General features: G+C 45.0%; 3 protein-coding genes and 2 pseudogenes across 8 annotated transcripts; 4 read left to right on the top strand and 1 right to left on the bottom strand.

Annotated features, from left to right (window-relative positions):
- The first annotated feature begins 86484 nt into the window (after window positions 1-86484).
- Window positions 86485-87140, top strand: LOC111543010 (annotated as a pseudogene). Its single transcript, XR_002731728.1, has one exon. The product of XR_002731728.1 is annotated as a histidine triad nucleotide-binding protein 1 pseudogene (transcript).
- A 7587-nt stretch (window positions 87141-94727) lies between these two features.
- On the top strand, window positions 94728-190234 carry LOC113219905 (kinesin-like protein KIF6). 2 transcript variants are annotated; one of them, XM_026448106.2, is made up of 10 exons: window positions 94728-95065; window positions 106119-106174; window positions 140010-140060; window positions 163138-163222; window positions 165129-165264; window positions 168612-168709; window positions 179346-179396; window positions 180187-180276; window positions 182153-182259; window positions 182532-183337. In XM_026448106.2, the coding sequence occupies exons 1-10, from the start codon at window positions 94959-94961 to the stop codon at window positions 182630-182632; spliced, it is 882 nt and encodes a 293-aa protein (XP_026303891.1). In that variant the 5' UTR covers window positions 94728-94958; the 3' UTR covers window positions 182633-183337. The 2 variants fall into 2 exon arrangements, with proteins under 2 accessions (XP_026303891.1, XP_026303892.1); XM_026448107.1 differs by lacking the exon at window positions 182532-183337 and adding an exon at window positions 189841-190234 and having other exon boundaries at window positions 94803-95065.
- LOC111543146 lies at window positions 171808-177215 on the bottom strand (annotated as a pseudogene).
- An 11949-nt stretch (window positions 190235-202183) lies between the features above and the next one.
- KCNK16 (potassium two pore domain channel subfamily K member 16) lies at window positions 202184-210217 on the top strand. 3 transcript variants are annotated; one of them, XM_023213045.2, is made up of 6 exons: window positions 202184-202566; window positions 205783-205897; window positions 206964-207130; window positions 207963-208128; window positions 208468-208608; window positions 209791-210217. In XM_023213045.2, exons 1-6 carry the CDS (start codon window positions 202354-202356, stop codon window positions 209916-209918), a joined length of 930 nt encoding a protein of 309 aa, XP_023068813.1. In that variant the 5' UTR covers window positions 202184-202353; the 3' UTR covers window positions 209919-210217. The 3 variants fall into 3 exon arrangements, with proteins under 3 accessions (XP_023068813.1, XP_023068816.1, XP_023068815.1); XM_023213048.2 differs by lacking the exon at window positions 208468-208608; XM_023213047.1 differs by lacking the exon at window positions 208468-208608 and having other exon boundaries at window positions 202346-202566; window positions 209486-210217.
- A 151-nt stretch (window positions 210218-210368) lies between these two features.
- On the top strand, window positions 210369-225831 carry KCNK17 (potassium two pore domain channel subfamily K member 17). Of its 2 annotated transcripts, XR_002731770.1 has the most exons (6): window positions 210369-210832; window positions 213837-213951; window positions 220182-220342; window positions 220706-220880; window positions 224272-224423; window positions 225085-225831. XR_002731770.1 is itself a non-coding variant. In XM_023213044.1 (5 exons), exons 1-5 carry the CDS (start codon window positions 210596-210598, stop codon window positions 225393-225395), a joined length of 999 nt encoding a protein of 332 aa, XP_023068812.1. In that variant the 5' UTR covers window positions 210369-210595; the 3' UTR covers window positions 225396-225831. The 2 variants fall into 2 exon arrangements, 1 of the variants encoding a protein (XP_023068812.1); XM_023213044.1 differs by lacking the exon at window positions 224272-224423.
- Window positions 225832-288358: the final 62527 nt, after the last annotated feature.

Below are 288358 nucleotides of genomic sequence, written 5' to 3' on the forward strand. Positions count from 1 at the left end.
TCAGTTCTTCTCTGCCTTAGGTTTCAATTTTCATGATGAGGAGCTGGGAATATAATCACTTTTACTTTTAGCTTGCTTGTATTTTTGCATACTTCATTAAGATAATAAACATTTGCTGTGAGTTACTAAGGGCCAGGTATAGATAAGGCAAAGTTTAATAAGCAAGTCATGGGGATGACAGATGTTGTAAAGAATAATCACAATACATGATAAGTACTAGAATAAAAGTGTGAATTAAGTGGAATGATGTATAGAGAAAGGGAAAGGAGTCCAAGAGGAGATAATGTTGAGCAGGCATTTCCCAATTTAGGGAAGAAGAGATAAGATATGGGAGAGGGGGATGAGGAAGGAAGAGGGAAAGAAGGCAGGTAGAAGGGAGAAAACATGCCAAGCCAAAAAAGCAACTACATCACAAAGACAACACACCTGCATCATGCAGGTCACACATGCCTGATGTGTGCAGGGAATTGTTAAAGGAAAAAGAGTCAAAGAAACAAAGAAATTTGGACTAGAGATATGGATACTAAGCTCTTATTTTATCTTGCAGAAACTATTGAATGACAAGAAGATCTTTAGAAACAATACAGTCTCCAATACAGTCTCCTCTGAAAGCAAAGACCAAGACTGTCAAGAACCATTAAAAGAGGAAGAATATAGAAAGCTACGAGATATTCTAAAACAGAGAGATAATGAAATCAGTATCCTTTCTGAAGTGATGAAGAAACTTCTTCTCTCCTGGTTTGAAAGGGGTAAACAGCTGTCTTTCCTGAGCCACGTGGCTGAGCTCCCCACCCAGCTTCCATTTCACATTGCTTCTTTCCATTGAGAAGTCAAAGGTCCCTTCAAAGTATTTCAACTAGTGAAAAAGAGTTTCTGTAAAAGAAGAAGATACGTTTGTTTTTATCCTGATATAGTTACTCTTGCAGGGAACATTTCAGTTTATTTCAAAGTATGAGCCTTTTTACACCATCTTTTAACATTAATTTTTAAAAATATATATTTTTGGCTCCTCTGTTGTGTCCTTTTTGTTTTAGCCCTGAGCCAGTAAGTTAGCTGGTTATCTTTAGCGAGCTGACCGGACACCAGGCTGACCACAGCCTCACCATGGCCCAGAATTTGTGGCTGGTGCGTGGGTGAAACTCAAATGATGGCTGAAAAATGACAAATGGTATTTAGCTTATGAAGAGCAGAGATTGATTTAAATGTAACTTTTTATTTAAAAGCCAGATCTACTGCTTTGAGTTCCACTTACAAATGTTCCCAAATTTGGAAGTGAGTATAGATGAGTGTTCAAGATAGATTTCTTTTTTTTAGCTAAACTGATCAGTACCAAGTAAGATGGAATTCTTACTCCATTGGCTCCAGGAGGCAGTGCATCTTGGGTGCTGAAAGTGGTAGTAGCCCATGGGAGCATGTGCTGCCTCCAGTTGTAGAGTGGTTCCTTCTAAGGAGCCCTGTGGGGCTGGGTGGACCTCGGGCCTCCCAGATATTTCTTCAGTATTGTTTCTCATTTTATCTTTCAAGCTTCTTGTAAAAAGATTTGACATTTTCATTACATTTGCAGAATTTGAACATGCACAAGAAATCCTTTTGGTCAGTTCTTTATAAACAGATATTTTTGTTCATTTTTAAAAATTACTAAAAGATACTTTAGCTTCAGCTATTTATGCAAAATGCATGAAAATAGTCCACATAAAGGAAACTCAGTAATAAAGAGGTAAGAACTAAATGGGAGGTAGGCATGTTGCCTGATTAACTTCGGTCTTGAATTTTTATTGAGTATTAGCAGACCCTGCGTGTCAGATTCAAGTGAGTTTTAGCTGGCCAGGGAACAGTAGATTCAGCTGAGAATCCCCCCGGCACGCACACACAAGCCTTCGTCCGTCAGGGCTGCCCACGGTGTTGTCACCCTCGCATTCCTTTTCCTTCCTCTTACACCATCCATCTCCAGGCATGGTCTCAGCCTGGACCTCAGTCCTGGCCCCAGCCCCAGTATGAGCTCTGTTTCTTTTCCTGGCCTTGATCCTAGTCTAGGATCTTCTCCTTTAAATACTCCTACCAACTTCTTAATCCCCTTCTGGGCTTATGAATATCTGTGCATATAGGAGGGATGAAATGAGATATGATAGAGAGAGAACAGTCCAAGCTTGTTCCTGTATGTTTATTTTAAAAAGGGAGTGAAAGAGAGATATCCATCACCTCCCCTCCTTCCCTGTGGTGAATCCAGGCATTGCCGTTCATGTGAGGGTATCCTAGCTTCTTTACTGACTGTCAGCAATTCAAACAGGGCTCCCTCCATCTGAGACTCTTATTCAAAATGATGGTGTATGGGAGTCAGAGTGGAAAGAATACTGTACTTCAATTCATACCTGGATTGAAATTCTAGCTCTTCATTTATTAGCTCTGTACCTACTCAGTGACGTTGCTTTCTAGTCTTCAGGAGCAGGACCATAAGACCTGCCGAGAAAAGCCCATAAATGCTTTGAGCACTGCAGAGTGTGATGTAATTGGAGTTATGACTATGAAGACAATGAGTAAGCTCAGAAGAAGGAAGAATAGCAGCTAAGATTTAATCCTCTCAAAGCTGTGCTTATCAAAGACCAACAACCAAGAAAGCCTCCTGAAATCTCATAGTTCCTCAGAGTCGGGTTGGTGGATGTTTTCATATCTTTCTTTGTAGAATGCAGAAGGCTAAGACTGTGACACAACACATGGGAAAGATATGGCTTCCAGGAAATAAAAAAAGTGTTTATAATTGAGTTTATGAAAGACAGTAATGCACCCCAAATGACTGCGAACAACATCAGATCTTCTTGGAAAGAGAGTGAAAATGATGTCCTGTCGGTGACATCCTCAGCTTGAATAAAGTTCACACACCTCTTCACAAAATATATGACAGGGGGATTCATGACCCAGCAAAGTGCTTGGCACAAAGGCCATTCCCATAAATGGGAATGGGGAGGACAAGAAGACAAGGGAAAGGTGAGAAGAAGGAAGGCAGCACAGAAGATAGATTCGTATTGTGATCTTTATGAAATGTACGTCAGAACGCATCATTATTCTGATTCAAATCTTCAAGGGGCTTCCCATGATACTGAGAATGAAACCAAACTCCTTGCGCTAGTTTACAAGGGCCTGGGGGATCTTGCCCCGCCCACCCCACCCCCTCCCCCCACGGACCACGTTTCTCATGCCTCATCCCACGTGTGCTAGGTTTCAGTCACAGTTACTTTCTTGTTCTTCTAACACGAGGTTCCTCAGCCTTGGCACTATCAACATTTGTGGCTGGATAATTCTTCATCTCGGGAGCTGTCCTGTGCATTGCAGGATGTGGGATCACAGGACTGCAGCATTGGGAGCCACTGCAGGGCCTGTTTCTCTTTAGGGATTTCACCATCTCCTCTGCATAGATGTTATTCCTCTGGCTGGTTTTTCTTATGGCTCAGATCTTACCTTAAAGGTCACTCTTAGGCCTTTTGTAGCACCCAATATAGAGCAGCTGCCCAGTCACCCTTGACCTTCTTCACATTAGGTATCTGGCATTCTGACATTGTGTGTGTGTGTGTGTGCATGCATGCATGTGTGAGACCTCTTTCCCCAGTAGGATGTCTGCCTCACGAGAGCAAGAAACTAGTCTGCCTTGTCATTGCTCTATACCGATGCCTAGAACAGGGCCTGGCATCTATAGCACAAGCTCCAACAAATATCACTGAATGAGTGAGTCAGTGGATATTGCCATCACAGTGTGTGAACCAATGGAAGTGTATGATGACATTGGTAATCAGTTCCATACAAAGAGGAGCAGCGTGCTGGGGCAGAGCCCTGTTCTTCTCTGTCGTGTTAATTCTTAGACACTAAGAAGCTGTGAGCATTTTTGGTAAGTACCTGTTGTTTTGGGGCAAGGAATGGAAGCCACATCAGAGAGAGCAAAGCTGATTATGCTTCCAGAAATCACCAACTGGGAGTTAAAGCTGAGGAGGAAGGTGAAGGTCATATGACTTCGTGCTGCTTGTCCAAGAATGAATATCATCTGGGTACCTCTCCCCCTTTCTAAGTAGCAGTGCTCTCTCTCTCCCACACCAGACCACATTTAGACTCCCATTTTAATGAGTCTTCTCTTGCCATGCAAAGGCATTGAATTCATCTTACCCCATATGCAGTTAGAGTTCTGAGATTCTCAATAGGGGTTATAGTCTTTCTGTTTAGTGGATTGGACAAAAATCTCTTAGAGTTCTAGGCATCTTGAACCCAGAATGAACAGCGAAGTGGGGTAGAGGGGAGTGGTTTTATCCTTTATCATCAATGGTCCTGGCATATCTCAATGGCCCACAAAAGGTGCATTTTAAAATGATATGTCTATGCTAATAATTTGCTGCTTTTCAGTTCCATTTGAGACCAAACATTAGTGGCTTAAAAAGCCCCCATCTAAATGTACTCTACATAAGCATGTGTTGAGCTTGGGGCGCTCTGGCTGCATCTTTGTCACTGCACTGGCCACCAGGATGAAGACGGCTGATCTGCCAGCTGGGTGGGTTTCGCCATTCTCCCGCTCAGCTCTTCTGCTGCCTCGTGAGCAGGCGCGTGCTCAACCAGGGGGCTGATACGTATACATAGGCTATGTAAGTAAATTCATCTTTTATCTGGGAAGATGTATACATAGCCTATTGTCTACTACTATTCAGCCTTCATTTGACTTTTTATAAGTGCTTTCATGAGATTGTGAAGACGTACCTGGTTTACACTGAGAACATTTTAAAGACCTTGGGTTTGCTAATTTTTCATATAATGGTGCTATATTGAAAGAATGTCCCCTAAATTGTCCGTAACTATATATAGGGCTTCAGGAAGTTGAAGCCTTCCTTCAGTCAGTCTTTACCACATGATAAATAGCAAATGTTAGGGACATTAATGACACTTAGGACATTTGTGTTTTGATTACTATAAGCTAGCATCAGTCATTCAATCCTTAAGTCAAGTTTCAGATATCCTGGTCAACATGTTAAAAAAAGAAAAGAAGAAAGCTCAGGAGGCTCTCCACTTGGCTGGCATGGATAGACGTGAATTCAGACACTCCCAGAGCCCACCCTTCCCCCCAGGAAACCCAGAAGAAGGTCAAAGGATGCAACTATCCTCAGCTCCCTCACAGGCCCAGGACTTCAGCATTTTGGGGAACAGATCCAGTTTGCTCCACAAGAAAACAGGTCAGCTGACTAAATTTCCAATATTTCTCATTGTCTGTAATGGATTTCGATGTAGCACCCTTTAGTTTTAAATGTATCGGGATGAAGGCTCACACAATTTATTTGTTATAATTATTTTTTATAACTATCAATTATCTTAAATTAAATACCAGTTGCCCAAACTGATGACTGAACTGAGAGGAACCCAGTATGAATTTTCACAGAATTCAGTGGTAGAATAGATGGGTTCAGGGTAACAGTAAAAAAAGTTAACTTTAGAGAAAGGAAACAAATAAGATCCGATATTGCTGACATGATGATGATGCAGTGTTTATTTCTAAACTCAGATGAACTATCTGCAGGAAAACTATCTAAAAATATTACCGGGCTGGGCACGGTGGCTCACGCCTATAATCCCAACATTTTGGGAGGCCAAGGCAGGCAGATCATGAGGTCAGAAGTTCAACACCAGCCTGGCCAATATGGTGAAACCCCCATCTCTACTAAAAAATACAAAAATTAGCCAGGCATGGTGGCGTGTACCTGTAGTCCCAGCTACTCAGGAGGCCGAGGCAGGAGAATGGCTTGAACCCAGGAACTGGAGGTTGCAGTGAGCCAAGATCAGGCCACTGCACTCCTGCCTGGGCGGCAGAGTGAGGCTCTGTCTCAAAAATAATAATGATGATAATAATATTACCACATCCTTAAATGACAATAAATTAATAAAAATGTGTCAGATAATAGCATTTGGCGGGGTTGGGCCAACTCAGAGGCACCTTTCCTGTTTCCAGCTTTTGAAAGGTGTGTCAGTGTCCTGCTGCTACAGACTGTGCTGGGAGCCGAAGTTCATTTGCGTATGTTTCTATTAGGCCAGCAGAGCATGATGTGCACTCAGGTGACTGATGCCTTTCCCTTAAAGACATTGAGGAACCAGACCTATGGAATGTCCTAGAACAAATGGGTAAAGCCCTTCCCTTTTTGATAACATAAGTTGAAATTTTTTGGATACACGTCATGTGTTGGAATGGACTACCTGACATGCATGGTTTTCTGAAAGATTCAGCCTGGGAATAATTAAGCAGTATGGTTCTCACTAAGAAGCACATATTTTAGTTAAGACAAGATTGAGAAGCATGGAAATATATTTTGTAACATTACAAATCTTTATCTCTTAATTCCATATCTCCTTGCTTTGAATATTTTTTCAGCAACACAATAGAATGAACTCAAAATCCCAGGAAACCAAGCATGCTGTTTTTACCATTTATCATGATGGCAGTAGACAATGAAGATCCATAATTCCTCCCTGTGATAGTTTTCTATACATCTTTGCTGGTTGGGAAAAGGGGGCCAATCTGGATTGCTGAATTCAATGATTTATTCATTTATTCATTCCTCTTTCATTCAACAAACATTTATAGAGCACATCCTTTGTTTTAGGCATAGTGCTAATTAGTATTATTATGACCACAGCTTACACAGTCCTTATATACATCAGGTACTATTCTAAGTTCTCTTCCTGGATTAACTCATTTAATCTTTATCCTCTAAGTTCTTGTTTTATTCCATATTACAGAGGAAAACATACATGGACAAATACAACCTCTGACCTCAGTATGTACAGATTGACAGAGAAGAGAGCCACTGAACAACCGATTACAGAAGTAAACATCTGTGTTACGGAGAAAGCACATACTAGGAACCCAACCTCCAGTTAAGACCAGAAAAATCCCAAATGTGGGGTGAAGGTAGAAATGTGGCTAGAAGGAATATTGCAAGCAGAGAGAATCAATGGCATGGATAGCTTTCCAGGCCATTGTGGTGGAAAGGAGCATTTTAGGAAGTACAAAAGCCAGGTGTGGTTAGGGTCTGGGGAGTGAAAGGCTGGGAAAATAGGTTGATTGACATGGGCAGAAAGGACTGACAGAGGACACTAAGACTGCATGACCAGTTAGGAGGCTATGGCAGCAGTCCAGGCCAAAGGACAGAGATGATAAGAGAGAGGCAGGGGCATCAGAAGTGTTTATGAGGTCAAGTGGACAGGGGCCCGTGGCAGATTGGATGTTGGGGGTTAAGGGTGAGGATTGGCCCCCAGGTGTCTGGGTGGCTGGTGAGGCTTTTCACGGAGACAAGGAACAGTGAGTGCCTTCCCTGGCCCCACAATTTCCCCAATTGACATTGTTGGTTATAGAGAGCATGGGATTGTCATCTCTGCTGAAATAAAATCGGTACTCATGTTAGAACCTCATGGCCTATGATAGAAGGGGACCTCTGTTTACTGGCCTTTTCCGAAGACACACACTATTGTACCCACACATAAATGGTCTCAGATATCACTGCCCAGCCCCTTGTTGTGTGCCAGGCCTTTTCTATTTCTATGTCTTCTTGCCCACACCATCTCCCTTCTCATAATTCTTCTTCCCCACAGCATCTTATAATCACTCTCCTTCCTTATAATTATAGTCAAGACTTTCAGTAACTCTTTTCCTCCCTTGATATTGCTATTGAGACAGACTAGAGTTTTGTTTGGAGAATGAATAAAGTTTACTTGAATAGAAAATCACTGAAAAAAGAATGGAAATTTTTTGTAAAGTCCTAATACAAATGAGGTTAAAGTTTTGGAAAAGAGCCTTCTATTTGAAAGGGTTTTTGAGTTGTTTTCGCTGTCCTTGGATATAGTTCTACCAATAACTTTAAACAGAGGTAGGCTTACAAATGGAATGATAATGATCTCACCATTTGGGGGAGGGATTGATTGGGGATTTTTTTTTTTTTTTTTTTTTTGGCAAAACTACACATAGGATGAAAATTGTTGTGGATGAATCAAGGCGGCAAAGCAACAGGTAATGGGATAGTTCATTACAATATTTAAGATTCTAGGAGCTGATCAGTCTTTATTATTCCATTGTTTTATACATAAGAAGCTTGTATAAACTAAACCAAATATAAAAAAATTAATAAGTATGTTGTTTTGAAAGTATTTCTGCCTTATGTCAGTGTTAACGGTTTCTATTAACTGTTCCCAGGGCTGCCTCTAATGCAGAAAGTAAGTAAATCTGACCATCTCTGAAACTGTTGGGAAACTGTCTCCCCTTTGACAACCCTCTCCCATCTCCCATTCACCTCCACTTTACCACTTCATGCTGAAAATAACCCCCTTCAAATTAGAAAATGAAACTGAATTCATGGGTCCCTAGAGAGCCCTGCAGTCATTGCACAAGCAGCCTGACATGGCCAAGGAAGGTTAGGGGCTTTGGGGCTTTTTGTTGTTGTTTTGGAGTTTAAATGTCTGTTTTGGTTTCATTGAAATAATGAGAGGGATTGTTCCGCTCCATAGTTTGCAAAGAGTTGTATTGTTCGCTTTAAAATAGGAGGAGTTTGTTCCCATCCAAAAGTGGGGAAAGGATATGAACAGACATTTCTCAAAAGAAGACATTCATACAGCCAACAGACACATGAAAAAATGCTCATCATCACTGGCCATCAGAGAAATGCAAATCAAAACCACAATGAGATACCATCTCACACCAGTTAGAATGGCAATCATTAAAAAATTAGGAAACAATAGGTGTTGGAGAGGATGTGGAGAAATAGGAACACTTTTACACTGTTGGTGGGATTGTAAACTAGTTCAACCATTATGGAAAACAGTATGGCGATTCCTCAAGGATCTAGAACTAGATGTACCATATGACCCAGCCATCCCACTACTGGGTATATACCCAAAGGATTATAAATTATGCTACTACAAAGACACATGCACACGTATGTTTATTGCGGCACTATTCACAATAGCAAAGACTTGGAATCAACCCAAATGTCCATCTGTGACAGACTGGATTAAGAAAATGTGGCACATATACACCATGGAATACTATGCAGCCATAAAAAAGGATGAGTTTGCGTCCTTTGTAGAGACATGGATGCAGCTGGAAACCATCATTCTTAGCAAATTATCACAAGAAGAGAAAACCAAACACCACATGTTCTCACTCATAGGTGGGAACTGAACAATGAGCTCACTTGGACTTGGGAAGGGGAACATCACACACTGGGGCCTATCATGGGGAGGGGGGAGGGGGGAGGGATTGCATTGGGGAGTTATACCTGATATAAATGATGAATTGATGGGTGCTGACGAGTTGATGGGTGCAGCACACCAACATGGCACATGTATACATATGTAACCTGCACGTTATGCACATGTACCCTAGAACTTAAAGTATAATAAAAAAAAAAAAAAAGGAAAAAAAAAATAAAAATAAAAAATAAAAACTTAAAAAAAAAAAAAAATAAAAAATAAAATAAAATAGGAGGAGTTTAAGGGTTGGAGTTTTTTTAAAAATTTCTTTCTGTTTTAGTTTTCTGACTGCCTGTTCTAAATAGTCACCTGGAACCAGTCAGTGTTCTGAGAGCCCTGATGACTCACCACCTCCTTTAACTCTTTGAGATGCCAACAGAACCCACTCATCGCAGATGATGCCATTGGCATTCTAAAAGGTGAAATGAAAGCCAAAGCTGTAGCCTGGAGGCTCCAGACCCTTATCTCCTACTCCATGAGAATTTGTTGAGTCCCTGCTGTGTGCATAGAAAGGCCCAGGGTGCATGTTGTAGGCAATGCCGTGGTGAACTGAAAATGGGGCTCTGCTTTGGGGAGCTTACATTTAAACAGTGGAGGCTGGCTTTCTACCCAAAGAGCAGAGACTGAAATATCAAGTCCTCTAAGCAGGAATTGGAAGAAACACTGTGTGAATTCAAAGGAGTAGGAGAGGATTTAATAAGTAGATTGAGAAAAGCATTACAGAGCAGGTGACATGAAAGTTAAATCTCAAAGGATGGGCAGAATTTGGACATTCAAAGGTGGATGGAAGAAAGAACATTTCATAACATTTAGTCTTAAAGAATAATGTGAACATTTATATGTCTTCTTAAGAGAAATGTCTATCAGGTTACCCTTGTTTTTTTTTTTTGAGACAGAGTCTCGCTTGGTTGCCCAGGCTGGGGTGCAGTGGCGCGATCTCGGCTCACTGCAAGCTCCGTCTCCTAGGTTCACCCTATTCTCCTGCCTCAGCCTCCCAAGTAGCTGGGACTAGAGGCACCTGCCACCACACTCGACTAATTTTTTGTATTTTTTAGTAGAGATGGGGTTTCACCATGTTATCCAGAATAGTCTCAATCTCCTGACCTCATGATCCACCCGCCTCGGCCTCCCAAAGTGTTGGGATTATAGGCGTGAGCCACTGCGCCCGGCCAAGTCACCCATTTTTAAACTGAATTATTGGTTTTCTTTCTATAGAGTTATTTGAGTTCTTTATACATATCTTATCTATTTCTGATGTTAATCCCTGATCAGATGTATGGCTTACAATATTTTCTCCCAATTCATAGGTTGCCTCTGCACTCTGTTGTTTGATTTGTTCTGCAGAAGCTTTTTACTTTGATGTAACCCCATATGTCTGATTTTGCCTTTGTTGCCTACAATTTGGGGGACCAAATCTAAAAAATTATTGCCCAAATAAGTGTCATGTAGTTTTTCCCCTATCTTTTCTTCCAGTAATTTTTCAGTTTCAGATAAGTTTAACTCTTTAGTCCATTTTGAGTTGATTTCTGCATATGGTGTGAGATAAGCATACAGAAGAAGTTTTGTTCTTCTGCATATAAATAGTTTTCCCAACACCACTTACTGAAGATTCTCTCTTTCTCATCGTGTATTCTTGGCATCTTTGTCAAAAATCAGTTGAGTCTCCACGTGTGATTCATTTCTGAGCTCCCAATTCTGTTCCATTGGTCGATGAGTCTATTTGTATGTAAGGACCATGCTCTTTGTTCTTTTTACTCATGATAGCTTTGGATATTCAGGGGTTTTTGTGGTTCCATATGAAATTTAGAATTTGTTTTTTCTGTTGCAATGAAAAATTATTTTGGAATTCTGATAGGGAATACATTGAATCTATAGATCACTTCAGTAGCATGGACATTTTAACAATATTAATTCTTCCAGTTTATGAACAGATATATGAAAAAATGTTCGATATCACCAATCATTAGTGAAATGCAAATTAAAAACCACAATAAAACACCACCTCACACCTGTCAGAATAGCTATTATCAAAAAGACAAAAGATGACAAGTGTTAGGGAGGATGTGGAGAAAAGGGAACCCTTGCACACTGTTGGTGAAAATGTAAATTAATACAGCCATTGTGGAAACCTATATGGAGGTTCCTAGAAAAACTAGAAGTAGAATTACTGTATGATCCAGTCATGCCACTTCTGGATTTGAAATCAATATGTATCCAACAGATTTGAAATCGAGACGTCAAAGAGATGTCTGCTTTCCCATGTTCACTTCACCATTATTTACAGTAGCCAAGTGATGGAATTAACCTAAATGTCCATCAACAGATGAATGGATAAAGAAAATGTGGTACATATACACAATGCACTACTATTCAACCTTTAAAAGGAAAGACTTTTTGCCGTTTGTGCAATATGGATGGAATTGGGGAACATTATACTAATTGAAATAAGCCAAGCACGGAGAGACAATACCACATGGTCTCACTTATACATGGAATCTAAAACAATCGAACTCAAAGAAGCAGAGAGTAGAATAGTGGTTACCAAAACCTGGGAGGAGGGGATGAGGAGATGATGGTCAAAGGGTACAAAGCCTCAACTAGATGGGAGAAATGTCATCTTTTACGTTGAGATATATTGTACTGCATAGTGAATATAATAAGTAATGCACATTTCAAAATTGCTGACAGAATAAATTTCAAATATTCTGACCACAAAAAAAAGATGAGTATTTGAAGTGATGGATATATTAATTAGTGTTATTTAATTATTCCACATTAAATTCATAAATCATGGCATCACTTTGTACGTTATAAATATATGCAATGATAATTTGTCAATTTACAACTAAAAATAAAAGTTAAGAAAATAATAATATGAGCAAAGTCTTGGGAGCAGGGACACAAGGAAACCCGTGTAGAGTTGACAGGAGTATTTGTTTAGCCAGAGCTTTGGAGGTGTGCAGGAAATCAGAAGAAATAAGGCTAGAAAAATAAGTGGGAAATTGCTAGAATGGTTGCCTTAGGGAGAGGGAGTAAGGGAATAGTTGGGAACTTCTTTTAACTTTGTATGCTTTCATATTGTTTTAATTTCTTACTTTTCTTTATTGAATAAGTGGAGTCATGTTATGGAAATCTTTGAATGCCAAGCCAGGGGACTTTTTTTTTTTCATTTGGTTGGAAGAGAACCACCGAAGTGGAAGGGGCTATGGTGATAGTTGTGCTCTGGGGAAGTATTTTTTTAAAGAACTCTTTGGAGTATATTGGAAATGAGGTGCCTGGAAAGCAAGTAAATGGTTTAGGAAATGTAGTAGACCAGGGTGGAGTAATTAGAAACAAAGAAGAGGAGAGGAACATAGGGATATAGAGTGGAGGGAGCCCACTGCAGTTCTTCATGGCATAAATGAGGGCTCTGCTTCTCTCTCTTCCCAGGTTTCTCAGTACTCCTGGCACTTAGATGCTCATTATGCAGCTATAGACAGAAAAAGAACAGGGGATCTGGTGCTTCCCTAGGCTGCTGCCTCAAACCTTGAGTCAGTTCCTTGAGTTTGTTTTACTGTTGCTCAAAGAGTTGCTCTCAACACCAAAACTACTATATTAAGCCTTTACAAACTACTTACAAACTACTTTTTGTAAAGGCTTAATATACCCAATCCTCCAATAGATTTAAAAGAAAAGCTCAAGGAGAAGTTGATAGAGGCAAAACTCACTCATAAAGCAACCAGAGAAATAGAATAAAAATCACATTGTTTCTAAGGTTCTCTCCAGCTTGCTTTGTTGCAGACCTTAGGCACAAATGTCTGCCTCTGCTCTTCAAATCTCCCATGATCCCTGTCATCCTCTCTTTTGGAACTGACCACACTTTCATCTTTGTGTTTCCTCATAAATGCAATTAAAGAAGCAATCAGTAAATGGACCATTGACTTCTCTGTAGCTCTGTTGCCAATTGCCACTTCTGCAGAGCACAGTACTGACCAAACAGTTATCAAGGTTTATTCCAGGTACTACATCAGAGAAATGCATCTTTGTACCCTGCCCATTTGAAGGGTATATAGATTAGATGAAATCAACAAATGATACCTGACAAAGAAGGGGTTGTGGGGCAGGAGGGGGGACGGAGAGAGAGACAGAGAGAGAGAGAGAATGCACACATGAGAGTGAGCGAGTGCACAGATCTCTGCTTTCTGGTGTGAATATTTGTTTTATCTAGTAGTCTTTGTGATCCCATTAAGGTCTTCAACTTCAAGTCGCCATCTATGAGCACCTCAGGAGTTTTTAATCTTGTGGGAGAGATAAACAGGTAGATGGAACTGTCTTTCGGTGTAATAAATGCAGAAGAAAAGGGCCTGGATAGTTGAGGGTTTCTGCAAAACAGTATTCCATTCAGTCATCAATTCTATACTCTTTGGAGAAAAGGGTGTGATCAGAACAAAAACCACAGATTCTAAGTTTGTAGAGGATTCAAACTAGAGGTATCAAAGAGACAGAAAGTAAGCTTGGTAAAATGCATACCTATTCCCCATAGATATTCAAATTCCCCAAGGTGATAGCTGGGATGGAAATATAGAGGAAGCCCATAACTCGTATCCAAGTAGCCAGTGGCAGCAGGGAAATGACTAGAAGGGAGGTCTGCCAAGATCAGTGATGAGTAGAGGGTAAAGGAAGAGATAGCTAAGTGGAATGAATCTGAAAGGGAAAAAGAGTTGCTTGTATTGTGTTATTTGCTTGTTTGTTTATTTTCAACAATACAAATGAGTGTTGTTCTAGAGTCACCAAGAGAAAAATAGGTAGAATCCAGACCAACATTTCCATTTTCCCATCTAGTTGTAGGGGGAATCATATGCCCATTTTTCTTAGTTTGCCCTGAGGTTGGGGAAAAAGGCTTTATTTATTTATTTATTTATTTATTTATTTATTTATTGAGATGGAATCTCTCTGTGTCACCCAGGCTGGAGTGCAATGGCACCATCTCGGCTCACTGCAACCTCCGCCTACCAGGTTCAAGGGATTCTCCTGCCCGAGTAGCTAGGATTATAGGTGCCTAACACCATGCCCAGCTAATTTTTATATTTTTAGTAGAGACGGGGTTTTGCCACTTTGGCCAGGCTGGTCTCGAACTCCTGGCTTCAGGTGATCCATCTGCCTCAGCCTCCCAAAGTGCTGGGATTACAGGTGTAAGCCACCACGCCCAGCTAAAAGGCTCTATTTATTTTCAGTTATGTCTATAAACTAGGATGAGTATTGCCTACTCATGAAAATGAATTCTTCAAATAGGAGGGATACCTTCAAACACCTCTGAAGGCCAGGTACGGTAGCTCTTGCCCATAACCCTAGCACTTTTGGAGGCCAAGGCATGGTGGTGCATGCCTATAGTCCCAGCCACTTGGGAGGCTGAGGTGGGAGGATCACTTGAGCCCTGGAGGCAGAGGTTGCAGTAAGCTGAGATCATGCCACTGTACTCCAGCCTGGGTGACAAAGTGAGGCCTTGTCTGAAAAATAAAATAAGTAAAAAATTTCTGGGGAGAGAGCACTCATCTCAGGCCTGGTAAAGAACCCTAACCAAACAATCAGAGAAGACAAATTGTCCAAAGTGATTTACTTGTAGGCAACAGAAAAGTTAACTATGGTTCTGGGCATGGGAATCCTATCTTTTGGCTCTAGGATAAAAGATTATAAATACTAAGCCTGTGTCAGAACACAGATAATTTTCATTTTATTGAACATTGCATCCCCAAAATTGCCAGGGGATTATTTTGAGCTCAGGTTGCATTTCCCCGTATATAAGTAGGTTGGATTCCCCAGGGAGCAAAGTCTGAGCTGGATGCTTATTAGGGAGTGCCCCGGGGGACAACACCTGTGGACGTGAGAGGACAGGAGCAGGACTTAGAGGATGGAGAAGATGAGCTGTATTGTCACTTTGCCAGCTGACAATGGCCTCAGTTGACCTAACAAGGGGCTCTGGAGCTGGGTAGGACTTTCAGAGTTGTCCTAAACTATGGCAAGGGGACAGGGCCTTTCCACCCTCATGATAGTCAGTCATGGAATATAGTCCTGCCCCTGTAAGGAGCATAGTTTTAAATGAGGCAGTTATTTTTTCCAACTGAGAAAATCCCCAGATAGGCTTGACAGCGAGGACTTTCCTGTAACATGCTCCCCACAGCTGGAGGAATACGTCCTTTATTCTTGAAGGGGTGTCTGGATGGCACATCACAGTATCTAGCACAGCCAGTAAGATTTCCAGGATTTCTAAGATACCAGCGTAGTCCCTAATTTAGCTGAATTATGTAACTTTAAAGCCCACAATGTAACTCTATAGTAATATGGCCCATAAGGTTGAATAAGCATAGAAATTATGTAATCTAATCACTATTTTTAACATTGTTTTCATGACAAAATATATGCTGCATATCTACTTTGAATGCCAAGAGCACAGCCCTGTCAAAGAACAGAAGGTCCCTCTCTTTCTCACTCTCTCTCTGTTTCTCTCTCTCTTTCACACACACACACACACACACACACACACACACACACACACACACACACAGCGTTGCCCAAACTTTGGAAATAAAACATTATTCTTTCGCCAATCCTGTATTTACTCTGTGAAACACATGAAGTACTGTGTTATTCTAAATGAGGTGCAGAACATAAGACATTCTACTACAAGAGCGCTGGGAAGCATAAAGAACTGTCCTTAACTAAAGGAGCTGTGGCTCCTATTCGTTCATTTAATAAAAATTCATTGAATTGAAGCTAGGTACCAGACACTGTATGAGATGTTGGAGATTAGAAGGTAAATGAGACCTAGTACCTGTGTTAAGTGGCTCACAATCTCAAAGAGCACCTATGGTACACAGATGTACAGGGCGCCCTGGGACATGGAAAACAGATGCCAACTATTCCCAGATAGATTTAGGAAAACCTGTCGGGAAGAGGTAGTAGTTGAATAATATCTTCAAAGAGCAATCATATATATATATGATTATATATATTACATATATATGGCAGAGTAATCATATATATATGATTATATATATATATATTACATATATATTTGGCAGAATTAATAGGGCAGAGAAGTAAAGAAGAGAGCACTGAGGCCTAGGGAACTTCTCACCCAAATGTGCGGAGGCGTAGGACACACAGAGGGTCTGTGATGTTGCAAAAGCATTTGGTTGGGTTGGATTGTAGAGCTTGTGTGGATAAGATGGTGTTTAGCAAGAAGCAAAGCTAAAGAGAGACCAGTTCATGAGATGCTTAAAAGCCATGCCTTTGAATTTAGAAATTTGTTTTCTTGGCAGTGGGGAGCCGTTCTGGCTTTTTAACAGAAAAGTTGCATGGCCCTATTTCTGTTATAGAAAGAGCACTGACAGCAATGTGCAGAGTAAATTGGATACGGGAGGGAAGGTAGACAGGACGTTGTAACAGCAGTCAAGCTACGTAATTATAAGGACCTTGACCAAGCCAGCCACGGTAGGGACTGAAAAGATGAGACAAGCATTTGAGATACATAGCAAAGAGAACCGATTAGAATGGGAGTAAGATGAATAACCTAGGATTACACTCAGGTTTCTGAGCGGCTATAGTGCCAATTTCCAAGAAAAGTATGTTTGGAGGGAGGGTTGATTTGTTAAATTGTGCATATGTTAAGAATGAGCACAAGATGGGAATGTCTATGCAAGCGAATATATAACTTTAGCGCTCAAAGCAAAGGCTTAATTAGAGAAATGAATGGATAATTGACTGTTGTAGCCATGAGAGCAGATAAGGGGGTCCAAGGCTTGAAATTGCCTCAGTTATAGTTTCATTTCTTAAGGAGAGGGCTAGCCAGGAAAAGAGGAAAAGAGGACCAAAGGCGTAATGCTTATTAAGGAGCCCCAGTATTGACAGAGTAGGCTGAGGCAGAAGATCCAGCAAAGGAGAACCGTGAAAGGCAAAAGAGAGCTGGGCAAGAGAGCAAGACCTCAGAAGCCAAACTAGAGATTGAGTTTCAGGGAGATGGATGCGGTTCACAGTACTGGACAATGCCGAGTGGTCAAGTAAGATGAGAACTTCAAAGAATCTGTTGGATCTGGGTGGAAAGTGATCTGTGACCTTTGCCAAAGCAGTCTCAGAGAGTGGAGGGGCACACAGAAAGCTCACTGTAACAGACGGACGAGTAGGAGGTGAAGCAGTAGAGACAGAAATGGTCACACAGATCAATGGAGATTAAGGAATTTTGAGGCTAGAGTTGTTAAATGGAGTTCCTTTGTGGGTGCTGCAGTCATTCAAGATACTGAGAGGAAATGAGGTGGGTAGGAAAACTGTAAGCTAGGAGCCCAGGTCAGCTGGGGGCACTGGATGATTTTTTCACTCTTTGAACCAATATACATAGGGCACCCTTAAGTTACATCATTGGAGAGAGTGGGTAGTGGGACTGAACAGTACAAATCTCAAAGGAGGGATAGTTTTTGGTTCTGAAATGGTATCTAGGAGCCAGAAGAAGGCCAACACTGTGTCTGGCCCCTTAGAATAAACATCCTCCACTTGATAGGGCTCCAGAGAAGGCAATGTCCTTGAGGGAAAGTGAGATGTCGGTGAAGGGAAGAGCCTGAAGGAAAATTCCATGAAAATACGGAGCATGTGTGAGAGTGAAACTGCAGTGGAGTGAGGGTTCCAGAGAGCAGAGTGGGGCAGGTTCTCAGGGAGGCTAGCAGTGGAAGGAGGAAAGGGTGGGAGGAGACAGAGGTGGGGCAAGGAAGTAGAGAATAATATATGAGATGACAGTTGCCTGGAGGGTCTTGCATTTTGTGGGTGGCCAAAGATGACAGGATAAAAGTCATGGTAAGATTGATTATCCTTGAGGGTACAGGCCTGGTAAGTGCAGCAGATCTAGTCTCTTATTGGGTTTTTAATGATATGCTTCTGAGAATTCCCTTTGAAATGAACTCTTCCTGGATGATGTGGTAGAAGGGGGTGGAGGAGATCAGCTGGCTTCTGGAATATTCCACCCTCATTGAAATCACAGCATCCTGTGGAAGTTGGAACCAAGGTAATGCACGGAAAGACTTGGGAAGAGGTTGGAAATTATCTTCCTCCAGTAGATTTTTCCCCACATTTTTAGGGGGGCAGTTGGTATGGTCCTCACATACTCATCTCTTGACAACCCAATTTGGCTCCGGAAGCTGCAGCAGCTCTCCTAGGGATGGGGGCACTGACTTGGAGGCTGTTCCTAAAATAGTGGCAACAGTTTTGTGGCTTCATAGATATGGGTCACTCCTAAGTCGGATGTTTATAAAATTGGTGTTGTATCTCCTAAATTCTAAGTTCCTAAATATGTCATCACTATTCAGAGGCCTCCTCAGAGCCCACTCTAGAGGTAACATACAGACACTAAAGCAAGAGCGATAGAATTAGATCAAGGAGATTCTTTTTCTGGTCTGTTTGATTTGGGTCAAACAGAGCTGAGAATGCTGAAACCTCCTATCTGAAAATGTTAACTGTTACTTCCCTCTGACCGTAATGTAATCAGACTTCATCCTGTGATGAGAGACAATAATTACACTGAGTAACAGCATCTGCCTTCACCCTGGAGTTTGAGAATTCCATCAGCACTTCATTTTTCAAATTTGATTTTCTGGGATTTATACCAACAAAGATGAAAATGGTTTCTGTCAGTGCATTCAGTAGGGAATGTATTTTGGAAACACAATAGATGAACTCTGCGTTTGTTTGCAGCAAAAAAAAACATGATCTTTATAAAACATCCATCAATTGCTCTGACAGCTCAAACCAGAATTTACCACTCTGCTCCTATGACAGGTTTAGCTGGTTTTCGTGTTTGTGATTATGTTATCAATATTTATCACAGTCAGTATATGTGTGTGAGGGAGAATGAGTGTGACCGAAAAGTCCATCTTGGAAGCAAGCCTTTCTCCACTGTGCATATGTGAAGTTTGTCTTTTGATTAGAACCTCAGTCATTGCTTGAAAAGCCCTCCATCACCCGTTTTACACTGCCTTTTAACCTCCCTGCGCCAGAAAGCTTTGCTCAGACATAGCACCGCACCCGCTCTAACTGCAGTTCAGGCTGATTTCCCTCCTCACTTTCTGATTCCCTAATTTCTAGTTATGCAACACTGACTGAAGCTGCGCTTCGGTGAATCTGCTGAGTTCTTAGCTTTTGCTTATTCTACTTCATTTTAGTGAGCAGAGGTTTCTTGGAGATTCCACAACCGTCCCTTCTCCAAACATCTTGGGCCTCAGAGAATTGTGTGTTGTGTTGGGCATTGTTCTGACCCTGATAGACAGGCTATGTGCTGCAGTTGGAGCTGCCAGATTTATTCAACAAAAATAGAGGACAGTTCAATCTGAATTTCAGATAAAAAAAAATTTATTTTTTCCTCTAAGTGGGTCTCTTGCAATATTTGAGACACACTTGTACCAAAAAATTATTCATTGATTATCTGAAATTCAAATTGAACTTGGAATCCTGTCTTTTACCTTTAACCCTCGTCCTGTCCTTTTCTTTCGTGATGTTGCTGTGGAAAAGGGATTCATAGCTAGTCTCTAAGAAACTGCTCCAGAAGAGGAATAGGGAAGTCTATGTGGATTCATTAGCATGTATGACCTCTGCAGGGCTTATTTATTTATTTATTTGTTTGTTTGTTTTTTTAAGATGAAGTCTCACTCTGTCAGCCAGGTTGGAGTGCAGTGGTGCAATCTCGGGTCACTGCAACCTCTGCCCCCCGGGTTCAAGTGATTCTCTTGTCTCAGCCTCCCAAGTAGCTGGGACTACAGACGTCCACCACCACATCTGGCTTATTTTTGTATTTTTATCAGAGACAGGGTTTCACCCTGTTGGCCAGGCTGGTCTCAAACTCCTGGCCTCAGGTCACCTCAGCCTCCCAAAGGGCTGGGATTACAGGCGTGAGCCACCATGCCCAGTCAGCTTCTCTTTTTTTGGAGAGGGGTGGGATGTGGGGGAGTTGATCTTCATGTCATATGAACACCAGACATGGCAAGTTTCTACTCTTCGTTCCTCATCCATATCCCTTCCTAGACTGGCAGAATTCCAGGTTTTGGAACCAGGAGGGAGACAGGGCTATTATAGTATGTAGCATTTCTCAAACCTTTGCCTCAGAATACCCGTCAACATGTCATAGGATGCTTATGCTCTGTAAAACACTGTAGGAAAACCTGCCGTGCAGCATTACCCTTGAACATTTTGTTGCTACATGTACAGTCCTCCTGGTGCTACTGTATCTACCTATTTATTCTTCATATTTATTGTCAATGCCTAGTACTGGCTAAAACCATGACATGATAAACTCTATATCTTGTGAGTGTGTTCCTAGAGCCTAGTCATTTGTATATGGTTATTTTTGGAAATAAGTTTTATAACAAAGACTTTCATCAATAATGTGGCCTATTCCATTGGAAGTTTTTCAGATACCCAGGAATACTCTGTATGTAGTTTCCTCAAGCTGACAAGCTGAAATATAAGTATTATTTATACTATTTACTGTCTCAGTGCCCCCCACTCTAACTTGACCAGCCATGCAATCAGGTTAGCCTAAGAGTGTTCATGAACTCAATGCAGCCAGACCTAGTAGCTTCCATAGCTCAGATCCATGCATGGTGTCAAATGCTTTTGTGAAGCTAACAGACACAACAAAGAGATATTGATATTTCACACTGTAGTTTTCCCATCTTCACTGCATGATGAACATCAACTCAAGGCTACTCTGAGTTTTCGGATGATGGGGTTTTCTTCTCCAGTTTGCCACTGAGATGTGTTTACACATCTCTTTTTAGAAGTTTTATTTCTCTAGAAGTTAAGCATTTACCATTTGAATGACCGGAGTACATTTTGCAGCATACAAATGACCTTACCCACAAAAACTCAATGAGTGTCAGACAGTGGTCATGCCGAGAAGTGTCATGGAACAGTTATCTCACCTTTTCAGGTCTTATTAGCAAATAGTTATCTAACGGATATATAAGCACTGTCTGGATTTTGAATGTATACGTGACATCTTTTTCTTTTTTCTCAGTAGAAATGTATATTAGTGATCACAAGCTAACACCCAGCGTATTCTTTTTAGAAGGCTATAGTATAATACTTCATATTTCAAGTCTCATGTTGCTCAATCATTTTCCCCATAATAAAGTAAAACTCTCAGTAAAATATGTCATTGCAATATTTTACAATCCACTGATATGACAAGAAAAAGAGCTATTGAACATTTCTTAACCATTAGCCTGCAGTTCTCATCACTTAACTCAGATATAACAACACAGAGTAACTCTAAATTGCTTCAGTCACAGCTGTGCAAACATATGTGTGTGTACGTACTTTCATGTACAAACACCACAGAGCTCACATAGTCCGCACAGCACACACATACACACACAAGGCACACATGTGCACATACGAGCTCTTTCCTCTTACCATGCTTTTCTAGTACATCTGATAAATCTCACGGTGCTGTTCTTAGTCTGTACTAAATTAAATGAACATCCTGCCACACTTAGTGGTCCAGAACTATCTAAAAGGTTGATTTACTGAGTCATAGGTTAATTTTCCATTTTTAATTCCATCAAGTCTAGCAGCTACTGGGGTGCTGAGCTCCAGCATTTATCTTGCCCTTTATGATCTCAGTAAATTCCTTTGACCCACTTTGTTCTGTAAACATAAGCAGGACCAGAAAGCATTTGGTATGTATGACATAATGGAAAAGTGATGTTCTGCCTGATGTGGTTTTTTTTGTGATTTTTCTCACCAAGGCGCAAGATATTGTTTTGATAATGTCCTACGAGGAGATAGGCAGGATTTGGCAGTCTGTTGTTCTCTCTGAACGCATCGAGGTCTGTTAAACTGATTATGTTAGTTTCAATATACAGTAGACGGGCTCTTCTAAAACTTTTTTTAAGCAGAAGTAAAAACCTAATTGATTATCATACTCATTTTATAACTTCACTGCTCATTACTCCTCTCCACTTTAATTACATGTGCAGAGTGAAATAATCAATTCCTGCCATTAGCAAATAGAACCCACAGGACCTCATTATCCCCAGACTCATTGCTTCGGTGTTCAATTAGCCATTTTTATGGAATAGTTTTGTTTTATGGAAGACTGACACCGTTTAAGGTCCCATTTTTCACCAAGTGCAGGGAGGCAGGAGATGACAGTGCCGTAGGTGGTGGCTCATGTGTCCAAGGAGAGCAATTCCCTTCAATCTTTGTTATCCACTGTCAACAGTCTGAACCTGCCAAAGGTTCAAATGCAAGATAGTCACCCGACTCCACTACAACAAATGTTCGGTGTCTCCTTAACACTTTCTTTTTTCCATCTTTCCCTAATGCCTAATAGTAAAAGCTTATGGTGGGAGCTGGGGGTGCTCTGCCCAAAATATCCTTCTTTTCCCTTCAGCTTGAAATTGCCTTGAGTTATAGTGTCATTTGGGTAAAGGAGATAACCTTAAAAAGGTTAAGCTAGGCATAGCCATCATTCTACCTTAGTGTGTTTTATTTGGTCACCTCCTTTCTTAGCTGTGATAAATGACACACTTGGGCAGGGTACTTCAGTACAGTATGGATGCCTGTTTCCTAGAGGCCTGGAGAGCAGGAGCATCAGCCAGTGGAAGAAAGATAGGGCCACAGTGTGGGAGGAAGGGGAATGAAATTTGCTACTCTGAAATGTTGCTACTCACCTTCCTCTGCTCCCAGGGCCCCTCCAAGTCAGGTACAACTGTCATTTAACTGAGAGTTAACTCCTGCGATTTTAGAGGTCAAGAAAGAGCAGGAAAGGGGTGAGGGGAACCAAACAGAGTCAGCTGGCTTTCTGGTAATTGGAAATCTAGGCAGTGTGTCATTAAGGCCCACCCATGATTTGCCATGTACAGCCACTATAAGACTTTTCTAAGATTTTTCTTTGTTGCGCATGGCAACACATCCATAAAGCTTAGCGAGAACGATGCCATAGACTTTTTAATTTTTAATTTCACAAGTAATACTTGCACGTGTTTTCCTTTTAAAAAATGAAAACATTACAAGTAACACTAAATTTTCTTTGACAACTCACCCCAGTCTCCCAGGCTTCTCCCACTTTCCCAGTAAAAACTGGGTATGAGATCATTTCCTTTATTTATTTATATTTAAATAATATATATATTACTTTAAAAATATATAAACAGTATAACTATTTTATTTGTATTTATATAATATAAATAATATGTTAGGTATTTTATAACATATACAGTATGACATAATATTTTACATGTAATATAAAAGATATAAATGATTATATATTTTAACATGTATTTACTATATAAATATATATCTATTTAACCTATATAATATATAGTTTTCTCTTTATATATCCATTGAGACATATAACATTATTTTATGTGAATGTATCTGAATATTTTTTCATAAATTCATTTATTCAAGATTCAGTAAATAAGTAAGTGCCTGCTCTGTACCAGAGCCCTGTGTCCACATGACACATTGTAGTAGACACAGGCTGCATATCTCTTACCCAAAATACTTGAAACCAGAAATGTTTCAGATTTTGGAATATTTGCATTATACCTACTGGTTGAGTATCCCTAATTCAAAAATATGAAATCCACAATGCTCCAATGAGAATTTCCTTTGATCATCATGTAGATGCTCAAAACAATTCAAATTTTGGAGCATTGTGGATTTTGGATTTCCAGATTAGGAATGCCCAACCTGTACTACTATTCTGAAATTACTTATTTTCCTCCACTCAATATGTATTGGAGGTTTATCCATTTTCATACATATAGATCCATCTCATTGATTTTATTAATGCATAAGTATGATATCTCACAGTCGATTTAGATATTCTCATACTGCTGGAATTATTGTCTTGGAATTTGACTGAGCCTTCCTCTGTTCTGCTGAGTGTTTCTCCAGAGTCGGCCAGCAGGGGAAAGGGACCCCGGGCAGCTTTTCCTTCCCTCTCACAGTGGGAGCGGTGGTCAAACCACATCTCCTATGTGACTTTGTGATGACCTGTTAGTCATCTTCCGGGTTGTCACACCAGACGTACTATATAAGAGAAGTGTTTGAGATGGCTTTTTCTATTAGGATAATGCATGAAAGATTTAATGATAAGAATCAAAATAGGAGTGATGACAAGGAGAGTAGAAAAGGAAAAGAGTTGTGGGCAGGGGACTTGTGAAGGGGTGGCAATAAGCCGGGAGGAATACATCTGGACCACAACAGCACACAAAGATGATTGCGCCCAAGCAGAGGGCACAGAGTGGGCCAAATTTGCTTGGGTACAGATCAAACAAGGGAAGGTCTGTTTTGGTGTCAACTCCTATTTCTCACTTTCCAAAATGGTTGCGATTCATGATGTTTGTTATCTAGTTCTCTTTTCAAATCCTCCTGAACTGTGAAAGCCTGCATTCCTGTTTCTAGACATTCGGGTTTGATAAAAATGTGAAAAAGCCTTTCTGTCTGAACAAACAGAATGAGGCTTACAAGAAGATCCTCAAGAATGGGATGAAATCCAGTCCTCATAATTGAAATGTTTTCCTTACCTCATTCTGATCCACATGAATTTAATGTGCATTATATATAAAAGGTTTTTCATATAGTTTTGAAAAATTAGTAGGTTTCATAATGTTATTTTTCCAGTTGAGGTTTCAGAGCATTAATTTTATTATAGGTCTACTTCATCACAATTTAATGTAAAAACACATTACTTAAGCTTTCCTTTGGTTTGTTCACTTTAATCATCGGTGAAAACAATGCTGGTCTTTCTATCATTAATCAAATTTTGATCCACAAACAATTGTTATATTATTTTCCATTTGTCCATCCATTCATTTAACCTGAAAATGTTTAAACCAATTAGTAGGGAAAACCATCTCCAGGGAAAAAAAAAAAAAAAAAAAAAAAAAGCCTTGAGTTTGAACGATTACTTTTGGAAATTTCATCCAAGTAGTTTTATAAATGAGATAATGAAAGACATGTCATTACATCTTTTTTTCCCTATATGACTGTTATATACAGCTTCTATATATGTTTGTCAGCAAGGAAAATATTAATGGGTGTACTAAAGTTTGAGTAATTTTGTTTCTTTGTATTACAAGGTTTTTCCCCAGAATGCAAAAATTAAATCTTACACATTTTATGTACATGTATATGTGTAACTAATAGACATTGAGAGAACTCATTTACATTCTCTTCCAATTCTGTGCCCGACGTTAAAGAGGTTTTTCTGACCGTGTCAATATCACATGTCCTCCTTTCTGCTTAAATGCTGATGGTTGCTGCATGGGCAATGCTAGATTACAGCTGGTACCAGGGAGATAAGGGACAGAGATTGTTCTTTATTTGAGCCATTTAACTTCCCAAAGGAAAGAGAAAAACACCAATAACAATAAAGCTGTTCTTAAAATCTTCAACTTTTCACAAGTCACATGCCTAGATCTAGACAGCCATTTTATGTAGGTTGTCTATTTACTCTGATGATAGTTTCTTTTGCTGTGCAGAAGCTGTTTAGTTTAATTAGACCCCATTTGTCAATTTTTGCTTTTGTTGCAATTGCTTTTGGAGTGTTCATCATGAAATCTTTACCTATGCCTATGTCCTGAATGGTATTGCCTAGGTTTTCTTATAGGGTTTTTATAGTTCTGGGGATTTACATTTAAGTCTTTAATCCATCTTGAGTTGATTTTTGTATGTGGTGTAAGGAGTGGGTCCAGTTTCAATTTTTTTTACATGGCTAGCCAGTTATCCCAGCACCATTTATTAAATAGGGAATCCTTTTGTCATTACTTTTTTTTGTCAGGTTTGTTGAAGATCAGATTGTTATAAGAGTGCAGTCTTATTTCTAGGTTCTTTATTCTGTTTCATTGGTCTATGTGTCTGTTCTTGTACCAGTATCATGCTGTTTTGGTTACTGTAGGCTTGTAGTGTAGTTTGAAGTCCGGCAGCATGATGCCTCCAGCTTTGTTCTTTTTGCTCAGGATTGTCTTGACTATTCAGGCTCTGTTTTGATTCCATATGAATTTTAAAATAGTGTTTTCTAATTCTGTGAAAAATGTAAATGATAGTTTAATGGAAATACCATTGAATCTATAAATTGCTTTGGGCAGTATGGACATTTTCACAATATTGATTCTTCCCATCTGTGACCACGGAATGTTTTTCCATTTGTTTGTATCACGACTGATTTCTTTGATCAGTGGTTTGTAGTTCTCCTTGAAGAGGTCCTTCGCTTCCCTTGTAAGCTGTATTTCTAGGTATTTTATTCTTTTTGTGGCAATTGTGAATGGAAGTTCATTTATGATTTGGTTCTCAGCTTGTCTGTTGTTGGTATATAGGAATACTAGCAATTTTTGGACATTGATTTTGTATCCTGAGACTTTGCTGAAGTTGCTTACCAGCTTAAGAAGCTTTTAGGCTAAGATGATAGGGTTTTCCAGATATAGGATTATGTCATCTACAAAGAAAGATAGGTTGACTTTTTCTCTTCCTATTTGAATATCCTTTATTTATTTATCTTGCCTGATTGTCCTGGCCGGGATTTCCAATACTATGTTGAATAGGAGTGGTGAGAGAGGACATCCTTCTCTCGTGCCAGTTTTCAAGAGGAATGCTTCCAGCTTTTGCCAATTCAGCATGATATTGTCTGTGGGTTTGTCATATATGGCTCTTATTTTGATGTTCAATACCTAGTTTATTGAGAATTTTTTAACATGAAGGGATATTGAATTTTATTGAATGTCTTTTCTGCATCTATTGAGATAATCGTGTGATTTTTGTCTTTAGTTCTGTTTATTTGATGAATCACATTTATTGATTTGTGTATGTTGAATCAGCCTTGCATCCTAGGGATGAAACCTACTTGATCATGGTGGATAAGCTTTTTGATGTGCTGCCAGATTCAGTTTGCCATTGTTTTGTTGAGGATTTTTAAATCAATATTCATCAAGGATATTAGCCTTAAGTTTTCTTTTCTTGTTGTATCTCTGCCAGGTTTTGGCATCAGGATGATGCTGGCCTCATAAAATGAGTTAGGAAGGACTCCCTCCTTTTCAACTTTTTGGAATAGTTTAAGTGAGAATGGCACCCACTCTTCTTTGTACCTCTAGGAGAATTCAACTATGAATCTGTCTGGTCCTGGACTTTTTTTCTTTTTTTTCCTTTTTTTTTTTTTTTTTGGTTGGTAGGCTGTTTATTATTGCCTCAGTTTCAGAACTTATTATTGGTCTATTCAGGGATTCGTTGTCTTCCTGGTTCAGTCTTAGGAGGATGTATGTGTTCAGGAATTTATCCAATTCTTCTGGATTTTCTAACTTATGTGCATAGATGCATTCATAGTATTCTCTGATGGTTGTTTATATTTCTGTGGGGTCACTGGTGATATCCCCCTTATCATTTCTGGTTATGTTTATTTGAATCTTCTCTCTTTTCTTCTTTATTAGTCTAGCTTAGTGGTCTATTTTTATTAATTTTTTCAAAAAACCAGCTCCTGGATTTGTTGATTTTTTTGAAGGGGTTTTCGTGTTTCTGTCTCCTTCAGTTCAGCTCTGATACTGGTTATTTCTCATCTTCTGCTAACTTTGGGATTTGTTTGCTCTTAGTTGTGATCTCAGGTTGTTAACTTGATATCTTTTTAGCTTTTTGATGTGAGCATTTCGTGCTACAAATTTCTCTCTTAACACAGCTTTAGCTGCATCCTAGAGATTGTGGTATATTGTATTTTTGTTCTTATTAGTTTCAAAGAACTTGTTGATTTCTGCCTTAATTTCATTATTTACCCAAGAGTTATTCAGGAGCAGGTTGTTCAATTTCCATGTAGTTGTGTGGTTTTGAGTAAATTTCTTAATCTTGAGTTCTAATTTGATTGTGCTGTGGTCTGAGAGATGGGTTGTTATTATTTCAGTTCTTTTGCATTTGCCAAGGAGTGTTTTACTTCTAATTATGTGATCAATTTTAGAGTAAGTGCTGTGTGGCAATGAGAAGAATGTATATTCTGTTGTTTTAGGGTGGAGACTTCTGTAGGTATCTATCAGGTCCATTAGATGCAGAGCTGAGTTTAGGTCCTGAATATCTTTGTTAATTTTCTGTCTCAATGATCTGTCTAATACTGTCAGTGGGGTGTTACAGTCTCCCCCTATTATTGTGTGGAGCCCAAGTCTCTTGGTAGGTCTCTAAGAACTTGCTTTATGAACCTGGGTGCTCCTGTATTAAGTGCATATATATTTAGGATAGTTGGCTCTTCTTGTTGAAGCAAACCTTTTACCATTATCTAATGCCCTTCTTTGTCTCTTTTGATCTTTGTTGGTTTAAAGTCGTTTTGTAAGAAACTATGATTGCAACCCTGCTTTTTTTCTGTTTTCCATTTGATTGGTAAATTTTCCTCCCTCTCTTTATTTTGAGCCTGTATGTGTCTTTGCATGTGAGGCAGGTCTCTTGAAGACAGCATAACAATGGGTCTGAGTTTTTTATCCTGCTTGCCATTCCATGTCTTTTAATTGGGGCATTTTGCCTGTTTGCACCTAAGGTTAGTATTGTTATATGTAGATTTGATCCTATCATCATGATGCTAGCTGTTTATTTTGCAGACTTGTTTATGTGATTGCTTCATAGTGTCACTGGTCTGTGTACTTCAGTGTGTGTGTGTGTCTATGTGTTTGTGTGTGTGTGTGTTTCAGTGGCTGGTAATGGTTTTTCCTTTCCGTATTTAGTGCTTCCTTCAGGAGCTCTTGCACGGGAGGTCTTGTGGTAACAAATTCTCTCAGCCTTTGCTTGTCCAAGCCTTCGCTTATTTCTCCTTCACTTATGAAGCTTAGTTTGGTCAATATGAAATTCTGGTTTGAAATTCTTTTCTTTAAGAATGTTGAGTATTGGCCCACAATGTCTTCTGACTTATAGGGTTTCCGCTGAGAGATCCACTGTTAGTCCGATGGGCTTCCCTTTGTAGGTGACCTGGCCTTTCTATCTGGCTGCCCATAACATTTTTTTTTTTTTTTCACTTCAACCTTGGAGAATCTGATGATTGTGTCTTGGGGTTGATCTTCTCATGGAGTATCTTAGTGGGGTTGTCTTCATTTCCTGAATTTGAATGTTGGCCCATGTTGCTAGGTTGGGTAAGTTCTCCTGGATGATTTCCTGAAGTGTGTTTTCCAACTTGGTTCCATTTTCCCTGTCTCTTTTAGGTACATCAGTCAGGCACAGATGTTTTTCTTGGAGGTTTTATTCATTCCTTGGAGGTTTTAGTCATTCCTTTTAACTCTTTTTTTCTCTATTCTGTCTGCCTGTCTTAATCCAGAAAGCTAGTCTTCCAGCTCTGAGATTCTTTCCTACACTTGGTCTACTCTGCTATTAATACTTGCGATTGCATTGTGAAGTTCTTGTAGTATGGTTTTCAGCTCTAACAGGTCAGCTATGTTCCTCTCTAAATTGACTATTTTGGCTGTCAGCTCCTGTATTGTTTTGTCATGATTCTTAGTGTCTTTGCATTGGATTACAACATGCTCCTTTAACTCAGTAAAGTTCGTTACTACCCATATTCTGAAGCCTACTTCTGTCATTTCAGCCATCTCAGTCTCAGCCCAGTTCTGAGCCCTTGCTGGAGAGATGTTGGGGTCATTGGAGGAAAAGAGGCACTGTGGCTTTTTGAGTTTTTCGCATTTTTGTGTTGATTCTTTCTTATCTTTGTGGGCTTATCTATCTTTGATCTTCGAGGTTGCTGACCTTTGGATGGGCTTTTTGTGGTTTGTTGTTATTTTCTGTTTGTTTGCTTTTCTTTTAACAGTCTGGCTACCCTGCGTAGGTCTGCTGTGGTTTGCTGGGGGTCTGCTCCAGACCCTGGTTGCCTCAGTTCTTCCCATACCTGGAGGTATCACTGATGAAGGTGCTTCCTTTGGCTAGGGGTGGGGAGTTCCCTTGGCTCTGTGTTGCTCTGGAGTAAGCCATCACCCTTTTCTTCATTCTTCATGGGTTGTTTCCCTGATCAGTCCCAATGCAACTACCTGGATATTTCGGTTGAAGATACTGTATCCACTCGCCCCTTCCATGTATCTCCATGAGTGTGGGCAAACTACAGCTGCTTCTAATTGACCATCTTGCTACATTTCTTATATGCCACTCCCATCTCTCCCCAAAGGATTTCTGTCCTTCTCAGAACCTGACTACCTTCTCTTTGGGAACAGCTTCCACCTCTCTGCCTCTGGCTCTGCTTCTCTCTTGAACTGTAAACTCCCATTTCTATAGAAATGACCCTATGATAAACAACAATGGCATGTGTTAAGTACTTTGTGCCAGGCTCGGGCTAATTCTTTACTTACATTACGATTTAATCTTCATAGAACACTATGAAGTAGTAACATTGTTGTCCTCATTTTATAGGTAAGAGAACCCAGGAGGAGAAAGGTTAAGCAACTTGCCTCAAATTGTAACATTAAGTAGCAAAACCCCCAGGGTGCTTCAATTAGCACCTTTAATAAAATGTGCCTCCAATTTCACACATTATATTTCCCTAGCTCCTCCTCCTATATTTTCTACCTCAGTGAGTGATACCTGCAGTTGTCTAAGTGGGAAAGCTTCACCTAATTTCAGATTCCTTCCCCTAGTCTCCCACAGCTGAATTGCTTATTTATTCTTGCCAGTTCTCCCTCTGGACTCTGGGGATTTTCTTTTCCCGATGTGAAGTGTACTTGTCTTTTCTGTTTAATAATTTCTCACTCGTATTCTTGCATCTGGTTTCTTTGTGTCCATTCTTAACTTCTCCAATCACTTTTCATGCCACTGGGACTGCCTGGATATCCCCCACCTGTTCAGTTAACCTTCCATGTCTTCCCATCCCTGACACATTAACGTCTATACTTCAAGTACAGCACAGCACCAAGCTCTTTTTCCAGCCCCATCTGTGTGTATCCTACTCTGTCTTTCCCTGATGACAGCCACTCCAGATGTCATGCTCCACTTCAAACACACCTCTACACATCATCCCCACCTTCTTTCCCAGGGACCACAGTACATTGCTTATGCCTACCTCTGTTGAGCAGTTACTTTATCCTTTCTTGTGATAGGGAGCTTACATCTCTAGCTTGCCAACTAAATCATAAGCTCTTTCAGGAAAAGCTGAAACCAATTTTGCTACCTTCAGCTCTTCACCACCTACTTTGAAGGTATATGAGGGAGGTTGAAGGGGACAGACGTGGGGATTTATTTTGTAAGTTACTGGTGATCTGTGACTTTCTTACTGATAGCTCAAGGGGGAAGGGAGGAAGTGCTTACCCATATTCTCAATCCAAACATTTTGGTCCTAGCAGGGAAACAGAAGACAGGTAGCATGCCTAGCTGGGATTTTTGAAGAGGATTTTTAAGGAAGGAACTACTTACAGAGTTGTATGCAGGGGTTAAGGAAACCACCTGGGTATACTGGGGTACTATGTCCTACTTGGAAGTAAACCAGATATGCCATACTCCTACAGTGGAATACACAGCCCCATTGGCCCAAGACTTCTCCCCTTCCCAGCCTTGGGCTCACTATTTTGCTGTTTCTTATCTTCATATTTTTGGCTCATGCTTTTGCCTCTTCTTATACCTTTTCTCCCTCCCCTTTAAAAAAAAAAAATCTGGCTAACCACTCTTCATTCTTTAAGACACTGCCTGTGCCACCACCTCCAAGAAGCCTTCTTGCACCTACAGGCTATGACGAGTCATCCTCCCCTGGCTCTCTACTACCCCTATACATGCAGTTTTAACCATCTGGCTAGAGGCCCGTGCCCCATGGGACTCTAAACCCCTCTAAGAGCTAGGTCTCAGTTTTCCCACTGCCCAGCACAGTGCTCAGCGCACAGGTAGTGCCCAGGACTTAGCTGAATAATGAGTAAAGGTCTTTTGGCTACAGATTCTTTGCTCTTTCCACAGCATCTCCATATAATACCCTGTAGTGACAGGTTATTGTTCATTCTTTCCAAAGCATTTATCAACTGTTTATTTTTAAATTAACATATTTTTCCCTTTTTCTATTTATTTCCCCTTCTTCGTGCCCACAGGAAAGACTAAGTGGCTTTAATATGCCACTACCATTTACCTAGAAAGGGGGGTTCACTTTCAGTAAGTGCACTAGTCAGATTTTCCCTTACTAGCTGTTTTTTAAAATAATTTTTTAAATGCAGTTAGAACCCAATAAGTTATCATCTCCTCTTCCTCTATAATTTTATTTAAAAATATTTATTATATTGGATCTATAACAGGCATCAACAAACTGTGGCCCACACCCTGTGGGCCAGTCCCCATTTTTATACGTAAAGTTTTATTGGAACACAGTCATACTTATTTGTTTACATATTGTCTATAGCTGTTTTCACACTACAGCAATAGATGGAGTAGATGCAACACTGACCATATGGCCCACAAAGGAAAAAACATTTACTATCCTGCCCTTCACAAAGAAAAGTTTTGCCCTGGAAGAATTGTGAAGCAGTCAGAATTTGTAGCCATCCACCCTTCTTTTTTCTGTTACAGCCACGATTGCTCTAACATTCATTGTCCTGTTCTTCCTTCACCTTCTAAATGACCAGCTGTCCTCACCCACAACTCTCTGTCACCTACGGGAGAAGAATTTCTGTTTCTTTAAAATTGAGCTTTAAAATTATCAACAGCTGATTAGGGAGATATTCTGGAGGGAGATAAGGGAACTATGTAGACTGGTGTTTTCGGCCTGAGTTCTGTAGCTCAGCTGCATCTGAATCATTAGAAGAGTTTGTTGTTGTTGTTGTTGTTTTAATGTAGACTGTGCAGGATCCAGGAATTGGGAAGGAGGAAAACTTTGGTCTCTGTGTAGGCCCATGTTTCTCAAAGTGCCAAATCCCAAGCTGCATGCAGACGATTGGTGAACATGGGCCCCACTACAGGCAAACTGCATTTTTACAAGTTCTTTATATGATTTTGATGCACACTAAAGTTTGGGAATTACGGAATTCTCCTTTCTCTAAGACACTCTGGATTCCTAGTTTGTAGGACAGAATGTTTCTTTAAAGAAGAACAACTACGAATAAGTTTCCAAAATAACTAAGTTGGCTCTCTAGTTACCAATAGTTTATAATCTGTTTGTTAGATGTTCTCTTACAAAAACGTGAAGTGGAACAGAACAGGGGATGGACTGCAAGGTAAAGAGGACAAGGAGATGGAATCTGTCAGAATGTTATAGAAAACTTAGGAAACTTGAGTACTTGGTAATGAGGGGGAGGGATAATAGGAGAGTGAAGAGTTGTTGAAAGCGACTTCAGTATTGTCTCTAGAGGTCTGGCCCCATCAAACCTCATGGAATCTGTCACTGTGGATGAAATTTCTCACGTTGTAATGTATGGACCAGGTTTGGATTCTGAGCCTGCCTTAGACTGATGGTTAGGACCCCAGAACACTGGGCTTTGTGCTACAGTTGATTGATTGGTAAACACATGGAATCATCAATTTCTTCCTTTCCACACAAACCATCTGCCTAGGATCTTGGGAAGTTAAAAATAAGATCTGGTGAGCCCAAGCAAGGGATCCATCAGAAGCCTGCAACTCTTACGGCCTTCCCCAGACTTGGCTAATGACAAGGGACTTAAACAGCATTGACTTCTCTCTTTGACAGCTATCCCAATCTTCATGCTGACAGATCTGTTTTTCTTGGATCTGGAAAGTCATTTTTGAGCAGGAATAGAGGGTAGCAGTGTAACTCTAATTCAGTGCATTAGCCACACAATACTGGGTGTTTATGTTGGACCAAATCCTGTTACTGACATTTTGGCAGGCCGGCTGCTGTCACTGAAGAACTTACCGAAATTGCGAAAGGGAGTCAATGTAGAACGAGCAGTTTTCCACTTTTAGTGGAGTCCAGCTGCTGTCCCACAGAGGAGCTGCACATGGCCACACGGCTCCTGCATTGAAGCCTGCCTGCAAAGGCGGGCGAGGCACCTAAATATAAAGTTGTAAAGCATCAGTATGGAATCTTTCTTTCGTGACCTGAGCAATTAATCTAGCATGGTGACAGTTTTGTAAATCTGTACAAGAGTTAGACATTTTAAGTAACTTAATTAAGTACTATAAATCAAAGTGTAATTCCTAAACTTGCTAATTTTCTGAAGGGTCTTGAAAATATAAAGATGAGGCATAAACTTATATTCACCCAGGATTTGCCTCATTTTAGTCATATAATAAGTTTACGAGTTTATATTCATCATCCTGGGTTTGATGTGAAAATGTTGATAATTTACATTATCAAGAGGCTTCTGTTGGCTTTCGACATTCAGTGTAATGGGGATTTCCCTGTAAACAAGATTTTCTCATAAAAATAGATGACCCTTACCCTACGACCATCTCAGGCTTGCAAATGTAGTTGAGGGTAGGGGTGGTCACTTTTCTCTAAACTTTATTCCCTCCAGTGAGGATGAGCACGGAGAATAACAGTGTAGGGACTGGACTCTGCTACTCAAGAAAAAAAGGAAGTTACTTATCCTCTCACAGGGTTACTGTGAGTCTTCAATATGTTAATATGCAGTGTTAATATGAAGTGCCTAAAATAGTGGCTGAGCAGAATAAGTAGTCAAAAAGCGTTAGCAACACTATCACTGTCACTATTATGGGAGCCAATTGAGCCATTTGAAACTCAGTCTAGATTGGAAGGTTCTGCCTCCACTGTTGACATCTATCCGTCCTGTGGTCATGTGGCAAATGAAGTGTGATGTGACAGTGAAATCTGAGGGACTTTAGGTAGATCTTTGTCAGTAGACGGTGGGCACTGGAGCCAAAATGTAATGGGATGCGGATTATGTGGGATTTGAAGAAGCAGAGCAGGCAGTTTAGAGGTTTAATGTTAAGGGAAAGAAGAAAAGCGGGCTGGCACCTTGAGGAAAAGATAGAATTGAAGACATGATTGGGATAGGGAGACTTTGGCAGATGTAGCTCAAGTTTCTCCAGACAACAGCAGCCTGAGATGAAATGGCTTTCACATTTGACTCTCACTCTTCTTTCTTATTCTGGGGTCTCCAGGCCCCTGAAGGTGTCCCCCTCCATTACTTCTAAGAGTTTTCAGAGAGCAGCTCACATTCATACATGACGAAGGGCTCCTTCCTGCATCCCCTCCCCCTTCTGGAAGCTGTTTTTCTCCTCTCCATGAAGTATAGTTCTGGCAGGAACTCAGTGAGAGAGGGGTTCTCTGATCAGAAAAGTTTGAGATGCAAAATACTACATCTTCCCTGTTAAAAAGTCATACTCTGCATAGATTGACTGAAAGGAAATTAATCTTTTTAATCCCCCCCATACAACTATTTGTTTTGTGTAATGCATCATTTTTCAGACTTGTTTGATCATAGCACCACCCCACTTCTTTTATTTGCATAAAACCTTTAACCTTCCAGAGTATCACCACTCTTTGCAACATACTATAAGGAAGGCTGGGATAAGGCAAGACGTGGCCCCTAGGGAAAGAGGGACCACATATTAAGATGGCGATAGCCTCACCTACCCTCAGAGAGCTGATATCTCAAGCTAGGGTAGGGCTGGGAGAGCAGGGTGCTGCTGAGGAAGTTCCCACGGAGCCCAATCCTGCTGCCTTGTGTGTACCAAATGCTTCCTCTTCTAGGGACACGCAAACAGACAGGCTGCTGCACTCTTGCTGCTGCAAATCACTAAACCCAAAATCATGTGTCTGCCCCATTCTAGCTCCACTTCGGTATGATGACGTGGCACACAGAGCTCAGCCTGAGTCCTCCACAGTTATCCCTCCACTAGTGCCTTAGCAGAACAAGGACTCTGTGGAAACAGGGTTTTAATTACAGTCATTTGTCCCATTTTGTGGCTCTTCGGGAATGCAACTATCTCATCTGCAGGAAATGTTGTTGGGGACTAGTTAGCTCGGGAGTGACCACCAACATGGAGTGGGAGTTGTGGATACAGATTTGTTCCACCTGTATTTCCTTTCCCTAAATAAATTGGGCAGTTTTGAGGCCTCCAACGTCTCCATCCCCACTTCCCCTGTGAAACTCCCCTGATGTGAAGAGTGTGTTTGGGAGCTGATTAAAGATGATCCTGGCAGCTACCCTGCTGTTTAAAAAGTATCTGTGGATTCACCACATTCATACACTGTTTCTTATCTTTTTTTTTGTCTGTAAAAAATGGAAAAAAAAAAACTTGTCATAAGAGGCATTTCTTACGGATTTTATCTATGTGGTTAAAATAGTGGGAATACCTAACCATTCATTTATCTTGATTTTTTTTCCTATTAAAAACAACCAAAGATTGAGAACAATAAATTATCACAATAGTTTTTCACTCCATGAATAAAATGCCCCATTTTTTTACATCTGAACATTAGGATTTCTTTCAAAATTTCAAAATTCTAGAGGCATTGATTTGTTATTTAAATTTAACGTATGCGTTTGTTCAAATAATGTAATTCTGCATATTTCTTTCACAAAAATACGATTGGAAGTATCTACCTCTTCTCTAATGCTCCAAAAATGCCTATGGTTATTTAACCTTTAAAATACAGTATTTTCCTTCTTGGCATTGAGTGTTAATTTCTGTCAGTTGTTTAATAAACCCTTAATTTTAAAATCTTCTTAAGGAAGAGGATGTATCTACTTCTTAATATATAAACATCCTTGTGACTAAAACTGAACAATGTTCCTGGAATTTAGCTTACTAAATGGGTGTATACTCAAAAGATAGTATTAAGTTCTCTTGAGTGTGTGATAACATACCAGGGACTACCAGAGCCACTCATCAGATATAAACCTTACTTTCTAAGCTATATATCAAGTCAGTAATAAACATTAGACAAAAAAGAAAGTGGTAAGGGTGGGAGAATCCACATTTCCACATTACATTCCCTAAAGGATGAAAGAGGAAGTGGGTTCTTCAGTGAGTTTTTTTTCCAAGAATATCAAGAACCTTCTTAATGTTCTTGGAAATGGAAAATATTCCTCCTGTAGGGAGTTGTGCAACAAAAGGAGTGGGGAAATTTTTGATAAAAGATGCCAAGACCTCACCAAACTGTGTATAGAAAGAGACCAAAAGAAGGCTCTGAAATCCAGGAGGAGCTCCAAGTTGAACTCCATCTTACTGCAAGCCAGTGACAGGTTTTGGGAAAAATTAGGAAATAGGCCAGAGCATCTGGTAAGAACAATTGCTATAAAATGTTGAACTAAATGCAATCGTGTACAATTCGAAAGTAGCCACTTGAGCAAGAAAAATATTCTATTTGGAAAATAGCCAATTTACCTAGTTCTTGATGATCTGTGGCAAGGTGTTACACAAAGTGTATGGCATAAATAGTACAAATTCACTGACAATACTGTGCCAAGGGCAATAGCTTTAACACCTCCACCCATCACACTTTTTCTAGAACTACTAACACGGGACTCAGTAGACTGGCTTGAATGCTTCTCTGCTTCCTGATTCTGTTGAACATCATCTAGTGAGTACAAAGGGAAACAGAGAAGGAAAGAATCTGTCACATGCCTTGCAAATAGCAGGCTCTCAGAAAAGTTTGTTGAATGAAGGAATGTAATGACAGGAGGAATTTCTAGTCTTGGCTCTGCCATTAATTACACAACCTTGGGCAGGTCACTTAACCACTTTATGGTAAATCATCCCACTGACCAATAAAACCTCAATGTCCTCATCTGTAAAATGAAGGGGTTGAACTATTGGACCTCTAAAGTTTTTTCAGTGCTAAAACTCCATAATATACAGGGTTTATCATGCATGAATAGTTTCTGAGTCATTCGGGATTGACAGTGTTGGAACTAAGAATTCTGCAGCAAGGAAGAGGATATTCTCTAGGTTCTGTAGAAGGAGGAAAGGTGTAAGGCTTTTTCACTATCATCAAGCATATAATGTTTAATAAATGTAAAACCCTGAGTCATGTGCTGGGCAAACACAAGCTTCTTTTCTGCTCCAAAGGTGCTTATTTTCAGTCATGAAGCAGTCAGCTTCATGTAGGGAGTAAGACCTAAGTCAATTCTTTGGATATCAATGAGAAAAGGAACTCACAACAGTAACTATGACAGATTCTGTGCTTTTGACTATATTTTTTCTATAAAAATCAAGAGCTTGCAGAAAGCATCAGGCTCAAGGTCAAGGATCTAAATCAAGTCCAGGTGTGGTTCCTCAGCTTCTTTACCCTGAGAACTATCCTTCCCCAGCTGGAGACCTATAGAGACAAGTTACCACCCCACACATGTATAACATACAATGGATATTCTGAGCTTAATACCAAACTTAGATCTAACTGCAAAAGACAAAAAGGAGGAAGGAGGAGGCACACAACAGTCACTAAGACACAGCAATTACAAAATCCATCCAGGCACATATCTGCAGGTCCTTCATTGGAACTCAGCCCCACTTCTTGGGCATCATTTCCCATGGTTCTTGGCTTTGCCCTCCGGGTCCTTGGCTGCAGTCTCTGGGACATCCCCTGTGTTCCATAAGAAGTGACCTGTATTTGCAACTAAGGAAATTTCTCAGCTTACCTCTACTTGTCAAAGGTTGAGGTTCCAAAGACTTCATTACACTTTATACCATCTCTGTCCCTTTAGCCCAAACTGATACAATATCCTTAGAAAATGTATGGACATCCTACATACTAATTTATAATTCACTCCATTACACAAAATCCATGCATCTCTTCAAGATAAGTCCTTCTCCACTTTGGTTCCCTGTGAGCCTGCTGTGCAACGATGCCCTTAAAGTCATTACAAGCCCTATTGTTTAACTATGAGTATCTGTGAGGAATGCCCTTATGATCCTTTGGAGAACTTCTGTCTAAAGGGTCAGAGAGGTACTGCCCTAGATCTTTATGAGGTCTTAATAAAGAATCTTCCAGTCCCGCCCTGGGTGTCATCTTTTCCAGGAAGCCATTTCTTAACTCAAGAACCTTTTGCTGGCTGAAAAGGCTGTTCTGGATCCTTTAAAATTCTTCCAACTTCCACTCAAAAATGGAATAGCTTTTCCTTAATTCATTTCTCTAATTTTAATATAGGCAGCTAGAAGAAGCCAGATAGCACCCTCAACACCCTGAATTTTCCAGAAGTCTCCCTAGCTACTTCATTGAGTTCATTAGGTACAATCTCTATTTTTCACATTATTGCTGGTGACAATTTTGCTGAACTTCCCACTACTACATAACAAGGGTTTCCTTCCCTCCAGCTCAAGTAGTATTTCCTTCACTTTCCTTTAAGCCTCACCAATAGGCCCCTCAAGGCTTCTGCTAACACAGTCTTCAAACCTTTTCAGGCTTTCACTAACCGACTCTACAAGTCCCCTCTGGCTTCTTATTGCCACCTGGTCCCAAAACCAATGTTACAGATTTTTGTTTATGGTAATATCCCAATTTCAGGTACCAAAAGTACCGAAATCTGATGGTTAGCTATTGCTAAGTAACAAATAACTCCAAACATAGTAGTTTAAAATAGCAACACTACTATTATTATCTCTGACAGTTTTTCTGGATCAGGAATTTGGGAAGGGATTAGCTAGCTAGTGCTGGCACTGGGCTGCTCATGTGTTTGCAGTCCAGTGGTGGCTGGTCCTGGAACAATGTGAAGTGAATTTGCTGGAAAAGTTGGAGTTGTCTGGGTATCTCTGTTCACACTGCCTCAGGGCCTCTCCATGTGTTCTCTGTGTGGGCATTCTCACAACATGGCAGTTCCCAACATCAAAGCAGCCAGATTGCTTACTTAGCCAGTAAAGGCTTCAAGAGTTAGTATTCTAGCTAACAAGACAGGAGCCATACCTAGGAACTAGCCTCAGAACCCCTGCAGAATGACTTGTGCCACATTCTGATGGTTACAAATGAGTCCCAGATCCACTCAGATTCAAGGAGAAGGAAATTAGATTCCACCTCTTGACGATGATGGGACAAAGTTCTAGAAAAGCATGTGTAATGGGAGATATTGTTGTGTCCATCTTTAGAAAATACGATCTAACACACCTAATGTGCAGAGTGTAGTGAGGGTTAGGGATGGTGAATGTAACACATCTGCAACACAGCTCGACATTTATGAAGTAGCTACTAAATAAATTATTGTTATTACCCAGTTCGTTGTTATTACTCTTATTATACAGGGTGGGTTTTCTTTTTTTAACATTGTCAGAATCTTCTCAGATGAAGTTTTGTTTTGACTTTCTTTCTCCTTTATAACTTTTATTATAGTCTTTAATTGCTAGTAGAGCACTTTAATAGATAATTTGGTATTTTATAAACCACAGAATATTAGAGCTAGAATACACTATATTAATCCTAGGGTGTGCTCTGACTTCTCCAGCACAACCTTTCCTGAGCTCCAGCTACTTTCAGTCTGCAACATGAGCAGTGTTTTCACCAGAACTAACTAGATAATCCCTTCCCAAATTCCTCAACCATTTTATTTTATAGGCAACAAACCCAAAGGTTAGTGTAGCCAAGTCATTTGCTGCATTCACAAAGATGCACACCTTATTTCTAACAGACATTAGACTCACTCACTTGTTTGGCTTCCCAACCTAGTACTTTTTCCCCTGTAGCATTCCTAACTCTCTCACCAATAAAGATGTGATAACTCACACTTTTACCTTGGAATGAAAGTCTGTATTTTCCCTTACTTGATGATTTCACAATCCATTCTGCTTTCACGTTGTCTGGGAGCCTTCTGCTGCAGAGATCAGACTGTTCAGTTGGAAGACGGCACGCTTCTGTGGCCTCATGTAAGTGTCGGTGAGAAGGTACTGATGTTAGAGAGCACAGACATGGAGCCTCTCCAAAGAGGAAAATAATGCAGTGCCTCCTCTCTCTCCCGGCATTTCTTATCTGAAGCAGGAACTCTGATGGCCTAACAATCATTTTCACTTCTCGTACTTTATTAATATCCTTGGAAAGATACTACAGGCCAAATTTGTCCTATGAGCATGCACATTTAACTTCCATTTAATTTAGTAAGAGCTTTTACATATATCCAAGGGTGAAATTTAGCCAGAAGATAAGAAGAACAAAAATGTCACAGGTCAAATATGCCGCCAGTAGTTCATGTCTGAATGTGTTTTCCGCTTTCTGCTCTCTGTCATTCCCTGGAGAATTCTCTGTGCACTGCTCTAAAGAAGACCTTAATTTTTCTTTTTGAAATGACTGATAACAATATAGAGTCATCGTGCCTCTAGGTTTGTATCGAGTAGTTTCATAAGGTTTGTTTTGCTCATTTATAAGACCTTTATCCTCCTACCCCTTGTCACATAGCTCTCCTTAACAGCTGTTTTCTTGTTTCTATTAAACCAGTCACTGGGGGAAACACACTCCATCCTGAAGACTGTTGCTACTTGGAGGCACTGAAATATGGCTGCTGTTGCCACTATTGTGACCCCTTTCTGTTCTTCATTTTTTTTCTGCTTGAGATTTTTGCTCAAGTGCTAGTATTCTTCATTTTCTATCTTGGTTGGAAATTTGCATCCTTATCCCTCCCTCACTACAAGTAAGAAATAAGTAACCCAAGGTGATTTATTAATAACGTCAATTCCACAGGCCCATGCAGACCTAAGTTCCACTTGGGATATCTCTCAAGTCTATTGCAATGACCAGCTCTGATTTTTAAACGAACAGATGTGTTCATTGAGCACCAATTAATGTGATTTGAGACCAAAAAAAACTATTTGGAAAATTGTTAACAGCCTTCCTTTAAAAAACTGAGCTTCACAAAGGAAAAGATAAATCCCACAAAAGAAATTCAAATATTCAAAGGCAATTTAGAAAACAGATATTATGCCAAATCAAGAGAAAATAGAAGATAGCTTAAAGCCAATTTCTATGGCCATCACTTTAATTGACATGAAGATGTAGAGGGTAGCTATATTTTAAAGAGCCTTAGATTTCAAATGTTTTCCCTGAACTTAAAATTGATGTCAAAGGAGCAAAATAGGGATATCACAGTCCGACATCAGGTGGCTGCTGTCAAGATTTTGGAAGACAACATTAATTTGGTGAAATCATAAAGGTCTTGGAATCAACTCTGCCATTCTAGAAACTAAATGTTGTGATTCCTCCAGAGTTAATGAAATTAATGAGGATGGGCTCATGCAAACTAAGCCCACAGGAGAAAGAGCTGTAAGTCCCAAAATATCAATTGACAAGAATTTACAATGTCATTTATATTTACCAAACAAGCCCAAATTCTAATATTTGGTTGGTGAAAGGCCGGTCAGGATAGTGTCTCTCTCTAGTAGGAATATGTACGTGGCTAGACAAACATTTGCTTATTCAGCAGATATTTACCAATTGCATACTCAGTGTCAACCAGGATGTCAGGTCCTAGGGAGTCAAAGATAAATAAAATGTAGTCTGTAGGCTCTTAGTTCCCACCATCTAATTAACAAGCAAGACCAGCACAATCCGTTTTGATTACACAGAAGGAGACCTAACCCAGGCTCCTAGAGTCATAAAAGGCTTCTGGGAGAAGAGGGCATCTCTGCCAAGTCCTGAAGTGAACAGCAGTTGTAATCAGGCAACCAGTGGGGCAAAGCAGAAAGAGCAAGTCCAAGGCAGGGGAGCAGACTATGCAGAAACCACAGGGCAAACTATCTAAGATGATTATTGAGTGTGGATCAGAGCAAGACAATGAAATGGGAGATCTTAACCCTTGTGTCATGAGGCTGGATGCCTACTCTGCCTGCCAAGTGAACTGAATGTCAGGGTTGGCTGATTTTAAGCCTTACCTCTCCTAGAGAATGCTGCTGATTCTTGGTAAGTGGGTATCCTCTGTCAAACTAAGTGTCGACTCATTGGTGGGTCAAGAAAATAACTTAGTAGGTCATAATGAGCAATTTTAAAAATGAAATGTAATAGAAACTATTAGAGGGCATTATGTATAATAAGGGCAAGTATTATTTTATGAAATTTTATTTTAGATGAATGGATGGATGATTACATGGATAGATAGATAGATGCCTACAAATGCAAGTATATAGTTTGAGGTACCCTGACTATATCTTGGCCAAATGCCAAATGGCCAATGTTAAGGGTTAATATTCACCTGAAGTTGAGGCCAAAGCTTCATAACCCCATGATGAAATAAATTTTGGGGATATAGGAATAAATCTGAAATTTTATGAAAAATTACGGCTTAGATTTTTAGAAGTCTGACATTTAAGGTCGAAACAATCACATCTCAGATCGTCATCTATAAGACTGTTTTGTAGCCATTAAACTGTCCATTCGCAAAACAAAATAGCACTCACCTGGATTCAGTGGTGAATTTAGATGCTTTCTGAGTTTCTCCTTTCTCTAACACTTTCTTCTTTTCTTAATACTCTGTGTATTTCTTACCTTGTCTGGAACAAGAATAATTGTGGGGAGAGCTCTTGGCATTGACACCTGTGGGGGAAGAGATAAAGCTGGCCTGGGCAGAGAGAAGCTAGACTGTGAAGCTGTCTCAGTAAAGGCCTCAGTCCACTCCACAGCAAGCTGGAAAGCTAGAGGGTGGCCCTCCAGAGTTGGCCCATGTCGAGGTACATGGACCAGTTTTTGGGTGCTGAATGCCCCTGGGGACTTGGGATGAGGCGGCAGCAGAGGACAATTCCCAGAGAGGGCTGACCTCTGATGTCTGTGGGCCAGCAGCAGTCCCAGCAGCTGGGGGACCAGGTCCTGAATGGAGATGTAGCTGACACCCACGATATCTATGACAGCAACGTAGTATATCGTTTGTCAGACTTACAGCCTCAGTTGAATTAAGTTACTAAAACATAAATTCATGTAAGTAAAAAGAATCACAATCTAATTCTCTATTGTTATTCATTACTATTTTTAAATTTAGAAAAATGTGTTGGCTCAGAAAGGATAGAATGCTGTTTTTAAAGTAAACTGATATACACTGCGTTATTATTTGTTGTTACTGTTAACAACATTTGGTTGTTATTTTGAGATTTTTAAAATTGTTTTGTTTATAGCATTATAATAGTTATGGCTCTGTTTTAGTCTTGCAGTAATAAATGTACATTTATAATTCAACTTACTGATGCAGATATAGATTTTCACTCTGGGTTGTATCTAGAATATTTCAAAGTGAATATTTAGATATTTATAAATCCAACAGCATTCCTTGTTCTATTATTAACATTGCTGGGTTCATGCAACCTTTACAATCATGTTATTGCTGATCACTTACAAGTTCAGAAATTCCAGAAATGATGTTGAACTAGGCATTCAGCCACTTGCACTTTCAAAGACTGGATCCAAAGCTAAACTTCAGGGTTTCTCTAGTATGTACTTACGTAGAGTTTGTGGCAAATGTATTTCTTTCTGTGCATCTCAGTCAAAAAATTTGATGAACACTGTTCCAATTAACACAGTATAATTGCATAACAAACTATTCCAAAACTTGGTGGTATAAAGCAGCAATCATTTTATTATAGCTCATGATTTTGTGTATTGGGAATTTAGATAGAGGTCAGCTTGGTGACTATTAGGCTCCACATGGCATCCAATGGAGTTACCCAGTAGTAGTCAACTAGGCAGTGCTGAAGGCCCCAGATGGCCCATCCACATGACTGGTGCTCTAGAAGGGACAACTGGAAACCTGGGCCCTGCAGGTTCCCTCTGTCTCTCTGTGGAGTCTCAGGGCTTCTCAACTTCTCTCCAGCAGGGTAGTCAGACCATTTACATGGAAACTCAAGTCTCCCAGAAGAAAGACATGGAAATTGCTAGTCTTCTGAAAAGCTAGGCCCAGAACTGACATAGTGTTACTTCCGTACCTTATTAATCAAATCAGCCTCAGGCCAACTTGGGTTCAGAGGGAGGGGACATAGAGTTCACTCACTGATGGGCAGAATGTCAAAGTGTTCACAGCCATCTCTCATCTGCCACAAGCATTGTTCATCATTGCCTGGCTTGGGCTCGGGAGCCTGACTGTCTGAATTCGAATCCCACATCCTAGCTGTGCAACCTTGGACAAGTTACTTAGTTTCTCTGTGCCTCAATTTTCTCATCTATGAAATGGGGATAATATATACACCTATCTCCCTCATAAAAATGTTGTGAGGATTCAATGAGTCGAAAAGGATAAAGCACTCCGAGCTTTACTGGCCTAGAGTAAGTGCTCTATGGGTGCAAGCTCTTCTTTTACCCTTCCTTCCTGTGCTGGCACATTCTTTCTAAATGTGTGTTAATACCCTTGTTCAGACCAAATCAGTGGTTTGCTCTTTGTTCTGTTCTGACATAGCTGAGAGGCCAACATGCTCCTTTCATGACAGTGGCTCTCTGAACATTGATAATGTATACAAGAATGAGAATCTTTGGGGAAAGACAGAAGAATGGAAGGTGCTTTGTCAATCTCTTCACTTGAAAATCGCTAAACTACAGATTTTATGGATTCCTGGCCTACTACTATGTGTCAAACCCTATTCTAAGTGCAGGAGATCAAAGTTAGATGAAGATACAGTCCCCAGCCTTCAAGGAACTCATATTCAAGTGGGTAAGATGGTTAGCAATCAAGGAATCAAATACATCATGAGTGCTGTGAAGAAAAGCCAAGCATAATAAGGGGATAAAGAGTTGGTGGGGGGGATAGTGGTTTTAAAGAAATTGTCAAGGACAATCTTGCTGATAAGAAGCTGTGTGCATTTTCACATTTCATCATACTTGATTAAATTTCCAGAGCTTTCTTCTTTCCTTAATTTTGTGAGATATCCTGTCTGTGAAACGGCTCTGCAGGTGGCTGATCTCATCTGTTATGTGTAGATTGCACCAGCTTCACTACCAGAAAGTAACACAGAGTCCTAGTCCTGGAAGTACTACTGCAGGTCCTTTTCTACTCACTACACTTACCAGCAGTGGGACAATGGGCAACCTCACTAAGATGTAAGTTCCTCATCTTTAAGATGGAGAAATATGCAGGCCAAGAGGAGAGCCCTGAGGGAGATGACAATGAATTGCTGGGGAGAGAGAGGCTGATAAAGAACCCTCATGGGATCAGCTGGAATCTGGAGGACAAGACAGAGAAAGGGGCCTAGAGTGGCTTCCCTGGGGAGGCAAACCCAGATTGAGGAGAGGCAGAGATGATAGTCGCAGATGTAGGCTTCCCATCTAAGGGGCTCCACTGCACCATAGCCTGGCCTGTATACGAAGCGATAGTGACACCTTTATATATACAGGCCCAGTCCTTAGGAAGAAGAATGTAGCTTAATGTGGAGAAAAGTAGCACCAAGGTTTATAGTCCAGGTGGCTCTCAGTAATTGCTTAACTACAGTAATATTGGACACATCTGGGACTCTTGAAAGTAATCATATTCATCAATCAACAACCGACTTTTTCTTATCTCGAAAATAAAGTTCAAAGTCTTTAAGGGGCATTGGCCTGCCTACGTTCCCATCTTCTTCTTTCGCCCTATCTTCCACCATTTCTTGCGTGTGGTCCTGCTCCATAGGGCTCCATGCTCTTTCCTCTCCTTTACGGCTTCCTTATCAGTCCTAACAGAATTGACCCTTCCTGGCCCTGCATTCCTAGCGCTTTTGCTTGTGTTGCTTTTATGACCCCTTATCATATTACATCTTCATGGTCACTGAACTGTAATCTCCTTGAATGTGGAAATGGATTTATTCATCATTATAAGCCTCCTCCTCTCTACTTTTTGTCTTACACCAGGTACAAGCTACTCAATAAATATTTGTGGATCTAATTTTTTAATTAAGCATCTGCCATAGAGCAGGCCCTGTAAAGAAAATAAGTAAGTTGACAACATGGCCCCTACAACATGATGGGGAGATGAGATAGAAATGGCCATGTGCACATGGAGGGTGGTGTGTAACAAGTGAAGAGTGAATGATGGCAGCAGTAAGTTCCTTTAAGTCACTTTTGGAAGTGTTCTCACAGCACTGCTTTGTCTTCATCTTCATTATCATTTGTCACACTGCACTGAAGTCACCTGTTTACATGTGTATATAGCCTCTCCCACTCTATGAATCGAAGAGCATGGAATATGGCTGATTGATTTTTTTATCCCTGGTTCCTGGCCCTCAGTCGGAATTCAATATATGTTTTTGGAATGAATAGAACAGCTAGTTACTGAGAAATGTCACTGTTAGATACCTGGCCTTTCACCAGAGCCTGTCTCCTTTCATTTACTGATCCTGAAATGCTGGTAGGCTTTCTTCCATTTCCCTTTTCTCTTAGGGCTGATATCCTGGATACTATAGTAACAGTCCTTGAGGTTCTCCTTTGAATCCCGGATAAAGGCCTGGAAGAGCAGCAAAACATTCAAGTGCCTGAACACTTACTGTTAGGGTCAAACTTTCAATCATCTCTTTCAGATGCTTGAAATGCACTGGTTTAAAACCTGCTCTGAATCAATGGATTTCAAGTTGTTATCATGAGCGAGGGACTGCCTTTTAAAATGCTAACAGAGGAAACTTGGCGTGTCAGACAAAGGTACACCCCAGTGTGATGACTCATAATATGATGTGTCAGGTGGGAAATCTTTTTAAAAGTTACTGTTTCCCCATAAGCCCAGAGGCAGAAATCAAAGGTGGAGCTGGGTGGGGGTTTTACAAGCAAGAGATGGAGGAAAGGGCTTCAGGAAAATCACAGTTGTGGACAGGGAAGAATCTTGGTGCATCCAAGTAAGTTTACAGGCACCATCAATTCTGGATTATTTACGCAGCTTATGCAGCAACAAATAGAGCCCTACTTATTTTTCCTTCAGACTGCCTATATTTTGTCTATTCTCTTCCCTTTCCCCGAAGGGTCAGCAGGGAGCAAGAGAGAAAGGAGCAAAATCTCTCAAGTCGGCTGAATATTTTCTTTTAAAATATTTAGCTTCTTTGGCAGAGAGGAGAAGGGAAGGAATGAAAGATAAAAACTCTTGACTGAAATGAAAATTTGGGATTGTTTGTTATTTTGATGATCCTTACTTTACCATTGATCTAAAAAGGAAAACAACCTGACAGGAAAAGGAAGCCTGAATCAGGAGAGAAGAAGCCTGGGCTCTGGTTCTAAGTTGGTTACAAGACCTGGGAACAAGCCCCTTTCCTTCTCTAGGGCCCAGTTTCCTTGTCTGCATAGAAGCAAGGATGACACATCCAATCCATAGAACATGTGTCCTCATACCCTGAGCCCTTGGCAGACATCTGCAATGGCTTATGGTACTCTCTCCCAGTGGGCTGGACTGGGCTTCAAAATGTTTCTCAGTGAGACTCCAAGCAGCCCCTACCAATGGATGGGAGGGAGGCAGCTCTCCAGATGTAACCTCCTGGCTATTCCTAACATCAAATTATGTGTTCATTATCAGTGACATCACAAACCCAATACTGCATGAGGATCTAGGAAATGAATATCAAATATAAGCTAAATTTCTCAAGGTGTCATGTATTTGGGAGTGTGAATGAGGTTATATGAAAAGAAATAATCCAAATTTCTCTGCCTCTTGTCACTGTCCAGACACTTCCACTCTCAGCCTCTTGTAGAATGCACTTCAGGTTCAGCCTGCATTCTCTTGCTCCAGAGGGCTCAGACAAAGGCCTAAAGGGACTGGGAGCAGACATTGCCCACTTTTCTCCTGGAGAACTCAAGTGTCCTCACAGCTCTTCCATTATCTGGCGGTGATGGTGGTAGTAACAGTAAGAACTTATGTGAGACCACCCTCCAATTCACCAAGTATAATCAGTAATGTTTGAATTTCAGTTTGATCTAAAGTAAGGTGCCTGTTATACAAAATGGTTAACAGGAATCTGACAATTTGGCTCAGTGACCCTAACTGAGGGGTCACTAACCCACTAGGAAAGATGGGTCAAACTCCACTAGGAAAGATGAAATGAAGAATTACCTGGGGTCTAGCCATTCCTTATAGCTGTGACCTGGAAAGCATCTTCTTAGTAAGACCCAGAAAGCTGGAGTTATCTGTGGTTGATATTACTGCCTCCCACAGGTCCCAGTGGGGTGTGCGTGTGCGCGTGCGTGCATAAAGGTCCCGTTGTCTTTATCTCTAAGGAACTAACAGTTTTATTGCAGAGTCAGAGTTAAGCACAGAGTACTGACAGTATCATGGAGGTCACATAAGGGATAGATCAGGATGGGCTCAAAATGCAGCCTTTGGGGAAGGGAGTGGCCTTGGAAGATGGTGAACTTCAGAATAGGCAGAGGGGAAAGTGTAAGTCATCCCTACAGATGAGAAATAGCTCAAGCAAAGGCACAAGGATGGAAACGTTCAAGAACAATGTTGAACCCAGCCTGATAGAAGCAAATGATGCTTGTTGGAGATCTCAGTTGTGCACATTAAATTGCATTGGTTGGGTGGGGTGAGTTTGTGGGGAGCCCTAAAAGAGATGTTTGAATTTCCTTGAATTCCTTATGGTGCAGAGACCATAAGGAATCATTTCTGGCAATCTGTCTAACAAGGTATTTGGGAAGATTAGTCTGGCAAGGATTTATAAGAGAAATTGGAGAGGGAGAAATGGAGAGATTACTTTAAAAGGCGCTTATGTAATTCATCCCTAAAGGAGTTTTAAATTTAATTAGAAAATAAGGCAGAAATGTGTATAGTACATATTATTGGGATGTGTGTATCTTTCTTACAAAATCTTTAAAATATATTTATTTTATATTTTGAAGAGAAAATACATCCACGTGGCTCTTATACCAGAACAATGTAAAGAGATAAACAGTAAAGGGTTTTGTTCCCACTTCAGTTCCTATCTGTCCCATCACCACCTGACACTCTACATACCTCCCATCACTCCCGAACACATTTATTATTTCCTTGTGTATATTTCCAGAGCTTCTTTATACAAACTCAAGAAAATACTAATGTATGCTCCTATCTTGCTTCATTTTTTAAAAAAAAGACAGCATGCTATACATGCTTCTCTGGACCTTGGTTTTCTCACTTAAGTATAGATTATGGTTTAAGATCAGAGCAAAACTAAATGAAATTGAAAGAAAAAATACAAAAGATAAATGAAACAAAAGGCTGGTTCTTTGAAAAGATAAATAAAATTGATGGTCCATTAGCAAAATTAACCAAGAAAAGAAGAGAAAAGATCCAAATAAGCTTAATTAGAAATGAAATGGGAAATATTACAACCGACATGACAGAAATGCAGAAGATCATTCGAGGCTCCCATGAACACCTTTATGCATATAAACTAGAAAACCTGGAAGAGATGGATAAATTCCTGGAAATAGACAACTCTCCTAGCTTAAATCAGGAAGAATTAGAAATCTTGAACAGACCAATAACAAGCAGCGAGATTAAAATGGTAATTAAAAAAATTACCAACACAACAAAGCCCAGGACCAGATAGATTCACAGCTGAATTCTATCAGACATTCAAAGAAGAATTGGTACCAATCCTTTTGACACCATTCCACAAGATAGAGAAAGAGAGAATCCTCCCTAAATCATTCTGTGAAGCCAGCAACACCCTAATACCAAAACCAGGAAAGGACATAGCAAAAAAAAAGAGAAAACTACAGACCAATATTCCTGATGGACATAGATGCAGAACTCCTTAACAAAATATTAGCTAACTGAATCCAACAGCATATCAAAAAGATAATCCACCATGATCAAGTGGGTTTCATACCAGGGATGCAAGAATGGTTTAACATATGCAAGTCAATAAATATGATATGCCATATAAACAGAATTAAAAACAAAAATCACACAATCATCTCAGTAGACACAGAAAAAGCATTTGACAAAATCCAGCATCACTTTATGATTAAAACCCTTAGAAAAATCAGCATACAAGGGGCATACCTCAATGTAATAAAAAGCCATCTATGATAAACCCACAGCCAACATTATACTGAATGGAGAAAAGTTGAAAGCACTCCTTCTGAGAACTGGAACAAGACAAGGATGCCCACCCTCACCACTTCTGTTCAACATAGTACTGGAAGTCCTAGCAAGAGCAATCAGACAAGAGAAAGAAATAAAGGGCATCCAAATCGATAAAGAGGAAGTGAAACCATAGCTGTTTGCTGATGATATGATTGTATACCTAGAAAACCCTAAAGACTCCCCCATAAAGCTCCTAGCACTGATAAATGAATTCAGCAAAGTTACAGGATACAAAATTAATGTATGCAAATCAGTAGCTCTGCTATACACCAACAGTGACCAAGCCAAGAATTAAATCAAGAACTCAACCCCTTTTACAATAGCTGCAAATAAAATAAAATAAAATAATACTGCTGAAAGAAATCATATATGACACAAATAAATGGAAACACATCCCAGGCTCATGGATGGGTAGAATCAATATTGTGAAAATGACCATACTGCCAAAAGCAATCTACAAATTCAATGTAATTCCCATCCAGATACCACCATCATTCTTCACAGAACTAGAAGAAACAATCCTAAAATTCATATGGAAACAGAAAAGAGCCCACATAGCCAAAGCAAGACTAAGCAAAAAGAACAAATCTGGAGGCATCATATTACTTGACTTCAAACTATACCATAAGGCCATAGTCACCAAAACAGCATGGTACTGGTATAAAAATAGGCACCTAGATGAATGAAACAGAATAGAGAATCCAGAACTAAGCCCAAATACTTACAGCCAACTGATCTTAACAAAACAAACAAAAACATAAAGTGAGGAAAGGACACCCTATTCAACAAATAGTGGTGGGATAATTGGCAAGCCACGTGTAGAATGAAACTAGATCCTCATCTATCATCTTACATAAAAATCAGCTCAAGAAGGATCAAGGATGTAAATCTAAGACTTGAAGCTATAAAAATTCTAGAGGATAACATCAGAAAAACCCTTCTAGACATTAGCTTAGACAAAGACTTTGTGACCAACAACCCAAAAGCAAATGCAACAAAAACAAAGATAAATAGGTGGGACTTATTTAAACTAAAGAGCTTCTGCACAGCAAAAGGAACAGTCAACAGAGTAAACAGACAACACACATAGTGGGAGAAAGTTTTCACAATCTATACATCCAATGAAGGAGTAATATCCAGAATCTATAAGGAACTCAAAGAAATTAGCAAGAAAAAAAATCCCATCAAAAAGTAGGCTAAGGACATGAATAGACAATTCTCAAAAGAAGATATACAAATGGCCAACACACACATGAAAAAAATGCTCAACATCACTAATTATCAGGGAAATGCAAACCAAACCACAGTGCAATACCACCTCACTCCCGTAAGAATGGCCATAATCAAAAATTTTTTTAAAAAATACATGTTGGCGTGGATGCGGTGAACAGGGAACACTTCTGCCACCACAAACAAATAGTTGTTGTCATGGATGCAGTGAACAGGGAACACTTTTACACTGCTGGTGGGAATGTAAACTAGAACAACCACCATGGAAAACATTGTGGCGATTCCTTAAAGAACTAAAAGTAGAACTACTATAAAAAGTAGAACTATCATTTGATCCAGCAATCCAGCAATCCAACTCCTAGGTATCTACCCAGAGGAAAAGAAGTCATTATACAAAAAAGATACTTGTACACTCATGTTTATAGCAGCACAATTTGCAATTGCAAAAATATGGAACCAGCCCAAATGCCCATCAGTCAACAAGTGGATAATGACATTGTAATATACATATATATATATATATGATGGAATACTACTCCACGACAAAAAGGAAAGAACTAATGGCATTCACATCAACCCGGATGGAACTGGAGACTATTATTCTAAGTGAAGTAACTCAGGAATGGAAGACCAAACATCATATGTTCTCACTCATAAGTGGGAGCTAAGCTATGAGGATGCGAAGGCATGAGAATGACACAATGGACTTTGGGGACTTGGGGGAAAGGGTAAGGGGGGGATAAGAGATAAAATACTACAAATTGAGTTCAATGTATATGCTAGGGTGATGGGTGCACCAAAATCTCACAAATTACCCCTAAAGAACTTATTCATGTAACCAAATACCACCTGTTCCCCAAAAACCTATGGAAATAAATTTTTAAAAATAACAATAAAATAATATAATAAAATCCAAAAAACAAAGATCTTGGTGATAGATATGTTAATTTATCTCACCGTAGTAACCATTTCACTTTCTATATGTATATATCCCATGATATCATGTTGTAAACCTCAAATATATACAATAACATTTATTTTTATTTTTATTTATTTATTTTTTTGAGACGGAGACTGGCTCTGTCGCCCAGGCTAGAGTGCAATGGCACGATCTCAGCTCACTGCAACCTCCACCTCCTGGGTTCAAGTGATTCTCCTGCCTCAGCCTCCTAAGTAGCTGGGACTACAGGCACGCGCCACCACACCCAGCTAATTTTTGTATTTTTAGTAGAGACGAGGTTTCACCATTTTGGCCAGGATGGTTTCGATCTCTTGACATCGTGATCCACTGGCCTCGGCCTCCCAAGTGCTGGGATTACAGGCATGAGCCATCGTGCCCAGCCAATAAAATTTATTTTAAAAACAGATCTTCGACATTTTTCCATATTGTTCTTCTCAGTCGTGTAGTATTCCATTATACAGAGAACCAGCCCCTTATCACTTATCACTAGATAAACCCCTTATCTCTTTTTTAACAATCTTTTGCTATTATAGGTGATGCTGCAACAAATTACTTGCCCTTATATCATTTTGTATGTGCATGTATATCTACAAAATAAATTTCCACACATAGGCTCACTGCATCAAAATCTGCATGCATTTATAAGTTTTGCAGGGATTTCCAAATTGTCCTGTTTGGGGATTTTTCTGTACTAATTTACATACCCACCAACAATATCTGGGATTGCCTGATTCCCTGTAGCCTTGTCAACACAGGGGGTTCTCATTTTGGCAGTTTTTCTACTGTCAAGTGAAATCTTCATGCGGCTCTAATTTGCTTTTCTCTTATTATGAGTGAGGTTGAGCACCTTTTCATATGTTTATGGGCCCAGTATATTTTAAACTCTTTAACTTAGGGGACTGACTTCATCATTTCTGTATCCCTCCCAGAGCCTTCCCAAATGCCTCACTACAAAGTAGGTTTTCCGTCAAAATTTGTAAATCGTTTATATGAGTGAGTTGGTAAACGATTGAATAAATGCTCATGTTATTGAAGCCATAAATCTTAAATTATATGTGATCCTTCCCTCAAGAAGCATAAAAATATGATAAGCTGACAGTGCAGTTATAAAAGCAACATATAGATGTTCAAAGATTACATGCAGTATTCTGAGTGAATAAATTATTTGTGTTAGGCTGGAAAAGTGGAGAATCCCACATGAAATACCTTATTCATCCTCAGAAAGGTGAGGGATTGGAGAAGAAGAATCCCACGCCTCTTTTCCATGGGTTCTTGTTTATTTAAAGAGTGGTTTGGAGCTGGTATGGTTCAGTGGTTTTCATAGAACTAACTAGTAGATCAGGAAGAGAGATAAAATAAGACCCTCACACTGGGTTCCTCAGGCTACTTCCAGCTTCATTTCTTCTTAGAGTCCACGCAGAGCCCAGCTCCTTCTGATGGTGCCGGCCATCGTTGGCTGGAGTTAGAAGCTTAAGTTTCTTTGCTTCTCTGTTTTTTCTGTATGCTCTCACATCAAAATATCATAAGCCACAAGCAAAGCATGCTTGATTGTTCGTTTTATGAACTTTGTGGGATTCCATTCTTCAGGAGCACATTTGCCCACTGCTTGTTTTAGACCATCTCCAGTCACAGGGAAACCACTGCTAGCTAGCTGGAGGGTGGGAGCAACTGTTAAGACCACAGCAGGGATCTCCATGGTGCCCTGGTACCTGAAATGACTTTTTTTTTAAATTTAATTTAATTTTAAGTTCTGGGATACATGTGCAGGATGTGCAGGTTTGTTACATAAGTAAATGTGTGCCATGGTAGTTTGCTGCACCTGTCAACCCATCACCTAGGTATTAAGCCCCACATGCATTAGGTATTTATACTGATGCTCTTCCTCCCCCCACTCACAGGCCCCAGTATGTGTTGTTCCCCTCCCTGTGTCCATGTGTTCTTATTGTTCAGCTCCCACTTATAAGTGAGGACATGCAGTGTTTGATTTTCTGTTCCTGTGTCAGTTTACTAAGGATAATGGCTTCCAGCTCCATCCTTGTCCCTGCAAATGACATGATCTCATTCCTTTTTATGGCTGCATAGTATTCCATGGTGTGACTTTTCTAACAGTTGTGCTGAAGCTGAGCTGGACCACAGAAGGAAAACCTACCTCAAAAGAAGTGTAAAACTCTCCAACTGCTCATGAAGGTACCCCTCCCTGCTTAGAGAACGAGAGCTACCTCCACAGTCATGGGAGGGCTCTTCAAGCTGAACTGAGCTCAGAATATAAAATCACATTAAGCCTGGGACTGAGTCAGGAGTGACAGCCCACACTTTTCTGCATGTGCGCAGAAAAGGGGACAGGCAAAGAAGAATGAGAAGGTAGAATCTGAAATGTCAGGTTAGAATCCTGATTTCGGATCCTGTATGACTGAAGACAATCCTAACAAATATTGTCAGGGACCTAGGAAAGTAATGTGAGTGGGGACTCTACTTGCTATTTCAAATAGCCCTGTGGATGAAGATCAGCTGTTTGAAATAAGGACACTTGCAAACTTTCCATCACTGGTTCTTTTCTTTCCTCTTGTTATTTTTGGTGCTTGTATGTGTGCGTGTGTTTTAAAAGGGCAGGTCAACAAGAAACAACTTTGACATATGTTCAGCATTTAACAGTCAATTTAATACATCTGTGTTCATTGTGTCACTTCCTCCCCAGGACACCCATGTGACGCAGGGAGGGTAGTTATTTCCATCTCCACCCACCACTCATTTTGTGGACAGGGAGGAACCAGGCTTAGAAAGGTTGAGTGACTTGCCCAAGGTCACACAATTCATATAAAGGAGCCAAGACTTTGACTCAGGCCTTCCAAATTCCCAAATGAAGCTCCTTCCAACACTTGTTTCTTAACTCATTGCAAAATTAGTTTAAGTAAAGGAATTCTAGCATTGAGAAGTGCAAGAGAAAGAACACTATGCTCACCTTCAGCAACAGAACCATCGTATAATTGTTTTTGTAATAATCAGAAGTCATAGCAATTGTCCTAAATCCATACAGGGATAAATGAGTAATGAATATGTCTGGACGACCATCCTGGTGATTATGCCTCAGGCAGTAGGCCCACTGCAAGGCAGTTCAACTGCAAATCAGAGTTGGAACCACTGTATAAGGCTTGCCACTTATCCAGAGACAAGCATGTTATGTCACAATTCACAAATCACAGCGTTACCACACACAGTTCTCACTGAGTATTTATGTAGCCTGCCACATACCCAGAGTTCCTCTGAAAGAAGTGGAGAAAAAGCTTCAGACCACAGCTCCTTCACAGGAGAAACTGTCAGTCTAGCCCATTTATTATGTTGTTTTGTGATCACTTGTTATCCCCATGGAAATATTTGAGTCTGGCATTCTGACGTGAAATACAAGTTTTATAAGATGTCCTTCATTCATGCAAGTAAAGAAGGAAGATTTATTGAACACTTACTATGTGCCAGTTACCTTAGTTACTGCACACCTGCGATTAAAGAGACCTCTTAACTAAGAAGAAAATTTGCTGTGAGAATAAATATGTTAACCCCCAAATAGGAGTTACCTATGACTGAAGACAATCCTAACAAATACTGTCAGGGACCTAGGAAAATAATGTGCATGGGGACTCTACTTGCTGTTTCAAATAGCCCTGTGGATGAAGATTAGCTGTTTGATGAAGAGAACTCAAATAGGTATCTTTTCCCTATTTAGCAGTTAGTCATATATCATGACTTACACAGAACCAAAGATTTTAAATGTTTCAAACTCTTAAAAATAACAGTCCCTTTAAACATCTCCTTGTCAGAGATCCTCTCCCCAGTTGTTACCTATTTTCAGATATTTTTTTTTTTCTACACAGTCACATGGAAATAACAGGAAGCCTCTGAGGAAGTACACATCTATTTTATTTTCAGAGATTGGATTTTCCAGAGACCAAATAAAGAACAGAAGCAGGTGGTATTGTCATGGTCAGAATCAGGGTCCCAGATCAAAACTCAAATGAATTTTTACAAAGAAAATTATTCATTGAAAAAGATATGTCCTGAGTTTTCTGCCATACTCATGTTACCAAATTAATCAGTGAAGCTCCTCCAAAGAGGGGAAAATAAAGCTAGAAGTCAAGTTAGAGACAAATATACCTAGTGTTCTAAGCCTGCTCTCTATTTCATTTTTGACCTGTATATCAAGTAGAATCATTTATCCTGTAGTGGTAGGAAATGAAGTTTTTCAGATAAATGAAAGTTGCAAAAACCAAAAACAACCCACTGCCCCCAAAACCCCAAAGCATATTGCTTTCTTTTGCATTCTAACCAAGTTTGAGAAATATTGTTCTAAAAATCTATTGCATACTGCTCTGTCAGGGTAAGCAGACAGAGCAGTATTAAATATTATACAACATTTAGTCTCTCTCTAATGACATTGGGCCCTGCTTCCTATATTTGATATCCTCAGGTTAGCAGCAGGGGATTTAGAGGACTCAAAGCCACTGGATAAACATGAAGTAAGTCTTCCTAGATCATCCATTAAACTGGAAAACCTGTAGGGAAAAAATGTAAACCTCAGTGCTCTTAAAAGGTTTTGTCACACATGTTCAGAAAAGTTAGCAAAATCTTATTTTTTTAACCTAAATTGATTTTGTATTATCCTTTTTTTCTTTTCTTTTGCTTTTTTGTGAATGCCTTGGATGTAGAATTCTTTTAAGCCCAGTAAGTGATTGAAAAATGTGCAACTTTTTTTTTTTTTTTTTTGGCTGGGCGTGGTGGCTCACGCCTATAATCTCAGCACTTTGGGAGGCCCAGGCGGGCAGATCACCTGTGATCAGGAGTTCAAGACCAGCCTGACCAACATGGAGAAACCCCATCTCTACTAAAAATACAAAATTACCTGGGCATGGTGGCGCATGCCTGTAATCCCAACTACTTGGGAGGCCGAGGCAGGAGAATCACTTGAACCTGAGAGGCGGAGGTTGTGGAAAGTCTGCGTCCCGCCATTGCACTCCAGCCTGGGCAACAAGAGTGAAACTCCATCTCAAAAAAAAAAAAAAAAAAGAAATGCACCACACTTTTGTTATTGGAGAATCTGGTAACATTAACATTGTAGTTGCGTCAAAACAAAAGGAGTTGGTGATGTATCAGAGAGAGCGTGTAAATCCCACTGGCCTACTTGGCCAGGGCTCATCTGTGAAAGCACAAAACCTGGAGTATTTTATTTTTCTGCAAGGTCAAGAAAGCTCAGGCAGCTCCTTTAGAAAATAAAACAAAACTAGAGTATTACATTAGAATATGTTTTTATATTTGTGGGAAGGGGGAGAGAGGGGGGGTGGTGTTATTGTTGGTTTTGGTTTTGGTTTTGACTTTTCATTCTCCAAAAGCCCCACAAATCTGCTTGATTCCCTACTGCAGTTGGCACTGACCATAGATTTAGTTTACAGCATGTGGCTATGCTTAGTTCCCTGATAATACAAAAGACAAAAGTCTTAACAATTTATCTTTTGGAGTCATTCATTATTTGCCATTTTAGGGTAACAATTTTTTAATTATTTTTTCACCCCGGGACACGGAAGTGTCTGGCTGGAGGAGAAGAAAAGAAAAAAAAAAAAAAGAGCTAGCATGTAAGGAGAAGAGGAGCCTGGCATGAAAACTGAAGAGGAACAGATACACAGAAGGGAATTGGGCTTGCTTGTTAGTATCAAAAAAAAAAGATAAGGTGGTGGTAGGTGAGCTTGGAAGAACAGTTTCAGTGAGGTGCTGAGGATAGAAACCAGACTGTAGGGGATGAAAGGTGAAGAGTAGTTGAGGAAATGGAGCCAGGGGACACTGACAGCTCTTTGAGTTTGCTTGTGAAGGGAAAGATGCAAGTTATTAAAGGAGTGGAAGGGTGGCTCCTGGGAAGGATTTTAGGCTGCATCTTGCATGAGGACGTGGTGCTCTTCGACATATACTCTAAGTGCCATAGGTCCTTCAGGCTGCAGTTGGAATTCTTGGTGAATCAGCAACATCAACGGCTTCATTTAAAAATGGAAGAAGCAAGGGACATGTATTTACAATGTACTCTACTCCAGATGGTTTTCTGGATGTTTATTCATTCTTCAGAAGGTCATGCTGTATCATCTCTCTCTAGATGCTCAGCAAGCAGCTCTGTCAAGACCAAGGTACATATATAAAAAGAACCCCCTTTTCCTAGAGCTAAGATAGTTCCACTGGGAAGAATACAAGAGCATGAGTTACCTAGACCTTTTCTACCTTGAGCCAGTCCTCAGATGTGCTGGCAGAGGATTTTAATACTCTCTTCCCAGCTCATGATGACATTGAGGATCAGGACACTGAGACCCTTTCGGTAGACAGCCTGCAGCCATCATGGGTACACATTTGCTGAAGATGTGTGGCCTCATGAATGGAGGACCTATAAAATGACCACAGTTAAATAAAATCCAAGATGTAGAGTGTCCAGTCCTGGCAGTGTGACCAGTGTCCTTGCCCAGAAAGAGTAGAGAAGATCCATGCAGGTAGCTGGCCCAGGGCACAGGAAATGCTCAATCTTGTGGCCAGACAAGAAGGCAGTGAGAAGGCTGGGTGTGGACCTGCAGGCAGAGGCACCATGGAAAGAAAGGTCAAAGAGTCAGAGAGGAGGAAGCACAAGACACGCAGCAAATGCAGCCGTGCTGCATTCAGCAGAGTCTTCTTTGGGAAGCGGTGGGCCCATGTGCTAGAGAGCCTGCCTCAGGAAGGAACCATGGAGACTATAAAAGATACCAAGGGAAGAGAAGAACAGGAGAGAAGGAAATGAAAACCTAGCAGAGAGGTGTCACATTTCTTTTGGCATTTAAAACACTTCCAGATTGCATCCTTAAATTTTGCTGGACCAAGGGTTACAAACTTCTGGCAAACTCAAGGCCTTAACTTTGGCATCCCAGGCCTTGTAATATCAAATCACAGCTCAATGTTAAGTTTTATTATTCAACATCAATGAAAAGGTCAGGGGGAAAAAGAGCTCTGTGGTGTTCCATTAAAGGAAAAACCTGATCATCTTAAAGCAATATGATCTTAAGGGAGCCCACGTTATAAAGGGCAGTGGGTAGAGGAAGTAGAGGAATCTGGACAGTGAGTGCTTGTGACTCCCTTGGAGCGCATTTGCATGCTGGGAAGGGTGTTAGCATTCACATTTTGCAAGAATATCAGAAGGCCGGTCCTGCTCAGGGGTCTTTTTCTGGCCTAGCAGAGTTAACACTTCTCTCCAAGTCTTTGATTGATGGGGAATAGTGGAAACAGCTGTCAGTAGATGGTTACACATTTAGGTGAACATGACATGTGACTCCTCTTTCCTGCCCTAAAGTATGTTGTTTTGTAAACCTGATCCTGTGTCTATGCAACATTCTCCACATCACCTGGGGAGTATGAAAGGACCTCCCCGCAATCATCCTCCTGGGTTTCACAGGCATCCTTCTTAGATCATCTTGAGGACAGTCAACTGGCAGATTTCATTTTGGAGTGCTCAGAGATAAGTTCATCAAGATATGCCACTGGATGTTCTGCTATAACCAGTCCAGAATGCTCCTACAGAGAAGTCTGTGACTTCCTGTGTCACAGGCAGGAGTACCAGGCAGATGTTTGAGTTGCACTTAGTCACATTGCATGGCTCAGCTACCCATCAAGACTGAGCTGCTGTTACTGCATTGATTTTTTCGCCATATACAATTGCTCCTAGACCTCTGAACTTTGAATTTTAAATCCCAAAGTTTCCTACTCTACCTCTTTACCTGCTCCTGACCGTGCCCTGATATCCCAACTCTCAACCCTTCCCTATTCTCTGCTCTGTAATCCACTTTGGCCCTCCCTCCCACAAGTCTGTGATAGAAGAACATACTTTGTATGATCTTGATCCTTTTGTATTTATGAAGGCTTGTTTTATGGTCAAAGACATGATTTATCCTGGAGAATGTTTTCATGTGTGCTTGCAAAAAATCTGTATTCTGCTGTTGCTGGATACAGTGTTCTACACTGTCTGTTAGGTCTAGTTGGCATATAGTGTTGTTCAAGTCCCCTACTTCCTTATTGATCTTTTCCCTAGTTCTATGCATTGCTGAATGTGGAGTGCTGAAATCTCCAAATATTATTGTTGAATCATCTATATCTCTCTTTGATTATGTTAGTTTCCTTTATCTTTCTCGGAACTCTGCTGTTAGTTGTTTGTATGTAATTTCTGTGTATTTCTGATGGACTGATTGATCCTTTTATCATCATGAAATGTCCCTCTTGATCAGGAAATATAACTAATGGGTGCTACGCTTAATACCTGGGTGATGAAGTAATTTGTACAAAGAACCCCCATGACACAAGTTTATCTCTATGACAAACCTGCACATGTATCCCTGAATTTAAAGTAAAAGTTTTAAAAGTTCCTCTCCATGTCTAGTAACATTTTTATTTGTATTAAAGTCTACTTTATCTAATAACATAGCGTGTTTAGCCTTCTTATGGTTACTGTTTGCATGATGTATCTTTTACTTTTGACTAATTTGTATGTTTGAAGGTAAATTGTATCTTTTGTAGCATACCGTCAAATCTTGTTTTTTTAAAAATCCCATGTGACAATCTCTGACTTTTGATTGGATTTTTAATCTATTTGCATTAATGATAGTATTTATATAGTTGTATTCATTTCTGCCGTTTTACTTTTTTTCTACGTAGCATGTCCTTTTTGTCTTCCTCCTTTAATGCTTTATTTTGTATTAAGTGAATATTTTCTGGTGTACCATTTTAATCCCTCTAATGATTTTTTATTGTTTGTTTTGGAGTTATTTTCCTAGTGGTTGCTTAGGGCTTAAAATATACATCTCCACTCTATCAGAAGCTACTTCATATTTATACTAATTAATTCCAGTGAGATAGGTTAATCCTATATATCTCTATTCATGCTTCCCTTTTTATGCCATTATTGTTGTATGTGTCTATGTAAGTATTCAAGTTATTGTCTGGTGTCATTTCATCACTCCAGGACAGCTTTGCTCCCATCCCCTCCTTTGTGCTATTACTATCAACTACATTACACTTATATGTTATAGTTTCCACAATAAAATTATATACATATTGTTTGATACAGTTGCTTTTTAGACCAGTTTAAAAAAGAAATATGCAATTATACTGTCCTTTATAATAACCTATACAATTACTTTTACTGGTGATCTTTGTTTTTTCATGTGGAATTGAATTAACCTTTACAGTCACTTGCACTTAGACTGAAGAAATTCCTTTCATATTTCTTGTAAGGCAGCTCTGTTAGCAATGAATTCCCCCGATGTTTGTTTATCTAAGAATGTCTTTCTTTCACCTTAATTTTTGAAAAATAGTTTTACTGAATACAAGAGTCTTGGTTGACAGCTTTTTTATCATCAGTATTTCAGTGTGTCATTCCATTGGCTTCTGGCCTTCGTCATTTCTCATGAGAAGTCAGCTTTTAATCTTATTGTCCATGACAAGTTAGTTTTCTCTTGCTCCTTTCAAGATTTTCTCTTTGTCTTTAGCTTTCAACATCTTAACTATGATGTAGTTAGGTCTGGATCTCTTTGTATTGATCCTACTTAGAATTTATTAAGCCTCTTGGATCTATAACCTAATATTTTCATAAAATTTGGGGTGTTTTTGCATTATTTCTTTAAACATTTTTTTCTGCTTTTTCTCTCTCTCTTTTCCCCTCCATCTTGTACTCTCATTACTTGTATGCTGGTGTCCTCAGTGGTGCCCCACGTTTCACTGAGGCTCTATTCCTTTTGCTTGCTTTGTTCTTTTTTTTTTTCTTTGTTCTTGAGAGTATGTAATCTCTAATGATCTATCTTCAGGTTCACTAATTCTTTCTTCTGTCAGTTCAAATCTCCTCTTGAGCCCTATAGTAAATCTTTCATTTTGGTTATTGTACTTTTCAACTTCAAAATTTCCATTTGGTTTTTGAAAATAATTTATATCTCGTTATTGATTGCCTCTATTTGATGAGGCATTGCATTATAGCATCCTTTGCTTCTTTATTTCTTTATGTATTTATTTGTTTGTTTTTATTTTTAACAAGTCCTCAGAGCCAAACCTTTACTTCTTTAAGCATTGCTCCCTTTGGTTCTTTGAATATATGTATAATGACTGATTTGAAGTCTGTCTCCTAAGCTGACATATATGCCATTTCATAGGCAGTTTCTATTGCCTGCTTTATTCTTGTGTATGGATAGCGTATTCTTTGCATTTACGTAATTCTTTATTGAAAATTGGATGTTTTAAATAATATAGCAACTCTAGATATTGATCCCTACCCACCTTTTCTGGGGTTTGTTGTTACTTGTTTGTCTAGTGACTTGGACAGACTATCTCTGAAGTCTAATTTCCCTTAGTGTGAGCCTATGATGTTGCTCCTCAGAGGGCGTGGCCTTGGGCATGTGCACAGTCACCCTAGGATGCCAATGGTTTTAGCAGGGCTGTCTCTCTGTTTTTGTTGTTGTTTTTCCTGATATCTCTGCTAAGCTGACTGCCTTTGTTGATATCATATGTAAACATTAGCCTTCACTAATTGACAGCTGATGGTTTTGTTGTTTTCAACAGTGTCTGGGCATAAATTTCCTCACAGTTTCATGCAGTTACATTCATCTCACTTGCAGGGGTAGTCTTTGAGGCCATTCTTTGAGTTGTGTTTCAAATCCAGGAAGGCTCTTATTAACTGTCTCTTTTCCCTGGTTCTCTCTGTTAAGCATCTAGCTGATCTTTGCTAAACTTAAACTGGTTTAGCTTGTTGCTCTTGTGGAGCTACTAGTGAGTATCCTTTTCTTTGGCTACCACCGGAATCTCCACCGTTTTCAACAGCACCGTTAGGCTTGAACTTCCTCATAGTCTCTGTTCCAAATACCCTCAGTTACTTGGGGAAAACTATAAAACTCTCTGTTGTTATGCCTGCCTTGTCCTGTGGGACAAATCTCTGGGCCATTGCTCTGGAACTGGCAGTGGGGACAGTGGTCTGCTTCTCTGGAAGCAACACCCTGCTTTATGAGTGAGGTGCTGGGAAGGGGGAATTAGCCTTTTGCCTTCCCAGCTTACGGTTCTCCTGGCATGGAGCCATCACTTTATGAGCAGGCAAAGGCAATCAAGACCTGGTATTCTTGGCCTGCTTCACCTGGAACAGAACTTCTGCCTTACAAAGAGGGGCCTGGGTGGAGGAAGGAAGCCCCAGATCTCTCATTTGCTCTTGCCTGGCCTAGAGCTTATGCAATACAGTGATAGGGGTCATGAGAAATGTGGGTGGCCTGCTTTTCCCAGGGAGATAGCGTAACCTTAGACTGGGAGCTAGGGGGAGTGGAAGCTGCATGTTCTAATTTACACTCACCCAGAGTAGAACTTCCATCATGCAGAGGTGGGGGGTGAGGAAGGAACAAGTCATGGCTCAAATGCCAGTGGACTCTTACTGTTCTTACTGAGATTTAGTAGATTTCCTTGAATGAATATTTCTCCATTTGCTGTGTGCCTTTAGACAATTCTCAGAGATTTCAAATGGTTTTTGTTGTTCATCTTTGTTTTAATAATTTTCACTGACTTGGATTGTTTCACTGGTGATGAGGTCCACTGAGCTACACCATCATTTTGGAAATAGCAACTCCTTTATCTCTGATTCTTGAAACTCAGAAACCATTCTTATGTGTTCCTCTGGAAAGTCCAAAAGAGTCCTGGCAGCTGGTGTTTGAAGGAAGGAAGAAGGAGAGAAGGAAGGAGGAAGCGGGGAGGAAAGTTGGCCTTGTTGTTACATAAAGCTTTATCAGAACAACTTTCTACACAGCCATATTTATGTATTCAGCAAACCTGATTGAACACTACACACATGAGACCCTGTGTTAACTCCTGGAGTGCAATGTCCTGATGTCAAGGAGCTCACAGAGATGTCTGTCAGAGAGATTGACAAAAGTAAAGAAGCACTTGCCATGTAATATGGAAGGGATGATGGGGGCAAGAGCCGAGTACTATGCCTGGAAAGAAGGGAGTGACATTCTGCCAGGAGGAATTAGAGTGGGCTTCAGGGACAGCAATATTTTAGCTGCCTATTGAAATAAATTCATCAAACAGAGGTGAGAGAGAAGAGAATTTGAGGAATAGGGGATAGTATGATCAAAAAGAACAGAGGCGTGCAAAATCATGGTATGTCTGAACTGTTTAGAGGATGCCAAGTAGTTGAGTGTAGTTAGAACATAATGTACCCTTTATGGTGGGGAGTGGCAGAAGAAAAGTCGTAGGGTGGGGCCCAGTTGTTACATACACAAGATTTGGACGTGATGCCATAAACACTAGGGAACCTCTGAAAGTATTTAAGCATCAGAGAGAAACTTCAGATTTATTTTGGAAGGATATTTCTGACATTCATAGGAAGACAGTTAGACTAAAGGCAGGGAGACAAATTAGGAAGGTGTTGCGGCAGTTTAGGCCTGAGATGATGAGAGTTTGAACAAAGATAGTGGTGCTGGAGTTAAAGAAGAGAAGGATAGGAGAGATCCAGATGAGAGGAAGTCGAAAGGTCTTTGTGACCAATTAAATGCCAGTGAAGAGGAGGGAGGAGTCCAGGATGATTCATAAGTTTTGCTTTTGGCAACTTTTCAATTACCTGCTATTGTCTCTTGATGATAATGTCATTACTTTGATTTCTTGAGACCAGAGTCACACGTCAAAAAATCTTCATTTGCCAAAGATGCATCTTGCCATGCTCTATGAAGACATCTGCCCATTCTTCTTGCCCTCCGTTGATAACCTTATGGTCAGTGATGCTGCAACCAGAGACTGTCTCTTTCAAGGCATGTGCAGACATGGGGTATGATATCCCCGTCCACCTACTGAAGCAGCAGAGTTTGTCCTTGCCCTATTCTGGAAATGAGAAATGCACTGACATCTGGTGATGCCATAAATATTTGTAACAGTAGGCTACTAGGAAAAAACTCCATTGACCAATTGGAATTTACAGATACATCTTAGAGCTGCTAAGTCCCGTTCGACTTTTTGCTCAAGTGTCTAACAAGCACAAAAACAGATTTCTTTTGTATAAGCTTTCTTTTGCCATAAACTGGGACAGCCATGCTTTCAGTGACTCAATGTTTGTTGCACATTAATAAGAGTCAAATGATCATTTTTTAAAAAGCAGTTTTCTGAAGGCTTTTTTTCCATTGTAGGTATATCACTCTACTAAGTCAACAGGTTGTGCTGATCTCTCATAGTCAAGAGTCCAGTGGGCTCCTGCGGGGTCTTGTCAGCGTGAGTCCCGCTCCACTCAGCAGTGCTGATGAGCATTCTTGCTGACCCCGCCTGGCCGCCACAGCCCCGTAGCATCCAGCCTGTGGAGATAAGCTGCCAGGCGATGGGCCGGCTAGGTGAGGAGGAGGAGGCAAGTGGCTGTTTTGCATTCCAGATTCCACTTTTGAACAGATGCTCATAGTTTTTGATTATAAGAGAACGGCTGTGTGAGGTAAAGAACATTAGATCCAAAAGTAGGGACACTTCACTGGGACCTTAGGTCAGCGCGCAGGTTTATGCTTAATGCGCTGGCTGAGCTAACGCACACATTGATCTAACTGAGATCACTTTTTCCAAGAGGAGGGTAAGTCTCCCTTATGCACATGGTTCCCTCATCCTCCAGATACTTAGCAGCCAAAATAAATATGTTTTCGTTTAGGCTGAAAATGCAGATGGTCTCCAAATGCCTGATAGACTATCTTGTTAATCAAAGCCGGGCCAACATAATCACCGTCCGCTGCTCAGCTCTGAGCATGAGAGTAGCCCTGCCTCATTCCTCCCTTTTGGTGCTGACCGCCTCATCAAGCACAACAACAGTCAGATGTGGCCGCCATCTGCAAGCTCTTCTCCGGCTGCTTTTGGTCCCACCAGCCTGGCCCCTGCCAGTCTATCAGACCATAACACACATGTAGTAGAAACATAAATACGATCAGCTACAAACTATCAAAGTAATAAATATGTACACCCACTAAACAAGGATATTTGAAAATACAAAGAAAGAGACAGTGGGAGAGTATTGCAATGACACCCGAGGTAAATTTTAAAGAGAGCAGTGATTTGACAGAGATGTGGAAGGAGGAAAATGAATGATGACCCAAAGGAGAGAGGAGGCAAGCCAACTTACTTGGTTAAAATGTGAAAGGCCAGCAGAAGATAGGGGCAGATCTAGAATGACAGCATCCAAAGGGTCCAAGATTTAGAATTTTTATTTAATACAAAAGGCAACTGACAGTGACTATGGGGAATCAGAAGAGACGTGTTGATATGAAAAATGTTTAAATAAGTTAGAAAAATGACCATCTGATGGGACATCAATTATTTTTTAAGATGGTTTTGAGGAATTTTTAATTACTGAAGAAATGTTTTATGGTGTGATGAGAAGTAAAAAAGATGAATACACTTTTATAATTTCAATGATGTTAAATAGATCTAAACATGCATAGAAAAATGTCTGAAAGAAAATACACTAAAATGTTACGGTTGCCATCTCCTGGTAGTCAGATTAGAGATTATTCTCCTCTTTCGTTGAAATATTCAAATGTTCTACAAAGAGCACATTATTTTAAAATCTGAAAAAATAACATGTTATTTTAAGAATATTTTCAGAGAAATTTGATTGGATAGTAGGTTGGGATTGATGAGGCTGGAGGCAGATTGGACAATAGAGGCTTAAATAGTATTTAAACTGTTAGTTGGAGGCCTAGTCTCACACTGTGGAAGTAAGATAAAGGAGAGAAAATGGGGGAGCTTAGTTCAGAGGAATAACAGAAGGGACACCATGAGGTTGCATGTTACCCATTCAAAGAGATGAAAATAGAAGCCAAATGTCTTAGGAAGAATAAGGTATTACCAGTAATTAAGTTTGAAAGTAGAGAGGGTTGGGCAAAATTTAACTCAGTGTAGTTAAATTTCATCTTAGCTATTGTCTTAGCTGTTGATGGAACAAAGTTAGGCTGAATACATTCTATTTGCTGTGTTAATACAGGAACTCTTAGTAGATTTTCTCACTGAGGGCTTTAGTTTGCTGAATTTTCTTTAATGTTGAATATTTGATCCACGCTAAAATGCTAAAAACCAGCCTTGATACCTCCAGCTCTGTATCTAATCATCAGCTAAGGAAAATTTACTGAATATTTTCTCTGTCCAAGTTCCTAGCCCTTATATTATAGTAGCAAATATATATGTATGTGTATATATTTATGACATATATACAAACTACTATGGAAAAGACAAAATATGATAAGGTCTCTGAGACAAGGACAGATGCTTTGCTATGGGCCTCTCATTTCAGATATCTGGTCAGCCTTCCCTTATCTGGCTCCACCCCATCTCTGTAGACTCACGTTTTATTATTCTTCAGTAAATACCTCTACCCTACTCAGGCTGGCTATTGACTCTCTTCCTAGCCCATCATGCTCATTGTATCCATTAGGATGCTTTCAGCCACAAGTGTTATCTGTCTATTAATGATTTAAGTTAGGACAGTCACTGTTTTCTGTTTTTTTTTTTTGAGACGGAGTCTGGCTCTGTCGCCCAGGCTGGACTGCGGTGGCCGGATCTCAGCTCACTGCAAGCTCGGCCTCCCAGGTTTACGCCATTCTCCTGCCTCAGCCTCCCGAGTAGCTGGGACTACAGGCGCCCGCCTCGTCGCCCGGCTAGTTTTTTGTATTCTTTAGTAGAGACGGGGTTTCACTGTATTAGCCAGGGTGGTCTCGATCTCCTGACCTTGTGATCCGCCCATCTCGGCCTCCCAAAGTGCTAGGATTACAGGCTTGAGCCACCGCGCCCGGCTCAGTCACTGTTTTCTTATAATGAAGTTCAAAAGGTAGGTGATCTCGTGTCGGTCAGGCAGCTCAGTGATTGTCATCAGGGTCTCAGTTTATTACTTCATCATTCTTAGTGTACTAACTTTGCATCTTCATATGAGTTGCCTCATGGTGATAAGATGTCTCCCATAGCTCCAGACATTACATAATGTTCACATTTAAGGCAGGAAGGAGGAAGGAATGGCGCCAAGAAGTTCTCCTCTTAGTTTGTCTCTTTATCAGGAAAGCAAAAAACCTTCCAAGAATATCCCTCCAAACATTCTCATGCATTTTCTATGGCCGTAAAGTAAATGTATCACACAGCCATGCTAAGCTTCAAAGAAGCCTGGAAACATAGGTGTATGGCTTTTCCAACCTCCAGAGCTGCACCATTTAATATGATAGCCTTGAGCTACATGTGACTATTGAATACTTGGAATGTGGCTAGTGCAATTGAAATTGTCTCTGAATTTCTAATTTTATTTCATTTTAATTAATTTAATCTAAGCATAAAATGGAAGCAGAAAAACGTCTCCATTACATACAACTTTTTTGTTTTGAAAGGACCACATGTCACTTTAGTAATTGCATAGTATAAAATATTAGTATTATAGTACATGTATAAACATGTACACACGCTTTTAGTATTACACATAAACACTTCATTGACTGGTTTTGTCAATACAGATACAAATATTAAAAGATAATAATGTTTTAGTATTCAGTTTGGCTATATTTTACACTTGTAAATTTATAAAACATAAATGTAGATCAAATTTTTCTACTGTAAATTCTGTATCTGAATTAAGATGTACTGTAAGAATAAAATATGCAAACAAGTACAGATATTTAGCATAAAAACAAATGTAAAATATATCAATAATTTTATGAATATTGATTTTATGTTGAAATTGTAATATTTTTGATGAGTTTAATGAAACATTATTAAAATTAAGTTCACCTTTTCTTACATTTTTAATGTAAAAATAAAAACTAAAGCTATTAAATTTTAGTAAAAACTACTAGAAAATCTAAAATTATATGTATGACTTGAATCATAGTTTCATTGGCCACTGCTGGTGTAGAGTGAAAGGAAGGTAAAGGTGAAGAGAATTGACCATAATTTGTAGGTTAGTCAACCCATAGGGTCCACCTCACTTGTATCACCTGTGTTATCTGCTGATGAAGAACACTTCTCCTCTCATAGGTCTATAATAGTCATTTTAGACTATTACAGATGAATGCCAATAATATGATGAATGCTATAATTGTCATAATAGACCTATGATTTATTGTTAATTTTACTCTAATTGTTATTAAGTTGGACATTAAACAGGATCTAGCTGGGCTTAAAGCAAATCCTAACTTAAGGCTAACCTCTTCCAAAACTCTCTTTTGACCACTTAATGTAGTGTTTTCATTCATGTATGCCTACTTTCATAAAACATTTATTATATACTGAAATGAATGTGAAGGAATGCAAGAATGAAGTTAATAATTGTTCCAAGAGGAGTCATGAACGGTTTCTCAGAAGAGATAGTATTTGAACTGAAATTAGAAGAATGAGTTGAAGCCTGCCATGTTGGAAAGGGTATTCTAAGCCAAGGAAGCAGTATTGCAAATGTATGAAAAGACATACTGCATTTGGACACTGAAACTTTTGTGTACCTGGGGTAAAGACTGTTTGGAATTGAGGCTAGAGTTTGGACTTCCTATAAGAGTAAAGTTCAGAAGTAAGTATTTTGTCTCCCACATTCAAGTGGCAATTTAGCTGCATATAGAATTCTAGGTTGATACATGTTTTCTCTCAATAGGGTAAAAGTACTATTATGTTCTTTTTATTTCCATAGTTGTTATTAGAAAGTATACTGTCAATGTAATTGTCATTCCTTAGTAGACAATATGTCTTTCCCCTGGCTACTTTTAAGATCTTTTGTTTTTGGTGCTCTCAGTATCACTATTATATCTAGGGAATAAGTTTTGTTTATATTTTTCCTGATCAGGATTTATTGTGCTCCTGGATATCGGGTGTCACATATTTATTATTTCTGGAAAATGCAGAGCTATTATCTTTTCTAACATTGCCTTTCCTCCATTCTATCTATTCACATCTTTGGAGCTTCCTATTACACATGTGCTGAATCGTATTACTCTATCTCTTTCACATCTCAATCTCTCTTTCATCTTTTCCATTTCTTTAGATGACTGTACTGCACTTTGAGTGATTTTCTCAGATTAATATTTCCTGTTTTTTTCTCTTTGAGTCTTCATATCAAAAAGTGTCTGAAGCTTAAAGTTTAGGTTTCCATTATTGCAACATAAGAGTTCTAATATATACTCACAATGCTACTTAGTCATGTTCCGTCAGAAATATCTACTGTATTTAACACTTCTTTTCTATTCCCACTGACCTCCTCATTGTTGGTTATAGTACTTAGATGATGAGGCAGTGTAGTAGTCAGTAAAGGAGGCTCAGAAGGGACAGTCACAGACACACAAGGGGAATATGGAGAGAACTATGCTAAGAAGCCAGAGAAGAAAATTTTAATAATTAAGGAATATTTTTAAATACCTCAGAGAGGCCAGAGGCATGAGAATTGCAAAATGTGCACTTGAATTGCCAGTTAGGAGGCGATTAATGACTTCTTTAATCGCCTCCTAACTGCCCTTTTTTTTGTGGTTTTTATTGACTCTTTATCAACTACAGTGATTACCAGAAAGCAGAGAAGGTAAATATTCAAGAAATATTGGGTGATCAATTAATGGATTTTATTCTGGGGTTTGGGGAACATACAAAAATAGCCATTTGGTAACCATTGTTTTTGTATGAAGGACAAGAAATGATGGAGTCAAGAAATAAGAAAAACAGTATTAAATTGAAAGTAATTTAGAAAGGATGTAAGAGTTGGAAGTCAGACAGTTTGTCCCAGAGCCAAATTCCTCATGCAGCTTATGGTATCTTCTTCAGTGACATAGATGAATGGGCAGCTAATGTAAAAGATAAATTGGAAATCTCAAACCATTCCAGAAAACACACACTCGGACAACGTTGCCTTTCAGTCCACCCTGGACCCATTTCCCTTTATTGTGGTCCTGGGCAGTGTTAATATACCCTAGACATCAGAAAAGCAAATTTGTCTTTTGAGATCAGTTACTACTCTTGCAACTGACAAAGAGGTAATGATCATTTCAAATGTTTCCTCAACCAAAGACCATTAATGAAACAGGTGTCCTCAGGAAAATGCTCTGTAATAGGCAGCCTTGGGATTCTTCATGCATTATAGATCCATCTCTGGATCACATTTATTTAATTTGATTGCTTTGTCTATCAGTTCATCTGTCTAAGTAACTAGCTTTGGGCAACTTGGAGGCATCCATCATCACTGATTCTTTAACAAAGTTGTAGGTTAAGTCATCTAAAGAAAGATATCTCTTCCTTGACCTCAATTCCAGTAGGTCCAAGGGAGTTGGAAGTGGGAGAGGAGAACGTCCAGGAATCATAGCATTATAGGAATCTTATGCTATTGACTGCAAGGCTTGATTTTGCTCCTGTTCTGAAATGAATTTTCCTGACCATTTGCTTTCTGTGCCATTTTTACTGTTTATTTTGTTGCTTGGCTTACACTGGGCCTGAACTTGACTTTGATCCATACGTCTGGAAATCATAGTTGCAGTTTGCTCTCCTTTTTCACATCCTGCTCTTTTAATAAAAATGTTCCCTTTTTTCTTGAACAGAATGGTTGATCACAGCATTTGGTAAGGGCAAAAGCTGATAATTTGCTTAAAATGAGTCACTTTTGTGCCAGACTGGGAGCCCCATGACTCATAATTACAAGTTCAAAGACTAACTGTTTGTAACAAGAGGAAGCCCAGCCAGAGGGGCTTTCAGCTTACCCACTCTTTGCATTCTTTATATCCAGAGAGCACATTATTGCCCAAGGCAACCAAAAGCTCATTAGTGAACTCAGTGAAGTGAAAGGCGACTTCCTGGGCTTGAGCAGAGAGGACGGTCACTACCAAGCCATACCAGCTACAGTTAACTAGGTCCTGGAGCATCCGCCAGTGAACATTTTTCACCACAGATGAATGCCAAGCTGAGTTTTTAAGCAAATCCAATTTAGATTCTTCTTCATCCTAGCAGCTTAACTTTTAGCACCCTTTCCTTCCGTTTCCTCTTCCTGTCATATAACAGATTGGGGCAATTGGGGATCCAAGCCCTTGGTATTGTTTTCCACAATCCAGTTCTGCTTCTGGATTAAAGACAAGACAGGATTTATAAACCAACAGCAGCAACAACAGTTGCCCAAAACAGCCCTATGAAGTAGACATTAGCCCTATTTCATGGATGAGGAAACTGAGGATGCCGCCTATCTGCAGGCTCATGAATTGCAGCCTCACCCATTTTCAAGGGCTATCTTCGTAGTATCTGATTCACAAGCCACAGAGCCGCTGTGTGATCATTCAAGACCTTTCGTCCTAGCTACCCATTTTCAGTAAGCTCTTCTGGACAGATTAGGTGCTTCCTTTCATTCAGTGTATATTATGACTACCTAGTATGTGCCAGACACAGTAAGTATTCATGCCACACCTTCCAGAACCCTTTTTCAGTTAGGGTTTTTGTCATCTGGAATGCCGTGCATGCATTTCACAGCCTGACCATTCCCTTTTCACAGACATGTGTTTGTGAACCTTAACATTGAGACATTCTTAACATTAAGAACCTTAACATTCTATCCTCACAGCCATGCCCCTCCCTCAGCCTTAACACACACACACACACACACACACACACACACACGCATAGATGTACACATACAGGTGTAATTATTTCCACTGCAGGCAGGAAAACCAAGGAGCATAGGACTTAAGTAATTTTCTCAAGGTTATGCCCTAGTAGAGTGCATTTTTATAACAGTTCTTTCCTCTAGAAGTGCTGTCAGGGAATAAACTGGCTTCCTAGAAAGCAAGAACTTCAGTTCCTCCATCTGAGAATCCAGCCTACAGAAATAATCCAGAATGCCTTTGTGCAAATACACTTTTTCAGAGAGACCTTCCTCTAATCTTCCTCAGTAAAATAGCCTGCCCCATCATTCATATCTTTCTATCCTCTTACTTTTCATCATCTCTTTTCATAGAACTAGTTAATAGCATGTGCTTATTTGCTTCTCTTGTCTGTTGCCCTCAGTAGAACATAAGCTCTCCAAAGGAAATAAGCCTTTGCTCACCACCATATTCCCAGCTCCAAGAATAGTAACTGACATATAGTGGCCACTGAGTAAATATTTGTTGAATTAATTAATTTATTAATGCACCAAAACACTCCGTGCGGCATTATTTGCATAGTGTATACATAAAACAATGTAAAATCCAGCATTACAGAATGGACTATAATGGTGAATGTTATCCAGCCATAAAAAGCAACATTCTCAAAGATGTCCACTACTTACAAAAAAAGGATTATGAGATAATGTTAAGTAAAATAAACAGGCTACAAAATTGTATATATAGTATCATCTTAACTATGTAGTAAAACAAAGCATAGAAAAACTGGAAGGAAAGTGGAGAGATTGTGAGTGATTTTTCTCGCATCTTTTATTAATTAATTTTTTGAAACAGGGTCTCACTTTGTCACCCAGGCTGGAGTGCAGTGGTGCCATCATGGCTCACTGCAGCCTTGACCTCCCAGGCTCAGGAGATCTTCCCACCTCAGCCCCCCGAGTAGCTGGGACCGCAGACATGTACTACAAGGCCTGGCTAATTTTTGTGTTTTTGGTAGAGATGGGGTTTCACCATGTTGCCCAGGCTGGTCTCAAACTCCTGAGCTCAAGCCATCTGCCCACCTCAGCCTCCCAAATTGCCGGTATTATATGTGTGAGCCACTGTGCCCAGCCTTTCTTGCTTCTTTACATCATTCTATGTTTCTCCAGTTTTCTTCAATGGGCAAGCTATACTTTGATAATTAGAAAAATTAAAGTAATGCCTTTTGCATGTTCTTACCTCCTCAGGCATAGATGAGGTTGACATCTTTAGGACTTGCCTTCCATATCAACTGTATCCCTCTCTGAGCTGCTATAGGATAATGCATCTATGAAAGGAAAACTCCTCTGAAACTTTTCTGGAGGACCTAACATAATCCATCCATAATGGTAAATTACTTCTCTCTGTTGAGGATGTACAGATGCCAGGTACAGATATTAGCTTGGATGACCCCATAGCATTCTGAAATGATGACAGATGTCTCCAAAGATTCTCATCTGTCACTTTCAGAAATGGAAGCTCTTGCCAGAAAAGGAAAGAGAGTGGCTCTCACTAGCCACCTTGCCATTTATACGTGGCATTTTGTTTGGCTCCCTTTAGAGAGAATTATTCATGGACTTAAAATGTAGAAAATAAAAATAAAAACAAAACAAACAAACCACAAACTCCCAAACATGAAAACCTAGTGAGAAAGAGATAGCAGAATAGTGAGGTCATGAGGTTAGTCAGGGTACAGGTTAGCAAGGGCCTGTGGAAGTTGACACGAGCCAAGTGCCCCAGAACAGAAAGGTTTTTTAAAAAATTCTGATTGCAGGTACAGAGGGGAAAGAGCCCAATTCCAGGGTTGGCACCTTCATAGGACAGCAGTTTGGGCTTGATGTGGGCAGGGAGGTGTGCCAATCTGGTACCTATCAGAGGACCTGTTTCCAATGGGACTGCGACTGCTCTCTCCCTTCCTTCCTCTCTTCCTTCTTTCCTGTACTGGAGGAGGAGCACTGAACAGGACAGGTTAGCCTCTGAGGAGTTTTCATTCCATACAATACTTACATACATGTGGTTTCAGAGGGTGATAACTGCTAAAGAAGGATATGAAACAGAAAAAAAGGGTAGAAAATTGTTGTGGTGGGTTAGGGACAAGGGAACTGAGAACTGAATGATGAATTGATAATCATACAGACCCCAGTAAAGAACATTCCAGACAGGGAAACAAGCAGCAAGTATAAAGGCCCAAAGGTAGGAACACACTACTTCCATAGTTGAGCAGCTGAAAGGCGGCCAGGGAGCCAAGAAGGCATGAACAAAGAACACCTGGGTGTGGCATGAAGAGGAAGGGATGTAGCCAAGGACCAGATGACGTCAGGAGGTCCTGCTTGCCTGAGGAGGTTGGGGTATATTCAGGTTTGGCTTTGTCCATGGGAAGCCACAGAAGAGTTTAAAGCAGAGAGTGACATAATTGTATTCTTAAAAGATTATTCGGGTTGCTATATACAGCATATATTGCAGGAGAGCAAGATGGAAGCTGGCAAGGCCGTCAGGAGACAGTACAGGGAAGAAATGGCAACGACTTGGGTTAGGCTAAAAAAGAGACAAAGAGAAACAGAGAGGTGTAAGGCATTATTCTGAAAGGATTGTTGGCAGGAGTTGCCGCTAGAGCTGATGGCATGTGGGGGTTGAAGAATCATGGAAGAATCTTAGGATTTTTTGCTTAAGCAAATGGTGCCATTTACTGATATGGAAACAATTAGGGGAAACAGCTTGGGATAGAGCTTAGAATGGAGCATGAAATTAAGAGTTCTGTTTGGGGTATGTTAAGTTTGATATGCCAATTAAACCTTCAAGTAAAGATTCCCAGTGGAGTGGACTGTCAGATGTCCCACTTTGGCACTCAAAGGGAAAGTCATTTTGGAGCCATTTGTGTATAATACATCATAAAGCCATGCACCTGAATGAAATCACCTGTTGAAAGAAAATAGTCTCCAGAGCTAAACAATATCTAAAGGTTGGAAAGAGAAGCCAGGGAGGTAGGAGAAAATCTTGGAGGGAGTATTGTCACAGAAAGCCAGGGAAGGAAGTGCTTCAGGCAGGAGGGAGCTGGTCAGCTGTTTCACTGACTGCGTATTGGCCAGGCTAGACTAGGTTATGCTCTGGTAATAAATGAACACAAAATATCAGTGTCACTTAATAAAATGTATTTTGGCCGGGCACGGTGGCTCACGCTTATAATCCCAGCACTTTGAGAGGACGAGATGGGTAAATCTCCTGAGGTCAGGAGTTCAAGACCAGCCTGGCCAACATGGTGAAACGCCATCTCTACTAAAAATACAAAAATCAGCTGGGTATGGTGGCAGGTGCCTGTGATCCCAGCTACTCAGGAGGCTGAGACAGGAGAATCACTTGAACCCGGGAGACGGAGGTTGCAGTGAGCCGAGATCATATCACTGCACTCCAGCTTGGGAGACAAGAGTGAGACTTTGTCTCAAAAAAAAAAAATTAATAAAATGTGTTTTTTGTTCATATTGCATGAATAATGTGGGCCAGAAAGGTAGGTCCCCAGAGACCCAGGCTGATGGAGACTATATCTGCGATGACTCCCATCACCAAAGTGAGGAAAGAGAGAGTATGAAGAATTGCATAGGGACTCTCCACTGCTTTAGCCAGGAAGAAACGTATCACTGCCGCTCACAGCCCGCTGGCCAGTGACAGTTACATACAGTTCCCTAACCTTATTGCTGTACCATTTACCGAGAGGCCAACTCAAATAAAACCAGAAAACTGACCACTGCAGAGATCACTGGGGATTTTGAAAGGGCAATTTCAGTGGAGTAGAGGGGATGAAAGCCCACTGGACTATACCCAGGCGAGAATAGGAGGTGGGGGAACTGAGAGGTGAATGTAGACAACTCTGTTAAGGCATTTCCATAAAAAGGGACCAAAGAGATTGAAAGGTAACTGGAAGGTCAATGGGGTAAAGGAAGGATATTGTTAAGAGAGTATTTTTTTTTCCTCCCCTAAGTGTCTAAGGGTTCTTAAGTCCCCTATTCTGCCAGTCACACTATAAATATATTATCTTTTCTCCTCTTCCATCAATGAAATCAAGGCCAGTAAACACGAATGTTTTAACCTTCCATTTGGTACCTACAAATGCAAATATATCTACATTTAACTATAACCAATTCAGCATAAATTTAAAAATATGGTTTTGTGCTGCTGGAAATAATCCAGTGGGGAAAATTGTTCAGGCAGGAGAGAAGGGATCAAGAAAGAAGGCCAGGAGAGGAGTTTGGGAATCACAGCCCGGGTGAAGGGGATGGGCTTTGATAAGTTGGTGGATGATGTTCAGTTGTTACCAGAAGGAAAGCTTGGACTTCTGGTAGACATGAGAGTCCACTGGAAGACATGGTGGTGGAAAGCTCCTGTCATGTCACATTCATTTTCTCAATGAGATGACATTGTTACTGTGGAATGAGCCTGGCTGGTATGGTTGGGAAGCAGAGAACACAGAAACAGTAGGGGCAGCCTGACCATTTCAGCCACTGTCTCTCCCTACTTTGCTAACCCATCATTTGTAACTACCTTAAAAATCCTCCTACTGTGTTAACGTAATTCTTTCACTCTTAACAGATTGCTGCGGGTGGGTTTTTAGGTGACTCATTATTACTTATGATGGTAATTATAACATTTTTACACTTTCACTTTTTATAGTATATTCCACATTTACTCATTCATTCTGTCAGAGACTTTTAAATAAATGATTCATTTCTGCCATATTGTTTTCTTTATTTTTATTATAAAATCTATGCACAGAAAACTACATCGAAGACGTATAGACACTTTAACAAATAACGTTTTTAAGAAAAACAATTCCGGCCAGGCACAGTGGCTCATGCCCGTAGTCCCAGCAGTTTGGGAGCCTGAGGCGGGTGGATTATCTGAGGTCAGGAGTTTGAGACCAGTCTGGCCAATATGGTGAAACCCCGTCTCTACTAAAAATACAAAAATTAGCTGGGCATGGTGGCATCTGTAGTCCCAGCTACTCAGGAAGCTGAGGCAGGAGAATTGCTTGAACCCAGGAGGTGGAGGTTGCAGTGAGCTGAGATCACACCATTGCATTCCAGCCTGGGCAACAAGAGTGAAACTCCATCTTAAAAAAAAGAAGAAGAAAAGAAAAGAAAAGAAAAGAAAAAAGAAAAACAATTTCACTGGAGATCTCTCCTTCTTGCTCATTTATTCAGCCAAGAAAGCTTGTTTGGAGCATCTACTTTATCCCAGGCAGTGAGCTTGGAGCTAAAGTCACATGCCTTTGGGGGCTCATGGCCTGAGGGGTAGCGGAGGCAGAGAGGTGAGATATCATGGAAATATTACATCATTACAAAGGCACTGGATAGTTCCAAAATGGAGAGATGCACAAGGTACTGCCCACTCATAACCCCTCACAATACCATTAAGAGATAGCAGTTATTATGTGTTTCATTTTGTAGATGTGGAGCCTGAAACTTAAAGCAAAATAAATGGCAGATCCAGGGCACACAACTAGTAGTTGAAACCAGCACTCAACCCATGGCTTCTGCCTCCAAGTCCTATCTCCTTTCCCCCACCACCGAACAGGCATCACAGAGCAGCCTGCTATTGCACTAAAGGAAATCTTCAATCATCTGAAGGAGGGAGGGAAAAGTTTTCCACTGACAAGCCTATGGAAAACTTCACTGGGTCTCTGCCTGGGAATACTTTGGGCAAACAGGGAACTGGTTGAGAGTGCGGTGTCTGGTCCTAGTGGCCACTTGAGCCTGAATGCCCCTGGTAGCCAAAGGAAATCCCTGAGGTCCTGCCAGTCTCCATGCCAAGCCCTTCACCTGGTGGGATCCTCCCCAACCCTGTGGATTTGCCATTCTGTTTCCTGTGCAGGAATAACACCGACCCCCTTTCCTCTAGCTCCTGCTTCTCAGTGCTTCTAAAACCTGCCTCAGGAGGAACATTCCCTGAGAAATCCTTCTGCAATCTGATCACTCGCTCCTTTGCTCTCTCCTGGTCATCTATACCTTCTGAGCCACGTGACCTTTGATGCCTTGTCTATCTGCTTCACCTGCTTTTTAACATAAACTTTGACCTTCCCATGCCCTCAGTGCTGAGCTAAATTGTATGGTCAAGGACAATATTTCTTTTACTTATCTCCAACTAACCACAGAAAAGAGTGTCAATAGCATAGATACTCAGTACTTGTTAACAGATGGTCTGTTTCACCAGTTGACTCAGCCTGAATGAATAAACAAATGTTATATTTAAACAATAAAATGCTTTCCAGAGAAGAAGCTATTAGGATACAGAGAGGTCAGAGGGGAAAGGATCACCTCCTGGATGCTTCTCGCCTCTTTTCACCACTGTTCACTGGGGGATGGGTGTTTCTTCTCCCCAAAGCCCACATTATTAGAACCTGGGCCCTGCCCCTTCATCTTCTCTGTAGTGCCCCCCATCACCCCTCAACTCCAGTCCAACCACCATTTCAAGTGTATATTTACTGTGGAGACTGTTCGGAGCACAATCACTGTACAGATTGGGGAAAGATAATTACTGTACTTAATTGAAACTAACAGAGTTCTGTAACCAAAAAGTCCTTAATGTCAGAATCAAGGATTCACTACAAACCAGCCAGGTCTTCACTTTCCCATGCTCCATAACCCAACCCCTGGGCTCTCAGGTGATGCAGCTCCTCCCAGGTGTCCGGTGCCTTCCCTAGTTCCCTGTTCACAGAGATCTCCAGCTCTTGTGAACTGCAAATTGATGGGTTTTGGTCCACATTCCAGCTCACAACCCTCCAAAAATTTCCTTTTTTTTTTTTTTTTACCATATCTGACCTTCTGGCCCTTAGGTCTGACATCAGTGGTTTGCTAGTATTTATAAGATCATTTCTAGTGGACAAATGATTTTCACTTAGCAACACAGCATGCAAAAGGAGCGTTTTGGAAAAAATTGAACTCATAGAAACAGAGTAGAATGGTAGTTGCCAGGGGCTGGAGTTGGGGGAAATGAAGAGATGTTGAACCCAATATCTGGGGCTCTAATGCACAGCATGGTGACTGTAATTAATTACTGTATTGTATACATGATATTTGCTAAAAGAGATCTTAAGTGTTCTCACCACAAAACAAACAAACAAAACAACAGGTAACTATATAAGTTGATGGATATATTAGCTAACTTGATTATGGTAATCATTCACAACATATACCTGTATCAAATCATCACATTGTAAACCTTAAATATATACAATTTTATTTCTCAATTATGCCTCAGTAAAGCTGGGGTGGCATGTGCAGAAATAAAGGTTCCATTTCCAAAATAAGAAAAAAAGAAAGGGAGTTTCGGAGTCAGACAAACCTAGGACACAGTTATGGCTTTGCCACTTACTAACTATTGATTTAGAGTCACTTTTAACCTCTTTCAACCTCAATAACCTTGCCAAGTAGGCCCAATACTACCTAGTTGACTAGGTCATTGTAAGAATTAAATAAGACAACATATATAATGCCTCTAGTACATGCAAAGTTCTCAATAAGCATTAGCTTTCCACCACTACCAATAGAGTTGTGAAGATTAATTGAATTAATATTTGTGAAATATGGAACAGTGCCTGTCACATGGAAGGCACACAAAAATAAATTTCCTCTTCCTTTTTTTCCCCAAAATGTGGACATAAGCATATCTAAACTCCATTTTGCCTCTACTTACTTACAAGCTAAGGAAACAGAATTTTACTTAAATCCATACATATTTCAGGGAAGGGGTATTTTTTGCTACTTAGCTAGAATGCAATTCTTTAATTCTGTTTATAAAATGTATAAAAATTGGCCAGGCCTGGTGGCTCACACCAATAATTCCAGCGCTTTCGGAGGTCGAGGTGGGCAGATCACTTGAGGCCAGGAGTTCGAGAACAGTCTGACCAACATGGCTACTAGATATACAAAACTTAACCAGGTGTGGTCGCACCCACCTCTGGTCCCAGCTACTTGGGAGGCTGAGGCACAAGAATTGCTTGACCCTGGGAGGCAAAAGTTGCAGTAAGCCAAGATTGCACCACTGCACTCCAGCCTGGGCAATAGAGCAAGACTCTGTCTTAAATAAAATAAAAATAAATAAAATTAAATACATGAAAATAAATGAGTCTATAGCAAATCCATTCCTAATTTAGGCATAGATAGAAAATTTGCCTTATTTTTCAGACAACAGGACATGTCAACAATGCTTTAACCACTGCCTCTGAAGCACCAGCTGACACAAGAGCTAATCTCATTAGGGTGGAAGCCATTCAACAGGACCCTGTGAACCATGGCCTTTGGAACCTGTCAAGGACATTTGAGACTCAGGGAATCCTGTGTTCTGTAGAATCTGGAGTTTCTTTCTTTCTTTCTTTCTTTCTTTCTTTCTTCCTTCCTTCCTTCCTTCCTTCCTTCCTTCCTTCCTTCCTTCCTTCCTTCCTTCCTTCCTTCCTTCCTTCCTTCCTTCCTTCCTTCCTTCCTTCCTTTCTTTCTTTCTTTCTTTCTTTCTTTCTTTCTTTCTTTCTTTCTTGACGCAGTCTCGCTCTGTTGCCCAGGTTGGCGTGCAGTGGCGCAATCTCGGCTCACTGCAAGCTCCACCTCCCAGGTTCACGCCATTCTCCTGCCTCAGCCTCCCAAGTAGCTGGGACTACAGGTGCCCACCACCACGCCCAGCTAATTTTTTGTATTTTTAGTAGAGAGGGGGTTTCACCGTGTTTGCCAGGATGATCTCCATCTCCTGACCTCTTGATCCGCCCACCTCAGCCTCCCAAAGTGCTAGGATTACAGGCGTGAGTCACCATGCCCGGCCAATCTGGAGCCTCTTTCTAAGCTAAAGAAAACTGCTGCCTTTCTGTTCAGGGAGCTATCGGTCAACCTACAAAGAATTCAGACACACATGTTCTTCCACTCAGATTCCCAGGATTGGTCCAAATATTGAGCCTGGAATTAGACATCCAGGCTCTTTCAGTGCTGCCACATCTATGGGCTAAAATCAATAGAAAAGACTCAGTAGATCCAGTTTGGCCTGGCAGCAGGAGCCACAGTGTGCTGTCTTATTTAATGGAAACATTGCTGGCCTCCAGATTCCTAAGCTGGCTCCAAAACGCAGAAATGCCAACATGACCCAGGCTGCTTTCCAAGCTCAGTGCCTCTGTCTGTCCACGGATTTCTGTAAGAGCCCATGTGGGCACTTTGTCCTGGATGAGAACATTTACGAAATAAAAACTCCAGAGATGCTAGGTTAGGAAAATGAGTGTTTTGTGCAGATGCTCTTGAGGACCACTGTTTAGATGTCTTTTGTTATTGCTGGCAATCAGAAGCTACCCCAGAGAAGCTGCCATTTTTTCAGAGGCTCCAGGCCTGTCCACTCCCTTGGCACGCCAGCCCTTTCTTCACCTGCTCAGGGGACAGTCCAGGAGGCAGCTGCAGCAGGTGGGTGAATCAGATGCAGTTACCAAGACGAAAGGAAAACACAACCTGCCTTGAGCACTGCCCCCTTCATTCCACCCAGCCCGCATAGTCTGCACTGCTGGGCCAGTGTGGGTAGCCCGTGGGATGTGTGATTTCTGGCATCAGGAGTCAGGAACCCATTTGATTTATTTAGATGTGGTGCCACCATTGGGTGGGTCTCCTAAGGTTTATGTGGCTTTCCACTTCAGATTTTCCCTTCTCTCTCCTCCCTAGAGCTCCTGCCAAGCCTACCATGCTTCAGCCTGGTCCAAGCCAGCCCTGAGAACCTACTAATTAAAGGTTCCTTTGACATCTTTCATGTGGCTACTTAAGAAACTCCAAGGCAAGTCCTAATCTGAGGACTCTAGCCCAGGTGATATTATCTGACTTGAACATAGCCCTTTAACCTCAAAGCCTTGGGGCACTAGCCCATTCCAGAAATTGTCAATCGAGAGGAGGAAGTAGGTTGAATGAGTCTCCTTGGTCACCCCAAAAGATCTGATCTCTGGTCTTCACATCTGCAGTCACTTTGGCCGTGGCTTTTTTTCTCTTCCCCTCATCCTCAGATTTCATACCCTGCGGTACCCGCCCAGCAACCCCTCAAATTGTAGCTGGGCTACACCAGGCCCTTTAAAGTCAGCAGAACCATGACAGATGGCTCTGCTTACTGTGGTGACCTCCATCACCCTGGAGGTGGAGAAGCACAAATGGAGGGCTCCTCAGTGATACACGCATGCTAGGGCATGACGCTGCTCTCCAGGGGAGACCATCTGCACATGAGTTCCTAAAGTGATGGGACCAGGTGGCACTGGCATGATGACAGTAACAGTAAATGATGACATTTGCTATTATCAAGTGGCAGTTGTCATTTAATTGGTTAGTAATCTGGAAGCCACCTATTAAAGGAAGAGCGTCTATGCCAGGGATGATTGACTGGCAGAGGCTGCTGAAAAGCTGTGCTCTAATGCTCTAATGCTATGATTAGTTTCCCAGAAAAGAATGCTGGGATTGGTCAGCGATGTCTTCTAGGGGTATGGAGAGGGAAAGTGGTAACATAGGGGCTGGATATTCAACATCCTTGTCTTTCATGCACCTTTCAAAAACTCCTCCTTCCTAAATCACAAGCATCCTCATGGGAGGAAGGAAAAGACACTGTCTCCACTGTTCCATCCAATCTTTCTGGGAGATGGCTCATTTCTTTTATAAGATCTGTTAGCCCCCAGCCCCATTCCATGCATGTATTCAATCCAGTGTCAGTGCATCCTTGGCTCTCCATCGTCGAAGCTGCTGGCTTGTCCTGCACCTGAGTTTCTGGCTGAAGCCACCATTTCTTCTCTATGCCCCTGGAGACATCCAGCACCACTCCCAAGAGTGTGGGCTCACTGACCTTCCCCCTGACCTTCCTATCCCTCTTGACCTTTATATTTCATGCTACAACTTGATAGATTATCCCTTCCTCAGCTCTGCCTTATCTCTCTTCTAAAGCCTTATTTCCTTTTCCTCCCATCAGCCCGTTCATTCTACCTTCTGCACACACTCAGGGACCTCAGTTCTCTCCAACTGAAGAAGAGAGGGGAGAGAAGACCAACAGGGGATGATGAAGAGTAAGGGGGTGCTGGATTCCAAGGAGGTGGGAGTTTGGAACACACTGAAATGGAATTCTCTTCTAATTATTTAGATGAGGATATTTTTGTCTATTTCACCCAAGTCAACACTTACCAAGAAATTTCACTTCAGATAGAAGGTTATTGCAGGCACCATATAAAAAACACACTTGATCCCTGCCCATTGCTTCTCATTCTTGTATGCACCTCCAGATACTACATGTTGTAGGTATTCATCATACTATGGTATCAGAGCTGTTCCCTTACCTTCAATTTAAAGAGCTTCCACTATTGAGCTGCAGAGTATAATCATCCTTCAATATGATTCCCACCGTGAACCATCAGCTTCCTTCTTGCCTTAGCACTGCATGCCCCCCACCCAGCTCTGAGCCTTCTCATGCTTTCAGTCCCAGTGTGTTCCAAACCCCTGTCTCCTTGGAATCCACCCCACTTCTCACTGTTCACCATCCCCTGCTGGTCTTCTTCTCATCCCTCTCTTCTTTAGTCAGAGGGAACCGAGGCCCCACACGAGTGAATATCTCCCAAGGAAAATATATTTTTGGCTCTGACTAGGAAATCATTTTTCAGCATGAATAACACAACTCTCTCCATCATTGTACTTTTGTCAATTTTTGAGCAATAGCTTAAGCAGCAGTAGGTTGTTTGGGAGCAGCCAGGAAAATAAGCTCTGGCCCACGTACCCCAGACTAAAGGAAATCAGACAGCAGGCCCAAAGGCAATAGCATAAATTCTCCACTTCCGATGTTTTTCCTTTCCATTTGGTTTCCATGGGACCCTGTGTTGGGGGTGGGGAGAGCTTCCTAAAGTACCAAGTTGCATTCATTAGCAAAATAAGGAACTGAATTTCAGGTTGATAAAAAAAGAAAGCATTAAGAAGTGGGTAAGGGACCAGCGCACAAGAATTTGGATGCCTAATGTTTCAGAAACCCAACCTCAAGGCTGATTTTGAAAGCCCTTTGTTGACTACCATTTCTACCTACATGCTCTTTGACCACCATCAAAATTCAGAAGAGGTTACACCTTTGGGACTTGTAAATACTTTCCATCCAACTTACAACCCAAATTGCAATGTCGTCTTATGGAGATTGAGACTCAGAAATTCCTCTCCTTTAGGTTTTAAATGGTTCTGTAACTCAGCAAGCCAGCAGGCGTCTCTTAATCATTCATATTTTCAGGGGTCCAGTGCTGGGACCTGTGATTAAAACTCACTAAAAGGAAACAACTAAGAAATGAGCATTGCAAGTTCCCAAGGTCCTCAGCTCTGATGAGGAGCTGAGTCTGACAGACTAAACAAAGTTGGGAAGAAGATAAAATGTATGTCTTTGCAGTACCTCTTAGCTAATTGTCAATAAATTGTGAATTTTTTCTTTGCTAGCACTTAAATAATGATACCTTCAAGAGTATAGTCTTGTGTCACTTGACAACTGAGTTACATTTTGAGAAATGCGTCATGAGGTGACTTCATCGTTTTGTGAACATCATAGTGTATACTTAAAGAAACCTAGATGGGATTCACTGGGGCGCAGGAGCCGGGGGACCTGCGCAGGCTTGGCTGCGCCCTGTCGCGCCGCAAGCTCCGCGGGTTCCTCCCTCCTTCCGAGCCTCTACCCGGGCCGCCGCGCGGGAGAGAGGCCGAGATGGCAGATGAGATTGCCAAGGCTCAGGTCGCTCGGCCTGGTGGCGACACGATCTTCGGGAAGATCATCCGCAAGGAAATACCAGCCAAAATCATTTTTGAGGATGACCAGTGCCTTGCTTTCCACGACATTTCCCCTCAAGCACCAACACATTTTCTGGTGATACCCAAGAAACATATATCCCAGATTTCTGCAGCAGAAGATGACGATGAAAGTCTTCTTGGACACTTAATGATTGTTGGCAAGAAACGTGCTGCTGATCTGGGCCTGAATAAGGGTTATCGAATGGTGGTGAATGAAGGTTCAGATGGTGGACAGTCTGTCTATCACGTTCATCTCCATGTTCTTGGAGGTCGGCAGATGCATTGGCCTCCTGGTTAAGCATGTTTTGGGGATAATTTTCTCTTCTCTAGGCAATGATTAAGTTAGGCAAGTTCCAGTATGTTAAGTAACACACTTATTTTTGCCTGTGTATGGAGAGATTCAAGAAATAATTTTAAAACTGCATACATAATAAAAGACATTGTTGCATGGAAAAAAAAAAAAAGAAACCTAGATGGTATAGACTACTACACACCTAGGCTAGATCGGATAAACTAATGCTCCTCAGCTACAAACCTGTATAGCATGTTACTGCACTGAATACTGTAGGCAACTGTAACACAATGATAAGCATTTGTGTATCTATACATAGAAATGGTACAGTAACAATGCAGTGTAAAAATAAAAACACCTGTATAGGACAGTTACCATGAATGGAACTTGAAGGAGGGAAAGCTGGTCTGGGTGAGTCAGTGAGTGTGAAGGCCTAGAACATTACTGTACACTACTGTGTATTCTATAAACACTGTACACTTAAGCTACACTAAATTCATTTTTTCTAATATTTCTTCAATAATAAATTAACCTTAGCTTACTATAACTTTTTTATCTTATAAACCTAATTTTTTAAGTTTTGAACTCTGTAATAACTTAGCTTAAAACACACATTATACAGCTGTACAAAAGTATTTTTTCTTTATATCTTTATTCTATCAGCTTTTCCCTATTTTAAAAATTTTTTATTTTTTTTAAGCTTTTAGACTTTGTTGTTATAAACAAAGACACAGTGTCAGGACCATCAGTGTCACTGTCTTCCACCTCCACACCTCCTTGTCCCACTGAAGGTCTTCAGGGGTAGTAACACACATGGAGCTCCTGTGATAACAATGCCTTCTTCTGCAATACTTTCTGAAGGACCTGCCCAAGGCTTTTTTACAGTCAACTTATTGTTTATGAGTAGAAGAAGTACACTCTAAAATAATGATAAAAAGTATCGTGTAGGCCAGGAACGGTGGCTCACACCTGTAATCCCAGTACTTTGGGAGGCTGAGGTGGGTGGATCACCTGAGGTCAGGAGTTCGAGACCAGCCTGGTCAACATGGTGAAATCTCATCTCTACTAAAAATACACAAAGTTAGCAGCCGTGGTGGTGGACGCCTGTAATCCCAGTTACTCAGGAGGCTGAGACAGGAAAATCGCTTGAACCCAGAAGGCAGAAGTTGCAGTGAGCTGAGATCAGGCCACTGCACTCCTGCCTGGGCAGCAAGAGTGAAACTCTGTCTCAAAAATAAATAAATAAATAAATAAATAAAGTATAGTAAATACATGAACCAGTAAAATAGTCATTTATTATCAAGTATTATGTACTATATAATTGTATATGCAATATTTTTATACAACTGGCATCACAGTAGGCTTATTTATACCAGCATCACCACAAACATGTGACAAATGTGTTGCACTATGACATTATGACAACTGTGTCACCATATGGGAGCACCATCGTACATGCAGTTCACCATTGATTGAAATGTCATTATATGGGGCAGGACTGTAGCTGCATTTTTATAAAAGCTTCTTGGAGTTGGAATTCATCTCTAATGGTGGGCCAGTAAGCATGGTGACATGTACTGAGGAGAAGATGGTGTTGAACTTCTAAAATCATACCATGTAGGAGATGAAACTGTCCAGTAGCATGGTGACAGAGAGAGAGAGAGAGCAATGGATACATGCCTCATTTTTCACAGCATCACAATATGCTATACCAGAAGGAAAGACATTAAGCATCTAAAGCATTTTTTCATTCATTCATTCATTCAAAAGATATTTTGTGTGCCAAATACACTATAGTGCTCTTGTATGCCAAGTACTATCTGGATTCTAGAAATACTGCTGCAAACAAAGATTGAAAGATTTTTTCAATCTTTCAATCTTTGAAAGATTGCTAGATTTGATAATTGAATTCAGTGAAGCCTCTGTTTACAACATCAATGTACACAAATCAGTATTACCGCTTACACCAACAAGGACCAAGCTGAGACTCAAAAGAAGAACTCAATCCCTTTTACAATAGCCACAAAAAATATAGAAAATACCTAGAAATACATGTAACAAAGGAGGTGAAAAATCTCCACAAGAAGAATTACAAAACATTGATGAAAAAAAAAACATAGATGACACAAACAAATGGAAAAATATCCCACACTCATGAATCAGAAGAATTAATATTGTGAAAATGACGATACTGCCCAAAGCACTCTACAGATTCAATGCAATTCCTATCAAAATACTAATATCACTTTTCACAAAATTAGAAAAAAAAATCCTAAAATTAATATGGAACCAAAAAAAGAGCCTGAATAGCCAAAGCAATCCTAAGCATAAAGAACAAATCTGGAGGAATCACATTACCTATTTCAAATTATACTACAAAGCTATAATAACCAAAACACCACAGTACTGGTGTAAAAGTAGACACACAGACCAATGGAACAGAATAGAGAATGCAGAAATAAAGCAAATACTTACAACCAACTGATCTTTGACAATGCAGACAAAAACATACACTGGGGAAAGGACACTATATTTAATAAATAGTGCTTGGAAAATTGGATAGCCACATGTACAAGAATAAAATTGGATCCCTATCTGTCACCATATACAAAGATTAACTCAAGATGGATTCAAGACTTAAATCTAAGACTTGAAGCCATAAAAATTCTAGGAAAAAAAAAACTAGAAAAAACTCTTCTGAACATTGGACTAGGCAAAGAATTCATGACTAAGGCCCTAAAAGCAAATGCAACAAAAACAAAAATAAATGAGACCTAATTAAACTAAAAAGCTTCTGCACAGAAAAACAAATAATCAACAAAGTAAACACACAACCTACAGAATGAAAGAAAACATTTGCAAACTGTGCTTCTGACAAAGGAGTAATATCCAGAATCTACAAAGAACTCAAGCCAATCTGCAAGAAAAACACAAATAATCCTATTAAAAAGTGGGAAAATTACATGAAGAGACATCTCTCAAAAAAAGATATAAAAATGGCCAGCAAACATGCAAAAATGCTTAACATCATTAATTATCAGGGAAATGCAAATTAAAACCACAATGAAATACCATCTTACCCCAGCCAGAAAGGCCATTAATAAAAAGTCAAAAAACAATAGATGTTGGCACAGATGTGGTAAAAAGGAAATGCTTATACTCTGCTGGTGGGACTGTAAATTAATACAATTTCTGTGGAAAACTCTATGGAAATTTCTCAAAGAACTAAAAGTAAATCTACCACTTGATCCAGCAATCCCACTACTGAGTATCTCCCCAAAGGAAAACAAGTCATTATATAAAAAAGACACATGGATACATATGTTTATCACAGCACAATTTATAATTGCAAAGATACAAAATCAAAACAAGTGTTCATGAACTGACGAACAGATAAAGAAAATGTGGTGTGGATTACTACTCAGCCATAAAGAACAAAATAATGTCTTTTGCAGCAACTTGGATGGAACTGGAGGCCATTATCCTAAGTAAAGTAACTCGAGAACAGAAAACAAAAGACCACATATTCTCACTTATAAGTGGGAGCTAAGCTATGGGTATGCAAATGTGTACAGAGTGGTATAACAGATATTGGAGCTCAAATGGGGGAGATTGGGAGGGTGAGGGATGAAAAACTACCTATTGGGTACAATGTACACTATTCAGGTGATGGGCACACTAAAATCCTAGACTTCACCACTGTACAATTAATCCGTGTAACCAAAAATCGCTTGTACCCCTAAAGCTATTGAAATAAATTTTTTTTAAAATACCTGCCCTCCTGGAGCTTACGAATTCTAGAAATAATAATAAAACATATTAACAGATGAAGTAAACTATGCAGGTAGTAAAAAATATATATATGGTTCTGTTTTTCTGTGATATTGTAAAAATAAATCAACATTTTAGACAGAGAGGCACTAATAAGAGTATGATCTCATGGGTAAATCTACTATTAATACTACGAGGTCATTTTGAGCCCCACCACCCTGCCCTCTCTGTCAGGCCTACTTTCCCTGGAAAAACTGATCTAAGAGCAGAAATGACTGCCTCTAAAAGCTGGGCATTTTTCACCCCTTTATAATCACTTGTTTATCTAAGCCTCAGTTTCTTCAACTATAAAATGAAATTATTAACAGAGATCATAGAGAAATTTAACTGAAATAATATGTAAGAAAGCCCATGATACTATTCTTGGTATAGAGTATACAAGAAATTCATTTTTTAATCACCTAGAGATCATTTCTGTTGGACGGCAGAGCCACCCATATTAATCAGGTTGCATTTTTAATCCACACTCCAATGTCTGCCCCCTCCACCTGGTATCTTCTTCCATGTCTTCTCCACCTGGGAAATGCTGCTCCATCCTTTAGGGTCCTTCTGGATGAAGTTCACTTGCTCCCTCCTGCTTACAGCCTTCTCCTACTCTCCCTGAGGGTCCCTGCCTCCCTTCCTCCCTCTCCCGCATGCTGGACACATGCCTGTCTACAGCAAGCAGCAACCTCCATTGTAAATATTTGTTCATTTTTCTTTTTTTTTTTTTTTTTTTTTGAGACAGAGTCACACCTTGTCACTCAGGCTGAAATGCAGTGGTGCTATCTTGGCTCACTGCAACGGGGTTCTGCCTCCTAGGTTCAAGTGATTCTCCCGCCTCAGCCTCCCAAGTAGCTGGGATTACAGGTGTGTGCCGCCATGCCCAGCTAATTTTTTTTTTTTTTTTTTTGTATTTTAGTAGAAATGGGGTTTTACCGTGTTGCCCAGGCTGGTCTCAAACTCTTGAGCTCAGGTGATCCACCCACCTCGGCCTCCCAAAGTGCTAGGATTACAGGTGTGAGCCACTGTGCCCAGCCATTTTTCATTTTTCTTTCTCCCTTACTGGACTTCAAATTCTTTAAACCAAGGATCAAAGCTTTAATATTCAACTTTACATCTCTGCCACATGCCTAGCACAATGCCTAATATAAATAAATACTTCTTGAGAGAATAAATAGATGATTGTCTCATTAGCAAGGTGAGCTTTTAATCACCCTTTTTGCTCCTTTGCTCTTTCTGTTTCAAATGCATACAGTGCACGCTGAGGGACAAGAACTTGCCATAAGAGAAAGAGCCTGTTTTCTAAATCCTCAGGGGGACAACGAAGTGATTTCTTCAGTAAATAAAAGCTGTTCATTAACTTTGCAGCTGATCCCAAACTGGGGTGAGAAGTGGTATATTAGTGCAATCCAAAGGAGCTGCACATGAGCTCTGAACAAGCAGAATGCGGATGGGCAAGGGTAGGGCCAGGCTGGGACCTGGGCTCACACACTGGAGCTGCCCGTGAGTCCTTCCCACGTGCCTCCCTCTGTGGACCTCAGCCTTGCTCCAAGTGGTGGCCATGAAGTCTCTGCAGGCATCCTGGCCTTGCCTTGCCTCTTTGCCTTCCAGCTACACTTCAGCCACCTCACCTTGGCCTCCCTGAGTGGACATTTGGGAAACCAGCTGACAAGATTATAGCCATCATTCTGATGTCCTTCACCTGTGGTCACCACAATCAACTCACTCCAACTCCAGAATACTTTGTCCATGATAGAAGGAAAATCAATGTTATGTTTCTGATGATAAGCCCTTGGCACTTCAGGACCCCTAAGTGCCTTTTAAGTCATCAGGAGTATTAAATCCTTCCAGTGTAACTTTCCCATAATGTGTACTTTATTCATTTTCAGTCTTTGAAAGTTGGCAATGCATGTAGAATATGTTATGCTGCTGGCCCCGAATTTCTTAATAGGTCCTTCAAGACTGTGTACACAATAATCCCAAACTTCCTGCGCTTGTCTCCTCTGTGCCCTCCATGTCCTTTCCGCTCCCACCGCCCAGGCCCCAGTGCACCTCAGGGAAGGTGCGTTTCATGTTGTTTTGTGTTTTCACATTGTCATTTACTTTTGTGTTTTTGGTTGTTGGAAATATAGTTAGTCCCAGTGGGTTGCTCAGTGCCTTGTAAGTTCTCCCAGGAGTGGATGCCGCCACAGTGCCACGGGCTCTGGCATGGTCCTTGCCACCCAGCTGTCAGTTCACACTGTCAACTCTGCAGAGAAAGCAGAGCCTGAGAGGGAAGAGGCTGTGAACCTTCTTCCCTGCAGCTTTTTGAGCAGCCTTTCACTCCCCACCCCCACACCCCTTTCACCCACCACCCCCACACCTCTGTTGGTGGAAGCCTGCTCATCAGCTCCCCTGCGGGAGGCAATTTGGGGATTCCACAAGCAGGTTCCAGTGTGGTCTCTGTGGAGCTTTTCTCTTCCCTAACTCCAGTCCAAAGTCTCATGCCTTCTACCGTCTGTTATTATTTTATTATGTAGCAAAAGGCATGCACTGTTAGAACTGGGTGCAGGCCCGGACAGGGGAGAGGTATGGAATTAATCCGCTGGCTCCTGATGGGCTCTGCTGGGGAAACGTGCCCCTCAATGGCTCTCATGCACCAGGGATCATCTTTCCTCATCTTGCATAAGCAGATTCCCAGGCCTACTCAATTCTAGAGTGTGCAAGGCAGATGTGGAGACAAAGCTGAGTCGTCCCCATTTGTTTCTGATCGGAAAAGGGCGGGGTGTCTTTGTGTGCCTCACCATTTAGATATTCTTCACGGTGCTATTTTTATCAACAGTAATCATTAAATTGGTGTCAGATGGGCTAGTCCAGTTACTCACCCTTAGGATGGATGATGGGACTCAGAGAGTTTTTTCCAGGCAAGAGGAGATGTGATATGTGGCCCATATGAAAGCCTGTGCGGAACGCTTGGCCTCAGGGTAAGTCTCGCTAACCCCGGACTGTGTTCCCACAGCAACAAGAGCAAGGCTCAGCACCACCCAGCTTCATTCTCAACCTGATTCGTTTAACAGATGTATGCTGAGCACCTTCTAAATGCCAGACATTGAACAAGACACAAGGATTCACAAAACAAACAAACAAAAAACTATTATCTCTACCCCCTGAGAAACTTACATTTCACCAGAAAGGATTGTCATGTGAAGTGACAGTGTCCACCACTGGGCTGTGGGTGTTATAGGTGTATTGTTAAGGAACATGGTGGAAAGAGGGTTTGTTCTGCCTGGGCTTTGACAAAAGCTCCACAGAGATAGAGTCACTGGAGGAAAACGTGGGAAAAGGCCTCCCAAGCAAAGGAACCAAGGGTGGAAGCATTTTAAAAAATGGCACTGTAGATGCATCCAAAATCCAGCGGTGAATTCAGCTCTCACTGAGGGGTCCCAGGCACACATCTGCACTGACCCTCATTCCGGGAGGTGGTGAGGAGAGCCTGGTCCTGGCTGTACTGACTGTGGCTCCAGAAGTTAAACTCTGAACAGCGCCCAGCAGTGAGGGTTGGCTTTTGTTGGCAAAGGCGATACAGGATATTGAAGTTAGAGATGACCTAGGGACCCCTGCCATGGCCAGCTCATGGGTCTTGTGATTGAGAACCTAACTCCTGAAGAAAAGCGGAGACCCCCTCACTAACCACAGGAAACAAGAATGAATTGTTACACGGAGACTAAGAGCAGAATTTTCTAGATGCTATCTTTCAGTTTGGATTATAATTCCTTTAACTAAATGCCTGGAAATTTAACAGAAAAACAAAATAGGGCATACCAGGGAGAAATGTGGCACTGAACGATGGCAAGAAAATACATTTGCAGACGTCCTCGGCAATCCAGGGCTTGGCGTTCTGGTTTTCATTTCCTCCGAGCAGGCAGGCGTTCCAAACCCCGCCCCCCACGAGTCACATGGCTGTGCAGGCACAGTCCTGCGGGGTGCAGCGGGTGGCACTGGAAGGGCCTCCTAGGCGGGTTGGTGGCCAGCTGGAAGAGCCTGGGGCCACCTGTCTGGTCAGAGCCTCTCTGCTGTGGGCCTCTTGGAGCCAGGGCTGGTTTTGTGGTCTGACTAAAGTGACAATGAAATTAATAGGATCCTGATGCCGTGACTGAGGCCATTTCCCTGTGTCTCCAAACAGGAATGAGAGAGGAAATGTCATTAGGACGCCAGGAGGCTTTTGAAATCTTCAAGAGGGACCACGCTGACAGCGTTACCATCGATGACAACAAACAGATTCTGAAACAGAGGTAAGGCTGTCTCAGGGAGCAACTGGTCCTCCGAGGCTCAGCCAGGCCAGCCTAGAGGAGATTTGCTTACTCTGTCCTTCCTAATCTGCCCAACTCAACTATTACAAGAAAGTTTATTCAGTTTCACATTTAATTATATCCAGCCTGGTACAATTCTCCTTCATGTGTGAGCCTCACTGTCCCAGTACTATTGGGGTAAGCAAATTTAAGGCAGGGTCTGTTACTGACAGTATCAACGTGATTTACAATTCTCACATCATACAGTCATTCTCATAAGCCTGTACTCTGTCCATGTCTTACTGTTCCAAAGGAGAGGGAAAAAAATCTATGGACCAAATTATATTCTTAGAACTGCAGGCACTCCAGCTGTTCTGGAGAGCAGTCCTGTCTTAGTCAAAGAAAATATGTGCACATCTTGTGGCCCAGAGACCTTTGGTGCCTTCTCCAGGCTAAAATCAGAACAGACAGGATTATCTGCTGACATGTTGTCAGACAGGGCTATGTTCTGGACCCCTTCAAAAGAAGCTTACTTAGAAGTATATAATTTATTTTAGCTAGTCTGTGAGGTATACGCATATCCACAAACTGTAGCAAACAAACTCTATCAGATGTAGGGGTCTAGAGCTCAGAAGAAAAAGTGAACTCTCATATGTCACATGGGACTCTGGATCCTAGCACGCAGTAAATTTTCAAGAACTACTTGATGAATTAAAATGAGATCCGGGTTTGAGAATCATATGACAACTCAGGAAGCCTAAGAAGTAGATGAGCTCTCAGGAGGACATGTGGCAGTGCTGAGGCCTGAAGAGGGGAGCCATAAGGGAAAGGAGTTTGAAGGGAAGGTAGAGGGAAAGGAGGCCATGATGGAGACTGAGAAGAAGCAGAAAGAAGAGGGGGTGAACCAGGAGAAAATAATGTCCTGAGAGCCAAGTCAAGAGGAGAGCCACCTCCAAGAAGAAGCAGACTGTCAATAGTGTCAGATGCAACAGAGAAATAAGCAGGAGGGAACTGGGAAGTGCACAGAGATTTTGCAACTAGAAGGCCATTGGTTGGACTGCCAGGCATGGAGGAGTGAGTGAGAAGAAATGTCATTGTATTTAAAAAGTTGGTGATAGATGAAAAACATTTTTTTTTTTTTTTTTTTGAGACGGAGTCTTTCTCTGTTGCCCAGCCTGGAGTGCAGTGGTGTGATCTTGGCTCACTGCAACCTCCACCTCCCGGGTTCAAGTGATTCTCCTGCCTCAGCCTCCTGAGTAGCTGGGACTACGGGACCTACCACCATGCCCGGCTAATTTTTTGTAGTTTTAGTAGAGACAGGGTTTCACCATGTTAGCCAGGATGGTCTTGATCTGCTGACCTCGTGATCCGCCCACCTTGGCCTCCCAAAGTGCTGGTATTACAGGCATGAGCCACTGTGCCTGGCCAAAAAACATTTTTAAAAAGAATAAAGAGAGGTAGCTTAAGTAGAAGGGAAGTTGGTTTCAGGATGGGAAAGAATTGGCTAATATTGTAGACCACAGAATAAGCCAATGGTAAGAGAGAGAGGTAGAGAAACAACAGGAAAAGCTGACACAGCAAGGCTCCTGGAAGACAGGAAGGTAGGGGATAAAAGCTCGGTGGAGGTTAGCCCTGGAAGGGAGCAAGAATGGAAAAACAAATCAAGATGGGGCTGACATTGGCACATTGAGAAAAGGAGAGAGAAAATTAAAGATGACCTCCATTTTCTCTGTGAAAAAGAAGTTGAGGTAGAATAGGAGACTTGAGGGTGATGATGAAGGTTTAACACAGCAGCCACAGGGAATGGGAAAGAAGGTAGACCCGGAAGAAGGAAAAAGAATGGCAAACAGAAAAGCAAACCGCAATGAGGGTCAAAGGCCCAGCCTAGACTATCATCCTGGCTTTTACACTTTACCAGAGGGCAGATCTCAGCTCATTCAGGAATCCAGTGAAGGGAATGGGAGTATATGGTTCTGTATATGGAGGGCAGTCCAGCCCTTCCTAGTCAAAAGAACTACTTGCTTCCCACTGTGACCCAGCAATTCCTCTTCTGGGTATATTTCCCAAGAAGTGCTCATGCAGGTTTATAAGGGGACATACACCAGGCTGCTGTGAGCAACCTTGGCTATTCATGGCCAAGGAGAGTTGGAAACGTGCTGAGTATCCATCACTGGGGAAGTAGACGGGCAGAATAATGCGGATGTCCCATGAAGCAGGATGCAGCAGGTGGGAGTCATGGATTGGATGTATGCATACCAATTAACATAGATCTTAAAAGCTTGGCACTGAGTAAGAGCACATGATTCAGATAAATTACAAATAGATCCACAGAAAGCAAAGAAAAATATGCAAACAAAAAGATATACTTTAGCAAAAAGGTACACTTTATGAGTCCCTGGTATACTTTTTGAGTTCCAGATATACTTTAGCACATTTTACCTGCAAGAATGGGAGCAGGGCATGGGGATAAAAAGGAATTAATAAGTAAATGAATAAAACAAAGGGATAGGGGAGAAAATAAAGCGGATCCAGTGAAGCTGAGGACTGTCTCCCTAGAAAGGGGGACATATGCACATCTGCACAAATTTCAGCCTGTAAATCCAGGGGTTTCACAAGTCTTCTAATGCTTGTCCATGTTGTAAGCCATGAATTTGTAATATGGCCAGTTGGATGTGTTGGGGCAGGATACCTTGTCTGTCTGAAGATAAGCATGTCAAGCTAGCTGCCTCATCCAAAAGACTTCCAAAGAGCCTTCAGCCATGTCTATACGGGAGGCTTCTTAGCTTGCACAAGGGACTCATAACTGGCTTCATATTAAAAGAACCCACAGAGCTTTTAAAAGTTACCGAAGCCTGGCCCTGACTCCCCAGATATTCTGATTAAATTAGGTGCAAGCTGAGCATCTCTTTTTAAAAAGCAGATTCCAGTAGCAAGTAGGTTTGCAAACCACTGGCTTAGACAATGTCCAGAAACCATGAGATCCAGAATCTCTAAGGTAAGATCCCTCAAACCCTACAGGTTAAAAAAAATTACCAAGTGATTCTTACACATGCTCAAGTCGAAGAACCACTGACTTAGGGAGAACATAGCACTTCATCTTTCTTATTCTAAAGCTGGCATTGTTTCTGGTTCTGGTTTGTAACCTGAGTTTAGGTCTATTTTCAGCAGGGATTTGGGTCTGGGGTGAGTGGGATGAGGATGTTGTGGTCTTCCAAAGCCTTCTAATATAGAGCTCACTTAACTCCGTACAGTACAGTTCTGACAACCCACACGACAAATGTGCTTTTGAGTTTAAACATACCTAAGGTGTGCAGGATGGGCTGGCAATACCGATGATCCCATCTTCCTTGTGGCCATAGTGCAAGGGAACTAATAAAACTCACACAAGCTTTCCTCTGAAAAGAGGTTTTCCCAGCAGTAAATCCGTCTTTTTAAATCACATGAAAAGTCAGGAGACCGGCCCATATTTTTTAAAAAATTTCTATATCTGTTTAATGTTCCTGTAATACTAACCATTAAAGGACTATTTGGTATAGGGGATGTAACACAGAACCTACCCCTTTCTTAGGATTGGAGCTGTTATTTGCATTGATGGAGAGTAATGAATTATTAGATATTACATGTTCCTAACTGCTTAAGGAAGAGGAATAAGAAAAATGTTCTTGTATGAAAACAAATAACTGCAGAAGCAGAGTTTCAAAAACAGACATCAAAGGAGGGCCTCACAGACGCTCATAGGGCCACTTCCATGCCACCCTTACTTTAGGAAATGCTCTTCCAGTAACCCAGGCCCCTTCCACACATTTGCTCCCAGTCCCTCTAGTGACAGGAAGGACTCATGTGGCCCAACTGTGAGAAGATGGGCAGTTCTGGGAATACAGACACAGACTGGAGGGGGTTGACTCAGGGTGAAATTCAGTTATGGCTTCCTGCCTCATCTCTAAGCCTCGGCTTCCTAATAGACCTCAGCAACCAGGACCCACCAGCCTGGACTCCCATTTCACCCCAAACTTCTCATGTCAGACTAATTCTGTGGTCTGACCGTGCTGTTGGGACATTATGTTGGCAAAGTGCCACTAATTAGGGGCTGGAACTAATTGCCACCACGCAAAAGCCTTGAATGGGTTCAGCCTCTGTACCCCATAGCAAGTAGGTTCTAAGCACAAATGCAGGGATTATTGGTAACCCACAATCTCTTCTGACTCTCTCAGCCCCACCCCAGAGTATAAGAATTGATTTAGATTTGCAGGAGGGGACAGTGACTGTTTCCTCTATCCCCTTCATTCCATGTTACTTTTTTTTGGAGAGACAGAGTCTCACTCTGTCACCCAGGCTGGAATGCAGTGGTGTGATCAAGGCTTACTGCAGCCTCAACCTCCTGGATTCAACTGATCCTCCTGCCTCAGCCTCCTGAGTAGCTGGGACTACAGATGCATGCCACCACGCCTGACCAATTTTACTTTTTGTAGAGATAAGGTCCCTCTATGTTGCCAAAGGTGGTCTCAAACTCCTGGGCTCAAATGATCCTCCTCCCTCCCTGGGCCTCCCAAAGTGCTGGGATTACAGGTGTAAGCCAATGTACTCAGCCCCATGTTACTTAATAGAAAGGTTTTTCTTCCCCTTTTTCCTGCACCCTTTGCTGCTGTCACAGGGAATCTCTAGCATCTCTAAGCTCTGGTCCCCAGTCTGAGGAAGTTGTGCTGCCTGTCTGTGACAAGAGAAATAAGATGTTGGCACATGAATAGGATGTTCGCCCTTTGGTGAACTAGAGCATGTGAGCCAATTCTTAAGCCGGATTTTTCAGCAGAGGACAATTGCAATTCACAATCACTACATTTTCCAGTCATAACTCATCCGTATAGTATACAATAATGTGAAGAGAGGCTGGAAACTCCATGCTTGGCAAATACCAGTGCCCAGGCTCTGCAAGCTAACTTTCTTTTGTGGCAGATTTTCATACAAGCTGAATCCATCAGTCTCAGAGTACCATTCAATAACAGAAGAAATAAATGGGGAGTTTAACTGCTATTGGAAATGCAGGTGTTGAAAATGTAAACTAAACAAAGCAAAGCACCCCTTCACTCAGTTGGGTCCTTCTGACGTAGAATCGAACAGCCATCTAAAACCAACAGGAAAACCGGACCGAGGGCGGAGAGAAACCATGTGGCACCATCAGGAGGTAACTCCCATGGCGAGGAGGAGTTTCCTGGCCCCCATTAGACTTTCATTTTAACCTTTATGATTTTTCCTTTTTTTCTTCTGTATTTACATCTTTTCTGCTGAACTAAAATGATAAACTCTGAGAGCAGAGATTAGATTAAAATCTTCTCAGCCTTTCCACAATTTTAAAAGCAGTGCTGGCCAAAAAAAAAAAAAAAAACAGGTACCCAAAAAACACTTTTTTTGTTTGTGAATGACAATTTGAAATTGACTTTGAGAAATCTTGGCAGCCAAGAAAATGGCTGGAGAGGACTTACAGCTTCCGAGAAGCAGGAGGGTGCAGCAGGCTTCTAGAGAGTCAGAGGAGGAGCTGATCAATTGGAGGCGAGAGAGGGAGGCCATCGCCAGAGAGATGAAACAGAAAAGGAATACTGGCATGTTTTAAAAAGCACAAGGGGAACAAAGGGTGGATCTTCATCACAGTAAAGTGGAGGCAGCCAGGGTACAAGGTACAAGTTTATGGAGGAAAAAAATGGCAAAATATAGGTCCAGTCTTCTGTCCTCCTCTCTGACAGGGAAGGGTATTGGATGTTCACGCTATGAAAAAGTAACATATTAAGTTAGTTGTTCTAGACAAGAAAAGTAGGAAAGATATTGTAGGAGCCCTTTGCCCTCAAACACATATTTGTCCACCATCCTCAGGAAGCAATCTCAACTGGCATGACAGGGCATCTGGGTGCAGAGGCTCATGGGGACTGAGTGGCTGATGAACATCAGCCCGTCTCTTTGGCCCATGGGTAAAAGCAGCCACTGCCCATGATCCCTAGTGAATGGTGTGTGGGGCAGAGCCAGCTGCTTCCCCAGTCATGATGAGTATCTCTGCCAGACACACCCCATAGCAGGATGGGACTCTTTCTGGAACTGGTCTTGGAAGTTAACATCAGATTCTCCCTCAATTCCCCCATCCTTTTTATTCCCATTGAAGATGAGACACTCAGCAACCATCTCGAGTGTCCTTGACCATTGACTTGCAGAGATCCCTTCTAATCCTTTGGTTTGCTGAGACAAACTATTGTCTGTGGTTACTGCTTCCAACACACATTCCCACCTCACAGTCCATCACATTCCCTACTGGGGGTTCCTACACTGCCAGGCCATGGTCATAATGAATTTATGACACACAAAACACATTTGCATGCATGCTCTTTCCACATCAACCCAGCCCTGACAGGCATCTCTTTCTAATCCTGGAAATGAAGAGCCTGAGACCCAGCTGCTAAGAGGTGAGGCAGGCATTTGGTCCTACTCTGACTTCCAATTCAGTGCTCTTCACTTGCACGCATTGCCTTTGCACACACACTTGCTCGCATGCTTATCTTCTTTTAGTCTACAAATATTTATGGAATGCTTACCAGGTAAAATCCACTGTTCTAAGCCCCAGAGATAAGAGCGAATTAAGCAGACGTGGTTGCTGTCCTCATGGAGCTTACCGTATTGAAATGAAAACAAACAAGTAAACAGGCAGTTCACATATAGTATGCCGTCTGCCTACGATGGCAGAAGTGCAGGGTGCTGGGGGGCACCTGAGGGTGTCACGCATTGTAGACCTGCACAGTCCTGGAGAGCTATCCAGAGGAGGAGACATCACTGTGGAAACTGAGGGGTTAGGCAGAAATTAGCCAGGGGAAAAGACAGGCCCCAAGTAATGGGGACGTCCCCAAGATGAGAGACAGTGTGACACTTGATGAAACTGAGATTCAGGCCAGCCTGGGAAGGTTGTGGGAGATGAAAAGAAGAAGCTGGAGAAGGCAGCAGGAGCCAGAGCATGAAGAGTCTACTTCACTCTGTTAGGGAATTTGGACTTTCTCCCGAGGTCACTGGGAAGCACTGGGGAGTTTTGAGCAGGGGAGTAACAGGACCAGGTTTGCATTAAGAAGAATCACTTAGGCTAAAGTGTGGGGACTAGCCTGCGGACAGGCAGTGCAAATGCAGGGGAAGGAGCAAGCAGTGGCTGCAATAATCTGGGAGAGAGATGATAGCATTCTGCTCTCAGGCAGTTGGAGCTAACTGGAATGCTCTGATAGACATCGAGGATGGAGAATGGCTGAAACTCCAGGATTGAGGGAAGGCGCTAACAGAGAAAGGGGCAAAGGGTGGCATGCAGGTTACTGACATGAGCCATCCGTAAGTGATGACGCCATGCATTGAGACAGGAACAACAGGAAGAACAGGGGAGGTGTTCAGGGCAGGTGATTAGTTCTTTTTGGGTACAGTCGATTTTAATTATCTTCAAGGTATCAAACAGGCTGTTGGATACCTGAGTCAGGAACTAAAGCAGGGCTGAGAGGAAATTTGAGAGATGTCAGTTGAGATAGCCAAGGACACACTGGCATAAAGGGAATGCCTATAGGGAGTAGGGAAAGTGAGGAGTGGGCCTAGGACAAAATCCTGTGGATTATCAACATTCAAGGAACAGGCTGCAGAACATGTCAGCAAAGGAGACTGAAAAGGAGGTGCCAGAGAGAGGGGGAAAAAGACAGAAGAGCCAGGGCTCTTGGAAGCCAATGACTGAGCATTTCCCCAGGGTCTGTGAGTACCTGCCTGGCACCCAGTGGGAGCCATAGAGGAGGAGGCTGGATGTTACGGGAAGCCAGGCTAGTAGAACACCAGAGCATTGCATTCCTTCTCCCTTCCAAGCCTAGCCCCTGCCCCTGCACAGGATTTTGTGTGCAGGTGACACAGCAGCCTGCCTGCATCCACACTGGAACTGCACCCAGCTACCTTCCATTCCCCAAAGTCAGCCACACAACTAATGATGCCCTAATAGGAATGCTTTGGCACCAGTAGAAAGAAACCCTCGGGCGGTCGTCAGTGGTCCTGGCTGAGTTACACAACCTCCCTGCCCCTCCTCAAGGTGCAGCCTCATCAGCATAGGCCACATCTCCTCAGCAGTGAGCAGCACCTTAGGATATTGTACAGGGGTGCAATGTCCCCTTGGCCAGAAGTTGGCTTCCGGCCATCTCATGGATGAGGATGTGCTTTTAGAAAATCAGGAGGCAGGCAACTCCCCCTGGTGAAGTTTAGGTGAGCAGAATTCAGACAGAAGGGCAGGAGGAAAGGGAGCAAGGGAGGAGGGAAGGAGACTGGGGCTGGCTGGAGAGGTGTGGAGGTGCAGGTGGGCCAGGAAGAACATGGCAGCACTGATGGGGTCACCCTCTTTCTCGCATCTTTCCTAACCGAGTCCTTAGCCTTCTCATCTCTCCCACCTCCCTTGACACTTGCTCTTTCCCTCTCCACACTCAGGGTTGGGCCTTTCAGAGTTTGTCTTGACAACCAGGGATCAGGAACACATGTGGGTGGGGTGGCCTGGAGTGGTGACAACTTCCAGAGTGACGGGAAAATGGTCTCATGAAGACTGCACAGCCCTCAGACCACACCTCTCCAGTGGGGAAGCCCTTTTTAGCTCAGGACTGGGCTGCAACGGCAAGAGAGGAACAGCTCGTGGCTTTCCCCACAGTTGCTGCCAGCTCTGGAGCAGGGCGGCTCTTTGGAGAGAGCTGACCACAGCACTCAGCGGCTCCCTCTGCCAGGCCCCCCAGACACATCTGGGCACCGCCAAGGCTGGGGAACCCCATCCCAGGTCTGTCAGGGCTTCTCTGGGCAGCACTGCAGTGGAAAGTCCCTCTTCTGCTTGTGTTATCTTCCTTTTCTATCTGTACTCTGGTTTCCTCTAGCATTGGTGTGAATTTCAGCAGTTTTGCACCCTTGCTCTTGTATTTTCCTTATTCCAAAGAGTCTAAAGCTTCTAGAAGTCTATGGAACAGGAAATGGGAGGAATCACTCATTGAGCAACGTGTGACTGTCAGATCCCATAAATCCTAGGTACTGGGGATGGACAGAGCAGGGATGAAATAGTCATAGGCCCTCCCTTGGCAGAGTGGAGAGTTGAAGATGGTCCTCATCTTCTGAATGGCCTGCAGCAAATGTCGCCTTATCCCTGCCCAGCAGCAGAGGCCATGTGAGCCCATAGAGCCCAGCACAGTGACCTGTGCATCGTGTAAATGTCTGAATTGCATCAAGTGGAACTGTACTTCTCCCTGGAAGGTGACAGGCCATCGCTGAGGAGAGGACATACATAATGTGCGATGAGCATGACCAGCCTTAATAAGGAAGCCAGGGGCAGAGTCCCAAGAAGCTAACATTGAGAAAAAGTTTAGTCCCCTTCCCTGAAAACCTCCTGTCTGCAGTCCCAGGCCAAGCAGACAGATTTGGAAAATAGCAATGACATAATTCACACTTCTTTTCCATCCAACACAGAGCAGTCGTGGCACTCTGGCCTTTGCTTATGTTGTTCCCCTGCCTGGAATGCCCTCCTCTGCTCACTTCCTCCAACACAATCCCAGGCAACTAAAGTGTTCGAGGATAAAACAATAGGATATCTGGGATTTGCCGGGATATTAGAGAGTGGGAGGTGAGAAGAGAAGAGGCGGGAGGGGAAATCGTTGAAATAAAACTGGACAATTAATAAAATATGATGCTGGGTATGTTAGGGTTCATTCTAGTATTCTATTTTGTGTATATTTGGAAATTTTCATAATAAAACATTTTCTAAAAACTCCTCTGGATCCACAAAACCCAGGTCATTCCCACAAAACCCAGGTCACTCCCACCTTGTACGTGAAGCTTTCCTGACGGCTCCCCACTCACTCATGGACAGGTCACTCCCTAGTCAAACTCTAATGGCATGACTAGCACCCTCCAAGGCACAGTCGTTTAATTCGGCCATATATTAGGTGCTTGCTTTCATAGGCTTTCAATTGTCTCTTTAACTTCATGGCAGAAAGGAGAGGAGGGAAAGCAACTAACATTTTATGAGAGCCCACTATGTATAGGGACTGAACTACATGTTCTCACTTAGGCCATGTCCTGTCTGTTTCTCTAGCACATAGTTGGCTCATCATGGGTGTCTCATAAACATAGGCCAGAAACATAAAGGAATCACTCACTAAACATTAGCACAACAATCTGGTAGACTAGCATGCAGCCATCAAAGGTAAGCGTCTCATAATATAGGGAAGGACTTCTAAGTGAAAAAAAAAAAAATCAGGGCACAAAATCATATCTGCAGTATGATCCCAACCCTATAAATACTGGCTCTATAAAAGACGGGGTGGATACTTGTATCAAATGTGCTTATTTCTGGGTAGAGGAGTACTTGGGAATTTTTTTCTTGTTTTTATATTTTCAAAATCTGGTTTAATAATGGTATATAACAGGAATCAGCAAATTTCTTTTATAAAGGGCCAGGTCGAAGATATTTTCAGTGCCGTAGGCCGCGCAGTCTCCATCACATCTAGTCGACTCTGTCTTGTAGCATGAAAGCAGCCACGGACAACGCGCCAGTGAATAGGGGTGGCGGTGTTCCAGGACAACTTTATTTACAGAAACAGGCAGCAGGCCGGATTTGTCTCATAACCAGCCATAGTTTTATAACTTCTGATATATTATTTTATAATCAGAAAAAAGTTATTTAGGTATATATTCTTTGGTTATAAGATCCTGGTATCATAATCAATAGAAAACAATACAGAAACCTTACAGCCAGGCTTTATTCTGATATCCTTACATCAAGAAACCATGTAAATTAAAAGCCATAAATGAGAGACTAAGAGAATACAAATGCTGTGCTGGATAGAGTAAAAATTAACAATACCTATAATTAATACCAATTTTCTCTCTATTTTTAAGCCTAATATATTTTACTTATTTAGATTTTTCTTTTGTGTCTTTCAATAGTTTCATCATATATTAGCGGCCTCTCAGAAATCTATTATTTTTAAAATATCATGTAGGATGAACAGAAAAACTACAATTTTCCTTTTTTTTTCCCCTCCAGATTTTCTGAAGCCAAGGCCCTGGGAGAAAGTATAAATGAAGCAAGAAGTAAAATTGGTAAGCAGATGATATTCTGTGAGCCTCTTGCAGAAACCATTTTCCTGGTGAAAATCAGGTCATGATGTGCCTCCAAATGGCCATGAAGCCCAGTTTCAGGAGAGCCCCTGCCAGGGAAGCTGCTTTGAGAGCCTTCCCTAGGAAGTGTGTGATTCCTCCCGCCACCCAGCAGGAAAAGTACTTTCTTTTGTCTAGAACTTGAACTTTTCATCCTCAGACAGACCTGGGCTCCAGCATCCCAATCAGAGGGTTGTGCTTTTCCCTGGTGTTTTTCAGCAGTAGCTCAGCTAATCACAACTTCACGGTTACAGTGAGACGTCATTTTGTATTTCAAGTATGGTGAAACACTCTCATACCTCCCAAAGCTTCTACTTAGCATTTTTGGCAGAGGTACCATATTTTAGCATCATTCAGTAAGCCAGTGGGAGGATAAGAAGCAAAAACAAGCCATCGTGCCTTCCCAGGGTGGAGGCTGCCACAGAGGGGCTCCCCACTTAGGTGAGTACCCCTGCAAAGGTGAAGTTAAGGCAAGAGGCAACTCAGTAAAATGTGTCTCGAATTCTCGTGGGTTTTTTTTGTTGTTGTTGTTGTTCATTTGGGTTTTTCTTGTTTGTTTGTTTTTGTTTTGAGACAGAGTCTCACTCTGTTGCCCAGGCTGGAGTGCAGTGGCGCGATCTCAGCTCCCTGCAACCTCCACCTCCCAGGTTCAAGCAATTCTCCTGCCTCAGCTTCCCATGTAACTGGGACTACAGATGCATGCCATCATGCCCAGCCAATTTTTGTGATTTTAGTAGAGATGGGGTTTTACCACGTTGGCTAGGCTGGTCTCGAACTCCTGACCTCAAGTGATCCACCCACCTCAGCCTCCCAAAGTGCTGGGATGACAGGTGGTGAGCCACCACACCCAGCCTCAAATCCTTTTTAAAGTAAGAGGACAGTGTTTTTTTCATCCCAAACTAAAAGACACCACAGAGACCCATCTCCCAGGCCCAGGGTAGCTTCACAGAGGCGATCCCTGTGCCTCACCTCTGTGCTGGAGAAGGCGGCAGTTCCTAGCTCACAGCTGGCCTGCTGGTCTCTCTTACTACCCCCTTTTCTCCCCCTACAAGTGAGGACCGGACAGAAACCACTGTGAGTGCCCCCTTTAATTTTTCTAACAGAATACAAAAGTCACGATAGCCTCAGTTTGTCTCAATCGGTAAACAGGAGCCCCACAGTCCCCTCTGTGGCCTGAGACAGAAGGGACTTGTGGCCACACCCAACAAGCCACACTCAGAATCCTTGTGTCTCAGGGGTTCTTGACCTAAGGTCCAGGATCTTGATAGGAGAGAAATGCCCCTCTATTTTTACTAACCTCTAACTGAAATTTAGCATCACTTCAATGATGAACCCAGTGGAAGTCACAGAGGCTTTCATGTCACATCACAGAGGGGCAGACGTTGTAAAGTATCTTTTGTGCTCATCAGTACAAAATTACAGTGGTTATTAGACTCACCATTAGATCTTTTTATTTAATACATTGATATAAAAGCACATACAGATTTCTGTATCACAAAAGGTTTTACAATTCTGATAACTATTTCAATCTAATTGGTTTATCTTAAAAGCCTGTGTATTTTACTTTATGTGCCAAATTATTATCCTAAGAGGGGGTCCTGCAAGGTCATCAGACTGCCAGAAGATCGCTGGCACAAAAAAAGATTTCAAACCCCTTTCTTGACCTGGATTCCTGAATATCCTAAAACCGCATGAGAAAAACTGGAAGTTAGGAATGTTTGTATTTTTCTGAAGATAATGTCCATCCATAGCTTATCTGATTCTCAGAGGGTCCAGTCACCCAACCCAATAAGGAAATCGATTCTAGGCTGATCTCCTTCAGGCAGGAAGGCAGACACTCGGCTGAGGGGCAGCCCAGTCCGAGACAGCGGGCAGTGATAGGCTATCAGGCTTGAAGGGGAGAAGGAGGGGAAAGAGGAAGCTGATTTCAGTGGAGCAGGGGCCAATTCGTCAGCATCCTCTTAACCTCAAGGAACTCAGTGGTCTGTTTTCATCCTTGGAGGGACGAGAGAGACCTTTTATAAACTGCTTCTCCCTAAGAAATAATAAAAAGTTTTGCTCTCAAAAAAAATCTTACTCTGTAAACCAAAATAAAACCATTCCAACATTAATGAAATAGACTAATGATGGAAGGCACCAATGGACTATACTAATACACTTAGTTTTTCACTCTGAGTACAATGGAAATAACTACAAATTCCCCATAACTGTGGTGCAATCATGTATGTTGGTGGAGCAAATTTGCCACATTCTGAAGATCAGGCAGGTTGGGAGCTGCCTTAGAAGCTGCACAGGTGTTTCCTTCCCAAGATCCAAGGGCCAACCAAGTGAGGGCTGTCACTGATCTGCCCAGAGAGGAAGTCCGCTTATAATTCATGCTCAAAGGGTCCAGATATGCTAGGAGAAGATCTGGACAAGCCAACTTTTGTTTTTTCCAGAAAATAACAAGTAGAACTCACATCAATATTGAGATTCAAGCTTCCACTGCTACCAAGAACATAGTTAATTAAGTGATGCCTAAAAAGCCAATGCCAGTCTTCACTTTATGCAAATAGCGAAGTAAGACCCATCTCCTGGCCACCTGTCTTTCAAATTGTGCTCTGATCCAAGGGGCCCAGGTGAGTGGGTCATTGAGACTCAGCCGCATTACTGAGTAAGCCCTCACGGTGCTTGACCTCAGGGAGTAGCCTGCCATCACGACATCTCAGACACCAGGTTAGGACTAAAGAGGAGGAAGGTGGAACTTGTACACACATTTAAAATTTCCGAGGCAACGCTGAAGGACACTAGTTTCTGGAAATTTAGGATATGAGTGAGTGCATTTTTCTTAGGGAGAAATGAAATCAGATGGAATTTGCAGGCCCCAAGGAGCCCTTCAGTGAGTCCAGGAGGCAGGAGGCAGGAGCATGGCATGAATTTGCCCTGTCTGCACAGGATGGTGACTCAGCTCCACTCCCAAACTGGGCCACAGCCTGCCTCTGGACCCCGAGGCAAGAGTAAGATGCCGAGAGGCACACATGTAATTGGCCTGCAGAGAAGAAACAAAAGCTGTATTTGTGAACTGCAAACCAGTCAGCCCACATGTTTAAAGTTCAGGTTGCCACTGTCTCCTCAGGTAGTTTGTTTTTTCTCTGACATTGTGATCCACAGCTGCGTCTTGAGCTGCCTTCCTTCTCAAAACTCCCTAAAGGCTATCAATTTAGTAGTGACTGTATAATATCTAATTTTTATATGGCATCATCAGTCAGTCAGAACTTCCATATAATTTCCTTTTCTTAAAAGAAGCCAACCCAACTAGGTAGATAAACTCTTGCTACAAACTCCTTTTTGTCTTTCTCTAGGCGCCATTTACATCAATCCTGATGTTGAAATAAGAAATGGGAGAAGTAACCAATTTAAAATCTCCTTGAAAAATAATGAGTCTGTGTTTCGTCAGAGAGCCATTTTTATTGTATCTACCTGTTCCATATACAAGATCATTAGGCTGCTTTTCTTCACATGGGCTGGGGTTTTGCACACGTTCGTTTACACCCTGCTTCCATCTGTCATGTCTCTAAAAATGCCACTGAGCCCAAACTGGGAAAAGAAGTAGACTGCTTTAGAGGTGGTGGCATAAGCCAGGCATGTTTTTGCTTACTAGAATCCAGGCATTAGGTTTTTTACATCACTGTTCCCCCACTGGCAGCATTGTCTTTGGCAACAAAGGACAATGAATGGCTGTTCACTGGCTTAAGGCCGTCTCCAGACTAGTCCTGAAACAGCTGCCTTGCAGGCAGGTAAAAGAGCCTGACTGACACCTCTTGGCACCTCTTCATCCCTCCACAGACCCCTCCAGGCCTAAATGAAAACTCACATCACAGGAGGCTGCACAGCGGGTTTTCACTAGTGAGGCACTCAGCAATCAATTCAAAAATCACGGGGAATGTAATAGAAGAAGCCGTTAGAGAGAGGCAAAGAAAAAGAAAAAGAAATACTGGAAAAGCTAGCAAAACATTCTGGAAGTTTTTTTCCCCCTACTCCAAATTCAAAGAACCCCCCAACCCACCATTTGACCAATGCCCTGTTAAAAAATGTTTCTCTTGTACATTTGGGATTTGGGAAAATCATTTCTCAGATCTGGGTCTCCGTCGGCAGAATAAACCAGACTGTTTTTGCTATTTGTCAGTTCTGTGCATGTTCTGTACTTAAGCTTCATTGGAGGTTTACTTTTGGACCTACCTCCTGCATGTCTGCTTCTTGTAACTTATCCTGGAGTAAGGAAAAGACAACATCCAGGCTGTTTTGCTAGATTATGATGACCCAGATCAAGTATATCCTTTTGTTACTATTTGTTGCCAGCTCCATACAAGGACAACACCAGCAATAACAGCAGCTTTCAGCATTTATTGAGCACTTCACTCCAGGCTGGGCATATCACAGATTCTAAGAGACACAGTTTTTACACTCTTAGCACCTGTGTTGTCGGGATGCATTTAACCACCCCATTGGGCCTTTTTATTTTTTATTTTTTTTCACATTTAAAAAATCTCTGTATTGGGGATTGGTCTTCTAGTTGACATCGTCTTAGATTCTATGAAATATGGTATTTTCACTGTTTTATAGGTTTTTTTTTTTTTTTGAAATGGAATTTTGCTCTGTCTGGCTGGAGTACAGTGGTGGTGATCTCCGCTCTCTGTAATCTCCGCCTCCCGGGTTCAAGCAATTCTCTGCCTCAGCCTCCCAAGTAGCTGGGATTACAGGTGCACACCACCACACCTGGCTAATTTTTTGTATTTTTAGGAAAGATGGGGTTTCACCATCTTGACCAGGCTGATCTTGAACTCCTGACCTCGTAATCCACCTGCCTCAGCCTCCCAAAGTGTTGGGATTACAGGCGTGAGCCACCGCGCCCGGCCAGATTTTTTTTTTTAATGAGTTGCAGTGAAGTGGCCTTTGTAAGTGGCCAAACTAGAATTTCTGTCCAACTTCAGAACTTTTTAATACTATATATGATCTCCATAAATTCACATTTACCTGACTTTGACATTGTCTTCTGAGTTTAAATTTCTCTCAGTTGTTATTCAGTTTCCCTCATTCTTTGGCCGTTATCCTACATGATATTCCCAACAAAAGGCTCAAACTAGACCCTAGCTCAGGAGCTTCGGGCATTGCCCACCAAAATTAAAAGGCTCTTTGTAGCGTGATTAATGACAGGCCATCTTTGGCACATTGAGGCCCAGTTGTGGGAGTGAGTGGGGCTGAAGTCCAGCCTGCCCTTGCTCTGCATCCCATGCATGCCACTCAGCATTGCATCTGCCCATAGGAAGACACACCTTTTTCTAGTTTGCACAAAGGTCCCCCATGGGCTTGCAGCAGCTCTGGTAGGATTTGGTGTCCCACATGTGTTTCAGCTATCATTTTCAGTGGTTTGGAGAACAGGATGAAAGGGCTGTATTTTCAGGCTGTATACAATTCCAGTTTTCAGGCTGTATACAATTTTTGATGCTTCCAAAAATACAAGAGAATTCAAAGCATAAACGTAGATGTGGTTTAGTAGCAATAGGTATAATGAAATATTTATGCTTATGTACCAAAACCAGCACAAATAAGGACTCGAGAAGGCCTGATTAAGGGCAGTCATAGGAGTCACTGGGGACCAGAAAATAAAAATGTGTTACCATAGAGTAAAAAAAATACTACATTCTCAAAAATAAGAAACATAAAATCCAAGATGTCATCCCTTCCCTCTACCCAGCATTTCCATGTCAACATTATACTGTGTTTCCTCAGTAATTCCAGATCTCCACAAGAATAGAAATCGTTCAGAGAAAAGCAGGTAAAGGGATGATTTAAAAGTTACAAAGTAATTTTTGATTCATTAAATGATTCACCACATTTATTTTCAATAACAAGCTCTGCTAGTGCACTAGAGTATTTAGTCTGATTTTTAAAATTACATTTATCAAAAACTTCAGTTAATTTTTTGTACCCAGTTTGCATTGGTTACAATGTTTGACTCTAAGAACAGAAGGAAATGTGTTGTCTCAGGTAACTGGGGAATCTAAGGAGTACAACTAGCCTCAAATGCATCTCTCTCTCCTCTCTTCTCTCCCTCTTGTCTCAGTTCTGCTTGACTGTGTTGTCTAACAGCCTCTCTCCCCAGGTAGTGGCAAGATGCCCCTGGAAACTCCAAGTTTACATGGTCTTTAGAATTCGTAACTTCAGTGAAAGGGACCTTGCCCAACAACACTGACCAAAGTCACTGGAGGGACAAATGATCGACCTGGCTTAAGTCATGTACCCATCTCTGAACCAATCCCTACATCCAGGGCAATAAAACGCTCTGATTGACTAGGCCTAGATCATGCCCCCACTCCTCAGGCAGGTGCTTAGCCCATCGGCACCACATAAACTGAACAAAATTTTTAAGGACTAGAGCAGGTATCTTTCTCCACAGGAAGAAATGCTAAGCACACAAAAATTATGTTTACTGCAGACCTTACAGAAATTTATCTATGGCCTGAAATAAGAGACATCTGTAAAGCAATGGGTAGTAGTTGTTATGAGAAAAGACAACAGTTAGACTTATTTATCCTGGAAAAAAGAAAGCTGTGAATGGGGAGCTTAAAAATTGGATTTAAGTATAGGTGCCATAATGGAATAAATGCAAAATGGCATGCTCAAAAATCAGGGGTTATAGGAAAATTAAGACTGGGGAAGACCGCTCAGAACCCATGCTGCTTTAACTCTAACAAAACCAATTACAACCCTATTAAAATAATGATATAAATGACATGATAAATTCCTAATACATAAGGAAACACAATCTATTATTAAAACGTCAGATCTGTTTTTTTCCAAAGTAAGGTTATCATGATAGAAGAGGATTTAAGGAGGGGCTGAGGCTGCTGAGAGATGGAGACATGAGCATCACACGCAGAGATGGAGGAGAGCAGCACAATAAGCCCCCCTTAAGAGACAGCACACAGCCACACTGGACCACGAAAAGGAACGTGGAGGGAAGGGTACTGCAGTTCAGTCCTGCATTTCTCCACAGCTTCCTGGGCTCGGCTGTGCCAGCTTACTTTGTATTCCGTTGCTTTAACTTGGTAGTGCAAAATTTTAACATACGAGGAGAAAATCCTATGTGAACAAATGAGATTGTGTATTACACTGACATCACTTCCCTGTTAACCAATTGCATATGAGGTAATTCCTGTTAAAGAAACATGGTTGTAAGAGAACCAACGGTATATTACTTGATGATATACAAAGAGACCGATAAATTATAATTCAGCTTTAAAGAGACTCAAAAAAGGAAGAAATAATTCGAATTGTATTGAAAATTTATTTGATCATGTGAAAGAACATTTTGACAAGAAGGTAATTAAATGAGAGAGATCATGGGACTCTTGAAAAGCAAGACACAAAAGCATCGTTCTGAGATGACTCGGGTATCTAGAGATGAAAAGAGCAAAGATGACTCATTAAGGTCTCTCTGTAACAGTTCAGGTGTCGCTGAAACTGCAAAATATTCCAAGACATGAAGTTAGCTGAGTAACAACCCATAACCAGTATGACTGATATCTTCATGAAATTGAATGTTTTGCTGTCAAAGTTTAGAGATCAAACAAAAAAAAAAATGATTTGAAGCAAGTTGGAGGGCTGTAGTGTACATTCACTAGCAAGATTGAACACTGATAATTACCATATAGAGAGAAGGAAGCAATGATTTGGTTGTAATGCCACCAAAAAGAGATAGATGGCTACCTCCCAAGAGTCCTGACAGAGTAGTCTTACCTTAGTGAGTGAACCAAGGTCCGAGACCTGGCTAGGAGGACGGAGGAAGGCTGACCCATGCCAGTCGAATGGACTGCAAATCAGAGAGGCAATTTATGTATTTACCATGGTGGATGTTCTTTTATAGATAGGAACTCTCAAACCACCTCTATCCACAGCACCTCCTCTCAGGAAACAAGCTAGATTAGTTGTTGAAAGGCTGATAAGTGGGCCTCTCCAAGTGCAAAGGGAATGAAAACAAAGAGAAGTAAAGAGTTTGGAGAAAGAAGTTCCCATGGTCACAATTAAGCCTCAGAAGGCTTCCATTGCCCACAGCAGTGAACATTCCTGCAGCAGTGATAGGCCTTGGTCCAGTCCCTGCCTTCTCTGGACAGTGCTCATTCACCATTGCCAACCTGACTCATCTGTTCTCCAGCCTGACCAGCCTCCTTCTGCACACAATACCTCTTTCACCAGACACGATAAAGCACCATTTGTGAGGCTTCTTCTTACTAAACCATAATTATATCCCACTCCTACCTCTCCCGGATGAACCGCAAGTCACTTTGCATAGGATTTGGGGTCACAGAAGCAATCACTTCTAGTTTGGCTGTTTTGATTTTAGAAATATAAACCTGATTGAGCTAGCTCAGGGTTAGGTTACATGCATGGTGATGACAAGAATCTCATTAAGATATAATCATAAGATCTGAGGCCCCTCCAATCTGTAATAGGAGCTGGAACCAGGACCTGGAGAGCCAAGAGGACCCAGGGTGGCCTTAGAGCCCAGCGCTCTGCCTCCATGCCTCCCTCAGTGCCTCTGGCTCCCTCTGTGTCTGTCTGCTCTTGTAACTGGCTGGCCCTGCTGACCATAGTCCCGCTTCCTCATGGCTTTGGTCTTCCCTGGTCTCAGCCGTACCTGAAAATATCCTTTAATATTCAGTTCCCAAGGCTAATGAGCTAATTATCTGCTTATTTCTTAGCTCAAAGGTATGAGAAAGAGAATTTGACTGGACCAATTTGTGTTTTCTAGGCCTTTAGGACAGTAGCTGCTGGCAGGCTTAAGCATGTGCTGCTTTGGGGTCAGGAACCCACCTCTGGTCCAGGAAACTGTGACCAGGGAGGAAAAGAGGTCTTGCATGTCAGAAAGTGGCCACCTAGGCAGCAAAGGGGAGGAAGCTCTCTCTTTTAAAAAGGGTATGGGTAGGACAGGCACAATGATTGATATCACATATGCTCTTGGTTTTATCTCGGGGAGAGCTGTGTGAAGATTTTTTGCTAGTTCAGCTCTTATTAGGTGACATCAATTCCTTAATTTCCAGGTTCTCAAAGAAGCAACTCACTATTTCCCCTTTGTTTTACCAGTAATAATAGTGACTAGTAAGGAACATTATAATTTACAGTACATTATTATTTTTCATACAGTCAAATCCATTGATCTTTTATGAGTTCCTCCATTGCTTTCATACTTAGAAATGGTCAATGTAATAATAATAATGGTAGGTTGTTCATTGTCAGGGATCTGTTTAATACCTTCCCAAATTTACTTATAGGATTTTTTATATTGTTCAATTTTTCACACTCAACTCATTTAGGATTTATTGTAGAATATGGTATGTAAGCTGAGGCTCCTAAGTTGAATCTTTTTCAAATAACCAATTTTCTCAACGCCTATTTCATTTTAATGAAATACCTTTAAATGACATTTCTTTCCCTTATAGGAGAGTCATTTCAGATTTTCAGAAGGCAGCTGATGCATTCTAAATCTCATCGTAGCAGTAATGTACATTCTTGACATGATAATTTTCATTCAAGTATTTCAAAAATAACTTTGCCAGCAGATATTATCATCTAGATATCAGAATAACCCTGCAGAAAAGTGGCAGCTTTATGTAAACCAGGAAGCTCCTGGACGCAGAGCCACAGGGGCATATCGGTAAGTGGGTGGTCCCTCCAGGCTGAGGCCCTCTGGGCACTCTCTAAAGGGAAGGAGACTCTCTTTAAATGCACCAGCAGGAACTGTGCTCCACTGACTGATTTACCCAGGGCAGAGAGCTGGTAATTTGTTGTTTCACTTCTGAGAAGGAAAAGTGTGTTTTATTGTCTTATATTGATTAGAAGGATGAACACTTACAGCTGGGACAGAGGTGGGGAAGAGGGTTTGGTTAGTGATGCTGAACAGGGAATACCTGCAAAAGCAGAAGTTTTCTGTGTCTCTTGTCAAATACTCTGGAAACACTGATGAGTCCCCCTGCTGAAATCCACCGACAGCCTCCAAAAGCAGAACACACAAAGGTGGGAATAGCCCTCCTCACAACCGCCATTCCACTCAGCATGGAGATGGCCTCAGTTTGGTGCTGGCTTCGTGTGGTAACATGATCCTGTGGACCAGACTGGCTCTCTAACACATAGCCTGCACCAGAACTTATTGAAGTCAGCCTGAAAGTATGCATGAGCAGCTCTACATCAAGCTATTTGTTAAAGCCTAGACCTTCAGAGGAGATAATGAAACACCGCACAGACACTTGTCCATCCTCAGGGACTCAGCACTCACCTTGTGGCAGGTAGATGACTGCTACTGGGCAACACTGAAAAAACAGAGATGCTCCCAAGCACATCTAGGCTATGTCACTGATCAGGCATCTCATGAACCAAAAGCCCCGCCCAGGTAGTTTCGGAGGCAAACTAGTAACAGCAGGACCCTGGCAGCTACCTGAACAAGGCCAAAAGGGTGGCCAGGGACAGGACTACTAGGAGTGCCATGGGGACTTCCCAAAGTCAGGTGTCAGTGCTTGGACAGAGATAGGATTTCCTGAAAGGACTGGTGGCAAACAGAGAAGCCCATTGCCAGTGATTGTGTATCTAAGCACAGAATATAGGCCAGCAAGAGTCAAAGAAGTAGAGTCCCCGTCACCGTAATAATAGCTAACTTTGATAGAGGTACTATTATTATTATAATATCCTTACTATAGATGAAGAAACTGAAACTTATGAAGATTGCTCAGTAATACACAGCTAGTAAGGGATGGAGCTGACAATAAAGGAAAGAGGCAGAGAGGGTAATGGGAAGAGGACTAAGTTAGTCAAGGGAGGACAGGCCTTCCTTCCTAGGGTCTCTCCCTTAATCTGGAGTTCAGAAAGTCATAGATTCATTGGGGTGGTGGGTTTTGTCTCTTTTTAACTGCATAAGTGATTCATGGGTATATTTTGCCATAGTTCAAGCAATACATTAATATACATAGCAAAATGTAAGCAGCCCACACACTTTCTCTCACCTACTACCAATCATGTCCCTGCCCCAGAGAAGAGTAGGCACTTTCAATAATTTGATGTATCTCCTTCCATCCTCTTCTGCACATTTGGAGAGAGAGAGAGAGAGAGAGGCACCTATGTACAAAGATATCTTGTTTTGTTGCATAAATGGGATCACAAAGTATCATTCTGCCCCTTGCTTTTCTCATTTAACAGTAAGTATGTTAAATGAGAAACTCACCATTTTTTATGGTGAAATAAACTATGTAACTACTATTAACTGCTTCCTTGTAACAGACATTTCACCTTTTTTTTTTTTCCAGTTTTTCTCTATTACAAACAGTACGTGCATTTTTGTGTACAAATGTGAATGTTTCTTTGGAATAGATGAGTAGAAGTAGAATTAGGGGAAGCAACAGTATATGTGTATTTTTAACTTTCATGACTACTCCCCAGTTGCCTTCCCAAAGAGCTTCATTAGTTTACATTCCTTCCAGTGTGTGACAGTACTCATTTCCCTGCATCCTTGTTTGTACATGATTGTATCAGCCACTTTAGTTTTTGCCATTTGGAGAGCAAAATATGGTATTTCATTATTGTTTTCATTGGCATTTCCCTAACAGCTGGTGAAATTGAATGCTTTTTCATGTATCTCATATTCTCTGCCCATGGGTTAGTTGAATTTCTCTTTCTGATTTGTAGGATCTCTTTGTGTCCTCTGGATATTAGGCCTTTGTCTATGGAATATGTAGCAGATGTTTTCTTCCAGTCTGTCACTTGTTTTAATTTTCTCTTAAGATTTTTGGAAGAACCCTTGGACAGTTGGTTTTTTTTTTCTGTTTTTCAAGTTGCTTTAAATTGGGAGGTACTGACTCTACCTCACTATAGCACTGCCCCAAGGAAGATATGCAAAGTAACCTTGGTCACACTGCACAGATTGTTACTCAAAACATGTCCAGATCAAAACTAGAGATGGTGATTTCAGATCATTTGTTTCAGAACCACTAACCACTACATGAATAAATGACTCCTGCATACAGATGGTTAAACCTTGCACCAGACCACAAGTCTGATGATTTTACTGCTGAAAATGTATGTTTCTTAATGAGGTAAAGACTGATTTTACCAATTTAATTCTTATTGAAGACATTACTAATGATGCATGAATATTTTTAAAATTTAGTTTTTTTGCAAAACAGCATATTAACACATGTTGAGATGATGCTGAAGTCTAGAAAACATCCTAATAAATAACTGGAATGTAGCAGTACCTAGCAACTCATTAGCAAACACTAGGATCCTTGGGTACTCCTTTTTGTTGGAAGACAAAAGTAAACAATTATGGAATGACTACAGAAATGGATAATGTACCAAATAAACTCAATAGGCAAAAAGACATCAAGGGGCCTCTTAACAGGCAAGAGACATCAAAGACATGAAGTTTATGAAGTGCCTGCATCAGTCATGTAAAGCAAAGCCAGGTCTAGTTTTGAAGGTTAGGAAGCAATGTATTTTTTGAAGTAAATACCACAATCTCGTAAAAAGGAAAAATAAAAAAACCACAGCTCAAAGAAGGCTTATTGGAATTTGTGACCTGAACCTAATCAGGCTGATTGTCTGCTTACACAGCAACAACAAAAAATCAGGAGTCATTTTTAGAATTTAAATAAGACCCTGAACATGTTCTGAATATGATCCAAAATTACTTGGGGCTGGGCACAGTGGCTTATGCCTGTAATCCTAGGGCTGTGGAAGCCAAGGTGGGAGGATCACTTGAGGCCAGGAGTTCAAGACCAGCCTAAGCAACATAGTGAGACCCCATCTCTACCAAAAAAAAAGAAAAAAGAAAAAAGTTTAATTAGCTGAGCATGGTGGCACATGCCTATAGTCCCAGCTACTTAGGAGGCTGAGGCAGGAGGATTTCTTGAGCCCAGGAGTTCGAGGCTGCAGTGAGCTATGAGTGTGCCATTGCATTCCAGCCTGGGTGAGAGAGTGAGAACTTATCTCCAAAAACAACAAATACTTGCAAGTTCAACAAGGCACTTCCAAGTCACCTAAGACTCAAAAAGAAAGTCCCAAGATAAACTAGAAATATCTTGAACTAAAGGAAAATAAAAATAAAATCCACCAAAATTTGTGTGCTGCAGTTGAAACAGTATTTAGAGGGAAATTTATAGCATTCAACACATATATTGGCAAAGAGAAAAAATCTAATCGACAAGCTTATCTTCCATCTTAAGAAACTAGAAAAAGAACAAAAATAATTCCAAAGCAAGTGGAAGGAAGGAAATAACAAAGATACCTGAAACTCAATAAAATTCAAAAGAGAAAAACAATAAAGAAAATCAGTGAAATCAAAACTGGTTCTTTGAAAAGCTCAATAATATTGATAAACATCTAGCCAGGTTGACAAAGAAAGAGAAAAGACAAAATAACCAATACCAGAAACAAAAAAGGGGCTATCAACCTAGCAAGGTGGCTCAGGCTTGTAATCCCAGCACTTTGGGAGACTGAGGCAGGCAGATCACTTCAAGACCAGCCTGGACTACATGGTAAAACCCCATCTCTACCAAAAATATAAAAATTAGCCAGATATGGTAGCACACACCTGTAATCCCCAGCTACTCAGAAGGCTGAGGCATGAGAATCACTTGAACCAAGGCGGAGGCTGCAGTCAGCTGAAATCACACCACTGCACTCCAACCTGGGCAACAGAGCAAGACTCCGTCTCAAATAAATAAATAAATAAATAAATAAATAAATAAATAAATAAGAAAGAGGAAATATCATTACAGACATTGAAAGGGCAAGAGAATATTATAAACAGTCTACACAAATGTGACAATTTAGATAAAAGTAGACAAATTCCTTGAAAGCCACAAACTACCAAAGCTCACTCAAGAAGAAACAAATAACCTGAATGGTTTCATATCATCTACTAAAGGAATTGAATTCATACTTAAAAGTCTCCCAAAAAAAAAGAATGAAGGCCCAGATAGTTTCACTGTAGTATTCTACCAAACATTTTAAAAAGAAATAACACCAATTTTATATAATCCCTTCCAGAAAACAGAAGAAGGAATACTTCCCAACTCATTTTATTAGGCCAGTATTATCCTGATCCCAAAGCAGACAAAAACATCATAGGAAAACTATAGACTTAATCCCCCATAAACATACACAAATGCTAGCATATTGAATACAACAATATGGAAAAGGACTAATATACCACGACCAAGTGAGGTTTATCTCAGGAATACAATTCTGGTTCAGTATTCAAAAATCAATCAATATAATCCACCATGTTAATAGATTAAGGAAGAAAAACCTCATGATCATATAAAGTGGCACAGGAAAGTATTTGATAAAATTTAGCATTCATCACAATAAAAACTCCAGCAAACTAGAAATACAAAGGAACTTTCTCAACCTGATGAAGGACATCTATTTAAAACTCGCAGCTAACATCATACTTAATGTTGAATAACTTAATGCTTTTCCTCTAAGATCGGCAGCAAGACAAAGTTGTCGACTCTCACCACTCCTGTTTAATACGGTACTGAAAGTCCTAGACATTGCAAGTAAGCAAGAAAAATATATACAAGGCATAGAATGTGAAAGGAAGAAGTAAAGCTGTCCCTGTTCACACATGATATATTTGTCTACCTAGATGATTTCAAGAATTTACAGAAAAGCTCCTATAAACAATAAAAGAGTTTAGCAAGATTATAGGATACAAGGTCTACACATAAAAATCAATTATATTTCTACATTCTAGTAATAATTGTTTACCAAAATTAAATATTATTTTATACTTTTAAATATATTATAGTCATATATATACTAAATACTAATATATAATTTATAGTAGTTCCAAAAAATACGGAGAGAAATATTGAGGTATAAAACTATCAAGACATGTGGAAGATCTCTATATTGAAACCTAACAAACTCTAATAAAAAAAATCAAAAAAGACCTAAATAAATGGAGGCCAAAAAAATGTTTATGGATTAAAAGACTCAATATAGGAACGATGTCAATTCTTTCTAAACTGACCTTTACATGTCATGCAGTTATATTCAAAATCCCAGCAGAACTTTGTGTAGCTATACTGAAGGTAATTCTAAAATTTACGTGGGAAGACCATGGGTTTAGAATAGCTAGGAATAATTTTGTAAAAGAAGAATAAAGCTGGAGAAGTCACACCACACAATTTTAAGACTTATTGTAAGCTGCTGTAATTAAGACAGTGTTGACACTGGCAAAAGAATAGATATGTAGATCAATGGAACAGGCAGGATACAGAGTCCAAAAATAGACCCACACCTTTAAAGTTCATTGATTTTCAACAAAGGTGCCGAGGCAATGAAGAAAGAATAGGTTTTTTTTTCAACAAGCAATATTAAAACAATTGGATATTCATGTACTGAAGGAAAAATGAAGAATCTCAAACTAATCTTACACCATATACAAAAATTGAGTCAAAATATCATAGATCTAAGTAGAAAATGTAAAACTATAAAATTTTAGAAGAATGAGTAGGAGGAACTCTTCACGTCTGGGGTTATGCAACATGTTCTTAAGCATCATACCAAAAGTGCAATCAATAAAATTAAAGTTATAAATCAGATTTATCAAAATTAACTGCTTTTGGTCTGTGAAATTCACTGTTAAGAGAATGGAAAGACAAGTGGTAGACTGGGAGAAAATCTTTTCAGATCTCATATCCCACAAAGGGCTTCTATACAGAATATACAAAATACATAAATATTAACTCTCAAAATTCAATACTCAGAAAACAAACAGCTCATTTATTTTAAAAATGGTGGGGGTGCAAAAGACCTGACCAGATACTTCACCAGAAAGGATGTACAGCTGCAAATGAACACGTCCAAAAATGTCCCCTCCATCAGCATCAGAGAAATTTGAATCTGAACAATGATGAGATATGACCATTTCTTTATTAGAAGAGCTTAACATTGTTTTAATTTTTTAACTGACAATAGCAAGTGATAGCAAGGATGTGGAGCAACTGGAACTCTTGTATGTTGCTAGTCAGCATGCAAAATGGGGCAGATACCTTGGAAAACCACTTGGCCATTTCTTATAAAATTCAACAGACATACCATACAAGCCAGCTGTCTACCCTAGAGAAATGAAAACTTAGGTTCACACAAACTTGTATGCAGATGTTTGTAACGGTTCTCTTCATAACCGCCAAAAACTGGTGGTAACCCAAATATCCTTTAATGAGTGAGGGGATAGACTTCAGTGCGTACAATAGAACATTACTGAGCAATAAAAAGAGCAAACTGCTGGTAAATACGATGACATGAGTGACTCTCAAAGGCATTGTGCTGGGTGAAAGAAGCCAGTCTCATAAAGCGCCCTACTATCTGATTCCAGCTATATGACATTCTGAAAAAATGAGAACTTCCGCAATGGAGGGCAGGGGTGGGAGAAGCGTGTGAGTCCAACATGGCCGTGTGAGGGAGTCTGGGGGTGACAGAACTCTTGGGGATCCTGCTTTTGAAGGTGGCTACACAAATCTATGTGTGTGTCCAAACCCATGATGCACACACATGCTCCCAAGTCAATTTTACCATATTTAATAATAAATAAGAAAGAAAACAGTATGAATCCACCAAGGAAAGAAGACAGAGGAAATATCAGACAACCAACCTCAGCTGTCATTTTGAAATGAATCTTATGTTACAGAACAGCATTTTTTTTTTAATTTCTCTAGAAAGAGCACTTTAGGTAATTGGGTATGGGTTGATGACACAGGTTGTGGTGAATTATTTCAGGCTGAACACAGTAGGAGCTTTTGCCACAGTTTTTCCTCAGTTTGGGCAAGGCAAGTAGGAAATTGAGGGCTTCTATGATCAGGACTTTGGGCAGAAAACCTCGGTCTCACGTTTATTCATTCAACAATTTATGTACATCTGTAAAGTTGGAAGTCCTGTGGGAAAACACACAAATCCATAGGAGAGTCCCTGGCCTTGGGATACCTGTAAGGTAGTTGAGATGATAGGACACAGGAGGCCCTCGGGATTGAGCCTACAATTATTCTGCAGAGCCCCCTTATAAACCACCCAGTGGGGGCTTCTCAGTCAGGTCTCATTGGTGGAGTACTAGGTCACTACAAATAAGTGCCCTATAAAAGATTTGGGAACATTTCATCAGAGATAATCATTTGCAGTGCAATTTTCCCTTCTATGGTCAAGCCAGCAAAATTGATGGTTTCTTAAATGTGCCTCAGGAGATTTTCTGATCTCTGTTCCACTTAAAGACAGTTTGGTTATTTTTTAGTCTCCCTCCACAAAACAGCATTTCATCAGGTTCCCTGCAGCCAGAAATTTCTCTCCCTGACTTCCTAAATCACTGCAAGAATCTGCCGGGCACAGCATGGAGTGAGTAAACAGGCCTAGAGACCCAGGACTGAGGACAATTGTTTGCATTGTTCTATGATGAGTCGTCCAAACAGCTTGAGTCCCTCATGCCCCCAGATGGTGTCCACCTCTGCCAGGGTTGGTTGACAGTGCTTTCCATCACAGTAACACATTGTCCCCTTTCCATTGCCCCAAGTAAAAGCTGAATTGAAGAGCTTCTGATGTCAGAGCTTCCTATCTGAGGTGTCACTCCAAAAAGGGAAACTGAGGAAGCAAGTGAGAAAGAGTAGCTCACCTCAGCATGCAGAATGTGAGCCAAAGTCTAAGCAATCTGCATTCTATTAAAATATGGTCCATAGAAAACCAAGGGCTGCTACACTTACTCCCATTTGCCAGGCCAGAAAACAAACCTGACTCCCCAAATACCAGCCAGGCAAGAAATCAGGCAATAGACTGGCTAGGATGTTTTATTTCCTCTGCCTCTTTCTCTGCTAGCTTTGTTGCCAAAGAATTAGGTCTGTTTGTAAGAGACTATATTAACTATAGATAGTAGTAATATTTTTCAGACAAGGAAAATGAAGAGTAAGAAATAAGGGACAGGGCAAGATGTTGTCAGACCCCACCTGCATCCCTTCCACATCCCAGGCGTATGCACACTAGCATGACTTCACCTGCTAGCACCACCCACTCCCCCAAGAGCATTTTTCACCCATTCAAGAGATATATGTGGGGCAGACCGGTGCTGGGGAATTAAAGTTCCCTGCCCTGGGAGGACTCAATCAATGACTGTTGGCAGTTGCTGTATACATACCCCAGCTCCCTCCCTCTGCAGGAGTGAGAGCTCTGAGGCATGTATCCTCTACAGGCCCCTAGAGTCTCCCAGTGGGATCGAGCTTCAATTGCCCACAGTGGAAAATGGCTTGCCATTGCCCCCTGTATTGGCTACCTTCTCTCCCTGTCTCACTTCCCTTGTCTCTTACCAGTGCTTCCAGGGATCATGTCCCAAATAAACTACTTGTACTAGGGTCTGCTTCCAGGAGAAACCACACTAAGATAGAGGGTAATGGGGCGTTACCTCTGAGATAACTCAGATGGTGGAAAGAAGACAGAGGAAAATGGAAGCTGGACTATGCAGGCTTTCTCAACCAAAGTGACTTGAGAAACTGCAGGAAGGCTACTGGCCTCTGGCTACTGTAACAACTTCCTAGAAGTTACTGTCCTCATCGATAATGTTACATTATTAGGAATTAGGGGCACCTGTTTGCCATTCAGGTACTTATCTCTTCTTGATGTACATGCAACATCTTAGCTTACCCATTGTTCACCCATTGTATTATCATCATTGGTGATTCCCTAAGATCCAGGTAAAAACCACCAATTCCTCTAAACACTGCCACATTGTTAAAATAACAACCCACAAAGGACTGCTGACGTTAGTCAGCTGACATGTAATCAATCCTTAGAAAACAGATTCCTGCAACTTCTGTGGTACAGAAAAATCATTACATCAAGTATATTGTCGCCAGCAGAAAATATCCTAAGGCCCACAGTAAACTTCTCACCAGAAACTGCATGTTGTACACATTCACTCTTCACTGATACCCTTGACTGCAAAGAGAAAAGATTACAAATATCACCATGGAGAAGGTATCAGATCTGTTTCCAGTGACAGGCCAGAGTCAAAATCCTTTCGCATGAAGCTGAATGAATTCAGAAGCTTCTCCCCCACAACCCTTTTCCCCTCTCCTTGCCACACACTCTCACAACTCCCCCAAAGCAAGAACTATTTCAAGTGGCAGCCTTTGGGGATAGAGAGCAATCTTTAGATTCCTTTATTAATTCCTTGGCCACCTCTCTGGCCTCCCAATGCTGACAAAGTCTAGCTCAGGTGTGTTTGTTTTGGAGCCCATGAGGCCTAGCCAGCGTGGCCAGTATAAAGCTGTCTGAAAAATACTCGCTTTTGGTATTTTTAAGAAGGGCAAAAAGGAACACATTTAACCAGATTTCATTTCTTCAGCAGTTTGTGAGTTAGGATTGGCATGAGTTAGGAATATAATCATCCAGCCTGTGTCTGAAAGAATGCCGCCCTTTTCCAGTTTGCACAGCTTTCTTGCCTCTTGCTCGCCTTTATAAGCCACCCATCCTTGTTCCTGGAGGGGTGACAGCACTAAAGGAAATTTCTCTGAATGAGTCCCACATGTCCCAGGACTCACCAGCCTGTGACAGCCAAACAGGGTGCGTCTCCTTCTTATTCCCAAAATATTATGGCCAAAGTCCCTCCTGGCTTTACTGCTGGAAATTAATCTACTCACATCAAAGCAAGTCCCCAGACTGTGCCCAAAAGGCTCTCCAAGCACTGCCTCCAAGCACTGATCTGGAGCGCCTGCCTGAAGTCCTTCCTCTCTGTCTTCCTCATCTGCTCTCGGGCTATAGGGGCTGCTGCCTGCTGGGCATGCTGTCCTCTGATGGTGCCATTGCTGGTGGCTGCTACCAGGCCTCAAAGACCCTGTAGCCCTGGTGATGGCATCTGACTAGGCGAGGCAAACTTGAACAAGGTATTGATGGAGGTTTAAGCCTAACAGAAATGCTCCTTGGAGAGCAGCTAAAAGCTCCTTCTGGTTTCTTGGAGGGCTTTGACCTATAGGCTTCCAGCCTCATTCATGAAGGCTTCCACACACCCTCAGGCAGGCCTGCTCCAAGAAACAACCTGCTGTGGGCACAGGGCCCAACTGCCTATTTGTATGTTCACTTTCTCCAGAGCACTGCCTGGACCCATAGCTCTCACATGATAATTTATAGCAGTTTGTTTTCCAAAACTCTGGGCCATTCAGTCCTCAATGACACAAGCATGTCATCAGTCAAGGTGGGACTTCCCCCAGTGACCAACAACTTGTTCCATCTTTCCTCAAAAGCAGCGTTTCTCAATGGGGTTGCCTTTGGCCTGATGAGACAGGTGGTTCTTTAGTGGCAGGACCCAGCTCAGCTCACTCAGTACAATAGTGTATTTCCCTCATTGTTGTGGCCACCACTGAGTTCCTGGATGAAAGCCTCTATTCACGTGTGAGGTGGGGACAAGATCAGACCTACGTATTCATTCCACCATTGACTGCCCACTATTCCCAAAGAGCTACAGCAGGTGCTTGGACAAGGACACATATCCACATCATCTGTATTAGTCATGGCTCTCCAGAAAAACAGAGCCAAAAGGATGTGCATAGATACAGAGAGAGAGAGATTTATTTTGAGGCATTAGCTCATGAGATTATAGCGGCTGGCAAGTTCAATTCGAACAGGGCAAGCCTACAAGCCAGAGAGCCAAGGAAGGGTTGATGTTGCAGGTGAAGTCCAAAAGCAGTCTGGAGGCACAATTTCTTGCGCTCTGGAGGACTTCAGTCTTTTTTCTCTTAAGGCCTTCAACTGATTGGATAAGGCTCACTCCCACAATGGAGGGTCATCGATTCTTCTCAAAGGCTATTGATTTAAACATTAATCACATCTAAAAGCAACATCTAGACTGGTGTTTAAGCAAACATCTGAGCACTGTAGCCTACACGCTTTGACATATAAAACTAACCATCATAGCGTCCAAGTACAAGCATTACTTTTGAGGCCTAGGATAAACTGATTGAAGATTTTGTTTTAATCTGTAGCTCTGCAAACACATAATTCTGCTAAAGAAGCACCCAATCTGTGTTTCTGAACACAGAATACTAAAGAGAACATCTAACTCTTACTTAGAAGCACCTACCTGCATTTGGGTGATTTCATTTTTAGAGCTTCCCCCAAAATAATGGTGTATCTTTACCTTACATGTACAAACCTCAAATGCCCCATTAAAATGATTAGCTTATCTCCAACAGAACCATGTTTTTCTCAAAGATAATATCCAGACTTTCTCATAGAAGGCGAAAGCTGCTCCTAATTCTGGGAATTTTACCTTCCCAAGTTCAAAGAATGTGAAGGTTTAGTCTCCTCCGGGCACCTGTTAGATAGACCCTGGAGCAGCTGATGACCAATATGCTCCATTAGCTGAAATGAAATCAGCTTCTGCTGCAATGAGGATTAGAAACAACTGCTATGCTCTGGAATGTACATTGTCACATCTGGCATGTTATAGGTAACAGTTACCCACCTGTCCCTAGCCATGAAGGAACTGAACATCCCTGTGATGGGAAAAGCCATAATTAAGGATTACGCCTTTATGTGAAAAGCAAGATTAAGTTTACAAGTAAACCTATAAAAGTGCCTACAAATATTTTTATATTCACCAGAACACTAAAACCAATACACTAGAGAATTATAATAACATTTCACTCATCATAATGGGCTCTGTATATTTAGCCTCCATTTACCATCCCCTTGGAGGCAGAAAATTTTTCAGGATCTCCCTCCCCTAAAGTTTCAACATGAAGCTTGTAAATTATTTTTATCTTTGCATATTGTGGCAATTCCTTCTCCATGTCTGTTTTTCTCCTCTCTGGCTATTCACTGCCTTCCTGATATTAGCCCTTGGAATTGTTGGCTTCCCAGAGACACAGCTCCCAGAATTGTGCCATCAGCCCTTCTTACACATGTTCTGATTTCCCACTCCCTCTCCTCACTCATTTTGATGACTGAAGAAGTGTAGTTCTCAGGCCATGTGTACTCCAGCTTCCCTCATCTCCCAAAGCTTCATTGCAAAAACCTCCCATTTGGTTATGTTGTCTGCTTTGCCTCTTTTTTCTAGTCCTAACTCCCTAGATTTCCTTATTATGCATTATCCCCAAAATGACCAGCTTATATCCACCAGGACTGAGATCTGTAAGAAACAGAGCCATGTGTACTGGAATTTCAGGCAGGCAGAACTCAAGTTTGGGGAGGGGAAACTGTGTTCTTCCTGAAATATGTCACTCCTGAAAAGCACCCTCTGTAAAATGGTGGGTATGTCCATCTCGACCTCTCTCCTTCCTCTTTCCTCTTTGAAAATATTTAGCCTCAGAGGAAACAAACGGAGAAAGAGCTCTGGTGTTATTTTTCTGGAATAAAATAAAGTAAAATAACAGGATGCAGATAGAAATTATTCCAGGCTCTGAAAACAGAACCATTATCACCAGCATTTCAGGCAAGCTTATTAAAAAGTCATTTACTTCCAATTACAGAAATCAATCATATTTCACTATAACAGAATGTGGAAGACCCATTACTAACTAAAGTAATGGTGAATTTGAGGGTAAATAACTGATCAGAAGGCAGAAGGTTTAGTAAATATAAACTAAATTTGTAAAAAGTTGGAGTCAGCAAGTGCTGAAAGGTCACGGCTCTGCTTTGTGAAACCCTGATTTGGAAGATTGCAAGGACATATGACTGTCCCCCCTTCCTCCCCACCGTGGGGGAGAGAGGCACTTCAGAAAAGTCTGCTGGGCCCACAATAACTTGTTAATTTAGGCCTGAAAGATGTGTTTCTAAAACGGATCGGGGAAAATACAGATGTCCTGCCATATTCGAATGTAATCAAGACCTTAGAAACAATTGCAATAGGTTAGCTTGCTTCAATCCTCCATGCAGTGTTATTTGTAATCAGAGCCACCCACCTCAAAATTATTACTTTAACTAGTACCACCACCGTGACGACCACCACTCATTGTGCACCTACAATGTGCCAGGCACTCTGCTGGGGGCTTTATGTACATTGGGTCTAATTCTTGCAACAACCTTGCCAGGTTGGTGTTATCACCCTATTTTAATGAAGAAATTGAGGCTCAAAGGGATTAAGTAGCCTAGGGTCACAGGTAGGAAGTGTCAGTACAAGTCTACATGCTCCCAAAGCTCATGCTTTTTCCATTATTGTAGGCCCAGGATTCCCTCTGCAACTTCTCCTGCCCTTTTCCACTCCCTCTCCGCTGATGAGCCTTCACTGCTGTTCAGTTGTCTCTGAAAGCCAGCCACCTTTCTCTGGCTTCCCACTCCACCACAGTTTCCCAGTGCACCTGCTGGGCTCAGTCCCCGTTGGCTCCCTTGGATTGTTTTCCTGAGATGCACTAATATGTCCACCCCATGCCACTCCCATGTAGGTGAGTGCAGAGACAGAGCACAGGGGGCCTCACAGATTCAATGGTGGGCCTGGCCCATCGCACCAGAAAGACACAACATGTATACACAGCATCTAAAAATGACTTTTGAACCTGGAAGCTGAAACCATTTCCATTCAGTTTTGTCTTTTATTCACAAACTCACTAACACATTTCTCCTAATCTCCAGTCTCTTCAGATGGAGAACAATTCCCACATCACGAAGCACCAACTCTGTGTTAGGCAATTATTTTACAGGCCAGCTGGAAGTTTGGCCAGCAGTGAGCCTTAATTGGGGCTTGTTTTTTCCCACTGACTTTTTTTAAAGCACTAACTGATTTAAAATTAAATGAGTAGAATCAAGTTTTATTTTGGAGTGAAAGAGTTGATTATTTATATCAAAGAGCCATGTAAAACTTGCTGTTTTCTTGTTGGAATCCAAGTTTTTAAAAGTATGTACACTGCAAAATCAAACATCTCAGTGCTTGGGGTTTGATTTTATGTCCCTGCAGTGAACCTGCCCTCCACTTGCCAGTTAGTGAGGGGCCCTACGAACTAGCCTCCAGTGCAAATAGGAGCATGTTGGGAACAGATGGAATATACCTGTCCCACCCCCACTGGAGAAGAGGAGCTTCGAATGCCCTCAGGTACTCCTAAGAGTGTACCCTGGGCTACTTATGGGGATATAAGGATGGAAATCACAGGCAGTGGCTACCCGGGCCCTGCCCTCACCCCAGACAGCATTTCTGGCAACCGGAACCACATCTTCAAACAGTAAGAATGTTTGTGAACTACAGCTACTCCTACAGGGCAGGCCTTGGAAGCTGGTTATATCCCCCCTTGCTGAGATAAGAACTTTCAAGCATCTAAAGTGACATCTTTTGAATAGATGCCAACATAATCATAAGCCCTCAGCTCCCTGAGATGTTTAGTATTTAACAATTCATGCTGGTTGCTGAGCTGAAAATTTTCCTAATGCTTACCCACTTGCATCTCCATGTTTGTTTGAGCTTTTAACAAATGGGCTTACTTAATTCTCTGAATCTGTTTATGTAATAGTATCACATACAGAAATAGTGATATCAATAAGCTTCTTAGCTTAATTACACATATACAATAGCCAATTGCTTGAGCTTCAGACAGAACGTGCTAATCTTGTGTGATTATTTTGATTACTTGGGTAGCCCAAATGAATATCCCAGAGCAAAAGAAATTGGGTCTCCCAGACATGGTATAATTTGGTCATCTTTTTATAAATGAGAGCATTCCCCAAAATGTGATCACCATGTACTGTCGTAATGATAAGAAAGGAGCTGTCTTTTCCTCCCAAGCTGAAATGCTCATTAATTACCAGGCACATCCTCCTCCACAGGATGGGCCCAAGGTGATGGGGAGCTCTTGAGAAAATCCCCATGGGGGGAAATCAAGACAAGTTCCAGTGATGTTTTTCTAGAAAGTATTGATATCTTTTAAAATGAGCTGCTTTCCCCCTTTCTCTGCAACTTCATTATGTTATCAACTGTGATGTTTAGCATACTAAATGGAAGAAGAATCTTGAATTCTGGAGAAATGAAGTGTCAGTTGGAATAAGGCAGCTTAAAAACATTTGCCTAGCATTTAGGCCAGTCCTGGTCTCCCACTGTATGTTCCATGCTGGACCTTTCTCTCTGAGGAACCCAGGGGAGGACCTGTTGCCGTGACCTCAAGAAGGGAAGAAGGCTTCTCAGAGGTACCCAAGCCAGTGGAAATCCCTTACTGTCTTGGGCTCCCTCTGACCCTCTGTCTTCCACCTTCACTTCTTTGCCAGGCTGCTGGTGAATAACACAGCTCTGCCAAATAATCTGATGCTGAAACCCTCCTTATTTCCCCTATCCCTGTCGCTGAGACTTGGATTATGAATATTTTCAGCGAGCACACATGGCAGATGACATCACATGTGTGGCAGGTGCCCAAGAGCAATTTCCAGTGTGCTATAGTAACATCACATTTCCCTATCAAGGAAGTGCAGTGGGTATTTAATTTTTATTTCTTTTTATAAATATATACAAATACAGCTTTTATATGAATCGTAAATCATGTGCCTTTATTAAAGTACATTTTCTCTTTTTTTTAATCTTGCCTGGCTTCATCCTCTCCTACCCAATTCATTCTCCACCCGACTTCCACCCTCAGTAACCTGTCATAGCATTGTAGATATTCATTCACATAGCCTCTATGGTCACATGATCATATGTGTACATATATATGCACAAGGGCATATATGCGTGCACAAACACACACACACACACAGTTATTTACATACATATATGTAAAGCTCTTGTCACTGTTTGTTTCACCAAACACAGGATCATTTATACCCCATTCTTTTCTCTGATTCCTTTTTTCTTATTCCTTGGCTTCTGTTGAATTGTTAAAATGTTGGCATTCCCTCCCCACAACACCCATCCCTTGCCTTTTTTTCTGATCTTCTATTGATTTGGCTGCTATTGTACATATTTTTATTCTTCTAGAGTTAAAAAGTAACTATAACAATGTCTGTAGTTGTTCCAAATATATCCTCCTCCCAGTCACAGCCAGGGTTACAGCTCGCGTTAACTCCCCACTGAACATCCCGTTACTTTATCTTCACTGTGTTATCATTGCCTAAAGAGTTAGTTTTCAGATACGCGCACACACACATACACACAGAGGTTTTTTAATGATCAAATAATTAAATATTTTTACTTAAATATTTAATTTACATTTTTTGCTATTATTTCTTTTATCCCCCACCTGTGTGTTTATTTTTCTTCTTGCTGATCATAACAACTTTCACACTTACATAGTTTTTATTATATGTCAGGAACTCCTTAAGTACTTTACACATGTGACCTAATTCAGTTCTCACAGCACAAATGCTGTTATAATCCCCATTTTTCAGATGTCAAAACTGAGGCACACTGACATTCAGTCATTTGCAGGAGGTTACACAGTAGTGGCCCAGCTGGATGCAAACCCAAGGGGGTCGGCTCGAGAGTCCATGCACTCACCTTCCACCCTTGGTTGCCTCTCAGTTGAGTTCTTTTAGGGAGAGAGGGTCTGTGGGTGTAAATGCTCTTTGTCCTCTTATGACTGATAATGTCTTTACTGAGCCCTCACCTATGAATGATAGTTTGGGTATGAATAAAATTCACGTTGACAGCTGTTTCCCTCCACTATCTCCTGGCACCTGCAGTTGTCACTGAGGGTGGGCGGTCATCTAAGTTGCTCCTTTGCAGGTCCCCTGGAAGCTGTTAATAGTGTTTCTGTTTCCCTGAAGTTCTGTAATTTTACTATGATGTGTCTGGGGGTGGATTTATTTTTATTTATCCTGCTCAATATTCAAACTGCACTTTCAACCCAAGGGCTTATATTTTTCTCGAATGCTGGAAAATCTCAACTGCTATCTCTTCAAATACTGCTTCTTTACAATTTGCCTCCATTCTCTTCTAGAATTCTAGGCAAATTAGGAAGCCTCTCAGTCTCTTCTCTGTGACTTTTAACTGCTTTCCCCATTTTTATCTCTTGCTTTCTGTGCTGTGTTTGAGTGAGCTTTTCCAACTGTCTTCCAATTCACTAATTCACTTTTGAAATTTACCCTGTCTAGAGTTTATTCCCTTACTCTCTGTACTTTTTATTCATTTCAAATGACTAGTTTTTATTTCAAAATTTCTGTTATATCCACCTATTCTTGTATCATTTATACCTATTTGTCACATATTTCTTATTCTTTTTAAAGAAAATGTATCCCTTCATTAATCTTGTTAAGTATCCTCAACATACTTTAAGGTCTTTGCCTTGGGCAGATAGACTAGCTCAATCATTATGGAGGGCAGCACTCAAATTAGTTACGCAGATCTGCTGAGAACCAGCAGAGAAATTTTCTTACAGACTTACAAGACTACATGCTTAGGGATGGTCATCACAGCACTGTTGGCGTTAGTGGGAGTGAGGTGCAATCCAGTTGTTCAACTATCAAAAAATGGAAGTAAAAGTTGGGGTGCATTCTGTGGAATGGATGTAGCAGTCAGAAACTGAGAATTAGATGCATATACAACAAAACAGATGTCAAAAACAGTACTAATAAATAAGAAACAGAATGAGATCTATAGCACAATATTACTTTCACAGCTTAAAACTACACAGAAAACTTGAATACAAATTGGAAGAACACCTACAATAAGAACACATACATCAAACAAATTAGAATGGTTGCCCGTTGGAAGAAGAGGAGAATGAGAATAGGACATGAGGCATGAAGTATGAGGGTCAAAGTACACGTATACATACACACACACACATATATATATATAAATGCTTATGTATACATACATCTATACATACAAACATATAGGAGAGGCATTGCCCAGGCTAATGCAGATGGCGTACCCTAAACTGAAGAGTAAAATTAACTCAAGCCTCTGTGCTTCTGCATCAACAAATGTCTTCATCTGCCTGCCCAGAAAATTACTTTCATCTGTAACTAATTCATGTTCCAACTATTGACTTGACTATCTTTTTTTAGCATTAGATTTATTCATACATTTTGGCATTTTGGTGGGCAGGCCCATTTTTAATGAAACACGTTTTATTTATTTCTCTTACTCTCTTTCTCTTTGTGTTCATCCCTCTCTGGCTGACAGATCCTCCAGGCCCCTAATCCAAAATCAGCTCCAGTAAAGACAATTTGGAGTGCCTGCTCCATAACAGAACTGGAGATGAGCAGACCCTGTCTAGAGCCCGTGAGCAGCTGGGCTTGGCAACTGGAGAGAGACTGAGTTTGTACATTTCTTCCTCCTTTGGCTTGCATTGAGTTGGAAACCATAGCCCCAAGCAACATCTGGTGCACGTTTTTTTCAGTCCCCTTTCACTCACAGATTGGGTGATAGGGAGTCTCACTTCAACCCTCAGCTTCAAACAATGTGCCTGACTCTTACCCTGTTTTGCATGGCACCCTTTTAGTCACCTTCCTACTTCTGGAACCAGTGCTTTGCATGCTCAAGGCCTCAGCTCCACTCGCCATTTTTGCATTTCCATCCTACTTCTGGTCTTCAGAAGTATGTCTCATAATCAAATCCAGCAATGTCTTCCTGATAGTCTCTTTTCTATTTTATCCACCACTGCTATGGTGAGAAGAGGTAGTTCCTGCCTCAATACATTTTCAAAGTATACCAACAAGTTTGGATAAAGCCTGATGAAATACATATTAGCAAGGGGGACATGAATATGTCTGATTTTAGAGTTTCAAAGAATTTACATCCTCTTGTTAGTTGGAAATCCGTGTAAGGATTACACAAGTTATTCTAGGCCCATTATTTTTACAAATAGCCTTACACACAGCCTTTAGGGATCTAACCTTAGGTTATCATGATCCTCTGTGTTAGTACAAAAAAAAAAAAAAACTGGCTTCTCACATCACAGCTGAAATTGACACTCTGAGTTCAGAGCCTCTAACTAGACCTTCCATTTCAAAGAGGCCCCTCAGGCAGGAAACATATTCTACATATTCTCCCCACACCCCAGTTCTACTCTAGTAGTATAGTCAGACAAATAGCGTTTACCTGGGTCCAGAGCTCTTGGTAATTATCCAGGACCCCAGACTCCAGTATGAATACAACTCAGTCTTCCCCAGCCCTAGTCCTCCACTCAACCCTCCCTTGCTGCTCCTGTCCCAAACCAGTATGTACTTGGCTTCTGCATTCTTGCCCCAGCAGTTCTGTCAGACTGCAGTGCCCTTCCCAAGCGCACCTTAACACCCTTGCTCTTTTCTAAGCCTACTCAATTCGCCGGTAGTGATTATGCCTTTCCCAATGTCTCCTTTCCTCCTCTAAATGTATCTCTACCATTGATTTGACATTTAGCCACTTGACCTGTCATCTTAACCATGTAGTACCTTCCAATATGTCTGAAAGTGCCTGAATACCTAAAACTAGCGTGGTATATCCTACATGCTGGTGCATTATCCCTTGCTCCTCCGAAAGATCTTGAGATATAGTAAAGCAGATATTATTGCAGTTATAGTATTATTTCCATTTTTCAAATGATAACATTGAGGCTTAGAGATGTTAATTAGCCCATTCAACTAAGAAGTAGCAAAACTGAAATTTGAACTCAACTCTGTCTACCTCCAGATTTGTAATTATTTTCTCTTTCTTTTCTTTTTTTTTTTTTTTTTTTTTTTTTTTTGAGACAGTCTCATTCTGTTGCCCAGGCTGGAGTGCAGTGGCGCGATCTTGGCTCACTGCAACCTCTGCCTCCCAGGTTCAAGTGATTCTCTTGCCTCAGCCTCCCAAGTAGCTGGGATTACAGGCACCCATCGGCACACCCGACTAATTTTTGTATTTTTAGTACAGATGGAGTTTTGCCATGTTGACCAGACTGGTCCTAAACTCCTGACCTCAGGCGATCCACCCACCTTGGCGTCCCAAAGTGCTGGGATTACAGGCATGAACCACCACCATGCCCGGCCCAGATTTGTAATTATTTTCTAGAATAACTGAAATGGCAAAGAGGTTTTGCTTCATCTCAAGTCCAACTTCAAGTGATGGGCTGTAGCTGCCCAGAGTGCTGTGTGGGAGAGCCAAACTCAGGCTCAGCAGGAAAGCAAACCATCCCTGATGGAGGAGCAAGACCAGCCATTGGTCCGGCGTTTAAAAGGAAGAGCACACAGGCCACCTCTTTGCTGATCCCCGTACCGCACTGACTTTCCTAGGCCAGGATAGAGCCTTCTCCGAGTGTGTATATTCCACAGCACTCAGAACATAGTGCATAACCTATAGTAGACGAGAGATAAGTATTTATTGTTTGATAGCAGCATAAACATGTTGAATGAGGCACAGCATCCCAGAAATTGCAGGAGCAGCAGACAGCCACTCAGGGAGTCGTAAGTGAATAGCTCTCCTCCGGGCCAGCCAAGCAGCGTTCACTTGGTGAACAATCTCAAAGTAGCATGCATGCAAAATAAAGTGTGAAGCTTATGAAAAATGGTTTTATTCAGAAGACTGAACATTGATGTAAAAAAATCAGTTTCACTTCTGCATGATGATAATACTTTCCCTAGAACTACTCAGTAACAGAAAAAACCCATACACCACACAGAGCACCACCTCCACATATCCCGCTCGCGGTCATATTTAAGGTCACCCATCTCCTCTGGAGCTTTCCCATGGATTGCTGTAAGCTCTGCTCCCCGCTGCCACCCCCACTCCATCAATTAATGAATCAAAAGGGAGAGAAGGTGTTTCTAGCATGTACTGTGGTAAATTACTGGAGGAAAAGTTACTAATTATGGACACTCCTGCAGGCAGCGCATTCCTTCCCTCCCCTACCCTTTTGCTTTTCAGCCTCAGTCTGGGCTCCCTACTTCCCTCCCAGACTGTCTCCAGCCTCAGGTTGGGAGTTCTCTGTTTCCATTTCATCTCTTTTCCATACCTCTGGATGGGGATGTGTCCAGGAACCCAGGCCAAAACCAGCAAATTTATCACCGTGGTAATGACAGCAAGCTGCATGCTGAGTGAATTCTGCAATTCCCCTCAACTCCTTCTTTTGCCAAAACTCAGGAAGCGGCAAGATCCAGCAGGTTACAGACTGTTATCTGCACATGAAGAATAGCTCTGTTAGAAATGCAATTAGGTATCAGCCATAAGGCTATTTTCGGAAGCTTGTTTGGTGGGGGCGGGGGAAACTTGCCATGTGGTGGGAGATGTTAGTCAATACACCAAAACTGAGTTTCAAAATTGTGACGTAGGTTGAGTGCACCTACTCTGGTCAAGGCATGGGGTTGGGAGGCACAGACTTGAGGAAGCATGTGTCAGGAGGCCCATTGTCAGGGAGGCTTATTATTGGGGAGACTTATTATCAGGGAGGTAGTTTTCCAGGGAGCAGTGCAAACCAGTGTGTGCTCTAAAGGAGCAAGCCGCTGTCCAGGCTCATTAGGAAGGCAGTACCCAGGCATATGAGAAGCTCGTGGTATATGGCTGTGCCCGATACCCAGGAAACAGGCAGGGCACCAAAGCATCACTGACTCTCCATACTGCAGGATTAAAAAGCTTTTGATGACTCACTGTAAATCAAGAGATGTTTCTAAATGGTGTGTTGCATTAGTCACAGCAATATCTCCTTTTATTTGGAGCATGCATGTGCTATCCTGTCTTACAATTTAATTCAGCAGTGTTTGATGCAGCCTAGAGTCTCAGTCCAGCAGCAGCCTTATGTCCCCAACGTCTTTACTCTGCTCATATGGACAATAAGGGTCAAATCGCACCGAGTGGGGAAAAGATCCATTTGGGGCTGTGGCTGGCTCAGGTGTCAAAGTCATTTTCCTGTTGGATCCAGGTTCACCAATACTCATCACTGGGTCAAGCTTCCACTTCCCCAAATCCACCTCAGCACACTCCTGAAGTTCCCACCCTTCCCCCACATGGAATAAGGGTGCAATTATTGCTTAGGCCCAATGCCTGCCATGCTCTCTATGCATAATTCTCTCCAGTGGGGACACATGGAAACCAAAGCACAGACATGAGGTGCCCCAGACCCTTACCCAAGACAATGATGTGCCTGGAGATAGTGGCCTCCGAGGTATCACCTAAGGACTAGTGATGTTTGGCCTCCACAGAGGGCAAGTCGAAGTAGAGAAATCAGTCAAAGCATCCTCAGATGTGTGAAGGGCCCTCACCGCCAGTGACAGAGGATCTTTCTCTGTGCTGATCCAGAGAACAGGCCAGGCACACAACTGAAGGTTATAGGGAAGCAGATGCAACTTTACATAATTAATTCCTTATATATATCTTAATGGAATTGCTCGAATACATACAAGTCCGAAGGGAAATGCCCATTTCCTTCTGTAGAAGGGATTCCTAAATTGGGTGCAAAGTTGAACTGAATGACCTCTGCCATCTCTCCCCATTGTAACATTCTAGGAGTGCCCTAGAACTCTCCATAAGTGATAAAGTCTCTTGTGACTGCTTCCTCGTCTACTCATCTTTTGAATTCTCAATTCAGCTATAGCCTTGGAGGTATAGAATGTACTTATGTGAGGAAAGAAATATCTTAAGCAAGGAAGCAATGAATTTTCCAGGCTTTCTTGGAATCCCCCAGAGGCCTGATCACATCCCCCAAATGGGACATGCCATACAGACAGCACTGACATTTTAACAAGTGTGCTGAGCCCTTGGACATAAACAAACTCTGGGCTGCTGTTTCACCCATCCTTCATGCACGAAATCATGGAATTTTAGAGATGGAGGACGCCTGGAGGTCATTGCCTCCCAGATCCTTCCCAGGGCAGGAATTCTCACTCTAACAACCCAACAGATGGTCACCCAGCTTCTGCTTGAACACTTTCAGGAAGGGGCTCACTGCTTTGCCAGGAGATTTAATCCATTTTGAGACAACTTAATCCATTTTGAGATAGTCCTCATTGTGAGCTGTTTCTTCCTTGTATTAAGCCCCAAGTCTGCTTTCATTTGACTTGATTTCTGCCCTCAGGAGTAAGATAAAAATAAAGCTTTTTCTAATTCATATGACAATGTTCAGATATTCAAAGACAGCCATTATCTCAATTTCTCCTCTCCAAGTCTTGTCTTCACATCTAAATGTCTCAGGTCACCTTAAATATTTCTCATATGGCATGGTTTCAGACCCCTCACCATTCCAGTCACCATCTTCTGAGTATTTTCTATTTTGCAAATGTTCCTTTTGAAGAGTAACTCCCAGAACAAATACCAGGTGAGGTCTCCTCACTTGTAGAGCCGAGTGGAACTATCACCTCCCTAAAGGGAACTATCACGGTTCTCTGCTCACCATACCTTTATTAATGTAAACTAGAATTATATGAGTTTCACACCAAATGACCAACTATTAGGGTTATTGTCAGCTAAAACCACCATCTTTTTTTATTTGACACAGTTTCATATAGCTTAAAGAAAGATGTGGTTTTTAAAGTAGGCCTAAAAATTATTAAAAAACCAAATTCTTCTTTTCCCTTTATTAATAATAGAAAAACCCATTTAGGAGATTCGGGGCCTCAGCAAAAGTTATGGGTGACAGACTAAGATACTTGAATCCTAAGATGATTGATCTCAAGGGTGAAATGTGTGTTTGCACTGATGTGCCAGCACCTAGGCCTTTGCAACCTCTTCTTCCAGCACAATCTAGGAACCATGGAAGGGCATTTCTTGAAAGCTATGCCTGCTTTTTTCTCCCTTACTCTACCTTTTTTTTTTTTTCTGTAGCTTGCCACATGCTTCTGAGGCAGTCTTCCTCCAGCCCACTGGAAACCCACTGGTAGTTTTCTTTTGTGTCTTTGGCAGGTCACCTGAAGGAAGAAATCACCCGGCGGCATATACAGCAAGTAGCCCTAGGTAGGTACAAAGTAGAATCTGCAGGAAGAGGATGAAGGTATATAAACTGACCTGATTTTAGGAATCCAAACCCAGCTAAAAGATAACCCATTTAAAACCCTCTCTGAAGTTAAGGATGGCAAGGGTTGCTATCCACATAACTTTCCTTGGATTCCCCCGCCCCCGCAACAGGATCCGTTTCCCCAGCCTGTGTTCTTGCGCCTGGCCATCAGCACCTGGCACCCCACCCTTCCAGCTGTTACCTCATCCTCCCCTCCTTTCCCATCCCACATCCCCACCTAAATTCACCCACTGTGTCCCAGATCCTCAGGGTCCTATCTGAGCTTTTGAGAGCCACTACTAACTAATCCTAACAGAAATGGTTAATGATGAAAACAGCATTTGTTTACAGACCTGTGTCTGTTGCACAGCTTCATATGCAATCTCCTTTCATCCACAGCAGTGCAAAGAGGTAAGTGCATTTACCAGATGGGGGAGATGCCGTGCCTTCCCAAGGTCATATAGCCAGTGAGTGTTGAAACAAGGATTTGAACACAACTCTGTTCCAAGTTTGGTTCTGTTAGCCCTCATGCTGTTTACTGCCCACTGCAATGATCAACCCACTTTAATGCATGAAGAATGCAAACACTAAACCAGTACGGTCATATTCTAAGAGGCCCTTGGCACCTTTTAAGCAGTGGACATCTGCAGAAAACACCCTTTGTTGATATGTGACCCAATGAAGTCAGCTGGGAGAAGAGTATAGCTTGCAGAGGACTGATGGAGTGGGTATCCTAGGTAGAACCACCTCATTTCCTCTCCAGCTAGCTGGGATCAACAATTTATGGAAAGCTTTGATTAAATAAGAAATTCATGTATTTCAGACCAAAAAAGCTCCCCTTGAGTTGGCATGGGCCCTCAATTACCTGTAATCAGAGAAATCCAGCACCCAGGGCCAACGGTGGAGAAATGGAGGAGAGCCTCTAAAGTCATCATGATGGCTCATTTGACTTTGGTAAAATGTATCATTAGGAAGGTTGGTTGTTTCATTTCAGTAGTAATAATGATGATACAGAATAAATACTGATTACATCAGGAACATAGAACAAGGGCACCTAAGCCACAGCGACTGGAGCTCTGAGCTTCCCACTGTTGGCCCTGGGACTGAGGGGTCAGGTACACTGCCCTCCCCACACCAGAGACTTGGGCACACACTTAGAATTGAGATTCTGCAAAGTGTCTTCAACAAAGAGCCAGGCTGCCCCAGGGCCCTTCCCAGACTTGGGAAGGCAGAATGACCTCTGCTGGAAAACTGTACCAAGGTGACATTATAGGCCTCTGTATCCTGCTTCATGCTCACCCTGGCAGGTCCCTGGGTATGGAGTCGTCCCCAAGGGCTGCCACCTGGCCGTGAAACATCTGCCCTCTTCTTCAGCCTTCACGTTACTGGTTCAATAGGAACAACAATGTAGGAAGTCCTAGCCGAGCAATTAGGCCAGAGAAAGAAATAAAAGGCATCCAAACAGAAAAGAAGAAGTCAAGTTATCTCTCTTTGCTGATATGACTATATACCTAGAAAACCCTAAAGATTCTGCCAAAATACTCCAAGACCTGATAAACTACTTCAGCAAAGTCTCAGGATACAAAATGAATGTACAAAATCAGTAGCATTTCCATACATCCAAAACTTTCATGCTTACAATCAAGAATGCAATCCCATTTACAATAGCCACAAAAAACTAAAAATATCCAGGAATGCACCTAATGGTGAAGGTGAAAGATCTCTATGAGGAGACCTGTAAAACACTGCTGGAAGAAATCACAGACAACACAAACAAATGGAAAAGCATTCCATGCTCATGAATTGGAAGAATCAATGTTGTTTAAATGTCCAAAACAATCTACAGATTCAGTGCTATTTCCATTTTTACCAATTGTCATTTTCACCAATTACCAATGTCATTTTTCACAAAATTAGAAAAAAAGCTATTCTAAAATTCATATGGAACCATAGAATAGCCTAAATAGCCAAGGCCATCCTAAGCAAATAGAACAAAGCTAGGGGTATCACATTACCCAATTTCAAACTAAACTACAAGGCTACAGTAACCAAAACAGTATGGTATTAGTACACAACCAGACATCTAGACCAATGGAACAAAATAAAAACTCTCGAAATAAAGCTGCACACCTACAACCAACTGATCTCCAACAAAGTCAACAAAAATAAACAATGGGGAAAGAACATCCTATTCAATAAATAGTGCTGGGAAAACTGGCTAACTATTTGCAGAAGAATGAAACTAGACTCCTACCTCTAACCATATACAAAAATGAACTCAAGATGGATTAAAGACTTAAATGTAAGACTTAAATCTGTTAAAATTCTAGAAGAAAACCTAGGATATACTTTTCTAGACATTGGTCTAGGCAATGAATCTATGATGAAGACCCCAAAAGCAAATGCAACAAAATCAAACATAGACAAATGGAACTTAATTAAATAAAGAACTTCTGCACAGCAAAAGAAACTCCCAAAAGAGTAAATAGAGAACCTACAGAATGGGATAAAATATTTGCAAACTATGCATCCAATGAAGGATTAATATCCAGAATCTATAAGGAACTTAAATGAATGAATAAGAAAAAAAACCCTATTAAAAAGCGGGCAAAGACAGGAACAGACACTTCTCAAAAGAAGACATACAAGTGGCCAAGAAACATACAAAACAGTGTTCAACATCACTAATCATCAGAAAGATGCAAATCAAAATTGCAATGAGATACCATCTCACACCAGCCAGAATGGCTACTGCTAAAAAAGTCAAAAAATAACAGTGTTGGCAAGGTTGCAGAGAAAAGGGTATATTTATACACTGCTGGTGGGAATGCAAATTATTTCACCTCCTCTGGGAAGCAGTTTGGAGATTTCTCAGAGCTCTAAAAATAGAACTGCCATTCAACCCAGCAATCCCGTTACTGGCTATATACCAAAAGAAAAATAAATCCTTCTACCAAAAGACACATGCACTGAAACATATGTTCATTGCAGCACTATTCACAATAGCAAAGACATGGAATCAATCTAGGTGCCCATCAATGGTGGATTGGATAAAGAAAATGTGGTACACATCATGGAATACTACACAGCCATAAAAAAGAACAAAATCACTCCTTTGCAGCAACATGAATACAGCTGCAGGTCATTATCCTAAATGAATTAACTCAGGAACAGAAAACCAAATATCGCATGTTCTCACTTGTAAGTGGGTGCTAAATCTTGAGTTCACACAGACATAAAGATGGAAACAACAAACATCAGAGACTCCAAAAGGAGGGAGGGAGGGAGGGAAGGGGGCAAGGGCTGACAAACTTCCTATTGGTTACAATGTTCACTACCATGGTGACAAGATCAATACAAGCCCAAACCTCAGCATCATGCAATGTACCCTTGTAATAAACCTGCACATGTACCCCTCTATCTAAAATTTTAAAATGGAAATATAAAAATAAACAAACAATGATGTGAAAAATACCACTCAACTCTAGGGGCAATTTTCATCTTCGGTCTGGGAAGCCATATCCACGGCTTTGTGGGCAAGAGATCTTCCATCCTTTCTGGTGCCCAGTCCCCGCCCCTCCCAGGGATGGTCCTTGCAGCTGGAGCAGACACTCCCTGGGCCTTTGGAAAACTGCTGTATGTTTTCAATCACAGGCTTGTGCCTTAATTCCTCTGCTCATCTCTCTGGGAGTCTTCTGAATTACAGCAGGTGTCAGGTTCAGCAGCGCCTAACTTTGCCTGAAGTAATCAGCAAACTTCAAACGGAAAGCACTTTGGCTGGAAGTCTAATTAAGAGTATTTGAAATACCTATTTATTTTAAAAGCATACTATCCCAATTAGAGAAGAAGTGTTAACATCTCCCAGCTGCCATTCTGAGATTAAATGCCATGTTGCCATCCAAATTCCTTAGGAGGTTGTCTGATGGAGATTTGGAACTGCCAGAGCTTGTGTGTCCCAGGTGGCCACATTACAGATGGGAAGTCTCCTCATTGAGAGAAACCTCTCAAGACAGATTGTTTATAGAACCTTAACCCTCACCCTTCAGCCTAGCAGTTGGGCTGAAGGCTAGGACAGAGGACTCCTATAAGAGTAAAGGCAGCCTACTCAGTATATTTGGATTCCCTGATGTTTTATAATTCAGGCTTCAGATCTAAGAGTAAGGAAGTGACTCCGTGGTACACCCCCTTTCATTTCTGTCTTTTTTGTGTATCTTGTACTACTGTCACCCTTTTCATTCTGTTCCCTTTGTCTGCTTCTTTTCACTTTCTCTCGCTCTCCATTCTTAGCATTTCCTCTGTTACTGTTTCTTTCTTTTGCCTACATGTTCCTATGCTTTCATGAAAGTGTGGGTATGATTGGTTTGGGTTTGTTGTGGGGAAGGGTGATGAGCAAGTTGGATCAAGAGAGTTTTTCTTATATTTTTTGCATAAGAATATGTCTCTGGATGTGTAAGTAGATGTGTGCCCAGGGAAATTTCTATAAAGGCAATTCCATATCCCAAAGGAACAAAGATGTAGTGGTGATGTGAGAGGCACCATTTGGAAGAAGTCATCTATGGATGATGATAAGCCATTCCCAGTGGTGTGCTGAGCTGGCTCAGTCCATAAAAGCATAAATTGTTAATACTCCAGGAATTTGGGGAGCCATTTTTAAACAAAGATGTGATTAAAATTAAATTAGGTAAGTTTATGATTAAATAAGTTATATTAAGAAACAAAGGTAACAAGTACTCAAAATTCACCACTTCCTAATTTACTACACTGTGTTATTATCTGTGCTTTTGAAGTGATCTGTGTCCACTGTATCTGTGTGGTGGGAACACTGCATGATGATGAGAGGCTGCTGTGCCTCTCTTCCCAAATCCACATTTAGCAACATCACCCTGGTGGCTTAAAATCAGCCATGCTGGAAATATTTACACCAAGGATATTGGCAAGTATTATAAATGGGACTTTTTTTTTTCCCAGAGAGTGGCTGTTAAACATTTGCTACCACACCAATGGCATATGGATGGCCCTTTCAAGGCTGTGTGTGTGTGTGTGTGTGTGTGCATGCATGCATGACTGTGCATGTGCTTTTATGAGGATTTCTACACTTTCTTGGCTGAAAATCAAGACTATGGTTCTTTCTTCATTTATGACTCACCCAAGATACACCAGGAAGCATAAACATCTACCAAATCCTGGTCCTTTTAAAACTTAGTGAACAGGAGAGCTAATGAAGACAAAAAGGAGGCTGAAGAAGTATTGGGCCCTGTGAGCTCCCTAGATGTGACGGTCAGAGCTGGGGGTGTCTTTTAAGACAAATTTCAACCATTTCTAAGAACATCATCAGGTCTCAGAGGAGGGCTGACTCCCACACACTGTTTCAGGAAACAATAGAACAATGTTATTTTTAAATCAGGCATCATTTGGAAATGATACTAACTTAACTAGATTCAGCTAGTGCTTTGCTGAATTCAGTTGTGTGTGTTTTTACCACTTTACTGTACTATCGATCCCAAATGATTTAGTATTGTTGATAACGCAGATGAGACTAATCAGCAAATGCTTCTTCAGTACTTTACCATGTGCCAGGCATGTTACTGAGTTCTCTACATGGGTTTCCTCTTTAATGCTCACATCCCCATGACGTAGATGTTACTATTATGCTCACTTTACAGTTAAGGCCCAAAGGGGTTAAGGAAACCTGCCTAACTTTGCTCAGCTATGGATGCAAGGCCAGCAGCCTGGGTCCAGAGCAGTGCTCCAACCATCACACTGCACTGCCTTTAGCACTTTGCCAGGCATCATGGAATCCACAGAGGGCTGTATCCAGTGCCTGTCCTCAAAGAGTTTCCAGTCTAACCAGGATGAGTTGGCATATGCATAAAAACACAACTCCTTTTTTTAAGTATCAGATTCAGTGACCTACATTTTTCCATTCACTGTCCTCTTCCCACTGTAGTCACAAAACTAATTCAACCTTGACCTCCTCCATGAAGCCTTCCCTGACCCCTTCTCCCCAAGTCTGCTTTTGCCTCCGCCTCATGGGTCTCCGTTAAGGCACCAACCCTATTTTGTAATTATTTATTTCCATATATATTCTCCATGCTAAAATGTGAGCTCCAGGAAACGTGGGTGCAGTCAAATTTATCTTCGCATCCCTAGCAGCCAGCACAAGCAATAAATAGGCCAAGTCAATGGCCAAATGAGTGCTTCCCCAGGTGACTTCCAGAGTCACACATTTCTGCAAAAGCACAATGAGACATTTGAGCATAAAATAAAATAAAATAAGTCCATTTAAAAGAAGTAGAAGGCATAAGTGCTTTTGGACTCCACAGCTGAGCAAATTACAGCACACAGGCAATAAATTTGGCTCTCTCTTGTCTAGCTGCTAAGCAAAAAAAGAGGCACCCAGAGTTACATAGTTTTCATTTTCTGACAGCAGGAAGCATACTAACTAATTTATCTGCAGAAAATAGAATTTCTTCCTGGAACTAAATACAAGCCAGAATTTACCGTGTGGATCCTTGTATAAAGGACACTGAGTGACACAGTGAACGATGTCTTCAACTACAGTTTTACAAAAGATACCAAAATGTTATTCAACCAGATGATTCTTGTATCGACCCTCTATAAAAGCTAGAAGCCTGACATTAAAGCATAACTCACTGAAAGCGTTTATGTGAGCGGCCAAGATAATAGGATCCAGGTACTCGGCTTTCTGATGGCCACACAGAGCATGACTAAAACTAGAAGAATCCAGCCCCAGGAACGTGGGCTGTGGCCTCTCTCTCAAATATCTCTTCTGAGCAATATTTGATCAGGGCTGGATCTTGTTCGGTTCAGTCAAAACCCTTAACAGGTGCCTGTAGTTAAAATTTAAAAGATACGTCACACTACCAAACAGCATGTGAAACATGTCAGGTGAGAGGGACAGGCCATGAGAACTTTCCATTCTTACCAGGAGGAGTGGCCCTGGGGGGTTGTCACCAAGATCACAGGCCTGGGCTGAGTCTTGAGGAATGGGCAGGATTCTGAACCACAGAGAAGAGTGGGAAATAGTTTGGGTTAGTTGGGGTGTGTGTATATGTGTGTCTGTTGTGTATGTATGTGTGTGGTGTATATATGTGGCATGTGGTGTGTGTGTATGTGGTATGGATATGTGTTGTGTGTATGTGTATATGCGGTATGTGTGCGGTGTGGATGTGTTGTATGTATGTATATGTGGCATGTGGTGTGTGTGTATGTGGTGTGTTGGATATGTTGTATGTGTGTTTTGTGTTTGCATGTGTGGTGTGTATGTGTGTGGTTTGTGTGTGTGTGTGGTGTGTTTGTGGTATGGATATGTTGTATGTGTTATATGTGTGTGTGGTTTGTGTGTTTGTGTGTGGGGTGGGGGTTTCTCTACATTTACGCTTCTCTGCTTACCCTTGACCCAACTTCTGTGAAAACAGAGCTTACTGGAACATCCCATTTCCTCGACTGCAGGCATGTTTCATATACTGTTGTAGAAGATAGTTATACTGATAGTATTAATTAAAAAAAGAAAATACCCACAAACTGAAGATCAGCAAGTTCCAAAGGATGGCTGAGATTCCCCCACGAATACCACCTCTTGGGCACTACCCCTCTTCCCACCTCCCTCCTCCCTCTTCTCACTGCCCCAGGAACAAAGATCTCCTTGAACAAAAGCAGCCCCCAAGAACAAGCCAATCGACTGTGATGCCACCTGGGGCCCTGAGATTGCCACTGGCTGGTGTTTCACTACCTGACCTGGGAAATCAGGCAGAGGCAGCTCTGAGTCCCCTGCAAGGGCCTTATGGTTAGAGAGAGGCTCTGAAGCTGCTGGCTCCCTGTTTTACTGCGTCATCTGAGAGGGCTCTTTTCCCGCAACCGGCATTCCTGCAGTGACCTCTTGTGGCATCCCTGTTGTTTTTCAAAGACAGGCCTCGGCTGTTGATGCCACCTTCTTCCATTTGATGTAAAATTGGTGAACACTTAGTTCTGAAATGCTTTTTGGAGTTCTGCACCTAGCAACAACAAATTTCAGAGAAAGCAAAAGGCCAGACTGTCAACCATTTATTCCCCAGACTTCACTGAGCACCTAGCATGATCCAGTGTGTGAAACTGGGAATCCAAGGTTGTGGAGAGGAACCACTGATTGAGACAGAACTGAAACAGGGATGGGGGCGGGGGGATGGGGGGCGGGATGAGGGGGATGGGGATATGGGGACGATGGAGGGATGGGCGGTGGGGAGGGCAGGCACAGTGGCTCATGCCTGTAATCTCAGCACTTTGGGAGGCCAAGGCAGGAGAATCACTTGAGGCCAGCAGTTGGAGACCAGCCTGGGCAGCATAGAGAGACCTCATCTCTACAGAAGATGTAAAAATTAGCCAGGTACAATGGCACACACCTGTAGTCCCAGCTACTTGGGAGGCTGAGGTGGGAAGATTCCTTGAAGTTGAGACTGCTGTGAGCAATGATCATGCCACTGTACTACAGCCTAGGAGACAGAGCAAATTTAAAAAAAAAGAAAAGAAAGACCGAAGGGGGCTTTCCAGCATCCTCTAGCCCAGTGGTCTGCAAAATATACTCTGTGCAACCTACATGTTCTCTACAGCCCCTTCAGAACTACGAGGCAAGAGTGAGGACAGCCACTGTGCAAACAGCGCAGCTTTGGGATTCGCCCACTCAAATTCAACCAAAACAACTTCAGATCTTTTTTTTTTTTCCATTAAGCTTATATTTGAAGAAAGAGTTCTGCAGCTTTTAGTACAGCTTCTTTCTTCCGATATCACAGCTCTGTTTAAAACATTTCCAAAGTCAGATAGTCCAAATGTCCCCTCCCCAGAGCTGTCTCAGCTCCCTCTGGGCTCACACAGAACTCTGCATATCCCTCTGTGGTGCAGCTCGTCACACTAGACGGTGATGATTAGTCTGTGGCTCCCCCACTGGACAGAGCGTCTTTCTTTCCCCAACACCAAGCACAGTGACCGTCACACAGTTGGTTCTCCGTTAAGTGCTTATTGAATGAATGAGTGAGACTTAGGACTCACATTTTGGCCTTAAAGATGAGCCAGGCAGCTGAGGGGCTCTGCGCTTAGGTTTCCACATCTGTAAAATGACGTGGTTGGACCAGATGATAGCCCGGTACCGGGCACAGCTCCCGAGGCTTAGCTGGCATTCACTGACTGCTTGTTGAATGAACAAATGAATCCCTAGCACTCCACAGCCCTCAAGCGGCACAGTATTACCTCTGTGAATGCAGGCTTCCTTCAGACATGCAGGAAACACTCGCAACCTTGGTGCGGAGACGTGGGAGGGCTTGGATGGATTACAGATGTTTTCATTGTTGACTCCTTGAAATAAGGAGAAATAAATAAATAAAATAAATAAAATTGTTGACTCCTTGAAATATGGCAGGATATAAAGGATGCAGCTGCCCCCTAAGGCTGAGATGACATCTCAGTTGGTTCCAAAAGAATTCAGGTAACTCTGTAAAACCAACAATGTCTCACCACTTAATTCTAATCCACAGTTGCTTGTGAATATAGGGCCAGCTTCAGTGACATGAGGTCCTTAGCCAAATTTCCATGCTCAAAGGAAAGGCTGGGAGTGAGGAGGAGCCCCCTCACCGTTTCCCTGCCAGTTCCCAACTGCCAAGGGTTCAGACCCATTGAGTGGTTTAAGGCTCCGGCACCAACCATTCTGGAGAGCAGAGGAAGACTGTATGTCAGCCCTGGTGTCAGCTTGTAATAGCAACTGTGGTTTAGCAAAAAGAGCATTCACCCTGTGTAGTACTCAGGGTTGTCCAGATAAGCAGAACCAATAGAAAATATATTGATGCATGGAGAGAGATTTATTATAAGGAATTGGCTCACTCAGCATGGAGGCTGAGAAATCCTATGATCTGCCATCTGCAAGCTGCAGGCCTAGGAAAGTTTAGCTGTAGTTCTAGTGTAGTTCTAGTCCAAACCTGCAGGCCTGGGAACCAGGGCAGCCAAAAATTTAAGTCCCAGTCTGAGTGCAAAGGCCTGAGTGCCAGAGTGCCAACGTCCAAGGGCAGGCGATCAATGTCCCAGCTGAAGCAGAGAGCGCAAATTTGTCATTCATTACTCAACCACTTTTGGTATTTTTGTTTGCTTGTCTTAATATTATTTCTAAATGAAAAGCCATAATTATATATATAGGGGGTATATTGTGATGTTTTGATATATATATACAATGTGGAATGTTTAAATCAAGCTAATTAACATATTCATTGCCACACTTACCCAGATTTTTTTTTGTGGTGAGACATTTGAAATTTACTCCCAGCAATTTTGAAATGTCCATTATTACTCATTGTGGTCACCCTGCTGTGCAATAGATCTCAAAAACATTCCTCCTGTCTAATTGAAACTTTGTACCCTTTAACCAACATCTCCCTCTCCTGACCTCCCACCCCTGGTAACCACCATTCTAGGCTCTATTTCTATGAGTTCAACTACTTCAGATTCTCACATAAGTGAGATCATGCAGTATTTGTCTTTCTGTGCCTGGCTTATTTAACTTAGCCTAATGTCCTCCAGTTTCATTCACGTTGTTGGACATGACAGAATTTCCTTCTCATTTAAGGGTTAATAGTATTCCATTGTGTATATATACCACATTTTATTTAGCCATTCATCCATTGATGAATTGATTCAATGTCTTGGCTATTGTGAACAATGCTACAATGAACCTGGAAATGCAGATATCTCTTCAACATACTGATTTCAGTTCCTTCAGATATATACCCAGAACCAAGGTTGCTGGATCACATGGTGGTTCTATTTTAGTATTTTGAACAACCTCCATACTGTTTTCTATGACAGCTGTACTAATTTACATTTCCACCAATGGTGTACAAGGGTTCCCGTTTCTCCATATCCTCACCAGCACTTATCTTTCATCTTTCTTATAGCCATTTTAACAGGTGTGAGGTGATATCTTATTGTGATTTTAATTTGCATTTCCCTAATGATTAGGGATGTCGAGCATTTTCTCATGAACCTGTTGGCCATTTGTTTGTCTTCATTAGAGAAATATCCATTCAGGTCCTTTGCCCATTTTTTAAATTGGGTTATTTGTTTTCTTGCTGTTGAGTTGTTTGAGTCCATTGTATATTTTGAATATAAACCCTTTATCAGATGTATGGTTTGCAAATAGTTTTTTTCCACTCCGAGTTATCTCTTTAGTCTGTTGATTGTTTCCTTTGCTATGCAAAAGCTTTTTAGTCTGATATAATCCAATTTGTCCATGTTTGTTTTGTGGTCTATGCTTTCAGGGTCATAGCCAAAAAATCATTGCCTAGACCAGTGTTGTTGAACTTTTCCCCTTATGTTTTTTTCTGGTAGTTTTACAGTTTCAGATCTATATTTAAGTCTTTCATCTATTTTGAGGTAATTTTTCTAAATGGTTTGAGATAGGGATCCAATTTTATTCTTGAGCATGTGGATATCCAGTTTTACCAACACCTTTTATTGAAGAGACTGTTGTTTCCCCATTGTATGATCTTAGCACCTTGGTCAAAAATCAACTGGCCATAAATATGTAGGTTTATTTCTGGGCTTTCTCTCCTGTTGCATTGGTCAATGTGTCTGTTTATCACAGTGCCCTGCTGTTTTGATTACTATAGCTTGGTAGTATATTTTTAAAACAAAGAGTGTAATGCCTCCAGCTCTGTTACTTTTGCTCAAGATTACTTTGTCTATTGAAGGTCTATTGTGGTTCCAGATGAATGTTAGGATTTTTTTTCTATTTCCGTAAAAAATAACATTGGAGTTTTCATAAGGATTGCATTGAATCTGTGTGTTGCTTTGGGTACTATGAATATTTTAACAATATTAATTCTTCAAATCCATGAATACAGTATATCTTTCCATTTATCTGTGGGTTTTGTTCCATTTCTTTCATCAGTGTTTTGTAGTTTTCAATTATACCTCCTTAGTTACATTTACACCCAATTTTTGTTTGTTTGTTTGTTCTTTGGGGTTTTTTGTTGTTGCTATCATTAATGGATTTTTTTTTTAATTTCTCTTTTGGATAGTTTGTTGTTAGTATATAGAAATGCTACTGGCTTTTATATGCTGATTTGGTATCCTGCAACTTTACTGAACTCACTTATCAACCAAAAGTTTTTTGGTTGAGTCTTTAGGGTTTTCTATATATAAATTCAAGTCATCAGCAAACAGAGACAATTTCAGACTCCTTGCCACAGAGCTGACCATGGCTGTGGGCCATCAGCACCACTGAAGGCCTCCATAAGACACAGTTACTACACTGCTCTAGCCATATTTACTCACAGACACCACTGATCACTCTTTCTTGCAAAAAAAAAAAAAAACACAATCACATCCAAGAAGGGGCTGTCTATTCCTTCAAGCACTGATCCCAGATGATCTTGTTACCAGTTGTCAGAGCCATTTTTTTTTCATCATGCAAATGTGCAGAAATCATAGGTGCTGCTTTGAGCAAATTAAGCATTTGACCAAACATATAGAAGACAAAATTCTAGCCTCTGCATCTCATCTGCTAGACTAGAATGTATTATGGCTGGCCCCTCCATCTGTCCTCTTTTTCCTTTACACATGATGAAAATCGCCATCTGTGCTTGGCAAATCTTGGACCCAGAAAGGCTTCGGTGTTTCCTAGGAACAGTTCTGTTGCATGTGTAATGGAGTTGGGTAAGTCTTTCCCATCTCCCCAGAGAAGGTGATGATTAGTTTGGGAAAGACCAACCAACAGGAAACCAAGGTTGGCTGTGCTGAAATACAAATGATGGGTGCTAAATAACCAATAGAAAGCTTTAAGTGGTACTTTGTAAATCCTGATGTCTCTTTGGGAAATCATGAGGGAGCTGTTGTAAAGAGCCAGGAGCCTGCCCAGGAGAAAGGGTAGTGAATTGTGGAGGATGCTTTTACCAATTCTGTAATGTTCTGTTTAAAATTAAAAAATGAAACTGCAGAAAACCATTTAGATATTTCAAAATATAGTCAGTACATGGGTGTTATTTATATCATTCTCTGAACTTTTTGTGTTTGCAAGGGTTTATAATAATTCCCAGAACTCTATGAAGGATTAGATTCCAAGGCTTCATAGATCACATAAAAATTACTTTTTTAGTGGAATCCTTGTGATAGAAATCGTGGTAAAAAGTGAATCCCAATTCAATTCTGATTAATCTTGATTCTCCTCACTACCATTTATGTCAGGATCGTTTTACTTAAAGGTGAAAACAGAAAATTTACCACTTATTTTCTTCTCCAGGAGCATCCTGATTTTTGGTAGGGACTTAATAGCTGTCGGTGGTGTGCCTGACATGAGTGATACAGGGAAGTGCCCTGAAGGTTAGTTATTTGTTGTTCTCTCACCGTCTCTTTCCATCTTCATAGGAGGGAAAGTTCTTCCTCTGCCCCTGGATGGAAATTGATCAACCCCATAACTGAATTGGTCATTCATTACTAATTACAAACCAAAAAGACTAGTCATTTTATATTGTAATTGCAATCTTAATAATTCCAATTTCACCAAGAGATAAGACTTCTCTCCCTTACCCCAACTCAGGCCAACTGTCAGGAGGAGAGGGAAATAGTCATCAGCTTCTGTCTTTCTAACTCCATCCCTTCCTCAGCCTGCTAAGGCTCAATTTCCTCAAGAAGGGATTAGAGGAATGAAGAAAGGGAGGAAGGGCTGTTGGTAAAATCTCACTTGAATGGTTCTGCTGTAATGTGGCCTTGGACTCTCTGGGCCTGGTAGATATTCAAAGCAGACTCTTCCTAATTTGGGGTGCTTTCATGGGTCTCTGGAGGTCCTTCACCAGCAGGTCCCTTAACTTAAGGGAATGTGCCTTACTGGACAGTTCCTTACCCAGTTTGAACCTATATGGGTCAGAGTCCTAACAGGAAGCAGATGTCAGCACTCAGATGAGACGCTGTGAAGATAATTGGATAAAGACCTACCTACAGAGGCATAAGCAGAGTGTAGGGAAACTGCAAGGGAGAGCACCCCAGAGATAGTCACTGCGGCAAAGCAGGAAGCATTGCTGTCCCTAGGCCTGGACAAGACAGGGAGAAGTCACTGGAATTTAAAAACTGTCAGGGCTGTGCAGAAAGGCCCTCGCCATCTGATACTGTGACCTTCAGTCAAGTCATGTGTCCAGCCTGTGACCCCGCAGAGATGTCTCCCATGAAGAAACAGCTTGGCCACTCTCTCCTCCTACCCTCCAGTTGCTTGCTGCTGTTCCCCACTTGGGGAGCCCAGACAGAGGGTGTAAGGAAGGTAAAAGAGGGTGGAGAAGCCAATGGGCTAGGAATAGGCCCAGCCTACCACCCCCAGGTTGCCCGCCTCCAAGTTCCCTTCTCCTGCGTTCCCATTGCCCCTCTGGTGGCCCCGTGAGAAAGAATGTAAGTGTCAAGTGTTGCGGTAGAGGAGCTCAGAGGCGGGCTGGAGCCAGCTCCCACTGGCTCACAAGGGCTGATTGTGTGTGTTTTTCCCCAACTCCAGATTCAGGAACAACATGTTGGTAGACTGAACAGGAGTATTTGCACCCCCAAAATTGGCAAACACTGAAAATCAGGGCTTTTTTCTTCCAGAGAGCTGGTTGTTAAACACTTACCAGCATGCCACTGATCCAAAGTGCCCCTAACCTGCCTCTCTTCTGTGCTTATAGCCCATGTTGGGTCAACAGAAACACAGTAGTAACCCTACTCTTACCGCTAGCAGATCATCAGCCCATTCCCCACCCTCTAGAGCTCCTGAAGAAAAATCAGACAGTAGTGCTCTCTGGCCTTCTTGCCCGCTACCCCCAACACCCACACAGATCCCTGAGAATTCTCAGCAAACTTTCTGCGTGGTCTCTCAGGCTCCCTCACTGTCCCTGAGGGAGGAAGATGCCTCTCCACACACACCACACCCAAGGAGGGAGAGGAGGTAGGCTTAGGCAAACTGCTTGCTCTTTTTCAAGGAATTCTCGTCAAACATTTATTTTGGCCCTTTTCAAATGCTGGTGTGAGTGTTTGGATTGTCTAGCCAGCTCTCGCCATTTCACTTTGAAAATGTGCCAGTTCTACTGTGTGGTCTGTCTCAGAACTCACTTTTGACTCCAATAGATGATAAATTATTGCCAAATGAAAGGATGAATTTACAAATTGGCTAGTAGTAGCAGGTATGTTTTCCAAAAGTACAGGGAGACAGCTTTATGAAGGATCCGCAACTCAATTTTAAAAACTCCTGAAATTTCTCTAATTAGCCAGTCAAGAGAATTGATGGAACCCTACTAACCATCTTCATTAGAGGTTTTCATAGGAAGAAGGCCTGTGCTGGCTCTTACAGGTGCAAGAAAAACTGCTCTCCCCAAAAGATCATACGTGTCCTGAGAACACTGCCCCTGGCTGCTCCAGTGCGATAAAGATGCAGCTGGATTGTAGGCATGGCAGGTTTCCTGCTAAGGTCTCTGAGAAGCCACTGCACTGAGCCATATGGTCACAAGTCCATGAGGCTAAAGCGACAGGAGGGAGAACTGCCAAGGTACTCAAAGCTTTGAGAGAAACCTGAGTTCAGAACTTCAAGCACACTTCCAGTGGAGGAGTGAGAAAGTCACAGTGGACTGGAAGGCTGCCCGTGGAGGGGCAGGCTGGGAGAGGTGCTGTGTGCCAGGGCAAAAGGGGGACCTTGTGGGTCAGACCCAGAAATCACCGTGCCAGGCTCTTAGTGGTGGTGATAAGAGAAATGCAGACCAGTAACAAAAAGATGTATCTGGGGTTCCAGCAGAAGGAGTGGTGGAGAGAGATGAGAGAGATCCCATTTGAACAGAGGTGACCACAAATGGGATCCATGCCAAGTTCAAGCAGTAATAAGACTAGGAATGTCTTCCCTGTGTATGGCGTATGGCCCTAGGGTCTCCTTTATATTGCCGACTGACCCTAGTGCACGCTGACCCTCTGACTTTATGGTCTGCCTCCTCCACAGAGAACATGGTGGTGAGAAGGAGCAGATCTCAAGGAGAGAGGCCGCCATCCCGGGGGACAACCTTGGGCAGAGGCCCACACTCATAGCAGAGAAGATTACTCACACAGGAAGAGATGGTGGACGACCTTCTATGAGGGGACTGTCAGGGCCTGGATTTTGCTACAAGCAGGCATCTGGCACATTCCTGATTGTACTAAAGTACAGCCATTTATCTTCTCACAGAGTGCCGTGCTCTTCCTGAAGGGAAGGCAGTGGCAGTGAGCGCAGGGCCTGTGGCGGTGTGGGTGAGTGTGCCCAAGAAATTATCGGGCACAGCCATGTATCGCAGGGTCATTCAGCACACCCTTAAATCTGGGCATGCCTGGGGCCGCTAAGGTATTACAAAATCAACACCAGGATGGATGGCAGCACTGAGCACCCGTCGGCATGTGACGGCTCCAGCTGATAATAAATTTGAGCCATTAAACAGGCAGTAGTCTGATTGGGAAGCCAGAATCTGCCTCTGAGCTGCTGACCATTGTGGTAATTGAGCTATGAACACCATCAATCTCCATAAGAATAGACACTTTGACTTCTCGAACAAGGTGAGGCTGAAATGATCTATGGTTGTGAGACAGCTGAGCCCCAAGGAGGCCCAGAGTGGGTATTCAGCAAATGAATCATTAATTGGATAGTTGGATGGCCAAGACGACCAGCTGGAGTGCCTCCTGGCTCTGATGTCTTATCTGCCATGGTAGAGCCACATAACTCACCACCCCTTCCCACGCAGGGCACTGGCTAGGCAATGGCCATGTGGGCCCCACAGCCTTTGCTCTACAGAAGCCCAGAGGGCCCCTTTTGGCTTTGGTGAATGGTCGGAAATTTCAACATCATCCTTTTTAAGATTCCTAGTCCAGCCAAGGGCATGGAACAGGCCGGCTGTGGGTATTCTGTGGGCTGACCCTGGAGCGCAGGTAGATAGCTCTTCACACCCAGCAGGCAAGCTGCAAATGCCATGTGGGATTGGGGCACAGGTCATGGATTTCGGTTATTAAAGGTCAGACATCACAGGCCAGCACCAGGGGAAGACACTAAGACTTTCTCTCAGCCCCAACCCAGATCTGAAAGGCATTCATGGAAAAGAGCAACACCTTCAAATACCAACAATGAGTCAATACAGACTTCAATCATCTGCCCTGTGGCTTCCTTCATTATTGGAATCCCTTACAGAGGAAAGGGCACCAGCTTTGAAATCAGACAGAGCCAGTTCTCCCCCTAGCTCTGCTTACTAGCAGCGCCATCCTGGGCAGATTACTTCCTCTATCAGAGCTCAGTTTCCCCACCTAGAGTGGGAGTTGTAGATTATACAAGACAATACATATGACGTTCCTAACCCATGTAGCAGCTGTGCGATGGTTATCGTTATTCAGATTCTATCAAGCACCTACAAGGGCCAGATGCAGGGAGTTTCAACCTTACAGAGAGTGTGTTTTCCTGGTTCCAAACCCCTGAGGCCCTTTTTACTTTTAGCACAGTGGCTCCCAAAGGTCTAGAACGCAGGCAGGCATGTAGGGGACATGCTAGCTCCCACACACCATCCTATCTAAATGTCTGCAGGGCCTGTATTCTCAGTAACTTCTGCACGGAGTACTTTCATTAAAACTGGGCTTGAAGCCATAAGCAGTGTTTCTTAACAAGGGGTGAGCCTCGGAATCACCAGGGGACCCTACCGACAAATTTTAACTCAGTAGGTCTGGAGTAGGGCCCAGCTGTCTGTGTGCTTTTACAAGCTCCTTAAGTGATTCTGATGTGCACCCCCAGTTGAGAACCACTGAACCAAAGAAACGATTCTGCACATTTCAAACATCAGATAACTGCGTGGGAGAGAGAGCATTAGAGAGGAGGGCATGGGGAAGTGGGACAAGGAGTTGCAGAGAACTTTCCAGTAGAAATTATGTCAGGAAGGAGGGGGTCCACATCTTGGCTGGCCCTTCCCAGCAAGAGCCCCTCTGGTCCTTGCACGGCTAATTCCAAAACACCCGTGACTTCAGAGATAAGGTCAGCCTGGGACTGTGCGTCCTCCCAACTCGAAGCTTCAGTTACTGTTTGAGTGCTCAGGGCTTCTTCCTTGTGTGCCATTCAGACCTACAGCCACTGAGTGAAACCCTTCTCTTGCTTTTGTACTGCTTTGGAGGCAGCTGCCTCCCCACAGATGAACAGTGTGACCTCACAGGCCACTCGGGACTGTGACCTCCTGTGCTGCTGTCCCAGCCAGAATCCTGTCCTTGAAAGGAGGGCTCCCTGTGCCTCCTGTCAGGTGGTGGGAGGTTCTGTCCCTGGCCAGAGTCCCCGTGGGGATGGAGACCTACAAAACTCAAATGCCCTTTGTAGCTACTCCCTCTTCTTCTGTTCTTGCTCAGTCGCTTTTGTTTGGTTCCCTTTGAGTTCCCAGCCCCTATTTCTCTTCAGAGGTTACTGATGAGCCAAGCCTCAGAACACATCAGAAGCAGCCAGAGGCTGTCTCCTGGTGAGGCTGCAATGCATTGCACCAAGCAAACATCACTTCGGGCAGCAGGCCCATTTGGTTGTCATGACAACATGGGTAGTCTGTGTCGTGGGGTGTGCTGTGCCCTCATTCTGACTTCTCAAGGTCCTTTGCCCCAGCTTTCTTTCCCAGACCCTTTCAACAGACTCCCAGCTTCCTGGCGCCACCTCCACATTAACTGTTGTTCAGTTTGGAGTAGCTTTGTCTTGATCAGCAAAAGAACACAAAAAACAAAAACACTCAAAAGCTTTCAAAGGAATAGATCGAGCCTATTCCTCTCCTCAAAATACTCCAGCCTCCCACCTCTCTCAAAGCCAGTGTCCTTACCATGGCTCACAAGATCTGCCAGGGTCAGGTCTCAGTTTCTTCACCGACTTCAGCTCCCACCACGATTTCCCCTACCAACTGCTCAGGTGCCCTGGACTTCTCATTGTTGTCAGATGCAGCAAGCAGGCTCACACCTCAGGCCCTTTGCACTTACTGTTGTACACTCTATGCCCCGATTTCTGCATGCCTGTTCCCTCCCTCCATTCAGGCCACTGTTCAAATGTCCCCCTGCTTAGAGACCCTCACCCCCCTACCTAGCATGGCAGCCCTCCACCCTGTCATCCTGTCTCTTTACCCCACTTTGTCTTTCCTCATAGCACCTTCTGATCCCCGTCATGATGCTGCAGACTCAATTATTTGTTGTTTTAGTGTCTGTCTTCCCCACTGAAATCCCCCTAGAACTGAGGCAGACACATAGTCAATGCTCGATAAACATTTGTTAAATAAGCAGATGAGTGACTAGACTTGGATCCAAAGCCTGGCGCTATTTGGTAGCTTTGTGGCATCGCACAAGCCACCTAGTCACCCTAAGCCTTGGTCTTCCGGACTGAAGCAGAGGTGACCATGTCTGCCAGCTGGGGTGGTGAGAATGAAAGCGGTGTTGCGCGGGGACTGGGCTCCAGTGACTCCTCAGATGGCGCTGATGTTTTCATTCCATGCTTGTGTCAGGGGCATTCAGAATGTGCTCCTTGCCTAAGGCTCCTGAACACCCCACACACTTCCGGGCACCTGAGACTCTGTGACCTGCGGGGGAACCTGCAAGATGCCCAAGGAAAAGACAACCAGCCATGGGGCAAGGCAAGAGCCTGCCTCCTACAGAGGGGCTCTGCGTTCACATGGGGTGACCGCAGCCTTTATACGGAAGAGCAGGCCGGCCCGGCCGGCCCTCCTACCTTCTGCTGTCTGTTCACGAAGCCCTGGAGACCGCCTCTTCTGGCCGGGTGAGATGGCCCTGTGTGAGTCCAGCAGCTCTTCCTCCACCTGCCTCCAGCAGCCTCTCACATGCTGGGCTTGCAGCAGGACGTCTAGCCAGTCACAGCAGAGGGGGGCTTCACTGAATTTCTCAGGGGTGCCCTTGGGGTGGGGACAAAAGTGTTAAAAGGAGGAAGGAGATTCACAGTGTTACTTTTTTAGCAGGCTGGAAGATACCTGGGCCCATTTCTGAAACTTTTTAAAAAGGAAATAATTTGTCCATTGAAAGTCCTGCCATTGTCAGTTTCATGTTAAGATACTTCCTTCAGTTTATCCTGTCTGACGACTTTCAAAGAAGACAAGACCAGCAAACATGCGAGGCACTGAGTGCACCCTATACATGGAGTCTGAACACAGCACTGGGGGAAGATGCTCAGAGCAGGAGGACCCCAATCTCTGCCCTTGAGGGCTTCCTGTGCCTGAGACTTGGGGGCTGAGGGTGATGTGGACAGGCGGGCTGCCTCATCTGAGCCAGTAAATTGCACGAACACAGATGACAGTGTGGACTTCAGGTGGGATGTCGATGGTATCTGCCTTTCCTGTGTTTAGATAATGAAATAAGACACTTGCTCTCCCTGTCAATTTAAAGTTGGCAATTGACACAGGGAAAAGGGAGTCACTGGCACCTGGAAGATGACAGACAGAACCATGATCCAGTTAGCAGAGTTATCAATAAGCTAATGACATAAAAGACACAGGTAACAAATGGGTAAGGGAGTCAAAGGGGAAGAATAATGGCATGACAGAATAAGGACCTCCAGCAGGCTAGGCTGCCGATAAATGTGAAGTGGTACCTTCAGGATCAAAAGGGCAATCACACTGAAACAGAATGCTTTTTGACAAAATCACTTATTAAAAAAACATGCAAGTTTTAAAACTGACCACAAGCTTAATAGGGGCCAACCATGACAGAGCTACTAAAAGTCACAAACAGTGTTGGGGAGGCTGTCTGGTAGAAACATTTAGCTCCTTGGAATCAGAAAAAAACAAATGGGTTCACGTCCCAGCTCTGCTATTTAGCAGCTGTGTAACCTTGGGTTATCCACGGCCCTCTCTGAGACTAAGAATCTAGTTGAAACAAGATGGCAATGCCATCCTTGAAGGGTTGTTTTGAGAATTAGCAATAGGGTACATAGAGGACCTCGACCAGTGCCTAGTAGAATTTGGCAGAACTTAGCACACAGAAAGTCCCCAATAAATGGTCGTTGTTAGTAATTCACCTGCTACAAAAATATAGAGCTTAAATGTTTAAAATGTAAGAGGAGCCCTACTCTACTCTGTACCTCTCAGACCTATGGAAGTATTATGTCCAGACCTAGGCTTCATACTTAAGATAAATGGGAAAGTAACCAGGTCACTGAAACTTCAGGGGAGAGATTGAGCAGGAGTCATTCTAAGAAAAAAAGGGGGGTTGGGCGCAGTGGCTCACGCCTGTAATCACAGCACTTTAGGAGGCCGAGGCAGGTGGATCATGAGGTCAAGAGATCAAGACCATCCTGGCCAACATGGTAAAACCCCATTTCTACTAAAAATACAAAAATTAGCTGGGTGTGGTGGTGCACACCTGTATTCCCAGCTACTCAGGAAGCTGAGGCAGGAGAATCGCTTGAACCTGGGAGGCAGAGGTTGCAGTGAGTGGAGATCGCGCCCTGTACTCTAGCCTGGTGACAGTGCAAGAATCCGTCTTAAAAAAAAAAAAAAAAGTTCCAGACACATGTGGTATTTTGATGTTGTTGTTCAGATATTTAAGGGACCATCGGATTAAGAAGAAAAATATGCTATGCTGCTCCAAAGAGCCAAAGTAGAGGTGAAAAGAAGTTAGTGGGAAATGTCTTGGCTCAAAAGTAGGAGGAAACAGAGCTGTCCACCGTGAAATGTGCTATCCTGCCAAGTAGTGAGCTCCTCATCCCTGGAAGTATTTGAGCAGAAAGCAGATGACCCTCTGTCAGAAATGTTATAGAAGGGATTTTTGAATCCAAGGTTCCTGAAGTTAGCCACCTAGCTTGGGCAGTTTACCCTCTTTGAACCTCAATGTCCTTATCTGTAAAATGAGAGTAATAATACTTATTGCAAATAAATACTATAAGGATCAGTCTGAGCATGTCTGGAAGCATGTGGACCATAGCTGAGTCTCCCCTACATGGAGTAAAAAGCAGGGCTGTGTGATTTCTAAGATGTTGTCTATGGAGCTCAGAAAAGCAGGGCAACCACGAAGAGACTCCTAGGAGAATAAAAAGTCCCCATACTCTGGGCTAAGAGAGAGCCGGCTTCAGATGAGCACACTAGCCAGAGCAGGCAACCAGTGGCGGTCACGTGGGGGAAGACAGAGGTTGGCATCAGCGGGACGCAGACACGCGCAGCAGCTGATACCTGCTGACGTCCTCAGCCATCCCCCGGCCCCGTCATGGTCCCGTCACCAAGGCTTGGGCTCAACCCGGGTTGTGAATTAACATGGCCTGAGTTCATCAGGCTTGAGAACCACTGCTGCAGAGGGAGTGAAAAACAGGAGACACGATTCTGAGGCTGGAAATTCAGCACTCCACTTGTGCAGAGGAAGATGTCAGATGGTTTAGAGAGGTTTCCTTGTTTGTGAAGGGCTTTTTTTTTTTTTTCTTATGGAGTTTCTCTCTTGTTACCCAAGCTGGAGTGTAATGGTGCGATCTTGGCTCACTGCAACCTTCACCTCCTGGGTTCAAGCAATTCTCCTGCCTCAGCCTCCAGAGTAGCTGGGATTATAGGCACCTGCCACCACGCCCAGCTAATTTTTGAATTTTGAGTAGAGATGGGGTTTGACCATGTTGGCCAGGCCGGTCTCGAACTCCTAACCTCAGGCAACCTGCCTGCCTAGGCCTCCCAAAGTGCTAGAATTACAGGCATGAGCCACCGTGCTCAGTCCTGAAGGGCTCTTTATCAGAGGATGGGGAAATGCTATTTTGCATCTTCTCTGGAGACTCAACAGGAAATGAATGAGCTCAAGAGTGAAAGGATTAGTAGAGGGAGAATTCCCTTCCAGTGACAGATGTTGGCAGTGGGAGGGACAGCAGAGGGACAATAACCCTGGAAGCCGCTCCTCTCAGGGCTTTCAGCTGAGCAGAGATTGCCACCAAGAGGCCCCAGAAGGAACTCACAGGGGCCCCCTTCTTCCTGGGGTGCCCTTGAACTCTGTCATCTGCCCAGATATCACACTTTTCCTTTTACCTTTCTTTCTCACCATCCCATCGGCACATTCCTTCTACAGGAATCTCGGAAAACATGGCGGTGCCTCTGATGCCAGACCAGCAGGAGGAGAAGCTGCGATCACAACTGGAGGAAGAAAAGAGAAGGTGCCCTTCCTTTTAGCCACACACAGCCTGAGCCCAGCCTCCCAGGGTCTCAGTGTCATCCTGGAGCTGCCCAAGGCTGCAGCTACTCAGGGACGTGGGTCCAGCAGCTGGATCCTAGAATAGCAAGAGGAGGAGGGGCTGCCTTTGAGCAGGCAGGTGTGAAAGGCAGGACCCCAGGCAGTGTGAGGGTAGAATGTAGAACAAGCCAAGCCAGGCCGGGGAAGCAGCTGGGCTTGTCCACTGCTGCCACCTATGGGAGCCAAGAAGTATGACCACAGTGGTCTTCCGCATGCCTGTGGCTGAAGCCCACTTCCCTCCGAGTCCTGAGAACGTCATACTCTCACGCAGCTGCAGGCATTTGGGGTCTCCAAACGACTTCACTTACAGAGTGAGGAGCCTCAAGCATAAACGGACACGTAGCCATTCCTGATATACAGCGTGGTCACCGAATCTTGCTCCACATGCTGATCAAGCTGCATCCATTCATTCACTGATGCATTTAGCACATGCGTGCTATCTCCCCCATGCCATGGGTAGGCTCTGGAGAGACTAAAGTCACCTCTCCTGCCTCAAGGAGCTGGTGGTGTCACTGCAGCACACTCCCTTCCTCACCCCAACCCTCAGCTGACCTGGCATGCACCTCCCCTGCCCCGCTACCCACACCTAGGAGATCCAAGCTCCAGGTGCTGGTCTTCAGGTGGCTCCTAGCAGATGTGCAGGTGTCTTCCTACAGAAAGCCCTGACTACCTGAGCCCACACGCTGCTGTCGCTCTCCACTCCCTTGGGGCCCTCCCCAGTCGTCCACCTTTCTTCTCCCTCACTTTGTTCATTTTCCTCAGTTTCTTTCCAACCCATTCTTTTTTTTTTTTTTTTTTTTTTTTTGAAATGGAGTCTCACTTTGTTTCCCAGGCTGTAGTGCAATGGCGCGATCTCAGCTCACTGCAACCTCCACCTCCTGGGTTCAAGCAATTCTCCTGCCTCAGCCTCCAGAGTAGCTGGGATTACAGGCATGCACCACCACACCTGGGTAACTTTGTGTTTTTAATAGAGACAGGGTTTCACCATATAGGCTCAGGCTGGTCTCGAACTCCTGACCTCAGGTGATCCACCCACCTCGGCCTCCCAAAGTGCTGGAATTACAGGCGTGAGCCACCGCGCCCAGCCTCCAACCCATTCTTCTTGTGTCTTTACTCCATCTTCATCTTGTCCCCTTGGCCCACATTTCCAATCTCAGTATCATCTTAGAGGCCAACTTACATCTTCGGCCTGTCTATTGGACTGTTTCCTGTTGGACAATTTCTGATTCATTCTAGCATTCCCAAAACCAATATATGTGTGCATTTATAAGCACAGTGTTACTTTTGGTCCTCAGCATGAAGGTGAGCCAGTAGAATGGTGAGGCAGTTAAGACTGTGGTTCTAGAACCAGACCACCTGGGTTCAGATCCTGGCTCCTCAGTTATCTCTGTCCCATAGAGCAAGTTATATAACTTCTTCATACCTGTGTCAGGTTCTGAATCTGTAAAATAGAGGTGATAATCATAGCATCTCCTCCATAGGGTTGTGAGGAGGATTAAATGAGCTTATATATGTTGAGTGCCTGCAGCAATGCTTATGCTTTAGTAAGTGCTCAGCAAATGGCAGTTCTCATTCTTGGGGGAGAGGTCATTCATCTCACACACAGATTCCCATGGGCCTACTGGACCAAAATATCTCCCTCTGCTTCTCTGTGATGGACTCAAACCCTGGTGCCGTAGCCTGGCCTCCGAAGTTCCTATAGGGTCCCAGTCCCTGAGCACCAGGGCAGCTCTGCCAGGATTCTGAGACACAGGATTCATTCACAGCCCCCGCTCCATGCCATGCTTTCAAGACAGCAGTGCAGTGACTCTTCCCCAATCCCACCGCAGGTATAAAACAATGTTCACTCACCTGAAAGCCCTGAAGGTGGAGATCGAGCACTTGCAGCTGCTCATGGACAAAGCCAAGGTGAAGCTACAGAAAGAGTTTGAAGTCTGGTGGGCAGAGGAGGCCACCAACCTGCAGGTATGGCCTGGGGAACATCAGGGAAGCTGGGGAGGGGCCAGTCATGCAGCCCCATTGGGGCTGTCAAGAGACACAGTGGGGGCTTTGACCCACAGGCCCCCGTGTTCTCAGCCCCTGCTCATGAAGCAGGTGCTCACTGTAGTAACAAGGATGACAGAAGGTCAGGGGTTCATTGTTTCCTTGCTCTCATGCCTAAAATTCTGCCTGATTAATGGAAAAATTAGGGATAAAAGATGCAGCTCCCAAAAATCAGTGGGTTTGCTGCCAATGCTTTGTTTGATATTCTCCAGTGATTTCCTACTGACAACATTTATTGTTTTTCTTATCACAGTCATATATATGTGAATATGAATTACAGAAATTTTACTATGCAGAACACCACAAAGAAAGTAAAACTCATAATTTCTCTACCTAAATGTAATTGATATTAACATGTTTGATTATATTCTTTTACCTCGATTTCTATGCATATATATCCGTATGTTTTTATACAAATAGAATCAGGCTGGGCACGGTGGCTCATGCTTGTAATCCCAGCAGTTTGGAAGGCTGCAGCAGGAGGATCACTTGAGCCCAGGAGTTCAAGACCAGCCTGGGTAACATGGCAAGACCCTGTCTCTACCAAAATGAACATAAAAATAATTAGCCAGGCATGGTAGTATGTGCCTATAGTCTCAGCTACCTGGGAGTCTGACATGGGCAGAGTGCTTGAGCCTGGGAGGTCAAGGCTGCAGTGAGCAGTGATAGACCCACTGCACTCTGACGTGGGTGACTGAGCAAGGCCCTGTCTCAAAACAATAATAATAATAATAAATCATATAGCTGTTCAAGTATTGCAAATGGCTTTTAAAAAATTAATTGTAGGCCAGGCGTGGTGGCTCACACCTGTAATCCCAGCACTTTGGGAGGCCAAGGCAGGCGGATCACAAGGTTGGGAGATTGAGACCATCCTGGCTAACATGGTGAAACCCCGTCTCTACTAAAAATACAAAAAACTAGCTGGGCGAGGTGGCGGGCGCCTGTAGTCCCAGCTACTCGGGAGGCTGAGGCAGGAGAATGGCGTGAACCCGGGAGGCGGAGCTTGCAGTGAACCAAGATCGTGCCACTGCCCTCCAGCCTGGGAGACACAGCGAGACTCCGTCTCAAATACAAACAAACAAAAAAATTAATTGTATAGCATAGCTATTTTTTCATGTTATTATCCTACAGGGTTGTTTTAATGGCTGTTTCTGTTCCATCACATCAATATGTTTTAATCTCCTATCATTGAATATTTAGGTGGTTTCTAGTTTTTTACTCAAAACATAATGTGTAGATAATTTTTTGCATATTTTCTAGACAAATTCTTAGAAGTTTTCTGTTTGATGAAGGCTGAAATAACCTGTCCATAAGTGTAAGCACAAAATCCCAGTTTCAGTTTTCTTCATGGAACGCTTCAGTTGTGGCACAGCGGAAGTGCCAAAATACGCACAATCAGATCACTTGTCTGGCTGGCAGAACGCTTAGTGCTTATCTGACAGGCTGATCCCTTCATTTTAAGGACAAGAAAGCTGAGAGCCAGAGAAGATGATTTGCCAAGGACATAGCCAAGCAATAACCAGTGTGATACCAAGTGGCCATGTGGCAGGACAACGGAGAAGAATATTTGGATAAAATTAAATACATGAGATAACAAAGAAAACTAGTTAGAATGAAATACGGTTATCAAAATATTCTGAGTTATGGTCTAGTAATATGGGTACCACTTCTAAAATGCATGAATTAATAAGATCTAGGTATGGGCCCAATATTTTTCATAACTTCAAAGTAATGATGAAATGACATAATATTTCAAGATCTCTGCACCAACTGTCAGGTGATATGAAAATATGTTTGATTTCTGTGGGTGACAAAGTCACAGGTATTGCTAATACTTCTGTGGTTTGTTGTCTACATTTATCACTGAAAGAAATAATTTCAGGTAGCAGCTAGGGAAAATACTGATGTGATTGGTTCCCATCCACATTGGCAGAGCCCCTGGATTCTGTCTGTGGACCCCAGGTTAAGAGCCCTTCCTAGTAAGTTCATCAGTGAATGAGGCCTTCCCCAGCTGGCACCCGAGGGAGTCCACCACTGACCGGTCGACAAGGGTCATCCAGTGAAACTTGGGAAGTGTCCAGGCAAAGCTGACACATTCAGACAGTGTATGACTTACAGAGACAGCGAAAGCCCGAGTAGGCAAGGGTGTCAGCTCCATGTGTCCTCTGCACCACAGGATGTCACTGAAACAAAGGCACCAGATGACAGCAAGGGGGATGGTGGGGTACACTGGTACAGAAGGGCCAATTCCATGCTGCCTCTGAGCAGTTCTATAGCCTGCAGCTGTACCCTGAGTGGGCAGAGGCAGAAAGCTCCAAACCTTATCAGAACAAGGGAGGTGACAGGAAACTTCTAGGATAGCCTTCCGGGAAGATAGGGAAGCAAGTGGGAAATAACCTAGTAGCAACCACTTGCAAGCTTCCTGTATGGCTCACGTTCCAGGAGGGTTACAGGGCATTCTGCCAAGACTTAGACCAGCTGTAATGTATGCCTTGCTCTTGAGGCCTATGTGGGGATGTGCAACTTGCAGAGCACCATGGCAGAGCTGTTCCCCTACACGAAGTACTCAGTGGATGTCTCCTGACTTTAGTAGGGGGTTTTTGGGACAAGGAGAAGCAAAACCAGAAAGTATTTTTGAAGAATGAAGATAACATTTTAAACATTTTTTTTCTATCTTTAAAAAGGAGTACATGTTCAACGTGGAAAACTTGGAAAGCACAGGAAAGCATAAAGAATAAATTAAACATTACCCATAATTCTACCGTCCCTAGACAATATGGTGACGCCCATCATTATGGTCATTACCATGTCTAGGTTTGTTTTTGGCCGTACACGTTGTGTACACTGACTTTTACAGCTGGCTTGTTCCCCTTAAGAATTACATCAAGACCAGGCACTGTGGCTCGCGCCTGTAATCCTAGCACTTTGGGAGGCCAAGGTGGGCAGATCACCTTAGGTCAGGAATTCGAGGCCAGCCTGGCCATGCCCGGCAAAACCCCGTCTCTACTATAAATACAAAAATTAGCTGGGTGTGGTGGCGGGCACCTGTAATCCCAGCTACTCGGGAGGCTGAGGCAGGAGAATTGCTTGAACTCGGGAGGCGGAGGTTGCAGTGAGCCTGTACTCCAGCCTGGGCGACATAGTACTCCAGCCTGGGCGACATAGCGAGACTCCATCTCAAAAAAAAAAAAAAAAGAATTACATCAAGAACATCTTCCTATGGCATTAGATTCAAGCTAACACTGTGAAATTCCCTCTGGGGCCAACAGGTAAACTCTCCAGCAGTGAACTCACTCGATCACACGAAGCCGTTTCTCCAGACATCTGACTCCCAGCATGAACAGTCCCAACTCTTCTCTAACAAAAGGTAAGGTGAGAACTCACCAGAGGTGTTAGAGTTCCCAGAAAAGGCTCCCTACCTTTCTCTTTAACCTGTTCCTGTGGCTCTCATGTCTCCTGATAAGCCGTATGATCCAGGAGGATGAATTCCTTTTACCCTTTAATTAGTCATAGATACTCAGGACGGTGACTTTCAAGCTGGTTGGAGTGCACCCCCCTTCAGTCCCTAGTTCTGATAACCAGTAGACCTACTGCCATGGTAACAAGAGACAAGAAGTTTTGCAATCAAGCCCTGGTCCCGTCTCCTGAGTGGGAAGAAGGGGTTGGCAGGAATGGAACAGGGTCATAGCATGGGAGAAGAGGGGATTGGGGGACAGTGGTAGTGGGACAGTGGGTAGCCGGCCTACTGAGACACAGGAGAGCTCTTCATCCTAGCCAGGATTCAGGCAGCCTCCAATAACACAGAAGGATGGCCCAGAGCCAGTCTCCCTAAATGATGGGATGAGCAGCAGGGACTCTACTTCCCCACAACCATGTTATTGTCTGTTTCCAACCACACAACCCAGGGGGTATTACCAGTGATGCATGCCTCCCGCCATTGTCCGTCCGATGCCAGAGGCCAGGACAGTATGTGTGTGGCCTCCATCTCTGCCACCAAGGAGCAATTCTTTGGGTTTGAAGGGGTTCTGAGCCCTCACATTGGAAATATAAAATAGGGCTTTAAAAAAGGTGTCAGAGGGCCAGGCACGGTGGCTCATACCTGTAATCCCAGCACTTTGGGAGGCCAAGGTGGGTGGATCACCTGAGGTCAGGAGGTTGAGACCAGCCTGGCCGACATGGGAAAACCCTGTCTCTACTAAAAATACAAAAATTAGCCAGGTGTGGTGGCACACGCCTGTAATCCCAGCTACTTGGGGGGCTGAGGCAGGAGAATCGCTTGAAACCAGGAGGCAGAGGTTGCAGTGAGCCAAGATCGCACCACTGCACTCCAGCCTGGGCGACAGAGAGAGACTCCATCTCAAAAAAAAAAAAAAAAAAAGAAGGTGTCAGACAGTCCCCGTGATATGATGTGATAAGACTGGCACTCAACCTCTGTGGCCTTCCTCTCAGAAACCCGTAACACCAGTCAAAGAATGAGGAAAACATCAGACACATCCCAGTGGAAGGACACTCTACAAAATACCTGACTAGCATACCTCAGATTGTCAAGGTCCCCAAAAAACCAAATGTGAGACTCGGTCACAGCCAAGAGGAGCCTCGGGAGACACACCACCTAGATGTAAAGTGGTGTCCTGGGTGGGAGCCTGGAACAGAAAAAGGCTTTAGAGAAAAACTAAGAAAAGTCCAATAAAGTATGGCCTTGAGTTAATAACAATGTATCAACATCGGTTCAGTGATTGTGGCAAATGCACCACACTGAGGTAAAACTGCCCAATAGGGGAAGCTGTGTACAGGCTACATGGGATCTCTGTGCACTATCTTTCCAACTTTTCTGCACATTTCAAACTATTCTTTAAAAAAACAACAAAAAAAGTATTCTTAAAAAACAACTATTGGCCGGGCGCGGTGGCTCATGCCTGTAATCCCAACACTTTGGGAGGCTGAGACGGGCAGATCACCTGAGGTCAGAAGTTCAAGACCAGCTTGGCCATCATGGTGAAACCCCATCTCTACTAAAAATACAAAAATACCAGATGTGATGGTGCATGCCTGTAATCTCAGCCACTCGGGAGGCTAAGGCAGGAGAATCGCTTGAACCCAGTAGGTAGAGGTTGCAGTGAGCCGAGATCACACCACTGCACTCCAGCCTGGGCTACAGAGCAAGACTCTGTCTCAAAAAAGAAAAAAAAAAAAAAAAACTCTTCTTAAAATTAAAAGGCCAGCAAGTGAGCCCTCAACACCAGGTTGAGATTTTCCTTGGACTTTCCCAGACCCTCCAATCTGGCTGTTAGTGCCAGCACGTCAGCCTGTATTCTAATTTTTTGGAGTGCCTTTGTTTTTGTACTTAAAGAAAAAAATGTTTAATGTATATAGATACATATATATGTGTATATATATATAAAACAAAAGATCAATATGCAGAATATAAACAACTCCTATGGATCAATGAAATGAAAAACACTTTTTTTTCTTTGAGACAGGGTTTGACTCTCACTCATGCTGGAGTACAGCAGTGTGATCAGGGCTCCCTGCAACCTCAACCTCCTGGGCTCAGGCAATCCTCCTGCCTCAGCCTCCTGAGTAGCTGGGATCACAGGCATGTGCCACCATACCTGGCTAATTAAAAAAAAAAAAAAAAATTGTTTGTAGAGGAAGAGTCTCATCTTGTTGCCCAGGCTGGTCTTGAATTCCTGGGCTTAAGTGATCCTCCCACTTCGGCCTCTCAAAGTGCTGGGATTACAGGTGTGAGGCACCACACCTGGCCAACATTTTTTAAATGGGCATGGGCAGGCAGTTCATGGAAGACAGGTGCTCATTAGCAATGCAAAATAAAACAAAGCAGTAGCACTTTTCTACCTATAGACTGTTAAAAGTAATGAAATCACGGTATAGCAGCAAGTGTTGATTGCATGGTGGGGCAGCAGGTCCTGTCCTAGGCTGCTTGCCGTGTGCCACTCTCTCGAGGACTTTCCCAATGTTTACCCAATTAGTGACCACCATGACTTTGAGGCAGGCCCTATTATAATCACTGTCAGCTTCCAGATTAGGAAACTGAGAAATAGACAGGTCAAATGACTTGTACCAAGGTCATTCAGCTAGGAAGCAGTTTTTGTCACCTATTCCATATTTTCTTCTAGTTCCTACATCATTTTGTGTTTTTATATTTAGATCTTTAATCTTACAATATATGTTTGCATATGGGATGAGGTAAGAATATAACTTCTTTTTTCCAAATGGATAGATGTCTTACATGAGCCAATCTGGGATATGATCATCTGTCCAAGCCTTAACACTTTCAGCCCCACCAAACCTACTCCCTTGCTTCCACAGTGGCTAGACTGGGGGACTCCCTGGGTCTTCAAGCCTCAGTTTCCTGCCCTACAGCATGGATGCTGAACAACGTGGGGGCTTAAAAACTTGGTCTGTGTACCCTTCAAGGGCAGCCTGAGACAGGAGGGTGGCAACTCAGCTAGCCAGCAGGTCACTGTTGCAGGGCAGCAGGTCACATGCTAGCCATGCCTTCCATCCCAGATGGCCTTCAGGGCTAAGCTATGTTGCAACAGGAGGGAGCAAATGTCCACATGACCCTTCTCGGGGGCCTTATGTAGACTGGTCATGCCATCATCATCTCTCAATCTGGGCTTGGACCCATGTGAAAGCAGAGGCCATGCAATTTCAGTGTGCCCTCAGTAGCAGTCCTGCTGCAGAGCAGTGGCACCCCCATGGGTCTGGGCATCACACTTAGCTCCACTTAGCAGTGGGAACTGGTATACAGCATTGTGCCCATTGTGGCTGGCATAGTGCCATCTTGAAGTCCATCTCTCCAGCATCTGCTGCATGCCAGACACCACACTGGGGAAGGAGCTGCTGGGCCCATCTGACCGGGGCTATAGCACCACCATCCCAGACCCAGTGCCCTCTCACTGCCTCATATTCTGGATTTAGGACACAGCTCCTATGTGAGCCCCTGAGCCCAGGATCAATAACTGACTTGATGTGTTTTGTTTGGCTAGCCTGGTGTTTGTTTGGCTAGCTTGGTGTTTTGGAAGACAATCTAGATTCATGAAAGAAAAAATTGATGTTGGACTTTATTTAAAATTAAAACACCACTCTGCAAAAGATATTTTTAAAAGAATTGAAAGAGAAGCTACAGACTGGGAGAAAATATTTGCAAAACATATATCTGATAAAGGACTTGTATCTAAAGTATACAAAGAATTCTAAAAATTCAACAATAAGAAAATAAACAACCCAATTTAAAAGTGGCCGAAAGAGCTGAACAGCCACTTCACCAAAGAAGAGATACAGATGGCAAATAAGTACATGACAAGGTACACAACATCCTATGTCACACAGGGAAGTACAAATTAAAACAACAACGAGATACCACTACATACATTTTAGAATGGCTAAAATCCAAAAAAAACCTGACAATTCCAAATGCCGGTGAGGATGTGGAGCAATAGGAACTCTCATTCAGTGCTGGTGGGAATGCAAACTGGTGCAGCCACTTTGGAAGACAGTTTGATGGATTCTTGCAAAGCTCAATATGATCTTACCATAAAATCCAGCAATTGCATTTTAGTTATTTACCTCATTGAGGTGAAAACTTATATCCACAAAAAAAAAAAAAAAAAAAACAGAATACAATTGTTCATAGCAACTTTATTTATAAATTATTTATAATTGCCCAAAACTGAAAGCCACCAAGATGTCCTCCAAAAGGTGAATGAATAAACAAACCATGGAATATTATTCAGCAATAGAAAGAGCTATCAAGGCTGGACACAGTGGCTCAGGTCTGTAATCCCAGCAATTTGGGAGGCCAAGGTGGGTGGATCACTTGGGGTCAGGAGTTCAAGAACATCCTGGCCAACATGGCGAAACCCAACCTCTACTAAAAATACAAAAATTAGCCAAGGGTATTGGCATGCACCTGTAATCCCAGCTACTTGGGAGGCTGAGGCAGGAGAATCGCTTGAACCCAGGAGGCAGAGGTTGCAGTGAGCCGAGATCAAGCCACTGCACTCCAGCCTACGTGACAGAGCAAGACTCCATCCCAAAAATAAAGAGCTATCAGGCCATGAAAAGTTATGAACCTGCAATGCATATTGCTTAGTGAAAGATGCTAATATGAAAAGACTACGTATTATATGATTCCAACTATATAACATTCTGGAAAAGGCAAAATTATGGACACAGTGAAATAGTCAGTGATTGTCATGGACTTATAGGGAGGGAAGGATGACTAGATGGAGCACAGGGAATTTTTAGGACAGTGAAACTATTCTGTATGATCTGTATGATATCATAATGTTGCATAGATGATGTCATGCATTTGTCAAAATCCACAGAGCTGTACAGCACAAAGAGTGAAGCCCTGCATAAACCATGGACTTCAGTGCATGATAATGTATCAATATTCATTCATCAATTATAACAAATTTATCACACTAATACAAAATGTTAATAATAAGGAAAACTGTTAGGCAGGGAAGAGGCGTATAAGGGAATTCTCTGTACTATCTGCTCAATTGTCTGTAAACTTAAAACTTCTCTAAATAATAGTCTATGGATTTTTAAAAATGCAAAAGCAGAATAACTAGGCAGCCGCACTATGCCATGGCAATGCAGGCAGCTTAGCATTTGTGCCCTGCACCTGGCCCACTCCATGCATTCACTTGGGCACCTGCCAACCTCTAGAGGCTGGTAAATTTGAATTGCAACCCTTGTATACCTGCCTCGTTCCACACACGGAGCCCTCTCGCTAAAACTCCAGGACTCCACACAGCACATCTGAAAAACACAACCAAGAGGACTCAGCTTCCTCAGCCATTGCTCTGGCTCTGTGCTGAGCCCCTCATGTATCTGCCCCATGAGAACAAGCTCTCCTCTTGGTTGTGAGGCTCAGAACCCCTGGCTATTTCTCCATCCTCTTTTCTCATCTCTTGGGTAGCTTCTACTAGTAGCAATATCCTGCTCAGGGAATAGAAAGCCCTGTCTCTCATTTTTCCTTTGACTTCAAAGACATTGGAGTGTGTACGTGTGCGTGCGTGTGTGTGTGTGTGTGTGTGTGTGAGAGAGAGAGAGAGAGAGAGCGCCAGGAGTGTCAGCAAGGGGTCCGATAGATGCAAGGTAGAAATATACTATGCTTGGCCAGGGACAGTGGTTCATGCCTGTAATCCCAGCACTTTGGGAGGCTAAGGCAGGGGTATCACTTGAGCCAGGAGTTCAAGACCAGCCTGGGCAACAAGGTGAAACCCCATCTCTATAAAAAACATGAAAAGCATCCTTCCCTCCCCACAAATCCATAGCCAGGCATGGTGGCACATGCCTGTAGTCCCAGCTACTCAGGAGGCTGAGATGGGAAGATCTTTTGAACCCAGAAGGTTAAGGCTGTAGTGAGCCAAGATCTGCACCACTGCACTCTAGTCTGAGTGATGCAGTGAGACCCTGTCTCAAAAAGAAAAAAAAAAAGGAAGAGAAATATATTATGCTTGCAAAAAAAAAAATGCTTAATCCTAGTGTTCAGAACCTTGAATTTGAAAGGTGTGCATCAGATCACCCACAGGAGCTTTTCCCAAAATCCTGCTCCCAGAGTCCCCACCCCCACCCCAAGCCCCTTTGGTGACTGCTGGCAGGAGGGTCTTGGGGAAGATGGCTTTCAGGCAGCCCTAGAGGGCCGTTCAGCCCCATCCCCTGTGGTGGCTGCTGGCGTGCTGGTTGGATGCTCTAATTCCTGGGAAGAGATCACTGAGTGTCCTGAACGGTGTTTGTTAAAACACCTCAACTCCCGTGGCTGGCTGCCCCATATTTCCTCCTCTAACAGTTGTTGGAGTGCCAGGATTCGTGGATGGGATGGTCACACTAGGCAGGTGAGAGGAAAAGTAACCCCGCCAGAGATTGGAAAGGAAGAGCTGTAGGGCCTCCACCTCTGACGAAGAAATCCTTGTCATGTGCTTTAGATGCTGGTAGTAAAGGGCTCACAGAACTCTGCCAGGGTGAGGCAGGTAGGGAACCCTGTCTCAGGCCATCAGGGCATCTCAGACATTCCCTGTACACATCCCACTTGGAGGATTCGCTGTTGGTGCTCCTACGTCCCCAAGGGAGACAGCATTGGCCTGATGGTAGTAATATCCCCTAGCCTTCGTAGAGGGTCCTCATGGGCCAGGTGCAACTCACACGAGCAACGTGCCTATCATGGTCCCCCACTGGACATGTGAAAAAACGCAGGCTCAGAGAGATGAAGTAGCTTGCCCAGGGTCACCAGCTAATCAGTGGTGGACTCAAACCCAGGCCTGTCTGAGTCGTGCACTCCCTGCATTCCTCACAGCAATTTCATTTAGGATCAGCGACTGCCTTTTAGGGACACATGTCCATTATGTTATCTACTAGGTGTTGGCATTTACCAGCCCACATTTTGTAATATTTTGTACAAGGTGCTTTCTTTATGTGCTTCCCACCACCAGATCCTCCTGCCTGGGGTATCCACTCTCCAATGTGTCCACACCGTCTGATTTTCCCAAGAGGCCAGGATTTTTAAGGGGCGAAACTGTGTTGCCTTAAAAGGCCAAACTTCTAAGGTCTGGAAACCCAGAATTCCCTGGTGACTGGCCCTCACCATTTCAGCTGAGAAATCCTGAGTTCAGCCTCCTCATTCTGCAAATGAGGACACTGAGGCCCCAAAAGGGAATGAGATGCTTTAACTCTGTAGTTAATAACATAAAGAGCCACAAATTAGGCCGGGCACGGTGGCTTATGCCTGTAATCCCAGCACTTTGGGAGGCCGAGGCAGGTGGATCACGAGGTCAGAAGTTAGAGACCAGCCTTGGCCAATGTGGTGAAACCTCATCCCTACTAAAAACACAAAAATTAGCCAGCCATGGTGGTGCGCGCCTGTAGTCCCAGCTACTCAGGAGGCTGAGGCAGGAGAATCGCTTGAACCCGGGAGGTGGAGGTTGCAGTGAGCTGAGATCACACCACTGCACTCCAGCCTGGAGACAGAGCAAGACTCCGTCTCAAAAAAAGAAAAGAGCCACAGATTAAACCTAGACCTTCACACTCCATGGCGAGTGCCTTTTCTTCCTTCTGCCCACTGCTCCCCCTGCCCTCTCCCTGCCTCCTTCCCTCCTCCACTCCCCTCTTCTCCCATCTCTCCCTCCATTGTCGGCTCTGCCTATCTCTATTCCTATCTTACATCCCCCTTCTCCTTTTCTTCCTCCTCTCTGCTTCATTCCCTTTGTCATGCTCCCTTGCAGCCAGGGCTGCCTCTTTACTGCTTGTTTGTTGATCCATGCCGCTGCCAGCCTTTATCTGCCGGCATCTCTGAGAGAGTCCACAGTGGAATAGGTCTTAGGAGTAGCCCCTGGGCAAGGCCTCCAGGGACTGTCTGCTGTGCCACCCATCAGAATAGTGCTTCTTCCACCTTGTCTTGGCCTTGAGCATTCCTGGACATTCCTTAGGTATTCCAACTTAAGATGATCCCTGGATGTGCTTGCCTAGAGACCCTTAACCCTGCAGTCAAGAACCTTGGACTTCAAAGGCATGTGTCACGTCATTATTGACCACCTCCAATGAGTTCCCTTTATTGAGATTTGAATCACATGAATCCCAGTCATGGCCCCTTCAAGCAACACACCCTTGGACAAGCCAGCTCCCCACTTTGGGATTCCCTTGCCCCATCTGTAAGATGTGCAAAGGTCCCTCCGACACGGTCACTCTGTGAGCAGAAAAACGTTCCAGTGCCCGGTCAGAGCCGTGAGGTGAGACAGCGAGGGCCCAGCGGCAGTTGCTGCCTGAGCTCCAGAGCAGCTGCTCCTGTGGAACTGCCGCAGGCAGGGAACTGGGCGGTGGGGCGCTGGTCCTCTGTTCATCGGGTTCTGAAAGAAACCTGATTCATCACTTCCCCAGGGATGCTCAGGCCCTGGAAGCTGATCCCACTAAACACTCTGATTGGCAACCCAGGAGGCCTAATTATTATTAATATGGCTTATTAATCCTTTTTAAGAAAGATAATTCATTCTGATGGCTGGTATGTTCTCTCTCCAGAGGGACGTCAACATGAGAAATTAAATCAGTGTCAAAGGCTGGTTGGGCAAAGGGAGAGGGCAGAGGTCATTTATGGCATCATCCCCAGAATTACAGAAACGAAGCTGTGGCATCCAAGAACAGGACGCTTGAGCAGCTTACGGGTTTGAAGAGTCATTTCCCTCGGGAGCCCCCAGCCTTCCATTCCACTGCCCTCCTGCATGAGCTGTCGAGGCAACAGGCAGGGTAGCTGGGCCTCCGCAAAGGGTACTGGATGGCCCCATTGGCCACAGTGTGATCGTGCCCTTCTACCCTGCCCCATCCATCTCTCCATCCTCTTCCACCCCCTCCCAGCTTTCAATAGTTTAACACCTGTGAACTCTCCCTGGAAACTGAGCCATGGCTCCACTGGGAAGCCATTGAGTGAATGAGCCATTTTTGTGCCAGTGCCTTGGTCTTGCAAATTTGCTACAGCTTCCAAACTGACCCTGACCCGTTGTAATGAAAGCACTTGCAGGATGGAAAGCCCTTTCTCCTTCCCTTATCCAGGCTGCACCAGGAACCACTCTGCAGGAGCCTTGAGAATTGGTCACTGTTCTCTAAAGAAAAGCGTGCAGAGCTTGCCACCTTGTGGCTACCTCTGCTCCTGCAGCAGTCCTCACTAGACCCAGCACAGAGATTTCTGCTCTCCCACCTTGAAGGGCACCTCGTGGAAAGTCTCTCCACTGCTAGGAAATGGACACTAGTGGGTGAGGGGGGCTTCCCCAGGCTCTGATGTCTTTTCCTGCTTGTTTGACCACAGTCGTGACCTATGGAAGCAGCCTTGCCATTGGCTGAGATCGGAAGGTGGAAGTCCAGAGCCGGGGAAGGGGCCATGAGACACGCAGTTTGTCTCCACAAGGTCTGTGGAGTACCTTGGACAGAAGATGCAGACTCCGCGGAGCCAGCTCACCTGTCTCTAACCCTAGCCTGCCTCTCAGCCCAAGTGTCCCCAGAGTGTAAAAGGAGGGTGGTACCCAGGTGACTTCTTAGGCCTCTTCTGACTCTGACATTGTCTCCAGGCAGGAAGCGAGGAAGATCTCCTTACAGCACAGATTAGAGTAGGGACCTTGTCACCACAGGCATGTGGAATACACTGGCCTCCAACCAGCCGTGTCCACATGCCTCTTCACCTCCCAAGAGGAGCTTCTGGGTTCCACCGCATTCCGCCAGGAATCCGAGGCAAGGCGCACATGTCAGCAGCCTAGGTGAACAGGCACAGCTGCATCTAGTGCGCTGTGTTGGATCTGACTTCTCACTCAGAGAGCTTGAAGCTGGGTCCCAGAGGCAGGCAGTGTGGTCAGGGGTAGGCCAGTGTGTGTTCCCAGAATGTCACAGAGTCAAGCGCAGTTAGAAGGCATTGTGGCTGAGGGCACAGGTTCTGGAGCCTCAAAGAATCCTGAGTAGCTCCAGATTCTGCCACTTGCCAGCTGGATAACTTTTAGAATGTCTTTAAGCTCTCTAAGCCTGTTTTCTCATGTATAAAATGGAGATGATGACATCCACCTCTTAGGTCATTGAGAGGATTAAATGGCATGATGTTTGCAGAGCACTTTCACAGAGCCTGGCATGTCTATCAATAACAGTTGTGGCCATCGTTTGTTCAACTTCTACAACCAACAGATGCATGCCCTAACAATGAAAATTACTGTGTAGTCCAGGCACAGTGACTCACGCCTGTAATCTCAGCACTTTGGGAGGCCAAGGTGGGCAGATCACCTGAGGTCAGGATATCACGTCATTGCACTCCAACTTGGGCAACAAGAGTGAAACTCCATCTCAAAAAAAAAAAAGAAAGAAAGAAAGAAAGAAAAAAAGAAAATTGCTGTGTAAACCATCCAAGACAGGATTCTTGGCTCTTGTCTTAGTCTGCTCAGGCGTTATAACAAAATACTATAGAACGAGTGGCTCAAACAACAAATGTTTGTTTTTCACAGTTCTGGAGGCTGGGAAGTCCAAGGTCAAGGCACTGGCAGATTCGATGTCTGGTGAGGACCCCCTTCCTCGTTCATAGACAGCTGTCTTCTCGATGCATTCTCACATGGTGGTAGGGGCAAGGGAGCTCTCTGATGCCTCTTTTATAAGGATTCTAATCCCATTCATGAGAGTTCTGCCTTCATGACCTAATCACCTCCCAAAGGCCCCACCTGTACTACCATTACATTGGAGATTCGGTTCAACACCTGACTTTTCAGGGACACAAACCTCCAGTCCATAGCACAGCAGATTCAATTCCTGCTGAGGGCTTCCTTCCTCACTTGCTGGCACCTCCTTCTTGCTGTGTGCTCTGTCTCCTAGCACTTTGGGAGACCAAGGTGGGCAGATCACTTGAGGTCAGGAGTTCAAGACCAGTCTGGCCAACATGGTGAAACCCCATCTTTACTAAAAATACAAACAATTAGCCAGGTGTGGTGGTGCATGCTTGTAATCCCAGCTACTCGGGAGACTTAGGCAGGAGAATTGCTTGAACCCGGAGGTGGAGGTTGCAGTGAGCCAAGAGAGACAGAGAGAGAGAGAGAGAGAGAATGCACTGTAGTTTCTCATCCTCTTCTTATACCTATAAGGACACTAATCCCAGTGTGGGGGCCCCACCCTCAGGACCTCATTTAAATCTAATCACCTCCCAAAGGCCCCCCATCACACTGGGAATTAGGGTGTCAACATATGGATTTTGAGAGGACACATTCAGTCCATAACAGCTCCTAGATATAAACCCTGAATTTATCTTCTATCAATTTGCCTCCATTCCTTTTGCTTTTGTTGGTTTGTGTTTTGCAGTGATGTGAATGCCAGGAAAATCCTGCCCTCGCCTTGCCCCAGTCCACACAGCCAGAAACAGAGCAGCACCAGCACCCCACTGGAAGACAGGTCTGTGGTCTTCTCCTTTAATGCCTGTGACAGCCCCTGCAGTGGGCGGAGTGGGCCTCCATCTCCAATCTACTCCCTGAAAAAGCCCCTCGTCTAGTAGCCACACAGACAGAGCCCAGGTCTGGCCTCTGCCCTGGTCCCCTGGGAATTCCCTGGAATCTCTCACATAGGCCAACTCAAAGCAGGGAGGTTTTCTCCCACAGTCACTAGGGCCCTGTGTGGGCAGAGTTGCTTCATATCTTCTTGTAAATAGATGTACCTGGGGGGCCAGAAAGCGAAAGAGCCAGCCCAGGGCAGCCCCACCACAGAGCAGAGCATGGAGCTGACAAGCCTGGCCTCAAGACCCAGCAGCATTTGCTTCCAGGCTTAGCAGAGTTGATCAGCACCATGGGTGTTTGTATCCTCCAACTAGAATGGCTGCTCAGCCTCTCACCAGCTCAGCCACTGCCCTGCCTGCCTGGACTCTGCTTTAGCACTTCCAGCTGGGCTGCAGCTGGAAAGCCAACACCCAAAACTACCTGTGGGAATGGCCAGCCCCTTGTTACATACCATCCTTACTGCCTTCTAAGGAAGTGGCTACCGCCTCCTGAGGGGATGGGGGAGGGCACACACAGCCCTCCCTTTCTAAGGAGATTGCCTCGCAACACTTCTACTTACAAATCTCATTGGCCATCACCTGGCTACCTGGCCACACATCACAGCAAAGGAGTCTGGGAAAGGTAGTTTTTTTTAGTTGTGGCAACTTAGCTAAATATGGTTCTGTTTTTAAGGAGAGACAGGAGAATAGTAATCTCTGCTTTGAGGTCAACTAGCTAAGTCACATGGGGAATGGGGATGCTCTGAGGATACAATACTGAAGGATATGACATCTAAGCTGGGCGCAGAAGTTGACAGGCCCCAGGTTAAGGGGTGCTGGTTTGGGTAAATCGGGGATGGGAGGACAGGAGGGGTGGTGGTGAGAGGATAGAGAAGGCAGTGAGAGAAAGCGCAGCCGCCATGTGATGGTTGGGGGAAGGGGAGTCCAGGGAGAGAAAGCATCAGAGCAAAGGCCCTGAGGTTGGATGCGGCTTGGTAAATGCAAGTCACTGAAAGAAGAGGGGGCAGCTGGAGCTACTGAATCAGGGTCATATCACACACAGCCTGGTGGGTCATGGGACAGAGTTTGAGTTTTATTCTATGAGTGGTGAAAAACCACTAAAGGGTCTGTATTAGTCTGTTTTCACACTGCTGATACAGACATACCCGAGACTGGGCAATTTGTAAAGAAAAAGAGGCTTAATGGACTCTGGGGAGGCTTAATGGACTCTGGGGAGGCCTCACAATCATGGTGAAAGTTCACGTCTCTGGGTGAAAGTTCACGTCTCATGGTGAAAGTTCACGTCTCTGGTGAAAGTTCACGTCTCTGGGGAGGCCTCACAATCATGGTGAAAGGCACGTCTTACATGGTGGCAGCCAAGGGAGAATGAGAGCCACGTGAGAGGAGAAACCTCTTATGAAACCGTCAGATCTCATGAGACTTATTCACTACCATGAGAACAGTATAGGGGACGCCACCCCATGATTCAGTTATCTCCCACCGGGTCCCTCCCACAACACGTGGAAATTATGGGAACTACAGTTCAAGATGAGATCTGGGTGCAGACACAGTCAAACCATATCAGGGTCTATGGCAGGGAGTGACTTGACCCAATTTGCATGACAGGAGGCTTAGTGTGGCTGCCACACAGAGAAGGTAGGAGGGAGTGAGAAGCAGGCCAGCCGTGTCATGTAACTTTCTGGGTGAGATCAGTCACCAAAAATTGAAAAGCATTTTGGAAAGATAAGTGGTGAGTCCAGTTGTAAAGTGTAGTAAAATGTGACACGTGATTGCCCCCAGCATCCCCAAGAGGCCAATGTCGTCCATCCCTCTCACCGGAGACAGCCAGACAGACTCGGACATCCTGGCCTTCATCAAAGCCAGACAGAGCATTCTGCAGAAGCAATGTAAGTTCACCTCCCTTGGTGGCTCCTCCAGGGCCACAGGTCACCAACACTTGTGGGGAGCACACAGTGAGGTAGGAGGGGAGTAGGGAGTTTCCTGCATGTTCCTGAAGCCACAGGACTGGCCTACCAGTCACTCACATGTGCCCAGCCTCCGATTCCTTCTTGAGAAAGCCTCAAGGGGCAGCATCAGAAACACCAAGACAGGCCCAAGTGAGTGGGCAGCCCAGGTACTCCTGCCCCTCTTGGCAGAGCTTGCTCTCTGTCTCTTCCAGATCTTCAGCTCCTTTGTTCTCTCTCCCCAAAGTCAGCTGTCTCCTTCGCTCAGCCATCTACAAACAGGAAGGGGCTGAGCGATGTTTTGGTAACTCGTTGAACCCCTGGCTTGAAGACTCACTCCCCCATCAGAGTGTGGTTCTTGCCAAAGAGCTGCAAGTGTAAACACTACTTGAAGGCCCAGGCCCGAGGACACGTAACAATCACAGAGGAAGTAAGGGTGGCGTGTCACACAACAGGAAGAGAAGAAGGCTCTTCTTGGCCTGCATCACTGCCCCCTCCACCCCCAGCCCCGTCCTCTTGGCAGCTGCCCGTCTCCCATCTGCGGTGGATGGGCCTTTTCTCTTTCTGCCTTCCATCCCCCACACACCCACAGGGCAAGCTCCAGGGCCCCTTACCCCAGGCCTGCGTTTTGTCTTAGTCTCCTCCCCATAACCCAAAGGCTACTAGGCAGGCTTAACATTGCCGTCACATTGCCAGAAAGGCGCCCCCGCCGTGATGGTATCGGCCGGCAGATTGGATGTATAATGACTGATGCCTGCCCTGCGGGGCCTGCACTCAGCTTCTCCACCAACCATGTGCAGTTTGGGCAGGAAGAGATTTGTGCATGGATGGAGCACCGCAGCTGAGAGCCGGCCTTGGTCCTGCTGTCTTCGCCTGGCTTGGCTGCCAGCCTGCTTCCTTACTATCCTCTCTTCACCACCAGGACCGGCAACCTCAGCACCACTGTCAGGTCCTTTCTTAGGCCTGGGACAGCCCAGCTCTGCTGTGATCTTGTCCCATTCTCAGTTTCCTTGTCTAAAAAAGAAGACTGGGGCCAGGCGCAGTGGCTCAAGCCTGTAATCCCAGCACTTTGGGAGGCCGAGACGGGCGGATCACGAGGTCAGGAGATCGAGACCATCCTGGCTAACACGGTGAAACCCCGTCTCTACTAAAAAACACAAAAAACTAGCCGGGTGAGGTGGCGGGCGCCTGTAGTCCCAGCTACTTGGGAGGCTGAGGCAGGAGAATGGCGTAAACCCAGAGGGCGGAGCTTGCAGTGAGCTGAGATCGCGCCACCACTGCACTCCAGCCTGGGCGACAGAGCGAGACTCCGTCTCAAAAAAAAAAAAGAAGACTGGATTGCATGATCTCCAAGTCCCCATCTATGCCCCAAATACTCTGATGATATGTATCAGGCACTGAACAGCAATGAACAGCCAATCAGTCAGCAAACACTGTATGTGTTTGGGTGCCTTCTTGTGCCAGCTACTACTAGTGCTGGGGCTACAGCAGAGAACAAGACAGAGCCCAGCAGGTGAGAAACTGACATTCTGGGGGAGGAAGGAGACAGACAATGAACACATCAACAAATAAGTAAGATCGTTTGAGGGGCTAATAAGTGCTATGAAATAACTAAGCTATGTAATGTTATAGACAGTAACTGGGAAGACTGCTTTTAGCTGGGTAGGTTGGGGAGGCCTCACCGGAGAAGAGAACTTTAAACTGACAGCTGCATCAGGAGAATGGAGCAGGCACGCCACGTTCTGGGAATGCACAGTCCTAGCAGAGGAGTGGAAAGCGAGAAGCCTGAAGGGAAAGCTTTTCTTGGCCACAAGGTGGGAAGGAGACCAGAGTGACTGGAGGGCAGGGAGCAAGAGCACAAGGGCCAAGTCACACCAGCCTTATGCACAGAGGAAAGAGATTTGGATTTTATTCTGGGTACAGTGGAAGCCCACTGAAGAATTTTAACCATGGAGTGATATGATGTGATTGATGCTTTAAAAAGCTCTCTTTGTCATATGTAGTGTAGATTGTAGGGGCCAAGGGCAGACCAGTTACCAGGCTACCATGAAAGTGCCAGCAAGGGATGATTGTGGCTTGGACTCACCAGTAGACTGAATGTGAGATGCAAGAGAAAGAGGAGAGTCAGGGCACCTCCTGGGCTTTTGATCTGAGCAGCTAAGAGAATGGCAGTGCCATTTACTGAAATGATAAAGGCAGGGAAGCATGGCCATCAGAGGCAAGGATCTGGAGGGATGGAGAGTTCTGGCTACCCTGTTTGACGTTTCAGATGATGTTTGACATCCAAGAGGAAGTGACGAGTAGACAGGTGAGCATGAGTGGAGCTCAGAGAGAACGTCTAAGCTAGAAAAAGAAATAGGCAAGTCATCATGTCTGGATGGTGTCTGAAGCCACAGGACTGAGTACAATGTCCTCTGAAGAGCAGAGATGGAGGTATTCAAACTGCTGAGAACAGCCCCCTGGGGCTCTCCAACAGTTGCAGAGAGAGAGGAAGCAGAGATGCTGAGAAGGCACTGCCAGGGTGCAAGGAGGAACAGCAGATGAGTGGGTAAGGTCTCAGGCACAAGCTGGAGAAGCACAAGCTCCAAGGAGAGACGGGCCAGTAGAGTGTGGCAGGATGGAATGTGGACCACAGGTCATTTTGCATGTCAGGGTGGTCATGGACAAGCGCTATTTAGCCAGGGGACTGGCGAGAGAATGGACGGGAAAGAGGCTGAGGCAGTGAGCAGATACAACTCCTCCAGGGGGTTGAGCATTGACAGGAGCAGAGAACTGGAGCTGAAGCTAAAGGGAAGCAGGAGCCCAGAAGGATGTTTCATGTGCTGTAAAGGGGTCCTGTAAAGACTTGCTCATGTGCTGAAACATGCAGAGGAGGGAAATTGAAGCTACGGTGGGAGAGGGGAGCAGAGCTGCAGGAAAAACTTCCTTGAGAAAGTAGAGGTGACGGTGTCTGGGGCACAAGTGGAGGAAGGCTTGGATATGCAGGATATCCTTTGGAGCTGGGATATCCCTTCCCCTGTATCAAATCCATAGAAACCGACCATCATTCCTCCCCTCAAGAAGCCTACAAGCAAGCAATGTCTTTATGTTCACTAAGCTTTTGTACATATAAGAGAGATGTGATCATCTAACTGTCTCCAAACAGAAGAGGCAGAAGTCCGGGTCCCTGTCAGAGTGGGGTCCTCCTGCTAACACTCTCCCCAGGCAGTGCAGAGAGCTGGATTGAAGGGCAGGCACTTTTATTAAAATATGTATGGCAAATTACCATTTATAAATGTTTTCATTTTTTATTGTTTCATTTAATGCTCTTAACGGTCCTGTAAGGCATGCAGGGCCAAGATTATGATCCCCTATTGACAGGTGAGGAAACTGAGGCACACAGAGATTGAATCACTTGCCCAAGGTTACACAGCTGTAAATGGCAGAGCCAGCATAACCCAGGTTTTCTGCTCTCTCCCCACTGGGCCACACTGTCTTGAAAAGCTGCAGCTACCAAGATGTGCCCACTCTGCTGTCAGGAGTTCTCTCAGCCTCAGGAACAGAAACCAGCACTGACAGGAGGGGAGTGACCGCAGCCTCTACCCGCCCTGCAGCTGTGGCGCTTTGCTCTCCAAACAACAGCAGCCTGGAAGTAATTCATCAAAGCAAACAAAACTTCCACGGCTCAATTTTTATTCCGAAAGGAAGAATATTCATTCTGGCTTTTCAGTGACGACAGGGCCACAAAGGAAGCCAAAGACAGGTTGACACCGGGTCCCTCTGCCACCAGGTCCCAAAGGGCCAGCAGGCGTGACCTCTCAGGACATACAGCAGATGGTTCTGGTCCCACCATGCGGCACTTAATAGGCAGCCCACTTATCAGGGCACCCAGGCAAACACACAGGCCGGGGCCCAGGCACCTTCTCAGCCAAAGCAAACACCTCCCTCTCCCTGCCTGGGCTCTCGAATCTTAATTTAGCACACAGCGCTGCCTGTTTACTTCAGGAGTGCTCATTAAGGGGAATTTGTGACTGTCAGCCGGGGAGCAGGAGCCCAGAGAGGGCAATTTAACATAAGCCTCACCAGCTCTGAGGCTTCACCAAGGACCAGGATGAATCTACTTGATTTAGGATGCGTGGAACAGCATGGAATGTTTAAATCCCTGCCAGGGACACGTGTGGACAGGTATATAACCCCCGTAAGTGGCATCAGTCATCTGTGGAGTCAACTCTGCCGTTTCCAACTGCCAAGGACAGTTTTTACACTGAGGAAATGAGGTTAACCCCTTTCTAGAGGGCCTTTTTGTTTTTAATCTTGCTTAATCTCTGAGTTTGGAAGTATTCCCATCTGGAAAGGAACCATGGTGTGACCCCCATAACCACGAATCTGTCTTCTCCAAGAGGTGTCAGGAAGAGGTCCCGCCTCTCCCAGCCCTCCAGCCCCACTCGGAGAAACCCTCCAGCTCTCTTCTGTGTTCAGAAACCCTCCCAGGGAAAGAGAAAGAGCCCCGAACTGGGAGGGAAAAGGCGGAAATTCCCAGGCCATCTCCGCTCTGCGTGACACTGGGCAGGTCACCTCCCCAAGCCTCCCTCTCACTGTCTGTCATGTATAGATTCCTCCCTTGCCCAGGCTCTGATCCTTCCCCAGATAATATCCATTAAAGTCCCTCATCAACGCCCAAGCACCAAGAAATTATTAGCAGGGAAGTTCTGTGGTGAGAGCTGGCCCAACACCATGAGGTGTGATTTTTTTTTTTAATGGTGTGTCTGTAGCATGCCCTCCATTCTGGGAACCCACAGTAATCAAAATCTCAATATAGACAGAGCTTCATCACTTAACTGGGGTCCATAAAGTGAATGAGTTGTAAATGGTGCCTTTTGTGTTGAGGTCTCTGCATGTAAGGAACTATGTCTTGGAGCAGAGCATGTTCTCAGCCCTATTCTGTAGCATTTCTTCCTAGGCCCCACCCCACCCACCCCCTGTCATTACTGCATGAAAGTGTGTGAGGGGCTCAGAGATCATCCGAGTGGGAGATGGCTCAGACTCCATGCTCCTTACCACCGGCAGCGTTCACAATCCTGGCCCAGGCTGCATTTCAACAGTGCAGCAGAAACATCAGACCCCAGATCTCATCAGCAGCCACATGCCCACAGGCCCCCTGCTCTTGCCCTGCCAGTCCTTGTACTAGAGAGACAAAAGCAGCGAGTTTCAGCCCTGGCCATGCCTCATAACCACTGGACCCACCCCAGCGATCCTGACTTAATGGTTCTGGGCTGTGGTCTGGGCACCAGGATTTCTAGAGATTCTCCAGAGATTTCCATTGTGTAGCAGAGCTGGGAACCGCAAGTCCAGAGTGACAGGAACACATGACCATCATAGGCTCTGGTGTGTGTACCTTGTCTTCTTACTTCCCATTCTAGGATTCAATTAGGACAGGTCGGAATGTCTTAAAAATAAGGACCATATTTGTTTAATTAAACAACAAGGCCTGGTGCGGTGGCTCAAGCCTGTAATCCCAGCACTTTGGGAGGCCAAGACGGGTGGATCACGAGGTCAGGAGATGGAGACCATCCTGGCTAACACAGTGAAACCCCGCCTCTACTAAAAAACAAAAATACAAAAAACTAGCCGGGCGTGGTGGCGGGCGCCTGTAGTCCCAGCTACTGGGGAGGCTGAGGCAAGAGAATGGCGGGAACCCGGGAGGCAGAGCTTGCAGTGAGCTGAGATCTGGCCACTGCATTCCAGCCTGGGCGACAGAGTGAGACTCCGTCCCAAAAAAAAAAAAAACAAGGCCAGCCAGAGGTCTTGCACACAGAATTAGAACCAAAGGACCAAGGCCTCACAGCCATGAATTATTTCCAATCTCTTCCTCCATATTAGCTGGACATTCAATGTATCACCAAGAACTACCCATTCTTCCTCAGCAATATCAAGCCAACCAAGCCCACACTCGTCACCCACCACCAGGTTCCTGTGGCCACACCTGGAGGGCTGCAGCTGCCTGCTCACCTCTTCCCTGACCAACTTCACCCCTCAGTCTCTCTGTCCACTGCATTTCTTTTAAACATTGTATTTATTACTTCATCCAAGAATCTCAGAAATTCTCTGTTGCTCTTATTAAATTAGCCAAACTTTAAGCAAAATAACTGCATATCACTCTTACCAGTTCTTCTCACCCTTTAATGTGCTAATGAATCGACAGGTTTTGTCAAACTGTAGATTCTGATCCAGTAAGTGTAGGGTGGACCATGTCTTAGACTCTGCCTTTCTTAACAAGCTCCCTGGAGATGCCAGCACTGCTGATCCAGGGACCACACTTTGTGGAGCGAGAAGCCACCTTGCTTTTTTCAGGTATCTCACCTGCTCTAGCAAAGAGAAATGTGAGGCCCAGAGAACTGACATGACTTGCCCAAAGTCACACTGTGGGTTGGGGACTGTCCTGGCTAGAACTCAAGGGCCCTGGTTCTCAATCCAGAGAACCCTCTCCATGCCCAGCCATGGGAGGTGACAGGATAGGGGCCATGTGGTCAGGAAGAGCTATCCTGGAATATAATTAATATCTGGAGCAAAAAGCAAAGAGAGAACCTCTCTGGGGGTTAGGTAGGAGCATCAGTGAAAACCATGCGGTTGTCCGGGTGTGGTGGCTCACGCTTGTAATTCCGGCACTTTGGGAAGCCGAGGTGGATGGATCACTTGAGCTCAGGAGTTTGAGACCAGCCTGGACAACATGGTGAAACCCCGTCTCTAGTAAAAATACAAAAATTAGCCCAATGTGGTGGTGGGTGCCTGTAATTCCAGATACTTGGGAGGCTGAGGCGGGAGAATCACTTGAACCCGGGAGGCAGAGGTTGCAGTGAGCCAAGATTGTGCCACTGCACTCCAGCCTGGGTAACAGAGCAAGACTCTGTCAAGAAAGAAGGAAAGAAGGAAAGAAGGAAGGAAGGAAGGAAGGAAGGAAGGAAGGAGGGAAGGAAGGAAGGAAGGAGGGAAGGAAGGAAAGGAAAGAGGGAAGGAGCGAGGGAGGGAGGGAGGGAGAGAAGAAGAAAAAGAAAGGAAAGAAAAAGAAAGAGAAAAGGAAGAAGGAGGGAGGGAGGAGGGAGGGAAAAGAAAAAGGAAAGAAAGAAAAGGAAGGAAGGAAGGAAGAGGGAGGGAGGGAAAAGAAAGAAAGAAAAGAAAGAGAAGAAGGAAGGAAGGAAGGAAGGGAGGGCGGGAGGGAGGGAGGGAGGGAAAAGAAAAGACAAGACTCCAGCCTAGGCGACAGAGTGAGACTCTCTAAAAAAAAGAAGAAGGAAAGAAAAGAAAACCGTAGGGTAGGAAAACAGGTGTCAGTCTCAGCCTAGGGAGGTGGAGCTTCTGCAAAGGGCTAAGGGGGCCTCTTCCTTCAGAGCTTGGGGTATAAATGCAGCTCCTGGGAGGCAAGACACAGATGCAGTGCCCAAGACCCAGGGGCAGTGGCCAGTGGCCTCCCCTCCTCCCGATTCAATCCTGGGAAAAGTCAGTATTGGTATGCACAGCCTAACCAAAAGCATCCTGTCCCCCTTTCAGGTTTGGGAAGCAATTGAATTTCCAGGAAGTATCCAGCCATGCATTATGCCCGCAAAAATGAAGTACAGATGAAGGCAGCGCTCCTCACTTGCCCTGGCTTCAGCAGTGAACTATGGGCTGCTGGGAGCAACCAGTGACTTTGATTCCCATGGAGGGGGCTATATTTCTTTAAGGATACTGTCCTGGAGGCCACCAAGACGCTGGGGCAGGGGCTGACCATGACATCCGCCCTGTGGTTCCTGGAGCTGCTGGCAGGACCGAGCAATGCCAGAGTGCTGGGGCAGGGTGAGGGCTTCAGCTCGCTGTTGTAGTGATGTTTCGTGTAGATCATTATAAACTTTTGAGAATGTGAAATACACTGTCATAGTATAATGTCAGAGGAAGCTCACACCAATGGAATGTGGGGGAAATATTTTTATTTTTAGCGATTTGCCAGCTCTCTCCCTTGGCCCATGCTCTGGTTTGGAAGCCCAGAAACGGCCGTGACAGGTCCAGGCAGGCTGTCCAGCCACAGGCAAGGCAGTGGAACGCAGGGCATCCTGAAGGCCAATCCTCATCCCCAGACCACGTCTTTCACCATCAGCCTCTTGGCCAGGATGACCTGGAGGCAGTGCCCGAACAGCTGTGTCTCCAGGGAGCCATCTGCCCTGCAGGGTCTAAGGACATCATAGCACCCAGAGAACAGCGGGCAGCTCCCGGGGGCTCTGCTGAGAGCTCGAGAGAGGGCAGTGTGTGTACCTTGGACCTCACAACCTCCATCCAGCCACTTGGGGCCTTGCAGGATTTGGGCCAACACTCCCACTTCCACAGGGAAAAACATAGCTGCCTGGGGGTCTTGTCTCCATGGGCCCTTTCCATGACAGATCCGAGGGAAGGTGGGTGCTTGAAGAACTGCCCCCTGGGCCAGGGGGTTCCAGCCCAGCTGCAGCCAGGGAGGGGCAGCGGAGGGTGAGCAGGAGTGGCACCTGAGAATGAAGCTAACTGCATAAAAGTGCTTGTCCACTGCTTCTGGTGTCTCTGTCCTATAAATATAGGACCTGGTGATCCTGGAGGGGGAGCAGAGAGGTAATATAGTATAATTGGCTTGATTTTCTTTTTCCTTTTTTAGGATTGGGTAACAGGATCATGCGGGAGGAGATGAAACCATTACATTTCTAAGCTAGGCAGGCCCATCGAGCTCCTCTAATCCACACCCCTGGTTTATACAGTAGAAGACCCGAGTGAAGGGGAGACTCGGCTTGCTGTTCTACGCTAATTAGTGACAAATATCCCCTCTTCAGGGGGCTTCCCCTGACCACTCCATCTTGAGTCACCCCCTAGTTATCTCCTATCCCATTTTACCATTTCTTTCTCCATCACTATCTGACATATTACCGTTCTGAACTTGCCTATTTTTGTAATACGTGCAGAGCCCCCCATAATACTAAGAGCTCCAATGCAACAGGGACCTGTTGGTCCTGCTCATTGCTGTGTCCCAAGCACAGAGTCACTGTTCAGTAAACAGTCCTTCAGTTCATGAATAGATGAGCCAGAACCCAGATGTGTTTCTCAGGCTAGTGTCACTCTGACTTCCCCTGGCTCTCATTGAATCCCATCGGGACAGGGGCCAGCATCTCTGGTCCACTCCTTGCCCTCACAGTTCAGTGGAACATAGTAAATCCTCTGTAAAGTCTGTAGAACCAGAGGAAGACCAAATTCTATTCTAGAAGCCTCCCCAAGAGTCCATGGAACACACATGTAAATGCACACACACACACACACACTCTCTCTCTCTCTCTCTCAGGAGCCCCAAAGATGGCATGGCATTTGCCCCAGTCCCCTGTGTAGCAGCAGCAGTATTCTTGGCATACCTTAGTGCCCTCAGTCCTCTAGAGCTGAGTAGAGTCTACTGACTTTTTAATTTTCTTTTATTTATTTTTTGAGATGGGGGCCTCACTCTGTCAGCCAGGCTGGGGTACAGCAGTGCGACCATAGCTCACTGTAGCTTTCAACTCCTGGGCTCAAGTGATCCTCTCACCTCGGCCTCCAAAGTTACTGGGACTATAGGCATGCACCACCACACTTAGCTCATCTTAAATTTTTTGTAGAGACAGGGTCTCACTATGTGGCTCAGGCTAGTCTCAAATTCCTGGCCTCAAGCGATCCTCCTGCCTTGGCCTCCCAAAGTGCTGGGATTGCAGGCATGAGCCACCATACCCTGCCAGAGTCTTCTGACATTAGATCTCCCACTGAGACAGCATCCCCTGGATCCAAAAGCCTTGACAGAGATGCGTGGCATGGCCCCATGTGGGGTGTGAGCCAGCCTCCTGGGGCAATCACTAAGACAGGAAAGGAAATGAAGACAGAAAAACGCACTACCTGGGATCTGAGGCCACTGGTGTCCAGACCATATGCAAAGTGTGTGCAGCAACTGACCAAGGAGCCTTTTGCTCTGAACATCCCCTCCCAATGGAAACCCATGCTTGACGGCAGTGCACCTTCCCAAAGTTCACTGGCCTCTGCAAATGGGAGAAATTGATTCAATGTTTTGAAGACTTTCCAGCAATCCACCTGGGCTCAGTGGAGCCATGGATGACAAGAAGTATCTGAGTTCACTCTAGGCCAAAATGTAGAGTTTTCAAAAACATTTTCTGGAAAGCAGCCTAGCCAGTGACTCCAGCCCAGTTCCTGCTAGAATTCAACTGGCTCTACCAATCCCTTGACAGGAAGTGGGGTGGAAGGAGGTTGGAGGAGGGAGGTTAAAATGTAGCTTGCTCAGATCTTGCTAAAAAGGATTTTTAGAAAGCAGATAGAGAAACTGTGGTATACTGAATATGTCGTTTTAATTCTTCACCACCAGAATACAATTACACATCCAAAGCTTTGTCATGGCCCACTTTGACTAATGTGATGTTGGCAAACGTGCTGCAGGCAGAGGCCTGAATTGTGCTCGCATGGTTTAGCTTGCCTCTTGCTCCGGTGATCTCTCTTAGGATGGACATGCCCTGGGTAGCTGCTGCTCTTTCCGCCTGGAACATCCAGAGAGCAGACCTGAGCCCAGTCTACAGCCTGGAGCAGAGCTTCCCAGGCAAGCCCAGCCCAGATCAGCTGAACTATGGCTCACCCAAAGACCTGTTAGCATGAGAATATGTGCTGCCTGTCATAAACCACTGAGGTTTAGAGGGGCTTGTTATATAGCATTAGTTGTGGCAATAGCAGACTGGCACAGAAATCGCAACCCAGAGACACTAAGTACCTGACTAGATCTAGGATTTATCAGCCCAGAGCTCATCGTCTCACCATACAGCCTGTGGAAAGGCACTGAAAGCATCCTGTATATGGAAAAACAGGACCGCCACCTACAGCCATGATGAAGCAACAAGGACTTGATTTACCCTCCTGCTTTAAATGACTAGAAATGAGACAAAATCCTTTATACAAAGCAATGGTTTTCAGCCATTGGAAAACAAGCAATATAGGGTATGATTGATCCCCAAGAGAAGGGAAACAAGTGAGGGGGGCCCTATGATTGTTCCAACTTACTGCCTGCAGTGAGTTTTCAGGCTGCAGCCCAGGAAGGGGGAATCAGGTAGAGCCCAGTGGTTTCCCTGAGTTGAGAAATGGAACTGGGAATCCAGGGAGGACAAAGTGGCTTAAATTTGCAAGGCAGAGTCCCAGGGATGAGAGAGAGAGAAGGAGAGAGAGGGAGGAGAAAAAAGAGAGAGAAAGAGAGAGCATGCTCTGGAGATCTTCAGAGGGTTACCCTTGAGTCTTCAGCTAACTACCGATCAACATGTTCATGTGAGGAAATTACCCAAGGCAGGGGAAAGAACCACCAGGAAGGAACAGGTGGAATAATTTCCTGAGATAACACTGCGTTGGGAAGAGTTCATGTTTCCAACAGCCAGAGTGGAGAAACCTCCTCCCAAAACAGTCATTGTATAGAGACACAGAAGGTACTGCCTCAGAAGTGGGGCCAAATTAGTCCTAGATGATAGATTGCTCTGATCCCACCTAACAAAGCTTAAAAAGCCAGCCCCAAAGGAGTCAAATTGTTTCCAGTAAGTTTCCAAGTAACTTCACTGAGTCCCAAAACAAAGCTCGAAAATATCTAAAGGAATATGAAAAACAAACCAAAGAGAAACCAGCATCCAACAATATAGAATCCACAATGTCTGGTGTTCATTAAAAACTAATCAGGCATGCAAAGAAGCAGGAAAATATGGGCCATGAGAGGAGAAAAAACAATCAATAGAAATAGAGGCCGGGTGTGGTGGCTCATGCCTGTAATCCCAGCACTTTGGGAGGCCAAGGCAGGAGGATCACCTGAGGTCAGGAGTTTGAGACCAGCCTATTCAACATGGTGAAACCCCATCTCTACTAAAAATACAAAAAGTAGCCGGGCGTGGTAGTGCGTGCCTGTAATCCCAGCTACTCGGAGGTTGAGGCAGGAGAATCGCTTGAGCCCAGGAGGCAGAGTTTGCAGTGAGGCGAGATCACATCATTGCACTCCAGCTTGGGCAATAAGAGCGAAACTCTGTCTCAGAAAAAAAAGAAAAAAGAAAAAAGAAATAGAAATGGCCCCAGGCATGGCACAGTTGATAGAGTAAATAGACAGAAACATTTTTAAAATGCAATGGATGTGTGTTTCAAATCTAGGCAGAAAAATGCTCCTTGTAATTCCTTAAACATAAACATGGTTCATTCATCTGGTCATTGTTTTGACAAGGATGTGCCATCCATTGTGCTAAGTTCTGAGGATTCAGAGGTGACAGTCAGAGGTGACAGACAGAGAAAGTGCCAGCATTCTTGGAACCTACATTCTAATGAAGGAGAGGGACGAGTCAGGCATGGTGGCTCACGCCTGTAATCCCAACACTTTGGGAGACTGAGGCGGGTGGATCATGAGGTCAGGAGTTCAAGACCAACCTGGCCAACATGGCAAAAACCTGTCTCTAGTAAAAATACAAAAATTAGCTGGATGTAGTGGTGCACACCTGTAATCCCAGCTGCTCTGGAGGGTGAGGCAGGAGAATTGCTTGAACCCAGGAGGCAGAGGTTGCAGTGAGCTGCAATCGCGCCACTGCACTCCAGCCTGGAGTCTCACAACGAGAGTGAGACTCCTTCTCTGGGAAAAAAAAAAAAAAAAAATAGGAGAGAGACAATAAGCAAGTAAGCAAGACAATCTGATAAAGAAGGAGTTGGGGTTAGCTGGGCATGGTAGCAAGCACCTGTAGTCCCAACTACTTGGGAGGCTGAGGTGGGAGGATCCCTTGAACCCAGGAGGTTAAGGCTGCAGTGAGCTGTGATCACGCCACTGCGCTCCAGCCTGGGTGACAGAGCAAGACCCTCTCTCAAAAAAAGAAGAAGAAGGAGTTCGGGGTAGGGTCGGATGGGCTTGGACTCACTGTCAAGGTAGGTGGGAGTGTGAGAACCTGGCAAGGTGCAAAGAGAGAAGCAGGGAAGGGAAACTTAGGACAATGGTGGCAGGTTAGGTATTGGGTGATGGGAAGAGGCACAGGATGTGGAGCTTGGCAAAAAGGGGACTAGTGGGGATTTGGGCCATGTGAGCACGTTGGGGAGACAGCGTTCCTTCCATAACACGTGTCCAGGGACTGCCAGGGCTCTGAGGCAGAGCAGGTGTAGAGAGGTTGGCTGTGAATGTTGGAAGTTGAAAACGTATGTCAAATATGGGAGGGAAAAGCAGTGTTTCCTTGAATACGAGCTCCACCTCACCTTGCGAAAAGTGGCCTCTGAGTGTAGCCCTGGATGCATCTCTCAAGGAATAGGAGGAAGCAGCAACCTTTTCAGAGTTAACTGCTTTATTTGGGTTTTCCACGGCCCCGTGCCAGCCAGTAGGGCTGAGCCAGTTTCACCCACCCTGAGCAGGAACTCAGCAAAGAGCAAGAAGCACACCAGTTCTTTCCATTCCCTCAGCTCCTGATCTCGGGAGGGCAGCCCCTCCCCAGACCAGCACCCATCCCATTCTGGCCCCAGGTAGGGGATGCTGTTGTTATCTTTTCTCTGAAATATCTCCTGGGTTTGTCTTTTCCATCACTGTCCTTAGACTGAGGCAAGCAGTCTCCCTGCCTTTAGCCCCCTGTTTTGGGGGGAACCTGAGCTTTGACGTGCTTTGCTAGAGATTTTCTAAGTCTCCCTGTGGTGCTGGGACAAGCCATGACCAACAGCGTCATCCATGCAGGCCACCCCTAACACAGTCCAGGCCTCATGTGGGTCTCAGTTCCCTTTTCTTCTTTCAGGAGGTTCTCCAGTGCCTGCACAGGGTTGACCAGATGTCCCAAGGTGCTCTAGGACTCATGGCCATGAAGCTGTTTTAGGGCTTCCTAGTCAGTCCCTGGTTCCAGGAAAGCAGCCTGATGAGTAGATCATTCCTGCTGGCTGGTGTGGCATTTCTTTCATGGCACTACCTGGGATTGGGCCACCAGACCTGGGCTAACATGCTGATTTGAGGGACTCTTAACAGTCCACCACAGGGCAAAGAATCATCATGTGAGCCAATTAGACAATAAACAAATGCCTAAGTGCCTCATCTCTGTCATTATTCTAAATCTACACAAATCGATTATTATACCTCACATGGGCTCATGAATTTGGTACTAAATTTTTTTTTTCATCAAATTGTTTATACACACAGGGGTCCATCCACGAAAACATATTTGCCAGGACCCTCACGCACCAAGAGCAACTGGCCCTCTCTCCCCTCTGGTTTCTGGGCTCAGTATCTGTCCCAGGCCCTGGGGACGCTCTGCTCCTCCCTGTCTCGGCTGCACTCCTCATCCACATCCTAGCTCACAGCAGCCCAGGCCTCCTGCTGCTGCAGCTCCAATGACTCTCAAAATCTGGGTTTTTCTTATAGTCTGAGAGGTGAGGGGATGTAGGGAGATTCATTCACAGGGGATGTCCAGCAGATATTTTAACAATATCTTTCCTGGCCAGGTGCAGTGGCTCACACCTGTAATCCCAGCACTTTGGGAGGCTGAGGCAGGTGGATCACGAGGTCAGGAGTTCAAGACCACCCTGGCCAAGATGGTGAAACCCTGTCTCTACTTAAAGTACAAAAATTAGCTGGGCATGGTGGCAGGGGCCTATAATCCCAGCTACTTGGGAGGCTGAGACAGAGAACTGCTTGAACCCGGGAGGTGGAAGTTGCAGTGAGCCAAGATTGCGCCACTGCACTCCAGCCTGGGCGACACAGCGAGACTCTGTCTCAAAATAAATTAATAAATAAATAAATACAGTATCTTTCTTTTTTCAATTTGAGTGGCCATCAAGAGATGCGGGTATGGTCTTCCCACTCTTGTCATGCTTCCAAGGGCATTGGCCTAATATGCCAGGACAAGCTGACCACCCACCCCTCCATTAAGGTTCACAGAAGAGCAATTTCCCTGCAGCACTTACCACAGTGACCCAGACAAAGGGATGGAGAACTAGAGCCTGTGACAGACAGTGTCAGTGCCCTGCAGGATCCCCCCCAGCCTGCCTGGAGGTCACGTGCAGCATTCGTGGAATGTCTCCATCTACACCAGTAGCATTCTGTCCTAAGCACCTGCATCTTTCTACGCACGAGGACTCTCTGGCCACAGGAGTGCTCTCAGCCCACAAGCAGGGCAGGCTGGCAGTGCAGGAGTTAACCTCCCCAGGAGCAATCCTCAATTAACAAGGGACAAGTGTAGGTAGATAAACACCCCAGCTTCCTTGCCACTCTATGGGACAACTCTACAGCGTGTTCTACACAGGATGGGGACCCAGTTGCCCGTAACAGTCACCTGTGCAAAAACACGCCCTGAATCGACTGCCTTCCATTCCCCACTCCCCTGTTTGCGCATCCTGGGGTCAGGTTCCGGATGAACCACGCACACCCACATTATGTTTCGGGACCCGCGCTGAGGGAAATCCAACTTAGACAAGGGCATCCATTTCAGAATTATGGGTAAGGGCTCTTGAAATCACGCTCTCCGGGCTGGTGGAAACGGGAGCCCTCTGCCCCCACTTCAACCACAGCTCCACTCTTAACTAGGCTTCAGATCTGGGCTCTGGCAAAGATTTCATGTGTGAGAGAAATCCTTTTCCTTAAAAAAAAGAAAGATGCAATTTCTGAGCAAAATTAGTAACGGGTGTGTTTGTTTATTTGTTTCAAGGCTTTACCTTGAATCACCTTTCAGCTTTCCCTGGTCTGTCTGCTGGTCCCAGCACGAGTTGGCCCACCTCTGAGATCATACTCACGAGGGCACACAAAGACCCCTACAAATCCGTGCCACTGCCGCCTCCATATAGGATGCTGTGAGGAGACTCTGGGAGCCCAGGCTCCCACATCCAAAGCTTGCTGCTCTAGCCACGTGGTGCAAACTATTTGGGGGGCACAGTTAGGGAGGTGGCATCTAAAACCAGTGCTCTCTGTCTCCACTTGCCCTATCTACTACAAGGCATGCACCTGGGGCAGGAGGGCCTTATCTTCTCCCCTGCATTCTAGTTTGGAAAGTGTCCTTTTCCACCCATATGGATATGTGTCTATTGAGGGGCTCCACAGTGAATACCTATGTTAGATGGTGGGATGGGCGGTCTGTCCTGTCCTTATCTCGGGGCTCGTTCAGATGGAAAGAGGCTAGTGCCCAGCTGCTCTGTTTACTCTGCATTCTCTACCCATTGTACACTGAATCGATTGGGCAGATGGGGAGGGGGTGTTGTTTTTCTTCTTTTTCCCCAATCTCCTTATTAGTTCAGCCTCAGAAAGTCCCTTATCACCTCCGGATGTCAGGCCACACTCTGTCATCAGGACTGGCCATGTCAGGCTCTCCATTAATTGATTTTGCCCTCTCCCTTGGGAAGCATAAATTGGCTCTGCCCATTAGCAGCAATAATTCCCTGAAAGGGATTGTAAATCATGCCTTGTGTCCACCCAGAGCTCACAGCAGAGTGGTGCCCACATAGGGAGATGTTGGACAGGGAGGTCCCCGCAGCCCTGCAGTTTTTCTCCTAATCTTGGCCAAGTGCTGACCTCACAAGACCACAGTGGACTAGGAAGAGTAGCTGAATCAGGTCCCAGCACATGGAAGGCGCTCAGTCAGTGTGTGTAGAATGAGTTAAGGCAGGAAGCGAGGGAGGCAGGATGGGAACATCCTCTCTGGAGCAGAGAGCTCTGTGGGCCTCTCGAGCTGAGATCTCCCCTAAAGTCCACCATTATGTTGCCCTTTCCGTGGCTATTGTGGCCCTAGGGTTTTCAGAAGTCCCCCATTCAACTGAACATGCTTCTGAGAAAGACTCTATCCTAAACCCCAGCCACGTGAAGTCTTGTTGGGCTTGGGTGGTTTTGAAAAACTGATGTAAGAGGGAGATGTGAGGGTGCAACCAGAAGAGAGTAGAGAGGCAGCAGTGCAGAGAAAGAGCCAGGAAAGGCAGGAGGAAGCTGCACCAGCTGACTTTGCCAGAACATGGTAGAGTCTCAACAGATAGTCCCAGCACACAGTCGGCTCCCAACAGATCATTCGTAACTGAATGGAGTGTCTGCCCACAGTGAGTCTGGTACCACTTCCTGCCCAGGACCTGAGGGAGGGAGGCACCTTGATGGCTGATTCATCCCTCCCTCTACCCCAGCCCACCTCAGACATCCCTGTGGCCCACTGCGTTCACCCCCTTCTCCCATGCAGATAGTCCATTCTCTTTTCCTTCATTTCTGTCCCCCTTAGAACAACCGTCATTACCTGCAGACTGCGTCCAGACTGCTTGATACTCAGTGCTACAGAGTTGCTCAGTCCTGCCTGAAGCCCTGCAGACATCCACGGATGAGCTTTCTAAATGATACACGAGAGAGCTCTCCATGTATTGAGTTTCTCCAGGGCAATCAAATAGGGTTTGACTCTCACACTGCCTTTCAGATATAATTCTAACCCTTGCTTAAGCCAGGAGCTAGTGCATCTGTAGTAGAAATGAGTGGCAGCACTCTGTTGCCCCATCTGAGTCCAGATGCTTCCTTCTCCCTCCAAGACAAGCCCACATCCCAACAAGGTGCCGTCTGGGAAAGCTCTGGAACCATGTGAGATGGGGCTTGCTCAGAACCACTTCAGAGATCCCCAGATGGCCTCAGAGGATTCCAGAAGCAGCAGAATTCCAGAGAAGGTGGGCTCCATCACACCACCCCCAGACAGGGCCATGTCTAAGCCACAGGGTAGACAAAAGCCTGCAGGCTTGTCACTGCGTCAGGACATTCTTGGTGGTGCGCAACTGTAGTCCCAGCTACTCAGGAGGCTGAGGCAGGAGAATTGCTTGAACCCGGGAAGTGGAGGTTGCCGTAAGCTGAGATTGCACCGCTGCACTCCAGGCTAGGTTATAGAGTGAGACTCCGTCTCAAAACAAACAAACAACAACAACAAAAATAACAATTGGGAAGTAACAGAATACCTAATGGTGGCTGAAACAAATAAGGTTTATGTTTTTAATATAAAAAGAAATCTAGAGAGGTGTGTGCAGGAATTGGTCCAGTGTCTTTGCAGTGCCCATGACCTTTCCCTCAGGGACACAAGATGGCTCAGCAGGTCCAGACAGAAAGAGGGAGAAATGTGGGGCCAGCTGCAGCTGAACCCTTTGTCAAGAGACAACAATTTTGCCCAAACCTCCACAGCCACCTCTGCCCAATCATGGCTGGACCTGGGTACGTGGCCAGCCCCAGCTGCAAGGGAGCTTGGGAAAGTGGGAGACCCTCAGGCCTTCTCCCCAGGTTTTAATGTGTTTTTCTTCCAGTGGCCTAGCCTGCACCTAGGGCTCTCCACAAGCTCCTGGAGCCATTTTGCCTGCACGTGTGCAAAGCCAGAAATGCATGAGTGACGGACTAATGTGGGAATATGAAGGCCCAACTCCCCTGCTGGGACTCACTGGGATGCACTTCACCTGCCAGGGCTCCCAGGAATCAGGCTGAGGCTGGGACTGTGGTGTCTTGTTTGGTTTTCTCCTCAGTCTGGCCCTCTTGCCCACTGTCTTATGGGTCTTCAGTGACTTCACTGCTCTCAAGGGCTGAGACAGAGGGGAGCAGGATTAGCACGATGAATTAGACCAATTATGCTCCATTGCCTGGGGCTGACACTTACAAAGCCGGGGTTCTGCTACCTGGGAAGGAGGAAAAGGATACTCAGCACGCAACTCACAGTGTCTGCAGCCACAGCTCATTAAAGGAAACAGCAGAAAGCACAGCAGAGAAATCGGAATCCTCGCCCTGGGCTAGTGGGAATATAAAACGGTTTAGCCACTTTGGAAAACAGCCTGGCAGTTCCTCAAAAAGTTCAACACAGAGTGGCCAGATAATCCAGAAATTCTACTCCTAGGTATGTACCTGTGAGTAATGCAAACATAGGTCCACAGAAAAGCTTGTACACAGAGGTTCATAGCTTCTTTATTCTTAAAAGAAAGAAACAGAGACAACCCAAATGTCCACCAACTAGAAATCAAATGGATAAACAGATGTATTATAGCCACACAAGGAAATATTACTCAGCCAGAAAGAAGGAAGAAGTACTGTTACATGTAGCAACAAGGCTGAACCTTGAAGACTCTGTGAATATACTAAAAACCATTGAATTGCACACTTTAAATGTGTGGATGATACAGCATGTGAATTATATCTCAATAAAGCTGTTATACATGTACATGAACAAGCATGTGCACACACCACACACACACACACACAGGCAAAGAGAAAGAAAAGCACCCTCAATTCCATCCACTCAGAGCCACTGGTACTATCCCAGGATCAGGATATACTTTGTTTCTTTTTAATTCACACATATATTTCACCGACATATCCTCTGAAGGTAACCCACTAGAGGGCTTCATGCAAGACAAGTTAGCAAAAGTTATAAAACCAATGTATCCAATTTATCAGCAGAACCAACCCTGATACTCTTACCATCGGGCTGAGCCAGACAATCACCTGCCTATTTACTTTGCCCTGATTTGTCGCACAGTTTACTCATCCTGAGGTTCCCCCAACTGGCAGGTCAATTCTCCTGCCCCATCTTGTAGCCAAGGCAACCGAGTAGAAGGTTTATTTGCACCCATTCTGATCTATTCCCAGCTCCTAAGCTGGGGGCTTACAGCCTTCAAGGGCGAAGACGCTGGGGGCTGCCGAGAGAGCCCACTGGGGCCTGGACAGAGTGAGCACACCTATCCGGTTTAGCCCAGGAACATCCATCCAACTTGGAGGCAGGAGAGACATGAAGCACTCAGGAGAACCTGGTGGGTCTCTTTGAAGGGTCCAGGACACTGACTTGCTGCTGTCCATGGAAACAAAGGCCAGGAGGGGGTGGCCGGCCTGTTTGCACTCACAGCATAGCACTTAGTGCAGCCAAGCTGAACCGCACTGTTCAAACAGTCTCCCCAGCCCTGCGCCAAGGAGGAGGGCAGGGCAGGCGGCAGCCTGGGAACAGGTCCCTAGGTGCTTACTCCTCACCTGTGCTTACTCCTCACCTGTTTCCCACCTCTCCCTCATAGCCAGCCCCACGGCCCTGGCAGGGTCCTGGCCACAGCATGCCCAGTGCTGGGCTCTGCAGCTGCTGGGGTGGCTGGGTGCTGCCCCTGCTGCTGGTCTATGTCTGCTACCTGCTGCTTGGTGCCACCATCTTTCAGCTGCTAGAGAGGCAGGCGGAGGCTCAGTCCAGGTACCACTTTCAGTTGGAGAAGCTGCGCTTCCTGGAGAACTACACCTGCCTGGACCAGTGGGCCCTGGAGCAGTTTGTGCAGGTGAAGGGGGGTGATGTGGGATGGGGATGGAGAGGCTTGGGAAGGTTGGTGGAATGAGGGTTCCTGTGGCAGATCCAGAGTCCTCACCCAGGGACTGATGCCCCATGTGGAAACAGAGCGTGGTGGGAACAGAGAGCTTGGTGAGATCTAGTCCTGGATTCTGGCCCCAGGTCTACAACTGGATTGATGTGTGACCTTGAACAGGTCACTTAACTTCTCTAGACCCAAATAGACTTATATAAATCTAGACCCAAATAGACTTATAGACTCATCTATAAGGCAACGAGAATAACCATATCTATACTGCAGACATTTGACAGCAGATTAAAAGCACTCTCTCAGTTGTCACTTGCTGAATGAATGGGAACTATATGTCAGTGTTATCAGCGCTGTCCAAATTTCCTCCTCCCACACTTTCATACTTCCCCTTTCCCAACTCCAGGGCTGCGGCTCCTTCTGCCCTCTCCTCAGCTCATATCCCTGGGCAGAGGGCTGCAGGTGGGAGACACAGATAAATGCCAGGAGCAGCCACCACCAAGTTGGCCTTTCCTGGCCTGTTTGCACCTGGAGTTGGGTTTGGTGGGCAATGGCCGAGGTGACTGAGCTTACCAGCACTGCAGCCAGACGGGGCTCTCCCTTGGTAACAGAGTGGGTCACCCCCTGCCTGGGTCCTTCCTGCTTTCCTCTTTCCCAGAAACAAGGCAAAACCAGGTGTTGTGGAGGGAGGTGAATGCATCTGAAACAGGCCCTGGAGCGAGTGACAACAGCCCCTGCAAAGGAACAGAGCAAATGCCGAATCATCTTGATAACTAGCATTTACTGAGCACTTACAATGTGCCTAAAACAGTGGGAAACAGGGTCTTCATGACCAGCTTAATCCAATCACGATCCACTCATCAGCTGACACTGAGTGTGTTACAGGTGTTGTCTCATAATTACCTATTACAATCTCTGTCTCCAGTTTGTAGATGGGAACTGAGGTAGACTATGTTGGCCAAGGCTGCACAGCTACTGGTAGAGACAGCACTGACTCTCAGGCCTCTGGCTCTGGAGACCTGGGTCTTCGCTGCACAAATTAGTGTAAGTGTTGGGGGCAGGATGCAGCCTGAAGCAGCAGTTCTCAAAGTGTAGTCCCGGGACCAGAATCAGCATCACCTGGGAGCCTGTTAGAAATGGAGATGTCAGGCCCCACTCCGCACCTGCTGACTCAGGAACTCCAGGGATGGGTCCTGCAGGCTGTGTGTCAACAAGCCCTCCAGGTGATGTTGAGGCCCTCAAGACTGAGAACAGCTGGCCTAGAAGATGATGCGTGGCCTGGGTGGTCACAGAGAATGTTCTGTAGCTGTGAGAGACCAGGAAATGAGGCCTCCAGCTTCAGGTTTTACTCTCTTCTCCGTGATGGATAAGGTTAGTCAAAGTTGGGGGGGCCATCGTACCACATCAGGGTTCAGAACAGTTCAGGGGCCTCCCAAAACCCTGGGAGTAAGGCAGAGGCCCTGGAGAAGCTGAAACCTCTTCCTCCCTTAGCTCCGCATTGGAGGTGAAAGCCAAGCTGGAGGGCGTGGGAAGGGTTGGTAGCTGCGACCTAACTCGCTCTATAAACCAAGAAGAAGGGAGGCCATTTGCTTAATTGCAGCCCTGAAGGGGTTGCCACTGATTAGCCTGGGGGCCTCCCCAGGGAAGACAGGACATCCCTTGCCCTGAGAGTCCTCAGTCTCGGGAGAGAACCTTCCTTGCCAGGAGCAGTTGAGCTGGGCGGCAGAAGAACGCTGGGGTGAGATTCTGGAAGAAGACACATTCCTGTTGAACTCTCACACACACAGGGCAAGTTAAGTAATTAGTATTAAAAGCAGTATTAAAAATTACCTCCGTGAGGAAACACTGCTTGCCCAGGTTCACAGAACTGGGAAGTCAACAACCCGCGGCCGCCTGCATCCGGCCCCCAGCACTCAGCACCCTCAGCAGGATGAGGGCCTCAGGCTGGCAGCGGGGGACGGCCCAGGACCAGAGTACTGCCTCCCAAGAGTGAGGGTCTCCAGGGAGCGAGCATGTTTGGGAATGTTGGGCCCTGGCCACTATGTGAGTGTGGGAAAGAGAGGGAAGCCAAAGTTCACATCTTAAGAGGCCCGTTCCTGTCAAAGTGAGGAGAAGCAGACAGCCTGTGACCACGGATGCCCTGACTGGCTTGGCCTACCAGGGCCACTCCGGCCCTGAGCTAAGCACACCCACCCAGCCAGCAGGAACCGGTTCCCATAGGAATTGGAAGCCGGAACTGTTGTGTCCCTGGCTTCCTCCTGCCTTTGGGGCTCTTTAACAAGTGGCAAGACTGCTGCTGCTCTGGGACAATCCACAACTGAAGGGGAGAGGGGAGGAGGCAGGGGAGGAGGCAGCCCTGCCCATTCTCCAAGGGGCCTGGGCCCAGGGACTGGAGGTTGTCAGCGGTGGGGCGGTGTGGGGAGGTGTAGGCTTGAGCCTGCAAAGGTTTGGGTCCTGTAAAAAACACATGCAACACACACATACAGACAAACATACACGTGTAACATACAGTTGCACATGCACAACACATGCATACAACACATCACACATAAACAACCACCAAACACACACACACACACTCACACACGCCACCTTTGTCCTAGCCTCTGTTGGAATTTCTCCCATAGGCAAGGGCTGGGGCTCACTAGAGAGCAGCAAAGAGCAAGGGTGCCCACTCACCTGGACAAGTAGGAAACACAGGGTTCTCTGTCCCACCACTGGCTTCACGGCAGGCAGCCCATGGCTTCCCTATGATCCCTAAACCCCGTGTTCCCCAGCAATCCCTTCCAGACACACCCAACCTGAAATCCTCCCATTGTTCTAACAGCTGATGTGCATGCCATCCTTTTGGCCACCAGCAGCATCTCCCACGGGACCCCTCCCTGAGCATCGTCCACCTCACCCCTAAGGCCCATCTCCCGCCCCAGCCCATGCTTGCAGTCTACACCTTAGTCAGCCCTGGCCAGTGGAACAGACACTGGAGTTGGAGTCCAGTCACCTTGCACAGGTCACTTAGCCACTTTGAGCCTTCATTTCCTTTTTCCATGAAATGAGAACAATATCATCTAAGAGTATCATTAGATTAGATGACACAGAAGCATGCTGCCAAGAGCATGGCAACAACTGGTGCCCAGTAACCATCAGCTCCTTCTTCCTCCCCTGCCATGCCACCCCCTACAGGTCATCATGGAAGCCTGGGTGAAAGGTGTGAACCCCAAAGGCAACTCCACCAACCCCAGCAACTGGGACTTTGGCAGCAGTTTCTTCTTCGCAGGCACAGTCGTCACCACCATAGGTAAAGGGCTGGGGTAGAGAAGAGCTTCCCCAAGACTCCTGTCTTAGTTTGGGCTCCCCAAAAGCAGATGCTGAGGCAAGGATGTGGTGTGTCTAGAAGATGATTCAGGAAGCCCAGGGAGGGAGTGGGTAAGTGAAACAGTAGGGAGAAGAAGGCAATAAAATTTGCATTAATGAGCAGATTACTGGCTGGGGTAACTGGGCTCATTTCTGCCTGGGACCCTCTGAAAGGCTAGATGGAGCCCATCCTCAGAACGGTCCAACGAGGGACAAGAATGAAGAGCCATTTAGCTACCAACTCCTGCCCTCAAAGGTTGAGAGCTGGTCCCGAGTATATTAGTTCCCCAGCATTTTGAAACTTCCCATAGACCAAGCACACTCCTTCAGCCAGAAGAATCTCTCAGGTAGAAAGAGATGTGCAGAAACTGGGAGCGGGGGGTGATTTGTATACAGGAATTGTCCACCAGAGCTGCAGGTGGTATCTTGTGTGTTCTGAGGGAACAGGGCACTGACAGCAGCTGCTACACCCCCTTGGCCAGAAAACTCACTCCATCCCACCCCAAGGAAGAAACCTCCAGATCCAGGTCTACCCCATCCATTCAGTTAAGTCCAATTCCACATACTTTCCTAGAACTCAGGCGACATTCCAGGCAGAGTGATGGAGCTGGGGGTGGGAGATACAAACTTGGATCAGACCCAGGCTCAGCCCGCAAGGAACTTCCAGTCCAACAAAGAGGAACACCATAAATACACAAAAAACAATAATAGAAGACAAAGTCGATAATTACATAGCAATAACATAAAACACTATGGGGAACCACACCCAGTAGGGAGGAGCGTGGCAGTCAGGAGGGCTTCATGGAGGCAGGGTCATTGGAGATGGGCCTTCAAAGATGAGCAGGAGTCCTATAAATAAAAATCATTCCAGCAGAGTTCAAGGGAACAGGGGAGCTTCCCCTTCTCACTCCCAGAGCTGGTGGCAGACAAACCTCAGCTAGAGTCTGGGGAAGAGGAACAGAGGGCATTCTGGAGTCTCCATATTTGCACACGTCCCCCTTCCCTTGCAGGATATGGGAACCTGGCACCCAGCACAGAGGCAGGTCAGGTCTTCTGTGTCTTCTATGCCCTATTGGGCATCCCGCTAAACGTGATCTTCCTCAACCACCTGGGCACGGGGCTGCGTGCCCACCTGGCCACCATTGAGAGATGGGAGGACCAGCCCAGGCGCTCCCAGGTATGCCCCCTAACTCCTTTACAGGCCTGCTATGACAGATCTGTTGCAAGTGGAGTCCTCCAGAAACCGATGCTGAGATGGAGTTTGGCGTGCATGGTGTCAGGGGTAGATGCCTATGAAAGAGGAAGGGTGAAGGCAGGGTTGGGCAGAGTAGGGAGCTGGATTTCTGTGCATGCTCTACAAAGGCTTGGCCTCAAAGAGCTCTTCAGTATGTGTGAGCTGTCAGAGTTGTCCCACAGTGGGCGGAAACAGCCAGGCTTTCATACCTGCCTCAATCAGACACTGGGTGTGGCCTTCCCAAGAAGGGTATGCCCCCTGGCCAGGAGGTTCCCTGCAGCTGAACACACTGAAGAGGTGGCAGCTGGCCTACCGTCCTCCTTTGAGTGGGGGATCTCTGCAGCACATCTTTAAGGTCATCACAGAACTCCAACATCCTTTTGTGCAGTAGCAAACAAGCTCTGCAGGCTGCCCAGCGTGCCCCCAGTGCCCACCCTTGGCCAGCCGCTTGCAAGGCCAGAGGCACGCAGACAGTTCAATGATACTTTTCTGTTCCAGATCTGAGTCCCCAGGGACTCAAAGTGTGATCCCCAAGCCCAAATGGGTCTCCAAATCGCTCCTTGACCCACTAATGCAATCCCTCTGCCCAAATCTTTCCCTGAGTAGGACAAGGTCATGCACACATAGATACAACCTCCACTCAAGGGTCTGCAGGGCAGGGAAGGGGCCTAGCTATGGCCCAGTCCCATTCCCACGTTTACCCCAGACTCCCCCCAACCTCATACAATCCTGGAGACTTTCAAGTGGACTCAGGGGCCAACTCCCTTCCTCCCAGGTACTGCAAGTCCTGGGCCTGGCTCTGTTCCTGTCCCTGGGGACGCTGGTCATTCTCGTCTTCCCACCTATGGTCTTCAGCCATGTGGAGGGCTGGAGCTTCAGCGAGGGCTTCTACTTTGCTTTCATCACTCTCAGCACCATTGGCTTCGGGGACTATGTTGTTGGTGAGAACAAAACAGTCACATTATCTCAGGGTGAGGGGGCCCACTGGGATTTGGGGGACGGAGAGATGTCAGCTGAGGACAACTATTGAGGATAAGATAGCCCCTGGCCATTCAAGGGAGCCAAACCAATGATTTCTGGGGCTACTGTGGATTCTAAGCAACATTCTCAGACGTTTCTGGCCTAGGACCCATCACCACCCCGCAAACACCTACCTCCACTGCTGTTCCTTGCTATGAGGAAGAGGGAGAGAGCATCCTGGCTGGTGAGGGTCCCTATGGAAACTGGAGGTGGCTGTGCCCTGAGATCCCTGGCATTGATGCCATTCCCTTCCCTGGCAGGCACAGACCCCAGCAAACATTATATCTCAGTGTACCGGAGCCTGGCAGCCATCTGGATCCTCCTTGGCCTGGCGTGGCTGGCGCTGATCCTCCCACTGGGCCCCCTGCTTCTGCACAGATGCTGCCAGCTCTGGCTGCTCAGTAGGGGCCTCGGCATGAAGGACGGGGCAGCCCCTGACCCCAGTGGGCTCCCCAGACCTCAGAAGATCCCCATCTCTGCATGAGGCCCCCGGGGGGGTCCAGAAACCCCTTTCATCCTCCTCAGTCCCACCCTATCTGCTCTCTGGATTTTCAGTCCTGCCTTCTCCTCTCCCAACCCCCTCACTTCTCAGACAGGGCTGGTCTCAGGAGCTCTCCCAAGAGAGAAAGGAGACAGGTATGTCCAAGAACGTAACAGAGAGGAGATGTGAAATAGGATTAAAGATATGTGTGGATGGAGAGGTGCACCCTTGTCCCAGAGCCCCTGCCACAGTCTTCTACCCAAAGGTAGCCTGGAAGAGTGGCCAGATTTCCATTGTCCTCCCCATGCCCCCTTCCAAGAGACTTTACACAAACAAAGGATGACTTTACTTTTGCCTCATTTGATACCTGCACAGTGCATTTGCCAAGCCCCTACTATGTGCCAGGTGCTGAGCCACGGTCTATGCCAGGGTCTGGGGATACAGCAGTGGACGTGCCTGCCCTTGATGTGCCTTTAGTTGCTAGACAAGCAAAGAGGCAGCCCCAACACAGTGCCCAAAACGCTATGATAAGAATAGCCCCGGGGTTGATGAGAGCCCATGGGATGGCTGCAGGGAGCTTCAAAGAGAGGGGAGAGCTGGGCAGAGACTTCGGAACAATCTTAGTGAAAAGAGGATCTCTGCCCTCAGGAAGCTCTCGGCCGAGGGGCAGGCGAGCTGCCTCTCAAAGCTCGCCAGCTCCCCTTGCCTAGAAATACAGGGCTGTCTGTAAACAAGGCTTAGGACCTCTTGGGTGTCCCACCCACTTTCCTGGACATGGCCTCCCCTGACCCTCACAGGCCACCCCCTTAACTTCATCACTGCCCTGGGCTCTCTGCCTTCTCAAGAGCCTTTCCAAACACCCGCTGGGAAGCCAGAGAGCCAGCAGATCCCAAGATCCTTCCAGAAAGTGAGGTCCATGAACATCTGGCCTCTCTCAGGAATGTATTATCCAGGTCTGGCTTTTCCCCTGCCAGATTGCAACATCCCTGACCAGAAGGAGAGATTTAGACCACTCCATCCTGAGGCCTGGAAACTTTGACCTTTGCCTCTCCCACCATCCAACAGCAAGTGGGCACCTACGTGGCTGGGTTCCTCTGCATAGGTCTGAGGCAAGGCTGTGGAGCCAAGGAGGCTCCAGGTAGGAGACCAAGGGGAGGCTCTACAGCAGCAAGAGGAGTCCAAGTCACACCCCAGGACTTCCCCATATCCAAGAGAGGACTGGGAAGCTGAGGACTCATGGACTCTTCACACAGCGTTGACACTTCCTCCACTCCGGGTAGAGGGATTTCGGGGGCCTTCTCAGAAGCAAGGAGTGGACAAGCCTCTTGGTTAAGGCTCCTCTTACCTCCCAAGTTCATGGACAAGTGGCAATCAGCTGGGGTCCCTCTTTTGGGGTACAAAGGAAAGGACAGAGGTGTGGGAGACCCAAGGTGGTCTTGAGATTGACAGCAAGTCCTTGGAGATAGCCCCCGAGTCCAAGAACTTAGGCAGGGTCCCCAAGACAATAAAGTTGGTCTCTTCTATCTCCTCCCTCTGAGTGCGGTTTCCAGGAGTCCCTTCTATTGTTCATTTCAGGAAACGTGAGGGTGCTCTGGGCCCCTTCCCTCAGCGCCTGCGGTCACCCAGCAGCTTTCTCCTTCTCCCTGGCCTAGGTCTAGCGGGTGGGCGCCCCGCACACATTTGAGGCGGGGCCAGATGCCCACAGTTCAGAGCCTCTTTTTGTCCCTGGGATTGGATCCCAGGGCTGGGTGGGGCCAGGCTGTCCCATTCCCCAGCACTCCTCCTTCCTGGCGAAACCAGGCACCGGCAGCCGTTTGCGAGACGAGAGACGAGCTGGGTTCCTGGCCTTTCCCTCCCACCAGGTCCTAGTCCACCGCTCCCGACGCCGGCTCCCCGCCTCTCTAGCTATGTACCGACGGCGAACCCGGGCGGCTCCCAAGGACAGGCTCCGGGGCTGCGCTGTGCCCAGCACCATGCTCCTGCTGTTCGCCTACCTGGCTTACCTGGCGCTGGGCACCGGCGTGTTCTGGACGCTGGAGGGCCGCGCGGAGCAGGACTCCAGCCGCAGCTTCCAGCGTGACAAGTGGGAGCTGTTGCAGAACTTCACGTGTCTGGACCGCCCGGCGCTGGACTCGCTGATTCGGGTCAGGGGCGAGCAGGGCCGACCTGGGCGCGGCGGGATGGGGTAGAGGGCCGCGGGGTGCACAGGCCGAGAGCGAGGGGACCTGCTCAGGCCCTGGTCAGGCGTTTCCTGGTCAGGGAAACGCCGGGAACGTAGATGCGGGCACTACGGGGGTGGGCGTTCCTGCGCGGGGACCGGAGAGTTGGAGGCCCTCAGAGGAAAAGACCCTCGCTCTAGCGAGAGGACTGAGAGAAGCCGGGCTGAGTCCTCCTTGGGGGCGAGAGGGCATGCTGGCCCGATGAGGAGGCAGATGCCTGGGGACACATCCAAATTTGGGGGCGAGGACGAGGACGGCAGGGGGCGCGCGCGTAACCGGCCCCGCCCGGCCTGACCCGGGAAAGGGCGCGTTTGGGCCCCCTGGGGGGTCGGTTGCACCTGGACCCATGGCGAAGGACTAAAGGCCACACCTGGCCGCTTCCAGAGGGAGAACCCGGGCGCACGTTTGCGAACTCGGGGCTGGGACGGCAGGGGCGCCGGGTCTAAGGATGCGCAGGAGCGCGGGCCCGGCGGTAGGAACCTAGGGGAAGGCGTGCTTGTCCCGGAGGATGGGTGGAATGGGCCCCAGGCGTGCTGGCCTGGGCCACCCGCAACGCAGAGAGGGGGCTTGACGTGCGCAGACCCGGGTTCGAGAGGAGGGCGGACGCAGGGCCTCTCTCTGGCTGAACCCGCTTTACTCCGAGTCTTCGGACACAAGGACTGGGCGCGCCGCCGCCGCACTGCTGCCCGGAAGGGCTGAAGGCGGGGTTCTGGGGAGGACTCCCAGGTAACTCTGAGCAGAGGCTCCTCGAGGGTGGGGCCTAGCGGGGCGGAGGAGGCTGGGGAGGGTTCTAGGGGTGGTGCATCTTCCCACCGAAGCGACGCCAGACTGGCAGCTGCTCGATTTGGCGGAGGCATTGATGTCCCGGGCCCTGGCTTGGTTCCCCACCCCTTCGTCCAAGAGCCCAGAGTCCAGACAGCTGCACACCAGCCCAGAATCCCCGCCTTGCAGTCCTGGTGGCTCATCCATCCAGAGTCTCTAGCCCAAAGCCAATCCCCGGAAGGTGGCAGGGAACCGTGCCAGGGTAGGAAGGGACCCAGCGCGGAGCGGAAGTGGTGTTCTGAACCCCCGGACTAGGCCAATTCGGTGAAGTCAGAAGCTAGCCAGGGCCAGGCCTATCTCTACTAAAGACCTAAAGTGGTTCCTCCAGCTCCCCACCTGCGGACTTCTGCAAATACAGCCCGACTGCTGGGTCCTGGTGCTGAGGCTGCCTGCCATTACCCTTGCAAAGGTGGTGAATTTCAACTACAAGCAGCCTGGGCCCAGGGAGATTGCTATGATGGTGATGGTAACAGTAAATGCCTCTGTGCAGCGCTTACCGTGTACCGAGCACTGTTCCTAGTGCTTTCCCCGTATTTACTTGTTTCATTCTCACCTCTCTCACAGGTGGGTACTGTTTTTATCATCCTGTTTCAGAGGTGAAGAAACTGAGGCTCAGAGAGGTTACATACGAATGCATGGCTACATAGCCAGGAGCTGGAGCTATTAACCAGCATGAGTACTGCTTCAGTGTGGACCTGTGGATGTGGGTGCTTCCCAAGATTCCCAGCCAGGCTGTCATCTCTTTGGGCTTTCCCTTCAACTCCCTCTACCCCCACCTCATCCCCTTCCTCAACCCTCCAGTGGCTTCAGCTGTCTTCAGTAATCAGGATGTGGTATCCAGCCCAGATCTTCTTTCTGAGCACCAGATGTGGACATGCAATTTCTGAAATTCCTCAAGGCCAAGAGCAAGCAGTCCTCCTCCTCCCAGCCCTGCTCCTCCACCTGTCCTAAATCTCGATTGTCTGCCCCATGTCCACATACCCTCACAGTCCTCTGCAACATCTCCTTTACTGCCTATACTAAATAGGGCCAGATGCCTGGGCTTCTGAATATCTCCTCTCTGTTCCTCCTGGACCACTCCGTGCCAGGAGACAGGCCAGGGCCTGTCTGTCACTCACCTCTTCAGGAGTCTCTCCCCTCTGGTCAACCCCTGCTATACCGCCAGCTGCCACAGAGCACACCAACCTGATCCTACTTCCCCTTTGCTCAGTGACCTTGGATGATACCTGCCACTTCATACCTGGCATGGCAAAGCCAAGCACAGCTTGGCCTCAATCACTTCTTACCAGTCTCCTTAATCTAGGTCCCAAGCAGTCTCACCTCCCAGCTTCTGCACTGCTGCCCCATCTACCTAAACATCCTCCCATCAGAAGCAATCCTACCTGACCCTCAAGGAAGGCCCAGATAAAACATCACATCCTCCATGAGGCCTCTGCTCCTACCCAAATGAGAGTGAACATCCTTCTTCCCCAGAGTCCTACAACATTATATGCCTAGTAATGATGATGATGTCAACTGCTAACACCATGTGCCAGGTACTAAGACTACACATAATACCTTATTTAACACTCACAACAACTCTATGAAGTAGGTACTATTTGTATTACCATTCTACAGGTAAGGAAGCTGAGGCACAGAGAGAAGTTGAGCAACTTGCCCTGGATTGTGTAGCTACACTTCCTCCTTAATGCCCAAAGTGACATTGACTGCATCATATTATAGTTAATTAGGTTTATCTGTGTACCACTGAGGGCTGGGGTCATGTCCCCTAAAAGCACCACACATCATGCCTGGCCTAGTGTTTGTTTCAGGAATGGGAGTGAGCAGGGGAGAAAAAGAGTGATTGGTTTACTAGGACTCCAACCTGACCTAGCCCCTGGGTAAGGTGGGGAAGGAGCTGTCCCCATGGTAGCTGTTGGTAGGTGTACCTGGTGAGCCCTTGGTGAAAGGGGTAGAGCCTCCTTTCCCTGGTGGGCTGGGATTGAAGAGTAATTGTGAGGGCTGTGTGTGTAGGGGTGTGTGTGTGTGTGTGTGTGTGTGTGTGTTTTGAGGTGCAGGAAATCCGTCACCCCCCAGACCCTGGTGGTCATTGCAACCTCTTCCCCAGGACGTCGTCCAAGCCTACAAAAACGGGGCCAGCCTCCTCAGCAACACCACCAGCATGGGGCGCTGGGAGCTCCTGGGCTCCTTCTTCTTTTCTGTGTCCACCATCACCACCATTGGTAAGGGCCAGATGGGGCCGGGGGATGGGGGTGGGGAAGGAGGCAGCTCCCTGAGAGGCAGCAGGCTGGTTGTCTTTTGGAGGAGTTACCTAGAGCCTCGTGACTCCAAGTGCAGTCCGGCTCTGCAGCGTGGACACCACCCGGGAGCAGTCTCAGGCCTCACTACAGACCTGCTGACTCAGCCTCTGTAGCTCACCCAGGTCCCTGGGGGATTCATGTGCACCGTTGGAGTTTGACAAGCACTGCCCTAGGGGTTTTCTGTCCCACATGGCCTTTCAGGAAGCAGAGGTCTCCCGGTATAGCCAGAAACATGCCTCTGGGCACAACAAGGGTGCCAGTCTCCTCAGCTGAGCCCACCCAACACTGAGCCCCGGGGGTGGTGGTCAGGAGAAGTGGGGGGAAAGTTAGGATGGAAGAAGGAGTAGAAATCCAAAGAAAGAGCTTTAGACCCCCTTGCTTCTCAGCCTTGGGGGAGGTGGCCATTCCTCCCACCTCCTTGTCTGCAGACCTCATTCCCACAGGCCTCTCTTCAGCTTGCAAACAGCCTCCTCCACTCCTCATCGCTATCCTCCCCACACACAGGGACACCTGGAGTAACCTCCCCTGGGGAAGAGCTGAGGTAGAGCTTGTCTCAGGAGGGTGCTGAGGGGCTGTTGTACAGAGAAGAAGAGCAGGCTAGATCCGTGCAGCTCTAAAACCCAGGAAATCATGCAAATCAGGCCACCCAGATCCTTCTGCCCCAGCCCCTGCATGACACAGGACTTGCCACCAGGTGGCAGGCTGATATCACCGGTGACTTGGGCTAGCTAAGGCCTCCCAGCTCCTAGCCAGTCAGGATCCTCTCTCCAGGACACCAGTATCCCAGCCTCCCCACAGGGTGGGGTAAGGCAAGAGCACCCAGAGGATTCTCCATCTAGTTTTAAATTGGCCAGAACTTCTTGAAAGCAGACCTCAGAGCTACATGGACGCTTGGGCAGTCCTTGAGACAAGCATGCTTTGGAGGCACCTCAGACCCCAGGGGCCCTGAGCCCCTGTAGGACTGGCAGGATGGACTGATTCATCTTTACATCCTCAGGGGTCTATTACAAGGCCTAGCATACAGCAGCCACTCAGTAAATACTGCCACGTTAAGGAATTCCATTAAATATGCATTCACCAGGCATGTATTGAGTTCCAGGGTAGCAGGAGATCTTAAAACACAGTCACATAGGCCAGGCCTCCCAGACTTGTGGGTCCTTTAGTCTGCAAACCCCACACCTCCCACACTCTTCCCCAGGCCTGTGACTTTGACCCACCAAATTCAGAGTTTTGCTACCTCTCTTCCCAGCTCTACCACCCCTAGCCTGGATTATGCCTCTGTCCTTTCCTCTCCACTCAGTTTCAACCAGCTGTGAGGGTGAGGAGGGCAGAGAGAGGAGGGCCCTGCCCCACCTCCCCAACACAGTACACCTGAGGAAACACCCGTGGTCTTCTTGTACTAGGCACTGTGCTGGGCACTTTGACATTTAAGATTTCAATTTGTTCATATGGCAACCTCCAAGTATATGTCTTCTTTTCTTTCTTTCTTTTTTGAGATAGTCTTGCTGTGTCGCCCAGGCTGGAGTGCAGTGGCATGATCTCAGCTCACTGAAACCTCCGCCTCCCGGGTTCAAGAGATTCTCCCGCCTCAGCCTCCCAAGTAACTGGGATTACAGGCACCTGCCAACATGCCTGGCTAATTTTTATATTTTAGTAGAGAAGGGTTTTACCATGTTGGCCAGGCTAGCCTCAAACTCCTGACCTCAAGTGATCCACCCACCTCGGCCTCCCAAAGTGCTGGAATTACAGGCGTAAGCCACTGCATCCAGCCTATTTTCATGTCACAGATGGGGACACAGATGGGCACCATCTCATCCAGGTCGTATGGCTAATGAGCAGCAGAGTTGACTAGCCATTGTGGAGTGAACAGGAGGGGAGTGAGTGGCGCTGACCACACGTGTATGCACATACACATGGGAGGAATTTGGAGAGAGAAGGAGAGGGAGATGGGAAATGAGGTACATCTGGAATGCCACAAGGGAAGAAGGTGTATTCTGAGAGGCTCAGCGGAGGGCAGCCTCCTCAGCAACCCCATTACCCTGGGATCAGCACCCTGCAAGGGCAGTACTTTCCAAGCCCTAACACAAATACCTCTGGGCCAGTGGGACAGGCCTGAGCCCAGAAATCACTCATCTATGAACTCCATTCCTGGCTTGCTCATTGCTTCTCTCATTCATCCATCCATTTGTTCAACAAATAAATTGAAGGCCAGGCATGGTGGCTCTTGCCTGTAATCCCAGTATTTTGGAAGGCAGAGGCAGGTGGATCACATGAGGCCGGGAGTTGGAGACCAGCCAGGCCAACATGGTGAAACCCCATCTCTACTAAAAATACAAAAATTAGCCAGATGTGGTGGCGGGTGCCTGTAATCCCATATATTTGGGAGGCTGAGGCACGAGAATCACTTGAGCCTGGGAGGCGGAGGTTGCAGTGAGCTGAGATTGTGCCACTGCACTCCAGCCTGGGCAATAGAGCAAGATTCTGCCTCAATCAATCAATCAATCGAGTACCTAGTGTGGGCCGGACACTGGTGTTGAGGATACAATGGTAGCCAAAATTAGCAAGTCCCGGCCCCTGGGGAGCTGACATTCTAGTGTGAGGGGACACACATTAAACAGATACATGGACAATAATCAGGTAGTGGGGTGTGCTTAGAGAAAAGTAAAGCTAGTTAAAGGAGTCTCATAGTGATGGGGGCATCTATTGTAGATGGGGTGGCCATTCAAGGACTCGCTGATACAGTAACATTGAAGCAGAGACATGACTAAAATAATGGAACAAACTGCTGATAGCTGAGGAGAGAATCCTCTGCCAGCAAGTGCAAAGACCCTGAGGTAGGAGTGTGACTTGTATGTTTCGGAGCAGTAAGGAGGTCCAGGTAGGTGGAGAGAGTTGGAAACAGGAGCTGCATTCAGAGAGAGTACAGAGGAGACCAATCATAGAAAGACTTGTAGGGTCCTTGCAGGATGCCGAGGGATCCCAGCAAGATGCAAGGTGACAGTCAGGAGACATGCTGAAGTGAGAGGTGGATTGGGTGGGGCTGTGGCTACCCAGTGTTCAACAGGTAGGTGACATCCTACCTGCGGACAGGTAGGATCATTGACATCCACTGATTTTGCTGACCTGAGGGATGGCTGAGAATAATGGGGTGGAAAAAAACCATTTAATGTCAGCCTGAGGATGCTGTAGGCCTCTATGGGGCTCCTTTCAGAGCTGGAATCTTAGTGTCCCCATCCCACTGGTGAAAACTGGATGGGGGGAAAAAAAACAGGAAGAGAGGATGGAACTTGGCAGGACCTACAGCTGAAGGAGGAGAGGTTGGTGAGGAGGCAGGCAGAGAGGTGGGTGGAAAGTAGGAGGTTTACCTCGCCCTAGATGCCTGCAGAAAGAACTCTCTTCTTTAGAAGAGAAAACCCATAAAGGCCAGAGGGGGAGGTAGATGGAGACTCAAGAGGCTTCTGAAGTCCTCAGACCAGAAGCCAGTTCACTGGAGTTCCATCATTCATTTATTTAACAGACATTTAGCACCTTGTATATACCAGATGCTTGCAGGCTCACATTCCCTTCTACAGTGTACCTCGATTCCTCATTTCATCGTTACCCCCCACTGTAGGTGGATGTCAGCATCCCCATTTTACAGGAGGAAGTAGCATTCAGAAAGGTCAAGCTGAAAGGAAAGAAAGGGAAGGAAGGAAGGAAGGAAGGAAGGAAGGAAGGAAAAGAGAACAGAAGAGAAGGGAAGAGAAAAAGAAAAAAAGAAAAGAAAAAAGATGCAATTATTGGGCAGGCATGGTGGCTCACACCTGTAATCCCAGCACTTTGGGAGGCCAAGGCGGGTGGATCACGAGGTCAGGAGATTGAGACCATCCTGGCCAACATGGTGAAACCCCATCTTTACTAAAAATACAAAATTAGCTGGGCGTGGTGGCACGTGCCTGTAATCCCAGCTACTCGGGAGGCTGAAGCAGGAGAATCGCTTGAACTAGGGAGTCAGAGGTTGCAATGAGCCGAGATCGCACCACTGCACTCCAGCCTGGCGATAGAGCAAGACTCCGTCTCAAGAAAAAAGAAAGAAAGAAAGATCGAGCCACTTGCCCAAGGTCCCACAGCCTACAAGAAGCTGAGCTGGGATCCAAACCTAGGAGGTGCACCAGACTCCAAAGCACATGCTCTGGACTTTTACATACTTTGGCCTCTCTTGGGACCCCTCAGTAAGATGGGGGTGGATGTAAACACTGGTTTCAATATAGTACAGATGAGTGTAGGGTGTGTGGGCACAGTGACCCCATCTGGGCAAGCAAGAATGTTAGGCAGTGATAGGAGGCAGAATGAGAGGCATTTGTTCATTTACTGACACCTTCATTTTTGTATTTCCTCATTCATTCATTCACCCATTCTTTATGCAGTCAACACACATATAGTGAAGAACACCTATTAAGGGTCAGATCCTTTGCCACTTGCTGAGAATATGATGATTAAGAACCAGTCCCAGGCCGGGTGTGGAGGCTCATGCCTGTAATACCAGCACTTTGGGAGGGCAAGGCAGGCAGATCACCTGAGGTCAGAGCTCGAGACCTGCCTGGCCAACATGGCAAAACCCTGTCTATACTAAAAATACAAAAATTAGCTGGGTGTGGTGGCACATGCCTGTAATCCCAGCTACTCAGGAGGCTGAGGCAGAACAGCTTGAACCCAGGAGGCAGAGGTTGCGGTGAGCCAAGATTGTGCCAGTGCACTCCAGCCTGGGCAACAGAGCGAGACTACGTTTAAAAAAAAAAAAAAAAGACCCAGTCCCTGCTCTTGAGGGGCTCAGAGCGTATACTTGATGTACTTGGAAGAGGCAGACATGGAAACAAATCTTTCTCACACAGTGCAAGGGACAGTGCTGGAGGGTGTCCTGGATGAGGAGCAGCTGCACTGGAGAGTCAAGGACTAAAAGGGTCATTTATATTTATGTAGGCAAGGAGGGGAGACACTCTTCATAGAGGAAGCATTGTGGTCAAAGGTGCAGAGGCATGGTGGACCTGGAGAGTTCTGCAGGCCGGCAATGTGGCTGGAGCTGGGGAAGTGGGGGCACCAGACGAGTCTCAGAGAAAGGCTAGGCGAGAGCTTGGACTTTCCCCAGCAGACAGGAGACTCAATGATGATCTAATCAGGTTTGCATTTTAGTAAGACAAGACTGTGGTGGTGATCAAGACGGGTGGAGGCAGAGCTGGAGGAGAAAAGAATGTCCGGATGGATAGAATCTTTTGTGAACATCTTTTCCTTCCCTAGCTTTCCGCCTCCCTATCTTGATCAGAGACCCTCCCCCTCCAACTTCTACCTCCTCCCCTAGGCAGCTGATGACTTACCATCTGTCCCTGCCTCCCACTGAGGTTTATGAGGGAGCCCCGTTGTGCTAGATTGGGTCCTCCAGGAATCAGATATCAAGACAGAATTAGATGCACAAAAGATATATTGAGGGGAGCCTTTGAAGGATAAAAGAGAAGAAACAGGAATTAATGGCAAAAGTCTCAGACTGCAAGCAGCTCTGATACCTGTGAAAGGAGAGAGGGAAGAAAGGAGACTGGAGTGGGAAGAGCTGCTCACTGCAGTGCGGCTGTGAGAAAGTCTGGGCCAGGCCATGGGGATCCCAGAGCAAAGGTTGCAAGAGGAGTGCTGCACTGGGCAGGGATGACCAGCTTCAGTGCCCCACTGTGCCCAAGCAGGGCTGGGAGCCACGTGGAGACAGCATGGCCTGAGCCTGAATGGTGCAGTAGATCCTGAGAGTGCAACAGCAGGAGGCTCTGCCCCCTCCAGCATCCCTCTGCCCACCCAGAGAGGGAGGACATGAAGAGAGGAAGAGGAGACTCACATTTGGTTGGTTTGAGCTCATGCATGTAGCTTAGCCTCCTAGAGCTTCTCCGGCCTGGAAAATATGGCACATAATTATGATTTGAAAGGATGGTTCGAGGGTGCACTGAGGGAATGAATGTACAGGGTGCCCTGCACAGTGCCCAGCACAGAAAAGGAGGGCCTTGGCAAGTATCAGCTGCCCACATCTGCAGTGGTTAGAATGAGGGTCCTGGGGGTTGGGCCCAGGAGTGGAGCTGTGGTGGTGAGTGGACAGGGCTGGGCTGGAAAGGTCCCCTGAGTGCCCCCTCTCACCTCAGGTTATGGCAACCTGAGCCCCAACACGATGGCCGCCCGCCTCTTCTGCATCTTCTTTGCCCTTGTGGGAATCCCGTTCAACCTCGTGGTGCTCAACCGACTGGGGCATCTCATGCAGCAGGGAGTAAACCACTGCTCCAGCAGGCTGGGGAGCACCTGGCAGGTGAGGGGGCTGCTGGACGGGGTGGGGATGGGTCACTTCTAGAATGAAGGGCTGCGGTGGGAATTGGGGTTACTAATGACAAGAGGTGGGAGCAGGGGTTACTGGTGGGGTTGTGATGGGATTGGGGGTCACTGGTCAGAATAGAGTCCTCAGTGAAAAAGGACATTAGTGGTGGAAGCAGGGTGGGACTGGGCACACAGGAAGGACACGAGGCACAGGCTCCAGGCAGGGAACCTGGAGAATACGGACCAGGTGAAGAGCCCCCTTCTTACTGGGGACAGCTCTGGCCTGCCTCCAGCTCCCTCGGCTCCCATGCATGGGGTAAAGGCCACAGGAGGCCTGGGGACACTGTTGTACCCACAGGACCCGGGCAAGGCGCGGTGGCTGGCGGGCTCTGGCGCCCTTCTCTCGGGCCTCCTGCTCTTCCTGCTGCTGCCACCCCTGCTGTTCTCCCACATGGAGGGCTGGAGCTACATGGAGGGCTTCTACTTCGCCTTCATTACCCTCAGCACCGTGGGCTTTGGCGACTACGTTATTGGTGAGAGTTCCCGGCGGTGGGCTGGCGGGGACATACGGCTGCCTACACCTCTCACTCATCTGCTCCCGCAGCTGGCGCACCTGCTGTGTGCACGCCATGTGGGGGCTTTTAGGCCCCAAATCCGGAGACACTGTCCTACCCTCCTTTGTTGTGTGACGGGGCTGAGGTCGCTCCGGCCCCTCTTGACCAACGCGGAGAGGTCCAACACGTCCGCGGGCCCACCTGTTGTGCTTAGAAGGCCCCACATGACGGGAGTCCCGGCCTCCCTCCCCGGTCCATGCTTGCCCCATGCTTTCCCTTCCCCAGTTCATTCTCTCCCCACGGAACGCCAGTCCGTCGCACTGCTCCTGGACTGGAGGCCACAGTACCCGCGGATCAGGCAGCAGGGTCTGGGAGACTCCTGGAACCCCAGCCTCCCCAGAGCCCTGTGGGAAAACAGTTGGCAGGCAGATTCTGAGTGCCAGCAAGAAAGGGTCTCATGATCAGTGGACCCAGGGTGGGTTTAATCAGTGGTACTACACCGGCCCCCGAAGCCAGCAGCCTTGTGTAATCAGGCTGAGGCCGATGCCCAGCAGATGGCAGTGGAGGGACATGCTGTGCCGTGACAGAGTGGCTGCGCCCCAGCTCAGCCTCATCACCGCCCCTTCCTGTCCCTGAAGGTGCCGCTGGCACCACCACCGCGCTAGCCTCGAGGGGCTTCGTGCCCTCCCTCTGATCTCGGACCCTAACGCGGGGAGGAGGCCTTGCCCTTCTTCACTCCTTCAGCGACAGAACCCAGCCTGGAAGAATGAAGTTTTACCAAAGTAATAATCAGCTAACTCCTCAGGCAACCTACAGCAACAATTGTCACCCCCGTTTTACCCAGGAGGAAGCTGAAGCTCAGAGAGGCTGAGCCATCTGCTGAGATTGCACAGCTAGTAAGATATGAATCTTTATCTGTTTGACTCCAAAATTCATACTCTTTCCAGACCACCTAAAATGTCTCCTCTCTGGGCCTCAGTGTTCCTGCCTATAAAATGAGGCAATCCCTAGAGCTCCTCAGTGCCCTCTAGCCTGTTTGCAAGGTTCCCAGGAAGAGGGGTCAGGTGTTGGGGCCTCACACTGCCCCCTTCTTGATCTCCCTTATCCTCCCTTATCCTAGGAGGTCTGTTGCTCTGGAAGGAAATTCTTGGGAAGATTTCTTCCAACTGGGTCATGCTCCCACCTTTACCCTCAGAGTAGAAAGATGTGTCTCAGGGCAGCTGAGCCCAGTAGCTCCAAGGGCCATACCTGCACCCTCGCAGCTCAGAGTATGATTCTTAGATCTGTCATTTCTTCTCTATCTCCACTCTGCCATTTCCCTAGTCCAGGCAGGGTTGTTGCATATAGCTGTACAGGTTGGGCACTGTACAATCCTATAGTTTTGCTACTTACACAGAGCATAATAAGGATGGCACCCATGGGCTTGTGCAGCCTCTCTCCTTGTCCCCTGTTGGCTCTTATGACCTTAAAAATTACAAAGGCTATGAAGTCACCTGCCCAACTCCTCTGAAGACCTTCATTGTTTTCCCATAGTTTTAGGATAAAGTCCAAAATCTGTAACCCCCCTCCTGCCAATACAATCTGACTGAGGAGACCCAGTCCAGGCTTTAAGCCCAGAGGGACTGCCCAGGCCTGGGACAAGGAGGGGCAAGAGCACTCCTGCTCAGCAGCCACTGCAGTGGGCAGAGTTGCCCCTTCACCACATCTCCAGAGACTTGCTACCTCCTGGGCCCCTCTGCAGTCATGGCAGTGCCTCGTAGCAGGTCACCACAATGAGAGCCCCAACTGCTTTATCTTCAAGGGATCCGCCTTATATAGATGGAGACACTGAGGCCTGGAGGAGGGAAGGGAGTTGCATAAGGTCATGGAGCAAGTGAGTCAGGGCAAGTCTAGGATAAACTCCCAAGCCTGGGCCCTTCACACCACCCATGTTTCAGAGTCTTCCATGCCTATTCCTCAAACCTCTCAGCTCTCCTTGTCCTCCAGTAACAGGGACAACCCCTTTCTTGGATGGGGATACTGAGGTCCACCACTTGGCTACTGGGTGTTCACATCCTTGCATCAGCAGCCACAAGAGGCACTGTCTTCATAGCCACTCCTCTGCCTGAAGGCTGTGGCCAGAGCCACCCCCAGGTCCCAGCCGGCTGCTCCTCGCCGGCCCCATAGCCCTTGAGCCTCCCAATTGCATTTGCAGCTCAGTTGAGCGCCTTGCCAGCTGCCAGGTCTCCTGCCACTTATGATTTCAGCTTAAAAACATAAAATAAAAAGGGGAGAAGAGCACGTCCTCCCCTCTGACTCCAGGAGCAAGCCAAGCTGGCGGGTGGCAGGGCCAGAAAGCCGGCTCACCACCTGATCTCATTTGGGACCATCGGCGGAATCATGGCCCCATAACCCAATCAGCCTAATCCAATCCCAGCTCCTGCCAGGCAGCAGAGGTCAGCTCCCAGGTGGCAGCCTCATCCCATGTGGGGGTCCTAGAGAGGGGCCCAGCCTTGGGGGACCTGGAAAGAGAGGCTGTCTTAGGGCCAGCAAGACAGGATGAGGAGTAAACAGAGGCATGGTACAGGGAGCAACGACAGAAAAGGATGACGAAGAAATAGGAGGGGAGATCTCTGTCCTTTGAATGATTCCATTCTGATGAGGGAGGCAACACAGACCTCCAAGAAGGGAACTAAATGATAGAGCAAATCCTTGGCAAGATTTATCTAAGACTCACAGCAGCTCCCATCAGTCCCCTCCCTCGGCCATACTTACCCAGCACCAACTTCGTTGGGGGCGTCTGGTGGTGAGTGAAACCAACAACCACCTATAGGTCTTGGGTACCTGTTATGTGCCAGGCACCATTCTGAGCACTTGAGCTGCATCAGCCCATGTGACCCTCCCAACAGTCATAGGAGGAGGACTCTTACTGCCTCCATTTTACAGATGAGGAAGTAACTTTCCCAGCAGACACACATAGGCCATGAGAGCAGCACGTATAACAGAGGAACCCAACGTGGTCTGTAGGGAGGAATGTCTGAACTGAGGTCTGCAGGATGAGGGAAGGTCACCAGGCCAAGAAAAATGGAAAATGAAGAGCATTTGGAACTGAGAGGCTGTAAGTACAAAGGCCCAGAGGCAGGAAGAATGATAGACAGGGCAATGGGAAAAAGACCAGAATGACCAGGCAGTCAGAGGGGAGAGGTGCTGCAGAAGCGGGCAGAGGGCCTTGAGGATTTCGACTTCATCCTAAAAGCCAAGGGGATACAGTCGTATTCCCCATCTCACAGGTGAAGGAGGTTCAGACAGGTGACTGAAGAACCGAGTCAGGAAACATATTCCGGTGGTTCCCAACATATTCTGGTGTTCTTCCCAAATCCCCTGGCTCCAGCAAGCTGCCTCCTTTCAGATACAAGAAAACCAAACAGAGACTGGCAAACACTAGAGCAGACATCGAAATCCTCTGGAGGCTTGTTAAAATAACAGATTGCTGGCCGGGCGCGGTGGCTCACGCCTGTAATCCTAGCACTTTGGGAGGCTGAGGCAGGTGGATTGCCTGAGCTCAGGAGTTTGAGGCCAGCCTGGGCAACAATGGTGAAACCCCATTTCTACTAAAATACAAAAAATTCACTGATCGTGGTGGCAGGTGCCTGTAATCCCAGCTACTCGGGAGGCTGAGGCAGGAGAATCGCTTGAACCTGGGAGGCGGAGGTTGCAGTGAGCAGAGATCACACCGTTGCACTCCAGCCTGGGCAACAAGAGTGAGAAACAAAACAAAACAAAAAATACAGATCTGCAAGACAAAACAAAACAAAACAAAAAATACAGATTGCTGGGCCTATGCCCAGGGTTTCTGATCCAGTAGGTCTGGGGTAGGGGCCCCATCATCTGCATTTCCAACAAGCTCTCAGGGATGCTGATGCTGCTGGCCCCAGGGACCACACTTTGAGAACTGCTGGGATGGAGCATAAACAGATTCCCTCAGAAAGACAAAGAGGAAATGCAGCTCCTAAACCCGAGTGCCAATCCAGGGAGGCTTTCTGGAATCCTTTGCAGGTGACCATGAGGCTAGGAATCTCCATGTTCTGTCCCACTGACCCCTCAACTTGCTTATATGAATCAAACCATGTATCTCTGTTTCTGTTTGAGGAATGTGGTCCTGACTTCCCCAGGCCTCCATTCTCTGACCTTGCCTCTTCCCCAGGGATGAACCCCTCCCGGAGGTACCCACTGTGGTACAAGAACATGGTGTCCCTGTGGATCCTCTTTGGGATGGCATGGCTGGCCTTGATCATCAAACTCATCCTCTCCCAGCTGGAGACTCCAGGGAGGGTATGTTCCTGCTACCACCACAGCTCCAAGGAAGACTTCCAGTCCCAAAGCTGGAGACAGGGCCCCGACCAGGAGCCAGAGTCCCACTCCCCACAGCAAGAATGCTATCCAGAGGGACCTATGGGAATCATACGGCATCTGGAACCTTCTGCTCAGGCTGCTGGCTGTTGCAAGGACAGCTAGTTATACTCCATTTTTTGTTTGGTCATCCTCCTCAGTAGCAAGACCCCTGATTTTAGGCTTGGCACATGTCCACCCAAACTAAAGACTACATTTTCCATCCACCCTTGAGGCTAGGTGCAGCTATATGATTAATTCTGCCCAATAGGATATACAGAGACATGTCCTGGGTGACATGGGATGTGACTTTCAGGTGGGGGGAGGCATGCCCTTCTTCCCCACTTCTTTACTTTAGCTGGCTGCAATGCCGATATGGTGGCTGGAGCTCTGGCAGCCATACAGCACCATGAAGTAGAAGCAATGTTTGAGATTGGTGGCACAATAAGATAGGAAGAGTCTGTATCACTGATGATCACAGAGCCATCCTAACGAACCTGGACGGAATATCACCCGACCTCCTTTATGTGAGAGAGAAGCAAACATCTTATATAAAACACCATTATTTGGGTTTTTCTGTCATTCATAACCAAACCTAATTCTAAGTATACCCAGAGACAAAGGCAGCGTCTGAGACTGGAACCTACACAGAGAGAAACTACCTTCTCCCCAGGTGAGTTTGTCCAGGGCTGGTGGCAAGAACGGATTGAAGGCTGGACTGCCAGCCCCCTACACCTTCAGAGAGCCACCAGGTAAACTTGGTAAAGATTTGCTGATAACTCTCAGGGCCGATACAGCCAGCAGGCGGCTGGTCTCAGTCCAGCTGCTGAATCCTTACTCTGTGGCTCATTCATACCACAGAAAAGCCAGGGGCAAGCCAATGGACTCCTCCTGACTCACCCTGCCCCACTGCATTTGAAGGCTCCAACAACGGTTTGCAAAGCCGGGTAGTTTGCAAAGCCTACTTCTGTTTGCGGAGTGTTACCGAGGGTTGCTACTAAGACAGCACATAACACAGTGGTTCCCACCATACACACGTATAAGCACAGCCAGAGCTCCTGGCAGTACCAGCTAACACCTGAGGTCACCTGGGGCAGCTGGGCTCTTGGCCTCAGTGGGCACCTGTGATTCCATTCCCTCCACCCATTTGCAGGTGGCATCCCAGGGACCCAGGGAATTCCATGTGGCCCCTCCCTGTGACCATCTTGGAACTGGGTCAGCGTCAACCCTTTGGCCAAGGAAGGAGTAAAGGCCGTTACACCATCTCACTTGCGCCATCCATCCTGGCCCTGCGTGGATGAAGGCCAGACCTAGGGGCAGCACCAGAGAGTAAACAACAGAGCCTATGCCCACGTCCTAAGGCCCACAGGCTGGACAGAGGAAAACGGAGGGGAGGAAGAGATTGCTGAAGTGTGGAAGTGGCATGCTTTGTACTTAACACACTCTAGAAAGAGGACCTAGCAATTCAAAACTGTTCCTCCTGGGAGCAAGGAGCAGGCCAGTGTGTTGGCTTAGTCACTGTGGTCCCAACTCGATCTCACCTCAGACCTCTTTGTCCTCATGCCTGGCCCCACTGGATTCTCCCACAAAGCCTTCACTCCCGTGCCCACACCCACCCTCATGCTCAGAAATGCTTGCCCCAGAAGGAACCAACCTGGGCTGCTGGGGTGCCCAGAGGAAGGCTCATTCTTGACCAGTTCTTTGTCTGCTTCTCAGCCAATGAAAAGAATAGCTGGAACTCTGAAGTCTACACCCAGGAGGTGGGAGGGGGAGTGGGGAGGGGACAAAGGTGAATAGGGTAGGGACGGGTGTTAAGAAGTCATGTTGGGAGCCACCTGGATGTGGGAAATGTACAAAAACAGAGTATCAGACCTCAGTTCAGAAACCACAAAACAGAATGGACAGTGAGGCCACAAGCACGAGGGAGGGAAGGTAGGAGTGGTGACAACATGAGGGAGACAGCCCAAGAAAGCTGTTGCACAGTCTGCAGTAAAGAACTCGTTGCTTCTCGTCACCTCAGCCAGGTCACCCAAAGCCTGGAGGAGGAGAGAAAGGGCTGCTCTCAGATCATGGCCCTTAAGGGTGCTGAGTTTGGAACCAGCCTGCCTGTGTCGAAATCCTGGTTCCACCACTTGCCAGCTCTGTGACCCTGGGCAAATCTTGCATCTGCAATTTGTTTCCTCTGCAAAATGGAGATAAGAGCAGCTTCGATCTGCAGGAACGAGATGAGTGACTGTGCACGCAAAGGACTGAGAAGTGTGTATGTCAGCCTTGAGGAAGCGCCACGTGCGTGTCAGCTGTCATCATCGTTCCCAGCCAGGCTGAGTGGACAAGAACAGGAGGAAAGCAGATGCTCTGGGCCCGGTGGCTATGAGGCAGGCAGCGCCTTGGCTGACCCCCTCTCAGGGCTGGCCAGGCAGGCAGGCTGAGCAAGCGATGACGCAGGATGGGGCCCTGCCCTTGGGGGGCTCCCAGGCTGATAGTATTGCTCTGCTGGCCAGGATAAGGCAAGTGGACTCACAGGGAGCCTCAAGGCAGAAACTGGGAAGTGAGTGTCCAGTGTGCAAATGTAGGGCCCAGGAACTGACCACTGTGGGTCCCACCATGCCAGGAGCAGGCAGACCTCTGTCCCCAGGGGCCACCTCTCCCCGCCCTCTCTGGCCAGTGAGGCAAGATCAGACTCAATATCACTGGGTAGTCCACTTTAAAACAGCGGCATCTTTTATCCTTATCATCATTATTTATTATTGTTATTATTTATTGTTAGCATTTATTAAATGCTTATTATGTGCCAGGCACTGTTCTAAACTCTTTACTTGTGGTGAGTGATTTATTCCTCCTATCAACTCTATAAGAAAAGAGCTACTATTTGTAATGCTGTTTTATCATGGGAAAACGAGGTCCTCAATGGATGTTAAGGCCAAAGATAGCCACCTGTTCCTGTGGGTTGTCACGGGAGTTGCCGCTGGCCCTCTGCAAGGGATAAATTCCCCTTGCCTGGGAGGCAGGGACTTTCTTCCTTTAAGCCCTGTGTGATCTCGACCAGCCACTCCCCTTTCTGTGCCTCAGTTTCCTCACCTGTAAAAGGGGGCTGGCATCAGGGAGTCTGCATCTTACTACTTCTGCTCCCTCAGCCTTGGACTGGATTGTTTTAATAAACATGTTTCAGAAGGGCGGTTCCCAACCCCACGCATCTCAATCCTCCTGGGCCTGTGTTAAGCATTTGGATACGAGGAAGGAAGTCTCTCTTTCTCTTGTCTCTGTATCTGTCTCTCTCTCTCTCAGATACATACACACACACTCACAGGATCTGGAAGCAAAGAGAAGAGAAAATCTGCACAAAATTCCCCAGGCCCCGAGCCCCTCCCTCATGGCCTCGCCAATGCTGAAGGCCTGGCTGGGGGAAGGGTATCCATTCACTTGAGGAGCCAGACCAAACAAAAGGACTTGACTCCTTGGAAGCCAGAGGACCTTCACATCAGGGATGACAGCTCAGCTGTCATCAGCTCAGCTCAGCTATGCTGAGACTCCCATCTCCAGTTTCACGGCCCTTACCTCACCCAGCCGCACCCCTGGGCTCCAGACCTGGAGTGTGCTGCCCTGAAGTAGGCCCCACTGGCCCCCCTTCCTCCACCCTCCCTAAACCACACACAGTGCTGGTCTCCACCTACACTGGGTATCCCCAGAGAGGGGGAGACCAGGTCCCCAGGCTTCCCATTCCACTGTCTGTCCCCCAGCCACCCACACACAGTGCTGCTCCCAGCCTCCAGCCTCACCGATGCTCTCTCCCAATCCCCAGGAGACACGGCTGGATCCTGCATCTCCCGACCCTCCTTTGCCCCTTATCAGCCAAAACTCACCCCCAACTAAAATCATCCTTTGGGGCCAAGGAGAGAGCCCCACTCTTCCCCAAGGTCTTCTCAGCCCATCCCTGGGGACTTTCCCCAAGCTTTTCAGTCCCTGCCCCACTCCAATCACAAAACTTCTCTCAACCTGTCCGGGACCCCGTATCAGCCCACAGCCTGGCAGCACGAAAAGCAACCAGAGTTGGGTACCTCCCACCCTGTGACCTACTCCCTACACCCCACCAGCACATCTTCCAGAAGCGTGAATGCAAAACCATCCAGACCCCTCCCAAGAGCCGCAGACGGAGCCCTCTGCCCCCTGCTTCCCCATGGGTTGAGGACCCTGTTCAGCTTTTGCCCACACTCCAAACTTTCCGCATCTTTATAGACCCTCATGTATTCTTTCCTGGACTCAGGCAGATGTATGTCTATATTCTGACTCTACCCCTTGCTGTGTGACATCTGAGAAGTCACATAATCTCTCTGAGCCTCAGTCTCCCCATCCATAAAATGAAAATCCTGATACCAACCTCAGGATTGTTTTGATAAGTGTGGTGGAGGAAGGGAAGTGGGGGAGTTGGTAACAGATGAGAAAGCATCCATGTCCTACCTTATACTTAATAGGGCTCAAAAATATTTGTGCCCCTCCTTCTTTTCTTCCTCTTGGTCTCAAGTTTCTCCTCCTTTGCCCTTTTTCATCAGGAAGCTTATGAAGCCCAACTGTACCTTTTCCTCCAAGAAGTCCTCCTGGACCAGCCTGCCTTTTAGCCTCCAGTGGACTTGGGAGGGGCAGGAAATTATGTGGGGATGGAAGGAATATATTTTTCAAAGCTCTGTTTTGGAGGGAGCAGCTCCCAACCAGCCCACTGGCCGAGGCCTCTAAGGGTCAGGCTCTTGGCCTGGGGACTTGGGGCCAGAGCAGAGGGGTGGGCATGAGTCCTCAGCACCACTCTCTAGTTGTTACTCTGTCTTGGCTCCCTCTCTCCATCCACATTCTGACTTTCTCTGAACCCCTGAACTCCATGCGCTGGGTCACCAGGCTCCTTCCGTCTTTGACGTCCAGTTTGATCAGGCCTGAAAGGGGCCATGATGGAAGGTAGGAGGAGAGAGAAGTTAGGGTGGTGTGAGCCCTCTCTCTGCAGGCCCTGGCTTTGGGAGTGACTGCACTCCCAGGGTCATGGCGTCAGCTGGGTGAAGTAATAGCATCACCCTTATCCTTCAGCCCCAGGGTAGTAGCGACTCCCCACTGTTGCTGATCCCTGGGAGTCCTGCTGTCTCATGCACATGGACCTGCCTACACTCCACACATAGTTTCTTCATTACATGCTCTTCAACGGGCCCTTGGAAAGTCCCATCTGTGCCCAGCAAGGACAGGACTGATCCCGACACCCAGTTCATCAATCTTTTACTCTTTCCCTGCAGCCCGCTGGGGGAGTGGGGCTCAAAGTACTGAATTAAAACCATGGAAGAATCAATTCAGCCACCTTGACTAGGGAGTGACTTGCTCTGAGTGATGGCAAGAGGGTAGAGACCCAGGCAGGAGGCCAGGAAGACCCTGTCACCCTTGCCTGTGGGGACAGTGGAACAAGGAAAGGAACAGAAGCTCCCTCAAGTTGTGTTGTCAGTCCTGCAGAGAAGTTGGGCAGGAAGGGACAGACCATGTTCCCCACAAGGAACTTTTTCATCAGACTGGGGGCTTCATGGCATCAGAAACAGTGCCTCCCCCATCTGACTAGGTGCTCCCTAGGTGCAGGGGTTGTGTTTAACTCATCTTTTCCCTATATCCCCAATGTCTAACGCCTCAGTGCAAAACTTAGAGACACAGAAATGGATAAAACGCGATCCCTGCCATCTAATAGGGAAGCAAATTCATGTAAAAGGCCCCACCAAGCAGTGCAGTCCTTGTTGTGCTGGTGGGCCCAGGTTCAGTGCCAGGCCTGCCACCCCCACTCCTGTGTGACCTTGACAAATCACTTCACCTTGGGTGACCAACTCATTTCATCTTTCCTCTCATCCTCACACTGTCCTGAGAAAGTACCATCTCCAAAGAACCCCCTTATTTCCAGGAAAAGTGGGACACTTGTGCCTCCTACTGAGCCTCCTTATGCCTCAATTTCCTCAATTATGAAGTAGAAATGTTAATAGCGGTATCTGCCTTATATGGAAAGCTGTCGTGTGGATGAAATGAGTTAATGTAAATCAAGAACGTAGTGTCTGGTGCAGTGCAAGTTCTATACGATTTGTCTTCTCCATTTGAATTCCCCAGAAGCAGATCCTGGGACAGGATCTGGCTGCAAATAGTTTATTTGGGAAGTGATTCCAAGAAGCATGGAATTAAAACAAGAGAAGAAAAGGGAAGCAATGCAGACAGCATTAATGAGCAGGTGACCGCTGTGGGCAGTTGTGCTCCTTACCACTAGAGACCTCTGCAAGCCTGCATATAGCATGGCTTATAGTTGTCCGCTCTGAGGGGTAGAGAGGCTGGGGCTTATATTCTCCAAATCCCATTCCTCATCACTTGGAGTAGGATGGTGTTAACTCCCCAGCATTTGTGGATTGGAAACCTGCAGCGTACATGAGCATGGAGGGTGCAGAGCAGGCAGGACACTGTCAGCATCTGGTACGTATGTGTCAACCATTCCTGTGACGTACAGGAGGCATGAGGGGAGACAGGAACACCCACTCAGCTATGGAAGAGGGAAGCCAAGGCAGGAGGAGGTTACATCTGCGTGAGCTTTGAAGTATGTGTAGGAGTTTTTCATGCAGAAGAGAAGGCAGGCCTTGTAATGGTGGGTGCACAATAAATGTTTAAATGAATGCCAAGTAAGTTGAGAGTGATTCAAATGTTCAAATGCTTGAGCTAGTGGGGCTGACTCAGTGCTGGAGAGCCATAGGTGGTCAGAAGGGGAGGTGATACAGTCAGTCTGAAGGCATCAGGAAATGCTGGATCAAGGTATGAGGACCTGAACTGGTCCCTGAGCAGCAGGTAGAGAGGAGGAGGGGTAGGCCAGGTAGAAGAACCTCAAGAGCTAGGCAGTGGAGTTGGAATGAGGTGGGACAGAAGGAGTGCCAAAGACAGGGAAGAGAAGGGAAGGAAAGGGAAAGGGAAAGTGAAATGGAAAAGAAAGGAACAAAGAGAAGGAAACAATTGAACTTGGGGAAGAAGAAGAGACACAGAATACTCCATCACAGGGGTAGAAGGAGAACCACGGAGTCTGGCATCACACAGGTCAAATGAAGAGAGCAATGACATGGTGGCATTGCATTCTCAAGTCCTGAGTCCTACCCAAAGTGGAGCCAAAGCCATCTGGAACACTTTCCAGGACAGGTGAGCCACCAGGAGACCACTGTGAGCCCAAGAACATGAGCTTCGTGGGAAGAAGTCTGCAGGGATCCTGGGAGTAAGAGTGAGCTGAGGGCAAGGCACTGTCCGCAAGCCAGAAGGGAGGAGGGTTCCAGCGGTTATTACCAGAGCCGCACAAATATTGTTGTTTTGACTGGTAGTGGAGATTGTTTTATTTTTTCCCCCAGGAACCACAAGTGTGATGTGTGGGCTTGTTTTAGAACATGACACCACAGGGAGAGCAACAACCTCTGGCCTCGCCTTCCCCACTTCCCCTGGTGAGATGCTTGCATGCACACACAGGCACACACAAGTCACTAAAAAGTAACCCAAACCACAAACGTTTGATCCACCAATGCCAAGGCTCTGCTGGAAATTCCTGACTTCTTGTGATGGTAAGAATACCACTCCCCGACTTTTTTAAATATGTAAAGCAATTACAACAGTACCTGGAATGTAAAAAAAAAAAAAAAAAAAAAAAACTTTGAATGCATTAGCTATTATTTAGAGGCTAAAAAGCTCAGCGGCTAAGAGCACAGACAATGCAGCCATGTTATGTTCAGAGCTCAGCTCCTCCGCTCACTGCTGTGTGACAGACTGGAAAGGTGCTTAACCTGTTGCTGCCTCGGTTTATCCACCTCTAACTTGGGGATGGTAATAGTACCTCCCACACGGAGTTGCTAGGATAAATGGGGTAATGCATGGAAAGAGCTCAGAAAATGGTCTGCCTCAGACATCAATAAACCTGAGTCATCATGTCATCACCTCCTGCCCAGGGAAGGAAGCAGAAATGACCAAACTCCCCATCCTACCCAAGCCTATGTCACAAACTCCCACTGCCTCGAAACCAACTATGCTTGAGCAGTCGTGTCCTGGGACTGGGAGAATGGAGGGAGGGAGAAGGAGAGAGAGAGAATGTGAGTGATACCCCAAATTCATGCATCCAACAGGAAATATCAGATGCCCAAAGGGCTTGATTCCAAGATTGTGTGAATCTCCTGTTTTCACCCCAGAACTCCATCTGGGGCCTGGGGCCATGATCTCTCTGCCTACCCCTGGTAGGGAGGAGGGAGGTCTCATCCAACCCAGAGGAGACCCTGCTTGTTTAAGTTAAGCTAAGTTCCAGGGCGGGGCCGGCAGGTGAACTGAGGTCTAGATCTGGTCATGGTTAGATTATTCTTCTTGGTTGGATTTGTCTGGGGAGAGAGGAGGTGAAGTCATGTGCACCATTTTTCGGTTTGGCTTGGAGCAGTGGCTCTCAAGCTGAGTATGCACCTGTATCACTTGGAGGGCTTATTCAATCGCACATCACTGGCCCCACCCCCAAGTATCTGATTTCTAAGGTAATTTGCTTTTCTAACAAGTTTTCATGCTGATCCTGCTGGCCCAGGAAGCATGATTGGAGAACCATTGGTTTAGGAGATGAACAGACCTAGACAGACATCTCTGAATCCCAGTTCCACTCCTAGGAGCTGTGTGACCTTGGTCAGTCTCTTAAACTCTTGGGCCTCAGTCTCCCTACTTTTTTTTTCTTTTTGAGATGGAGATTCTCTCTGTTGCCCAGGCTGGAGTGCAATGGCATGATCTCGGCTCACTGCAACCTCTGCCTCCCGGGTTCAAGTGATTCTCCTGCCTCAGCCTCCCAAGTAGCTGGGATTACAGGCATGCACCACCACGTCCGGCTAATTTTTGTATTTTTAGTAGAGACGGGGTTTCTCCATGTTAGCCAGGCTGGTCTTGAACTCCCGACCTCAGGTGATCTGCCCACCTTGGCCTCCCAGAGTGCTGAGATCACAGGCGTGAGCCACCACACCTGGCCGGTCTCCCTACTTTTAAAATTGAGATTCTAATACTTGTCCTCAGAGTAGCTGTGCAGATTCAATGAGGACATGGAGGTGAAGTGGCCAGCACAGTGCCCAGTCCCCCATAAGTACCCACAGTGACTGTTGCTATTATTCCTTCAGTGGTTGGGACTGGGGTTTTGCTTGGGTATGTGTGCTTCCTCATTAATGATGTTCCCCCCAGTCATCAGCTGGGCACATGGCTTCCCAGAATAAAGATCACGTTTCCCAGGCTCCCTTGAGGCAGTGTCGCCTTATGATAACTAGTGACTGATGGGTTGTGTATTAGATGGGATATTGGTTTGGCTACTAAAACCAGAGACACCCAAAGTAGTAGCAGCCTAAGTAAAGGAGAAATGTATTTGTTTCTAAAGTAGCATAAAAGTGTATGGCCCTTGTATCTTGTTGGTCTATCATTCTCAATATAAGATCTTCATCTCATCATGTAGGATGGCTGCTGCCACTCCTGCCATCACACCCACATCCCAGACAAGTGGAAGGGGAAAGGAAGATCATATTTCTTCCCTGGGAGGTCACAAATAGTAGCTGTAAATATGATATCTATTCACATTCTACAGGCTAGAACTGAGTCACATGACCACATCTAGCTCTACAGGAGGCTGTAAAATGCAGTCATCAGTTGAGCTGCTCTATGATCAGTTAATGCTATTATTAAATGCTATGACTATGTAAGGAAGGGAGAATGGGCACAGCTTTTACAACAGGATGTAGTCAGCAATTGTGTGTACAAACACCGGGGATTGTCCTTAAAGGGAGGGGCATCCATATCATTTCAGCCCTTCTTTCTTCCTGTTGTAGGAATGCAAATGTGATTCTCTGAAGTTCTTTGTCTGCCTACAGTACTTTGCCATGGTAGATTAAAGAAAGCCCCAGTTCTTCATCCCTCCTAAGATCCCTACCCTTTGCCATGTGACTTCTCACTCAGACTGTATGGGCTTGGCCATGGGATTTGCTTTAGCCAATGAAAGTATTTGTGACATTGACTTATTTATTCTCAGTCTCTCTCTTTTTCCCTTTCTCCAATAGCCACAAGGACATTTCTGGACTGACCTGCTAGAGGAAGATAGAAAGACATGGTGCCACTGGACATTTCATTTTGGCCCACAGTAACCAACGCCCACAGAATGGAACTGCCCATGGGTACCCTTAGTGGGAAACAGGGAGAGAAATGAAACTACTGCTTTCTCAACACCTACCATGTCCCTGGAAATGTTAACTCATTTCAGTGAGATGGTGGTGCTAGGGCCAGCATTCAAGCCAGCCTCTAGTCTGACTTGGAAGCCGTGGGTGTTCACACCACCCGACAGTGCCTCCAGAGACAGCCTCTGACCCTACTTCCTCGCCTGTCCACACTCCTCACCCACTCCAGCACCAAGTCTGACCCCAAAACATCTCTGCGAGGGCAGACTTCCATGTTACAAAGTCCAGGGGACACTTTCCAACCTCACCTTACTTGCCCCTCTCAGCACCTTGGCATCTGTGTGGCTGCGGGTCTCCTGAGTTTCCTCCTGCCTACCTGGCCACACCTGTCTTCCTTTCTCTCTCCTTCTTTCCCTTCTTCCTTTCTTCCTTCCTTCCTGAAATGGAGGACAACTGTCCCTTTTTGTCCGGCAAAGAGTCACTTCTGGAGAGCATTTAGTTACTCAAATGTTGGGCAATGAAGCATCCATTGTTCTGAGCTTAGGGGAAGAGGCAGATCAATTTGCATAAATCCTTTGAGATATTCAGGGAGAGGAATGTGCTGCACCAGTTTACAATAGTGACCTGTGGCCATGAGATTTGTGGACATATTTGGGCTATATAGCTCCAGTTCTCCCCGGTGCTGAAACTCAGCACTTAGCCTTTAGGGGTGAGTAAATCTCTAAGAATCTTGATAGTTACACGTAAGGGAGTTGCAGACAGAGACACTAGAGACCCCATAATATGGCCGGTGGAGGCTGGAGCCCTTTGGAATCTCCATTGCAAGCTCATCTTCTGTAAACCTTGGCTTTCCTCAAGGCTCAGCCTTAGGCCATCTTCTTTTCTCATTCTCTGTTTGCTGCCTAAGTCATGAAGTACCCTGCCAAGATTTCAACAATCAACTACAGCTCGGTATCTCTCAAATTGTTATCTCTGAATCAGATGTATCCTTTGAGCTCCTGGAGCTAAGCAGTCAGCATCATCCCCTTCTGCATCATATCATGGTTGAGGACTGCTGCTTGAGCTCCAGCCATTTGGTCTGCATTGAGTCAGACAGAAGAAGGAAGAAGAGGAGAAGAACACACTCCACACGCCACACCCTATTAAGGAGATTTCTTTACTAAAGAACCAGTGCAACAGTTTTCTTACATTTCGTTGGCTAGAACTTAGTAGCATGGTCACATCTCCCTTCAGCGGAAACTGGGAAATGTAGTCCCTTAGCAGTTGATGAAGTGCCCAGCTAAATAGTGAGATTATGTTATGAAAAGGTAAGAGATTGAATAGTGGGAGGAAATCAGGAGTTTCTACCACAATGCCCCAAATCATAAACATGATCTTACCTCCAAAACAGGCCCGGACAGGGAAATCTATAGAGGCTGAAAGTAAATTAGTGGTTGCTTAGGGCTGGTGGTGGGGGAAGAGGGGTGGAATAGGAAGTGATAACTAGGCTGGGCGCAGTGGCTCACGCCTGTAATCCCAACGCTTTGGGAGGCCAAGATGGGCGGATCACTTGAGGTCAAGAGTTCAAGACCAGCCTGGCCAACATGGTGAAACCCCGTTTCTACTAAAACTACAAAAATCAGCCGGGTGTAGTGGCAGGCTCCTGCCTGTAATCCCAACTACTAGGGAGGCTGAGGCATGAGACTCACTTGAACCCTTGAACCCTGGAGGCAGAGATTGCAGTGACCTAAGATTGCACCACTGCACTCCAGCCTGGGCAACAGAGTGAGACCCTGTCTCAAAAAAAAAGGGAAGTGATAACTAAAGAATACAGGGTTTCTCCTTTGTTGTTGTTGTTGTTGTTGAGATGGAGTTTCGAGCCCAGGCTGGAGTGCAATGGCGTGATCTTGGCTCACCGCAACCTCCACCTCCTGGGTTCCAGTGATTCTCCTGCCTCAGCCTCCCGAGTAGCTGGGATTACAGGCATGCGCCACCACGCCCAGCTAAGTGTGTATTTTTAGTAGAGATGGGGTTTCTCTATGTTGGTCAGGCTGGTCTCGAACTCCCAACCTCAGGTGATCCACCCACCTCGGCCTCCCAAAGTGCTGGGATTATAGGCATGAGCCACCGTGCCCGGTCCAGGGTTTCTTCTTGAGATGAAGAAAGTGGCCAGGAGTAGTTGCTCATGCCTGCAACCCCAGCACTTTGGGAGGCTGATGTGGGAGGAGAGCTTGAGTCCAGGAGTTCAAGACCAGCATGGGCAACATGTTGAGGCCCCATCTCTACAAAAATAGAAAAATATTAGTGGAGCATGGTGGCATACACCTGTGTTTCTGAGTACTCAGGAGACTAAGGCAGGAGGATCTCTTGAGCCCAGGAGGTTGAGGCTGCAGTGAGCCATGATCATACCACTGCACTCCAGCCTGGGAAACAGAGGGAGACCCTGTCTCAAGAAACAAGAAAGTGTTCTAAAACAGACTGTGTTGAAATTGGTGCATATCTATGAATTATTCTAAAAGCCATTGACTTGTACACTTTAAATGGATAAACTGTGTGGTATGCGTATTACATCTCAATAAATCCATTTTTTAGAAAACAAAGCTCACTAGAAGATAAACTTCAGGAGGATGGGACTTTGCTGGCTCCTGACTGTCTCTGGAGTGTGGTGGGCACCCAGGAGCTGTTTTCTGACTGGTAGATGAACGAATGCTTGACCTCTTTCTCCCACCCCCTCACAGCCAATTCAGTGCAAAATCCTATTGTTTAACCTCTAAGTTCCGGCCACTTCTCTCCAGCTTCACTGCTACCACGCCGTTTCACATATCATTTTCTCCATCTCACGACAGCCCCCTCCCGTCCATTCTCCACACAGCTGTCACAGAAGCCTTCTAAAAAGACAGAACTGGTCTGTCCTGCCTCTGCCAAAAATGCCTCAATAATTTCCCATTGCTTCCAGAACAAAGTGCAAAACCCCAGACAGGGCCTCCAGGCCACCTTGCCCGCCTTGGCTTCTCTGTCGTCGCCATACTCTGTTCTCCCCTCTCTGCAGTAGGTATCAGCTCTCAGGGTTCCTAAGACACTGCCTAGAACATGGGCAGAGCCGCCACTCACCCCATCCCATACACCCTCTCCTCCCCAGCAGTGCTCAGCTCCAGGCCATCTCCTTACAGGGCTTCCCAGAAAGAGGCTAGAATCCCCTTCATAGGTCCTCACATCTCCCTGAAATCTCATGGCACTTACCATACAAGCTTGTCATTATATATCTATTTGGGTGTTTATTTCAATTCAACTCAACCAATATTTATGGATGACCTGCATGCCAGGTCCTCTTTCACAGCACCTCCTCCTGGTCCCATCCCCAGCCTACAAGGGCTCCCTGTCTGCCTCTGCCCTTTGCCCCTGAGAGGCCAGGACCAGCCCAGCCAGTAGACTCCCAGGCAGACAATGACAGCAAAGACACAGCAACTGGCCAGGCGCAGTGGCTCACACTTGTAATCCCAGCACTTTGAGGGGGCCAAGGTGGGTAGATCACTTGAGGCCAGGAGTTCAAAACCGGCCTGGCCAATATGGCAAAACCCCGTCTCTACTAAAAATACAAAACTTAGCCATGCATGACGGCAAGCACCTGTAATCCCAGCTACTTGGGAGACTGAGGCAGGAGAATCACTTGAACCCGGGAGATGGAGGTTGCAATGAGCTGAGATCACACCACTGTACTCCAGCCTAGGTGACAAAGCAAGACTCTCTCAAAAACAAAAACAACGACAACGACAACAAAAAGACACGGTAACAACTGCCACCCAGTCCAGCCTTTCCAGGGCCTGACTGGCCCAGCAGTCAGGGCCAGTGAGGAATGGATGGGCAGAGTATCAGCTGGGCACCTGGACAAGTTCTAGATCAGCTCTGCCACTGGCAGGACATGAGGCCTTGGGCCAATCCCTGCCCTCCCTAGTCTTCAGTGTCCTTATTTATAAAAAGAGTCTCTCAGTCTGACTTAGGATGAGTATTCTTTGAATCAATGACCAAGATCTTTATGAAAAGTTCATGATGACAGGGCTTCGGGTTTCACTCATTCACCCTTCAGTCGTTGATCATTGATGCATTCATTGATCACCATATATTTATCGAGCATCTCTCTGTAACAGGCCTTACTCTAAGCTGAGGAGTCCTAGGGACCAAGACAATGACAGGCACGGCCTATTGAGGATACAGACATGGGGCCAAGGACAAAACACATCAACAGGCAATCCCAGTTCTGTGTGTGAAAGGAAAAATATAACGTTCTTTATTCTTTTCTTCTTTCATTTTTCTTTTCTTTTTTTTTTTTTTTTTTGTTTTGTTTTTTTGTTTTGTTTTGTTTTTGTTTGTTTGTTTTTTTGAGACAGAGTCTTGCTCTGTTGCCCGGGCTGGAGGGCAGTGGCACGATCTCTGCTCAGTGCACCCTCCACCTCCCGGGTTTAAGGGATTCTCCTGCCTCAGCCTCCCGAGTAGCTGGGATTACAGGCATGTGCCACCACGCCCAGCTAATTTTTGTATTTTCAGTAGAGACAGGGTTTTCCATGTTGGCCAGACTGGTCTTGAACTCCAGACCTCAGGTGATCTGCCCGCCTCAGCCTCCCAAAGTGCTGGGATTACAGGCGTGAGCCACTGCGCCCAGCCATAATAAAATGTTCTCTATTTTCTAATAATGCCGTCTTTATTTCAAGTGCTGCCTCAGATGAGGTAGAAGGAGAATATATCTGTTGTCAATGCTGCCTGCTCCTTTTCTTCCATCACCTCCTTTCTGTCTGTCCTTTCTTCTAGTCCAGGAAAAGTATTTATCAAGTCAAGGAAAGGACAGGAGCAGGGTGGGATTCAGTTACTGTGGAGATGTAACAAAAAAATTCACAATTCAGGCAGGGCTCAGTGGGGACATTTCTGTTCTGCTGGGCATCAGCTGGGGAAGCTGGAAGGCTGGGGCAAGATCATCTGAAGATTCACTCAGTCACATGCCTGGCTGTTGGCTGAAAATTTAGCACATGTACATGTGGCCTCCCCATGTAGCTTTGGCTTCCTGACAACATGGCAGTTGGTTTTCATGGGTGAGTATGGAGAGAAAGGGAGAGAGAAGCTAAACTGCTGCAATGACCTACCCTGGGAAGACTAGGCTTATGCCACCTTCTGTCCACCTAGCAGTCTCAACATCCCACTCAGTTTCAATGGGATGAGGAAATATCCAACTCTTGACTGGAAAGGTTCTGGAAGAGCATGTGGAAAAAAACCTATGGCCATGGCCACATTTGAAAAATACAAGCTACCACAGGAGTGGGGAATGGTCCAGTTTACTTTTTTTTTTAATGTCTCCCCCCTTTCTTTTTTAATGACTTAAACCTTTCAGTTCCCCCTAAGGGCTTAGGATTCAGGACACAAAGGCCAGTGACTTTTCTGCTTTCTACTTTGTCATGGTCCTCCTGAGGAAATAAGGACCTCAGTTAACATCTAACAAAAATGACCAGCCAGGTGGAAAAGTACTCTGAGAGCCACCCTGGCCTGAGGAATTGGGAAGCCGGGAAGGGAGGAGGAAGGAGAAATCGGCCAGATGAGGAAGAGACGGGTAGAGCAGTGAGGGAGAGAGGGATGTCAGGGTGGATGCTCAGTGCTCCATGTAGGGAGGGAACAGCATGTGCAAAGCTGCTAAAGGAAGAAAAGAAGTCGGCATTGAGACAGAGCTGAGAGATGAGGAGGGCGAGATTGGCAAACCAGTTGAACTTTATATGAGGAGTCTGGTGTGAAGTCATGGAAGGAAGGGTTTTAAGCAAGAGAATGAGATAAGATTTGTATAAAGCCTACCTTCAATAAAGTGAAATGGATTCTAGAAGCATTTGAGAAGCAGAAATATTGGGTCTTGTTGACCTATTGGGTGTGGGGGAGGGAAAGGGAAGCTTCCCCCAGGTGCTCACAGCACCTCCTTCTCAGGATTTGCCCAGGTTCTGACCAGGAGGCCACAGCCACTTCCAGGAGCCATCACAGCCCACTGCATCCCTGCAAAGGCGGGCCATAGCAGGACAAGACCTCCCGGAATGGGGTGAGATATGCACCCTCAACTGTCCACGGCTTCACTAGGGCCTTCATCCATGAGCAGGATTCCCGTCTGTTCTCTCCCCAGGAGCAGAGCCCAGTAGCCTCTGACAAAGGGGCTTCTCAGTCAATGATGTGGGAGTAGAGGCCTAGCAGGCTTGAGGGGCAGTGGGGAGGAGGAGCTGCAGGGCACCCTGAGGCCAGAGATCACCCGCTGGGTGAACAGGTGACCCACTCTACCTTCCACAGGAGTCACCAGGAAAGGTGAGGCTAGGAAGGATAGAGAGGCTTCTTGCACACCTGTGTGGGGAGATGCATCTGCATTGGGACCAAATCTGAGGTTACCTGGGCCCCTGGGCCACCTGCTCTGGGCACTCAGCACTAGTACCATTGTGCCCAGGGCAGCAAAGCCACGGGATGAATGTGCCCCACCTTCCTAGAGCAACAATTTGGCTCAAAGAATGTGAGGAAAATATTGTTTTCACAGTAAACAGTATGATGAAGCAGAATATAAGATGCCTGTGTGGATTTTCAATGAACAGAAGACTTGTGATCCCACTGGCGCTCTGGGTTGGTTGCTTTGAGCCAAGCCCACCCCCGCCACACACAAGCCTTCGGGGGAACGTGGTCTGGCTCCTTCGGGTGCCTCTCTGGTGGAAAAGTTTGAGGAAGATCACAGGCTTCATTAACACCCGCAGTCCCAAGGACGGCTCTGCAACAGAATCTGCTGCTGCCACTGGGAACAGTGGTGTGTGGAGGGGGCCCCCAGGCCACACAGGCATCACCTCAACGAGCAGCTCCTGGCCACCCACAGCACTGAGAGGTGGTGGAAGTGCTGGTAGTGTCTCACTGGTGGAAGGTGACCTCTCCTGGAGCTGGTCTAGGCTCCCAACAGGTCGTTCCTGTCACCTATCCTGCCATGGCAGCGCAAGTCAGTTCTCTCTAGCTGGCGACTCCCACTAGGGATGCAGCCAAGGCGAGTCCAGTTGGACTTTAGTCAGCCAGCAGTGGAGAGGAGACGGGAGAGAAGTCCCTCCTTGCGCAGTTGACTTGGGCTCTGGTTTTGCTGCCAGTGACCAGTTCTGTCACCTTTGCCCCCTGGTCAATGAGTACCAGGGTGGCTCTGGGTGAGAACAGTGACCAAAGGGCTGGGTGGGAGTGGACGTGTAGCGAGAGGGGCAGTGAGAGGTGCAGTAAAGGGCTGCAGCCCTTTGTGGTCTGACTGAGAGAAGGAGAAAGGAACAAAGAGCAAGCACAAGCACAGGGGAGAAACGAGGGACTTTGTGTGTCGTCATCTTTTCCTGGTGTGAGGAGAACCCCAGCAGGGGGAATCAGGCCGTCTGCTCTGCTCTAGTCAGGGCCCAATAGGACTTCCACAGAGGTACCCAGTGGCCCGTGGCTACAGTGGACCTGGTACAGAAGAAAGAGAGCTATACCCACTCCTCAGGAAGCCCCTATAGAAGGGATAGAAGGAAGACACAGCCCCAACCTCAGGGAGCCCCAGTCTGAGGGTGACACAGCCCCGTCCTGAGGAAGTCCCAGTCTGAGGGGATACACAGCCCTCTCCTCAGGGAGCCCGAGTCTGAGGGGAGTGGTCTCCTTAGGTCCCTGCAAAGGCTCTTGCCTCCCTCACCACCTGTACTTCTGTGGCTTTGCCCCGAATTCATATAAACTGAGATGGGGAATCCCAGGAACTGAAATACTGTTAATCACCCTTTTTTATTGCCCTTCCTTGGGTGACTCAGCAGTAGGAAATCACAGCTCCTGAAGAGAACCCAGAATGAAAGCTGAAAGGGAGAGTGATGAGTGAGAGTCAGCTACTGCCACAGCCTTGGCAGCCACACGGCCTTGTTCCCAGAGGTCGCTGCTCTCAGCTGGTCACAGGCAGCTCCTGTACCGACAGAGGCAATGGGGTGGGTCTGGGCCAGGGGATGCCCAGTCCCCAGGGAGCCCCTGCAGCAGGGCTGGCCCTGGATCCACGCAGGGGCCAGTGCACAGCGGTGAAAGCCTGGGGTGATCTCAGGGCCGGTGATTTGCTGTCCAGGCCTCTGACTCCTGCCCTTCCTGACTCAACTACATCCGGTTTGGACTCTCGCAGGCTCCCACCTGGAACGCCCTCCCTTCCCTCCTGTGTGTCACACCCTGCTCTCTGGCAGCCCCTCATGTCCTCCTCAGAGCTGTCCTCACACCCTCTGTTTCAGCCCTTCTGGGTACTTGCTGTCACGTGACTGACTTGGGGTATGTGGCGTCTTTTGTCTTTTCTTCTCACTTGGACCCTGAAGCCTCAAGAACAGGTGCTTCCTGCAACAGGATGTGCTCAGCCCTTAGGAAAACCTGAATGAAGGAAGGAAGAAGGAAAACCAGAACCCAAACTTTCAGTTTTCTTGGCCGACCCAGAGACTGGGGGCCATGAAATGCTACAGGACACCAACCTGGCTGCCTTTCCCTAGGAGTGAGAGGATGACACTTCTCCAAGCTAAAAGGGGCTTAGAAATCACTTGAAAACAAGCTCTTTTGAGGGGAAGGGCCTGCCAAGGTCACCCTGCTTGCCAGCAGCAGAGCCAATGCTCTTGCTGGGGTCCGCTGCCTCATTCCCTCTGCCTGACCCTCCACCCTTGTACCTGGACCCTGGGCTGTGGGCCAGGTTGAAACCCAGAGCAAGACATACTGTTCTGTGCTACACCAGTGGGGCGAGGCGGGCGAGGTAGCCATGGCAGTGGCTGACCTGCTCCACCCACGGTGGGCACATTTCATCACCATGAGGGCTGGTAGCTTCTGTGGCCCAGGGAAAGCTATGCTTTGCAAACACTGAGCTGCCTGGATCCCCATCCTCGTTCTTATGCAAGCACTCGGAACATTCCAGCCCCAGTCAGTGGTGAGAGCACAGCTGCCTCGGTACCCTTCTTCTGCCAAGGCAACTCCTGGGGTCGCTGTAGCCTGAGGTCCTGGCATGGGCTGCTCAGGAGGGGTCCTGCCCAGTTTTTCCTACTGCCAATGGCAACAGTGTTTCCTACTGCTGATGGCAACAGTGTTTGGAGATAATCATAAAAATTATGATTCTAGGTTACTCTACCTGGCACTTCACAAATATTTTATCACCTAGCCCTCTTGTGAACCCAATGAGGTAGCTACTGTTATTATCCCCATCTTTCAGGACGAAAGCACTTCGGCCCGAGAAAGGCAGAGACCTGCCCGGTGGCACAGCCAGCATGTGGTGGAGTCGAAACTGCCCTGCTCCAGACCCTTGTTCTCCCTCACTGCGCTGCCAGTGACCCAGCTGCTGCCACGCCCTCCACACCCCAAGGAGAAGGTCACCTGAACTTTGGGCATGAGAAACAAGCCTTCTGGATAAGCTACAAAATGCTACAGGTGTTGGGGAAATGGGTGGTGCCAGGACCTTCTGCTTAACCACAGAGAGTGCATATTGAAACCCATTTAGACTGGGCACAGTGGCTCACACCTGTAATCCCAACACTTTGGGAGGCCGAGGTGGGTGGATCACTTGAGGTCAGGAGTTTGAGACCAGCCTGACCAACATGGTGAAACACCGTCTCCACTAAAAATACAAAAAGTAGTCGGGCATGGTGGCACATGCCTATAGTCTCACGTACTCAGGAAGCTGAGGCAGGAGAATCACTTGAACTCAGGAGGTGGAGGTTGCAGTGAGCCAAGGCTGAGATCGCACCACTGCACTCCAGCCTGGGCGAGAGACTGAGACTCCATGTCAAAAAGAAAAGAAAAGAGAAGAAAAAGAAACCCACTTAGGCTCTCCCCTTTGCCTGGTTCACCTGGTAGGGACAGAATAGAGATGAGAACTAGCATTTGGCGTCAGAGAAGCATCCACTGGGTTCCAGCCCTGGGACAGGCACTTATAAGATGATGATATTCAGCCTCAGGCAGAACAGGTAATTTGAAAGTTGTTCTGTGTTTGAACCATCTGTGCGATGTCCTGAGGGTAACAGCCTCTACTGAGGGTGCTCGGGGCTCCACCGTTTGATGTTTCCTTCTTAATACTATTGTTAGAGACCGTGATGAAGACACACCTACCTACTGAGTTTTGAGGCCAGCAGGGTGGGCTAGCTAACACGGTGGAAGACAGGCTAACATGGTGGAGGACAGAATCCCGATGGCAGTCTGCCCCGTCAATATGAGTTGGTGTCCTTCAACATTTCCTACAACGGCCATCGAGGCCCTATTTGTGCCAGGCCTGGATACACAAAGGGACAATGAGGGGTCACAGTCCTGGAAGCAAATTGGGGGGGCGGGTTGAGTAGAAACACAAGAGCTGTTGCCAGCTTCAGAGGCCACCCCCAGGATAAAATCATTAACCTGTGGGGAGGATCAAGAAATGGTGTACGGGAGAGAGGCTTATCTGAGCCCAACTTTGAAAGACAAATAGAATAATAGGGCTTCCTGCCCATGTAACCACAGGACTCATGTGAGAATCAGAAGAGATAATGAGGACAGAATCTTGTGACCTGGTTTAAAAAATTTAAAAAGACAACTTCTCTACTTCCACTGGTAAGGAAATTGAAGCCCAGAAAGGTGGTATGACTTGTTCAAAGTCAACCAATGATTTAGAGGCCAAGACAAAACTCAAGACAGACCTTCTGATTCCAGCACTGGGTTCTGGCTTGTATTAGTCCATTTTCACACCGCTATACAGAACTGCCTGAGACTGGGTAATTTATAGAGAAAAGAGGTTTAACTGACTCACAGTTCTGCGTGGCTGGGGAGGTCTCAGGAAGCCTACAATCATGGCAGTAGGGGAAGCAGGCACGATCTTACATGGTAGCAGGCGAGAGAGAGAGAAAGAAACAGAAAAAGAGTGAGAGAGACAGCGTGTGTAGGAGGACTGCCAAACACATAAAACTATCAGATCTCGTGAGAACTCACTCACTGTCACAAGCACAGCATGGGGGACACTGCCCCCACGATCCAATCACCTCCCACCAGGTCCCACTCTTGACACGTGGGGATTATTGGGATTACAATTCGAGATGAGATTTGGGTGGGGACACAGCCAAACCATATCATGGCGCCTCTAACTGACTTCCATTGCCACAACTGCTTGTCTAAGTATCTTGTTTAAGAATGTTACTATAGAGTGGTGGCCCTTTACACTGTAGTATGAATTAGTGGCCAACATGCTTGACAAAGAGACAACAAAGAACGGGGCAGTGAGGGAAATGTAAAAGTGGGAAGGGAGGTTGGAGATGAGAGAGAGACAAGTTTGGAATATGTAAGGCTTGGGGCCAGGAGGAACAGTAAACTTCCTAGGGGATAGGTTTGTCCCCCATTTAACATTAAATTAAATGGGGGACAAGGGAGTTTGCGTGGAAGTAGAAAGAGAACTCAGAAAAGAGAGATTAGACTGCCAAACACAAACTTTATCATATGATCTGAAGGCCCTGTTTCCAAAACCCTTCCTCCCCAAAGTGAGGAGCTGGGCCCGGGGAAAGACAGGAGAGACCCGTTCCATGGGCTCTCTCTGAACCTCCAACTCCACTGAGAGCTGTCCTGGCAGGAAATGGGAGTCTCACCTCCATTTTCCCTTCCTTGTACAGAAGGGAAGAGGAAAATAAATAAGAATATGAGATATTCATTCAGGCTTCATGGGCCATCCCTGCCCCCACCCAGAGAGGAGCCTCTTGGCGACTCTTCCTTGTTTACTAGAAACCATAAGCTGGCAGTGAGGATTCTTGTTCATTATACCAAAGGGCAGAGTTTAGAACCTCATCCCCAAGTTAACTGAGCTCAGAGGATAACCCAGTCTTTTTTTTCCTTATCTGTCTTCATTTTTGTTGACTTGGCCCACTCCACCCTCTCTCCACCTACATGATCAAGCCATGGAAACAAATTTGCAGAAGACAAAACAAACAAAAATGTAAAGCAGAAAATTTGAAATGCTCATTATTCCACTCCCTAAGTGAATAAATTGTTGGTTAACACTTTGACACACTTTCTCCCAGTCTTCATACCGGAAACATACCTGTGTATTTCCCAGGAGACCAGATGGCCTGCGTAAAGGCTTCATATGCAGCTCCCTGACTCATAGGAGTATAGGGAACTGTTTCCTTCCTTCCTTTCTTTCTTTTCCTTCTTTCTTTTCTTTCTTCTTTCTTTCTTTCTTTCTTTCTTTCTTTCTTTCTTTCTTTCTTTCTTTTCTTTCTTTCTTTTCTTTCTTTCTTTCTTGTCTTCTTTTGAGGTGGAGTTTCACCTTGTAGCCCAGGCTAGAGTGAAATGGCATGATGTCGGCTCACTGCAACTTCCGCCTCCCAGATTCAAGCAATTCTCCTGCTTCAGTCTCCCAAGTAGCTGGGATTACAGGCATGCACCACCATGTCCAGATGATTTTGTATTTTTATGATAGATGGGGTTTCACCTTGTTGGTTAGGCTGGCCTCGAACTCCTGACCTCAGGTGACCCGCTTGCCTTGGCCTTCCAAAGTTCTGGGATTACAGGCATGAGCCACCAGTCTTCTTTCTTAAAAGCCCCTTGTGCATCTTCCTGGTGGATCCTGGTATCAGATCCTTTGCATGTGTTGACCTTTCAGGCTGATATACACGAACATCCCCGGGACATGGACCAAACCCTAACTCTACAAGTACAGACAGTCCTTCCACCTCCCTGCCACCACCCACCAAGCTGGGAACTTGAGGATTCTCTGCAAATCCTACTTTTCCAACCTGTCCCTCAATATAGAGGAACTTGGTCAACCTCATGCCTGATTGCTGTGGCCTCAGAGTTGGAGCCCTCTCTTATCTTCAAGATTAACAGTGCCTATCTGGACCTGGTCCGTTCGGGGCAGTTCAGCTCATCCCTGCCAAGCTAGCCTGAAGGCATTTATACTCCATGGGTCAAAATGTCTTCATGCGCAAACTAAAGATGCTAACTGATCATAATAGTAGCTGCCAATCACTCAGGGCAAGGCACTATAGTGGGTTCTTTAGTTTATTGTCTTTACAGCCCAATCAGAGGACACTCCTAGATCCCACTTTATAGATGGGGAAACTGAGACTCAGAGATGTAGGCCGATTTGCCTAATGACAACTGGCAGGGGAGTCCAAAGCCATTGACATTCCCATTTCTCTCCACTGACTCCATGATGCTCAGTGAAAAATATTTTAATATGTCTGTGCCAGACGGAATTTTGCTCATCCCAGGATAGCTCCATAGTAGTGCACTGTCCTGACATAATTCCCACAAAAAGCACAAGATCTCACCTCTTAGTTCACCTGAGTGGCCTTTTCTCTGCTAAAAGCACACATCCCATGAGACTTTAAATCTTGGAAACAGCTCTATCTCCTCTGTCACTGCCTTCAAGGATGCCCTGGGAACCCCAATTTGGGAACATCTAGCAAGGTCAGCATATCCAGACACTGGCTTCCCACCGGGTGTTCAGTCATCTTGGGGATCTCTGTCCCATTCAGTCACTCATTGGTGAGTTCTTGAGCATCTGATATATGTTCTGGACTGAGCTTTATATAAAGGTAAGGCTCAGTCCCTGCCCTCAGGCACTCACAGGGGTGTGTGTGTCTGCGTATATGTGGTTCTTTGTAATCTGGATGTACCTGTTCATGAAATGTCACAGGTCAGGTTATCTGGGAAGAACCTGCAGAGATGAGGAAAGGTTTGCTGGGGAGTGAGTCCCGGGAAAGGAAGCAGGCAAGAGCAGGATTGGGCAGGGACCATGAGACCGTGAAGCAGATCTGACCCCTCTCCACCAGCCCAGTGGGGAACTCCTGAGCAAAAGACTGCCCATTAGAGGAATCTTGAATTGGCAATGGCCAGGCACTACAGCCACTGCAGTGCTCAGCCGTCTGAGTCAAGGCCAGTGAGGCAGCCAGGGCGGAGCATGTAAGGAGGCACTTGCACACTCCTGCAGGTGAACACATCCTTAGATTCTTTTTTTTTTTTCTTTCTTTCTTTTTTTTTTTTTTTTTTTGAGATGGAGTTTCACTGTTGTCACTCAGGCTGGAGTGTAATGGCACGATCTCAGCTCGCTGCAACCTCCACTTCCTGGGCTCAAGTGATTCTTCTGCCTCAGACTCCCGAGTAGCTGAGATTACAGGCGCCCCCCACCATGCCCAGCTAATTTTTTTGTAAATTTAGTAGAGAAGGGTTTTCACAATGTTGGCCAGGCTGGTCTCGAACTCCTGATCTCAAGTGATCCACCCACTTCAGCCTCCCAAAGGGCTGGGATTACAGGCATGAGCCATGCCGCCCAGCCCACATCCTTAGATTCTGTGTCCTGGGTGCTACACTTCTCACCCTAGTCCCAGCCCTATGGTCCCTGAAGGGGCCAACAGCTAGAACTGTCAGCACACCACATCTTGCCACTGGGCAATCATCCTTTCTTACAGGGAGGTCTGCATGGCTCATCCCTGCATCTAACCCATTTTTCATTCAACAAATACTTATTGAGCATCTCCTAAGTGACAGGCTTTAGGGATATAATACTGAAAGAATCAGACCCAGGCCCTGTGCTCTTGAGCTTCCTATCTACACATCTCCCTGTGCTTATTTGTGAATGTGCCTTGGTGTCTGTGTGTCAGAGTGAAGGTGTGACGGGACGTGTCGGCCAGACCTTTGGCTCTGGTATGTCCTTGTGTGGGTGCATGGTGAGGCACACACACTGACACAGAGCCAAAGGGGCTCTGGAAGGATTGGGGAGATTTTCAAAGAAGCTACAGCTTCAGAAGAAAGATGAGAGAACCAAAGAAGAAAGTTTGAAACTGGGAAAGCAGGTCAGTGTGGCCAAGCCAAGTCTGGCGGGGCATTTCCATGCACAGATGAGTAAGAAGCCAGAATGAGCGAGGAGGGCTCATGCAATCCTGGGCTGGGCGGCTGGGCTCTGGCCAGCAAGGAAAACTTTCTGCTTTCCTGAGAACCCGGGAGTGAAGGAAGGAGGCAATGGAAAAAGCCCCAAGACCAAGAACCAGGGCTAGGGGGGTGGGGTTCAGACTGGGAGGAGTAGGCTGGCAGAAGAGGGCAGGGGCATGAGAGCCTGCTGGGCACCAGCACAGGCCCACCCCTTTCACTGGTTGATCGGTCACCACTGGCTGTGAGCCACATGCAAACTGTGCATTTGAATAAGTAACTGGCAGAGCAGGGTGGCTCATGCCTGTAATCGCAGCACTTTGGGAGGCCAAGGCAGGGGGATCACTTTAGGCCACGAGTCCAAGACCAGCTTGACTAACATGGTGAAACCCTATCACTACTAAAAATACAAAAAATTAGCCAGGCGTGCTGGCACGCGCCTGTAATCCCAGCTACATGGGAGGCTGAGGCATGAGAATCGCTCGAACCTGGAGGCAGTGGCTGCAGTGAGCCAAAATTACACCACTGCACTCTAGCCTGGGTGACAGGGAGAGACTGTGTCTCAATTTAAAAAAAAAAAAAAAAAAGGGCTAGACGCGGTGGCTCACACCTGTAATCCCAGCATGTCAAGAGGCCAAGGCAGGTGGATCACTTAAGGTCAGGAGTTTGAGACCAACCTGGCCAACATGGTGAAACCCCGTATCTACTAAAAATACAGAAAATTAGTTGAGTGTGGTGGTGCATGCCTGTAGTCCCAGCTACTTGGGAGGCTGAGGCAGGAGAATTGTTTGAGCCCGGGAGGCAGAGGTTGTAGTGAGCCGAGATCACGCCACTGTACTCCAGCCTGGGTGACAGAGCAAGACTCTGGCTCAAAAAATAAAAATAAATAAATAGCAAAGTTATTGCCATGAGTATGCATTGCTTTTATGAAGGGAAAGGAAAACAGGAAGGAAGGAAGAAAGGGAAGAAGGAAAGGAGGGAGGGAGGAAGAGAGGAAGGAGAGAGAAATGGAGAGAGAGAGAGAGAGAAAGGAAAAGAAAGATCTGTTCTGGTCCAGACTTCTCAGTGGGTGTTCAGGGTTCAGGGCCCTGTCATGTTCAAATTTCTTGCCTCGCTTTTCTTCACTTTCTTGCTCAAACTTTATGTTCCAGAGAAAATGCAGTTCCCCAAACTGCCATGTCCATTTCTACCCCTGAGCCTTTGAACATACTGTGCCACCTTCCTAGAGCACCTTTGCTGATCTCATACCTCCTGGTTGACCTTCAAGATGCAGCTCTCAAGCGTCATCCCCCAAGCTCGTGTCACATACTTCCTTCCCAGGGCTCTTATGACACAGGCACGTACCTCCCTAGTGGCCTTTATCATGTTGCATGCTAAAGATTTATTTATATGCCACTGCCATGCCTTTCTCCCGCCAGACTGTGAGCTCCAGTAGGGCGGTAACCGAGTCTTATTCATCTCAGATCCCTGAAGAACCTAGTTCTGTGCCTGGCACAGAGCAGGCACAGTGGTGTCTGCTGAACTCAGCAGAAAGACACTGACTCCATCCATCCTGTGCTTTACTCGCCACCCCACTCGTCACCTGTTGCTCAGGTCAAGTGCAGGGCTGACTGTCCAGCCCCTGCAGCCCTCATGGGGCTCATCACGTTCCTCAGACATGATGCCCTCCCTCTGCCTTGGGATGCCCCATCCCCGTTTTCCTGTGGGTCTTCAACTCTAGGGCTCCGTGGGCCCTGGACAGGCACAGGACCTCCGAGGTCCTGAGCCCAAGCAGGAACCAACAGGGCTTCACAGACCATTCTGCTGGCTGCCCCCAGCACTTTTCCCCCTCTCACCCCGCAAAGTGACCACTATCCTGACACCTAACACTAATGATTCATTGTTGTTGTGTTGAGATGTTATGTACATGGAACCATATGAATGTCCTTTTGGAACTGCACTCCTTTCACTCACCAACCTGTCTGTGAGACACATTCACATTGCTGCACACAGCAGTTACAGTTCATTTTTGTTGCTGTATAATATCCCATTATAAGAGTATACCATCAGTTATTTATCCATCTGCCATTGATAGGTATTTTGGCTGTTTCCAATGTTTAACTCTTACACATGGTGCTATTAGGAGCATTTTGAGCAATATTATGGTGAGCAGACATCACATTTCTCTTGTGTTAGAACCAAGGGAAATCCTCCCCTTCTCCCTCTGAATATTCACTGAAAATGGACTCACAAAAGGCAGATTAATTGGAGAAAAGGCATATGCATTTATTTAAGGTGTACGTAGGAGCCTTCAGAATAAAGACCCAAAGTTACAAGGGACATCATTCATTTTTATACTTAGGTTCAACAAAGTTTTTATGGACAGCTGTGTGGAAGTATGGTTGAACAGTGAGGGTATGCTTTAATGCTCATAGATGGAATGGGGAAACCCAGGAGGGCCTGTTTGTCTAGATTCTTCTTGGCCTTTGAGCCTGCGTTCCTTCCTTCTGGGTATGGAGCAGGATTCTCTCTGGAACTGGGCTGTTATGACCTGTGGTCAAACTAGATAGGTCAGATAATGTCTTTATGACAAGTTTTCACACAGAAAGGTGGAAGGAAAGTGAGAGCAATATTTGTCGGTATTACGGCTGGCTTTGGGGAAAAGGGGCTCTGGTTTCTATGGCTCACCTTAGGGAAGAGGGATTCTGGTTTCTACACCCAACCCTGGCAGAGGAGAATGTGACTAAGAAGTAGGCAGGCAGAGAAAAACGTTTGCCTCTCCAGGCTTCTTCTGAGGCCTGCATTTGCGGGTATTGTTGTTCTGAGCTCCAACAGTTGGAAAGCAACCTAGGAAAGGAATTGCTGGATCATAGGGTATACACGTGGTCAGCTTTAAAGATATTGCCAAGCAGTTTCCCAAGTGGTTGCACAGCACTGCTTTTTTGTTTTGTTTTGTTTTGTTTTTTGGAGATGAAGTCTCACTTTATTGCCCAGGCTGGAGTGCAATGGCACAATGTCGACTCCTGGGTTCAAGCAATTCTCCTGCTTCAGCCTCCTAAGTAGCTGGGATTACAGGTGCCCACCACCACAGCCAGCCAATTTTTGTATTTTTGGTAGAGACAGGGTTTCACCATGTTGGCCAGGCTGGTCTCGAACTCCTGACCTCAGGTGATCCACCCTCCTCGGCCTCCCAAATTGCTGGGATTACAGGCGTGAGCCACCGTGCCGGGCCCACAGCATTGTTTTTATAGAAGAGAAAATCTAAATCTCCATAAACATATATCTACCCCTTTCCCCTGTTTCCTACACAGTGCAGGGGGCCCGGTCAGAGGGCTTGAGGAGAGGCAGCTACACTGGATGATGAAAGGACAGGACTGGGAGGACATACATTTTACTGTAGCCTTCTATACCTTTGGAATTTTGAGGCATGTTAAAATCCAACCTAGTAATTTGTTTTTTGTTTTGTTTTGTTTTAACGAAAAAATAAGAAGGGGGAGAGATCCCTGTCTGAGCGTGATGCTCCCCACTCCACACCTCCACTCTTAACCTTTACATAGATTCCTCCCCCAAGGAGGAGCTCTTAGCATGAGGTTGGGGAGCAGGAATGACAGAGCCTTGGAGAGAACAGAGAGGAGACAGAACAATAGGGGTGGATGAATAAACACAGAGCTAACAGCTTCCACACATTCCGAGGAGACAGGGAACTAAGGTGTGGTCCAGATCCTCTGGAGATAATCCAGAAAGATGAAAGACTTGCTAGTTAGGAAAGGTTTAAAGGGTATGGGTGATAGAGGAAAGGAAAGGGGGGCACCACCCAAATGGTTAGGGCAGGGGAGGAAAGGGGTGAGGATAGGTGAGCTGTGGGCACTGCTCCCCTTCTCTGTTCCTTCTAGAAACTTCCACCACCCCACCCCCACCTCACGCACACACCACCCTGACCCTAAGAATGTTGGATATTCCTCACTCAAGGACACCCCACCACCACCCACCCAACTCGGGTCCCAGGCAGGCCAGGTCTAGAGGGATAAACAGAAGGGCCCACCCCCTAGCCCGCCACCCCATGACCAGGGGCCACCTGCAGCTCTAATGGGAGCCAAAAGGAACTGGCTGCTGAACTGGACCTGGAGGAGGGAGCCAACACCTCTGGCTGCAGCTGCCTCCCTCAATGCCACATCCTCCTGCACATCTGCCTCCCTCAATGCCACATCCTCCTGCAAGGCCGAAAAGAGAGGTGGCAATGAGCAGAGTGTTGCTGCCAAGTGCTGAGAATCAGTCCTCAGGAGCAGCCTAACACCTGGCGGAGGTGGGGCCCGTCATTCACTCACCCACTCACTCATTCTTCCATTTGCCAAAGCACATACTGTGGGTCAGGCCCCTCTCCCAAGTGAAGCATTTCCTCTAGCTTGCCTGAAATCCCACCATTGTAGTTACTTAACTGGAGATCAGAGGTAGACTGCGGAGTTGGTAGCTCAAACAATTTGAGGGAAAACTCTTAGAAAAATAATCCAAAATGTACACATTTTCAAAAACATGTGGCCATGGGAGGACCACGCAGGTGAGGGCCAGACTCTACAGCTGGAACGTGCTTAGCTTCTCTGTAAGTCCAGCTCTTTGTAGACAAGTGCAGGTGACAGGCCATGCGTGGTGGCTCACGCCTGTAATCCTAACACTTTGGGAGGCCAAGGTGGGTGGATCATGAGGTCAAGAGATCGAGACCATCCTGGCCAACGTGGCAAAACCCCGTCTCTACTAAAGATACAAAAATTAGCCGGGTGTGGTGGCACGTGCCTGTAGTCCCAGCTACTTGGGAGGCTGAAGCAGGAGAATGGCTTGAACTCGGGAAGTGGAAGTTGCAGTGAGCTGAGATCGCGCCACTGCACTTCAGCCTGGCAACACAGTGAGACTCTGTCTCAAAAAAAAAAAAAAAGAAAAGTGCAGGTGACAATAGAAGTTAGCAGCCCTCAGGACAGGGCTCATGGGAAGGAGGAGGGCACTGAGGGCATCCACCATCTAGCTGACGTTCCCCCAGAGGCTCAGAGCACAGTCCCTGCTCCCAGGAAAATCTGGTCCCCTCTTGCAGCCAAGAGAAGCCTCTCTCCAGTCTTTTGCAGCAGTAAGGGGGTGGGTGCAGCACCCAGAAAATGTGGTCCGGTTTGAGCTTCCCCTCCACCTGAGGCTACCTTGCAGCAGAAGAGAGAGAAACTGATGGCCCAGAGGGAAGGTGGGTGGACTGGGTGGCGCTTCTCTCTCTGGGTCTCAGTCTGTACTCTGGTTCAAAGCAGTGGGTGAACCACTCTAGTTCAAAACGTTTTTCTCTGCCCATCTGCCTCTCAGTCCCATTCTCCCCACAACCCAGGGTTGGGTATAGAAACCAGAATCCCTGTTCCCCAAGGTGAGTCATAGAAACCAGAATCCCTTTTCCCCAAAGCCAGCCGTAATACCCACAAATATTACTCTCACTTTCCTTCCGCCTTTCTGTGTGAAAACTTGTCATAAAGACATTATCTGACCTATCTATTTTGACCACAGGTCATAACAGCCCCGTTCCACAGAGAATCCTGCTCCATACCCAGAAGGAAGGAATGAAGGCTCAGAGAGGCCAAGAGAAAATAAGTTTATACCAACCAAAGTCTTGTGGAAACCCAGGGTCTTCCAAGGTCTTCCTATCCAGGAGCTTTAAGTCAAAGGAGATAATAGGGTCCATTTACACTTCAGTTTCTCAAAATCTTAATGCATTAAATACAGTCATGTGTCACATAATGACAGGGATATGTTCTGAGAAATTTGTCTTCAGGCCATTTCATCATTGTGTGGACATATCATGGAGTGTTACACAAACCTATATGGAATAGCCTACTATACACCCAGGCTGTATGGCAGAGCCTGTTTCTCCTAAGCTGTAAAACTTTACAGAATGTGGCTGTACTGAATAAATACTGTAGGCAATTGTAACACAACGGTAAGCACTGGTGTATCTAAACATAGAAACAGCACAATAAAAATACAGTATAAAAGATGTTTAAAAATGAAACACCTGTCTAGGGCACTTACCACGCATGCAGCTTGCAGGACTGGAAGTTGCTCTGGATGAGTCAGTGAGTAAGCGGTGAGTGTGAAGGCCTAGAGCATTACTTACTGTATACTACTGTACACTTTATAAACACTGTACACTTAGGCTACACTAAATTTATTTTTAAAAACTTTCATAATAAATTACCCTTAGCTTACTGTAACATTTCACTTTATAAACTTTTAATTTTTTTAACTTTTTGACCCTTTTGTAATAATACTTAGCTTACAACAAACACTTTACAGCTATACAAAAATATTTTCTAACTTTATAATATTATTATGTAAGCTGTTTTTCTATTTAAAAATTTTTCAGCTGGGAGCAGTGGCGCATGCCTGTAATCCCAGCACTTGGGGAGGCCAAGGCAGGTGAATCATATGAAGTCAGGAGTTCGAGACCAGCCTGGTCACCATGGCGAAATTCCACCTCTACTAAAAATACAAAAAAAGTAAGCCGGGCATCATGGTGTGCACCTGTAATCCCAGCTACTCGGGAGGCTGAGGCATGAGAATCTCTTGAACCCGGGAGGCAGAGGTTGCAGTGAGCCAAGATCACACCACTGCACTCCAGCCTGAGCGATAGAGAGAGACCCTGTCTCAAAAATAAATAAATAATAAATAAAAATTTTCCTTTAACTTTTTAAACTATTTGTTAAAAACCAAAGACACAAACATACACATTAGCCTAGGTCTCACAGGATCAGCATCATCAATATCATCCTCTTCCACCTCCACATCTTGTCCCACTCGAAGGTCTTCAGGGGCAATAACAGCATAGAGCTGTCGTCTCTTATAACAATGCCTTCTTCTGGAATACATCTTGAAGTGTAGCAGGATGAACGGCAGACAAAACTCCTCAGACACAGAGTTAAAGAAGGAAGGGGTTTATTCAGCCGGGGGCATCAGCAAGACTCCCGTCTCAAGAGCTGAGCTCCCTGAGTGAGCAATTCCTGTCCCTTGTAAGGGCTCACAACTCGAAGGGGGTGTGTGTGAGAGGGTTGTGATCGACTGAGCAAGCAGGGGGTGCGTGACTGGGGGCTACATGCACTGGTAATTAGATAGGAACAAAACAAGATAGGGATTTTCACAGTGCATTTCTACACCATGTCTGCAATCTATAGCTAACATAACTGATTAGGTCAGGGGTCCATCTTTAACTACCAGGTCCAGGGTGCGGTGCTGGCCTGTCTGCCTGTGGATTTCATTTCTGCCTTTTAGTTTTTACTTCTTCTCTCTTTGGAGGCAGAAATTGGGCATAAGATGATATGAGGAGTGGTCTCCTCCCTTAGAAGAACCTGCCTGAGGCTGTTTTACACATTAACTTTTACATATATATATCATATGTGTGTGTGTGTGTGTGTATAAGTAGAAGAAGCACACTCTAAAATAATAGCAAAAAGACAGGCATGGTGGTCTGTGCCTGTAGTTCTAGCTACTCAGGAGGCTGAGGTGGGAGGATCACTTTGGTTAAGGAATTCAAATCCAACCTGGACAACATAGTGAGACCCTGTCTCTTAAAATAAATAAATAAATAAATAAATAAATAAATAAATAATTTGTAAAAGAAAAGAATTGTTTAAAAAGTATTTGATAATAAATGCATACACAAGTAACAATAGTCATTTATTATCATTATGAAGTATGATGTACTATAAATAGTTGCATGTGCAACACTTTTCTGTTTTCTTTTTTGAGACAGAGTCTCGCACCGTTGCCTGGGCTGGAGTGCAATGGCATGATCTCGGCTCACTGAAACCTCCACCTCCCGAGTTCAAGCGATTCTCCTGCCTTAGCCTCCCTAGTAGCTGGGATTATAGATGTGCGCCACCACGCCCAGCTAATTTTTTGTATTTTTAGTAGAGATGGGGTTTCACTATGTTGGCCAGGCTGGTCTCGAAGTCCTGGCCTCATGATCCACCAGCCTCAGCCTCCCAAAGCGCTGGGATTACAGGTGTAAGCCACTGCGCCTGGCCTGCATGTGCTATACTTTCACGATTGGCAGTGCAGGTCTGTTTACAGCAGCATCACCACAAACATGTGAGTAATGCACCATGCCATAATGTTATGACAGCTACAAAATCACTAGGTGATAGGAATGTTTCAGCTCCATTATAATCTTATGGAACCGCCATCATGTATCTGCTCCATTGTTGAGCTAAATGCTGTCATGTGGCCCATGACTATAATTACTTTTCTCACTCTGAAGGCCTTTCTAGTATGACATTAAACCTGGAAGCCATAAAATAGAAGCTTGATAAATTCAGCTTCAAACACATTTTTTTTATTTCTACATGGCAAGAACTATTATCAACAAAACCAAAGGACAAACAACAAACTTAGAAAAGTACTTGTGACTAATATCATAAAGATTAAGTCAATTTCTCTAATATATAAAGAGCTCCTACAAATCAATAAGGAAAAGACCTAGAACCCTCAATAGAAAAAAATGAGCCAGAGACATGAAAAGACAATTCACAGAAAAAAGAAATTCAAGTGACTTTTATACACTTGAAAAGATGCCCAACTTCACCTGCAATAAGAGAATTGCATATTTAAACTAGCACTGACATACCATGTTCGCCTATCAGATTGGCAAAGATCAAATGTCTGTCAGTACACTGAGTTGGCAAAGATTTGTTGAAGCAGCACTCAGATCTTTCTGCTGAGCATGTAAATTGAAACAAACCCTCTGGAGAACAATTTGGCAACCATTGCAGAAATTGTAAATGAGCATTCACTTTGACCCAGCAATTCTACTTTGCTCTTGCGGTTTTTGCATTTGAAACCACCTAACCCTGTTAGCTATTCAAAAGCAAATTAACAGGTCTAAAAAGCTTCCTTCCAGAGCAACTGTGAGTGGTTGCTGAGAGCGTATGCCTTGGTCCTGGTGACTCAGATTTACCGACAGCTTTCTTACTCAACTACATGCAACAGTTGATGTGTGTTTTTTGATCATTAAGAAACTTTAAGTCATTTTTAGAAATTGTCATTTATTATTTTCTGCCTATCCACAAGAGACAGAAATAGGCAGTTGGTTAGGAATGGGAAGTTAGAACAAATACTGATACTAAAGCATTAACAACCCGAGGAAGAGTTTCGCAACTTGCCTCAAGGGGCTCATCATAGGTCCATAAGTTCTATTTATCTGATCAAAATTGTTTTAAAGCATGCCAAGGCATCTTGGGCTCTTAAAAAAATGTTGAAATGAAATAAGAAAGGGCTGATTTTTTCTAATTAAACTTTGCTTTTTTTGGAAATATACAGCCACAATGTGTTAAGTGTGGAGACATACTTAGAAAAAGCAGCCTGAAACCTTCTCTCCCATTATGTAGAAGCCAGACTTGAAATGTGTGACAATGAACCAGTTGGTTTTCTTGATGTGAGATGCAAGAATTCCACATATCACATCCTGAAACAGTTTTTGCCAATTCTTGATGTTCTAATATGTCAAATGATATCAATCCACTCTTTTTATTATTATTATTATTATTATTATTATTATTATTATTATTATTATTACTATTATTGTCTTTAGAGACAGGGTTTCACCCTGTCACCCAGACTGGAGTGTAGTGGCACAATCATAGCTCACCATAACCTCCAACTCCTGGGCTCAAGCAATCCTCCAGCCTCAGGCTCTTGAGTAGCTAGGACTATAGGCACACCATCACATCGCCCTTTTTTTTTTTTTTTTAGTAGGAATGGGGTCTTGCTATGATGCTCAGGCTGGTCTCAAACTCCTGGCCTCAATAGATCCTCCTGCTTTGGCCTCCCAAAGTGCTGGGATTATAGGCATGAGCCACTATGCTTGGCCTCAATCCACTCTTATAATAAATACATTCAATCCCTAATCTTAAGGGAGGAGACCACCCCTCATATCATCTTATGCCCAATTTCTGTCTCCAAAGAAAGAAGAAGTAAAAACTAAAAGGCAGAAATGAAATCCACAGGCAGACAGCCCAGTGCCCCACGCTGGGCCTGGTAGTTAAAGATGGACCCCTGACCTAATCGGTTATGTTATCTATAGATTACAGACAGTGTATAGAAAAGCACTGTGAAAATCCCTATCTTGTTTTGTTCTTATCTAATTACCAGTGCATGCAACCCCCAGTCACGCACCCCCTGCTTGCTCAATCAATCACAACCCTCTCACACGCACCCCCTTGGAGTTGTGAGCCCTTAAAAGGGACAGGAATTGCTCACTTGGAGAGCTCAGCTCTTGAGACAGGAGTCTTGCCGATGCCCCCGGCTGAATAAACCCCTTCTTTCTTTAACTCTGTGTCTGAGGAGTTTTGTCTGCCGCTCATCCTGCTACAATCTAAACATGATATAGTTTGTCATTTTGAATTGGTCCAACAAATCATGTTTTTCCTTAAGTAATAAATAGCTGTTATATTGGAAAAACTCAAAATTAGTCTTTATACATTATAGATGTTTAATTAATATGAACTCTATAATATTAATATAAGCTTTAACAATACATTTCAATTCCCAACTTTATATATTAGCATTAAAAGTATCAGCAACTTTTTAAAAACTGAGAAACACTATCTAAACTCTGATATTCTTGGCTTCCAAGATTCAACAGCCAGTGATGTCTACCATTAGTGTCTGGAGCTGCCCAAATGCTGATCCCTGGGGAAGCACCTGAAGCAAACCAGGCAGGAGTTAAACATTTTCTTATAAATATTCGCTATGTCTTCAACAATTTATAAATACTGTGATCTCACATGAGCCTTGCAAAACATCTAGCATCTGTCTATCTATCTATCCATCTATCTTTCTATCTAGTCCTTCTCACTTGACAGATAAGGACATTGAGGCCCAGAGAGGTTTCCAGTCCTTGCTTAAGGTCACACCCAGATATACCACTCTCCATACCCTGTCATTCAGACCTCCCCATCCCCATTGTATTCTGAGGACAAACCTGGGGTTTTTATGATAAAAGTGGCTCAGAGCAGTGGTGGATGGAGCCTGGGAGGTAGGTCAAGGCTGAGGGTTGTAGGGATGGGGGCCTAGCAGTAGACTGAGAGAGAGGGCTGGGCAGAGGGCACTGAAGTCAACATCAGCAATTCTGCTCTATGGACAACTGAGTGATGCTCAGTAATCATCAGTGCCTGATGGGGCCAAAGCCCCTGGAAAACCACCTTGACCCCCAGGGCTCTGGTAAATGTTTAAGCACTGGGGATGGCGGTAAGAAGTAATTATTGTTGCGGGGCATGGTATTAGGTGCAAGAAGTATGGAAATGGAGACTTTAACCCCAGAAATGCATAGTCACCCCCACCTCTGTTGTGTTCCTTAGAGGCCAGGAAGGGGATGCCTGGGTAGGCTAGCAAGCCCCCTGTCTCAAGGGTCCTGCTCTGAGCCATTCCAAACAAGGCAGGGGAGTGCCCCCCAGGAATTCAAGAGCCTCTCTCTCCACCTTCATCCTAATTAAGGTCAGCCAGTTGGGACTGGGCATGGGAATGGGACTTTCCTGAGTACTTAATAAGGTCCAAACTCTTCTGGGTATGTAGCTATCTGACCCTGTTCCTTTCCACCACCACACTCCCCCGAACACACATCCCTTTGCCACCTCCTGCCAGGCCCACTTCATAGGTCTCTGCCTTCCCAGTATACCTCAGATTCCTTCTTTGGACATAGATTCCTGGAGGTCAGGAATGGCCCCTAGCCTGACAAGTGGAAGGCAGTAAGAATCAGTGCGACTGAGTCATTGAAATGAGCATCCAAGCAGGACCAACAATGTCCAACACTGGCTCAGTCCTCAACAAAGGCCACTGGGTTTCCTAGATGGTGTTGTTATCAATTGGGAGCCCTTGCCTTAAACCAGCAGCACCCACTTCATCACCATCAGCTTCATCACCACTCCTGAGTGGGTAGCGTATTACCCAAGTGGAATGTTAATCCAAGTCTTCTATCCACTCTGGATTTGAGCCAGTGCCTTTGGGGGCCAGCAGAACTTTAGCCCTACGCTGAAGCTGCGGTTGCCACCTCACGTCTACCCTCCTCATCTTGTCTTCTTTCCTTATGACACTGTTGTATTGTTGGAAGTGGCAACATACCCAGCTTAAAACAAACAGACAATTCCCCAGGCTCCCTGTCTTGAGGAAGAGCATGGTGGCCAGTGGGTCAGGGAATGGAGGGGGACTTCAGGGAAAATTCATTAAAGCATCCTGACAGAGCTTGCAGGTGTCCTCTTGCCTTGTTTCCCATACCCCTTCTTCCTCCCTTACACTTGGATGTGTTGCCAGGAGTTTCAGCTGCCATCTTGAACTAGAAGCTCCCCGAGGACAGGAATCATCCTGTTTACTGTAAAGCCTGGTGGATTGTCTGCTGCTGAATACATATTTAAGGGCTCTTGATGATGATGACAGTGGCAATGGTGAGAATGATGCTGCTGACAACCTTGTAAGCTGCTTGTGGACATCCTGGACCACAGGTTTCCTGTGAGTCACTCAACTGTCTCCAGACAAATGTCCTGTAGGCAAGCGTTCCAAATAACCAGATCCTTAAACAGCAATTAGCAACCTCTGTGGAGAGCAATTACCCAGCATATCCAAATTTACAAGTTTACTTCCTCTTCGACCCAGAGATTCACTGAGGAACTTATCCTACAGATTACATATGCACAAAATGATATATGTACAAGGTTATTGATGGAAGCCTCACTCATATTAGCAAATAGCTGGAAACAACCTGAATATCCACTAGCAGAGCACTGGCTCAAGAAACTCTAGTATTTCCAAGCCATGGAACATTACACAGCTGTATAAAAGAATAAGAATAATCTTTATGCAAAGAAAGAACTATCTTCAAGATATATTGTGAAGTGGGGGAAGAGGCAAAGCAGAGTGAAAGAGGAGAAGCAGGTAGCTAAGGAAGGGGTGAGAGAGCGACTTACTCTGGAATCATGTGAATGTATGACCTTGACTAAAAATAAATGAAATAAAAGAGCCAGACATCAAACACAGAGATCTCTCACATTCATATTCATTTATCCCACAGATATCAAGAACCTGCTGAATGCTGGGCAGTGGACTACAGATTAGACTAAGAAAGACCTTTGTAATGCCCTGTATGGGGTGGTAGGTGGGGGCCAGGGGAGACAGGAAATGAACCGGCAACTATAAAACTATGCTGAAAATGGATTAAGTACAAAATGCTGTGGCTATGCAGAATACAGAGTCCAGGAAGGCTTCCTGGAAGAAGCCTTGATGAATGAGTAGCAGATAGCCAGAGGGGAGAAAGGGAGAAAGGGAACTCTGGGAAGGGAGCATTACAGGAACAGTTACCAAGACGTGGCCCAGTTTAACGGGTGAGAAGATGCAGGGGGCATTGAGAAGATGGCCAATTTAAGACAAGACTAGGCAGAGCTCAAGTTCCAAGGTAAGAGCCTTGACAAAAACCTAGAATATCTCTCTTTTACTGAGAAGTGAAATCAGGATTGGGAGAGGGAGGTGGGCAGGTGCAGAGGCTCATGCCTATAATCCCAGCACTTCAAAAGGAAGCAACCCACATGTCCACAGACACGCAAATGGATAAACAAAACATGGTGCATAAATACTATAGAATATCATTCAGTCATAAAAATGAATAATGTTGTGATACACGCCACAACACAGGTGAACCCTGAAAACATGCTAAGTGGAGGAAATCAGACAGGAAAAGACAAATACCATATGATTCCACTCATATGAAATATCCGGAACAGTCAAGTTTACAGAGATAGAAAGTAGTTTGGAGGTTACCAGGGGCAATGAGAGTTATTGCTTAATGAATACAGAGTTTTTGTTTGGGATGATGGAAATTTTTGGAAATAGTCATGATGGTTACACAATATTATGACTGTAATACTAAATACTGAATATGTGATATTGAATTAAATACTGAATATAATATTAAATATTGAAGCCAGGTGAGATGGCTTGTGCTGGCAAGGTAGTCCCAGCTACTAGGGAGGCTGAGGTGGGAGGATCACGGGAGCCAGGAGTTCAAGGCTGCAGTCAGCTATGATTGTGCTACTGCACTCCATCCTGAGTGACACAGCAAGACCCTGTCTCTATTTTTTTTTTTAATCTGGCTCAGAAGCAGGAGATAGTGAGGGCTCAGCCAATTTAGGAAGGCCTCTTGAAGGGGGTAACATTTGAAAAAACGTCTGGGAAAATATGGTGTAAGAGGAGAAAGAAAGCATGGTGATGGAAGGTTGTGTGGAGTGAGAAGGACCCCAGAAGGGAGGAGTCTGATGGCCTCTCCTGGACTGGGTGGAGAGCAAGGGGAGAGTCATAAGAATCAAGGGTTTGCTGGATGAGTGAGAGAGAGGTCAATGATATTCACTATATAAAAGTACTGCAGGTGGCTGAACGTGGTAGTTCACACGTGTAATCCCAGCACTTTGGAAGGCCAAGGTGGGTGGATCACCTGAGGTCAGGAGTTCGGGACCAGCTTGTCCAACATGGCAAAACTCCATCTCTACTAAAAATACAAAAAATTAGCCAGGCGTGGTAACGGGCACATGTAATCCCAGCTACTCAGGAGGCTGAGGCAAGAAAATCGCTTGAACTTGGTAGGCGGAGGTTGCAGTGAGCCAAGATTGCATGACTGATTGCACTCCAGCCTGTAAGACAGAGTAAGACTCTGTCTTAAAAATAAATAAATAAATAAATAGTACTGCAGGCAAAGATTCAACACTTGAGCTAGGTAATATTTATTCCATTTTACAGATGGATAAACTGAGGCTTACTCAAGATGGCACAGCTCATAGGCTGAACAGCGGAGATTTGATCTGAAGTTATGTGGCCCTAAAGCAGTGATTCTCACCAGGCGCAGTGGCTCACGCCTGTAATCCCAGAACTTTGGGAGGTGGAGGCGGGTGGATCACAAGGTCAGGAGATCACGACCATCCTGGCCAACATGGTGAAACCCCGTCTCCACTAAAAATACAAAAATTAGCTGGGCGTGGTGCGTGCCTGTAATGCCAGCTACTCAGGAGGCTGAGGCAGGAGAATCGCTTGAACCAGGGAGTTGGAAGTCGCAGTGAGCTGAGATCACCCCACTGCACTACAGCCTGGTGACAGAGTGAGACTCTGTCTCAAAAAAAAAAAAAAGCAGTGGCTCTCAACCCTGGCTACACACTGAGATGCCCCAGAGAGCTTTTAAAAAACATACTGCCAGCATCCCAACTCCAGAGATTTCCTTCTAATTTCCTGGGAAGTGAGGCTTGAGTATTAATCTTTCTGAAAAGCTCCCCAGTGGATTCTAATATGCTGACTGGATTGAGAAGCACTGCTCAAAGACCCAACATATCTGATTCCCTCTGCTCTTGGAGTTACTCACTGTTACCATCAGGCAAGATGCTCAACCGCTCTGAGCCTCATTTATAAAATGTGTAAAGAATACACACCCTGACTAGCTAAGCCCAGTATGAGATTAACAGTGTACCTGAGCTTCCCTTCCTCCCCTCCCCGGCCCCTTTGTCTCTTAGCTATAACTGTCAGCACAAGAGGCAGTCCAGGAAGTGAGGCAGGGAGGGTAGTAGGATAGGGGTCACTCAGAGGCACTGTTGAAGACACAGCCCAGAGGCTGCAGGCAGAGGGGAGCAAATAAGTAACTATATTGAGGATGATGGGAGCTAAGTTTCCCACCGTCAGAGGGGTGTTTTACTCACTGTCCTAGGAGCTATGATGGTTACTGGGAAAGGAGGAAGGCTGGAAAAAACTCTGAGGTTTGGGACCAGAATCAGAAGCATTGGCACAAACTCGTGATTTTTTTTTTTAATAATTCTTTTTTGTTTTTTATTTTTGAGACAAAGTCTTGCTCTGTCGACAGGCTGGAGTGCAGTGGCACGATCTCAGCTCACTGCAACCTCTACCTCCCGGGTTCAAGCCATTCTCCTGCCTCAGCCTCCCAAGTAGCTGGGACTACAGGCACGCACCACCATGCCCAGCTAATTTTTGTGTTTTTAGTAGAGAAGGGGTTTCACCATGTTGGCCAAGATGGTCTCAATCTCTTGACCTCGTGATCTGCCCACCTCGGCCTCCCAAAGTACTGGGATTACAGGTTTGAGCCACTGTGCCCAGCTGAACTCATGATTTTAAATTAGATTTTAAAATAGCTATAGATATCTGTGTGTTGTGTATGTATAATGTATGTGTATGTATGTATAATTGATCTTTTTTTTTTTTAAGACAAAGTCTCACTCTGTTGCCCAGGCTGGAGTACAGTGGCATGATCGCAGCTCACTGCAACCTCCACCTCCCAAGTTCAAGTGATTCTTCTGCCTCAGCTTCCCAAGTAGCTGGGATTACAGGCATGCACTACCATGCCCAGCTAATTTTTGTATTTTTAGTAGAGACAGGGTTTCATCATGTTGGCCAGGATGGTCTCAAACTCCTGACCTCAGGTGATCTGCCCGCCTCGGCCTCCCAAAATGCTGGGATTACAGGCATGAGTCACTGTGCCCAGCCAGTTGATCTTCATTATTCAGGGATTCTGTATATATAAATTTGCCCTCTTGCTAAAATTTATCTCTAACTCCAAAATCAATACCCATGGCACTTTTGCAGTTATTCTTGGACATGTACAAAGCAGGGGAAAATATGAGTTGCCTGGTGTACATGTAGCCCCAGCTGAGGCTGAATAAGGTGACACTCCACCTTCTCATTTCAGTGCTTTACTGTAAACAAATGTCCTTTTTGCAGTCTATTTGGTGTCATATGTTTTACATTTTTGTGCTTTTTGTTGGTGCTTTTGCTGTTGCAAATAGACTTCAAGGGCACTGCTGTAGAGCTATCTAGTGTGCCTAAGCACAAGAAGGCTGCGATGTGTCTGTGATGAAAGAATATACACGGTAGATAAGCTTTGTTCCAGTAGAAGTTATAGTGCTGGTGGCCATAAGTTCGATGTTCATGAATTAACCATATATATTTAATGAGGTGTCTTCAAACCAAAACACACATAAAATGAGGTTATGGATTGGTTGCTTGATGAAAATGTTGTGACCAGAGAGGCTTATGGAACCTAACCCTGTATTTGTCCTAGGAGCAATGGGTCAGCATTTGCTATTTCGTGTTGCCAGTGAATTAGCAAACGATGGAAATTGGTTGTGTATGTATGCGTGTATGTGTGTGTGTGTGTGTGTGTGTATCCTAGCTCTAATCTTTGAAAGGGCCTAGAAGTAATGTCACCCCAGTAACCACAAGCACATCAAGCTCTCAGATCTTGGTATCTAAACATCACTCTTCACAAAAAGGAATCAGGGCTCCCTATTCCAGGGCTGAAGCAAGGAAAGTGAAAATGGGCCTGGAACATTTTATTATGCCAGAAAGTAAGAAAACGCTCCAAGAATGATGGAGACAAGTCAAAGGACACAAGGGGCCAGCTTGAAGGGGGTTAGTTTGGTCCAATCTGGGACAATTTGAGCACCAAAATAAACAATAATATTAACAGATTTCAACCACCGAAGTAAAATAGGAATCCATGAGTCCGTCCTGATACAAACAAACAAACAAACAACTGGGGGAGAAACGAAGGCTTTTCTTATAGTACAATGACAACTACTAAGTGGTGGAAGGAATGATAGAAAAATCACCACTGGCAACCACCATAGTGGTGTTGGATTCAGATGGGAGTTGTCAACAGATGTCAAAGCTGGTGCACAGAGGTTTGAAGAGAATTGGCATATTGGCATAATCTCATATTATCTCTCCACAAAATACTTATTAATTACAAAGGGGAGATGGGGACTCTGATGGAGAAGTCTGGAAGATACCAACTTGACCAAGGGACAAAGGCCCAGAAACATTCCTGTGGTATTTATTGTCAAAAATGCATGCATGGCTTGAGTCTGGTCATGAAGAAACACCAGAGGAACTCAAGTTGAAGGTCATCCTATGGAATAAAAGGCCTGGCCTTTTTAAGACTGCTAAGCATACAAGATGCAGGGAAAGATGAAGAAACTGTTGTAGATTGAAGAAGATGGGAGAGACATGACAACTAAATGTAATGCATGCTCCTGGATTCCTTCCTGGACTTCTCCCCTCCCCCTGCCACCTCCTCCACAAAATAGACATTCTTGGGACAATGTGCAACACTTGAACAGGATCTGTAGATTGAATGGTTTATTGTGCCAAGGTCAATTCCCTAATTTGACGAGCTGATGAAGAATTTAGGTAGGTGATTATTCCTATATTGATGGGCATGATGTCTGCATCTCAAATTCAGAAAAAGATGAATGGAAAGGCCAAGCGCAGTGGCTCACATCTGTACTTCCAGCACTTAGGGAGATGGAAGCGGGAAGATTTCTTGAGGCCAGGAGTTCAGGACCAGCCTGGGCAACATTGCGAACCCTCCCCACCCCCAAAACACACACAAAGAATTTAAAAAATTATCCAGGCGTGGTGACACGTGCCTATTGTCTCAGCTACTCAGGAGACTGAGGCTGGAATATTGCTTGAGCCCAGGAGTTCAAGATTGCAGTAAGCTACAATTGCACCACTGCACTCCAGCCTGGGCGATAGAGTAAGACACTGCCTCAGAAAAAAAAAAAAGAAAGAAAAAAGAAAAAGATGAATGGGCGTATGTAAAAAGAGAGGATGATGAAGCAGATGTGGTGAAATGTTCAAGAATCAGGGTGCAAGGCTGGTTCAACATACACAAATCAATAAACATAATCTATCACATAAATAGAACTAAAGACAAAAACCACATGATTATCTCAATAGATGCAGAAAAGGCCTTTGATAAAATTCAATATCCCTTCATGTTAAAAACTCTCAATAAATTAGGTATTGATGGAACATATCTCAAAATAATAACAACTATTTATGACAAACCCACAACCAGTATCATATTGAATGGGCAAAAGCTGGAAGCATTCCCTTTGAAAAGAGGTACAAAACAAGGATGTTCTCTCTCAGCACTCCTATTCAACATAGTATTGGAAGTTCTGGCCAGGGCAATCAGGCAAGAGAAATAAATAAAGGGTATTCAAATAGGAAGACAGAAAGTCAAGTTGTCTCTGTTTGCAGACAACAGGATTTTATATTTGGAAAAACCCATCATCTCAGCCCCAAAACTTCTTGAACTGATAAGCAACTTTAGCAAAGTCTCAGGATACAAAATCAATGTGCAAAAATCACAAGCATTCCTTTGCACAAACAATAGGCAAGCAGAGAGCTAAATTGTGAATGAATTTCCATTTGCAATCTCTACAAAGAGAATAAAATACCTAGGAATGCAGCTAACAAGTGATGTGCAGGACCTCTTCAAGGAGAACTACAAACTACTTCTCAAGGAAATAAGAGAGGACACAACAAATGCGAAAACATTCCATCTTCATGGATAGGAAGAATCAATATTGTGAAAATGGCCATACTGCCCAAAGTAATTTATAGATTCAGTGCTATTCCCACCAAACTACCATGGGCATTCTTCACAGAACCAGAAAAAAACTGTTTTAAATTTCATATGGAATCAAAGAAGACCCCATATAGCCAAGACAATCCTAAGCAAAAAGAATTAAGCTGGAGGCATCACACTACCTGACTTCAAACTATACTACAAGGCTACAGTAACCAAAATAGCATGGTACTGGTACCAAAACAGACACATAGACCAATAGGGCAGAATAGAGACCTCAGAAATAACACCACACATCTACAATCATCTGATCAGTAAACCAACACAGGAACCATCATCCTCAGCAAACTAACACAGGAACATAAAATCAAATACCGCATGTTCTCATGATAAGTGGCGGTTGAACATTGAGAACACATGGACACAGACAGGGGAATGACACACACCAGTGCCTGCTGTGGGGTGGTAGGTGAGGGGAGGGAACTTAGAGGATGGGTCAATAGGTGCAGCAAACCACCATGGCACACGTATACCTATGTAACAAACTTGCACGTTCTGCACATGTATCCCATTTTTGTTTTTTTTTTTTTTAGAAGAAATAAAGAAAATAAAAGAAAATAAAAAATAATTAATACCATCAATAAATTGCAAAAAAAAAAAAGAAAAGAAAAAGATGATTGGGTGTATATAAAAGAGAGGATGATGAGGCAGATGTGATGAAATGTTGAAGAATCAGGGTGAAGGGGATAAGGAAATTCTTTGTACTGTTCTGGCAATGTTTCTGTAAATTTTACAAGATTTCAAAATAAATTATTAGGAAAATAACAAAGTAGTGTACCCAAATGCTTTGCAAACTGCATAGAAGTTAAAGAGGAGACTACTGTAATATGTTTTGTAGCACGGGGTCATTGCTCCGAGAGGGTGTTCTGAGTGTGGGCATGGCAGTGTTGTCATGGAGTGTGTGCTTATTTATTTTCCATCCTCCAGATTAACCCCTTGTCCCCCAGGGCAACAGGTGATGCAATCTGTGCTGGGGCAAGGGAAGAGCTGCACCTGAGAAAATACTAAATACGGGCTCATCTGGGATGAAAGCTGACTTATGACACATTATGTCTTATCATCTGCCACAGTTGAGTGCTCCCCCACTGTCTGTTTATACAGAGACTTATAAAACAACATAGCCTCATGCTTTGCTTGCTCCGAGCCTTGGGAATATCGATACAGCACTCCTGGCTGAAACAACTTCTTTCTGCCTTCCTGGTTGACTTTCCCACACCATGTGGACCTCTGTCTTAGATTTGGAGGGGGTGCTCAAAACAGAGAATAGGGAACCACAAGCCCAAAGTCACCCAGTCATGGCAGGGTGGAGTCGATCACAATTCAATGCTATAGGTATTTATTATGGGCCTAAAATGGGCAAGGTCTGATGCTAGGCAACAAACAGGCATTTTTTCCAACCCCACTGTGCATGAAGCCTGCTTTCAGGCAGAGAGGCAAGAAAAAGGAAAGACATGAGTATTGCCTACTCACAAGGCACTCATAGTCTCATTTGTTTTCTCATTAATTCTCTCATTCATTAATTTACCAGATATGTATTAAGCCTCTACCCTATGCCACCCACAGTGCTAATGGCTGGATACACTTTGGTGAGCAAAACAGACAAGATCCTTACCCTCATGGCAGAATCTAATGGAATGGACAGATATCACACCTGTAAACCAACAAATTGATGTATATTGTGGTTACGAAGAGGCCTGTATAGGGGCTGTAGACAGAAGAATGTAGGAAGTCACTTTAGATGGGGTGGTCATAGATGGCCTCTCTGAAGATGTAACACTGAAGCTCAACTTGGAGGAGGGAAAGGAGAGGTAACAAACTGAAGAATGGTAGTGGTGCTGGGAGCATTCCAGGTAGAAGGTCCCTGAGGGTCTTCCACCTTGGAAATAAGAGGATTCAAAGTAAAGTACGAAATTCTATCTCAAAGAATATCTTTCTTCTCCTCCTCCTCCACTATCACCATCACCATCACCATCATCATCATCATCATCATCACCATCACCACCATCATCATCACTATTATCAGTTGAATTGTGTCCCCCCAAAAGATGTTTAAGCCCCAACTCCCAGTACCTCAGAATGTGACCTTTATTTGGAAATAGGGTTTTTGCAGAATCAAGTGAAGGTGAGGTCACGAGAGTGGGCCCTAATTCAGTATGACTTCTGTCCTCATAAAACAAGAGAAATTTGGACACAGAGAGAGACACACACAGGGAGACTGCCATATGATCATGAAGGCAGAGATCAAGGTGATGGGTCTATGTCTTTGTCAACTTTCTGTTGCTTATAACAGAATACTTGAAACTGGGGAATTTATAAAGAAAAGGAATGTATTTCTTATAGTTATGGAGGCTGAGAAGTCTAAGATTGAGGGGCTGCACTGGTGATATCCTTCTTGCTAGAGGGGACTCTTTGTGGGATCCTGAGGCGGTGCAGGTCATCGCATGGCAAGAGAGCTGAGCATGCTGACCTTCTGGCTCAGGTCTAAGGACTAAAAATGAAGTCCTAAGCCTCACAACCAACTGAGCGGACACCCTTGGCCAAGAGGACCCCCGAGAAACCTTAAAAACTGAGTTCCCAGTCATGATAGAACAGGAGGTCAGATATGCTCTGTTATACCCCCTCCCTTCTGTGGTTTAGACACAACTGACCAGTATTAATGTTAAAATAGAGATCATAAGACTGACAGAATGGACTCTATAGCAGTAAGATACCAGAGTATGAACAGGACCTAAGGCTATGCCTGGCAAGAATTAAGTCACACCCCCTACACTTAAAGAATAAGCAATGTTCTAGCGGCCACAAGGTTTTCCTTTTTCTCTAGCAGCTAAACATGCACTGGCCTGGAGATAAGCAATACTGAAACAATTGCAGACCATCTACTGCCAGACACCGACTAACTGGCCTCCTGTTCCACCAGCCATAAATACACTTTTGATCAGACAAGAGACTGATTTCAGCAACTCTCTAGGTAAGACCACCGACTGCAGACTGGTTCTGGCTGGTTTACAGAGGCTGCACACTTGAATTGTCTTTGTGTTCCTGCTTCACCTTTTGACATATAGGGTCTAATTGTAATATATTTAAACGTTAAGCCTCCACCCAAAAGCAAACATGAGATACATGTAATACGCATGCTAGTTTATGTGTGCAGTCCCTTTCATGAATATTTATAGCTCCTCCTGTAACCTGTTGAATATGTATACTTGGCCAACCCATTCAGTAGAAATCCCTGTCCCACCCTCCCCCACCTCCAAATGCCTGCTAATGTACTCTGCCAGAGGCTGCACTTCTCAGCCTGTTAGAATGGCCACCTTGCAAACCACAACCCTTTATAAGATTGAGAGCTCTTCTGGCCAGACTTATGCCTGTAATCTCAGCACTTTGGGAGGCCAAGGTGGGTGGTTCACTTGAGGTCAGGAGTTCGAGACCAGCCTGGCCAACATGGCAAAACTCATCTCTACTAAAGATACAAAAAGTAGCTGGGTGTCGTGGCAGGCGCCTGTAGTCCCAGCTACTCAGAAGGGTTAGGCAAGAGAATTGCTTGAACCTGGGAGGTGGAGGTTGCAGTGAGCCAAGACCACACCACTGCGCTCCAGACTGGGTGACAAAGTGAGGAAAAAAGAAAAAAAGAAAAGAAAAAAGAAGGTTGAGAGCTCTTCTTTCTGCATTTATAGATTTGTCAGTTTTAAGTTGACGGGTCTCTCTTCTTCTTCGTATAAAGCCAACAGTCCCCCTCCCATAATAACCTGTTAGCCCCTTAATCCATTAATCCACAAATTATGAGGACAGAGCCTTCATGACCCAATCCCCTCTTAAAGGCCTCACTGCTCAACACTGCCACATTGGGGATTAAGTTTCAATATGAGTTTTGGAGGGAACATTCAAACCATAGCAGTCTACAAGCCAAAGATTGCCAGCAAATTTCCAGAAGCAGGGAGACAGGCATCAAACAGATTCTTCCTCATAACCATCAGAAGAAACCAGCCCTTCTGACTCCTTGATCTCGGACGTCTAGCCTCCAGAACCATGAGACAATAATTTTTCTTTTTTTTTTTTTGGAGACAAAGTCTCACTTTGTTGCCCAGGCTGGAGTGCAGTGGTACAATCTCGGCTCACTGCAACCTCCTCCTCCCAGGATCAAGCGATTCTCCTGCCTCAGCCTCCCAAATAGCTGGGATTACAGGCACCCACCACCACACCTGGTTAATTTTTGCATTTTTAGTAGAAACGGGGTTTCGCCATGTTGGCCAGGCTGGTCTCAAACTCCTGACCTCAGGAAATCTGCCTGCCTTGGCCTCCCGAAGTGATGGGATTACAGGCGTGCGCCACTGCGCCTGGCCGAGACAATAAATTTCTGTTGTTTAAGCCATCCAGTTTGTGGAACTTTGTTAGGGCAGTTCTAGGAAACTGACATAATCTCTATTACCAACATCAGCATCAGCATCGTCACCACCGCCGTCATCATTGTCCTCTAACTAACTACAGGAGACACAGCTAACTGCATGCCATCACTGTTCCGAGCACATTACTCACGTAAATTCGTTTAATCCTCACAACCATCCTATGAGGTAGGTGCTTTTGTTATGCCCATTATCCATAGAAAATGAAACTGAAACTCAGAAAGCTAAATTATCTTCCCAAGGCCACATAGCCAGAGAGTGTCTGCATTGGCTTCAACATTCCCCCAGAACCACTCCTTCCTCTCATCTCAATAGCCATCTTTCTCCCCAGCTCTCAGCTCGTGGATATGTTCAGGGCTCATCTCTTCTTGCCAGAAGCCTGCTTTGACTGAGCAAATGTTTCAGCATCATTCTCATGCTTCTTGGGCCCTCAAAGACACACAGCAGCATGTGGGGATCATGTTCTGGGGCAGTGCCAGGCATGGGGTCCTGCCCCCAGTCCTGGTCCATTCTTTGCCATAGAGTGCCTCTGTCCTCACAGAGAAGACTGTCCCAGCCCTGATGCCAGCAACCTTCAGCGAAGTTGTCAATCATCTTTATTTGTAGTATTCAGGTAAATTATGATAGGTTTTTTTGCTCCCATTGATAACCAGTGGCATGAACCAGGTACACAGTAATCATGATGCAGAAGGAAATAAATCTGAGCTGCATGCAGGTATTCCCAATCCTATAAGCAGGGGCCCAGGGACTGTTTGAATTGCCATGAGCAACGAAAACATGGTTCTCCATATTTCTGTTGTGCCTGGCACCATTTTTAGCACATAAAATGGTTCCATCAATGATTGTTGAATTAACTCAACACTTTCCAACCCAACCAGAGCCCCTAACCTCTTGTATGTATCAAATTTACTGGGCTTTCTCCATCCCTTCCCATGTTTATCCTAAGATATTATTTCTTGTGGAAAGAGTAGATGGCAATCAGTTTTGAAAAGCTCTAATCGTGTTCTAAGGTTTGGGCTTGTAGTTATAGTATTTTATTTAATTGTCCGTCTTTTTGCAGAGCCTATGGCTATTTGTGAAATCTGCAGTTGCTTGCAGACTGGAGGTGATTACAGATTTATTTATTTATTTATGTACTTATTTATTTTAAGATGGAATCTCACTCTGTCACCCAGGCTGGAGTGCAGTGGTGCGATCTTGGGCTGCAACCTCCACCTCCTGGGCTCAAACAGTCATCCCACTTCAGCCTCCCAAGTAGCTGGGACTACAGGCATGCAACAACATGCCTGGCTAATTTTTGTATTTTAGTAAAGATGGGGTTTCACCATGTTGGCCAGGCTGGTCTCGAACTCCTGGCATCAAATGATCTGCCAGTCTCAGCCTCCCAAAGTGCTGGGATAACAGGTGTGAGCCACTGTGCCCTGCCAGATCTTGTCACTTTTTGCAAAGCCTTCAGCTGTTCACAGATCCTGCAGCTATTTGCAGAGCACATCCTGATTTTCACAGCCTTTAGTTTGTAATTAAAAAAAATTTTTTAAGGCCGGGCACGGTGGCTCACGCCTGTAATCCCAGCACTTTGGGAGGCCGAGATGGGCAGAACACAAGGTCAAGAGATCAAGACCATCCTGGCCAACATCATGAAACCCCATCTCTACAAAAAATACAAAAATTAGCTGGGCGTGGTGGTGTGCAACTGTAGTCCCAGCCACTGGGGAGGCTGAGGTAGGAGAATCGCTTGAACCTGGGAGGCGGAGGTTGCTTTGAGCCGAGATTGCACCACTGCACTCCAGCCTGGCTACAGAGCAAGACTCCATCTCAAAAAAAAAAAAAAAGTAAATAAAACATTTTAAATTACACTTTAAAATTGTAATTGTTATGAAATACGCATCTGTTTGCAGAACTAGCAGGTGTTGGCAGAGTCTCAGTCGTTTGTAGAGACTATAGCTGTTTGTGGAGCTCTTTGTTGTCTGCAGATGCTGTGGTTGCTACCAAAGCCTGTTGAAGGTGACTGGTATGCCTATTGAATCCTTAACTTCTAGCTGGGTGTTTCTCCCTCAGCCACCAATCAGCGTGTCTTATTTCAGCACAGAGTATGTGACCAGTGTGTTGCCTGAAGGATACAGAAGAAAGGCACTGGCTGGGCATGGTGGCTCATACCTGTAATCCTCCCAGCACTTTGGGAGGCCGAGGCGGGCAGATCACTTGAGGTCAGGAGTTCAAGACCTTCCTGGCCAATAAGGTGAAACCCCATCTCTACTAAAAATACAAAAATAAGTCAGGCGTGGTGGCACACACCTGTAATCCCACCTACTTAGGAGGCTGAGGCAAAAGAATTGCTTGAATCCAGGAGGCGGAGGTTGGAGTGAGCTGACATCATGCCACTGCACTCCAGCTTGGGCAACAGAGTGAGACTCTGTCTCAAAAAAAAAAAAAGAAAAGAAAAAGAAATAAAAAAAGAAAGGCCCTGCCTAGAAGAAATCTTCTATACAGTTGGGGAACAACCATGGAATGTATATGGACCCTGAGAACAATCCCTGGAGGCACACAGGATGTGAGGGGATATGCGCTGCTCATTTCTTTTCCTTTTTATTTATTTACTTATGTATGTATGTATGTATGTATGTATGTATTTATTTTGAGGTGAAGCCTCGCTCTGTCACTCAGGCTGGAGTGCATTAGTGCGCCCTGGGCTCACTGCAACCTCCGCTTCCAGGTTCAAGTGATTCTCCTGCCTCAGTCTCCTGAGTAACTGGGATTACAGGTGTGCACCACCACATCTGGCTAATTTTTGTATTTTTAGAAGAGATGGGGTTTCACCATGTTGGCCAGGCTGATCTTGAACTTCTGACCTCAGGTGATCTGCCCACCTCGGCCTCCCAAAGTGCTGGGATTATAGGCGTGAGCCACTGCGTCCAGCCAGATATGAGCTTCTCGAAGAATTAGGCCCTCTTGGACTCCTTTCAGTGTCTGTTCTCCACGCAGCTGGGATAGGACAGTTCATTTTATGTAGACCCCTCCCATGCTGTACCCCTCCCCATTCTACCCTATACCTACAGCCTTGGAGATGTACCCCACACCCTGTATCAGACCAAATTACACAACTCCATTTTTCCTTCCCTTCCCTCGTTAAAACCCCTTTCTCTCGGGATCCTGATTCTAGTTAACCCACAAGAAAAAAAGGGAATAAAGAACAAATTTGCAGCCAGGTGTGGTGCACATGCCTGTGGTCCGAGCTATGCAGGAGGCTGTTTTGGAAATAGTGGTGATGGTTGTACAATATCGTAAATGTAATATTAAATATTGAATATAATATTAAATATTGAAGCAAGGCATGGTGGCTCACATTTGTATTCCCGGCTACTAGGGAAGCTGAGGTGGGGAATAGCTAGAGCCCAGGAGTTTGAGGCTGCAGTGAGCTATGATCACGTTACTGTACTCCAGCCTGGGCAGCAGACTGAGACACTAAAATAAATTAAAATAAATTTTAAAAGAAAGAAAAACAAAATTGCAACAAGTTCTTAGCCACTGGAATGTGCTGCTATGAAGGGGACATTTGTATTTTGAAATGAGAACCTTGGAGGCTACCATGCCTCCACCCAAAGTCATACTCCTGACGGCGAGCTTGGGGACACAGTGGCAGGCAGCAGGAATGAACTGGGTGCATGGCCACCCGGCTGCCTAAGGGGAAGGCCCTGGCAGGCGCACCCTGCTTTTTGGCCACAGCTGTAGTCTGACTGAATCTTTGTTAATCGAATCCTCTTTCCCAGTGACTCATAGGCCCATTTCAGAGCAAGGATGCACCCGGAATGAGAAGTGGTTCCAGTCTAGGCATGGGCTAAAAGTGGATCCAGTAAGTCCAAACCAGTACTTCTAACTAAACAGAACAGTCTGATTCTGGCTCAGTCTGCCTCTCTATGTGTTCCTGTGTGCTTGTTTTCTTAAACTTCAGCTTGGACTATGACTCAGTACATGTAACTGATGGCTGTTACAGTTCCAGTCCCCGGTTTAGAGGGTTAGTCTGGTTCTCTCCAGTTTCTGTCTCATCTCTGGGATCAGATCGCATCCTTGTCTCAGCGAAGTTTCCTCTTTCTCTCCAAGAGCTCTGAAGAGAGCCATAGCTGCTATCATGTTGGTTTTCCAGCCTCAGAGCAAAAGCAAGGCAATTTGATCCATTTGGGAGAGGACAACCACTATCTGGGTGCTGCGACACCCAAATCCGCCCTTTCAGATTCCTGAATTCCTGACCCTTCGTCCACACTGCCCTCTGGGCTTCTTCAGCCAGGTGTGCTGAGAACACCATACACTTAAAAAGCCATAGGTGAGCTCATTATCTTTGCTGCCCGCTGTCCTCTCCTTGCCTTATTCCCTCCTTTGCAATCTGCCCGGTTGTCCAGATACGAGGAATTCTTTCTCTCTGAGGCTGGTAATCTGACCCCTAAAAGGACCCTAACTCCTCACTTCGTGCTGACTATGAAGTGCCTTCCTCTGTCACCGGGGCAAGGCGGCAGTCTCCTTCCAGCTGTCCCTGCTGTCCCCAGCCTCCATTTCCAGGCCCCCAGGATCACCATTCAGGCAGTCAACACTGTGTCAACGCTATATGTTGACATATTTATTGGGCACCTAGAGTGTGCCCATCACTAGGGACACTACCGAGAGCAAGCTAGACATAGGCCATGCTTCAAATAACTTATAGTCAGCAGGGTCTTTCTTTTAGTGCCTGTCTAGAAAGAATGCTTCTCTGCAGTGTTTGGTTTTTATTTATTTTTCATTTTTTGAAACGGAGTCAAGCTCTGTCGTCCAGGCTGGAGTGCAGTGGCGCCATCTCAGCTCACTGCAACCTCCACCTCCCAGGTTCAAGCAATTCTCGTGCCTCAGCCTCCCAAGTAGCTGGGATTACAGGTGCCTGCCACCACATCTGGCTAATTTTTGTATTTTTAGTAGAGATGGGGTTTCACCATGTTGGACAGGCTGGTCTCGAGCTCCTGACCTCAGGTGGATCCACCTGACTTGGCCTCCCAAAGTGCTAGGATTACAGGTGTGAGTGACCGCACCTGGCTTGCATTTTTTTATTTGTAACTGACAAATGTAATTGTACATATTTATGGCATACAACATGATGCTTTGTAAAATGTATACATAGTGGCATGGCTAAGTCAAGCTAATTAACATAGGCATTACTTCATATGCTTATCATTTATTTGTGGTGAGAACATTTCAATCTACTCTCCTCACAATTTTCTAGCATACAACACTTTGTTGCTAACTACAGTCAGCAAATTATGACAGGCCTGGGCTAGATGCTAGGGGTGCAGAGATGGACAACTCAGTGGAGAACACACATGTCAAGCAAATAATCACCCACATTAATATGTGATTCCTACCTGTGATATTTCTCACGAAGCACAAGGGAGGAGGGGTCAGGAGGGCATATACTGGGGTCAGGGCACTTGGGGAAGTCAGGGAAGGCTTCTGCATTGGGGAGTGGAGCTTACTAAGCTGAAAGGGGTAGATGGGAGAGTGTCTGGGGAGACAGCAGGTATATGCCCGGGCCTACCATATCAAAAGGAGCCCATTTTGAATTTCACAAGGAAAAGAATGAACTTTTAAATAAAAGAAAATGCTTTAATATATATTAATTATGTACTCATCTTTACAGTAACACACTTATAAACTATAATTATAGCTTACAAATTATAAACTATAATTTACAGAGAAAGGGACCTGTGAAGGCAAAAGTGCCTGAGGTCCACAAAGGTCATAATGTGGCCCTGGCATGAAGAGCTGTGGGGCGGGAGCGGAGGCTAGGGGAGGGTACTGAGGGGAGGGCTGGAGATGTGACCACAAAGATGGCGGGGGTTGGATTTGGAAGCCATAGTCCAAATTTAGGACTTTATCCTAAACAGAGACTTGACAAGCATTTTATTGAACCTCTAAAAACAATTTTAAAAAAACTCCACAATACTGGGCAACATAGTGAGACCCTGTCTCTACAAAAATAAAAATAAAAATTAGGCCAGGCGAGGTGGCTCGTGCCTGTAATCCCAGCACTTTGGGAGGCGGAGGCACGTGAATCACAAGGTCAGGAGTTCAAGACCAGCTTTACCAACATAGTGAAACCCCATCTCTACTAAAAATACAAAAATTAGCCAGGCATGGTGGCATGTGCCTGTAATCCCAGCTACTTAGGAGGCTGAGGCAGGAAAATCGCTTGAACCTGGGAGGCGGAGGTTGCAGTGAGCCGAGATCGCGTTTCACCATGTTGGTCAGACTGGTCTTAAACTCCTGACCTCATGATCCACCCGCCTCAGCTTCCCAAAATGCTGGAATTACAGGTGTGAGCCACTGTGCCTGGCCATAATCTATAGTTTTCTGCACAATTTTTCTCCCTTCCCTCCTCTTTTTTTTTTTTTTTTCTTATTATATATTTGTTAAGGTGAAACCCTGTCTCTACTAAAAATACAAAAATTAGCTGGGTGTGGTGGTGCGTGCCTATAGTCCCAGCTACTCTGGGACTGAGGCTGAGGCAGGAGAATCACTAGAACCTGGGAGGTGGAGGTTGCAGTGAGCTGAGATAGCGCCACTGCGCTCCAGCCTGTAAACAGAGCAAGACTCTGTCTCAAAAAACAAAAACAAAAACAAACAAATGAACAAACAACAACAAAAACAAGAAACCAGGTTGTTTGATCTCCATTTTGTCGATTACATTCCTGTGGTGCTGTTTAACATACTCCTCTGGCCCCTGAATTTTCTAGGAATGGGCTGTTGGATCTAGAGGCTTGGTGGGGTTCAAGTTCAACTGCTGGCAAGGGTGGCACTGAATACCTCCTTTTGGGAGGGCATAAAGTCTACCTTGTCCCTCCTCTGGGGATGTTGCCAGCCACTGACAGCCACTGCCTAGGACGTGAGTCTGTCAGGGGCTCATAGCACTCCGGCAGCAGCTGGACATGGGAGAGCAGGTTGGAGGCACAGCAGCTTCCTGTTCATCCAGGGAAGACTTCTTCCCCGGTGGAGAAAGGGGCAGCCGTGGTCCATGGGCCCTTTCTCTCCACCACCTCTGAGCATTGACAGCTCTCCACCCTGTATAGGAAGTCACTTTTGGCAAGTGAAGAGGACCTCATCTGGGCTTTCCTGTGCCTTAGGTTTTTAGTTTTAGAATCAGCAGCAGGGCCAGCTCTGTCATGCCCCAGCAGGTAAAAGCCTGGCTCTGAAAGGGTATGGGTTGGGTGCTTGAGGAGTAAAGTTCCCTGGGGCCTCACCCTGTCTAAGTGCCATCAAACCATCCTGGGTCTCAGTTCTGGCTTCCATGCATACTAGGCAGGCAGGGCAAGCTACTTCCCCTCCCTGAACCTCAGTTTCCTCGCATGTAAAATGCACATGATTACAAGCCCTGCATAGAGGCTAGTCGTGAGGTTAAATGCAGCAACATTACAAAGTGCTGAGCTCAGTGCCTGGCATGGAGGAAGCATGCGGTAACAGTGACTCAGATCACGGTATCACCTTATAATTGGTCCCTTCCTTGCCCAGACTAGTAAAAACTGTGGGAGGGAAGAGGGAGACCATCCACTCCAATATCTTCACCTTCAGTAATGTCCTTGAGCTGGACATCAATCAATGGTTTTTTTCCAGGCTGGGCCAGCTTGGGTCCCTGACACAAGGATAAGATTAAGGTGGCTGGTTTGAGGAAGAAAGCGCTCATAACGTTAGATGAATAGTAACTTAAGTGTCATGGGCCCCATAATAACACAGGGGGCTCCAAGCCAGTGGATTCCCAGTGCCTTGTGAGCTGTCACTCCAGAACACGTGTCTTAGGACTGCACGGCCAAAGTCCTGTGTGTGTTCAAGTTCTGTTTATTGCCCAGCTCCTTCTTGGACATTGGCTCCGGAGGCAGAAATCCCAGGAATCCTGGTTCCTCCTTCCCCTTGGCATTCTCCTCACCCTCCTCCCTTCCCCACCCGCCTCCCGACCAATCCTCAGGCCCCTCTCCCATTCGGTGGACAAGTGGCCAATTGTCTCTGGGATCTTGATGTCCCTCAAGAGCAGCCAGATCTGGGCCAGATGACGATGCCATAGGCATTAAACAGTGGGTCTGTACGAGGCCTGCTGGGGCTGCTTAGTGTAGCCAGGGGGCAAGGGAGGTCGGGGCGACAGGCTGGGGGAGGGGCTCCGTGTGGGAGCAAAGTGTTCAGGCAATGGGGTAGGCAAGGCAGATCAGTACTAGTGCCAGTTGCAGAATGCAGCAGGTTCTGCAGACAGCAGCATAAAGTAGCAGGGCTCTGAAGACAGTGGCAGGGCCCCAGATCACAAAGCTGCTAACTCCCCTAACATCTCCTGAATTGTCCCTGCTTTCCACTGCCACTGCTCCTACCTTCCTTCTGGTCCCCATCATCTCACCCCTGGACTATTGCTACCACCTCCTGAAGGACGAGCTGCCTTTGTGAATTCTTGGAAGTGCTACAACAATCAGATTACTTGCCTACTTAAAACCTGGGCAGAATACATGGGCTTATTTTTGTTGCATGCACCCCTCTGGTAGCCTGGTGAAGCCTGTGGACTTCTTCCAATGATGATGCTTTATTTTATTTTATTTTTGAGATGGAGCCTCACTGTCACCCAGGCTGGAGGGCAGTGGCACGATCTCCAGTCACTGCAACCTCCATTTCCTGGGTTCAAGTGGTTCTTGTGCCGCAGCCTCCCAAATAGCTAGGATTACAGGTATGTGCCACCACACCGAGTAATTTTTGTATTTTTAGTAGAGAGGGGCTTTCTCCATGTTGACCAGGCTGGTTTCCAACTCCTGACTTCAAGTGATCTGCCTGCCTCAGCCTCCCAAACTGCTGGGATTACAGGCATGGCCACCATGCCCGGCCTAGAGTGATGTTTTAAATGTATAAAATAAAGTATACTGGGCTGGGTGTGGTGGCTCACTCCTGTAATCCCAGTGCTTTGGGAGGCCGAGGTGGGCAAATCAGTTGAGGCCAAAAGTTCGAGACCAGCCTGGCCAAGGTGACAAACCCCATCTCTACTAAAATTACAAAAAAATTAGCCAGGCATGGTATCAGGTGCCTGTATAGTCCCAGCTACTTGGGAGGCTGAGGCACGAGAATCGCTTGTACCCGGGAGAGGGAGGTTGCAGGGAGCTGATATTGTACCACTGCACTCCAGCCTGGGTGACAAAGTGAGACGCTGTCTCAAAAAAAAAAGTACATATATACACACATATGTATATAATGTATTATAAAGGCAACCGAGTATGTTAAAACACAATGATCAATATATTTCTTAAAAATAAAATTTGTGACCAAGTGCAGTGGCTCACGTCTGTAATCCCAACACTTTGGAAGGCCAAGGTGGGCCGATCACTTGAGGTCAGGAGTTCGAGACCAGCCTGGCCAACGTGGTGAAACCCCATCTCTACTAAAAATACAAAAATTAGCCGGGCGAGTGGTGGGCACCTGTCATCCCAGCTACTGGCGGGGCTGAGGCAGGAAGAATCACTTGAACCTGGAAGGTGGAGGTTGCAGTGAGCCGAGATTGCACTATGCACTCCAGCCTGGGCAACAACAGTGAAACTCCATCTCAAAAGAAATAAAATAAAATAAAATAAAATTTGCAAATAGTAATATATGAGGGTTTTTTTGTTTTGTTTTGTTTTGTTTTGTTTGAGACAGAGTATCTCTCCGTTACCCAGGCTGGAGTGCAGTGGCGCTATCTTGGCTCACCGCAACCTCTGCCTCCTAATCCTAATCCAGAATTAGTGCTTGAGCTCTCCTCTGAACCTACAAGGATATGTTCCTCCTCAATAATGGGCTTCCAGAGCAAAGGACATGTAACTTTGCTATTAAGAGTGACTGAAACCCTGCCAAGGCAACAATTACCTAACTTAATTACTGTCACTTAGCCACATCTCTGTCCTCAGTGCCCAGCTAATTCTTGCAACCTCAAATATCATACACTGAATTGACAAGTTCTACTTTTCACTACTCTTTTAATTGTGGTAAAAGGTATATAACAAAATTTACCCTGTTAACTATTTTGAGTGTACAGTACAGTAATGTTATAGTATGCACATTATTGTGCAGTAACTCTTTAGAACATTTTCATTTTACAAAACTGAAATTTTATGCCCATTGAACAACTCCCCTTTCATTCTACTTTCTGTTTCTAACAGTTTGACTTCTTCAGATACCGCAGATAAGTGGAATCGTGTAGTATTTATCTTTTTGTGACCAGCTTATTTCATTTAGTACAATGTCCTCAAGGTTCATCTATGTTGCAGCATGCAACGGGATCACCTTTTTTTCCCTTAAGACTGAGTAGGCTGGGTGTGGTGGCTCATGCCTGTAATCCCAGCATTTTGGGAGGCCGAGGCAGGAGGATCACTTGAGGTCAGGAATTGGAGACCAGGCTGGCCAACATGGTGAAACCCATCTCTACTAAAAATACAAAAATTAGCCAGGCATGGTGGCATGTGCCTGTAATACTGGCTACTCAGGAGTCTGAGGCAGAAGAATCACTTGAACCCAGGAGGTGGAGGTTGTGTTGAGCTGAGATCACGCCACCTCATGAGACTCCATCTCAAAAAAAAAAAAAAAAAAAAGACTGAATAATACTTCATTGTATGCATATGCCATTTTCACTATTTTTAAAAAAACATCCTTGTTGCTCTGCTAAATGATTTATTTTGTTCAGTGATGTTTCTCCTAGTATAAAACGTGAAGCTTGCTTTACCATGTACACTAAATTTACCACTCAGAAACCTTTCCAATTGAATAAATGGAGAATTTGTAGACATAAACATTTAACGGATATATTTCTTTCAGAGGTTCAGAAAACAAAAACAATGGCACAGTGACCATTAGAAATAGGGCAAATTTATAAAATAATTGATAATCTTTCGTAATGTAAGTGATTTTATAAGGCATTTCATATCATCTATCTTTTAAGCAATAGGACAAAAACAAAAATAAAAATAGAACCTGTTGACCTTTTCGGTTGATGGCTACAGAGTTTTTTATTTATGGAAATAAGGTTTTTGAGTAATGATGATATTGAATCACTTTATGCTCTTAATGGCTTTTTATATAACTTCTTTGATCAGATGTGATTTGCAGAGGGGGACTATTCTCCTCTGAAATTCTTAAACAGAATACAAAACAATGTAAACAGAAATGTTGCAAGTAAAAACATTTGTGTTGGATTACCAGGTGTTCATTTTACCAAGAGGATAATCCCTTTACATAATTGAAATAAGGAAGAAACAAAGGTGGGTGTAAACCTTTTATGGAGAGATCCTGGAAGCACGACCATGGCCAAAACAACTGATGGCTCAGCCAATTTCTGGAGATGAGACCTGCAGAAGTTTCATTATTTGTTGCTGTCAAGGTGAATCTCAACTCCATCCTGTGGATGAAAAGTCAAACTCTGTAGAATATTTGAAGAGATTTATTCTGAGCCAAATATGAGTGACCATGGCCCATGACACAGACCCAGGAGATCTTGAAAACACGCGTCCAGAGTTATCAGAGTACAGCTTGTTTTTATACATTTTAGGTTATAGGTGAATTCAAAATTTTCTGATTGGCAGCTGGTTGAGTTTATCTAAAGACCTGAAATCCATAGAAGGGAGTGTCTGGGTTAAGATAAGGGGCTGTAAAGACCAAGGTTCTTCTTATGCAGGTGAAGCCTTCAGGTAGCAGGCTTCAGAGATAATAGATTATAAATGTTTGTTATCCAGCTTATAAAGGTGCCAGACTCCACCCGGCATGGTGGCTCACGCCTGTAATTCTAGCACTTTGGGAGGCCAAGGTGGGCCGAGCACGAGGTCAGAAGTTCGAGACCAGCCTGGCCAATGTGGTGAAACCCTATCTCTACTAAAAATACAAAAATTAGCCAAGCAAGTGGCGGGCACCTGTAATCCCAGCTACTCAGGAGGCTGAGGCAGGAGAATTGCTTGAACCCAGGAGGCGGAGGTTGCAGTAAGCCAAGATTGCACCACTGCACTCCAGCCTCGGTGACAGAGTGAGAATCCGTCTAAAAAAATAAATAAATAAAGTGCTAGACTCCTAGCTAATTCTCTCATGGTTTTGGAAAAAGACCTGGAGAGGGAAAGGTATTCTCTACAGAATGTAGATTCCAGATCAGAGACAGCTTTGCAGGAGCATTTCAATATAGGCCAAATAAATATATTTTGAGGTAAAATACTTCGATTTCTCTCAGGGCCTGCTGTCATGCTGGAATCTTATGGCTACGAACAGTCTGTTCTGTCAGTCTTAAGGTCTCTGTTTTTTGGGGGGTTTTTTGAGACAGAGTCTTGCTCTATCACCCAGGCTGGAGTGCAAAGGTGCCATCTCGGCTCACTGCAACCTCTGCCTCCCGGGTTCAAGCGATTCTCGTGTCTCGGCCTGCTGAGTAGCTGCGATTACAGGCGAGAGCCACCATGCCCAGCTAATTTTTGTAGTTTTAGTAGAGACAGGGTTTCACCATCTTGGTCAGGCTGCACCTTAAGGTCTCTGTTTTAATATTAACACTGGCCAGCTGTGCCTGAATTCCAAAGGGAGGAAGGTATAATGAGGCATGTCAGCTGGGCGCTGTGACTCATGCCTGTAATCCCAGTGCTATGGGAGGCCAAGGTGGGCAGATCAGTTGATGTCAGGAGTTTGAGACCAGCCTGGCCAACATGGTGAAACCCCGTCTCTACTAAAAATACAAAAAAATTGGCTCATGCCTGTAGTCCCAGTTACTTGGGAGACCGAGACACGAGAATCGCTTGAACCCAGGAGGCAGAGGTTGCAATGAGTTGAGATTGTGTCATTGCACTCCAGCCTGGGTGAGAGAGTGCAATGCCGTCTCAAAAAAAAAAAAAAACCCAAAACCAAAAAACAAACAAACAACAACAACAAAAAAACAAGGAGCCATGTCCAACCACCCATTCCATCATGGCCTGAACTAGTGTTTTGTGTTTACTTGAGAATGCCTTTGTTCAAGAGGAAGGGTCCATTTGCTTGCTTGGGAGGGGCTTAGAATTTTATTGTTGGTTTACATTCCTCAGAGCTGACTGCCTTCCAAAAGGTTGCACTCTGAAATTATTATCAACCCTAATCAATAAGCATAATACTAAGAGCTATACGTATGCTATTTGAATGGATTTATTTATCAGCCCTGTGGGAAAATATATATCTCACCTCACCTCATTCCCATTTACCCACTTTTCCCTTTCCCAATCTTAAGGCACGTGTTGTCTAAACATTTGATAGTTTCAGCACAGCTTATATTTTATAAAAGCCCCCACTGGCTGCTGCTCAGAGAGCAGGTGTGTGCCCCTGATCTACAGAAGGTGTTGATTCAACTCTCAGGCTGGGGCTGGGGAGTTGGGGAGGGGGGAGATGGGGAGGGGAGGGGAAGTTGGGGGAGGGGAAGCACATTCAACTGGAAGGGAGACAAAGGAGAGAGGCAGGAGGAGGGAGAATGAAGAGCTGGGGAAGGAGCTTTGGAAAAATATGGGAAAGTAAAGGATGGGGCGACAGAAGAAGAGGATGAGGAGTGGGCCAGCACCACACAGAGAGCAAGAAGGAAGAAGGGGACAGGAAATGCAGAAACAGAGTAGAAGGACAAAGAAACTAGAACACACAGAGGCTTCGAATAAAAATCAATTCATCTCAAAGTGTTCAGCGTTTTCATGAGGCCGTGAGACTGAAATAGGAAGAGGCCCTTTATTTTCTTAGGAAGAGAACACAGACCGGAGGTGGGAGAGGAATGGTAGGGAATTTTCCGAACAAAGAGAGGACCTGTGGCCTCTCAAAATGCCCCCACCTCATGCTCACTGAAGCGTTCACACTGCAGCCCTGAACTCTCACAAAGAGGGTGAACTCCATCCAGAGAGGGGGGATCCGGAACCCATGCTTGGTTTCCATCCCAGCTGAGGGCTGGAGAGTGAGACTACAGAGCTGGGGTTTAGGACACGGCCTCGGGGACAGGGTAGGCAGGAGGTCAGCAAGAGAAGATGGATATGTTGGGTTGGGTGAGAGGCCTGGTGCTGGGAGTGGGTTGTCTACAGAGAAATGCCTCCAGGGCCTTGTCCAGGGTGATCCTTGGCCAGGGGTGTCCTGAGGGGACTGGCGCTGCACGCCTCAGGGATGTCATATAAGGAAATCCGGGGCTCCCCAGGTTCCTGCTCT

Source organism: Piliocolobus tephrosceles, chromosome 5 (assembly GCF_002776525.5).
Source record: "Piliocolobus tephrosceles isolate RC106 chromosome 5, ASM277652v3, whole genome shotgun sequence".
In the NCBI taxonomy this organism is placed as follows: Eukaryota; Metazoa; Chordata; class Mammalia; order Primates; family Cercopithecidae; genus Piliocolobus; species Piliocolobus tephrosceles.

What these genes read in the sequence shown, in the direction of transcription:
- LOC113219905 (XM_026448106.2), top strand. Translation starts at nt 94,959, where the DNA reads ATGAGAGAGGAAATGTCATTAGGACGCCAGGAGGCTTTTGAAATCTTC. An exon ending in CAACTCTTCTCTAACAAAAG is followed by an intron (nt 168,710 to 179,345) that starts GTAAGGTGAGAA and finishes TGTTTTTCACAG; the next exon opens with TTCTGGAGGCTGGGAAGTCC. An exon ending in AGCACCCCACTGGAAGACAG is followed by an intron (nt 180,277 to 182,152) that starts GTCTGTGGTCTT and finishes GATTGCCCCCAG; the next exon opens with CATCCCCAAGAGGCCAATGT.
- KCNK16 (XM_023213045.2), top strand. Translation starts at nt 202,354, where the DNA reads ATGCCCAGTGCTGGGCTCTGCAGCTGCTGGGGTGGCTGGGTGCTGCCC. An exon ending in ACCAGCCCAGGCGCTCCCAG is followed by an intron (nt 207,131 to 207,962) that starts GTATGCCCCCTA and finishes CCTTCCTCCCAG; the next exon opens with GTACTGCAAGTCCTGGGCCT. An exon ending in CTGCCAGCTCTGGCTGCTCA is followed by an intron (nt 208,609 to 209,790) that starts GTAGGGGCCTCG and finishes TCCTCTGCATAG; the next exon opens with GTCTGAGGCAAGGCTGTGGA.
- KCNK17 (XM_023213044.1), top strand. Translation starts at nt 210,596, where the DNA reads ATGTACCGACGGCGAACCCGGGCGGCTCCCAAGGACAGGCTCCGGGGC. An exon ending in CGCTGGACTCGCTGATTCGG is followed by an intron (nt 210,833 to 213,836) that starts GTCAGGGGCGAG and finishes CCTCTTCCCCAG; the next exon opens with GACGTCGTCCAAGCCTACAA. An exon ending in GGCTGGGGAGCACCTGGCAG is followed by an intron (nt 220,343 to 220,705) that starts GTGAGGGGGCTG and finishes TTGTACCCACAG; the next exon opens with GACCCGGGCAAGGCGCGGTG.